General features: G+C 42.2%; 1 protein-coding gene, 1 long non-coding RNA gene and 1 pseudogene across 23 annotated transcripts; all 3 read right to left on the minus strand.

Moving 5' to 3' along the window:
* Positions 1-11,328: 11,328 nt before the first annotated feature.
* BTRC (beta-transducin repeat containing E3 ubiquitin protein ligase) lies at positions 11,329-195,456 on the minus strand. Of its 22 annotated transcripts, XR_004522406.2 has the most exons (17): positions 195,311-195,456; positions 139,302-139,409; positions 115,330-115,416; positions 97,204-97,281; positions 80,342-80,431; positions 39,895-40,126; positions 36,418-36,604; positions 31,331-31,427; positions 30,539-30,676; positions 29,949-30,067; positions 27,870-28,119; positions 27,255-27,373; positions 25,940-26,050; positions 24,207-24,285; positions 17,997-18,189; positions 15,220-16,038; positions 11,329-14,905 (listed from the first exon to the last, which is right to left on the minus strand). XR_004522406.2 is itself a non-coding variant. In XM_033841427.2 (16 exons), the coding sequence occupies exons 1-15, from the start codon at positions 195,356-195,358 to the stop codon at positions 18,028-18,030; spliced, it is 1,905 nt and encodes a 634-aa protein (XP_033697318.1). In that variant the 5' UTR covers positions 195,359-195,456; the 3' UTR covers positions 11,329-16,038; positions 17,997-18,027. The 22 variants fall into 22 exon arrangements, 21 of the variants coding, with proteins under 21 accessions (XP_033697318.1, XP_033697319.1, XP_073650148.1 ...); XM_033841427.2 differs by having other exon boundaries at positions 11,329-16,038; XM_033841428.2 differs by lacking the exon at positions 195,311-195,456 and adding an exon at positions 194,915-195,275 and having other exon boundaries at positions 11,329-16,038.
* Positions 164,253-171,866, minus strand: LOC101318374 (BTB/POZ domain-containing adapter for CUL3-mediated RhoA degradation protein 3 pseudogene; annotated as a pseudogene).
* Positions 195,457-225,062: 29,606 nt separating the features above from the next.
* On the minus strand, positions 225,063-247,144 carry LOC141276741 (uncharacterized). The gene is made up of 3 exons (XR_012326730.1): positions 246,986-247,144; positions 230,347-230,494; positions 225,063-225,631 (listed from the first exon to the last, which is right to left on the minus strand). It is a non-coding gene; the product is annotated as an uncharacterized lncRNA (long non-coding RNA).
* Between the last annotated feature and the right edge of the window lie 37,942 nt (positions 247,145-285,086).

A 285,086-nucleotide genomic window follows, 5' to 3' on the forward strand; every position in this document is an offset into this window, starting at 1 on the left:
GGGGCCATCTGCGCCTCCTCCGCGCTGTGCTGGGGGATGAGTTCTCCGCTGTATTCCGGGAGCTATCGCTCTGCCAGTAGCCCCCCTCCAGCCTCCATGATTTATAGCTGGGCCAGGCCCGGCGACCTTGGACGGATAACTAATGACGGGTCAATAACGCTACAGAAAAAGTGAACTGGTGAGGGAGGAGGAACGAGGCCCATTAGCTGGCCCATCGCTTTCCTCCCGGCATCTTCTCTCTAATCCCGGTACCTCTTGCTGCAGGCCCCTTCCGCCGGGGGTTTCCCGAGGGCCTCTTGACAGGGACTGAGAGGTTATGGTTAACACAGCTGAAATAGGGGAGGTGGAGACAGGGACCAGGACATACTGGAGAGACCCAAAGTGGGTCACATGAGGGTGAGGGAGACCAGAGGGGGCTCCTGGAAATGTTCCCCCACCCCCATTCTGTAGACCGGAGAAAGTCACATATTAGGAAGCCAAAGTTAGCAGGTGGAGTTCCCGTGGGGCAGAAGGCAGGGTACCCTGGGAAAGAAATAGACAGCAACACTGGTGCCCTGCACTCACCTTTACCCGCCTCCACCTGGCTCTCTCAATTGGTCCATATCTCTGGAGATGTCCTCTGCCTCTCCCCACCCAAGCTACCCAAAGTCAGAGTGTTTACTTTAGCCATGGAGGGCACCTCCTATTTGCCTTGCCTCATATGTGCCGCTGCTTGCAGGCGTGTTGTGGGAGGCAGGGCCTGAGTCTCAGCTCCTCGATCATCTGGCTCATATTGAGAGTAGACCAAAGCATCCTTCTTCCAGTCTGCCAGCTCCCCTCCTGTTTGAGGTCACCTGGGTCATCCTCTGGATCCCCAGTCTATTTTTGACATCCTAGGGAACCCAGAGTTTGGGGGAAGGAAGCAGCTCTCTCAATACCTGACTTTATTGAATATATCTCCCCTAATTATCTCTGTCAGCATCATGGTGCTGGCATAAATGCTTTTCCATCTTATAGTCCCATTTTGCGGATGAAGAGTTAAATCTCAGAGAGAGGAGCAGTCAGCCAAGGGAGGAGCTGAGGCTTGAATTCAGATCCTCTGGCTCCAAACCACAGCCCCTCCCTGTCCATCGCCCCAGGGTCCTGGGCTCACTGTTAACTCCTGCCCAGCTCAGTCTGCAAAGGAGACACCCAATGAGGGGGCCCTGGGACAAGGACAGTTTTTCCCTAAAGTAGACACAGGGTGACAGAACAACCCCTGAAGTGGCAATGGGGTAGCGGCACCATATTCGGACTTTCACGTACCCCTCCCATGGTGCCCAGTGTGTGTACATATGTGGACTCACATGTGCTCATTCATGCATACCTTCACTTTTTCCTTCAACAAACAGGTATTGCATGGCAACCATTTTCCATGCCCTGAGGATATGGGGGCAACACTGGAGAGCTTATATTCCAGCAAGGGGGTACATAGACATGTTTTAGGAGGAACCTCTATGGCATGTGGCAGTGTGTGGACTCTCTGTGGAGTAGAAAACACCATGGGTAGAGGCATAAGCAAGGCACAAACTCCCACTCCAGAGAAGGAAACACTACCCATCATCTCAACTCCTCGCTCCATATTCAGACTCTCATATACTCTCTGGCCCCCCAAAACTCACCGTCTTCTTCCCCCAATCTGCTCCTTCTGTCTTACTCGACCAACCTGAGAGATCCCTAGCTCCAGGACTGGCTATATAATTTTCAGGGCCCAGTGCCAAATAAAAATGCAGGCTCTTTATTATAAATTTATAAAGAATTTCAAGACAGCATTAAACCAAGCACAGGGCTCTTCTAAACGCACACCCCCATGGGACCGCCCAGGTCACACACCTAGGAAGTTGACCCTGCCTGGCACCTCTCACTCACTTACTTCCCCATTCATTGACCTCCTGGTCCTCTCCTTTTCTATGTCAGGAACTAGCTCCTTGGTCTCTCATCTGGACCTGCCCCAGCCTCTTCCCAGCTCCAGCCTCTTGGCTCCAGTCTATCTGGGAAGTTTCACTCCTACCGCACTCACCCCACACTATTTGCGTGGACTATTGGCCCCTTAGGTATCTTGGCCCGAAGCACTCCCTACACTTTCACATTTCCATACTTTCTTTTTCAAAATTCAGTTCCTTTTGAAAATTTACTCTTCCTTTAGTCACCTCCTCCAGGAAGACTTTTCTGATTTTCCAGTTGGAAATCTCACATCACATACTATGTACTTGGGTCAAAACACAAATAATCTTCTGCCTTCACTCACAGCCGTTTGGCCCGTCTAGTAGACTTAAAATTCTAGAAGCCAGGGATGGTCATAGTCATCACTGTAACTCCACAGCACCTAGCTGACACGTGGTAGGGGGCTCAGTTAACATTTGATGTAGCTGTGAGCATCTTTGGCGTGTGGGTGTGGTCATGTTTGGAGGCCCTGAATTGTGTGCACAGAACTGAGTGTAAGGGTTTGTGTCCATGCATAAGCATTTCTACTTAAGTGTGTGCATATTTCCATATCCATCCATGTGCAGGCATGTTGGCAGCATACGTGTTCACAGACCTAAGTGGTTTCTGTAGTCGCGTGCATGAATTGCAGGTGCACGGGTCTGCATGGCTGTGTGTGCACGTTTTTATGTTTGTGGGTGTGTACCCGGATCTGGGCTGCACATGGTATGCCCACGCACGGCAGAAAAGCATGTGTCCGTGCTCCCGTGACGTGGGGGTTGTGCCTGGACAGGAGCTGCAGGAGCACCGTGCAAGGACGCAGGCGGCTGGCGCGTGTGCAGGCCATTTGTGTGCACAGCTGCGTGTCCTGGCCGCGGGCGGGCCGGATGCCCTGGGCGCCGCCTGCTCCCACCCGAGCGCGTCGCTTTGTTCCTCCGCCGCGGGCAGCCGCGTGGGCTCCCGGCTCCGCGGCCTGGGCCTGGGCTTCTCGGCCCTGCCGTGATTGGCGGCCCAGCAAGCAGCTCGGCTCCCTCCCGGGAGGGCGGAGCCGTATGGGCTCCCGTTACCGGCGAAGGCGGGTAGGGGTGGGGGTGGGGGGCGCTAGACCATCCATCTTCTGTTATTACAGCGTAATGGGGCTGCTCGGGCGCCCGCCCATTTGTCATCGGCCTCGTTCGCTGATAACGGGCATTTGTCATCACTTTCCTCTGCGCCAATGTCACCAGCGCCGCTGACAGGCGGGGATGGTGGGGGGGGGGGGCGGCCTCGCGTGCATGAGCACAGGCGCGCACACACGCACGTGGGCCTGCTGGACACATGCTCCTGCACATACACACAGGCACACGGAACCTGAGGGGGCACACCGGAATTGGGGAGACACACGTCCCTGTGTGTGGATCAAGGTGCCCTGGAGACGGACACACATGCAGACACACACTCAGAACAGCCTCATCTGTCAAGCAGCTATTCCCAGCTGGAGATCCCCTTCCCCAGTTGAGGAGACGAGTGCTGGGGGGAGGGGCTGGTGTTCGTGGTTAATGGCAGCTTGAGTGCAGGTGGCCCTCTGCCAGCTCCCTGTGTGCACACGTGTGACGTGAGCCACCAACATTTATTGAGCCCCCCCCACAGGCTCTACAGGCCTACATGTGACTGTGTGTCCCATTGGCAGAATGTGGCAGCACAGGGACAGCCAGAACGGTCACACTCAGGCCTCCCAGGCCTCTCAAAGACACAGGACTTTGAGCAAGTCAGGAGGGCTGGGTGGTGGAGGTGGTGAGTGGTGGTGTGATGAGTGGTGATCCACACAATGCCTTCCTCCCAACCCTCCAGAGACAGTGCAGCCTGGGAGTCACCCTTCCACTCCTGACCCCACTCAGGCTCTGAGCCTAGGATGATCTGCAGCAAGAGGGACTCAGGAAAGACTTCAGAAAGAACTCCCTGCCTGGAAAGAGTATGAAGCAGTTTGGAGTAGGGATGGCACTAGTAGCCAAGGGAGGAGCTTGGAAGGAAGAGAAGATCTCTTGCCCATGTCCTGTGCCCTTTGGGCTGAGTCAGGTACCAGCCCACCTGGGGCATGGATGACTTGTCTTCCTGATGCTGCTTTCTAGCCCATTCACTTCAGGATGGCAGAGGGGACTCCGAGGGTACTCCATTAGCCCTTATTAGGGTGGAAGACTCCCTGCCCAATCTCTCTGTTTCCTAGTTATCTGCCACTTATTAGGTGCTCAATAAGTAACTGTTGAATGAATAAATGATTGATGACAGGGTGGGGGGGTGTCTTCCTAGTCCCTTTCTGAGTGTCCATCAGCCACTGATGGCTCAGATCTCATCTCCTGCCCTCTCCCAACTCCCTTCCTTACTCCTTTGTAGCCCCCCAAATTCCCCTTCTCCCCCAGCCTCTCCCTCTTGGGCTGAGGGGGAGGGGGTTGGGGGAAGTTCCCCTGGCAGAGCAGGGCCCACTTGTTCCTTGTAAATGAAGACCATAATTAACATTAAATTAAGGTAATACAAATGAAGGCAACATAGAGGCTGACAAGATGAGCGTTTGGGGAGGCAGTGGGGAGAAGTGATTCATATTTTTAATTTACTGTATGGATGGGCTGTGTGGGTGAGGAGCGGGTGGCTCGCATGAAGGGGGTGTCGCCCCGCGATGTTTGCTGGGCTCTGAGCAAGCACACAATGACTATTAAACTCAACTGTCCATATAATGGGACAGATTCGACATGACGCCCACCGGAGCACCAGGAGCTTGGCCAGCCAGGCTGTAAATCCTGCCCACACAGCACCCGCCTGCCCACCTGCCCAGCTAATCCATTTGGTCTAGGACTGGGGTAGGGTAGGCACAATCCCCAAGGGGTCTGAGAAGAGCCTTGGACTTGGGGAATCAGGGGGGCCAAGAGGGTCCAGGCTCCTTGCCCTGGCTCAGCTCAGGGTTGGGGGCCTCTGGAAGGTCAGGTTTTGCACGTGCTAAGGGTGAGATGGGCCACGGTCAGTGCAGGACCTTGCTGCCAGGATGAGGCTGGAACTCTGTGACCCCATATGTGGTGTGTTCCAGGAATTGAAGACACTGGTGTCCCATTCCAAAGAGGGGACTAACCATCTTCATCATCATCACCATCACAGCTCACATTTACCAGGACTTGCTATACACCAAATCCCACTTCTGACCCATTAACTGAGTCCTCACAACAATCCTAGGAGGAAGCTATTGTTATCCCCATTCGCAGACAGGGAAACTGAAGCTAAGAGCTTGTAAAGTTCCAGTGACCCATCCTCACTTCCACACCCCAGGGCCTGGGGTGACCCCTTGATCCTGTAAACTCTGTACCTGGAATGAAGGCCAGCATCCCAGGCGGCCCTCACACACTGGGACCTGAGGCCTTAGACACGAAGCTAAGGGAACTCGGGGTGTGTGTGTGTGTGTGTGTGTGTGTGTGTGCACGTGTATGTACATCCTCTCTCCCTCCCTCCAGTAAAAGAAAGGTGCCAACAAATCCCAGGCAGGGGCTTCCCTGGTGGCGCAGTGGTTGAGAATCTGCCTGCTAGTGCAGGGGACACAGGTTTGAGCCCTGGTCTGGGAGGATCCCACATGCTGTGGAGCAACTAGGCCCGTGAGCCACAACTACTGAGCTTGCGCGTCTGGAGCCTGTGCTCCGCAACAAGAGAGGCCGCGATAGTGAGAGGGCCCGCGCACCACGATGAAGAGTGGCCCCTGCTAGCCACAACTAGAGAAAGCCCTCGCACAGAAACGAAGACCCAACACAGCAAAAATAAATAAATTAATAAACTCCTATCCCCAACATCTAAAAAAAAAAAGAACAAAAAATTTAAAAAATTATTTAAAAAACAAACAAACAAAAATCCCAGGCAGGCAGGGAGGAATCCCTGCTTACTCACTCTGAAAACGAAGCCGAAAGATGTTCGTCCCTGGGATGAGAGACGCAAGTGTAATTTAGGTTTTGATATTATGAAAGTCTCGCTGCTCTAAAACAGCGGGGCACTCGGTGCCTCATTAATAAAGAATAAACTTGGAGTCTATTTACAAGGCGCTTTTTGGGGTTATTTACTCTCCAATATACATATGTAATGTTGCGCATACTTACCGCTAGGTACAGCTCATCCTTTCAGCCTGGGCCTTGGAGTCACACTGGGGAGGGTGGGCCCTGCAGGGTGGAGAGCATCACTGGGGAAGAAGGAATGCAGAGGGGCGACCCCTGGGAGTGAGGAAGCTCTGTGGGAGACAATAGGGCCCCATGGAGGGGGGGATCATAGAATTTTAGAGCTGAAAGGTAGAAGGGATAGAGGTCCCACCCCAGCTTTCTCCCCTCCCCACTTTCCTGAAGCCCAGTCCCCTTAAAGATAAGGTACAGGCTAAGCTCCCCTGCTGGGCCTCCAGGCTCTCCCTCTCAGCCCCTCCCGTACTATCAGGCCAGGACCCTGCTCTGACCAGACCCTGACCACACCGGGGAAGATCCCCCGCACCTCTGAAAGGAGGTCAGCCAATTCCTATCAGTGAAGATGCCCTGTGCAACTACTGTGCACCTAATCTTACACCAGCCTTGTCACATCCCTGCCACCCCCACCATTGTGCCCAACAACGCCTGGAGTGGGTAAGGCCTTCCTCAAACTAGGATGGAGGCTACCTCCCAGCTCCAGGTGCCATTAGCCAGCCACAGTAGAGATGGGCTCCCCACAGCTGCTCAGCCACCACCTTTCCCTGCCGCTGCCACCACCTTATCCCGGACTCTTCGCTTTACATGCAGTGTCTCCATGAATCTGCAGTCATCACACAAGGTAGGGTACTGCTTTCATATCTGTTTTACAAATGAGGAAACTGAGACTTAGGTTAGGAAACTCACCCAGTGTCATACAATCAGTAGGTGCCAAATTGGAGTTTTAACCCAGATTAGGATCTTAACCCATAAGGCTTCCTGGAGGATCCTGGGCCTTCACTGCCCATCCTGGCCCCTCTGCTCACCATGGACTCCAGCCAGCCCAGGGCCTCCAATGAGGAGCTCTGAGCCTCACCCTCTCAGAGCAGATCTCCCCTTACCGACTGACATGTTCATTTACTGAACACTGTCATTGAACAGCCACCACGTTCAGATTTGGACCTGGGCCTATGGCCTGAGTGAGTACAAGTATATGGGAGCGGAGAACTTGCCAGAGACCCTGGTTGATTCACAGGGGAGCTTGGAGTTAGGGCTGCCCACACATGCACCCAACACTTGTGAGGTTTTCTGTGCTTGTCAGCCCCTCAGATGAGTGTGTGGCTCAGGGCCCAGCCTGGGGTGGTGATGGTGACGTGTGTGTATGGGGGCAACATCAGCCTGCCTCCCTGTCACAACCTGGCCACTTTGGACCAAGGAGACATCTGGTGGTCCCCAGGAGAGGGCAAGTTCTTGTGCACCCTTCCCAACCCCAGTGCTGGGGGAGAGCTGACCTGGAGGGTGCTGGACAGAGGGAGGAAGGTAAGTAGGAGGATCTGATCCATCATTGTTGAACAATGAGCCATCACCACCCTAATTAAAGATGTAATTGCAGCAAATACATTCTGGGCTGAGAATGAATGACGGATGGCAGGAAGGCACCTTGTAGGCAGCAGCCAGGAAACGATGCTCCCTCAAGTTCCTACTCCAAGCTGGGGAACCCGGCACCTGGTCGCAGGGCACCCTGGTGCCTCCCAACAGGACGGTGACAGCCAGGCAGGGACTGAGGCTGGAGCTGAGGGGCCAGGAAAGGGCCAGGGCCTGGGGCCTTTTTGGAGGAATGAGGGTGGGAAGGAGGCTGAGAGGCCAGAGTAAGAGGGACTGGCTGGTGTGTCTGTGTCAGGCAGGGAAGCAGGGCCAGTAAGGAGTGAGTAGCTTTGTGAGAGTATCACCAGAGCACAAACCAGGATCTCAAGGCACATCTGCTTTGGGGTAATTGGGCCCCTGCAAAGGCCAGAAGGACTGACTGACCCTTGGTCCTAGAGGGTGAGTACAAGGGCCAGGCTAAGGGGACTCAGTCTGTAGGGGGTACCATAGCAGGCATCTGGTGGGCCAAATTGGCTTTTAGGTCTGGCTCCAGGGACTGGGGGTAGGGGTGGGAGGACTGTCCTGAGAGCTGATTTGTCCTTACCTGGGGTTAGGGTACATGGCAGGGGACTGGCCACATGAAGGGAAGAGAGATGGACTCCTCCCACCAACCTGGCTTTTGCTGCTCCCTCCTTTAGCATGGAAGCCTCCCAGCCACCCCAACCCCTGCCCTGGACTCCCTCAAATGTCGTGGGCACTGGTAGACCCAGGGAGACCTGGGCTTGGGACATCTTCCTGTACTTGGGATCAGAGCGTCTGGATTCCAAGGCCTATTTGCCCTGGGCCCCCACCCACACTTACCTTCAGAGAATAGGAAACCCTGAGCACAAGGTCAGGTCACTCTGAGGCCAGCCTGAGCTGTGACAATCCCAGGGCCAAGGCAAGAAGGCCAGCCTGTTTGGGGAGCCTGGTGGCCTTAGCCTCTTGGCCTCATCTGGCGTGGTGGCCCCTGGCCAGGGTCCTTCAGGGTGTATGGGCTGACCCCAGGGGAGAGTAGGCTGGGTGGGGGGCGGTGAGGAGCCCAGGTAGGCAGGCAGGGAGGGAGCGAAGGCCACTGACAGCAGAACAAATGCTTGTAATTTTATAACCAATCTCAGTGTGTCCGTGGGGGGCCGTTTGTGCCTCCACTCAGGACCAATCAGCCTGACAGAGCTATGAGCCGGCCTGAGTGAATGTGAGCAGCTTCCCCCACGAACACCACTTACTGCAATCTCATTACCCGCCCAGCCCAAGACTGGCCAGAGCTGCGGGGCTGCAAGGAAAGAGGACCCAGCCCATGCTGGCACACAGCCAGGCCAGGGCCTGGGGCCAGGAGGGCAGCATGGGCAGGCCTTAGCGATCCAGGGACTCAGAGGGAGTCAGGCCCAGGAAATGATAAACATTTATTAAGCACCCGTTCGTTACTAGGCATGCTAGATACAGGTAGGGCACAAACCCCTGCCCTCAAGGGGCTTGCTGTCTGCTAGGGGCCTATGGAAAGATTATAGAGGGATGGGCCTCGGGGAGGCAGAGATAGAGAGATGTGACTGGAGGGCAAGGAGGGGCAGAGCCCCAGAGCTGAGCTGGTACTGGGCCAGGGGTGGGAGGAGAGGGTAAGAAATGGAGGGAGACGGAACCAGAGAAACCTCTGGAGTGCATTCAGAGCTGGGGTAGAGAGATACAGGGTGTGGGAGGGAAATGCCCACCAGGGGAGAGAGGAGGGCAGCCAGGGAGGGGCTGGCTGGCCAATGGTGGATATTAAAGGACAGCCTTGCTGGATATTTGGCTCTGGGGATGGCTACGTGCCCATTAGTCTCTCTAATTGTCAAAAATCTAATTTAGTGTCTGGAGCCTGGACCGGCCTCGGGTTAAATAGGAGGCAGGCCTAGCCATAAATCCGCCCTCCCAGCCTGGGCTGGTGCTAATTCTGCAGTTAAGTGAGGGGGTGAGGAGGGCAGCAAGATGGGACAGGGAAGGTTCTGGCGAGGGGGCATCTCTGACCCTGCATGCCAGCCCCTATGTGCTAAGTCATAGCCAGGCCCTCCTCTCTTGTTGGAGGAAGGGGACTTTCCTTCCTGGTGCTCAGCTGGACCAGGCAGGGTTAAGTGTCTGAAATGTGTGGGTCCAGCCCCTCTTCCTGGACCCACTCTGGGTCTAAGTGGGCTCAGCTCTTGCAAAAGTTATAGGAAGGTCACATTTCCTAATAACCTCCTGAGCCTTTGGTGAGGAAGTGGGCATGGAGAGTCATACCATGTGACCCAAGTTAGTGACAGTCTGAGTGATGGGGACCCAAGGGCCATTCCCCAGTGGGGAGAACAAACACAACCCCCTGGGCTTCTCCTTTCCTGGACCCAGACTCCAAAGGAGGTACACGAGTGCACTGAGACTGGGACAAGGACAGCCCCCCGAAGGCCTCATTTGGTCTGAGGCAGGGGATGGTTCTCCACCTGGACTTGGTAATGACCTCACTCCCCTCAGAGCCAAAAATTGAAAGCAAGGGGTGTGGTAGGTACAGCGGGAGAGGTTGGGGGACTGAGAGGGTTCCCTGAGAGGCTCAGCTTCCATGTGGGGGGAGGAAAATGATTTCTCCTGGCTTCGGCTCCATCTCACCAGGCACCCACCCGGCCTCTCCTGCTGCTAACAAAGTGCCTTTAATTAGCAGCCTAATAAAATGCTCTTAATTGGCAAGAGCCAATCAGGATGAAGAGAGGTCTCCTCCCCTCGGTCATTGCTGATGGTGGTACAGCTATAGGTTTCAAGGGGAGAGGGATTCCAGGCCCAGCCTTGCTTTAGGAAAGTGATTTCAGGGCTGAGTCTTCCAAGGGTGTGCCCTAGATCCCAGTCTTCCTAGAGAGGAGCGATTTGACACTGGGTTTCAAGGTGAGACACATAACCCTCCCAGGCCCAGCCTCTGCTCAATTTTGGGCTCAGGAGTCCAGCCTACAAGTGACAACTGAGTAGATGCCAGTGGCCACAGGAGTGTCCACTGACTCCTCCCCTTCCCTCTCCTTAGCTCTTAGGGAGGAGACTCCAGTGTGGTCTTGGGCAGTGTGAGGAGCCCTTTTTCTTGTTCCTCAGGTTCCTCATTTGCACAACGTCAGGTGCACCTGATGCTCTGACATGCCTCCTGTTCTAGCACTGGGGCCCTGTCATCTAATAGTCTGAGAATGCTCTAATGACCGCAGTTGTCAATCCAGGTACAACAGGCACAACAGGCTGACAGAGCCAGGGGGCCTCGTCAGGCAGGGAGGACCACCACTACTAAAAGCCCATAGATGTAGAACAAGGATGAGTTACTTTTACTGAGGTTCCTGCTTGTGGCACTAGAGGGGAAGAGGGAACGGTCTGGCTGCAACCTGGTACTCACTTCCCTAGGTTTGATTTAAGAAGGGAAGGAGGGTGGGTTTCCCCAGTCAATGCTCCCTTCATTTTTATAGCTTGTTGGAATCTCTCTTGAAATTACTCCCAAATGTGAGCTCTCCCATCTTGAAACTGATCAAATGGGATGCCAGGGAAACCCAAGTCTTTTCACCTAATGAGGTGGCAGAGGAAAACTTAAGTTCTGAGCTCAGGTTGGTAGGCCAAGGCTATAGTGACCAGTTCCCAAGTTAGACATCACTTTTGGCTTCAATTTAATTCAACATGGAACACTAATTGTATGCCTGGGTTCCCTTCCCATACTTATTCATACCCATTTGGCCCTGTCTTCTCTCAATATTGCTTTCTCATGTCAGATTACCTTCAAAAGGTCTCTGTTTACTCCCTCAGTTTCTATATTGAAAAAGTCATTGTCCTCTTCGTGTTGGTGTAAAGAGATAAGACGCCCAGGACATTCACTTTAATCTTATATTTGTAATTTAAGTTACTTTTTTTCTGAACAGTTAAAAACAAAACAAAACACACTGTATTACCATGATCCTAGGTTGTGAACATATTGGTACATTGACTACACATCACCATAACATAATCACAAAAGTCAAAGCAGTCAGTACTGAAGAGTCTAGAGAATAAAGGCTGAGCCAACCGAAAGCTCTCAGGGAGGCTCACACTTGTTGCCAGGCCTGCCCCATAGCTGGAGTCCAGTGAACATCCGTCAGAACAGTCTGTGTTGGGCTTGATTTGGGAAAGTGTTAGTATTCTTGGTACCCAGAGATCTAACCCTTCCTGTTGGTCTTTTCCATCAGTGTCCAAGAAGAGAAAGGGACAGAGGGGAGGTGAAGCTTTATAATGCTGTTTACTGCACTGACCCTTAAACACCCACACAGCCACCCAGGAACCAGTTGGGTGGGCTGGAGAGATGTTGGCAGGTGTCATCTGCCTCCAGGAAATTTTAGGTCATAGGTACTCAGTTTCCAACAGAAGAGGTTTCTGGATTTCAATGCATTAAGTTCCACCTGGAATCAGCAGCCATAATCATGCTTTTTTGGTTTCTCTCCTCAGTTCCAAGGATTCTGAAGTCACAAATGAACTACAGGTAAAGGAACAAGAAGAGAAACTCAGCTTTAATCTACTAAGAGATGGCTGTCTTTTCAACACTGATTATGTTGAGACTGTGAATAACGTAAGGGGCTGTGGTCTGCCAGCGATCGGCTATGTGGATGAGGCCCGGGGAGATAAACTCAGCCTGCAGGTTCAGGTACACTTGGTAGAAGTGAGGGTTACTCTAGGAGGGAAGAGAGGAAGGCAAAAAGAAGCAAGGGCACCTTTTTCTGTTCTCCAGCTCGGGGAAGTCTGCTGAACTCAGAGAAATGAAGGAGGAGATCAGAAATACGGATTAAAGTCATATGGCAAACCTGATCATCAAACAGGTGGTAGGCATCGAAGCATCCCTTTTGACACTGGAAGTACTTTGGATTCCTCCAGAATCAAGCTTGCAGCCTAGCCTCTCTGGCCTGCGCTGTTCTAGGCAGGAAGGTATTACCATCTAAGATGCCAAGAAGGTCAACAATACAAAGGTGTCTAATTCTGGGGAAGAAAATTTTGCCCTAATTATTCTAATATTCCCCCCACCACTCCACCGCCAGCCCTGTGTTTCCACGTACAACCAAGTGCTAAGTAAGAAACAGACCAACCACAGCTATTCAGACCAATGGGTACCAGGAGACAGCAAAGGAGAAGAGTGCATATTTTCTTCTCTTCAGCTTTTGATTTTACAAAAGAAAAATAAAAAGGATTTTTCTTACTCAAGCAGAAAACAGAATGATTTAGGGATTCCAGGGTCTTTCCCAGAAACAAGCTATGAGGGCCAGACTTTATTACTTGTCAACAGAATCCCAGAGAGTCCCTATCTCTGAAGTTTCTGGTGAAGAGTCATTGGAAAGAATTTTGCCAAAGGACAAGTGTAAAAGGCCTCCCACTCACAATTCATGTCCATTTTCAAACTGCACATTAAGAAAGTAAAAGGATGTTCTCAGCAGTGGAAATACACACATATGTAGCAAGGCATGCTGGTTTTGTCCAAGGAGCCCCAGTGTGAACAGAGAGCTCACAAGTGCCCACAGAGTAACCAGGTGCAGGGGCATGCACACGCTCCTTGCCTGCCTTTGAACAGGATTCCTCCCATCTTTATGAGATGTTTCTTTCAGGCCTAAATTGGAATTTTAGTGAGAAGAGACTAATCTACAATGGGGACATTTCATTTCAGAGCCCAGAAACACCTTCAGCTCCTTTTCTACCATTCCTTTGGAGGTGTTGAGACTTCATTTCTCTTGTCTTTTTAAAAAGGTCAAACTTTATTTTTATTCTAGCCCAGTTGGGGATTAGTGATAATCGATTCCCACTGAAATCATGCAGAGATGGTAAGTGGCATTTACCTTCTCTGGAAACAAACTTCTACTTACCTGATTATTTCTTCTACAATGAACTGGTAAATGACCCCCAGGAGCTGAGAAATGTGACCGACAAGTTTTTCAGACCACTTAACTTCATTCCCATTTCCGTGAGCAGCAGAGGACAACCTGGAGAATATCCTCCATAGAGCTAATGGCTCCAGACTGCAGGGTTCACCCTTGATCTCATTTATGATGTACTGGACAAGCTCCTGTCAACATACCTTCAACTGAACCTAGATGAGAGAGCAAAACCCTGGGAACCAATGAATATTCCATGGTTCCACTTCCGAATAGCAGCATATAAGAGAAGGACTGGTAAAGTTATGGCTATTGGACAATATTTTGAAATAGCTCAAAATCCATGCCTCTTTAATGCCTGACCTGGGATGGCCCTCTGCCTCATCTATAGCAAAATCCTTAACCAATCAAAAAGCCATTAATAGTCAACACACACACACACACACACACACAGTCAAGACAATAGACAAGGAACCCTGATAGTGGCTAAATAGAAGACATACATCTAGCATGTGGGTATTTGGTAAGGAAATTATATTCAGAAAATACTGGGTTGGCCAAAAAGTTCCTTTGGTTTTTCTGTAAGATGTGTGGAAAAATCCGAACGAACTTTTTGGCCAACCCAGAATTTCCCAAGCAATGACAATCATTTCACTGGGAAATGTTTTCTGACTATAACCTGGAACTAAAAGCTTAAAAGCACTCATAAAGCAGGAAAGGGAAAATGCATATGCACAATCTGCCTCTCAGTACGTAACAAGATTCAGTCTGGGCATATTTTGGGAAGAGGATTCCTTCTGGCAAAGCAGAGGAAAGAGTGAGGATGACCCCCCCCCCCGCCCCCAACTAAAGGTGGCCTGGCTTTGAGGTCGCCTGCAACAGGATCCCATTCTGAAGTTTTTACAGCAGCTGGTTAAAAGGGGCCTTTCTTTTACTCAACTGCTTTGATATAACGGAAACAATGGGCCTGTCTGCTCAGCTTCCAAGGGAAGACTTGGAGACTGCCCTGTGCCCATTGATGGGTGTGTCTGTGTCACACAATATGGCTGGTGAAGGCCCATTCCTGCCCAGGGAAACAAGCCGGGCACATACTGATAGTACTCCCTGTGCCCCCAGGTTGGGGGGCACACGTGCCCTGCACCTGAAGCCTCTATAGCTGATTTTGAAGTGGCCAGTAAGCCTTGGCTCTTCCTGAAGTCCATTTATTTTATGTTGCTCACCAACTGCCAGAGGAATTTTATTGGGGAGAGTGGAGAGTAAAATAAGGCCAAGAGAAGGAAGAAAAGGAAAGAGAAGGCATTTCTGTGCCATTAATAAACCCTGTGCGCCAAACTTCACCCTGATTCTCTCTCTGGCAGTTTTGCCTTTTATAAATACCAGGTTTGGAAAAGCAGAAGGAAGGTTCTGCAGAGCAAGGTTGAGATGATTAGCTTGATTTTTGAGAGACAATATTTACTGGCTTAAATGAAAAAGACATCACCTTTTAGTCTTGACCACCTGGTAAGCTAGCCTGATCGTGGTCTCGGCAAAGATACAGGCACGCCTGGGTACTTGCAGGCCCTGACGAGGAAATCAGAGATGCGAACCATTATGCAGAATGGCTCTGGCCATTTCAACCCCTTCTGTAGGCTGAGCCTTATCAGTGATTTAAGATGAAGTACGCTTTTTATTACACATCTAATTGTTAATGAGAGGAAATGCAATCAGCAACTCCTTTCCACACTCTACATGGAATCGAGGAGACTGCTGAGTCCAGAAAAGATGTGGCCATTGAAGGAGCCCAGGAAATTTCTGCCCCTCCCCCCTTTTGTTTTGGGGGCGTGGGTGGGTGTTACAAGGAGAAGAGAGAAGAGGTGCAAATACGACGACAGTACCATGTCTGAGAATCCATCGTCGCCACATAGGGTCACTTGCAGCAAAAGCCTGGGTTTGAAATTTTGACTGAAGGGTACTTAACTCTTCTAAGTATTGCATTTTCTCATTTGCCTCATGATAACTGAGGATACTTTCTTCATACTCTTTCTTCTCAGGTGGAGCAGATAAACATGTTGAAGGGGAGTGGGAGAAGGGGCAAGAGGGACAGAAACAGAGAAAGAGATGGAAGGAAAGAGGCCCAGATCTTCCAGGGTGTACATTCTTGTTTTCTTTCTTTCTTGCCCCAGAGGCTACACAGACAGCTGTTTCCTCCTAAGCACAGTGGGGCTGGGCAGATCTTGCCAGGTGCTGGGCATTCTTGCAGTTTACAGGGAGACACTGGGTGCCGTCTGGCTTGAAGTTGTATCCCCTGTCCCTTAGAAGCGGCTCTCTCCCAGTAGGCTCCATAGGAAACTAGTTCTTCTGCTTAACGGCAAAGCAAGAGAGATTCTGGCAAAACACTAAATATATTTATGTCATCTCTGTCTGGAACCAAATGAGGAAAAAACAGGAGCAGGAGGAAAGAAGGAGGGGAGGTGGGGTTTAAAAGTTCCAATCATTCACAAAAGATAGAAGACATCTTCTGATAGCAGCACGGAAGCAGTCAGCTGTGCTGAGTAAACCATCCTGGGTCGACTGCAGACCAGCTGTGTCCCAACAGGAGTCTTAAAGCCCTGCTCCTCAGCTAGTCCGGGGAAAGTGGGTGGTAGTTTGATTGTTACTGTTGTTGCTCATCCTGGTATTGGCAGATACGTTAAATACCGCAACTTTAATGAGTCCTGTGCGAAAACAGAGCACATAGTCATTAATCCCTTTTCCTATATTTCTCACTTTCTCTAAGAGGAAAAGAATATTAAACTAGCTGTCAATTGGGGGAAAGGCTCAGGGGTCCTTCCTAATGCCCGCTTTCTGTCCATGCCATGCAGGAGCTTCTGTCAAAGGCTACATGGCCTGTTTGGGGACTCGGCAGGGCTCACTGACATGGTCAGGGCTGTAGTGCTCATGCAGAGTGACTCTGATATCTAGAGATTAAGAGTGACTATGGTGGGTGTAGCATCAAGCTTTCAGCTGCTCCCTATAATGGCAGAGCGGGCGAGGACAGCTCTGAGGCTCCAGCCCTTAGCAGCCATGAACGCAATGTGCCGCTAACAAAAGTGGGGGAGTGAGGTGAGGCCATCTGGTTGCTTGGCTGGAGGGGACGGGCAGTGTAGATGAGGGGAGAGCCTGATTGTTAGATGTGTGCTCTAGAAGTGCTCCTAGTACCTTCAAGGACAGGTGTGTAGGTGGTGTCTGGAAATGTGGCCTGGAGATTAGGCAGAGGTTGGGACTACAGATACAAATTAGAGATGAGAGCTGAAGCCTCGGGAAGAGATAAGGCAGCCAAAGAAGGGAACTCAGATAAGGAAGAAAAGCCCGAGACAGACTCTTAGTGGATGTCAATGTTTTAGGGGTGAGAGAAAGAAGGAGACATAAATAATCAGAGAGCCAGGAAGAATATTAAAAATGACAAAATGCCATCAAAATCTAAGGAGGAGAAAATTTTGGCAAAAGGAGGGGGTAGGTACATGACGACTACAATATTAATACTAATTAATGGCTTTTTAGTGAGGGCCTGTTATGTGCTAGACACTGTGCTAAGCACTAAGAATTTTACAGATGACATTTCCAGGGGATCCTCACAACAGCTCTGTGTGGTAGGTATTGCAACTCTCATTTTACTAATAAGGAAACTAAGGCTCTGGGAAGTTATTTGCCCAAGGGCATGCAGCTAGGATTCTCACCTAGGCCTGTCTGTGTGCCTTGGTTGAGGTAGCAGTGCATCCTCTGTGAGAGAAGTGAGCACTGAAGCGAGCCCAGCAGGGCATGAAACACCCTGGTCAGAAGAACCACTATAGAAAGATGTGCAGAAAAGTGTTCCAAATGTGTACTTCTGGCACAAGAACGGAGGCAAGTATGGGAAACAAGAAATCACAATAATGGCAATCCTCCCCAGTAGCTAGTACAGTTTTCCCAAACCAGTGATTACCTATATTTGAACTGGTTAGGGCACCAAGTATGACCTAAATACACCACGGCTATAGATTAAGATGAATGTTAGGATCTTTTCCTGCCCCAGAGACAGGATGGAGACTTGAGTGGGAGATTATATGGAGTTCTCACCAACTCCAGAGCTACTTCCAAGGTCAAAAAATAGTTCTTTTCTTTTTTGGAGGCAGTAGGGAATGCGGATAAGGATAAAAGAAAAGCTACCTTTTACAATCAAATGATACTGACAAGGCAGAGCTGTGAGAAGGCAGCCCGATATTTCACCAAGAAATTTTTCCTTTCACACATTAGGTTATCTACTTGGGTTAAAGGGTCTCCATTAAAGGTGCTAGTTTAATCTGGGAATTACAAAGCCATAGGCTTTAGAGTCAATACTCTTAGTTTTGAAACTGATTCAAATCTCATTTTATTTTCTTAAAAATCCTACTAGATTACTGAGGCAGGAATATTAGTTCTACTACACAAGGATCATCTAGATCTAGTTCAAGAATCATCTAAGAACTGACGCTGGCTACCTCAACCAAAGGCAGTGTCCAATGTGCAGCCCCCAGCCCTGTCTCATGGTGTCAGCTCCTGCTTTACAGGACTTGGAGATATAAAGGGCATGAGAAGCCTCCATGAACTCACAATACCTTACAGCCAATGTTCCATTTCCTACCCACAGTGCTATGTTCACAATTCTTTTTCATACCTGGGCAAGTCTGAGGTCAGTGTATGATTATTTATCTGGAGATATAAGTGTATGTTCGAGAAGGGGAGCGGGGGGGTTCAGCTTGGGCAGCTGGATCATTTAGGAAGTCCCAGATGAGGATTGTGTCATCATGTGAACTACTGACAATCTGGAATTCATCAAACTGGAGTCGGAAAACTCTTCCAGAATGCTCCTAAAGAAGCAGAAACAGAACTTTTGAACTACTCGAAATCAAAAGGACACAAATTCAGCAACTTGTCAAAAGGAGTCTATGGAAAGCCTATGCTGATAGTTTTCTCTACCATTTAGCTGTTTCAAGAATACAGAGAAAAACCTTAACTTGGATTAAAGGCAGGATGGAAAAGTCAAATATTGGGTAGTTGATTTCATATACAATCAAAGCAATATTTACTAGAGCTGATACATGCCAAATAGTACACTAGTTTCTCATTACTAACTCTCCTAGACTCAGGCTGAATGAGAACATTCCTCAGTACCTCCCTGGGTTTATCCTCTTCCCTGTATTTCTAGGATTCTTTTACAATCAGAGGCCAAGGACCGATGAGCAATAATAACTAGTGTGCTGGTATATAGTTATCAATTAACTCTCCCCAATTTGTAAAAGCATTTGCACATTTTATGGTCTAAAAATCTCTATCCTGGCTAATTTCAAGCTACCCATCTGAGTTCAACCAGCTTGCAAAATTCATGAACGTCTAACAATTGGCTCTCATAAGCAGGTATAAGCCTGTTTCACTTAGAATAATGTCCTCAAGTTTCATCCATGTTGTAGCATGTGACAGTATTTCCTTTCTAAGGCTGAACAATATTCTATTCTATTCCATTCTCTCTCTCTCTCTCTCTCTCTCTCTGTGTGTGTGTGTGTGTGTGTGTATATATATATATATATATATATATATATATATATATATATTCACACAAACACACCACATTTTGTGTATACATTCATCTATCAATGGATACTTGGGTTGCTTCAATCTCTTGGCTATTATGAGTAATACTGCTATGAACATGAGTATGCAAAGATCTCTCTGAGATTCTGCTTTTAATTTTTTTGGATATATACCCAGAAGTGGGAGTGCTGGATCACACAGTAATTCTATCATTAATATTCTGAGGAGCCACCATACTGTTTTCCATAGAGACTGCACTATTTTATATTCTTTACAAGATGTAAATTAGCTCATTAGATAGATGAGCATCTGTGTTCATAAGACATACTGGTCTGTAGTTTTCTTTTCTTGTTATATCTTTGTTTGGTTTCAGTATTAGGGTAATGCCGGCCTCACAGAATTAGGTAGCAAGTATTCACTCTGCTTCCATCTTCTGGAGGAAATTATAGAGAATTGGTATAATTTCTTCCTTCAACATTTAATAGAATTCACCAGTGAACCCATCTGGGCTTGGTGCTTTCTGTTTTGGAAGGTTATTAATTATTTATTAAATTTCTTTAATAGGTATAGGTCTGTTCAGAATGTCTATTTCTTCCTAAGTTGTAGAAGATTGTATCTTTCAAGGTATTGGTCCATTTCATCTGGGTTATCAATTCTGGGGGCATAGAGCTGTTCACAGTATTCCTTTATTAGAATCCTTTTAATGTCCATGGGATCTGTAGTGATGCAAAGTTTAATATCAAAAATCAATGTAATACAGCAATTAACAGAATAAAGGTGAAAACCATATGGTCACCTCAATGGATGCAGATAAAAGCATTTAACAAAAACCAACATCCAGGGGTCCCTGGTGGCACAGTGGTTGAGAGTCCGCCTGCCGATGCAGGGGTTGCGGGTTCGTGCCCTGGTCCGGGAAGATCCCACATGCCGCGGAGCGGCTGGGCCCGTGAGCCATGGCCTCTGAGCCTGCGCGTCCGGAGCCTGTGCTCCGCAACGGGAGAGGCCACAACAGTGAGAGGCCCACATACCGCAAAAAAAAAACAACAAAAAAAAAAACCAACATCCATTCCTAATAAAAGCTCTCAGCAATCTGGGAACTGAAGGGAACCTCCTAATCCCCTGATAATGTATCTATGAAAAACCTATAGCTAACATATATCTATATAAAAGTATATATAAAATGGTAAAAGACCAAATGCCTTTTCCCAAAGATAAGGACATCCACTCTTACCAATTCTTTTGAGCACTGTACTGATGGTCAGTACAATAAAACAAAAAAGAAAAATGGAAGGTACACAGATTGGAAAAGAAGTGTATTTGTACATATTTGCAGTGAACAATCCAGAAATCAAAAATTTTAAATACCATTTATAATAGCATTAAAAATAACAAATACTTAAGGATAAATATGACAAAAGATGTATAAGACCTTTACGTTGAAAGCTATAAAACATTGCTGAGAAATTTTAAAAGACCTAAATAAATGGTCTTTATTTAGAAGAAAATTTAATATTGTTAAGAAGTCAATTCTTGCCAAATCGATCTAGATTCAACATGATCCCAATGAAAATCTCAGCAGACTTTTTGTTGTTGAAATTGGCAAACAGATTCTAAAATTCACATGAAAATTCAAAGAATCCAAAATACTTTGAAAAAGAACACAGTTGAATGACTTAACACTACTTGACTTAAAGGGCTATTAAAAAGCTGCAGTAACCAAGATAGTATAATATTGGCATCAAGATAGACAAAAAGAGCAATGGAACTGAGTAGGTCCGTAAGTAGACCCACACATATATGGTCAATTTGTTTTTGACAAAGCTGCTATTAAGAAGAAAAAGGGGAAACAAATCTCCAAAGCCATTAATGGTATCTTCTCTATGTCAGGCAGTTGTTCTACAGCAATAAATAAACATAAAAATCTAAAAAAAAAAAAAAAAAAGAAGATGACGAAGACGAAAAAGGAGAGTCTTCTGAATAAATGGAGGTGGAACAATCAGATATCCATATGAACTTTGATCCATACCTTGTACCATCCGCAAAAACTAACTCAAAATGAATCACTGACTAAAATGTAAAACCTCAAAGTATAAAACTTCTCGAAGAAAATAGAGGGGAAAATCTTTGTGACTTTGGATTAGGCAAATAAATTTTTTTTTTAAGATATAATAGCTAATAACATAATCCCTAACAGAAAAATTGACACACTGGACTTAATCAAAATTAATTTCTGCTTTTCAAAAGATACTTTAAAGGGAATAAAAAAACAAACCATGGACTGGAAAAAAAATATTTGCAAATCACATACCTAACAAAGGACTTGTATGCTGAATATGCAAAAGAATCTTAAAACTCAATAATCAGAAAGCCACTCAATTTTTAAAATGGGCAAAACATTCAAACACTTCAGCAAAGTAGATATATGGATGGCATATAAACATATGAAAAGATGCTCAACACTGGGGCTTCCCTGGTGGTGCAGTGGTTAAGAATCTGCCTGCCTATGTAGGGGACAAAGGTTCAATCCCTGGTCTGGAAAGATCCCACATGGCGTGGAGCAACTAAGCCTGTGTACCAACTAAGCCCGTGTACCGCAACTACTGAGCCTGTGCTCTAGAGCCTGCGAGCCACAACTACTGAGCCTGTGTGCCACAACGACTGAAGCCCGTGAGCCTAGAGCCCGTGCCCTCCAACAAGAGAAGCCACCTCAATGAGAAGCCTGCACATGGCAACGAAGAGTAGCCCCCACTTGCTGCAACCAGAGAAAGCCTGCACGTAGCAATGAAAACCCAATGCAGCCAAACATAAATAAATTTTTTTTAAAAGTCCCCCTTTAAAAAAAAAAAAAAGATGCTCAACATTATTAACATTAGGGATATAAAATTAAGATCACAATGCAGTACAATGACACACTTATTAGAAGGATTCAAAAAAGACTGTACTAAGTATTGGTGAGGATATGGAGTAACTGGAACTCTCATGCACAGTTGTACTACCATGTTAAACTGTACAATGCTTTGGAAAACAGTTTGGCAGTTGCTAAAAATATTAATAATATACTTACCATGTGACCTAGCCATTCTGTTTCTAGGATTTATCCCAGAGAAATGAAAATATATGTTCATACAAAGACTTGTACATAAATGTTTATAGAAACTTTATTTGTAATAGGCCCAAACTGGAAATAACCTAAATTTTCATCAATTAGCAAATGGATAAATAAATTTTGGTATAACCATACAATGGGATACTCCTCAGCAATTTTCAAAAAGGAAAATTGCTCTATATGAACAACATGGGTGAATCTCAAAATAATTATGCTTTGTGAAATGAAACAGGCAAAAAAGAGTACATACTGTTATGATTACATTCATAAAACACTAGAAAATGTAAACTAATCAATACTGACAGAAAGAAGATCCGTGGCTGTCTGGGGATAGGAGCAAGGAAAAGTGGGGTGGGATGGGAAGGAGGGATTACTATGTAATAGGGGGCATAAGGATATGTTCATTATTTGGCTGAAGTGATGTTTTCACTGTTTTGTACATACGTCAAAATTTAGCAAGTTGTATACTTAAATATGCTCATGTTATTGTATGTCTATTATACCACAATAAATGTTTTTAAAAACTTAGTAAGACAACTCAATAAATAAATGAGGATGAGATGTGAAGACACTTCAAAAGAAGCACATGAAAAGATGTTCTATACCATTAGCTATCACAGAAATGTAAATTAAAACTACAACCACTACACACCTACTCAAATGGCTGTAATGTTTTTAAAAACTGACAACACCAAGTCCTGTCAAGGATGTGGAAAAATTGGACATTCACACATTGTTTAGTGGAAATGTAAAATGGTTTGCATTCGCAAACTCCCAAAATGCTACTTTGGGAAACAGGTTGGTAGTTTCTTTTAAATTTAAATATATATTCAGAAATCATACTCCTAGGTATTTACCCAAGAGAAATGAAAGAAAAAAATGTATATACAAAAGCCTGTATGGGAATGTTTTCAGTATCACCAAAGACTGAAAACATTCCACATGTCCTTAAACTGGTGAATGAATAAAGAAATTAGTTCATCCATACAATGGAATACCACTCAGCAATAAAAAGGAACAAAGTATTAACACATGCAACAATGTGGATGAATCTCAAAAGAAGTGAAAAAAGCCAAGTGCAAAAAGCTACATAAATATGATTTAATTTATATGACACTCATAGCAAAACTATAGGGACAGTTGCTAGGGGTTGAGGAGAGGGGATTAATATGAAGGGGTATCATTTTTGGGGTGATGGAAATGTTCTATATCTTGACTGTGGTGTTTACACAATTGCAAAATTCATAGAAGTACACTAAAAAAGGGACAAATTTTGCTGTATGTAAATTATACTTCAAAAATCAAATGAATTAAAGTACACACTTTAAAAAACCATGTGTGAAACATGCAGGTAAAGCAGGTCTGGTGCTATAAGAATGAGCTTTAAATCCAACAAGGGAGACAAAGAAATGCATCTCCCTCTTCTCCAAAGCAGAGGCTGCCTAAATGTTGAGAGTCAGGATTCAGAACACTGGGCTTCAAATGCTTGCTCTCATCTTTTCCCTGAATTGTGCAAAAGATTTGTCCTCCCTGGTGCCCCACCTAATCTTTTTCTAGTGGAAGCAGCTTTCAAACCTTAAGCCATTTTCTGATCTGGGCCTTTGGCTAACACCACGATAAAGAACTTGGTGCTTTTGAGGTGACATTCTTCCTTCTATGTCACTTCTTTGCCCAAATATCAAGATGTTTGGGCAAGGGGGTATATTAGTATAAAAGAGACGAGATTTAAATTGCTGCAGGTGGCATGCCTTAAACAGGAAGCGTAACTCAGGGGCTGACCAGGGGGTTCACACAGACTCCCCTGGCACTTTTTGCAGGCACAGGTGTGCAGGTCCTCAGATTCTGGACAGGTTCCAATTGAGTAATTATGTTCTCTCTCCCTAAGTACCCCCTACTGTTTCTGGCGGATAGAGAATTCTTATTCACTTCCTGTACTAAACTGTGTGTAGAGCTGCCGTGCAGCTGTTGAACAGCTGCCACATTCTTCTCCATATACAGTCTCTAAAGCACTTTTGGATGAAAGGCAGCTATATAAACATATTTTATTGTCATGTATTGGTTGCCTTTCCACTTAGTAGTAGGCTTTGTGAAGTTCCAACTATCAAATCCAGCTCTGTATTCCACAGCACATCAATGTTAATTTCTTTCCCTTCCTGCTCCCCAAACCCCTCTAAACAATAAGGCTCTTACCACAAGGGTCCGTAGACAGAGAGTTCCTGCAGGAGCACGGGGGTCCAAAGCAGCTACAAGATCCCACACCTTAATTTTTCTAAAGATCAAAAAGGGGACAAAAATCTTAGTTAAAAGCAAAATTAAGGGAACACAGGAAGAACAGTAAAAAGTCACGGCAATAAATATGTACGGCGAAGATAGTTTATAAGTGCAGCTCACAGAAATATACAAAAACTTTTTTGTTTTGGAGACTCAGTCCTTGCATTCATTCTTAAAAGTGGAAAATGTACGTGATTAACCTAAAAACGAGAAACAGGTTAGCTTTAACCAAACTGAAGAGAGTGAATGGTAAAGTTACACCATACTTTGGGCCAAAAGGAGTTCTTATATCGATACATTAGCACTCTTAATGATAGAAGAGATCACTTAGACCTAGAAACCTATAACTCTGAGGCATCTTCTTTCTGGTCAATTCTAAGAATGGCTCACGTCACACATATCAGAGGACTGGGGTCCATTTAAGAGCTCTGGAGTTGATATAAGCAAATCCTCATATTTTGATTTAAATAAGAAAAGTATAGCTCTTCTATAAATCAAGTATAGGTCATGTCTCCTCAAGGTAAGTATTAACAACAGAAAAAACCCAAGAAAAGTGGGTATAGATCAAAACCAGGGCAATGAGAAAATACAACCTTGGACTTATCTGGAACATGTCATCATACCCTGAACAATTTCCCAAGGGTAGAACAGTGATGGCTGACTCAAAGCAGAGGAAGTGGGTCTCTTAACACTTACTGCTGCTGCTTGAGTTGTCTTAATATATCAGTATAGCCAGCTCATAAACTAAGATAATGTTGTAAGTTAGTTTCTGATATTTACAAAAGCTGCCAGGGACCTCCTTGGTGGTCCAGTGATTAAGACTCTGTACTCCCAAGGCAGGGGGCCTGGGTTCGATCCCTGGTTAGGGAACTAGATCCCACATGCCACAACTAAAAAGATCCCACGTGCTGCAACTAAGACCCGGTGGAGCTAAATAAATAAATATAAAAATAAAATAAAATAAAATAAAAAGCTGCCAATATTTGAACTGTGACCTTCTACTTCCCCAAATCAGGCACCTTGATGAGGAGAAATGATAGAGAGCACTTCATAAGTGAATACACTTTTGTAAGAATTTACTATGTGCTTATTAGCATTGCTGGACATGGGATCTATCCACAACATGAATGGACTCTATGACCATTCGAAATCAGACTAAAGGAAAGTAAAGATTACTTAACTCATTGTGACTGAAATGCTAGAAGTGAGGACAAGAGGGCTGTACTTTTAGGAATCACTAAGAGGGATAAAAATTCAAGACTGTACCATACTAAGCGCCACCCCACCCTCAAGATATTGCCCTCCAACGTTTCAGCTTTATTAATAAGTCACTATTTTATATTCATATCCTGATATAGTGGGTTTACCCAGTTCTTTGCTTTATACGGCAAAATGGATAAATATATAACCAAAAAGCCAAAATATTAATGAAATTCATGAGCAAACAAGTACAATTAAATGATTGGGAAGCATATTTTAGAAAAGAGTAAACAAAGGAGAGGTGAATATATGGATTAGACACAAGAAATATTGTATCAGATTTTTTCTGTGATATCTATAATCTTTTAGAGACAAGGAAAGGTTATATTTAACATTCTAAGGCAGGAGGGATTAACAGGTAGATTTTTAAAAAACGCTGTTAGCAAACTCACCCATCATAGGCTCCACTGACTATCCTCTTGTTATCGAATCGAATACAGCGCACCAATTCCTCATGGCCTTCTAACACTCGTAAGCATGCACCACATTCTATGTCCCATAATCTAAAAGAGAAAATTGAGTCAAGTGAATTTTCAGGTATTCTTTTCTAAGCTTGGAATGTTATAATAACATACTTCATACGTCTTTTAAAATATCCAAAAAATAAAATCAATCAACACTCATACACAAATGTATTACTTTCAGTGTAATTTATTTCTTTTCTGCCGTATAAGCAGAAAAATGTACGATTTAAGTTCAAATATGCAGTATATATTTTCAAAGCACCAACCTTCATATAATTCTGTAATCAGGGTCACCAAGCAATATAAAAGATGAATTCAATGTACACAGTTGCCTATGAAGGAAATGACCAAGCCAAGAAAAATAATGTTTCCTAAAATCACAATTACTAAGAATGAGACGCAGTATCAGTGACATCCTGCCCTCACAAAGTATGTCCACCTTTGTCACTGAGGACACTCTCTGCTGTCACCCCACTGTCCAGGACAGTTTTTCTCATATAATGGAAATGCAAAGTAAGTTCTCAAAAACTTTTATATACTAATTTAAATTATGTATGCTTTCTGACCAATCCAAAGGATTTCTAGGAATGATAATTTCCTTAGATATAACAATATCTATCTGTTTTTTCAATAGCCTTTTCATTCCTTAGTACTTCTTTGAAGGAGGGGGAGAGGGTTGATAAATCTTCCAAATTCTATTCATATGAGTGTCATTCATCTTCATGAAGGATAAATACCAAAAAGTACTTCAATTTGTGGATTCTTCATAATTTTTTCATAATTTCAAAGACTGGTAACTCCCTGGCTAATTATGTAATGCTAAGAAAACAAAATGCACAATTTCTAGCAGGGAAACAAATCTCTTTTCTTTTTTTAGAACAGTGGCAAAGAGAAAAGACCTTTAGCTATTTATTACCACTTTTCAACTGCAGACAGGAGAAATTTAAAGAGAAGGGCCTTCAGCCTCCATTTTTATCTCTCTTGCTCACTTCCTCTTTCAAGCAGTTCTTTTTAAATAGGTCTATATGGTGATAAAACTATTACAGGAAGGAAACACATCAACAAAAGGCTTTGCTATGCTGCCTCTCTGCTTGGGGCAAACTTTTGATCTGTAAGAAGCTACAGAAACTGAAAAATGTTTTATTATAAACTTAACACAGTTGAAAATCTGTTTGATCTGTGCACAAACAATGAATGGCAGGATAACAGTGATCCCTTCTGGGCAAGGGCACCTGCTGCTCACCTGATAGTGTTGTCAGATGAGCCACTCACGACCAGCCTGTCTCTGTACTGCAAACAGGCAATTCCGCGTTTGTGTCCATTTAAGGTCCTTACAAATTCACAAGTACTTGTGTTCCATACCTGAAATAAAAATAGCATTTGGCAGTTGATCTGGTGCTTTTACTAGTAAAATCTATGGCAACTGGAGTTTTTGGGAAGCAGAAAATAGGACTGAACTAATAGGGGGAATTCAACTTTTCAAACCAATCCAAATCAAACCAAAAAATGACAAGTTTAATTCATAGTAATATACGGCTAATTTGCAGCTGGCTGCTATCACATGAGAATCCTCAAACTGATGTACTCTTATGGGGTTAGTCTGGTCTTGCAGACAAATTTTCTTGAACCTAAATTTACCCCTGCCCTTTTCATACTCACCATTATTTATAGGAATAAAAACCTAATTCAAATTGTCACACAACCTATCTCACTCATTACCTTTTTACGCATAAACTAGTAGTTGATTTAAATATTAAGTATTCTACAGTGAGGGTTAAGTATGAAACTGCCCTTGAGCAGATTTCCACATGAACTTCCCTTTTCTAAGTTGGGGACTTACTGAAAAATGCCTTTTTACCTTTATAGTCCTATCCCCAGATGCAGAAACGATGTACTTGTCATCAAAGTCCACGACATTGACTGCAGCTCGGTGTCCAACAAGCACCCTCCTGAGGGTGATGTCAGTTGGGGAGGCCATATCCCACACCGCAATGGAACGGTCTTTGGAACAGGTCACCATCATGCCATTATTGAAACGCAAGTGCAGAACTGCTTCACAATGGTGAATCAATGTGTTTAGCATTTCACCTGTATTTACATCCCACACCCTGGAACAAACAACATTAAGGTTATCCGAGATTGAGGAGGAGCTCATGCTACAATCTATTACAAGTATTGGACCACCTCACTCCCCACCCTTCCCACCCTATTCTCATAGTTAGTGTTACACCCTACTTTCCTTCTGCAGCTCTGAAGTTGAGCTGAGTTAAAGTGTACTGATGGATCATGGGGAAGTGGTAGACAGAGGGCTGGACTGGGAGAGAAGGAAGAGGAAGGGGATGGGATGCTGTCAATGTGAAATCTGGGCTAGTTTCAGGGGGCTGGAATGAGGTTGCAGCGACCATCACCAGAGAATTGGCCACAGACTTCAAGATTATCATATACCTTCTAACATTCAATCTGTTACATTTTAAACTGGGAATCTGATTAATAATAACTACAGCACTGGTGGTCCCACAGACAGCCCTCAGGTCCTAGACTGACATAGGCCAAGAAGCTTCCCTAACAGACTGACTTAGTACTATGGATTTGAGTTTGATGATGCTGGACCTTTTCACCACATAGATCAAGGCCTAAAATTATCTAGACTCTAAATGTAAGGCCCCATTTCTGTGCTTTAAATGAGTGTAGGGATCAAGAACAGCCATCCCAATATCAATATGGGCTTCACAGCAGAGTGTGTGACCCTTGGATAGCTTGAGAATTTTTTGTGAAGGTATATTTTACTTTGATCACTCTATTTTTGTATATTTACTTTGTTTTTTACAACACATTTTATTTCTTTTTTCAGTTTAACCCTCTTTTAGAAAATCATTTTTTCCCTTGTCCTATAAATGATGTTAGCCTTTACAATCTTTCAGCTTCCTTGAGGCACTCCACAAGCACCAATAAATGTTAAATGTTGATAACTCTAAGAACAGAATTTGCTGTGCCTTTAAGTCAAAAGACAAGAAACAGGAACGGCCTTTTCTATTCACAGAGGATAACTTGGAATGGTAAACATTTAGCTTCAGAGAATCTAACAATGCAGTTAACTGCTTTTTTCCCTATTTTTTTAAAGTTACTTTTGATGCATTATGTTTGCTAAATCCTTTAGCTCAAGGCAAAATTCCTAACAGAGGTTTCTAGTAGTGCTGCTAGTACCCAGAACTCAAGCTACAGTGGACTCCAGCAGCATAATGGCTGTGTCATCAAATCACTAATGCCTCTGGAAATTGAAGGTCCCTCCCTGAGTGAAGCTTGCAATTAAAAACTGCAGGGACAGCAGGGGAGGGGTTGACAAAGAGAGAGCTTTGCTCACCTGTACACATTTTAAAGGAGATACGCATGCCTGTACTACAGTTATAACCACTTGAAAGGAAGGCTTCATTCCATTCATGTCATTCCCCCAGGAGGTGGTTTTTGTAAGAAATGCAAGGTATACCAAGTTTCTGTAATAGATGATTCCCCCAAATCAAAATAGAATATGTAGTTTCTTTTTTTTTGTAATTAAATTTTTTTTTTATTTTTAAATATTTATTTATTTATTTAGGCTGTGCCTGGTCTTAGTTGCGGCATGTGGGATCTAGTTCCCTGACCAGGGATAGAACCAAGGCCGCCTGGATTGGCACTGCAAACAAAGTCTTAACCACTGCACCACAAGGGAAGTCCCTGTAGTTTCTTAAATGTACAAAAATGTAAACTTACCGTAACCATTCCTAAATCAAGTTTTCTAGTTTTAGACTGACACAATGATGGGGAGAGCTGGTGGTTTATTCTTTTTTGGTTATGAAGTTTCTTAACTGTGTTCATGCAAATACATACAAAATTACTATCTAAGACAGAACAGAGTGAATCTGATATTTCAGAGTTCAAAAGATCATTTGAAATTTTCTACCTGACTGTGGAATCCGATGATCCAGTTATGATCACCCTCTCGTCATACTGGAGACACAGGACAGAACCTGTGTGGCCTGTGAGAATTCGCTTGCATTCCAATGTGCTTTTATCCCAGATCTAGGATGGCAAACAAGATCCTTTTGATCATTATGATAATGGGGTGCTGCAGAGACTTGCTGGCTCTATTATATGTTTGATTCCCCAAAAGAATCAAAGCCCGGAGTAGTGTGGAATGCATTCTTTCCTATACGTATAGCTAAGCACCTATATATATGTGGCTTCAGTACTAATGCAGACTTTATCCTTTTCATTAAGGAACAGCGGTAGCCTATAATTATGTGAAGGCCAAAAGAGTAATAGCCCATTCAGTGCACTTCAAGAAGAGAATTTAACCCTAGCCCTATCCACTTGCATGCATTTCTGGAGGGAAGCAGGCATTTTTCCTTTAAGGAAATTTTGGCTTTTGGACTGGAAACAATCTAAAACTCTTACTTTCTGGAAATACTGCTTAGAGTTTATGCTTGATTGCTTTATACTGTGGTCGTCCTCACCCCTTCTGCTACCTTCCCATAACTGAAGAGACCTCACCTTGATTGTGTTATCTCGAAGGCCGCTTACTATCTTCTGATCATCATACTGTAAACAATAAACTCCTTTGCTTGTTTCACTTCGGCAGTGGATTCTCTGTAAGCTATGTCTTCCACATCTCCAATTAGATTCTATTGTCTGAGAAGAAGGAATGGTAAAGAAGCAACAATTAGGAGAGGACTAGAACTAAGCTCTTATCTGACTTTCATGGTAACCAATGACAAATGCTCAATGCTTTACTCTACTGGATATATAAAACTTAAGGCATTTTTTTTTAAAAAGCCACTATTTAACGCTGTAAAACATTTTTCCATGTGCAAAGTAATTAAAGATTTATTTTCTAGAACTCTCCTGTATATAACTCGTTGAACTAAATAATATACCTGCTAGAAAGAAGAGACTGTTCACCAACAGAGGGCAAGCTATGAACCACATGAGGTTACCTACTCAGTGCTCATCTTTCATTTGTGGTGGCCATTTCTACCAGTGAACTTCCACAGAGGCTCAATTCAGAAGATATTTCAATAATGGCTTATAAGTGCAACTTTAGCAGTTTCACTGCTGTTATCGTATTCTCTCATCTATTTATCTATCAGTAAACAGTTTTTAAAAGCTTAAAAGTTTTTTTGCCTGGGAATTTACTATATTTTACCTATCCTACTCACTTGTAAAGAAATTGATTTTTAACCCACACAATAAACCCTAATGGGTTTGCTGTAGCAATGCTGTTACTGAAGAATGTTGATGATTCTCTAGTATTTGGCAAATACCCAAATATACATAGATTCTTACCTCAATATCTTGTATGATTTTAGGATAAAGTGCTCTATAAAAAGAGTTGGGAGGAGCATTCCCATCAGGAGGTTTGTTTTTGAATAAATACTGTCCCCTAAAAAACAACAAATATTTCCCAATAAAAATCATAATATTATACATTTACAAGGAACTTCCTATTTCTTCAAAGTGTTTTCACAGTTACCATTCCATATAATCTCCATAACTAGCCTGGAGAGGTGTGAAGTTAAGCTCAATTTCAAGAGTCCATGTCAAGGAGGAACTTTCTGGGCTCAAAGGAACTCTGCCAACATTGATTTGCTTTTGGGTAAAACATGATGATTTCTAGTATAGAACATCAGAGTGTCAGGCCTTCAGGAATATTATGTCAATAGACAAATGGAATGCACACATTCAGAATTCATCTACTGACAATCAGACCACTGTACAGACAGATTCATTGGCCTTATCTTTTGAAAATTTTGTTTGTGATAATAACTACCACCTTTGAACTAGGCACATGCCCCAAAGACTTTTTCCACTGAGTAAAGCTGTGCCAGTGTCAGTGGAGCCTAGCATTGTGGGCAGCAGGAATGGCTCTGTCACAGAGATTACTTTTTCTAGTCTCCAGTTATATGGGGTAAGGTGTGTTGGCGGCTCAGGCACCCAGGCTGCTGGTGATCAGTGTAGCTATGCTTTAAAAGGAGCAATTTCGACAGAAAACAAAGGGACCACAGGAGTGTCCAGCAGCAATTATGAAACCAGATTAAAAAAAAGAAATGCCTAAGAGCACTGTGCTGTCCAGTCTAAGGCACAAAATTGACTTTCACAGGTGTGTTCCTGGCTATGTACATACATACATGGATTTTATTGCCTTTCCTTGATTCCAGTGAGCAACATTTGTTAGCACCTCCTTCCTTATGACAGAACATCTCTGGAATACTCATATCCCAAGCTAGATCTTTGCTACAAAAAAAAATCAGTAAATGGCAATCACTTCCTGCTGGGTAAAAAATTTAATTCCTCATCCTGAAGTTAAGAACCCACCAAACACGGTGTGCAAGCTAGTAAGCCCCACTATGGGTGTACTAACTGCTGTTCTCATTGGCACTGTGCCTTGCAAAGTGGAGATAGGCAGAAATGCCTCTGAGTGTAATCCTGGCACCAGAGAAATCATGTTTTCTCTGGGCCAGTCATCCACTCCTCCCTCTATAGCTCCATTACAAAATAATTAATTGTTCAGTGTCTCTAGGAGCACTTCTCTCCTGCCCTCTTCCTATTATGCACCTTGAAAATTAGTTGAGAAAATTTCCTATCAGGAAGGTAGCTGGCTCTGACTTCTGTGTTGATACAAAAAGGGTAATCTGCAACAGAGAAGCTAAAACAATAGTTTTTTTTTTTTTAAAGGGACTAATAGGAACAAAAAACATGATATATCAACATAAAGAAAAGGGCAAACAAGACACATTATGAAATAATTTGGGCTTCAAGATACACTTCTCTGAACAATATTATTCTATAAACATATTGCAGGCAAACAGATTTTGAATGAAGAGGTTCTAATCTGGTTAATAGGGAATTTCTCTGGCGGTCCAGTGGTTAGGACCCAGCACTTCCACTGCTGGGGGCCCGAGTTCAACCCCTAGTGGGGGAACTAAGATCACGCAAGCTGCACAGCTCAGCAAAAAAAAAAAAAAAAAAAATCTGGTCAATAATTACAATTTAATAGTTTCAACGTCAACATCCTTTAATGAGGTAAGAATCACTATATTCATTTGGCAGATGAAGAAATCAAATGTCAGGGAGGTTAAGCAACTTGCCCAAGGTCACACAGCTAGTGAGGAGACCTGGGATTTGAATCTAAGTCTGACTTCAGAGGCCACACTCTTAATTACTTTATATCTCTGGTGGGTTTTTTGGTTTGTTTTTTAAATTTTTACTTATTTATTTATTTTTGGCTGCATTGGGTCTTCGCTGCTGTGCGCGAGCTTTCTCTAGTTGCAGCGAGTGGGGGCTAACTCTTTGTTGCAGTGTGTGGGCTTCTCGTTGTGGTGGTTTCTCTAGTTGCAGAGCACAGGCTCTAGGCGTGCAGGCTTCAGTAGTTGTGGCACGTGGGCTCAGTAGTTGTGGCTTGCAGGCTTAGCTGCTCCACAGCATTGGGATCTTCCCGGACCAGGGCTCGAACCCACGACCCCTGCATTGGCAGGCGGATTCTTAACCACTGCGCCACCAGGGAAGCCCTAACTACTTTATTGTCTCTCAATGCCCACCATTTCTCAGAGATTCCTGTCCTCCTTTTTTTTTTTTTTTTTTTTTTCCTGTCCTCCTTTTAATCTCTGGCAATCGTATACAGGCACCCCAGGATTTTCTTCATATGCAATGAAACTATACCATAAGGAAAAAGAAATCATACAAACCTCTGATCTCATTTTCTACCCCACTGTATTTATCACACCTTGCTAAAGTATATGAGTTTCTTTGAATCAAAGGTGCTACAAAAAAGGGTGGCTAAGTGTTGAAAACTGGTTTCTCAGTCTATATTTATTTTGTAAGTCAAAACCTTTTATGATGGAAGCTCTTTGACAACAGGGACCACTTCTATTGAAATGCCTAGTACTTCTGAGAGTGTGAGGACATGATAAATGCTAAATATTAAATTCAGAATGTTATCATAAAATGTGATCTGCTGATTAAGAAAATGGACTTTTCCCAAGTGGTCTTTTATTATACTTTTAAGAGTTACCATTACTGAGCAGAGAGAATATTCAGTATTATTCAAGAGAGAAAATAAGAGTTCATGTCCTAGGGGCAGAGTGTCAAATTCATCTAGATATAAAATACAACAGTAGAGTGGAAATTAAACCCAAAGCTTTTTTAGAAAACTGTATTTATTTATTTTTGGTTGGAAGAAATGGAAGAAACTTTCAAAGACAGTATTTGGGGAAAGGTAGTATAACAGACTTTATTGACAAAGGAGGCTTGGTTAAGACAACCTGCAAGAAAAAAATGAAAAAGTGATCACAGATTAATTTTTTTTTTTAAGTGAGGAAGGACAACTAACACAGGAAGAAAGGCAACATGTAAAAATAAGCAGCCACAGAATGTGAAGGGGATACTGGAGGCGATCTTCATGGGGTGAACAAATATTTGAAATTTCATGGGTCTGTATCAAGCTGATAAATATGGCCAAAGACAAAGGAATACAGTCAGAACTCTGAAGGATCCTCAAAAGAGCAGGAATGGGTTTCTGTGGTTGAAGAGATAGAGGGAAAAGTGATAATTGGTGCTGAATCCTGAATTATTTCTCAGCTATACCTTCACACACCCTTTTAAAAGGCCAAAAAGCCATCTGGTTCAATGATCTTACTTGGTTTTTTCTTCTGTGTAACTAACATAATAGATCTTTAGTGCCAACCCTAAACAAAACTGTGGAGCCTACATTTATCTTTGGCATTTTCACATGTATGTGTCAAGACCTGTCCATCTACTTCTTGTTCTCCCTGCCTTCAAAAAAAGAGACTTTGTAAAGTCTCAAGGTGTGATAAAGGCTTATTGTCATTTACAGTTCAAATGGGAACAAAGTACATTTTAACACGGAACAAAACCTTTATAGCTATGGGAATAAGTCTCTACAACTGAAATTTCAGGTCAGGACTTATTTGGAGGGGAGTTTTTTTTCATTTTTTTTTTTCTTCCCCTGAGGGGTGGAGGAATATTCCTAGCTGCCCTAAAATTTTCCCATGTAAGCAACTGCCTCCTCTATTTCTAAGGCTCATCCTGGCATGCTTAGCAAAATGATGGACTTCGAATGCCATACAACTATATACTTTTTTTTATACAATATAAAGAGTTTATTTCCAAATTATGAAATAAGTTATGAAAGGTAAGATTTCTAGTTTTCTATATAGTGAAATAAATGAGAATAAAGAAAACATATTCGGGAAGGAGAAATAATAACTTTCACTTATGCAATTTTTACATAGCCCCAAACTGCCTGGCGTTTGCTTCCTAATTTAATTGAATTTGGGAGAAATTTTAAAGTCTTCCTAATAGCCAGAATGACAGAAATCTCTTGAAGCACTTGGTATAATGTTTAGAGGTCATTATGTTTATTATTCTTTAATGAATTTCAAAGATGCAAAAAAAGTAAGGGAGCTGACTATATTTTTATGAAAATTGCTAAGAAAAGCTGATCCTCCATTCTTAACTGTTCTGTATCTCTTTATGATCCACGATAAACAATTCATAAAATTAATTGCTCAGGATATCACTGAGCATACATATGCCTGCTGGTGCATATCTCCCAACTAAAACATTTAATATGTCACCTTTATTTTATTTATGAAATATTCACACCCAACTTTCTTATAGTGACATTATAGAGACATCCTCCGAGAGAAAATTATATATAGAAGACATCTTCCAGAAGTTCTAATGAAATGGTACCATTACATTAAGAGAACAACAAAATTGGTGACTATCTCTTGGGCTGCTAACTATATAATGCCTTAAGGGATTCAGGATTAAGCAGTAAAATCTTGAGAAAATATAAGAGTCTTAAAAAGAAACAATGATTTATACTAAATTCCAATCTTCCCTCTTTCTGATGGCTTGAGTTCTTATTCTAGTTGGGCATAAAAATAATTTTGATTACAAAGGTGATAAAACACCACAGGCAAGGGCTGAAGGCAAGAAACCTGAAAAAGAAAATAATTATTTGTTCTGGATTATTTTAGGGGAAAGCTAGATCTGATGGCTTCTGTGTGATTCAAAGCCATCTACTTGCCTTATAAATTGCCCATCAGCCCTTTTTCAGGATACCAATCTCTGCCCAGAGAACAGAACGCTTCAAATAGAATGGCTGGCCAGTTTTTTTATGATTTTTTGCAAAGCAGTATTAACACATTATTATGTCACTTATGAGTGACTGGTCAGAAGAAAAACTGTCAAGTACACGAACAACTATTTAACATTTTTTGCTATAAAACAGCAAAATCACTGTATCAAAAGATAAGTGGTCTCATGGCTCCCAATAATACTGTATTCCAGAGACTGAAAGGCCAGGTCCTGAAGCTCTGTAACAGTAAGAACGTTAAAAGCCTCACCACCCTCTTCGTTCTGCCAGGCCTCTCCACAGAGAATCTGTCCTGACCATTCTCTCGATGAGCTTCTTCCATAACATGCCATCAGATGTCACTCGGTACCATTCCTTGCACACAAGTTCAGCAGCACATAGTGATTTGGCATCCAGGTATGACAGAATGTTCTCAGCGATGTGATCTAAACCCCGAGCTTTCGGTCGGGGGAGGAGGCAAAGAAAAAGAACATAGATAGTGGTGAATGATTTTTTACAAAAGGTCCTTTAAATCAGAACAGCATTTATTCTGCTATGAAGGCACATTACTGTCCCTAGTGTGGTCCAGTTTCTTTTTCAAACAGACTGGGGTAAAATGAGTGTCAATAATTTTTCTATAAGGTTACAGAAATGAACAGTATTTTCCATCTTCCTTTAGATAAGGAAGTGAAAACTAACAACCAGCAAACCCCCCAAGACATTAAAAATAAAAAGGATTCCAGGAAACAATTCACATCTATCTATATGGATTTCGGCACTAGGGGATGTTCTATGGATGGCATCTCAAACTCTGTGGTTCACACCCCCCACACCCCAATTCTCTATATTAGGTCCATTTCTCATTCTGTTTCTATTACTGCTGCAGTTCCTAAGCTGTTCAGTAAAAGAAATATCCTTTAAATGTACTGGGGGAGAGGCACTAAGTCAGAATGTTCTGGATTATAGAATTCTGGGCATGCAGAAAGGAGAGAAGAAGGAAATACAGATTGATATAGAAACATTCCAAGAGGAATGACCGAGAGGTATGTTTAAGTTCGAGTTTAATTCTAGATGTTTAAAAAATATATTCGAGAACAGTTGCTGCTATAAAGCCTAAATGACAGTTGGCCAAAAAAGGAAAAAAAAAATCCCAGACCAATAGATAACTTATAATTTCAGAGACTATTTTTGTAGGATATACAGAGAAGAACAGTGGAAGTAGATCTTGGACTGTGTTAACTGGGTGGGCTTCTCAATTACAATTCTCTACTACCCAAATCTGTACTGGGGCCTCAGAGGAACAAATCCTGTAAAATAGGATATCTGCACTAACTTTTGGCTGCTGTTCTAACTCACAAGTGAGACAAAAACATTCAAAGTTATTTCTCTTTACAGGTTACATATCAGAGGTTTGCTAAAGACTTAAATAGTGCAGAAAGATTCCTTCATACTCTGATTCCCTTAGGCACAAACTTAACAAACAGGAGAGAGAATACCACATTTCATTTTGTGTCTTTCCCCTGAATCATACAAAGACACATTTGGATGCCATTAGCAAAAATCCAAATGTGCTTAAACGTTATTTTAATTATAAAAATTGTATGGATATCAGTCACATTTTTCAGCAGATTTGGAAAAGAAAGCATTAAATGGATCTTGTTTGGCTGGCATCACATGTTCATATTTAAGCACAAGCAGATGGAGGCATTCATCACCTAATTCTTATTAAAGAAACATGACTATAAGCCAATTAAAGATATAATAATTAGTTCATCATACAAAACACAGTAATGGCACAATTTCTGCATCTTTATGTTGAAACTTTCTACACCATCAGAAGTTCCCAAAATGCATTCCTGTTTTTAATGGCTGGCATGAAATTGCTCCTGATCTTTCACTATGTCCCTATAATAAGTCTTTGGAAGTAATTTCACCTAACACTCCAAACAAACCCATTACATTAATGGATTACAGGCATTTTTTGAAGTAGTCTGGTTTACTAAATGTAGCCAGATGGTGTAGGTTCATAAGTTAAAGCGGCCATAAAGCATTAGACTGATGATTTAGTGTCTTATGAAGTGGTCAGCAGATATACATCAGAGATTGTTATTAGGCAAAGGATATACAAGTCTAATCATCTCCTGTTCAATTCTTAGTGGTATATGCTTGAGATTGTAACATGTCTCAGTGATTGGGAAGAGTACAGTAATGAGGTACACACAGATTGTTCGCACAAAGAAAACTGTTTGCCTATGGCTAAAATAAAATCCAATGAGTGAAGAAGGGGCAGAAATCTATTCTACTTAACAAAAGATATAGGAACAAATTCAGCCTGAAAATGGTTATTTCTAAGATATAAATAGGCATTTCTTTTATTTTAAAGGGCAATTTAAATTCCAATTTTGGAAAAACAAATTTTTAGAAAGATATAATTGGCAAAGGTTAAGCAGAGTGGTAACATGCAGTTTGGGGGGAAGGTATAAGTTGGTATATTTTTCTTAGAGGATAGTTTGGCATATGTATTAGAAGCCTTAAAATATGTTCATAATTCATTAATATAGAAATCCCACTTCTGGTATTTTTTTCCCTAGGATGCCCAAAAGATGAATAAGAATGTCCACCACAACACAGTTTATAATGCAAAAAACATTTTAAACTACCTAAATGTTCAATAAAGCATTTAAATAATGTGTGCTTCAATCACCGTAAGTAATACAAATACTATAAAAAATTATTTTTTAAACGAACCAACACTTAGAAAAACACATTAAGAGAATACAGTAAGAAAAAAATGTTACAAACACTTATGAGGGAAATATACACACCTAGGAAAAATATTAATAGCATATTAGTAGTTCTCTCTGAATGGTAGGGTTCTGGTAAATTTTATTTTTATATTTTAAACTGTTTTGAATTTTCTAAATTTCCCATAAGTGCTATAATCAGGAAACAACTGAAAAAAAATAAAAACAAGATAAGCTATTTTAGAGATTCACTCACTTCTGTACTATTTTTCTTTTAAAATAAGCTATTAACACAGGTGAGAAACTTGTATTTTCCTGAGACAGCATTTCCCCCAAATACTGATGCCTACATAGTATCCTAGATCACCATCAAGCATTCAGTGAAACAACCACAGCACTCTCCAAAGTATTTTAAGTCTGTGTGTGTATATGTGTGTCTGTGTGTGTCTGTACAAATATATATATATATTTAAAAATATATAGTTTATAATAGCTATTTAGTTCCTGAGCAGTGAGATTGTAAACCCTGGCATTTACATATTTAATATCACAACAAGACTCCTGAGATACCCTTTCTAAAATATTCAATTAAAAATGTTTCTTATTCATTCCTATAATGTAAATATTCGGTTGATAAATTCACATAGAAATCCAAATTCAAATACATTAGTTAATATACCTTAAAACTAAGACACATTATAAAAGACACATCTCAAACCAGACAACACCTCAGAAAAGATTTTATTTAAACCTACGTGTGAGTAAAAATAGGGTGAATAGAGACAGGGAGAAGAGAGGGGAAAGAGGAGTCTATTATTTACAGAGTTTGATTTTTTGTATTTATATCCCAAGAAGGTACAATTTAAATGCTCAGTTTGTAAAAATCAAGCCAACAAAGATTTTTTTTTTAAATAGAGAGATAATAGAGTTGTAGATTTAGTATGATTACCATTGTAACATATCTTCCAGGCAAATTAATGGCTTACAAACATCTGTAGACATACCTGGCAGAGCAGTTATGAAATCCCTCTGCAACATAGGTTTAAGATACGAGTTTATGTGCCCATGTTGGTAATGACACATTTGGGATATAAGATGTTCCACAAATTCCACTTGATCGGACTCTGACCACTGCTCAAAATATTTGACACACAGTTCCTTTTCCTTCTCATAGCTTGCCGAGAGCTTCCGTTGCTTGGGCACAATCATACTGGAAGTGCCATTGGCAAGTTTTGTCTGTAGAAGAGGTGAATTGAAAGAAACACATAAGTACTGACAATAAGAGAAATTATATAATTTTCCAGTCTGGCATGCTATGTTATGTATGTCTATATGATGGAGCTCACTCTGTTACTCTATTAGTAATTGGATGTTTGCAAACAGCAGTTATATGGAAAAAGCCACAGAAATACCACAGCAAGTTGGTAAATCAGGAATACTGCTGGATGACAAGGTATCCATTTCCAAAAGTTCGTAGGAAAGCATTATTTGGAGATATATAGATGAAAAACGATGAAAGCATGTTATTACTAGCAAGCAAAAAAGCTAATTTGCTTTTTCTTGTATACACCAGTTACTGGGCATTTATACAATTACTTACTCACAACTTTTTTTTTTTTTTTTTTTTTTTGCGGTATGCGGGCCTCTCACCGCTGTGGCCTCTCCCGTCGCGGAGCACAGGCTCCAGACACGCAGGCCCAGCGGCCATGGCTCACGGGGCCAGCCACTCCGTGGCATGTGGGATCCTCCCAGAACGGGGCACGAACCCGCGTCCCCTGCATCGGCAGGCGGACTCCCAACCACTGCGCCACCAGGGAAGCCCACAGCTTATTTTTTAATAGTCAAGTAAGAAATCCTCCATGCAAAGAAAAGCCAATGAATAATTTGAGACCCTGGTACCTTTGGAGATAAAGCTTAAATAACATCAATGCTCAATATACCCTTTTCCTCCCCCCAACCACCCCAAAATCCTATCTCTGCTGTCATCAAAATTATATGCCATAAAGTCTTCTATATTAATTGATTCATTCCATAAATATTAATTGAGCATCTATAATGTGCCAAACACTGTCCTAGGTGCTAGGAATACAGCACTGAACAAAAATAATACAGTCTCTACCATCAGTAACTTACATTTTAGTAGGTACAGCAAGCTAAAAACATTACCATACAAACAGAAAATATAATGTAGATAGTATTTTGAAGAAAAATAAAGCAGGATAAAGGGATAGAAAAATTAATATATGCTATTGTGACGGGCAAAAATCTAAGATGGTCCCCCAAGAAATTCTTGACCCCTGGTGTACAAGCATCTCTCTCAGTTATTCAAACAAACATGTAGGTACTGCCGTGACTTAATTAAGGTCCCAAATCAGGACCATGAGATAGGGAGATTACTCCAGTGGGTGTGATCTAATGACATGAGCCCTTTAAAAGCAGAGAGTTTTCTCCAATTGGTTGCAGAAGAGAAGGGGATCACCTGACTAGGAATTCAGTCATCCTTAGGAGCTGAGAGCAGCTCCCAGCAGACAGCCAGTAAGGAAATGGGGACCACAATCCTACAAAGGCAAGGAGCTGAATTTGCCAACAACAATAACAACAATGAGCTGAGAAGATGATTTTTCCCCAGATGAGAACTCAGCCCAGCCGACACCTTGATTTCAGCCTTGTGATACTTTGAGCAGAGGACCCAGTCATGCTATATCAGACTTCTGACCTAGACATCAGTGAGCTAATGAATGGGTGTTATATTAACTTGCTAAGTTTGTAGTAATTTGTTATGTAGCAATTAATAAACAACCTAACAATTATTTAAGTCTAAGGGGTCAGAGACAGTTTCCCTAAAGATATGACATTTGAACTGACACATGAAGAAAATGAGGAAACTAGACATTTTGTTACACGGGGGAAGAATGGTCCAGGCAATGGGCATTTTGAGAGCAAAGGTCCTGGGTGGTAGTCTAAATGGCATGTTCAAGGAACAACAGGAGGGCCCAGGGTGGCTAGAACCAAGTGAGCAAAGCAAGAAGAAATACAGTTGAAGAAGTAGTCCAAGCCAGATGATCCAGGTCATTTGGGTGGTAGTAGCTATCTCCAAAGATGGCCCCAAACAATTCCATCCCTTCCTGAACATGAATTCTGTTCCTCCCATCAAGAAGTAGTTTGTCCTAGCTTTTGAATCTGGTCTTTGACTAACAGAATGTGGAGAAAGTGACATTCTGGGACTTCTGAGTCCAGGCAACTTCTGCTTACTCCATCTTAGAACCTTGAGCCACCATGTAAGAAATTCAGAGTACCCTGCTGGAGAGGGAAGTCTGGAGGATGAGAAGCTATGCAGAGAGAGGTCACATGGAGAAGCACATAGCCTGAGCATGACAATCTGAGACCTTATAAAGGATCACTGCTATGTGGAGAATAGGCTGCAGGGGACATGAATGGAAATTAGGAGACTAATTAACAGATTACTTCACAGTAGTCCATGGAAGAGACAACAATCTTTTGGACTAGTAAGGTAGCTACATGCGTGGTGAGAAATAATTGGGATTCAACATACACTTTGAAGGCAGAGCCAACTGAATTAGCTGATAGGCTGAATACGAGGTATGAGGGGGAAAAAGGAGACAATGACCATACTTAAGTCTGAAGCTGGGGAACACTAGGGTAAGATTCAGAAATTAACTGAACTTTTTGCTACTCTAAAAGTTGATTTTCTTTAGAGGGTAACCACAACGTGGTAGGTACAACTAGGTACTTGTACTTTTTTTTTTGTTGGCTGCATCAGGTCTTAGTTGCGGCACACAGGATCTTTCGTTGCAGCGTGCAGGTTTCTCTCTAGTTGTGGAGCATGGGTTTCTCTCTAGTTGTGGCACGTGGGATCAGTAGTTGCAGCATGTGAGCTTAGTTGCCCCGTGGCATGTGGGATCTTAGTTCCCCAACCAGGGATTGAACCCGTGTGCCCTGCACTGTACTTTTCAAAGTAACTTGATGGATCTTTGGCATATTTGACTGAGGCAAACCCAGTGTGGCAAGGAGACCCATGCTACTGTGGAGTTCATACCTGCCTAGACATATTGAATGTGCCATAAAACTGTATCAGATTTGGATAATCAACTTCTGCTATTAAAGGCACAGACTTGCCTTAATTTCTAAAGGTTAACGCCTACCTGTAGGCCTCTTTACGAATGATTCCAGATACACAGCTGAAAGTATATTTCCAAGAATGGCATTAGCCATTCTTTTTATTTTTTAAAAAAAAATTTTATTTATTTTTGGCTGCATTGGGTCTTCACTGTTGCGCACGGGCTTTTCTCTAGTTGTGGCGAGCGGGGGCTACTCTTTGTTGTGGTGCACCGGCTTCTCATTGTGGTGGCTTCTCTTGTTGCGGAACACAGGCTCTAGGTGCAAGGGCTTCAGTACTTGTGGCATGCGGGCTCAGTAGCTGTGGCTTGCGGGCTCTAGAGCGCAGGCTCGGTAGTTGTGGTGCACAGGCTTAGTTGCTCCGCGGCATGTGGGATCTTCCTGGACCAGGGATTGAACCATTGTCTCCTGCACTGGCGTACTGGCAGGCAGATTCTTAACCACTGCACCACCAGGGAAATCCCAAGCCATTCTATTGACATAGAAGGAGTGGACACCATAAACAGCAAACCTTGGTGTACACAGAGTTGGATGTTTTCTAGCATAAATGCCACGGTTGTCTATAAGACCAAAAATGATTAATAAGAACCTTGTTGGACACGGGCCTTGGGGGACTTCCGGACTGTTTTATGCAGGTTATTTGTTTGTATCTCAGAAAATGAAAACTTGTGAAATATGGAGTAAGATTTTGAGAGCTAATAAATAGGTGGGTTTAGAAGCTTGACCAAATGCCACTTCTGATCCCAACATCCAAAACCTCTCACTCCATCATCTCTTATATATTTGTCTTTTATCTTTTAAAAGGTGGAAACGGACTGGAGTTGGATGCCACCGGAGTACTGTATTCTGGCTAAAGACCAGAAACGCCAGTAACAGAAAACAATAATCAGCAAAGTAATGAAATTATTCTGTTTATACTTTAAATGAACCAGATGTTTCTATAAAAATGGAATCAGTGGCTATCAGACCATTAACAGATAAAAATGCCTAAGGATTTCACATATTGATTATCCCACCGCAGGAGCTAAAGTTCAGTCAAGACTTTGTCATACTTTCAATGATCCAGTCATAAATGGGACCTAAAACACTGTATATTAGAAATGAAGTATAACCTGAGAGTTCATGTGTTTGCCAACTGTCTGCTGGTACTACATTCTAGTCACCACCCCTCAAAACAGAGTATTTCCTTGTAGGTAGAAAGACATACACCTCAGATCCATCATCACTTTACATGAGTACTCTTAATCACTACACCATACCGCACTCTTTTAAGAGCGTTGGCCCTACAGTAGAAAGACCTGGTTTTAAATTTTAACCCCTCAATTTAGCAGCTGTGTGACATGGAATAAATAACTTGATTTTTTTTTTTGAGTCTCTGTTCCCCTTGTCTGTAAAATGGGGCTAATAATAGAATCTATTATATTGGGTTTTTGTGAAGATCAAATAAAATAATCTAAGAAAAGCCATGCTTAATTGGTTCACCACCTGGCATACAGTAAAGTGCTCAGTAAATCAACAGTCAATGAATTTATGACACTGCTGGAGCTAGGCCTTCTCTCTCTCTTTAAATATATCCTTCGTTCTCATTATGTAATATATTTTTTCTATTTTAATTTTCATTGAAGTATAATATACGTAGAAGTACATAATCTTTTTTTTTTTTTTTTTTTTTTTTTGCCTCTCGGACCAGGGCACGAACCCGTGTCCCCTGCATCGGCAGGCGTACTCACAACCACTGCGCCACCAGGGAAGCCCTCTTTGCTAGTATTTTGTTGAGGATTTTTGCATCTGTGTTCGTCAGTGATATTGGCCTGTAGTTTTCTTTCTTTGTGACATGTTTGTCTGGTTTTGGTATCAGGGTGATGGTGGCCTCGTAGAATGAGTTTGGGAGTGTTCCTCACTCTGCTATATTTTGGAAGAGTTTGAGAAGGATAGGTGTTAGCTCTTCTCTAAATGTTTGATAGAATTTGCCCGTGAAGCCATCTGGTCCTGGGCTTTTGTTTGTTGGAAGATTTTTAATCACAGTCTCAATTTCAGGTCTTGTGATTGGTCTGTTTATATTTTCTATTTTTTCCTGGTTCAGTCTTGGAAGGTTGTGCTTTTCTAAGAATTTGTCCAGTTCCTCCACGTTGTCCATTTTATTGGCATATAGTTGCTTGTAGTAATCTCTCATGATACTTTGTATTTCTGCAGTGTCAGTTGTTACTTCTCCTTTTTCATTTCTAATTCTATTGATTTGAGTCTTCTCCCTTTTTTTCTTGATGAGTCTGGCTAATGGCTTATCAATTCTGTTTATCTTCTCAAACAACCAGCTTTTAGTTTTATTGATATTTGCTATTGTTCCCTTCATTTCTTTTTCATCTATTTCTGATCTGATCTTTATGATTTCTTTCCTTCTCCTAACTTGGGGTTTTTTTTGTTCTTCTTTCTCCAATTGCTTTAGGTGTAAGGTTAGGTTGTTTATTTGAGATGTTTCTTGTTTCTTGAGGTAGGATTGCATTGCTATAAACTTCCCTCTTAGAAATGCTTTTGCTGCATCACATAGGTTTTGGGTCGTCGTGTTTTCATTGTCATTTGTTTCTAGGCATTTTTTGATTTCCTCTTTGATTTCTTCAGTGATCTCTTGATTATTTAGTAGTGTATTGTTTAGCCTCCATGTGTTTGTATCTTTTACAGATTTTTTTCTTGTAATTGATATCTAGTCTCATAGCACTGAGGTTGGAAAAGATACTTGATACAATTTCAATTTTCTTAAATTTACCAAGGCTTGATTTGTGACCCAAGATATGATCTATCCTGGAGAATGTTCCATGAGCACTTGAGAAGAAAGTGTAATCTGTTGTTTTTGGATGGAATGTCCTATAAATATCAATTAAGTCCATCTTGTTTAAAGTAGAATTTAAAGGTTGTGTTTCCTTATTTATTTTCATTTTGGATGATCTGTCCATTGGTGAAAGTGGGGTGTTAATGTCCCCTACTATGACTGTGTTACTGTCGATTTCCCTTTTTATGGCGGTTAGCATCTGCCTTATGTATTGAGGTGCTCCTATGTTGGGTGCATAAATACTTACAATTGTTATATCTTTTTCTTGGATTGATCCCTTGATCATTATGCAGTGTCCTTCTTTGTCTCCTGTAATAGTCTTTATTTTAAAATCTGTTTTGTCTGATATGAGAATTGTTACTCCATCTTTCTTTTGATTTCCATTTACATGGAATATCGTTTTCCATCCCCTCACTTTCACTCTGTATGTGTGCCTAGGTCTGAAGTGGGTGTCTTGTAGACAGCATATATACGGCTCTTGTTTTTGTATCCATTCAGCCAGTCTACGTCTTCTGGTTGGAGCATTTAATCCATTTACATTTAAGGTAGTTATTGATATGTATGTTGCTATTACCATTTTCCTTGTTTTGGGTTTGTTATTGTAGGTCTTTTCCTTCTCTTGTGTTTCCTGACTAGAGAAGTTCCTTTAGCATTTGTTGTAAAGCTGGTTTGGTGGTGCTGAATTCTCTTAGCTTTTGCTTGTCTGTAAAGGTTTTAATTTCTCCGTCGAATCTGAATGAGAGCCCTGCTGGGTGGAGTAATCTTGGTTGTAGGTTTTTCCCTTTCATCACTTTAAATATGTCCTGCCACTCCCTTCTGGCTTGCAGAGTTTCTGCTAAAGATCAGCTGTTAACCTTATGGGGATTCCCTTGTATGTTATTTGTTGTTTTTCCCTTGCTGCTTTTAAGATTTTTTCTTTGTATTTAATTTTTGATAGTTTGATTAATATGTGTCTTGGCATGTTTCTCCTTGGATTTATCCTGTATGGGACTCTCTGCGCTTCCTGGACTTGATTATTTCCTTTCCCATATTAGGGAAGTTTTCAACTATAATCTCTTCAAATATTTTCTCATTCCCTTTTTCTCTTCTTCTTCTGGGACCCCTATAATTCGAATGTTGGTGCATTTAATGTTGTCCCAGAGGTCTCTGAGACTGTCCTCAGTTCTTTTCATTCTTTTTTCTTTATTCTGCTCTGTGGTAGTTATTTCCACTATTTTATCTTCTAGGTCACTTATCCGTTCTTCTGCCTCAGTTATTCTGCTATTGATTTCTTCTAAAGAATTTTTAATTTCATTTATTGTGTTGCTCATCTGTGTTTGTTTGCTCTTTAGTTCTTCTAGGTCCTTGTTAAACGTTTCTTATATTTTCTCCATTCTATTTCCAAGATTTTGGATCATCTTTACTATCATTACTCTGAATTCTTTTTCAGGTAGACTGCCTATTTCCTCTTCATCTGTTTGGTCTGGTGGGTTTTTACTTTACTCCTTCATCTGCTGTGTGTTCCTCTGTCTTCTCTTTTTGCTTAACTTACTGTGTTTGGGGTCTCCTTTTCGCTGGCTGCAGGTTTGTAGTTCCCCTTGTTTTTGGTGCCTGCCCCCAGTGGCTAAGGTTGGTTCAGTGGGTTGTGTAGGCTTCCTGGTGGAGGGGACTAGTGCCTCTGTTCTGGTGGATGAGGCTGGATCTTGTCTTTCTGGTGGGCAGGACCACCTCTGGTGGTGTGTTTTGGGGTGTCTGTGACCTTATTATGATTTTAGGCAGCCTCTCTGCTAATGGGTGGGGTTGTGTTCCTGTCTTGCTAGTTGTTTGGCATGGGGTGTCCAGCACTGTAGCTTGCTGATCATTGAGCGGAGCTGGGTCTTAGCGTTGAGATGGAGATCTCTGGGAGAGCTTTCGCCGTTTGATATTACATGGAGCCGGGAGGTCTCTGGTGGACCAATGTCCTGAACTCGGCTCTCCCAACTCAGAGGCACAGACCTAACACCTGGCTGGAGCACCAAGACCCTGTCAGCCATACAGCTCAGAAGAAAAGGGAGAAAAAAAGAAAGAAAGAAAAAATAAAGTAAAATAAAATAAAGTTATTAAAAAAATAATTATTAAAAATAAAAAGTAATAAGAAAAGAAAGAAGAGAGCAACCAAACCAAAAAACAAATCCACCAACGAAAACCAGCACTAAAAACTGTACTAAAAAAACCCAAACAAACAAACAAAAAAAACGGACAGACAGAACCCTAGGACAAATGGTAAAAGCAAAGCTATACAGACAAAATCACACAAAGAAGCATACACATACACAGTAACAAAAAGAGAAAAAGGAAGAAAAAATATATATCTTTTGGGAAGGCTGAGGTCTTCTGCCAGGGTTCAATAGGTGTTCTGTAGGAGTTGTTCCACATGTAGATGTATTTCTAATGTATTTGTGGGGAGGAAGGTGATCTCTACGTCTTACTCCTCCGCCATCTTGAAGGTCTCTTTATTTCATTTTTTAAAATACGTATTTTTTAAAAAACTGCCTATACAATTTACAGTAGCATTAAAAAATGTAATACTTAGGAATAAGTTTAACAACATATGTGTAACACCTGAAAACTACAAAACATTGCTGAGGGAAAACTTAAAATACTTAAATAAATGGAGAAATATATGTTCACAAATTAGACTCAATATTGTTAAGATGTTCATTCTTTCCAGTTGATCTACACCGTCAATGCAATATCAATCAATCTAGCAAGCAAACTGACAAACTGATTCTAAAATTTAGACAGAAGTGCAAAAGACCTAAACTTTAGCTGAGACAATCTTGAAAAATAAAAACAAAGATGGACTCACACTAATGAATTTCAAGACTTACAATAAAGTAATAGTAATTGGGCTTCCCTGGTGGTGCAGTGGTTAGGAATCTACCTGCCAATGCAGGGGACACGGGTTTGAGCCCTGGGCTGGGAAGCTCCCACGTGCCTCAGAGCAACCAAGCCCATGCGCCACAACTACTGAGCCTGTGCTCTACAGCCCGCGAGTTACAATGACTGAGCCCATGTGCCTGTGTTCCACAGCAAGAGAGGCCATGGCAATAAGAGGCCTGCGCACTGCAGTGAAAAGTAGCCCCTGCTTGCTGCAACTAGAGAAAGCCTGTGTGCAGCAATGAAGACCCAACACAGCTAAAAATAAATAAATACATTTATTTAAAAAAAAAAAAAGAATCACACCCTTAAACTACAGCATGTGGTAACTTGATGGATGGAACTCTGTAGTATAGTCTATAAAAAAAAAAGTAATAGTAATCAAGATAGCATGGCTCTGGTGTAAGGACAAACATGTAGATCAATGGAACAGAATAGCAAATTCACAAACAATTTCACATATACAGCCAGTTGAGTTTTGAGAAAGGTGCCAAGATAATTCAATAGGTAAAGGATAGTGTTTTTCAACAAATTATGCTGAAATAACTGGATATCCATATAGAAAAAATGAACCTTGTTCTCTAGTTTAGATCTTATTAAAAAATTAGGGGCGGGCCTCCCTGGTGGTGCAGTGGTTGAGAGTCCGCCGGCCAATGCAGGGGACACGGGTTTGTGCCCCGGTCCGGGAGGATCCCACATGCCGCGGAGTGGCTGGGCCCATAAGCCATGGCCACTGAGCCTGCACATCCGGAGCCTGTGAGCCACAACTACTGAGCCCGTGCACGTAGAGCCCTACTCCAGAACAAGAGAAGCCACTGCAATGAGAAGCCTGCACACCGCAACGAAGAGTAGCTCCCACTTGATGCAACTAGAGAAAGCCCATGCACAGCAACGATGACCCAACACAGCCAATAAATAAATAAATTTTAAAAATCTAAAAAAAAAAAGTTAACATAAGTGGATGCTGGACTTATCCATAGGAGCTGAACTTCTAGAAGAAAACAAAACTTCTAGGAGAAAACAGAAAATCTTGGTGTTACTGGGATAGGCAAACATTTCACAGATAAGGCATAAAAGAACAAGAAGGAACAAACATATATTTTTTAAAAACTCTTAGAACTCGATAAGAAAAGAAAACAAGTAACCCTATTTTGTTTTGTTTTGTTTTTTGAAAGGGCAAAAGACCTGAACAGACACTTCACAAAAAAGGATCCATATACGGGATGACCAATAAACACATGAAAAGATGTTCAATATCATGAGTCACTTGGGAGATGCAAGTTAAAATCACAAGACATGACTACACAGTTATTAAAATGGCTAAAATTAAAAAGACTGACCATACTAGGTAGTGGCAACAACGATGAGCAACTGGGTCTTCCATACATTGCTGCCAGTAATGTTTAATAGCACAACCATTTTACAAAACAGGCTGACAGTTTCTTACGAAGTTATATATCTATTTACCATGTGACCCAGGAATTTCACTCCTAGGTGTTTACCCCTTCCCAATGGAAAAAAAAAATTTCCACACAAAAACTTGTACATGAATGTTCATAGCTGCTTCATAATAGTCCCAAACTGAAAGAATCCTAATGCCCATCAAGAGTTTAACTGGTAAACAAATTGTGATATATCTGTACAAAGGAATAGTACTCAGCAATAAAAGAACAAACTACAGATACACAAAATGACAAGGATGAATCTCAAAAACATGCTGAATGAAAGAAGCCAGGCACAAAAAGAATATATTACTTTATGATTCTACTTATATAAAACTCTAGGAATAACAAACCTAATTTATAGTGATAAAAACAGAACAGTGGTTGCCTGGGGCTGGATATGGGGATGGGACTGACTGGGTAAGGGCACCAGTGAAGTTTTGGGGGTAATGAAAATGCTCTATATGTTGACTGTTACACAGGTATATACATTTGCCAAAATTCATCGAACTGGATACTTAAAATGGGTGTATTTTATTGTATGTAAATTATATCTTAATAAAATAGATTTTAAGAACTTCTAAGGATAGCATATTCCTAAGGATAAATACCACCGTAATATTAATTTCATTCATAACTAAGATATTATATTTGTAAAGAACTCTGGAGATAAAGGTCTTTGTTATCAAGCCTCTTCCCTCTATCCTTCTCCCTTACGGATTTTCTACTAATGTCTAAAGTAAATGCAGCAAAATTTCAATTTGGGAATCTCAGAAAATCCACAGGGGTACAGTGAAAAAGTTCAAGTATTAAAAAATCAAAAGGTTGTATATTAGAGTGTATGGAAGTGACGGTAATGGTTACTTGTGGCAGTAGAATTGATTTGGCTTTCCCAGCAAAAGCCTGATGACTCAACCACTACTGTTCAAATGTCTAGGAAAGCTGACAAACAACCTCAGTTTAATGGTAACACTAACTTTCTGCCACCCCTGCACATCTCCTGTTCTGCTTTTCTGTTTACAATGAACAGTTATCTCCAAAAGAAAGAAAGAAAGAAGCCGTCAGGTGACAAACACACAAAATGAAAGGACTTAAGTATTTATGTGACTGTCCTCAGCTTAGTCCTCAAAGGCCAAGGGCTAACATTTCCCTCCCTGAAAATATATTAAAGCATCACTTTCAAAATTACCATGAATTTCTCTGAAGCTGCTGCCTGGGCCAGGAGGGAAAAATATATACTTGCAGACACCAACTAGCCTAACCACCACCACGGCAATGTTAAGTGTGCTGACTTTGCTAACGGTACTGTGTGTAGGCTGGAAGATACAGCATGGACTGGCTGAACTTGATAGTAAGATGACAGATGTTTCTAGTTTGCATGTAAACCCTGCGTTAATCACAAGGAAGGGTAAGTTAAGTAGAGAAAGGAAAATGTTCCAGATATAGGACAACATTTGGAATTGGGGGTGCAAGGACTAGATACAGAGAATACTATTGATGACTAGAGAGATGCAAATGATATTTAAGAATTCTGTTTGGCCTTAAGAAGGACTCTGAGGAAAGACTCTGGCATTGAAACCCATGGGGGGTGGGGGGGAAAGTGATATAATGATTACGATGATGAATGAATGTAAGAATAAAATGGGTAAAAGTTGTACTCGGGATAAGGCTGCAGCCTAAGAGGGATAGGACGAGAATTCTGACTAAGGCTGGAACTTCAGTGTTATCAATCAACCAACAACCATTTTTTTTAAAAAAATAGAAAATGTTTAAATTTTATTACTTTACACTTAAAACAAAGTACAGAATGCCGTAAATAACAGGGAAGAAAAAGATAAAATTACAAACCACTCAAACACAAAGACTGAGGAAAGAAAGTAAATTTCGGGTTGGGGTAGCAGGTTGATGGTGTAGATCAGGAGCTGACAATGGTGGTGGTGAAGAGCCTCATTTGCCCGCGGGGGCGGGTGGGGATTTCCTGCAGGAGCTAGTGCAGGTTCTCCCTGGAGGGGTGGTGAATTTTGACCTGGCTCTGGGTCTCCTGCAGGAGCAGCGGCGGGTTCTCCCTGCCCAGGTGGTGAATCATCATCTGGGGCTGGGTCTCCTGCTGGAGCTTCAGACTCTGCCACGGTGGACTCCAGGTCCTACAGCTGACTCAAGGGAAGGTTGACACGGTGCTCCATGTTGGAGCCGGATGTGCTAATAAGCTCCCTGTGAGCCCAGGACAGGATCCTGGGGAGTAGCCTGGGTGGTGTTCGAGGCCAAGGCCTTTCCTGTTCACCTCTGGGCCCTGGTTCTGATGAACCCTCAGTGGCCACACTCACCGGGAGCCTGCACTGGCCCTCCCTGGCAGTGTGGTGCACTGGCCCCTCACTTGGGCAGATGAATTGGATGTCCCCATCAAGCAGCTCCTCGCCAGTCTCTGGGGTGGGGCTCTGCAATGACAGTGACCAGCAGCTGGCCTGGCCCGGAGGTATCAGAGCCCTGCCTGGCCAGTATCTTATCACTGCTTCTTCTGCCCATTTGACCTTCTGCTCCCAGATCAGGCACAGACCTGTGTCTGCTCCGATATGCACTTAGGAGAAAGGATATACATCTAGAGGGCTTGTGATAAACCTCAGGTAGAAGGGCACTGCCTGGGCTCTCTACATCCAGCCCAGCCAGCTTTGACCTGGGGTGTGGACATAATTGGCCCATCAGACTTCTAACCCCTCATCAGCCTGCTCTTGCTTGAGGAAGACCGATCCCACATAAACCCCCACCTTCACACATACAGGGAGGGGACACAGGGCTACCGGGGTGGGATCAGAGTGATGTCTTGGCCTGAGCTGGCCTGCCCTGGGCCTCCCTGTGTTACTTTTTTTTTTTTTTTTTTTATTGGGTTATAGTTGATTTACAATGCTGTGTTAGTTTCAGGTGTACAGCAAAGTGAATCTGTTATACATATATCCACTCTTTTTTTAGATTCTTTCCCCATATAGGCCATTACAGAGTATTGAGTAGAGTTCCCTGTGCTATACAGTAGGTCCTTATTAGTTGTCTATTTTATATATAGTAGTATGTATGTGTCAATCCCGATCTCCCAATTTATCCCTCCCCCCTTACCCGTGGTAACCATAATTTTAACAACCATTTACTGAGTGACTAGTCTGTGCTAGGCATTCTTCTAGGTGCTAGGGAAACTGGTGAACAGGTAGACAAAGTTTCTTTCTCTGGTGAGGAGTAGAGGGAGAATATGTAATAAATATTTTAATCTCAGAAACCAGTAAGTATTGTGAAGAAAACAAAATAAGGTAACAAAAAACAGGAAGTGAATAGTACAACCTACTCTAACTGAGGTGGTTACGAAATGACGCTGAAGCAGGTAACATTTGAGCTGAGATCTGAAAGATGAGAGTCAAGCCTTGTGAAGATCTGGGGGAAAAGCCTCCCAGACAGAAGGAAGAACAAGTCAAAGGTATATTCAAGTGAAAGAAAGAAAGGTGACTGGTATGGGTGGGGCAAAATGAATGAGGGGGAAAGTGGTGGGAAACGAGGTTAGTAAGGTGATGCAGGGCCAGATCACGTAAGGCCTTCCAGGTCACAGTAAGAAGTCTGGATTTCTTGTTAAGTGTAAAGGAGAGCCCCTGGAGGTTTAGAGATAGTTAAATATGGCATCATCTAATTTATGCTTTAGAAATACTTATACTAGGTACCACACAGAGAAAGGGGAGTGGGGGGCATCTGGGGCAGTGGGGAGGGGATAACAAGGGCTAGTTGAAAGAGCAGAGGAAGGAAGACCAATTAGAGCTGATAAAATAATCCAGGCAAGAAGTGATCATGGCTAAGGTTAGAAGAGGTAGATTAGGAAGTGCTTAGAAGAAAGGTATTTTACCCTCACAGGAGAGGAAGGAGGAGAAAAGCCCTGTTGAGAATTATAAATCTAGGTTATAATACACATTTATTTCAGTATAGTGATTTACTTCTTCAGTAGGGCTGATCCTTCAAATATTTAATCTGGTACATTAACCTGGATAGGGATAAAACCAGGGTTCTTGCTCCTTGTGGCCAGGAGAAACAAGGTAAAACATTCAAGATTTTTGCATGGGAAAGAGGAGGAGTTTTTAGGTCTATACTATTCTCTATTGGTTATTGCCAGGCTTCAGCTAAATAAGAATACAAAAACTTTGATTTCAAAGCGTTTTCCTACTGTTTTCCCTTGATTTCTTTGTAAAAATATCTCTTAAAAAAAAAAGTCAACATTGTCTTCGTTAAATTAAGAGGAAATGATATTGTCTACATTTTGATTAGGACTGAAAGAAATAAGTAAGCACACCTAAGGATGGAGATGGTGATAGCAGGGAGATCCAGAACAGCTCTAGAACTTACGAAGAACTAGGGTAGAAAAGAAAAAGGGACCCAGAACGTTCAATAGAGTCCACTGGCACTTAAGCATCTTTTAACAAGTGAGTTTCAAGAGAAACTGAAAGAATCTGGCCATAAATTGAACATGCAGAGTAAAAGGTAATGAATGCTCAAAAGTGGAACCATAACTTTGAACATTTCCAGTTTTCCGTTTTAAAAAAATCTCTATAACTTTCAGTGACCAAAGAAGTAGTCCCTTATCTTTGGGGGAGCGCCTCAGGTAAGAGTGCAAATGAAAAGAAAATGGTGGCTGCATGTATAGAACAGGACAAACATTTCAACAGGAGTAAGCATCACATTTCTCAGTGGGATTATTGTATTAATATTTTAACAGCTTCTACTAAATATGATTATATATTAGGTGAACTCATAAATATGTCAGATCTGATTAGTGAACGTGGAAGACAGGAAGGGGCAGACTTGTCAGCAGAAGGAAAGTTCACATTATGAATTTGACTGGTTTCTAATAACCAACAAGAAAAAGCTTGCAATCACTCCAATTCTTTTAAATAAAACTTACCAGGAAATGAACTCACAAATGCCCGGGTATAAATGATTATTTAAAGACTGGACACTTGGCAATCTTTTTTTCTATTTACTAATTATAGGAAAAACCATATAAAAAAATTCACCAAAATCACAACAAAGCCATTTTTATTACTTCTGGATTTTTGAGGGATAGGATAGTCACTTAACATATTTAGGTTTCAAATGGGGGCTCTTGTTTCTGTAGTGGGTTCCCTCATGCAATTTCATAGCTTCCAGGGTGATAGGTTCTTTTGTTCTAAACCAAGAAGCTCACAGCAGTTTAATTTACTGCTGCATTATGATAGCTACTAACCACGCACACCTCCAAGGCTGGTAAACGCACTGATGTAGACAGTGCCACCTTAAAAGGATTTTTGGATGGGTCTTAGTGATGGGGGGGAAAAAAGGACATAATGTTTAATTATAAGAAATGATTGAAATAGGCACAGACATACCCCGGGTGCCTCTGCACTGCAGCAAGCTCTAAACTTGTTATCGTTAATGGTTTAAATTTCACTGTGCTAATCATTTCAGGACACAAGCCTTTCTTGATAATCTAATGAATTATTCCAACATCCTTCAGCAAAAAAAAAAAAAAAATCCTCCATGACAGCACTAATTACAAGACGTTTTCCCAGTGCTTATGTAAAATATGACAGAGCAGCAGCTTAGGGAATTGCAGAAAACTGCTTCTAATTTCCACTGAGAAACTGACAAACATCTCTCTTTCATCTCTCCCAGCTCTCAAGTAAGATTTAACTTTCTCATTTAGTTAATTACCGAGTGAGGATCATCATTTCCCCGGATCCGAGCGGCATAGAGCCTTTATCGTGTTAACTTGTGAACTTGATCGATGGCTGCTGCTAAAACTTAATAACTTCACCCCCTGGCAAATTGTAAGATAAATATAATAGGAGAAACTCTGACAGTAAAAACCTGCCAGAAATGAGCGCTGTGTTTATGTTTCTTTGCAGGCAGCAAAAAAACAACCGACAGCTTATTACTGGTTGCGTGTTACTTATATTTAAAAGACTCCAGGCAGTTAACTTTCTACATACTGTTAAGACTTTGCTCACAAGATGGGGAAAAATGAGGAAAAGCACCAGTGATGCAGACTTGGGGAAATGAGGGAAGAAGGAAAAAAAAACAGGGAGAAGAGCAAAGCAAGGGAATATATTGTGTAAAATCTTTCAAAATGTCATGTTTATCATATAAAATGTCCAACCAGCACAAACAGGCATAAGATCCTTAAAAAAAATAATAATTCTGGACTTCTAAGACACGGTATGAACTATACCTAGGAGCAAAGCAAGAGAATTTCACTCACTCAAATTTTTTCAACGACTGTAAGTCCATGCCTGCAGAATCCAATTAACTGCAGAATTCCTAGATCTCTTTTCAAAAACCCCTGCAGCTAGAAAATCATTTACTAACTACACCATTTAACCCTTTCTGAAACAAGTACACTATAGCTAGGAAATGCATAACTTTGTGTAGAACGTTTCATCTAGTCTTACATTCACCTTCCACACCTAAGCTAGCCAACTGCGAAGGAAACAGTCTGGAATTTTTTTCTTTTGGTCAAACTTGAATCTGAACTTGGAATTTTAACGTTTAACTGCAAGCGAATTGGTACCATGGCCTAGTACAGTATGAATTTTAAGCCTTTTATAACCAACGGTAGCAAAGACAATAGACAAGGTATAACAAATAATAGAATGGCTGCTCACCAGTGTCGGTCCCCTCTATCCCCCAAAACAAAACTAATCTCTATATAAACTGCTAAGTCTGTTAAACTGACCACCCTCATAGTATAGTAATATTACAAACAACAAAATATGAACTAAATTTTGGGAAAGGTAGAGGAAGGCAGAAAAGGTCTTGTAGGACTTAGAGTTTAAGCCTAACTTGTGAGACTGTTTTTAACATCCATTATCTGCTATGTTTGCGCCAACAGCTGAAGGCTTCCTGTTGCAATCAAGGGGCCACCATTTTGAAAGTTGAAAGGATGTGGAAAACTGAATAGCAAAATGGCAAATCAGGGGCTTCCCTGGTGGCACAGTGGTTGAGAGTCTGCCTGCCAATGCAGGGGACATGGGTTCGTGCCCTGGTCTGTGAAGATCCCACATGCCGCGGTGCGACTGGGCCCATGAGCCATGTCCACTGAGCCTGTGCGTCCGGACTCTGTGCTCCGCAAGGGGAGAGGCCACAACAGTGAGAGGCCCGCGTACCGCAAAAAACAAACAAAAAAAAAATGGCAAATCAAGTTCATATTCACTAGAGGATCAAATTTGATTCCTCATTTTTTTTGGTTTTCTTTCTTTAAATCAGGATTATTGGGGTCAAGCAAAGAAAGATCAATTGATTTTTTAAAAAAACAGCATTTATAATAGACAAACTTTAGAAAATATGAAAAATACAGAAACACAAAGAACATAAAAATTGCCCATAATTTCCACCATCAACAAATAAACAGTGTTCACATTTTGGTGGCTATATATCTTTCTGGTCTAAAAAAAAATTATTAGTCAATTATTTGATATGTGGGAGAGTGTTTCTGTGTCATCTAGAGAATTCTTTGTCTATAACATCAAATTAATCAGAGCAGGCAAAATTTATCTCCTTTGCTGAACACCTCAGAGAAGTCAAGATCTGATCCTATAGGATATAGAATTATAAGTGATTGTGAGTGTGGAAAGGAGGGGAGAGGAGAGGAGGAAGACGCAGAGAGAGGAGGGAAGGAGTGAGGAGGAGGGAGAAGGAAGGGGAAGAGCGGGAAGAAAGGGAAGGGAGGCAGGGAGAAAGGAGAGAGCAAGGAGGAGAGGAGAGGTGAGAAGGGAGAGGAATGAAAGTGACTGAAGATGGGGAACAGGAGAGAGTGGGTAGGAGAGAGACGGGAAAAAGATGGGAAGGATAGCATGGATAGGAAGAAATGGCAAAGGGAAAAGAGATGAGGGGCAAGGAAATAGATGGAGGGAGATATGGAGGGAGAGAGTAGGGATGAGGTGGAGAGAGATGAGAGGGAAAGGAATAAATATAACCAAATGCAAAAGGGGCATAACATTACCAAGCTCACCTACCCCAAGAAAAGCAATATGCCTGTTGGATGAAAAGGGCCTCTCCCATACAGTAAACATCAAGAGGGAGAGGGGATGAAAAACTACTTTTCTAAACCACTACTTAATGTTTCGGGCAGAGTAATAAAGTTTAATTGTCTGGAATCTTGTTGTTCTTTCTGTAAACTTCCTCAGATAGAGGTTGCTCACCTGGATGTTAAATAATATTAATATTACCAAAATAAAATTTCTGTGATGGAGAAAGTTTTAACTAAGACACTTCTCCCTGACTTCTCACTCACATCTTCCCTTAATTTTAGCATCAGAAAGCTAAGTTCTACCAATAAATAACAGGGAATGATAGAGGCACTGGCTGCCAGAGGAAAACACAGAGACACACTTAAAACGCAATTAAAAAGGAGAGAGAGGCATGGACATATATACACTACCAAACATAAGTTAGATAGCTAGTGGGAAGCAGCCGCATAGCACAGGGAGATCAGCTCGGTGCTTTGTGACCGCCTGGAGGGGTGGGATAGGGAGGGTGGGAGGGAGGGAGACGCAAGAGGGAAGAGATATGGGAACATATGTATATGTATAACTGATTCACTTTGTTATAAAGCAGAAACTAACACACCAATTAAAGCAATTATACCCCAATAAAGATGTTTAAAAAAAAAAAAAGGACATGGGAAAAAATATAGTCAGTTTTAAATAAAGAAGAAAAAACTACCCTCCTCCTCTTTGTGTTCTAATCCTTACATTTTCTGGTCCAATAAAAGGTCTCAATGACTTGGTAAAACTTGCTCCTGAAGAAAGCCTTTGAGAAGCTATATCTAAAACCTGGATTAGGAAAATACAAGGTTTTTTGGGTTAGGATCTCAAGAAGCCAACTCGGCTTTCTAGAAGAAATTCAACTCTTTCCAAATGCTTGTTAATGCATGTTAAATGCAGCAAGAAATAATCCTATGAGGCAGCAGCACAGGCCTCTCTTAGCTGCAGTGAATGAAGTAAATGACTTGTAACTTCTGGAAGTCTTGGTTATCTGCAGGTAAAACTTTAATAACCCTTGGAGCATCAAGGGACAAAAGACATTTCTCTCTGGAATACATGGGTAATTGTCTTCTTAATTTATCCAGGAAAAGCTTAGTTTGGATGCAGCATCTGTTTTTTTTTAGCAGAGGTGATCAAAATAACTTGCTCAAATTCACGTAAGTTAGTAGAGTTCAGACTAAATTTCAAAATGCAGTTGTTACAAGTGTACAGTTTTTCTAAAATGAAATTCTGGACCTTTGGCTTTCTAATAACAATGAAGCTCCAAGTCAATGACTAAGGCTAAATACAAAACACTAGGACTATTTTGTATAAAAGGATAAAGACATTTTCTATAGCCAAAAGAAGTTTACATGAACACCAAGACCACAAGTGCTACACCGAAGCCAGTTCAAATGTCTTTCTTAAGGAGTTCATATTTATGTAATAGAATATCGTAAAAAAATAATACCATGATTTTGCACTGATTCTATCTGAGCACTACCATGTGTTCTTGGCTAAGTTACTTAACCTCTCTGTGCCTCAAATACCTCATCTGTAAAATGGCGATTCTCACAGTACTTAATTGGAAGGGTTAATGTTAGGATATAAATAATACATATGAAAAAGCATTTAGAACAGTACCGAGCACATAGTAAGGGCATTAGCTCTCATTATGCTTTTAACTAGAGAACACTGCAATGTACATAGTTGCTGATTTTTTTTTGTGTGTGTGGTACACGGGCCTCTCACTGTTGTGGCCTCTCCCGTTGCGGAGCACAGGCTCCGGACGCGCAGGCTCAGCGGCCATGGCTCACGGGCTCAGCCGCTCCGCGGCATGTGGGATCTTCCCAGACCGGGGCACGAACCCGTGTCCCCTGCATTGGCAGGCGGACTCTCAACCACTGCGCCAGCAGGGACGCCCCATAGTTGCTGATTTTTATAAGCTTAATAATTTTATTAAATACAATCTTCTTCACTTTTACAATAATATATGCCCAGCAACCTTCACTTTCAAACTAGATTTTAAACTCTGAAGGACAGAGATCGACATAAGCCATTTAGATATATACCGTAACTATACAGATATGTAGCAGCAGCTCAAAAATATCAGGTAAATTGAAATTTCAATCCAAGCTAATGTAAGGAGTGGATATTGCTTTTGGGGAGTAGTGGTAAATCGCTTTGTGGTTGTAAACATATTTGGAGTCCCCTTCTCGTACCAACAAGGATGCTACTATCACTACATTGATGCTTGTCCCTAAGTACTCTAACTTAATAACCTTTAATCCACTGTTTTCTAAGATTAGTTTCAACATTTTAATGTAATAAAATATTACTATGTAAAAATTTAAGAATGAGGGTAAAACTGAACTAATGATGAGTGACATTTAACAACTGGTGAAGACAGGAAAGAGCAAAAGGAAGACCTCGAAATATGTTTTATGATGTGAAATAAAAGACATTTGAACATCAATTATTTTTCATTTTCAATCTTTCAGAGCAACTGCCAAAACATATTCCCATAACACTCAAATTTAGTGAGGGAAGAACCATAAGGAAAATTATTAGAATGGTAACAAGATTCTCAATACAGTACCCTAATTTTGAAAATCCACTTTACTGATTTCTACAGTAAATACAGGATGATTCCTACATCCTGTAGGGTACAGAGTACATTTTGCTTCCTTCAGACTTTGTACTTCAATTTAGTAAACAGTAAAGACATAGCTAGGGCAGAAATCAGACTGAAATTCCAGCTGTCATCAGCATCCACCCTTCTTTTTCTCAAAAATTAGCAGAAAAATGATTACTTTGTGATTTTTGTCTGAAGGTTATTTACATTTCCCCCACATGGGCACTATTTTTATGGGGTTTCGTGGGCCAGAGACTGCAGATTTTTGGTGTTTTGGAGGAAATACTGAATCTTGGGTGTCACAAAAATTTTCTTTTTCAAAATGGGACAAACCCCCACCAGGGATTCTGTGTGTGTTTGTTGGGAGTGAAGGTGGGATGAGAAAATGAAAATCAGGAAGATAGTTAATTCCATACTGTTTATGTGCTTAATTTAGAAATAGGACTTGTATCTTTTCTTTGCAGAACTTGGCTTTTCTTAAAGGATGAAATAGTTTCTATAAAGACATTTTCTGCTTTACTACCCAACTTTTTACTTCACCTGGGTGTGGCTTAAGCTCACATGGAGCACTATAAATATGAAATGCAAGGGTAACAACTTTTTCCAATGAAGTTTTCCTATGTGCCAAATGTTTTGAAGTTACTCTATTTCCATTTTCTGTTTAAGGAATAAACAGAGGCTTTGGAAATTTGATGCTTTGGAAACAAACCATTATGAAAACTTTTCTTATAGTTGATTCACATGTGAACAGCCAGCCCCACAGCAAAAGTAAGACAGCATGATGGCCTAGTCCCATCACTTATTAGCTATGTGATCTTAGATAAGTCTCTGCTGTTTGAGATCTCATCTGTAAAATGAGTGGGTGGATGGAATAATCTCAGGCTCAGTCTGGCTTTTATATTTTGAGTTTATGGTTCAGTTCCATGGTAAATTAAAATAGAGTTGAGGGAATACATTTAAAAAGAATCATTCTTCACATTTTCTTACTAAAAAACTAACATATTAGAGTTTAAGTACACATCTCAAGTAAAAAATATTTTTCATAATATTATTTGGACAGGCAATATATTCCAAAATCCCAAGAATAAGTCAAACTTTTCTGCAACAACTGAGTTTTTAATGCAAAGAAATGTTATCATTCTGAGTGTGACAGGTACACAGGTAACATTATTATTCTCTTAGTTTTCTACATGCTAAAATATTCCATAATTAAGAATTTAAAACTTTACGGTGTTAACCTTTCTCAGGGCTGACTCGAGGACCTGAAGACCTAATGATGTCTTGAGGTTTTGTGTCTCAATGTGCCTCATTTCTTTCATAATTTACTCTCATTTCCCCACCCACCTTCTCCATAGTTCCCAGTATTTAAGGGAAGGTTTTCAAGAAAACTGTTAATAAATGAGTGTATCTCTATTAAAAATTCCTTTATTTTGCATGGAGATAAAATATTGTATCAATTTAATATACCAACTTGTCTTATTTAGGGCCAAATCAAAGTAGCAGGGCTACATGAAGAGTCTGCAAATAGATATGAAAAACCTACTGGGATCCTCTTAATGCTTTATCAAGGTTCTGCTGTTCTCGGCCAGTTTAATTTTCAGCATGATAGCCCATAGCCTGCTGTATCTTAGAGACCTTTTTCTGTCAATTCCAAAGGCCATCAAGTGTCCTCAAGGCCAAGGTGATACATCAGCTACTGTATTAAATAAAGATATATGAAAAAGAACTGGGCCTCAATTTCCATTTGAAAGATTAAATTTCACTGGAAGTTACAAACATAATTTGTGGCACCATCTGCCATGGTGATAGTATTTTTCAATACAGAGCAATCTAATGGGCCTATATTGTAAATAAATAAAGATGGAAGAGTAGGCTGATAGCAGAATGGACATGGACTAAGACAGTAGCAGTGACTATGTTGGGTAGGGTTGGGAAGAAGACAGAATCAAGACATTTGGGAGGATATATTTCTAGGGATAATAGCAAGGAGCCTGGGCTCCTTGTAGATGAAGTAAAAGGAACTGTGATTTTAGAGGCAGTACTACATAGTACCAGACAAGCCTAGGTTCAAGCCCTATGTCTGCAATGTACAAACTATGTAGGCTTGCGCAAGCTAGTTACCCTCCTTAAGCCTCAAATTTCTTCACATGCAAAGGGGAATAATACCACATATTTCCCAGGGTTGTTAAAAGAAACAACAGGAGATTATGTATAAAATACTAAGCACAGGGTCTGGCACATAAATGCCTAATAAAGGTAGTTGTTTTCATTTGCTAGTATGTAGAAACCATCAGAGCAATTCGGCCTGTATCAGGACCTGCCCACCAAACTCTGAAAGTAGTTTTAACTGAAACTCCATACAAAATTCCCCAGGAAGGGGAATTATGACTTGGAATATTTTAAAATATGCTAACTTGTCTAGCCACCATTAGCTGATGTGATTGGGGATAGAATTGTGAAGAAAAAAAGAAAATTTAAGATGTGATTAGACTGTAAGAGAAGCTTAGCAGAACCAGGCTCAAAGGCTCTGGGTGAAATCAGAGGAAACTACAACTTAGGGAATTTTTGTGTGTACTGAGTTATCTCATTTAAACAAATATATTGAGGACTTCCTATGTGCCAATACTATATTAGGTGATGCAAAGGTCACATAGATGGTAAATACTGATAAGTTGATTCTAAAATTTATATGAGAATACAAATGGCCAAGAATAACCAAGGTAATACTGAAGAATAACAACAAAGCTAGAGGGCTTACTATCAGAGTTCAAGATTTGACAAAGACCTATACATATATGGTCATGTAATTTATGACAAAGAAAACAATGCAGTATAGTGGGAAATACATGTTTTAATAAATGGTGCTAGGTCAACCGAATATCACATTTTTTTAAAAAAGCACTCTCACCTCTACCTAACACAACACACAAAAATCAAATGGAGTGCAGATCTAAACGTTAAAGGTAAAAAACGATAAAAATTTTAGAAAAAAAAACATAAGAGTATATCTTCATGACACTGGAGTAGGCATAGATTTCTTAGGTAGAACTATGTGAGGCAAAGATTGATAAATTGGACTATATTAAAATTAAGAACCTCTGTTCATCAATAGACATCATTTTAAAAGTGCAAAGGCAAGTCACAGAGTAGGAGAAAATATTCGTAACACATGTATCAAAGGACTTATATCCAGAATTCATAAAGAACTCCTACAAATCATTAGGAAAAATATATAAAACACAATAGAAAAATGGGCAAAAGACTTGAACAGGCACTTCACATCTAAGTGGTCAATCAACATATAAAGAAACGCTCAATTTTAAGTGTTAAGGGAAAGTTAAATTTAAAAACACGTGACAACAATGTGAATATACTTAACACTATTGAACTGTACACTTTAAAAATGGTTAAGATAGTAAATTTTATATAAATATAAATTTTTATATTTTTATAATATAAAAATATATTTTAAATATATAAAAATATAAATATATATTATATAAATATATAAATATATTATATAAATATATAAATATATAAAAATATATTATAAAAATATATTTTATATTTTTATATTTATATAAATATAAATTTTTTATATAAATTTTTTTTTACCACAATTAAGAAAAAATACAAAAACCCACAATGGGATACTGCTACACACCACCAGAATGCTTCAATGAAAAAGCCAGACAACAAGTGTTGTGTAGTGAGGAAAAGGAACAATGGAACTCTCATTAACTGCTGGAAAGAGTATAAATGGGTACCACTGTCAGGACATTCTAATTCCCCTCCTAGTTACATACACAATAGAATATATGTATTCATTGTAAATATATACCGAAAAAATTTTGTAGTTATCAAAATCTGAAAGCAACCCAAATGTTCATCTACAGTAAAGTGGATACATAAATTTGGTATATTTACATAATGAAATACTACACATCATTGAGAATAAACAAATTACAGGTATATGCAATAATATGACTTTCAAAAAACTATGTTGAGTGAAATAAGTCAAACAGTACAGAATGTATACTGTATGATTCCATTTACACAAAGTTCAAAACCAGGCAAAACTAACACATGTTGTTAGCAGAGAGAATAACGGCTACCCTTGGGAGGGGAATGACAAAGAGGGCAGGAGTGGGTTTCTGGTCAGGTTCTTTTCCTTTCCTTTGCTTAAAAAAAAAAAAATCTTGCTGGTGGTTACTCAGATGTGTTGTTCACTTTGTGAAAATTCACTGAGCCAAACTCAGGGTCTCCCAAATACTGTATTAGGAACACATTATTATATTCATAAAAAGAGAAATAAGGGTGAATAAAGTCCTGTTTGGTTACAGATAGATAGTCCTAACCCTTATTTTCTGATATAAATGAAACAGGGAGTTCTATAAAAAAGATTTAAATTTTGCCATGGCATAGCCTTAGCCTCTATCTTCGCTTACAACCCTTTGGCCACATACAGATAACTGTTCCCATATGCCACTACTCTGAACAAGGTTAGAGCTCCCTCTAGCACTTTTAACTAAGGAAACATCACAGGGCTTTACAGAGCTGACACAGTTTGGTGCTGCCCACGGTTAAATGCAATATGGTGATTTTTATTTTTAATTTGCTTTAATTGTTGCTATGATATGAATAATTAATAGGCTGCCTAAGCCAGTTTTGTGAAGTTCACAATACAGAAAGCCAGGAGAGAAATATCTACTTAGAAAGGAGGCTTAAAAATGGTTATAACTGCTATAATATTGGAGAATTCGGAACATTTATTCATGATTTGTGGCAACATTATGTCTCACCAACAAAGAAGCATGCTACCAAGCACTTCCTACTAAAAATTCTTCTGATCTTCATCAATTTTTCTCTTCATGGCTTCATACCTATATACTGTACCTATAGTACCACACAAGAGCGAAGTAGGTCAGTGTTAGGAGAACCTTGCTCTTCCGTGGAGGAGAAGAGGAAGGTTTGGCTGTAACACTTAACCTAGTTCCATCCATTCTAAAACAAGTATTTATTAGCATTAAATAACCCCCTGGACAATAGCGACCTATTCAAATTAGCCTGTATTCTTCGCCCATGCTTGTAAACTCCCTTCTCCACTGACACCTTAACCAATGGAAATTATGTTTTCAGTGCTTCCACTCAGCAACGTCTGTTTCACATTTGGATATGCCAGAAAGTATAATTTAGTTATAATGTTGTAATCCTACACATTTCAGGCAGCATTTGAGCAGTCTCTAAAAGTTCAATGATTATAATACACACTATCTGAGAATGCAGCCAGAAATAAAAGGGGCTTCGTTTTTCATTGTTGGGTTTCAAATCTTCCCCTCTCTGAAAGAAACACTGCTTTTCAACACTCTTGTTAAAATACAAATATAAAGCCAGCTAATTAATAAGTCCCTTGAATCAAGGAGAATGAAAAAGAAGAGAATATAAAGAACCACCTTAAAAAATAAATTCATTTTAGCTAAGACTATTATGTGTTCTTCATTATTCTGCATTCTAAAGAAACATTTTTTGAACTATTATAAGGAACAAACATTTCCTATCAACCTTTTCTTAGCATATAGATCCCTCAAAAAGTGTGTCCACAATTATAGGAAACTTTAACAATTTCCGAGGGAAATTTTTTTTTTTAGCATTCTAAATGGAGATTAATACAAGTCAGGATGACTTCCTCTCTCATGTTCTGGTTACACACAAGCACCACTCTGCCAAAGACAGTACGGCATGGACATTAGTACTGGATCGTTCCTGCACATACCACAAAGCCATAATGCCAAGTTACCAATTAGTTTGGTTTTGCATTAGGTCTGCTGGTCACATTAACACAGCCACATTCATTCCAAGGGCAGCTCAAACTAGGGGTGAAATATTATCTGAAAACAATTATTCATTAAGCTACTGAGAGCTTCAATCATTTGTGTTTTTCCTGAGACAGGATCCACTACTTGCTTCTCTTTTAATTCACCTTGTATCTGCTGGGAGCCATATATCATGAACTAGAACAAGAATGACAGATCTAAATTAACACAACAGAAAAGCTATTCGATGCTGCTTCTTGGTTTCTCCACTTCACTCTCTTTTGTGGCATCCAAAGGCTTCAGAATCCTGGCATTAATTAAGCAACAGTTTTGTTACACACAATCAGAGCCTGAAAAGAAAAGCCTAACAGACAGTAAGAGGAGATTACAAGGTTCAATTAACAGTTTTACTTTTTTGTGGTTGCTAATTGAGGTATTTTTAATTTTTATCATCTCATATAGAATGCTGAAAAGGAAAATACTATAAGTGTAAGAGGAGAACACAAACCTAAAATGTATTACTGTATCATGATTTTATATAACCAATTTGCATACTTCTGTGTTTTCCAAATCATGGCTATTTGTTAATAAATTATTAACACTTAATAGGCACCATAGAGAACTTTTTAGATAATCCCCTCACATTTGCTACATCTGCCCTAATTTCTATGTACTAAAATTCACAAAACACAATGATTGAAAGCACATGGCCATGGGGTCAGACAGTCTGGGTTCAAATTCTAGTTCTGCAACATACCTTGGGCAAATTGCTTGATATCTCTGAGTTCTGGTTAATCTATATATAAAATGGGGTTGTATGCTTAAATGAGATTGTTGTGGGGATTTAAGTGAGAATGTATATAAACCCTTAACCCTTAGTGTCTGGCACATTGTAAACATTCAATAAATAATGGTGCACAAATGCTGTAAAATTTGATGACACAATCTCTGGATTTTAATACTTTAAATAATATATATCAGACTCAACAAATATAATTTGAGAATCTACCTTCTGCAAGTGAAAATCAGTCCTATTCAGACTCTACAATGAAGGCAATTTACTTTTGCATATAATTTGCCCTTTATAGGTAACTTTTACCACACATTTTCAATTGAGGGAGAAAACAGGGAGTAAAAAATAGTCTAAATCTCAAAATTTGAAGTTTCAAGAGCACTAAATAATAGCATTAAATGGAAACCAACAGCAACCTAAACAGCTGAGTAAAAAATTAGTTATATAAGCAAACTATTATATATAGAATTGGATAAACAACAAGGTCCTACTGTATAGCACAGGGAACTGTATTCAATATCTTGTGATAAACCATAATGGAAAAGAATATGAAAAAGAATGTATATTTATGTATAACTGAAACACTTTGCTATACAGCAGAAATTAACACAAAATAGTAAATCAACTATACTTCAATAAATTAAAAAAAATAAGTTATATAAAACTCTCACTTAGAATCTACTCTTATTGCATGTTCTCATGTTATAATGTTGAGATAGTGGCTCCTACAGTGTCCCAGGCTAGAAGTATTCAAGTTTACATTACTCAGTACTCAAACCTTTGAAAAGCATCCCATATCCTTTTATCACTGCAAATGGAATCTACTATAATCTATAATGTGATGTCTACACCTATTCCCTATCAAAATGTAAAATATAAAAAGTAGTTGTATTTCTTGGACTTATATTCAGAACCCACCTCTTCTCCTTAAGTATTACCTAGAGGAAAAAAAGAAAACTCCTTCAACCGATCAATTTTAAAGTCAAAAATGACATTATACTAATCCTACCCCCTTCCCCCCCAAAAAACCCCAAACCAAAACAAAACCCCACACATATTAAGATTCAAGGAAACTGATTTTAAGTCTCCTAATTAAACCATCAGGTTTTAAGTACTCCAATTACAAGAATAAGAAAAAATACACAAACTGGAAATGAACCTCACACATAGATGTAAATAAAGCCACTCTTTAGGTTGCCCATTAATCCACAAGTGGCATATTCATCTTATTTACAGTATTATACCCCCTGCCATGATATTCCATTACAGAGTCACGCTACACACTCCACAGTTAACACTGTAGGAACCATCTCTTTTTAAACATGGTTTTCTCTCTGTATTTCCCTTTAGGCTTGCTCCAAAGTTTTTTGTTTTTTGTTTTTTTAATCTTTATAATTAAATTTCTTATGCTATTAGATATTCCAAGAAAATGTGGCTAAAGTTAAAGAAGTGGTGTCTGAGGTATAAAGCATAATTAAATTTATGGTCATTCTTCTAGAAATACTTAAAATTTTCTGTTTGTCGTGGTCTTAGTGCTCCACGTGACCAAGTGCTTCTTACATATATTTATATGTCAACTGTAACTATCAAAAATTTCTATTCTTTCCATTAGCGAATATCCAGGGAGATTTTACACACACACACACACACCACAGAATAATATTTATGTTTATTTGCTTTTTGTTTTCATTTGCTTTTGATCAACCTGTTTCTTAATTACTCACTCCTGTCCCAATCCTCCTCTTTCCTGTCTGAAACAGGGGATTCAAGGTCCATCTATTAATTCTGATACCCTCATCATGTCTTTACAATCACCAAACTATCTAAAAGCATGCATACTTACAAAAAATATTTACTAAAGTGTAATCAGACAGAGCCTGCGCTTTGAAGCCCTAAGGGACATTTTTTTGTTTTAACTGATAAAACTAATTACCAAGTTTAACCAGGAAAAATAAATTTTTGGTATAAAAGGACTGCCAATATATGCTTACACTGTAAATCCTGATACAGCAATTCAAATGAGATTTGTATTCCAAAACAATTTCTAAAACAATTACTAAGGTAAGGTTACCACCTTGAACGAATTGTACTGGACTCATACTAAGGTGTTACCATACTCATAATAAGTCCAATGACATGAGGTCATCTTCAATCCTTTAAAGATCTATGTTTACAAGGTAGGTGATTATTATTGAGTAAGCATTTAAAATTGCATAGAATTATTGACTAGGTAACCCAGAGTATTTAACGCAGTTAGTTAAATTTTCTGGAAACAGTCTTGCCACAGTTCAGGCAGAACAAGATATTTTACAAGCAGTAAGGGGTGGGGGGATGGGGAGATGAAGAAATAATATTTGCTAGATGTCAAATGTTCTATATAAATCAAATGTTGAAAAGCTATAGGTGCTTTGTAGTGTGAGGCCAAGTATAACAGAAGAGATACACAGGGCCTCCAAATACTACTTAAAAATCAACCCGTATGCAGTAGAGCAAGGACTCTGAAGTCAGAGAGATGACTCAAAACTCTATAGTTTAGATATGTGAAAAGTTTTAATTTCTCTAAGCTTCAGGTTCCTTATCTGTAAAATAGGGATAGTATCATCCATCTCATCAGGTTGAAACAGACAACATAGCTATCACAAAAGTGCCTAAACACAGGGGCTTAATAAATATTAACATATTCTCTCTCTCCCCCTCAAACTTTTGAGTAGTACAAAAGTAAAAATAAATATCTTCCATCCTGAAGTTACAAGAGAAAGAAAATGGACCTTTAAAAATTCCTTGTATAGGAATATACCCCAAACTAATAAATGAGGAGGATGAGGAACTTAGAAAAGATTATCACATCCTCAGAGATAAAACTGGTTCCATACATAAGAACTTTAAATAAGGGTGTGTTAGGTGAGATCCAAAGGACTAGACTAATGAAAATTTCTCTAAAGTGAACCCTACTGATGAGATTTTGGATTAGTAGAATTTAAGGTGACTTGGCAACTCTAGCTCTGTTAGGAAATTAAAAGGGAGTTTCTTGGTCCTTCAGCCAGTTAGACATTTCTGTTATTACTATTATAAACAAACAAAAAAGATGCCCTCAAAAAAAGAAACATCTATTTTAACACTCATCTTAAGAAACAAATCTTACTGGAAAAGAGCTCTAACAACAAGAACAAATATTGGCAAGATAATTAAGTCAGATGGAATTCCAGAATCATAGGAAAATGGAAAAACACAATTTTATTTTTGTAGAAACTTGGTATAGAGAACATTTAAATTCATAGCTCATTTGCCTTACAAGAAGCTGAACTCACGACACAAGAATAAAATTTTACATGTATGAATCCTGAGCTCATGGGTACTGAAAGGTTCAAAAGGAAAGCTCAGGTTTCACAAGCTTTGTAAGTGATCTATTTATACCATATGACTAAGAACATACTTATTTATGGAGAGCTTATGAGCCCAGGCTTCTGGAACTGTCACTAAGAGAGAAGAGAACGAAAAGCCACAAAAATCCATAAAAGCAGTAAGACTAAAGATCTCTTCCAGATTAAGAAATGCAGAAAAGTTATCACGCAAAATTCTAACAAGTGGGCTTTAAAATACTAACATGCACAGTAGCACCATTCTCTTATAGAGTGTAGGGGGGAAGTCCTAGAGACTATTTAGTATTAAGTCACTGATCTTAAAATACTGATACATTTAAGTCTTAATGAATATTTTCAGGAAAAGCTATTAGTCAAAAAACAAAACAAAACAAAAAATCAGGTTTCTGACAGAATTGCTAGAGCTATACTAAATATTTTTAGAGGGGAAAGGAAGGTAGGGAGATAGGTACTAGGAGGAAGTGAAGAGCCTTTGTTCTGTGAGTTCTGCAAAGAAGTAGAATATCAGGGACTTATATTCTGCAAATACAGTAGCTTAGGGCTGCAATAAAGAATTTCTGTTAGTTATATATATTATTTTAAAAGTCCTATTAACTATGATGAGAAAAGATTAGCTTACACCTAACCTGAATATTTCATACTATACTTTAGGCTCTTTCCTGTTAATTCTATACTCAGATAGGTACCTGATAAACTGGCTTTTATGTATTAATACTTTAAATAAGTGCCTAAGACAACTGACTGTTAATATTAAGAAAACAAATTTATTTTATATGTCTTTGGAAAATATCTGGATTCATCTACGTAGCCTATATTACTTGCTTTTACAGTAAGCCACTAAACTTAAGATATAAACTCTAAAATACTGCAAATCCTGGTGGTCTCATATACCTTCCCATAGTCAAAGCCTGTCAAAGGTGGCCAAGAAAACAGGCACTGATTTGGTGGAGAAAATTTGGCTCATTGATGTCTTCCACAGCCTAATACCATATTTTCCAATATTTCAGGGATGATTAACATGGTTACAATTTTAGTATAACTGAGCTTTAAGTGGATGAACCAGCCCTTAGTCTCAGCTACTGCATAGATTCTCCCCCCTCTTCCTCCTATAAACACCATTCATTGATAGTCAATTCTCAATTATATAAACTGAAATAGCACAGTCCCCCACATACAGAAGTCAATGACATACAGAAAAAAAACCAAATAGTGAATTTCCTAATAAACAGAATCAGGAAAGGAACAGAACTTAAATATGCCATAGCTTACTGCCTGCATTAGGGTCCTCTTTTGAATAATTCAAAGTGACAGAAGTCCTCCAAACCAGAAAACTCGCATGCTACTTGCAAGGAAAACTCTATATTGGAGGGGTGGGGTGGTAGGAGGCTGAGAAGGCAGACCTTTTAAAATTTTAATTTCTCTGGTTACCTGATTTTTAAAAAATCAAAGGTTAAAACCCAGAGTGCAATGCCAAAGAAACTGTAAAGTTCTAAATGACCCTTGATAGAATTACCGTCTACAGATCATTAATACATCAGCCATATTTGTGACAATACTTTGGAAAGTAGGTAGTATTTCTTTCTTTCAACTGAAGTAAAATTGGCATATAACACTATATTAGTTTCAAGTGTATAGGCAGTACTTCTTAAAGTCTGTAAACCAGCTCTAGAGTGGAAACAAAATGCCTGTATACAGCAACAAAGTATGATGTGAAACCCAAAGATTTTTCTTTTTCATTCCCCTTTAAGGAACTGTGCCTGGCATTGTGCAGCTGTGGTGTTGCCTTCATCACTCCCAACATTTCCAGTCTTGCTAATTAAAAGGTTGATCACAGAACAATGCTCTTCTCATTAATTTCAGTGTTCCGATTGGGCAGGATCCCTGCTTACCCCACCTGATCTTTTCACACAGCTGAAGTTAATGTGACAGGAGCTCGAAGATGGATTACCTGCTACCATATTGCCCATCGCCTCCAATCAGGAGCTATCTGTGTAAACTGATTGTTCTAATTTGCTCTCATTATTTTTACAATATCAGGAGAAAATAACGCACACAGCTCACTGTCAAAGCCATGAAAATCAGCCATTAGTTAAACCCAGACACTGAGTGGCTTTATTAGAGGCACTGCAGTTTATTGATGTAGCTCCAGTCAAACAAGGCAGCATTTGCTTCAGTAGAAGGAAATGTTTATACTGAAAGTAAATATTTATTGTAATAATACCCACAGCAACACGGTATCTTGAAGAATCCTGTCCTTATTTTATAAGCTTGGTTTTGACACAAATTAACAACAATGAACAGTTGGGTTGGCATAAGTAGGTAACATTTAATACACACACAGTAGCATGAAAATCTGTCTATTAACTCAAATATGTGAGCACTCTTCACCTCCTATACCCTATATAATAAGAAACTCTATTCTGTGACTACAAATGCTAATCAATCAATAAATAGTGGAGGTTCTATTTTGCACAACACAACAACAAATATTTTTCTAAAGCAGCAATTTTATGACTTAGGAATCAAAATGGTTTCTATAATGATTATATAGGTATAGGTTTAAATAATAAAAACTGTAGCCTTTTTTTTTTTTTTTTTGGCGGTACGTGGGCCTCTCACTGTTGTGGCCTCTCCCGTTGTGGAGCACAGGCTCCGGACGCGCAGGCTCAGCGGCCATGGCTCACGGACCCAGCCGCTCCGCGGCATGTGGGATCTTCCCAGACCGGGGCACAAACCCGTGTCCCCTGCGTCGGCAGGTGGACTCTCAACCACTGCGCCACCAGGGAAGCCCCAAAACTGTATTCTTATACAATGTAAGTGATCAACAAGAAGGATTATTAATCCTAGTATCACAGAAATTCACAATATATTTCAGAATTGGAAAATAAGCATAATAAAGCCAGCTAAGCAAACAACAATCTGGGTTTTAAACCCTTGAGTAAGAGACGGTTTCTTAAAGCAGAAGACAGAATTCTACACAAAGGTTTGATAGTCAATGAGATAATATCTTTAAAAGATTTGTCCTGGGCACAAAGAAAATATATTTTCCTGTTGTAAAGAAAATGCTAAACTCTAGAAGAAAATATATGTTAATTTGGCATTTCTAGGCTTGCCTAGCTGAGAACATTTTGTAAAAATGTTAGCTAAATGCTGCCTGAACAGCATTTTGGGGGGCTGGAGAAGGAGGGTATAAATAATGGAAACTGATGCCTTTTAAATAAAGGAATTTAATCCACACATTCTACCCCCATTCCCCTTTTTAGTATTAGAAGGAAACATGGCTTCCTCCTGTTTTCTTTCTATACTAAGATTCCTAGGTAATGTGAAGGCAAGAGTATGCCCTTCTTGCTGCTCCCCCTTTAATGACCACTTTTCTTTTTCTAAGAAACGTGTGCCACGCTTTTCTCCTTAAAATTCCTGCACTAAAGACTGCACCATACTGCACTCCGCAAAACGTGCTGATGGCGCCAATTACAAGCCCCCAGCCTAACGCTCCAGCCCCCACCATTCGGGCAGATTTATGCGGACTCTTGCCGACGTTATTACAAGTCAGAGTTTATTGGGAAATTGTTACATTATGCGGAGTGTCTAACAAATTGCTTATGCTGCTATAATTGGATTACAACAGCCGCTTGCTCCCACCGGTAAGATTAGGCAAGTAGGACTCCTGCCGATCTCTGAGCGTTAGCAGTAATTTTATTTGCCTTGCCTCTCTCTTTCCTAACAACATGCCTCTCTCCCTGCCAGCTGTCTGCTGAAAAGGCACAGGCTTGTTCCTTGGCCCTAACAATGCAATTACAGCCCCGCAGATCGCACTGTTTGTGCATTAAGTACAGAGCCAAAACGAGGCGAATTGATCGTTTGACTTTTGGAGAAGCCATGTGATCTCTTGGTGCGGGTTATCCGACATGCATCAGCAGGCAATACTGCAGTCAGTTCTTCATGAAAAACTTTCTTCCTTCATCCTACTCTCTCCCAACCTTTCCTTTTTCACTGAGGGAGACAATGACTGGGCTCATCTCATGCTAATCTAGATCAACCCACAAAGACAAACTCAATCTTATTAGCTCCCTGGCTAGATAGAAATGTGAATAGGTTCTAGCATCTTGAAGCACCTCAGTTAGATATATCAGTGGTTCACAACAGTTGAACCACTGCTGCTATCTAAAAAAAGGCTCATAAAGAGTTCACTGAAGGGAAAAAGTTTACAGAAACACCGTAGTTCAAAAGAACTACAGAAAGTTTTAGGTTTTGGCAAATAAAACTGCCTTGGAAAGTCTTTGTTATAAGCTCTGTCTATTCAAGGAGCCATCAAGAAATCAGCACCGAACCTGTGTCCTGCCTTTCTCCACAGATCTGCTCTGCTGGAAGATGCTGGCGGCCAATGTGCAGAATCAATGCCTCTGACTTCAGACTTAAAAACAGTCAGTCTGATCCCCATTCAGGGCAAAAGTTTAACATATTTTGTTAACAGCTTTCAGTTTCTTGTTTCTTTTTCTTGTATGTTTAACAATGAGAGCAGTAGCAAGGAGACTGTTCAAGTATTTACTGTGAATCTAGACTATAATTCATGAAGATTCTCACTGGGGTCCTAACTTTTTTTTTTTAATTAACTTTGCTGAAATGGTTGAAAATGACTTTGAATTTTACCAATTTTAATACAGACCAGGATTCCTATTTACACTTTCCCCTCCAGTGGCATATGCTACTTAGGGTTCCTGAAGCTGATTACACAACAAATGTGCAGTCAATCTGCTGATCCATTTTGGTGCCCCATGTTTGTATTCTTAAATATCATGCACATCTAGAAGGTTATGTATTCTCATATCCTTAATCTGACAAACACACAAACTGTTGTCTATAATGAGGATTCTTGATTCTATTATTACTTCAAAGTGAGCTTGGAAAAGTCACTGTACTAGTATTTCTCAGAACCTCTCTGTAACCCCCATTAACATTCACTAATTAATATAAATATTTAAAGATGGAAGAAAAAACATTACTTCTGAAGTTAATTCCTGCCTCTTTAATACAGCAATAAGCCTAATGTATAAAACATTATACTTCAGTTTTTCCAACCACATCAGCCTCAATGATATGGTTAAATCTTAATATATTCTCCACAAAGCTATTCTTTAGACCCAACAGAGAAGCTTGTGTGCAGAATGGACCATCTGACATGCTACTTGTGGAACAGTATATTAAAGAAGTCTGTTAACACGTAGTTTAAAACTCAAAAGAAACTCTGAACAGCTGAAATGCCTTATAAATAGCACAGACCCAGAGGAAGTGCAAACGTCTGCATTGTGAATTGTAGATCTTAATTACCGACAATGGCTGGTACAGCAAGTAGCACAGGAAAAAAGTGAAACAGTTGCACTGTTCATGGTTGGCAATAATTCTTCAGGAAAATATTTACTATCAATCAGTTATGAGAAAGGGGACTCTGTGCTCGTAAAACAGCACGTTGCTTCTCATACCAGGACCATTTTGCTTCAGCATAATCTGAATTTAAACAGCTTGTTTCCTGCGGATATAATTTTGGAAATAAATAAAACAAGTCTTCTATCAAAATCTGGAGTGAGTGGAAAGGAACATCACATTTTTCTGTCTCAGTTGCAAAAAGATTATTAGTCTAAAGTAAAAAACAATAACAACAAACAACAACAACTACAATACAGAACACATCTACAAAGGACTATGGAAGGGGTTTATTTTCTAAATATAAAGAGGCAGAACTTCTCCGACCTAGGCAGGAATCCAGGCAGATGTGTTCAAAAACAACTCAGTTTTAACTGTATGTGTATGTGTGTGTGTAAGGGTAAATTAGGGAAAATCCTGAAAACAAAAATTTTCAATAATACTTGAAGTCAATAAAAATATAACAAAAATTAATGCTCTTTATTTTTCCAGTAAGCTTTCTTTACCAATTAAAAAACATCATGAAGGTTGACAATTAGGTACAACATGATTATTGATTTTAAAGATTAAGTTGGAGGTCAATAATGACTGTCCATTTAAAGCTACAATAAACACAGAGCTTATCATGTTCCAAACACAAACCTCATGAACTACAGGGCTATAATTAGTAAGAAGGAAGGCTTTGGAAGAAATAAAAAACATCTCAATGCCTCCAGATATTACTTGGATTAAGTTATACTATAAAATGACCCTTCCTCCATTTTTATTTTAAAATATTTTCTTAAGACTCATTCTTCAAGTCAGAGATTCAGAAGATTATTAACCGAGGGCGGCTGTAGTTTGCCTTACAACTTTGTCTTCTTGTATTCTAAAGAGGACTAAGGGTCTCTTTTCATACACCTATTATAAAACATTTATTTTAAGATATCTCTGGCAAAGAAGTCACATACAATATATTATAGGGGTCCAAACATAACAGGATTGCTGTTTTTAAAGGGACTAACTGGTATTAATGTCTTATATAAACAGTTTTCAATAATAAGGTCTTAGACTTTAATTACCATCTCTACCCAAACCAAAGTCACACCTATCAGAATTAGTTGTTTTGAACTAGAGGACCAAAATGGTTGATATCACCATATTATAGCGGCTCTCCATGGAGGTGGACATTCAAGGCCACTTTGGAGCACAATCTGAATCAACAACACATACTTGTACCAAGTTAAAAACCAATGCAGCCATATCAAGTATAGTAGGTGAAACTATCCAGTTAAGGGCTAAAGGTGAAGAGCATGAAATAGGGACAAGCTTACAGACCTACAAAAATAATGGCAAGTCATTACTTTTCAAAGGGCAAGCAATAAATGAGGCCAGTAGAAGCAGCACAGAATCATGAGATACACATAACATATGTAAATAAAAAAGGGAAAATTCTTCCTATTCCTATGTTATTGGCACTTCACTGGAGACTGTTGCAAGAAAGAGAATTTTCAGCTACATGTTTTTATTTGCCATTGACCAACTGATTATTTGGCTCAGATCTGAAGCAATGAACCAGAAGATGAAGATGGGCCAACAAAAGGAATCAGAAAGTTAGGTGGGTTCCTAAACTAGGAAATGATAGAAATCATTATTAAATTAGGGTGTTTAAGGAGATGATGAAAGGATATAGGTGGCAGAATAATGCTAAAATAAGCAAGAATGGGATGAGAGGGTCACCATTTGAGAGCAACGGAAACAGCAGCAATGAGCAAATTTATTTCCTCACTCAAGAGCATAGAAGAAATTATACCATTGTGCCAGATGCCACAAGATTTCTAACCATGCACCGCTAAAGTAGAAGGTAGAGGAAAATATAAAACCATCATACAGACATACACCAACATAGCTATGTAGCTTAGAAATCCTGGCTTACAAAGTATTGAGAAACAAAAGGAACAGATGCTCACTTGGCCAGCTCTCAATGTAACTCATTAAAATCGTCACCCTGTCCTTGGATCGGTGCTCATGCTAAGATTTTACCTTGTTTAGCCAGAAGTCACCCACTTGTGATGAAACTGAGAACAGCATGGCCAAAAAGGAAAAAGATTATTTTCAAAGGCCCAAATTATTGGTCTCCTCAATGTACAAATGCTAGATAAAAAGTAGGGTCAATCAGCACTTGGCTAGTTGTGACTGTATGACTGAAAAATAAATACACGTTAATTTATAATATTCATATTTTGCAGTAAATTATTAAGACATTCTAATTTAAGAACTGAACTGATTAACTCTACCTTTTTTCACTATAACTTTTAATAAATTCTGACATTTCTTACATGGATCATTTCCAATGGTTCTATTTTGTATGATATATTTTCAGTTGATAAAGTATGTCCTTTATCAACTGAAACTACTTCATGTTTTAAGAAATAAAACAAAATAAAAAATATTGCTGCTGGGGCTCCCCTGGTGGCACAGTGGTTGAGAGTCCACCTGCCGATGCAGGGGACACAGGTTCGTGCCCCGGTCCAGGAAGATCCCACATGCCGTGGAGCGGCTGGGCCCATGAGCCATGGCCGCTGAGCCTGCGCGTCCAGAGCCTGTGCTCCGCAACAGGAGAGGCCACAACAGTGAGAGGCCCGCATACCGCAAAAAAAAAAAAAAAAAAAAAAAATTGCTGTTCCTTGATTTTTGTAAACACATGATACCGGCCTGGCTCTAATAATAACAGTAACAGAGACCCTGAGTGTATAGATTAAACAATAGATTAGACAATAGATTAAACTAGTTAAAGTTGGGAATGTTGTAAAAGTGACAAATCCCTGAATAGTTATAAAAGGCAGTAATTTTGCAGATATGCAGAGTAGAAGTCTAGAAACAGAGCCCGTACTGTACTTTTACTTACTCCTGGAATAATTTAAATGGCTGAAATCTAAATTTCGGTCAAAGTTCCTGAGTAATTAGAGATGGAAAACATGAGGCATAGTTGATACAATTATTAGATTGTAAGATCTCTAATACATAAGATTATTTTTGTATTTAGGCTATAGATATGGCACACATTTATACATAAGAAACAAGAAGCTCCATATGTGTGATTAAACATACTTGTCCAGTTAGATCAAGATCACCAAAAGCGGTATTTTTATCAATAGCCGCTCAATAAATAATAGTGATATAATAATTGGATTTTCTATAGCATATTTCACAATCCTACAATGGTGTACTCTATACTTATTACATTTTAAAACCACCACCAAACTTATGAGAATAACTGTATATTTTTTTATATAAATCTTTTTTTTTGGGCCGCGCCACACAGGATCTTTAGTTCCCCGACCGGGGATCGAACCCGTGTCCCCTGCAGTGGAAGCAAGGAGTCTTAACCACTGGACAGCCAGGGAAGTCCCACACAAATCTTATCTGTAATAATCCATAACTAGTGTCAAGCAACAAATGTGAATTAGACTAAAGTGTGACCAGAACACATAATCAAAAAATTCTGCTGCAACTGAAGAGAAAGAAACTCCAACTTGCAATCTGCTTTGCATAAAATGATGCCTCCTACATTCTTTTTAAAAAATCCTATAATAGGAACTTCCCTGGTGGTCCAGCCGTTAAGACTCTGTGCTCCCAATGCAGGGGCCCTGGGTTCAATCCCTGGTTGGGGCACTAGATCCTGCATGCCCAACTAAAGATAAAAAGCTTGTATGGGGCTTCCCTGGTGGTGCAGTGGTCGAGTCTGCCTGCCGATGCAGGGGACACGGGTTCGTGCCCTGGTCCAGGAAGATCCCACATGCTGTGGAGTGGCTAGGCCCGTGAGCCATGGCCGCTAAGCCTGCGCGTCCCGAGCCTGTGCTCCACCAACGGGAGAGGCCACAACAGTGAGAGGCCCGCGTACAGCAAAAAAACAAACAAACAAAAAAAAACAAAACAAAGATCCCACATGCCGCAACTAAGACCCAGCGCAGCCAAATAAATAAAAATAAAATAAATATTTTAAAATCCTATAATAGTCTTTAATAGCAATACTGAGTAAAGATGTCTATAGATAAACCATTATTATCATGTGGTATAATATATATTGATGTGTAATATTACTTACTTTGGCCACACAATTTTCAGTCTTCATAGCAGTGCTTGCTAGACATACTGTCTCTTGATTTAAGCAGAGTCTGGCACAGCTGTTGTAGGTCTGTAAAGAGAATTTTTTGGAAATAGGTTTAAATACTGAAATACTGTCATGTAGTTTTCAAATTCTGCCTATTTCTCAAAATCAGCACACAAATAGATCCTATGTGTAAATACCAGATTTATGGGAGCTGCGGGACAAGGTAGACAGGGGGAAGTAAAGAAAGTGAGAGCCCAGAAGTGCCACTGATGTGCCCATGAACAAGTATGTGAGCAGCAGTGACTTTACTGTATATACGAAAGGTAGGGGTGTCAGTTATTCAAAAATGGGCAAAGGACTTGAACAGAGATTATCCAAGAAGATATGCAAATGGCTAAAAAGCACATGAAAAGATGCTCAACATGACTAATCATGAGAGGAATGCAAATCAAAACTACCATAAGATACCACCTTACACCCATTAGGATGGTTACTATTAAAAAAACAAAACAAAACCAGAAAACAAGTGTTGGTGAAAATGTGGAGAAATTTGAACCCTTGTGCACTGTTAGTGGGAATGTAAAATGGTACAGCCATTGTGGAAAACAGTATAGTGGCGGTTCCTCAAAAGAATTAAAAATAGAATTACCATATGATCCAGCAATTCCAGTTCTGGGTATATACCCAAAAGAACTGAAAACAGAGTCTTGATGAGATACTTGTACATCCATGTTCATAGCAGCATTATCCACAGTAGCTAAAATGTGGAAGCAACCCAAGTGTCCACTGACGGATGAATGGATAAGCATTCATCTGAATGTGGTATATACATACAGTAGAATGGTATTCAGCCTTAAAAAGGAAAGAAGTTCTAACATATACTGCAACATGGATGAAACCTAAGGACGGTATGCTATGTGAAATAAGCCAGTCACAAAAAGACAAACACTGTATGATTCCACTTAGATAGTCAAAACATAAAATAGAATGGTGGCTGCCAGGGGCTGGGAGAAGTGGGGAATAGGGAGTTACTGTTTAATGAGTACAGAGTTTCAGTTTTACAAGACGTTAAGAGTTATGTGGATAGGACTTCCCTGGCGGCGCAGTGGTTAAGAATCCGCCTGCCAATGTAGGGGACATGGGTTCGAGCCCTGGTCCGGGAAAATCCCACATGCCGTGGAGCAACTAAGCCAGTGCGCCACAACTACTGAGCCTGCGCTCTAGAGCCCGTGAGCCACAACTACTGAAGCCCACGTGCCTAGAGCCTGTGCTTGGCAACAAGAGAAGGCACTGCAATGAGAAGCCCACGCACCACAACAGAGTAGCCGCGGCTCGCGGCAACTAGAGAAAAGCCCGCGCGCAGCAACAAAGACCCAATGCAGCCAAAAATAAAATTAAAAAAATTTTTTTAAAAACAGTTATGCGGATGAACGGTGGTGACTATTACACAACAATGTGAATGTATTTAATATCATGAATTGTATGTTTAAGAATAGTTAAGATGGTAAATGTTATGTTACAGGTATTTTACAATTAAAAAAAAAACACTGGTTATAATTTATTGTAATCAAACTTGCCAATATATTAATTAAAATGTTTCCTTTTAGTCTTAAGTTTTTACTGATAGTACATGTAACAGCTCTCAAACAATAGTGCATGTCAGAATCATCTGGGCTTGTTAAAACACAGATCGCTGGGTCCCACCCCCAGAGCTTCTGAGAATCTGCATTTTTAACAAGTCCCCAGCTGATGTTAATGATGCTGGTCTAAGAACACTCTTTGAGAACTATTTTTATAAATATGTGTGTTGAAATTAAAGAGAAAAATCTTAAGATGTGGGCGATCTCTTATAACCAATAATAGGAAAGAATCAAGTTTTTAAAATTCTAGATTTACAGAATAGTTGCAAAAATAGATATGAGTTCCTGTATACCCTTCCCCAGCTTTCCTTTATGTTTTTAAAAATATTTATTTATTTATTATTTTTGTCTGCATCAGGTCTTAGCTGTGGCACACGGGATCTTTTGTTGCAGTGCACAGGCTCCTCTCTAGTTGTGGCACACGGGCTCTGTAGTTGCAGCGCGTGGGCTCTCTAGTTACAGGACGTGGGCTTGCTCAATAGTTGCAGTGCATGGGCTTAGTTGCCCTGCAGCATGTGGGATCTTAGTTCCCCCACCAGGGATCGAACCCGCGTCCCTTGCATTGGAAGCTGGACTCTTAACCACTGGACCACCAGGGAAATCCCCCAGCTTCCCTTTATGTTGATGTCTTACACAACCACAGAACATTTATCAAAACTAAGGAATTAACTTTGGTACAATATAAAGTTAAGAACTTATGAGTTTCACCAGTTTTTCCACTAACATCCTTTCTCTGTTCAGGATCTAATCCAAGATCCCACATTGCATTTAGTTGCTGTGTATCCTTAGTTTCCTCTAACCTGTGACAATTCCTCAGTCTTTGCTTGTCTTTCACGATTCTGACACTTCTGAAGAGTACTGATTAATCTACAGAATGTCCCTTTGTTTGGGTTTGTCTCATGTTTTCTCATGATCAGACTGAGGTTATACATTATTGGGAAGGATACAACAGAGGTGATATGCCCTTCTCAATGCATCAAGTCAAGAGGTATGTTGCTGAGTGTTTCTGGTGATATTAACCTTGACCACTTGCCTAAGGTTGTGCCTGCCAAGATTCTCTATTATAAGCTTATTATTTTTCCTTTAGAAATTACTAAATATATTGTGGGAAATACTTGAAGACTATGCAAATATTTTGCTTCTGCTTCAACTTTTGCCTGCTAATTGTAGCATACTGGTGGATCTTGCCTGTTGTAATTTTTACTGTGGTGTTCTAATGGTGACTTAAATTTCTCTTTCCATCTACATCTATTAATTGGAATTCTTCTTAAGGAAGCGCTATAGTTCTTCCCGTCTGTTTACTTATTCATTTATGTATTTATTTATATTAGCAATGGATGCATAGATATTTTAAGTAATTCATTTTTGGTCAATTATCATTCTTTGGAAAAGAGTAAATAGACAAGAAAATTTAAGAAAATAGAGAAAAATAACATTATAAATTTGGTTTTCCATTTAAACAAGTTAAACTTTTAAAAATTTATCCATTTGTTTTATTCTTATATTGTTTAAGTTGAAATTATTTCAAACACATATTTTAAAAGAATAAACGATCATTTGACATTAGTGTACAGGCACTACTGGGACATGTACTAATACATTCTGGACTCAGGTTCAGTACTTCTTTTGCAACTGCTAATACCACAAACACTCTTCATGTACAGACAACACAATTTTAAAAAAAAGATTTATTTAATTTATTTTTGGCTGTGTTGGGTCTTAGTTGTGGCACACAGGATCTTCGTTGAGGCATGTGGGATCTTTCGTGGTGGCATGCAGGCTCTTCACTGCGGCGTGTGGGCTTCTCTCTAGTCGTGGCGTGTGGGTTTTATTTCTTCTCTAGCTGTGGCACGCAGGCTCCAGGGCAAGTGGGCTCTGTAGTTGTGGCACACGGGTTCCAGAGTGCGTGGGCTCTGTAGTTTACGGCACAGGGGCTCTAGCTGAGGTGCGCGAGCTCAGTAGTGGTGGCGTGCGGGCTTAGTTGCCCCGCGGCATGTGGGATCTTAGTTCCTGGACCAGGGATCAAACCCGCATCCCCTGCATTGGAAGGCAGATTCTCTACCACGAGACCACCAGGGAAGTCCCGACAACACAATTTTTTTTTTAACATCTTTACTGGAGTATAATTGCTTTACAATGGTGTGTTAGTTTCTGTTTTATAATGAAGTGAATCAGCTATACATATACATATATCCCCATATCTCCTCCCTCTTGTGACTCCCTCCCACCCTCCCTATCCCACCCCTCCAGGTGGTCACAAAGCACCGAGCTGATCTCCCTGTGCTATGCAGCTGTTTCCCACTAGCTATGTATTTTACATTTGATAGTACATATAAGTCCATGCCACTCTCTCACTTTGTTCCAGCTTACCCTTCCCCCTCTTCATGTCCTCAAGTCCATTCTCTACGTCTGCGTCTTATTCCTGTCCTGACCCCAGGTTCTTCAGAACCTTTTTTTTTTTTTTTTAAGATTCCATATATATGTGTTAGCATACAGTATTTGTTTTTCTCTTTCTGGCTTATTTCACTCTGTATGACAGACTCTAGGTCCATCCACCTCACTAAAATAACTCAATTTCATTTCTTTTTATGGCTGAGTAATATTCCACTGCATATAGGTGTCACATTTTCTTTATCCATTCATCTGTTGATGGACACTTAGGTTGCTTCCATGTCCTGGCTGTTGTAAATAGTGCTGCAATGAACATTGTGATACATGACTCTTTTTGAATTATGGTTTTCTTTGGGTATATGCCCAGTAGTGGGATTGCTGGGTCATATGATAGTTGTATTTTTAGTTTTTAAGGAACCTCCATACTGTTCTCCAGAGTGGCTCTATCAATTTATATTCCCACCAACAGTGCAAGAGGGTTTCCTTTTCTCCACACCCTCTCCAGAATTTACTGTTTGTAGATTTTTTGATGATGGTCACTCTGACTGGTGTGAGGTGACACCTCATTGTAGTTTTCATTTGCATTTCTCTAATGATTAGTGATGTTGAGCATCCTTTCATGTGTTTGTTGGCAATCTGCATATCTTCTTTGGAGAAATGTCTCTTTAGGTCTTCTGCCCATTTTTGGATTGGGGTGTTTGTTTTTTTGATATTGAGCTGCATGTGCTGCTTATAAATTCTGGAGATTAATCCTTTGTCAGTTGCTTCATTTGCAAATATTTTCTTCCATTCTGAGGGTTGTCTTTTCATCTTGTTTATGGTTTCCTTTGCTGTGCAAAAGCTTTTAAGTTTCATTAGGTCCCATTTGTTTATTTTTGTTTTTATTTCCATTTCTCTAGGAGGTGGGTCAAAAAGGATCTTGCTGTGATTTATGTCATCTGACAACACAATTTTTTTTTTTTTTTTTTTTTTTTGCAGTACGCGGGCCCCTCACTGCTGTGGCCTCTCCCATTGCAGAGCACAGGCTCCGGACGCGCAGGCTCAGCGGCCATGGCTCACGGGCCCAGCCACTCCGCGGCATGTGGGATCCTCCCGGACTCACATGGGGCACGAACCCATGTCCCCTGCATCGGCAGGCGGACTCTCAACCACTGCGCCACCAGGGAAGCCTCTGACAACACAATTTTTAAAAAATGAAACTTAATGTGTTTTTAAGACATTTATGAAGCAATTGATATATACTAAATAAAATAAAACTTTAAGTCAAAGAGTTCTGGTTCCAATAATGGCAGAGATGTTTGTATTAGATTAACCCCGTCTCAGATAACTGACAAACTACGGAAAAAATATTTTAAAATAACAAAGGCACTAGAGGTTGACCCAAAGTAGGCAGAAATTGGCGGGAGATTTGGACTGACTTTGAAAAAGGAGAATCACACTGGGTAAGATCCGTGTTTACGTGCTTTTTCCCTGAGGGTACTCACTAGGCTATTTGGTGCAGGGTGACTAAAATTCAGTTAGAAAGGCACAGCCTATCAGCTTGAGATGTCAGAAGATGGAGTTCAGGGCAGCCATAGTGGCTAGAAATTGAGAAGAAAAATAGAAAAAGACAGGGCAGGGATGAAGCATCAAAACATGCATATAAATTTCCCTCAAATCCATGGCTAACCCTCAAACTACTTACATAAATGGGAGATTCCAAATATTCCAATGGAAAGTAAAAGTTAGAAGACTGAAAGATCTGAGCAGAGACTCCAGCTACTGCCCATGAGGGGAGACAGGTTTTGAATTTGATTCCTACTAAACTAGAGGGGCTTAATAAGCGTCTCAAACTTTCCACTGAAAACTTAGAAAGACCCTGCATTTAGACTAAAGAGTAAGTCTTCAGGACTAAGGGATGTGCCTCAGGACTAAGGTCAAAACCAAAACACACCTGCCCTAACAAACATAAACCAAGACTGTATGAAGTCACAGTGGTCAGCCAGTAAGATAATCAGAGGAAGATAAAAGAAACCAGTCTCCACAATGTATTGTTTATAATGTTCACTATACAATCAAAAACACTAGACATGAGAAGAAAATAAATGGGACCCATAGTAAAGAGAAAAAGAAATCAATAGAAAATGACCCCAAGATGATCTAGTTATGGGAATCAGTACATAAAGGCTCTATAGAAGCTATAACAAATATGTTCAACAACTTAAAGAAAGATACAATCACAATGAGTAAACAGATGGAAATTTTCACCCTTAAAATAAAAAACTAAAATGAACCAAACAAATTCTAGAAATTAAAAATTTACGGGATGGACTTAAAAGCAGGTTGGAGATGCCAGAAGAAAAGGCCAATGAACTTCAGAGACAGATTCAACTGAAATAATCTGAAGAACAGAAAGAGTAAAAGAAAAAAGAACAGAGTCTCAGCCACCTGTGGGACAATTTTCAATGCTCTAACATTGTGTAATTGGAGACCCAGAAGAGAGGCAAGAATGAGGCACAAAAAGGTTATAAAAATAGTGACCAAATATTTCTAAAATTTGGTGAAAACCATTGGCTTATTGATCTAAAATAAGCAAACCCCAGAAGATTAATACAAAAAACCCCAAAATCAGAAAACAAGACCTAGGCCCAACACAGTCAAAACTGCTGAAAACCAATAACCAAGACAAAACTTTAAATGCAGCCAAAGAAAAAAGGGATGCTGCATACATGGGAGTAACAATATAAATAATGGCAGGTTTTTCACCATAAACAATGAAGGTTAGAAGACAAGGGAACACTATTTTTTTTTTTTGGCTGCACCTCGCAGCTTGTGGGATCTTAGTTCTCCGACCAGGAACTGAACTGGGCCCTTGGCAGTGAAAGTGCCAAGTCCTAACCACTGCACCACCACGGAATTCCCTGGGGAACATGATTTTTTTAAGTGCTAAAAGGAATACACTCAAACCAGGTTTCTTACCATTAGAAAAGAGAATTACAAATATGTAGAGGGAGAAATCTAAAACAAACTCTGTGTCACTGTATTGGAACTGGAGGTATCAGTGTGAACTCATGGTTTTCAAAATATATAATATAGATGTAAAATAAAAGTTAATGCTTAAATCTTGGCTTCTAAATATCATTCTTCACTAAAAGGAACCAGAGTTCCCTGGAGAAATGGTTGATTCAAGGATTGGACAGGGTAAATACAAGATGAACCTGGAAACACTGAAGGAATGTTGGACATACATCAGAGGAGCATAGATGCAGCCTAAATGGGCTCTCTCACTGGCCCAAAATGGAAGAGTATTAAAATAAAATAAAATATATTAATAGTTCACAATCTGTTGAATAAGACACATTTCTTGAAAGACACAAATTACCAAAACTGACACAATAAGAAATAGAAAATCTAGACGGCTCTATATCTATTAAAGAAGTCGAAATTATTAAAAACCACTCCACATAAATTTTAAAAAAATCTTCGCACAAAGAAAACTTCTGGCCCAGACAGTTTCACTGGTGAATTCTATTAAATATTAAGGAAGAAGAACATCAGGATCATATACAAACACTTTTAGAAAATGGAGGAGGAAGGAAAGACTTCCCAACTCATTTTATAAGGCCAGCATAACCCTGACACCAAAACATGACAGACATTTGAAAAAAAACTACAGACCAATACCCCTCATGAACACAGACACAAAACTTCTTAATAAAGTCAATTAATGTAATTCTCCATATTAATAGAATGGGGAGGTGAATTTGACAAAATTAAACACCCATTCATGATTTAAAAAAAAAAAGACCTCAGCAAGGTAGGAATAAAAGGGAACTTCTTCAATCCCATAAAGGGCATCTAAAAAATTTCAACTAACATCATATTTAATGGCAAAAGACGTAATACTCCCTCTCAACTGGGAACAAGGCGAAGATGTCCTCTTACCACATTTATTTAACATTATAGGGAGGCCTTAGCCATTCAAATAAAGCAAGAAAAAGAACAAAAGGCAAATAGGTTGGAAAAGAAAAAATAAAATTTTCTTTATTCACAAATTATAGTAAACAAGGTCAACAGTCAAACACCAATTGCATTTATATAATATAGCAACAGGGAATGAGAAAGGTTTACAATAGCATTGACAAACATTAAATACTTAGGAATAAATCTAACAAACTATGTGTAAGAAATGTACACTGAAAACTAAAAAACATTGCTTAGAAAAATTTAAAAAGACAAACGGAGATACAGACCCTGTCTGCACACTGGAAGACTCAATATTATTATTATTTTTATTTTTTGCGATATGCAGGCCTCTCACTGTTGTGGCCTCTCCCATTGCGGAGCAACAGGCTCCGGACGCACAGGCTCAGCGTCCATGGCTCACGGGCCCAGCCACTCCGCGGCATGTGGGATCTTCCCGGACCGGGGCACGAACCCGTGTCCCCTGCATCGGCAGGCGGACTCTCAACCACTGCGCCACCAGGGAAGCCCGACTCAACATTATTGAGAGGTTAATTCTACTCAAATGAATATATAGTTTCAAAAAAATCCAAATCAACACCCCACAGACTTCTAATAGAAATTCTAACTTGATTCTAAAATTTACATAGAAGTGTAAAAGTACCTAGAATAGCCAAAACAATATTAAAAATTAAAATGTGGAGGACTCACATTACCTGATTTCAAGAATTATTAAAATTACAACAATCAAGACAGTGTAATATTTGGTGCAAGGATAGACACCTCTAAAAAAAATAGAGGACTTTGAGCTCATCTTCTATGTCATGCAGGGACATGAAGTAGGAGTTGGTCAGTGCCTCAGACACTGTTACCCTTTGCTCTGCATACAGCAGCAAGCAGCCTCTTTTCCAGGAGGTTCAGAAATAGACTACACTTGTACAGCCAACTGATTTTTGACAAAGGCACCCATGTAATTCAATGGAGGAAAGGAAAGCCTTTTCAACGATGGTTCCAAAACAACTGAATAAAAAAGTATGGGGATTGTACAACACAGAGAAGATAGCCAATATTTTAAAATAACTATAAATGTAGTATAACCTTTAGAAACTGTGAATCACTATACTGTACACCTGTAACATATGATACATCAACTATACTTCAATAAAAAATATAAATAATAAATGAGCAAACAAATACTAGCCAACCAAACAATCAGAAAATAAGCACAATAAAATGTTAACAATAAACTGCAGGAAAAAATAAATAAACTATCTTAAAAATTTTCAGTCAAAAAAAAGCATGGGGAAAATAATGAGCCCCAAACTCTACTTCACAGTACACTTAAGAATTAATTTGAAATGGATCAGACTTCAAGGTAAAAGCTAAAACTTATAAAGCTTCTATCACTAGAACAAAACCTAGAATATCTTCATAATCATGGGGTAAGGGTTGATTGACTGGACTTCATTCAAAAATTAGAAACTTTTCATCAAAACACACCATGAATAAACAGGCAAGATACAGACTGTGAGAACACATATCTGACAGAGGACTATCTAGAAATCAATAATAAAGAAGACAATGCAATTTTTTAATGGCAAAAAACCAGATACTTCGCAAAAGAAAATATGTGAATAGTCAAAAAGCACATGAAAAAGTATTTAACACATGCTCACCAAAAAAGCTTAAAGAGCATTCATAGCAACTTCATTTATAAAAACGGAAATAGCTCAAGTGTCCATCAAAAGAATGGAAAACAAACTGTAGTATATTTATTCAATGGAATTTACTGTACAATAAAAGAGAATAAACCACTGATAAACACAAAAGTATAGATGAACCTCATAAGCATTATGCTGAGTGACAGTGAGACCCCCAACATGGATGATTCTATTACATAAAATTCAAGAAAGGCGAAACTAGTCTATGACAGGAAGCTGATCAATGTTTGATTCATTTGGGTGGGGAAACTGGGAAGGAGAACAAGGGAACTTTCTTGGGTAATGAAAATGTCCTATAGCTTGATTGGGGTGGTGGTTACACAATTGTAAAGACATCAAAAATTTATTGATTATGCAATTAATATCTATATAATTTACTGTATGAAAACTTTATTTCAATGAAAATATAAAAGTCTGCAGTTAATATTTAGGGGATAAAGTATTAGAGGTCTGTCCAGTTAATTAATAAAAATGTTATTTTATTTTTCTGAATAAAATAGTCATGGCAGGTAGAAAACTAATTTTTCCTCCAAAATTCCTTTTCCCCTCAGAAATGAGTATAACACACTCAGGGGAACATTAGGGAACCTGCAGGAGTTTCTAGAGTAAGGATATATATAGGTTTTTATTTTCTAGACATTCCATCTGTAAAATGGGTATATGATCTTCTTCTTCCCCAAAGGAAGTCACCTAGATTAGTAAACCAAAACTGATCACAGTCCTTAGACCACTCTGAAATAAAAAAGCTTTCTAAAGAATCAAATATTTTACATTCAGTATTTTACTATTATAAGACTCCTTCCAGCTAAATAAACTAGTGAGTATAAGAGCCACAGGCAAGATAGGTTCTGTACCCAGGCAACATCTGAAAAGGTAGCTTCATTGCTAAACCAGAGACAGAGAGTTTTGTGTTAGAGTACTTTAATATGTTTTTATATTGCATATAAAGCACATAAGCATAAACCAGTAAGATGCCTTGCTGAAAACTACCTTCTTTGTGAAAGCAGGCTGTAATTCTGAACAAGTTTTCAATTTTCACACTGCTGCTAGGGTAAAACATTTTAAAGAGTTTAATTTTTTACAATGGATTCAATGACATAGGATTATCTAACAAAGTAATGGCTAATCAATAGAAGGTTTAGTTGTCAGGTGAAACATATAACACACTAAAAGGGATTGATTGCCAGACTTCTCCTTATTTACTAGAAGGTATATATTTAAAATGACACAAACTTGTTACCAGGCTGCATTCTTTTAACCTTGCAAAAAGCTGCTTAAGAAATCTGTTCAGCAGCCGTATAGCAAAACAAGATACAGTTATAATGAAAATGGTTAGTAATTAGGGGGTGGGGAGGGGTACACAGGGACCTTCAGATTTTATATATATATATAAAATAAAAACATCAAATCAAGTCCCCAGTAGGAATGTGGGATAGAAAAAGCAAACTAAAAAGTGACATCTAGGGAAGGTGGAACTGGGCTTTAAAAAATGCCACAATGATGCTACCAAATCTCATTCAGTAGATGCAAAGTTGTATCTGATCTCATTCCATGTTGCTCATAGGGCAGATTTTTTAAGGATTCACACAACTGGATACAATAGCCCCTCCCACCTTTTTAACGGTACAACCAGATTAAGCACTGAACACAAAATAAATTAGGCCCATATGGACTTCAACCAACATATGAGCTGTTTCCTTTATAATTTATTCACAATATCTCAAGTCTCTATATGAAAATACACTTTTTACGGTCATTACAACCCATGAGTTCAATAATATTTTTTCTACTAAGTCAGCGATTACACAATTTATCAAAGAATGATTACACTGAAATAAAAATAAAACAAAACACCAACCCCCTATACAGTCTTCCTTCCTCAAAGTAATTTTAAGAAAGCTGGTTATTAAATTGCTTGTTTTTGAAGAAGGGTTTTTGTAGCTAGACACAAATTGCAAAAACCATTTTTTTAAAAAAAGTTATTAGACTCTGAAGGATTCAGCCAAAATGGGAAGTTAAATAAACAAATCACTTCATCAGACTTGGAAAGATCATTTTTGTCTTACTTAAGGGACCTACATTAATTACCTTCAAGGTCTTTTTTATGGACTATTTAAAATAAGTACAATTTATTTATTTCAAATGAGGTGCTTCTTCCAAAGTATTAAATAATGTCTACAAATGCAAAAGCATTTTTATAAATAGGTAATTAAAACAGATGACTAAAATTAAGTCAAGCTGCAAAACATTATCCACGATGCACTACGGTTTGTTTTTTTTTTAATAAACATTTCAGGCAATTTTTTTCCATCCAAAGCCCAAAGCACTTCAGGAAAAAAAAAAGAGGTAGGAAGTTTCTTAGGGGGAAAAAACACACATATATAATGAAATAATGCCAAATCCCAAACTAAAGTATTTACAAGATAGTCCCTGAAGCATAGTTTGTCATATTGCAATTACACCTTGCCTACTGCCAAGACAAAGTGCTTACTATTGCCACTAGGGGGAGAAATGTCTTAACACAAAGCAAAGGCAGATAGGGAATGGATTTTCTTGAGCAATTATCAGAACAAAGCTCCCTTGGCTGTGTGTACCTTCTAATTACTCAATACAATTAAAATGACTAACCTAAAACAAATAGGAAAAAAAACCTGTCTGCCTGATATCAGAGACTTCATTAAACCTTCCCCCCTCATCAATCAAATCAGAAAGAAGGGAATGCCATTATATACAAACATTACAGAGCTATCAAAGGAAGTAAAATTCAGTGAGTTTCTCTCCCTTTTTTTTTTTTAAAGGAAGAAAAGAAGTGGCTCTCTTGAAAAAAGAAATGTCGTGGTATTTACCCATCTGGATGCTGCTTGAAAACAAATTGTCCTCCAAAGAGCACAAATACAGTACGTTTTCTCTCAGTTCACTGGCTTATGAATGACTTTTTGTTGCTGCTGTTTTGTTAATACACACGATAATGTCATTTTCTGTGTCAGTGATGTGGTTGTTCCTCCTACTCAGCCAACTGTATAAAGGAGCTATGCCAATCAGACCTCCATGCTTACGCTGGGTTGTTTTAACTTTAAGTTCTTCACCGCTGTTTTTTGTGCATCTACTCTAAGGTAATGTTTAGAACAACATAGGAATTTGGGGGAGAGGTAGGGGAAGGTGGTAGGAAAGGAAAACAGCTACTTATTCCTTCTAAAAGGCTTATGTAGTTCCTTTTATAAGGCCCAGTCATTAACAGAAGATGACAACAGAGTCATTTTTCTTTCAGCTGACAATTGTGACATTTTTCCAGCAGCATGCAAGGTGTTGAAAACCTAGCAGCTGTTACCTCCTGGGATGAAGATACTTTTTTATCCTCCCTTGACAGTTTAACTCAGTGGGTCAGCACCTTTAAAGACTGCAAAGTATCCTTGAAGAGGATGGAAGCTTGAATTACTGCTCCCTCCCTAATCAATGTAAACCCTCACTGCAGGTGAAGTCTCCATCTATAGAGGTGCATGGGGGAGGAAAATGTAATGCCCTGAGCCAGATGGTTTTTATCTTGTTTTTAAAGAATAAAGGAACAAGCTAACAAGGGAGACAGCTACTTTGTTAGCTTCTTGGCCTCTCTCATGGCTTTGCATCCCCAGGGTTCCAGCTACACAAGAGAAAGAATACAGAAAAACGTAAACACTTAAAGAAATATAACTAGAGGGCTGGCATCATGCTGCTTTCAAAGAGTTGAGAGAGCACTACTCAATGCTTTATTTATCATTACCCACGTTCTCAGGATGGTAAGTGGACACATACACAAAGGGAATGGGGGATGGGGGAAGGATTAGACAGAGGTCACAATTTACTCAATTACAGAGAAAGGCAGGGTTGACAGATCCTATTAGCACCAATGTGAAGCAAAGAAGGAGTTGCATGTTGTAAGGTTATGTTTTCAAAAAGTAATGAGTACTTTCATGTATCCTCCCAGGCCTTTGCCCTTGTTTGCAGATATGAATAAAAGCTATGAACACATTTGCTATGGTTTTCTTGGCTTCACATTCTAGGAATAAAAGTAAAAAGAAAACTGTAGCTACTTTGTACGTCCTTTAAATAAATGTTTACACTTAATGCCAAGATGTCAGAAGATTATTCAAAAGCTTAGAAAATTTAAAGAATACATTGCATTTCTTTCCCCTGCCCTGAACTCTACTGCCTTCTGATGTTGGAAATGAAATGGAAAAGCAGGTATACAAAATGACTTGGTGACACAGGGAGTAATGTCTCGTGACTTTCTCCTTCAATAGTTTCTTTTTCTGCTAAGGTCTTTGTCAAGTTTTGGAATTATGGTTATGGTAACCTCATAATACAAGTCAGGGAGTGTTCTTTCCTTCTCTATTTTCTATTTTGGTGTTATTTATTCCTTAAACGTTTGATAGAGTTCACCAGGAAACCATATGGGCCTTTTGATAATTCAATTTTTTTAATAGACATATGGCTATTCAAATTTTGTTTCACCTTGTTTTGGTTTCAGTAAGTTGTGTTTTTCAAGGAATTCGTCCATATCATGGAAGAAGCCAAATTTTTGGCTTAAAGTTATTTGTAATATTCCCTTTTACCCTTTTAATGTCTGTAAGAACTGTAATGATAATACTTCTTTCAGCTCCTCCAGTAGTTAAATAACTCCAAGTTTTAACAGGCAGTGGTCATATCCTATCAACAATGGTAAAACTATACTTTAGAATAATATATATAAGCTCTAAAATTAGTTTAAAACAACACTAAATTTATTAGAACATAACTTAGCATTTTAAAATCAGTGGTGAAAGAGTTCCTGAAACCCCATTAGAAATAGTCTGCAAAAGAATCTCAAGGGACTGGCCCACATGATGCAAATCCTACTTACATCAACACTAGGTAAAAGGCAGCTTTGACATCTTTTTATCTATAATAACTTGACTAAAGGTGGGGTGGGGGGAGCAAATGGCACTTCATTATTGTCATATGCATTAGTGAAAAGAGGGAGTTTAGACAGCTTATATATTACATCCTACATTAAAAAACTTGGCGGTGGCGTAATCAAGTTCAGGGCAATCCTGGACAGCTGCCCTGTGACCCGCTTCTATTGACCCCTGCTATTCATCACTCATCCCTAAGACTGAGAGGGCAAGCTCCTAGGGAGTGACCACCACAATAGGCAGACACAAGCCAACAGTAATCTGGTTCGAGCAAAAAACCAGATGGCACTGCAATAAATTTACAAATCTGCATTCATGGGGCTGTTAAAACACCCAGAAGCTAAAAGACTCCGAGTGCCCCAGGAGGATCTCCTACTTCCCCATTTCTAAAGGCCATTTCTCTTTCCAAGAACATTGAGTTCATGCTCTTCACAAAGAGAATGGAGATAAAACCCTTTACAAAGAAAGGAGGGGGAAAAGCCTCATGACCTAATTAATCTCCAGAGCTTGGATCTCAACACTGAATGACAGATATTAGAAAAATCAGTTTGGAGCACTAGGAGGACAAACAAAACAAACCCCAAAACGGTTGTTATATTAAAGCAGAGGGGGTAAAGAGAACCTGCTAAAAAAGCAATGAAAAAAACAACATTATTTCAAATACTGCACACAACAGATCTTGCAAGTATAAAATGATTCAATAATGTATGCATTTATTTTTTAAATGAATCAGATTAGTCCCATGTGTGACCTGCTGGTCCATCTGTATGTGCTGGACTTAATAGGCACGATTCTCTCTCTTGCTTCGGTTTGAAGTATGAGAGAGATAAATTTAGTTTAATTTTCAACAGATCAGCCTATCCATTTTCCAAATGGACCATCTGGATCAGCCTATTAAAATTAATTTATAACTTTGCAGAGTGAAAATTCGTTTGTTAGCTTAAATAAAGTTGCCAAAACTTTTTGTCATGTCATTGTTTTCTGACAGTTGTTTCTGTATAGTGGGGCAGAGTGTTTCCACCTCCAAATTTATCTTAATTCAATTTTGTCCTATATATTTAGATTTATAGATCAGGTGTTTATCTCCAAATAGTTAAAGCTCTAACTGAACAATATCAATCCCTGATCTTTTGGCTATTTAACAAAGCTTCCTGAACTGATTCAATTCTACTTACCACACAATTATTTTTATAAAAGAAATTTTGCCCATCCAAAAATGTTTTAACATATAGTAAATAAAAAAGTAAATAAAAAATGAGTGTCACAATTTCAACTACTTTTCCCCTAAATTAACACTGTCTACAACCTACAGAGTTAGAAGGCAGAAGTAGAAATGCTTTGGCAACACTGAGATCTGGGTTTCAAATCACTGACTTGCTAAATAAACAAGTCATTGAATCTCTCTCAGCCTCCATTTTCTTCATCTATAAAATGGAAATCATACCTAGCAACTTTACGGGGTTATTGTGAGAGTGAAGTAAAATAAGTATCAGGTTCATGGTAGGTGCTCAACAAATATTTAATCTATTCTCCTTTTTCTTAGAATAATGACATAAATGCAAGTAAAATAATTTTTACTACTGCTGGCAATACTGTAAGAACTTGTTTTTGTTGCCAGTGAGGGATGGAAGATGTTAGAGGTTGCTACAGGCAGTGAGAAGAGCCAATATTTTGACCAAATGTTTTTGAACATTTTAATTTTTAAAAACAGAGCACCATGGAATTGAACTTTCAAAGAAAAAGTTTGAGGAGTGGGGGCACCGTGGTGAGTAAAAATTATTTTAAAGTTGTCATTAATAACGGCCTTTACTTCTAGAAAAAGCAAACAAATATTGCTTAGACTAAGAGGAGCTAACTTCATCATAGGTAGATCCCTTTTGATTATTATTTTTTTTTAGTGTATGAAAAATCTTAATAGAAAAGTAAGGTTTAAAGAGAACTATTCTACTACCTGCACTTAAGATGCACTTCAGGTTATTTTTCCTAAACAAGAAACTTTTTCTTTGATTTTGTTTTCACTACACATAAACAATTGACTGCCCTGTACTTGTATACCTAGGATATTTTTTAAATGATTGGGAAAACAATGTAACTGACTGAAATTGATGGCTAGAGCCAGACCAACTTCAGAGTACTCTTAATTTAAGCTCCAGTACTTAACGAATGGCAAATTGAGGGTTTCCTGTCTTTTATTTTGTTGTTGGTAGCTTTTTAAGTAAGACTGAATTTCATACCTGTCTAAGTGAATTCTTCTCTGGTATTATCTTCCTAGGGGGTTCGCCATTATTACAGTCTTCTCTCTCTGAGGAATTCTGTGAAAGAAAGTAAGCTTTAATTCAGTTCTCATTATCTTCAATCTTATTCTGTGGGAGTAAACTGAATTACATTTTTAATTCTGTAAGCTAGAATACCGTGTATATTTATGCATTTGTTCATTTGAAGATTTATATACATACAGACATACACTTATGTAAAGGAAAACATATGCCCATGTATATAAATAAATATATGTAGGGATCTAGGTGGAAAAGTATTTCATCTATATTTAAGCACTGCCTAGCAGATCATGTTCATTATAAGTCCAGTTTATTGTTCTTTGGCACTGGACACAAGAAAGCTCCAGTCTATACTTAGCTGATAACAACTTAAACCAGGATTATTGCCTTCTCTTTTAAATAATTAGTTTTAAACCATACTAAATGTTTGGTCCAAGTTCTTATGTCTGGATCCTAAAAACAATTAGTTATTTCTCTTCCTCTTTTCTCTGATTTGATTTTCTTTTCTTTATTAAAAAGAGCATAGTGCTTAGTTAGCTCAAAGCAATAAAATTTATCAGTAGTTTAAGATTAGAGTCCACTCTTGCCATTATCACTTCAAATAGCAGCTAGAAGGCCCTAAAACATCAGTGAGATTTTTAAATACTTAAAAAGAGGGAAATAAACAATTCAACTGCAAGCGAGTTCAGAGTTCTAAATATCAACAGAGTAAAAGCCAACCCACAAAATGGGAAAAAATTTTGCAAATCATTTACTGATAAAGGATTAACATCCAGAATATAGAGAGAAGTTGTAAAAACTCAGCAACAAAAAAACAGAACCTGATTAAAAAATGGGCAAAGGACTTGAATAGACATTTATCGAAGAAGATATACAAATGACCACCAAGCACATGAAAGGATGGTCAACATCACTAATCATTTCAGAAATGAACAGCAGAACTACAAGGTACTTCACATTCATTAGGTAGGCTACTATCAAAAACAAAAAACAGAAAATAACAGGCATTGATGAGGATGCTGAGAAATTGTAACCCTTGTGCACCTTTGGTGGGAATGTAAAATGGTACATCAGCTATGGGAAACAGTATGATTCCTCAAAGAATTAAAAAAGGAATTACTATATGATCCAACAATTCCAATTCTGGGTACATACTCAAAAAAACTGAAAGCAGAGTTTCAAAGAGATTTTTTTTTCTTTTTGCGATACGCGGGCCTCTCACTGTTGTGGCCTCTCCCGTTGCGGAGCACAGGCTCCGGACGCGCAGGCTCAGCGGCCATGGCCCACAGGCCTAGCCATTCCGCGGCATGTGGGATCTTCCCGGACCGGGGCACAAACCCGCGTCCCCTGCATCGGCAGGCGGACTCTCAACCTCTGTGCCACCAGGGAAGCCCTCAAAGAGATATTTTTATGTCTGTGTTCATAGCAGCATTATCCACAACAGCGAAAACGTGTAAGCAACCCAAGTGTACACTGAGGGATGAATGGATAGGCAAAATGTGGTATATACATTCAATGGAATAATCTTCAGCCTTAAAAAGGAAGGATATTCTGACACAAACCACGACATGGATGAACCTTGAAGACATTATGCTAAGTGAAATAAGCCAGTCACAAAAAGATAAATGCATTATGATTCCACTTATATAAGACACTTAGAGTGGTCAAAATCATAGAGACAGAAAGTAGAATGTTGGTTACCAGGGGCTGGGAAAAGGGAGGAATGGGGAGTTATTGTTTAATGGGTAGAGTGTTGCAGTTTTACGAGATGAAAAGAGTTATGGAGATGGATGGGGGTGATGGTTGCACAACATTATGAATGTATTTAATACCACTGAACTATACAATTTAAAATGTTAAAGGTGATAAATTTTATGTTATGTGTATTTTATCACATTAAAAAATAATTTTAAAAAATCTGGTAACACATGTAAATCACTCTCCGCAAGATAAAATACAGAAAATCCAAGTACACATTATTTGGGCTCTATTTTCCACAATTACATGTGTAATGTTAACATTTTAGAATTTGCAGCTGATTTACTCATTACATTACATATATTCATCACATTCTAACTGAGGAGTTACTTTTAGATCCAGAAATTATATCCAACATATGAGTTTATCTGAAAAACTTCATCCAAGTATGAAATCATTATTAGAATATAGGATCATAACAGTGTTTTAAATTTAGGTATTATGAATTTTTTGCTTTGTATCAAATATTATATTTTGAAAGATATTAAAGGATAAATAGCATACATATAGTATCAAAAGGCCCTCTGTGGCTAACATCTGTGTGCCTTGTGTGTCACCTTGACAGGCCAGTACATTAAGGTCCTTTTGGGCAGAAATTTTTTATGAGGTTTAACTTGATAATTTTACATTTGTAATGATCACTTTAAAGGTCAATTTTAGGGACAAAGAAGAAGAAAAAATGCTATGTTACAAGCAAGGGATAGAGGCTCAATAACTTTAGAATTCTGCTTTTACTCTCTGTTTTGGGGAAAAAAGGAACGTAGACTATCTACAAAAAAATGAAGGAGAGATATAGTTGAGTTAATGACTATAAAGCATCCCAGGGAATTCCCTGGCGGTCCAGTGGTTGGGACGCCATGCTTTCACTGCTGAGGGCCCAGGTTCCATCCCCGGTAGGGGAATTAGGAAGCCATGTGGTGTGGCCAAAAAAATTTAAAAATAAAAATAAACTAAAGTAAAATAAAATAAAGCATTCCAGATAAGGAAACTAGCAATATACGCCATTATAAGAGAATCAAAGGAAGGGAAAGGTCAACATTAAACCCATAAAATCAATTGTATATTTAACTTTTCTTAAAAAAAAAAAAGTACAGATCAAATGTTTTACATGCTAAAATTAAATGTCTTATATAATAAAAACTTAAGCCAATATTCAATTTTAACTGTATCCAATTAAGCCAGTATTCAATTTTAAACTTATAATTTGCAAGTAACTATTTCCCAGACCATGAAGTTCTACACCCTCCTTTAAATAAAATACCATTTCAGATCACCTAAACCTGTTTAATTAAATGTAAGGTCCTATATTTCAAAATTAATTGTTTTTTGAAAATGTCATTATAATAAAGTTGGAAGCCTAATTACTTTTTGGTGGAAGTTTTTTATACTGAACACATTATAAATCACATTTTTACTCTACAGGTGCTTCGGATGGAACAAAATTGACGGCAAACTCTCTATACTAAATTACATAGTGAAAAACAGTGATCTGAACCTAAGAGGATGAGTAGTGGCTATCTAGCCCACATCAATAATTTTTTTCCTTCTGACCCTCTATTTTATCTGATTTAGATAGTAAACTATTGAGTGGGTATTATAAGAATGTATAAGGTATTAAAAGATGAAGGGAGCTAAAGGATAATTACTACCTGAGAGCAGAACATAGAGCTGTAGAGGAGCTCCTTTCCCTTCTCCACCCCATCAGGGCAAAGGATATATATATTATATATTGTGTTGTTTTTTTTTTTTTAAAGTAACTCAACATTAACAAAAAGGAAAAAGAGAAAAACATTGTTATAACTAGTTCTTTTTTGACAGATTAACCCAGCATTTTTTACTTTTTTCCCAACTTCTTTCTACTCATTTTTTACTTTTACTGGACCATCCACCATGAGAAACAAATCAATACAAAAAATTCAACCCTCTTGCATAAAATAGGAGCAGGGACATTAAACAGTCATGATATCAGGAGCAAGGAGTAAGGTACCCTACTAATAGTGAAGAGGAGAGCCAGAAAGCCAGTGAATAAGGAAGTAATAGCTCTACAGTCGAGGGTGGCCGGGAATGATGAAATAGCTGTGTATACCTAACAGTCACCTCAACTGGCTCTCAAAGCCTGTGATCTCCAACATCACCCAGGAGAGCTCAGTAGCACAGATATTCCTTGTATCTTTTAACTATGATGCATCCCAATAAGCAATGTTCACAACTGTCCTGGGTCATCAAGCTACATTATGTCCAGTAAGTTCTATTTAAGGGTAACTAAAAGATGCAAGTAAGACTTATCACACAAATTAGTGAGTGACAAATAACAGGAGAGTTACATAACCTCAAAATATTTCTCCATAATATACTTAATAATTACAAAAGAAAAGAACAGTAGCCTCACAGTGGAGAGATCTGGTAGATACCACCTTAACCTTATGTGCCTCTTGATATGATATACTGAGGTCATTGATATTATTGATAATATTACTTCTGAGGTCATCCTGCTCAATACACATAACCTCAATCTGATCATGAGAAAACAACAGACTAGCCCAAATTGACGGGCATCCTATAAAATTACTAGTCTGTAGTTTAAAAAATGTCAAGGTCATAAGGAACTGCTTTCAGATTAAAGAAAACTAAAGAGATGTAACTGAATGCAGTTTGTGATCTGAGGTTACTGGGGGGGAGGGGCTGAAACAAAATTGATGGTAAACTCCTCTGCACTGAATTATACAGTGAAAAATAAGTGAGCTGAGCCTAACAGGATGAGTAATAACTATCTAGCCTATATCCACAATTTTTTTCCTCCCCACCCTTTAACTGTTCTTGATGGGTAATTATTAAGTGGATATTACTGAGTGGGTATTATGACATAAGGTTTGTATAAAGGACATTATTGGAAAATATGAAACAAGTCTATGGATGAACTAATAACACTGTATCAATGTTAATTTCCTGATTGTTTCCCCGCTTTTAAAATTTACATATGGAAAAATTTATTATTTTTTGTTGTATAGTTCTGAGTTTTGACAAAAGCATAAAGCTGTGTTAACCACCACAATCAAGATGTAAAGCAGTCCCATCACCTCCCAAACCCCCCTTTCCCCAGTGATCACTGATTTATTTTGTCTCAATAATTTTGTCTTTTCTAAAATGTCATAAAATGAATCATATAGTATGTAATTTTTTGAGTCTTTTTTCACCTAACATAATACATTCATTTGTGAGATTCATTTGTTCATTGTGTTCTTGCATATATCAGCAGTTCTTTCCTTTTCATTGGCAAGTAGTATCACTGTATGGATGTACCAAAGTTTGTTTAGACATTCAACTTCCTGATTTTGACAATTTGTACTGTCATTTTTTTTTAATTGAAGCAGTTGATTTACAATGTTTCAGGTGTACAGCAAAGCGATTCAGTGATACATTTATATCTACTCTTTTTTCAGCTTCTTTTCTATTATAGGTTATTACAAGATATTCAATATAATTCCCTGTGCTATACAGTAGGTCCTTACTGTTTATCTATTTTATATAAAGTAGTAGTGTTAATCCCAAATTCCAAAGTTATCCCCCCCAGCACCCCCCCACACCTTTCTGCTTTGGTAACCATAAGTTTCTTTTCTATGTCTGTGAGTCTATTTCTGTTTTGTAAATAAGTTCATTTGTATCATTTGTACTGTGGTTACTTAAAAGAACTGTCCTTGGTTTCAGAAAACATACAACAGAAACATTTAGAGGTAAAAGGACATATGTCTGTAACTAACTTTCAAAGAACTCAGAAAATATAAGTAAATGGATGTTAGTATATATATGTGTGTATGTATAGAGATAAAGCAAACACGGTAACATGCTAACATATGGAGAATCTGTGTGAAGAGTATAAAGGGATTCCCTGGTGGTCCAGTGGTTAAGAATCTGCCTTCCAATGCAGGGGACATGGGTTCAATCCCTGGTCAAGGAACTAAGATCCCACATGCTGCAGGGCAACTAAGCCCATGCGCTCCAGAGCCCTCATGCCACAACTAGAGAGCCTGTGTGCTACAACTACTGAGCCCATACGCCACAACTAGAGAGAAGCCCGCACGCGTCAACAAAGAGCCCACATGCCACAACTAAGACCCGATGCAGCCAAATAAATAAATGTTTTTGCAAAAAAAAAAAAAGTATAAGGGGATTTTTGTACTATTCTTTCAAATTTTCTGTAAATCTGTCAAAATAAAAATTAACCAAACAGATGAAACCTAGAAGAAAATATGTTAAGAAATGGAAAAACAGAAGTTAGATAAATGAAAAATAACTTGAGGGAAAAAATTCCTTCAATAAAAATAAAAGTTATATTCTACCTCTTAACCCTGAGCCAACTAGAAAAACCTGACTGCCCAGAACAACTCATTCACAACACTCAGATGGAACATTTCATTATAGTAAATCATTTGCAGAATGTGTCTGTAAGTCCTGCAGTTAACAACAGTGTATAAATATTAGCATTACATGAAAATATTTCTGTAAAAGATACTATATAACTTGTTACCTTTTATATTAACTTGAATGTTTATCTCTTAACTCAGCATTCACTAGGTTAGAACTTTAAAGGGCAGAATAAAAGCCTCACTGACAACTTTGAATTTAACTTCAAACTGGAAGCATTAGAGTTATAACATCTGCAGACATGCAGATATGGTAACAGAAATTTGGGTAGGAAAAAGTCAAAGTGAAATACCGCTAAAGCCCATGCATTAGATCTCAGGGATGTATTTTGCCTAAAATGTTTCCGGAAGTAACCTGGGGGTGAATAAAAAAAAAAGGAATCACATTTTTTTTAAAAAAACTTAAACTGTCTCAAAATCAACACATTCAAATTTATTTTTTGTTGTTGTGGGTTTTTTTTTTTTTTTTTTGGCCGCACCACACGGCATGCAGAACTTCCCAGACCAGGGATCAAACCTGCACCCCCTGGACCACTGGACCACTTAACCACTGGACCACCAGGGAAGTCCAACATATCCAAATTTAAAGCACTCTTTACCATTCCCACCCATTCTAGGCTAGCTCTTTCCTTCTCAACTTTTCTTTCTATCCCAGACCTAACTCCTCAGAGTCAATTTTTTAAAATTAATGAATTTATTTATTTTTGGCTGAGTTGGGTCTTCGTTGCTGCAGTCTGTCTCTAGTTGCGGCGAGTGGCTTCTCATTGCAGTGGTTTCTCTTGTTGCGGAACACAGGTTCTAGGTGCACAGGCTTCAGTAGTTGTGGCATGTGGGCTCAGTAGTTGTGGCTCATGGGCTCCAGAGCACAGGCTCGGTAGTAGTGTGGCACACGGGCTTAGTTGCTCCGCTGCACGTGGGATCTTCCCGGACCAGGGCTCGAACCCGTGTCCCCTGCACTGGCAGGCAGATTCTTAACCACTGTGCCACCAGGGAAGCCCAGATTAATCTTTCTTAATCACCACTACTGCCGTGGTGGTCTTTTTTCCTCAAAAATTTTTAGTGGCTCTTTGTTTCTATGAAATTAAATATGAAGTTCTAGGCCTGGTTTTCAAGACCTTCCAGAATTTCTGCTACATTATATCAAGTTACTTCCCTCAATGTACATTTTTCTGCCCTAGTTAAGCAAGTCTCTTCACAGTCTTATAAACATGTGATTTGGTCTTGAAATTTCCATGCTAGAAGGGTCCTTAATGCTAGTCTAGAATTATAAACCAATTATTTAATCGATTTGAGTCCTACCCATTCTTAAAATGTTTCAACTGTCTTCTCTAAGAAACCATACAACTACTCCACCTTATTTTACTGGAAATGCCCTAACATTTTTATTTGGTCCACACAATTTGGCACTTAAATAGATGAATGTTTTGCATGTTACTCTCAACTACCCAATAAGACTGTAAGCTTATTGGGCAGTCTTTGTGGCTCCCTCTACCTCCCAACACATTACATAATATACAGATAATAAGGGCTTAATAAATAATTGGAACCTTACACCCACACCATCCAGCTAGCTTTAAAAATGGTTTTCATGGGGCTTCCCTGGTGGCGCAGTGGTTAAGAATCTGCCTGCCAGGGCTTCCCTGGTGGCGCAGTGGTTGAGAGTCCCCCTGCCGATGCAGGGGACACGGGTTCGTGCCCCGGTCCGGGAAGATCCCACATGCCGTGGAGTGGCTGGGCCCGTGAGCCATGGCCACTGAGCCTGCGCGTCCGGAGCCTGTGCTCCACGACGGGAGAGGCCACAACAGTGAGAGGCCTGCGTACCGCACACATACACACAGAATCTGCCTGCCAATGCAGGGGACAAGGGTTCGAGCCCTGGTCCAGGAAGATCCCACATGCTGCAGAGCAACTAAGCCCGTGTGCCATAACTACTGAGCCTGTGCTCTAGAGCCCGCGAGCCACAACTACTGAGCCCACATGCCACAACTACTGAAGCCCACGTGCCTAGAACCCATGCTCTGCAACAAGAGAAGTCACCGCAATGAGAAGCCCACACACCGCAACGAAGAACCAAAGCAGCCAAAAATAAATAAAATAAATAAATTTAAAAAAAAAAGGTTTTCATAGCAGAGAAACTTCAGTGATAGCCCAACTACAGTCCTATCATCCCACCACTTTACTTATTCATTTATTTATTTATTTGGCCATGCCACGTGGGCACGTGGGATCCTGGTTCCCTGACCAGGGATCAAACCTGTGCCCCCTGCATTGAGAGCGTGGAGTCCTAACCACTGGACCACCAGGGAAGTCCCCATCCCAAAACTTTAATGCCAGTATAATTTACAGGAGGAGTTTGCCAGCTCCTGCTCTAAATAAAGTTTCTACAAATAATGTTTTATTGAAAGTTAGCCACCCTTGTTCATTATCTTGTCTGTGGCTGCTTTCACACTACAATGGCAGAGGTGAGTAGTCAGGACAGAGGTCCTATGGCCCACAAAACCTCAAATGTTTATTATCTGGTCCTTTACAAATAAAGTTTGCCAACCCTTCATTAACAAGGAAATGTTCTTCTGTTGATAAGCAAAGCACTCCTAACTTTTCAGATGTTTATGGCGGGAGCAATATTCTCCACAACCTAGTAAGTGGCTTATTTACTGTTTTCAGTTATCTATTCGAACACACAACTCCTGGTGACATGGATAATTAAGAGTTGATTATATAATCAAATAAAAAACTAAACTAATTTACACAGTGATGAAAAGTCAAGCCACTCATAATGACTTATAATAATCTTTGAGTAAGCATCTTGCTCAAGGTTGGATGGTGCAACAGAGCCTGAGCCTGTTTGAATAGACATCTGTTAAAAATAAAATTACCAGCTCTAAAACTAGAAGTAACATTTTCCACCTATGCCACATTCTTCACTGGGAGAATTCAATGGTCTCTGTAACAGGAAAATTGTATCATTTTAGCAAAGCAGGTAAATCGTGGTGAATTAAAATTATGATTTTGAATTACTTGTTCATCATCATGTAAAATGACAACCCATGTGAAGAGAAAAATCTTGAGACCAATTTCCATAGCTAGTTGCAAACATCATAACATGGGCTTGACCTGTAAATTACTAATTGGATTAATATTTTTCCCATTACCTTATTACATGATTTGGAGCTAATTATATCCTCAAAATATGTATGATTTGTAATTTTCAAAAACAAGACCAGGGCTTCCCTTGTGGCACAATGGTTGAGAGTCCGTCTGCCGTTGCAGGGGACACGGGTTCATGCCCCGGTCCGGGAAGATCCCACATGCTGCAGAGCGGCTGGGCCCGTGAGCCATGGCCGCTGAGCCTGCGCGTCCGGAGCCTGTGCTCCGCAACGGGAGAGGCCACAACAGTGAGAGGCCCGCGTACCGCAAAAAAACAAGTCCAATTATTCTTCTACAAGGTTAAAAGATGATTTAGCTACATAAATAAAAATCATTCAAACTCTTCAATGAAAAAGACAAAACACTGTGTGTGGCAGGGGGGTAGTGTATGCGTTGTGTGTTTAAGCAAATTTTAATTAATTCTTCTAGGATACAATGGAGAAAACTTAGGTCATTTAAGTTCAGAAGCTGACTGAAGAATCCTATTCAAGTACCAGTTTTATTTTAGGGAGGGCCTCAAGTGTCCTCATAAGATAATATTCTCTAGCATGTTTTCATGCACATTGCTTCTCCAGCACGTTTTATCATTTGACATATTCTATTAAACCACAGCCACATCAAAGCCTCCCTATACTGCTCACCTTCAACAAGATCCACTAGTTAAACCTTTCAAGAAGTGATATTTTCTAGTAATAACACCAATTCAAGCACAGTGCTAGGAACCGGAGAGAATGCAAAGCACTCTCTGGGACAACCAAACACAGAACTTCCATTAGTACTGCCTTACTCCCTTATGACAAAAGTCCAAAAAACGCCAAGTAGGTTTTTCCCTCTGCTACACTGTCCAACACTAATTACAAAACACAGATGCAGCCTTTCTCAAGATGCAAAGGGATTGTGTATATTTGCAAAGAACAACTATTTTTTATGCTTGCAAATTCTTAATCCTGTTTGGAGCTGTCAGTGGGGGTTAATGGAAGCCTTGGATAGGAGAATTCCAATCTGGTTGGCAGATGGATAGGTTGGTTATAGCTGCATAACTATGTCTTGCCTGCAGGCACAATTCAAAACACTGTTAAAGCAATATAAAGTCTCTGTCAAGCTGAACCATTTGGATCAGTGGCAAGGAGAAATAATAATAAAAAGAAGTTGATTTCTGGGCCTTGTACATTTATGCTAGTATGCAGAAGCTGATTAATTGTCATAGTGTGCTGGTCTTCTATACCTCAGATTTCTACTTCTGGAGTAGATTTTGCATGCTAATATAATCATTCTCCCTCTTGAGACATTAGCAAATAATCAAATGAAAAACAGGATCATAATTTACTGAGATTCGAGCAATTCTCTATGCAAATTTGACTTGTTATTGCTGCTGCCTCGTTAATCTGAATGCCTTTGACAAACTCCTTTGATTTATGAACTTGTGACAACTCCAATGTGTATATATTTTGCTAGATTGACATTATCATTAAGAGTGGGTGGACTGAGCTCACATGAATGGCTGATTTTATTCGCTGGTGTCTGCTGCTCAACAGCTGAGCATCTCCTCCTCACAAAGCCCCTGAGCGTCAGGCTCTTTCCATCTTCCCATCCATTCATCATCTCGATGTTAATTGGCCCAGGCTTTAAGCAAATTTTCAACACGATTTAAAGGCACGATGACACTGATTACTGACCCTCTGCCATACGGTGCCTATTGATTAACCTGACAGAGATGATGAGCTTGAGGGAAACTAGGTGTGTGGGGACCTCAAGAGGAAAAATATATTGTCTATGCAGGCAAACACTTGTCATTACCCCACAAGCCAGAATTTGCACAGCAGACATTCTTAAAACACACTACTGCTTTAACACCTATAGCTAATGCAAAAAGTGCTTTCTGTATTCAGATATTACAGATATGTCATGTCAAAGTGCATGACACATTCAGTATTTAGAAGAACTCCCCAGATAGATGGCTGCCTTTCAACCAATTATGCTTGTGTTGGCTGATGTATGTATTTTAGGTTAAATGCAAGGAAAGTGCTGGGTGGCCTAGCAATGCTGTATTACATCAGAAAAGAATCAGAACAGGAAAGCAAACCTAAAAATAGGTGGAGGAAGGAAGAAAGGAAGGAGTAAAATTGCTGCCATTCCACCACTACTACAATAAGCTGCCATTCTATCACTATTACAATAAGAGGTACTCTTAAAAAGGAAGAGAACCACCTGATTTTACAAATTTTATTTTCTATTCTTTAGATACTGCTACCTGATTCCAACGTCAAACTATTTCTGGCATAGAAATTACCAATAACTGAATATTTTAAAATAAAACTAAATAATACTTAAGTCTAACAAACATTCCCCTTAGATTCTTGCTTGCCAGTTTCCAACAACTGCTGCACAAACTGCTGTACTTAGGGAAATTGTGCAGAATATTTGAAGTTAAGCTTCATGAGAAAACTAAATGCTTCATTATTTGAGAAAAAATATTAAAGTTCATAATGAATAGTTACTGAGCACACACATTAATAACAAACAAAAATATGTTTTAAGATGTGCAAATTTACAAAAGCAAAGTCATGCAGCACACTATCAGGGATCAGACAAAAACCATCTTTAGATAGAGAAGGTTCTTATTTAAAACAAAGCTAACAAAATATGTTCCCTCTGGCCACACACATCACCTTGTTTACTTACGAGTCCTGGGGGGACTGCCAATATACAATTTTAAACACGGAGATTTTGGAGCAGCTCTAACAGTTCTTTCAAAGCTAAAATAATAGAAAACTGAACAACAGCCCGGCTGTAGTCCTATTACAGTGACATGGGCTGTTAATGTAAGAGATCAAATGTTTTTCAAGTCAAACAGCATTGGTTCCTGTTATACTGGAACATGCAGCTTACTCCCTAAAAGCCTGCCTCCTGCTCTTTTAAGATAAACAAGCTCAACTAAGCACTGAGATACTCTGATAAGAAGGATGGAAGAGTCGAACAGCACCAGGGAGTGACAAGGCAAGGACATGAAGGAGCAGAGCTGCTTTTGTTAACTTTCAAGTTATAGAATGTATCATAATACAGCATTTTAATATTTCACTATTAAAAACATAGCTAGCATAGGAGGAGAGATTTCTATCAATAAATATGCGGAACAGGAAAAAAAACTAAAATAGTGCTCTGTTTTGTGAACAGGAGAGGTATTATTACACAGCTGTCTGAACACATTCAGCTTTGTGACTTCTTAATCAAAGGTTTGAACATTAACTTAGCAATGACTATAAGTACTATATAAAAGAGCTTGTAATTATGTTAAGATGCTCCACATCAGAAGTGAGAGTCCAATTTAATTCTAAAGGTTTTTTTGACTCTTAAGGCCTGATTTAAAAACAAACAGAAAAACTTCATACCTTGCCTTTTTTTTTTCCTTTTATTCTGCTTAACAACCCAACGCAGTCACCAAACTACATCTATTTATAACAATGTGGCTTAATATTTTTTAAATCCCAGTAGGCTTGCAAAGAGGGCATTTATATACTACTGCGGGTTGTTTGTTTTTTCTTGACAGAACCAAGATGACTATCATTCATTCAGAAAAAAATGTGTTTCATACGTATGCTTTCACTGTTTAAAATACAATGAAAATGCACAGAGTAGCTAAACAAGCACAGTAAAATGAATAAAGGTTCACCAGGAGGATTTGGGATAGAAAGACATACATAATAAAAAAAACCAATCTCACTTATCACAGTGAACAAAAGTATAAATAGTTTAATTTACTTCTCTTACCTTTAAATCTACATGAATCTAAAATAATTTTTTTTCCTTTTCAAGATAGAACCTTTATGCTTACATGTTTAGGACAGACCCTTTCATGCCACAATTTTCTTTGCTGCCATATTTACACAATATTTCATCCAGTGATCCTATGCATATAGTTCTATGTGAATTAAGAGGCAAACATTTGCTTCTACTAATAAGGACATCTGGTTATTTTTGTAACTCAGAGACATCTGCTTTCAGTAGATCTTTCTGATTTCTCAAAATGGGGTTGAGAACTATAGAACCCTTAGGAGGTATGCCAAAATCCGTTCTCTCTGCAGAATAGTTATTTCTGTCATTCCTGTTCCTGAATTTTTTCTGCTAAATGACTTTCATCACACCTTGGATATCTTCCCTGCTTTAGTGCTCCCATTTCATTACAATTCAACAATACTGAGGAAGAAATTTAGGGCTCCTTTACAGTTGATAAACTTATCCCCAAATCTATCCATTTGGAATAAAAATAAAACCATCTCAAGTAAATAAGTAAATTTGTGGAAATCGGATTGGGTTAGGTTAAGATTTGTATTTCGGTGTATATTTCTATTATGCACTATCCCTTATTTAATCACTCTCCTTCTTCCTTATTATTATTAAGAAATTATTCTTCTGTGGGCTTATTATCCTGTGGACATTTCCACTAATTATACGAAGTCTTAATGAATTTTCAGGTCTTTAAAATTACAAATACCATCTCCACTCATTTACTTATATAGATTTTTGGTTTCCAAGGGTGAATAACACAGTCCAACACAGGTCTTGAAGGGTATGCCTTAAAGAATAGCAACTTACCGATAAGAAATCAAACATCACACTTTGCTTTATGGTCCTTGCTTTCCTCTTAAAGTGCCAACTAGACAAATTATACTCCTTATTCAGGATACTTGAGTTTAAGCTCTAACTTTTGCTTTTAGTGTAAATTCTGCTTTCTCATTTTCTGCTCATCTCCACTACAGATATTTTAAAATACATATATACAGGGCTTCCCTGGTGGCACAGTGGTTGAGAGTCTGCCTGCCGATGCAGGGGACGCGGGTTCGTGCCCCGGTCTGGGAGGATCCCACATGCCGCGGAGCGGCTGGGCCCGTGAGCCATGGCCACTAAGCCTGCGCGTCCGGAGCCTGTGCTCCACAACGGGAGAGGCCACAGCGGTGAGAGGCCCGCGTACCGCAAAAAAAAATAAAAAATATATGTATTTATATATAATGAGGGAAAATATGTTTTTAAACAGAAAACAACTAATATAATTCACACTGACTACATTCTCACAGGTCTCTAAGTAGCCAGATACCAAGGTAGTACTGGCCTAAAGGATTTAAAATTTAAGTGAGAAGGCTTCCATTTCTGAAGGGTCAAAGGTTATAAACATCAATTCATGTCGTCAGTTTTTCATTTGTACCAAACAACAAAATTTTTAAAAAAAGAAAAACAGATCAACTTTGAGTTCTACCAAGAGTGGTCTGATAAATTTATTTGGAAAGATAGCTAATTTTACTACCCCAGGGACAAACAACCTTGTAGGGTTGTTGTTGTTAACAATGCTCTTTGATGTGTAAGTAACAAATTTAAAAAGATTTTTTTCTCCAATAGATTATTTTTTCTATAACAATGCAAATGGTCTCTACTTAAAGGATATGTTTGTACATTATTCTAACAAAATTATTTCTCTTAAGCCTGTGGTTTTAAATCATTGGACCACTAGAGAATATGGTAATCTTCCATTTTGCTAAGTATATAGAATTTTGTTTGTACATTTCCAACAAACCCTATAAATAGTTTGATTGTGATGTCATTACTTTTCACGCCATAACTGTTCTTAATCTAAAGAATCACAAGAAACCCACATTATTTTCTTTTCTCAGAATTACTCAATAAGTCACTATAATTATAAAAAGCAAAAGTTTCACTATCATTTAGCAGGAGTAAAGAATTTTCTTTAGAAATATTAATGATCCTTTATTGATTAAAGAAAAAAAGGTCAGAAACATTCATCTAAATGTTGCAGAATTATTCCATCTTGGATCAGCATCTCAATTTTAGAGTGGCTGTTTTTAATTAGATAATCATTTAAGCATGATTTTTTTTTATTGAAGTGTAGTTGAGTTACAATGTGTTAGTTTCACATGTAAAGTTATGCAGATATAGCTACATATATATATATATTTTTTCAGATTATTTTCCATTATAGGTTATTATAAGATATTATAGTTCCCTGTGCTATACAGTAGATCCTTGTCTATTTTATATATAGTAGTATGTATCTGTTAATCCCAAACTCCTAATTTATCACACCCCCTTTCTGCTTTGGTAACTGTAAGTTTGCTTTCTATATCTGTGAGTCTACTTCTGTTTTGTAAATAAGTTCATCTGCACCATTTTTTTTAGATTCCACATATAAGCATGATTATTTAAGTTTATTTAGTTGAATAAATAATGATTAACCAATTCAGATTGGGCTGATTTAATCAATGATCTCTTTAAAAAAATCTGTTATTAGTATTGTCAATGCTATTTTGTTGAGTTATGGAATGAAAAAAATCACTAACTTCAGAGTTTGATAATGAATGATTGGTTTGAGAGATATCAAACATTAGTTTTAATACCACAGTACTTGTTCTTTGCAGTACAGAACCTGTGAATACCATAATGGCCAACTTTGGTATTAAAGTTTGTTTGCCACAATTCCCTCTTGTGGAAACCGATATACCTCGTGCTTCTGCATACAAGGAAGGAACGGTAGACTTCAAAACCAGCTGCCTATCACTGACTGCTGTACAAAGGATATTCTGGGTAGTGGTTGGTAAAGAAAGCACAGCCATTTCTAAATGTCAGTAGCGCCCAGCATCTCCTTTCCTTTTGAGTGGAATAAAGTCTGCAAGCACTGACTGGTGGGTCATTCGACCCACGGGGGCCTGGAAAGCTTTCAAGAATAACAGAGGTCATGTAATTGCCAAAAGAGCATTAGCCACTCAATCATAATGGATAATTAAATGACCTACATGATTCCTGAAATAGCTGCTCTATATTTCGTCTATTACTTGTGTCCCTCAAGATAAGCTACTCCTCTGGTCTGCCTTGACCTGCAAAAGTCCAAAATGCACCTGAAAACTAGCTACATGCTTCTGTTGCTTTGTAAATCCACACCCCCCACACACACAAGTAGTCATGCCCCAGACTATGCTTTCAAGAGGACACACACACAAAAATCAATCTTGTATCCTTCTCCCTATTGTGCTCTCTGGAATACAAATGACTAAAGCAAAGAAAAAAAATTAGTAAATTCCTGGCTTAGATCTTTGGGGGATAAAAGGAAGAAGCATAGAACTACAAAAAAGGAAAGTCATGACAAAAATTTTTTTAAGTTTTGCTCATATGCCTCCAAAGAATTTTACATTGATTATAAAGCTAGTAAGGAATGTTTTGTGGGTAGCAAGTCATTAAAACTCCAGTTGCCTGAATTGCATTTTTGATATGTGGGCTATTAGAATCTTTCCTGGCCTAGATTTTAGTTCATACAGAAAGCAAACTGCTTCTGAACAAAATAAAATATACATGGAACCAACTGTTTTATAATAGCAGTAGCAAAGGGAGCAAGAATCTATATGCTTCACATTTTCATCTCTTTAAATAGTTCGACAATCTCACTATAATATTTGATTAGAAATACAACCAAATAGAAGCCAGCTGCATGAAATGGCAAAAATGTACTGGAGAATATGCTTCTGTAGGAGAAAAAGGTCTGCCTGTGGCCCTAGAGGTAGGGGCATATCAAGCAAACACTGCAGAAAGAGGCAAGAGACAAGTAACCAAAGACAACTCCACAATAATGGCAAGGGACAAGGGATGTGAGGGACAAAAGAGCTCACATTTAGAATACCTTGGACGCTACTACAATTTTTCTGTTCCACAGGAAATTATGTAGCTTGAGGCTACTGACTACCCTGGTCTCTTACTAGTACATGAATGGCTTATTAAACCTAGAACATATCTGTTTTAGTTAACTTCTGGGCAGGGGGGGTTAGAGGGGGAGAAGAGAACAAAATGTACTTAAATGCTGAATTTTTTCTCCAGGCTGAATGCCTTTCATCCAATAAGACATTCAAAGCAGTGACCCAGCAAATAGATTGAAAAAGCAATCTTCCGTCCCAGTGCCACATTATCATTCCTATTCACTATTCTCCATGAGATATCTCAATCAGCTGTGTGTAAGTGACAACGCAGCCCATTGCTGGGTTAATTAAACATTTGACTTTAACACCCTCCCCATCATTAAGCAAATAAAAACAGATAATTCAAACTGCACTTCATCCTCAGGGTACAAAACACACATGTCAAAATTAAGAGAGTCCAAGGCCTCTGGGGAATTCTGTTGGGGCTATAATCAGTTTAAATCTTATCTGGTTTATCAATTATTCTATTGATTAAACCAAAGTGGTTATACACAACTCCTCTCCCACATGGGATTGATGTCAGCAGAGCAAGAAAATAACTCCAGGAGGTTCCAAACTGATTTAAAAAGAGACCAACAGACAGACCAATAATAGTCGATTATTACATACCAGTGATCCATATACTGAAGAGTTGATTCTTAGTTTCAGGCGGGTGAAGTGAACTGTTTCCAATAACTATATCCCCCTGCTACACCTTAGCACTGGCTTGAGTAAATCCATGTCTTGGAAGATCAACATATTTTCCACTGATTTAAACAGAAGCTAGCATGCTCAGCGGTTGAAATATTTTATAAATACAGACCCTAAACTGTAACAGAGAATTTCAAACAAGGACAACTAAATTTTTTTCTTATCTCACCTGTCTGCACATGACCACGAACATACAGGGATGAAAGGGGACATACCTGAGAATTGATTCTCCTAAAAATATGTTATCACGCAGCTATTACAGTGTCCTAAAACACCAAATTCTTGAAAAACAGAATCTAAGAAATCAGAGACCTTACCACAGATACAGAGTTGTGACTCCTTTTATTAATTCCAAGGGCAAACGTCTTCAAAGCCATTATAACAATGAATGTATAGAGGTGTATCTGCAAACAAAATGTTTTGTCTTTTTTAAAAATTTAATTAATTAATTTATTTACTTTTAGCTGCGTTGGGTCTTTTGTTGCTGCACGTGGGCTTTCTCTAGTTGCCGTGAGCGGGGGCTACTCTTCTTTGTGGTGCATGGTTTCTCATTGTGGTGGCTTCTGTTGTGGAGCACAGGCTCTAGGTGTGTGGGCTTCAGTAGTTGTGTCACGTGGGTTCAGTAGTTGTGGCTCACGGGCTCTAGAGCACAGGCTCAGTAGTTGTGACACACGGGCTCAGTTGCTCCACGGCATGTGGGATCTTCCCGGACCAGGGCTCGAACCCGTGTCCCCTGCGTTGGCAGGCAGATTCTTAACCACTGCGCCACCAGGGAAGTCCCAAACAAAATGTTGATATCCAAGCCCTAACATATGGAATTCCTATTGAATTTTTTAAAACACAATTTTTGATACTCTCCTGGTCAATTGTGTAATATCCTTCAAATGTCCAAACCCTTATCGACTCAAGGCCATGCCCTACTATATATGAGAAAGGCACCAATAAAGCCTACTAACAAGAAAAGGGGGGGGGTTAAAATTACTCCACACCTTATATTTGTGCACTCATAGCTGTGCTCTTCAGAAACAAAATTTGTTCATTGCTAATGTGGGCACACGTGCAACCAACCATAATTTAACTTATCTCCTTCAGATTTTTTGTTTTCAGGCAGACTAAGTAAGAAACCTGCATTAGCATGCTGTATTCTACACTCACCACTAGAAATACTGAGGGTGCTATTTGTAATTGTATTCTTTTTAAGAGGTTTGTTCTCTGCAGCTGTTTTCTGCTTGCAGTGTATTTTGTGTAATCAGCACATCATCATAAATACATTGGCTGTTCCCCTGAGGGCAGCTGTCAGTGTTTAATTTACAGAACAACCTGGCCAATGTGAATTTTAACACTACAGCACTATGGCAAGGAGTTACCACACTCTGTGAAAAACAGGTTTCTATGAATTTTTATATCAAGAGCTGGTCCCAGGACAATTTAAGTTCTAGAAATAGATGGTTTAAAGAAGTACTTTATACCTTGTATGCAGTAGACTCCTTCCCACTCATAGCCTTAGAAGAAACCCTGAAGTAACTACCAAACCACAAGTGGGCACTACAAATTCTGGAGACAACAGGGTTGAAAATCTATGATTTACCAGCAGGAGGCACTGTAATAAATGGTACCCATCTCTTTTTAAAGCTACATGTAAAGCTATCAAAAACATCACTGCTCCCTTAGAAGGTATGTAAAGGCAGAAGGGAAAACCATTTAGGATCACTCTTTTTGCTGAGATGAGCTATATCTGATACGAAAATAAGTATACTGCTTCCTTAGACCGGCTACTAAGCCAGACCTCTAGCTCAATGAATGGGAAAAATACATGAAACTAATGGTTATTCACAGCAGTAGTCCCTCAAATTATCTACATAGTGCCTGGTACATAAGTTCTTAATAAATGTCTAATAAATAACTATAATCTCCTCGAGGACAGGGTCTGAATCTTAATTTATGCCCAGTACTTTGTACAGTACCTGGCACACAGAAGGTACTCTATACATGAATTAAACTGAGTTGTGGCTAGTTGTGAATGGCAATGTTATTTGTAAAGCCTTAAATCTACATGGTATCAAAATACATTTTCTAAATCAGTAAAATGCCCTTGAAAGCAGATATAAAGAGTGCATATCATATATTTTAGTCATTTTAAATTTTTAAATTTATTTTATCTATTTTATTTTTGGCTGCATTGGGTATTCATTGCTGCACAAGGGCTTTCTCTAGTTGCAGTGAGCAGGAGCTACTCTTTGTTGCGGTACGCGGGCTTCTCATTGCAGTGTCTTCTCTTGTTGCGAAGCAAAGGCTCTAAGTGTGCAGGCTTCAGTAGTTGTGGCATTCGGGCTCAGTAGTTGTGGCTCGCAGGCTGTAGAGCGCAAGCTCAGTAGTTGTGGCGCACGGGCATAGTTGCTCCGCAGCTTGTGGGATCTTCCCGGACCAGGGCTTGAACCCGTGTCTCCTGCATTGGCAGGTGGATTCTTAACCACTGCAGCACCAGGGAAGCCCCTGTTTTAGTCCTATTAATCAATGCTATTTGTATAGCTCAGAAACCTAAGTAGCTCAATCCTACAATAAAAACCAAATTAGCCTATAAAATATTGCAACATTAAAACTTACTTTTTATTTTAATAATGAAGACCATATATAAGAGATTGAAACTTATACAAGAAAGGTATCCAGTAGCACTTTTCTACTGTTAAAGTGGTATTACAGGTCCACATACACACTCTATAAATCAAGTGATTATACATGTGTATTTTTCTGTTAAGGGTTATTTTATAAGTTAGAATGCCTAGAGTTATACTGAATCAAAATACAGTTCATGCTTGCTGAGTTGTCCTCAGTGTATTTGCTTTTAAAGTTGTACAGAATTATATTTTCATGATGTTTTACAAAAATCATTAAATTGTGATTAATGGGTTCTTTTTTTTTTAGAAAAGGAAGAATTACCTATTTCACTTCAGAGAATTGCAAACTTGACCAAATTTGTGATAAAGTTAAATTTTAAACAATTAACTAGAGCAGCAGAAATTTGTAAAACTTGCTCTGAGACTGCTATAATTAAAATATTTCCTATAATAATTTAAAAATTTTATATAAGCATAATTATGTATAGTAAAATTTGATAACACCCTTAAATTGACTGACTGACTTTCAGTATTTTGACAATCAGAAAGAAATTTTATTTAAGAACACAAGCCCTATATCATTACTTTCTGTTATGCTAAGAATTTTTAAAAGGTAATTGTTTTACATTTATGTCATATGAAAGGCAAAATGAAAAAGAACACGACCCATTGACTCAGTACATTTGGATTTGTTTTCACCAATTATACTGATATTAGAAGTTAGAAGTTTTTAATTCAGTTGAATATTTGAGACTTAATACTTTGTAAAAAACTTTATGCCTAATAAAACATATCTTAATTCTTAATAGGTAAATTAATCACATTCTTTCTTCTTAGATTTAGAACTACAAAAATACATCCTGAGACCTTTTGAACTAAAGTGGATGGGGTTAGACTAAGGTCACGCTAGATCAGATGACTACATTCTGTCTTCCCTGGAGACCAGGCAGTACTTCCATGCGCTGCCATTAGATAGCAGCACAGTACACGCCATCATTCATATCTCCCCCAGTCTCTCCTGTTAAGGTTGGAATTATCTCAGTTACACACACACACACACACACACACACACACACACACACACACACACACACACACACACACACACACACACACTCTCTCTCTCTCTAATTCAATTAGTGCAGTCAGCAACTCCAGAAAAGAGTAATTCAATTAGTGCATTGTGGAGCTCTACAATACCTCTAAGCAGATGTTCACCATCTTCAAGAACTGGAGCTAGGTTTAAAATACCTGTACCACTCAAATATGCCACTACATTATGTCATTTATCAAAGTACTTACATATGCTTTTCTGACTTCAAAGAAAAGGTGAAGAAACACACTCAGGCTAAGTTCCTAGAGATTTTTCCATCATCTACACCAAAGAAATATACTCAATTTTAGGCTGCAGTAATTAAATTATATAACCCAAATTATGTTCAAAACAAGATGCGTCACTGTATTCTACACTTTTGCAGCACTGCCTCTAGTTATGCATGCCACATTGTAACAAGGACACTGCCAAGATGGAATGCATTCATAAGGAGGGACAATCAGAATGATTAACACTCTCCATCAAAATACAGGGTTATGAAAATGACAGGAATGATTATTAGCATTTTCCAAAGAAATACTAACAGAACCAGGAATATTCACTCTGGGCACAGCAAATATAAGCAACATGATAGCTATCCTCAAACATATAAATACATGAAAAAGAAAACAATTACTTTGTATTACCACAAATGGTAGGTGAGTAAGAAGTCTGACTCCTTGAGAGAAAATTTTCTAACAGAACCAACAGTGAAGAAGAAAGCAAGATGCCTCAAGAAGTTCAGCTTGCCAATAATGGCAGTGATCTGGCAGAGATTAGATGGCCCCTTGCCAAAAACACTTCATAAAGGATTCCTATATATAACTAGATGGCCTTCTGACATCATTTCCAACACTGAAATTCTATGGTTCTATGAATATACTAATTTTTGCTTATAATGCAAGCCTGGACTTTAAGTAATAAAGCTAATCATTATTATGGAGGAGTGGCTGTATAAAAGCCCATGGGCTGTGAGGCATTTTCATAGTGATTGCTGCATGATAATACACCAAGGAAGAAGAAAATTTGTACAGTTTCTCTGTTTTAAGATTTAGGAGGTCCCATAAATGTAGATATTTCTAGTCTTATTTCTTAGATAAGCACTTGCACTCCTCTTGTTCTTCCAAGATTGAAAAGAATGGTTTGTTTTTACTTATCCTCAGGATATCAGCCAATGAGAAATCAATTTCTAAAAGAATGGTTTTTGAAAACTCCCCCATTGAGTCAAGACACTGGGTTCTCACACCTTAAATGCAAATCTACATCAATATTTATGCTTTAAAAATATAGAGCAATACTTAAAACAACAGTAAGTAATTCTCAATATCCCTCCCTTTTGCCTTGCTTTCTCTGTGCTGTACTTGGTAAGTGAGGACATAATTCTGGGTACAAGGGAGCAGGACACTATTTTACAAATACCATCTCCTCTTTCTAGCATGCCCTCAAAGCAGGGAATTAAGAAATGTCAGGAATGATTACCACCATTTTTCCAGTGCATTTCACTATGTATTCATGATAGAGAATAGCTCCTGCCTTTCACATTTGCAGAGGGAGAAGACTAAGCTAAACAGCTGTGCTTTAAAAGCATCAATAAGAGTTAATTCAAGTACTTTCAACACAAACTCCTTTTTCATACTCCAGAAGAATTCCAAAAGGTCATTCTCACTCAAAACTTTACTTGTAAGGTCTAGGCCCCCAAAATGAATTAAGATAAAAGCACATATCTGACAATAGAGCTGTTTTCTTAGAAAGAAAGAAAATTTTTTTCTATAAAATATGTTGTTTTAAGATATTCTGCAACTTAAATAGCAATAGAAAACTCATTCTATTACTAGAATATATTTTCCAAGAAATCTATGATTTGGCTTTCTCAACAAAAATTTTCTATTCATGTGCCATTAAGCTGTACTAATACAAACACAATGGTTCTTACATATTATCTATTCATCAACCTTCTTACTAAAAATATGAATTCGGCACTTTTTTTTTTAAAAAAGATATTTTTTTCTTGCCAAACGTTTAAGGCTTTCAATAATGAACCACTTGCCAAAACTGTGAATAATCAGAGGAATAAATAACATAGCTGGGTTAATTTTTATTTGACTGGCAATACTGCCATATAGAAGGCTATCAGTTTAACAAACTATGTCACTCCATTTCCTATATTTACCCACTACCACCTTCCCAACTTCCTGCCTCCACAAAAACAGAACCAGGACCTAAGCTGATTCCTCCTTAGAATAGAATGTATTCCGTAAACCCCAATATTAGTTTACTAACCCAGCTTTAATCTCCTTTTGCCCACACCTCACAGCCTGCATTTATGTTCCAGTATTACGTTTATTTGTTGGCTCCATCAGCACCACTTCTCTTTAACATTGTCCCTTTTCATGCATTTAAGGCAACTACTTCCAACCCTATCAATGAAAGCAGACAAATGGGGGATAAAGGAATGAACTGCAAACACCTCAAACAAGAAAGGTTGCTTAAAAAACCAAGTGTCACATTCTGACAGTTCAATATTTCATAGCCAATACAAGGAATGTGCAACAACACTGCAACTTTAAATCTTTTCCTCCTATGTCAGTCTCTCTTTCTCTCATTGTAATGCCAAAGGGAACAGCAATCAGAGTGGAGATGTTCAACGTGATAGAGGTCAGGACACCATTGGATCAACGTACCAGAAACACGACCTTGTTTATTTTTTTTCCACAGTATTATTGTTTACAGGGTGCTTTGCTCATGTACCTTGTGGTTCTTAGCTAAAAGATGAAATTACAGCCCAGGATGAAGCGCTCAGGCACACATCCAATTTGTGTTTCCATCTCTGAAAACAAAAAGCTTCTAAGGCCCTCAGGCTGCCATTCAAACTTGGAGGCTGACATTTTTAACAGCATGAACCAGAGACTGGCAGAGAGAATGATCTAATGCATTTCTGACTTGTCAATCAAAGATCTCACCTCTGCTGTCTTGTAAACAGTTGGGGGCCATCTAACTACATTCATAAACCTACGGAGAGCTTACTGCCAGCTAGGGTGCTGGAGCCACATGCTCTGGCTTCTATTCACCAAAATCATGATTCAGTTTTATAATCTCACTGTAAATAGTCTGTAGGCACATTTCCAAGACTACTGGAATAGAACCAGAGTAGGGAATACAAAAGAGATTTTGGTCAAATATTGTGTTATCTTCAAGCTGTTGGAATCCTGTACCCATTTTATCCTCATTTTACCAATTCTCCCCAAAGGACTGCACTATGCTACAACTGAAATGCTTAAAAAAAATTAATGACCTGACAATGTAAAAATCTAGGGGAAATATACTAATATTATACTAGAAATTTCCCTTATGTTTTATTACCAGTAAAGAAACAGGCACTCCCCAAAACACAGCTCATGCAAAGGGCAGACACTGGAATGAACAATAGCAACTATATTTTAGTAAAACTAATCATGTGCTTTCTTTCAAATATAAAACTTCTCATGTTCATATACAAAAGCTGTGCATAAACTAGTTTTAAATACTGCAATATATATTTGTGTGTGTGAAACACAAAAAGATAAAACGAGTACTTATCCCTGTATACCTTCTCTTCTGTTTATGATCTTTAACACAAAAAAATTAGATCAAATCAGGTTAAGATGTGAACTTTTTGCTAAAGGATCATATATAAAAATGAATTTACTCTTTTTATGTCAATTTTACTGGGTACAGAATTCCAATTTAATTCATACCAAGCCATAGATACTAGGTTTGCGACAAAGGTCTCGAGAATTTGAATGGTACACCTGAGAACTTTAAAATGCAGGTGACAGACAACCCAGCAGGGAAAAGTACACTGCAAAATCCCGTTTCATGATGATGTACTACATCTTAGGCCCAAATAACTATTTCAAAATATAGACTTGGTTTTCAGAGGACTGGGCCAGAGAATATAGAAAAGCTCACAGCTATTCAACATCACTCTTAGGAAAAACAGAACTCATGGGTATCACCCCACAATGGTAAAGTACTGCAATTCTCAGAGGCCTAAGCAGCTAAACAGTCAAGAGATTGGTCTTTTTTTTTCCCCCAATGAGGCCTATATAAATAACCTGGATTTCTCTCATCATGAAAAATGACAGTTTCCTAAATGCTGCCTGTCTACCAAGATTCCATACCAAGTCTAAAAACTAACACAAGGAAGGACAGCAAGACAATAAAACACTACCACATAAAACAGCACAATAGTGAAAGAAGGTACAAATGGCTGTGGCAGGCAGTCACAAAACAACCAACAATGATTCCTGAATAGCACATAAGGAACTCCTGTGGTACTTTGGCCTCTACTCAGCACACAGATGGCAATAACAAGAAGGTAATCTTGGAATATAAAGAAAGTAATATGTACCTCTCCAGAGGATACAGGTGAGCCTTAACTGCCCACAGGAAGAATTTCTCTGGTAAGGACAGTACATCCACAGAGGATCCCATCACCCTTAAAGTTTTCATCAATTTGATTTTTCCGGTCTGTGCTTCTTATATTGGGGCAACTCCAGGCGCCCTGGGGTACCTATACTCTCTCTTCTGCCATTAGGGGTCATGTTAAGTTAGGGCAGTTAGGTAAAATTTGACATTATTCAACATAAAAGCAATAAGCCCTCTTTGTGGAGTGAAAAGTTTAATTTTTCAGATCCATCAGGAAATATAACAAAAAAATTTTTTTAAGGAAATCTGATCATCTCACAATAAGATGATCTTATTTAATCTAGATATTAGGTAATGTTGCAAATTAGCCTGTAAATGAACATTACCTGCATCACAAACACGTCAAAATACTTAGCAATGGAGGAATCTATTATTACCAAACTTAAAACAGAGTATTTAGAACAACCAAGTAGGCATCCTGAAAGACAAATCAGTCCTAATGGTGTCATTCTTCCAAGACAATTTCTAGCATAAAGTAAAATACACCAAATTCAGGTCATCTCTAACTTTTCTTAGTTAAATATACATAAAAGTTGAAAGGGTAGAAGCTGAACAATAAGTTTCAATTTTAGCTAAAATGTTTTAAAATCCATAATTATACTTTCTTTTTAATAAATGATCTTCAATAATATATTTCCAACATTTTGCACATATACTTTAATTTTGTTCTCAATCAAGGCTAAAGGGTCACTTTCAGTGTCCCTAATGATCTCCATCCTTTCTGTAGACTGTAGTTTATCACTATGATCATTTTAATTCTCCCGGTGTCTATTCTTGTATAGAATAAGGGTAAAATGCAATAAAAGTCAAATAATTGTACAAACACACTGCTGTGAAGATAAAGACGTTGACATCATTGAAACTGAACTGTTAGCTGGCTGGCAGGGCCACTATTTAATAGCTTGAAATGTGCATTTGTTCATCAACAAGAGTCCAAATTCAACATACAAAATCCAATTCAGAAGGGATCATCGTAGTGTGAGTTGTATGAAAGCCAAAGGTATAAATCTGCCCATAAATCAGACTCAGCATGTTTTCCTTTTTTCCATGTAAATGTGTAGTCTTTGGAATGATTGTTTAATTATCATGACTTCTTTCTGAATAAAGAATACTTGTGTGTATGTATGTGCAGGTACCCCCAGCAATTCAATGCTTTCTCTCTTCCCACCCTATATATGTTATTTAATAATTTTCTTCAAATTATCTAAGTCCATTCATTCATTCAGCAAAAATTCATAAAGCACATACTCTGTATCAAGCACTTATACTGTGCTTGACATTGGAAATATAAACAAAATATAGTCCTACTCTCAAGGAACTGAGCAATCACAATAAGCATATCCGTGCTTATGACAGAGGTATCTATTGCATGCTGTTGGTACAGATGCTCTGACTACGTTAAGGCGGGTGAGTGAAAAGATCAGTGAGGGCCTTTATCCTAGAGGTGAAACAACTTGAGCGAACTGTGGAATTTAATTAGCCAGGTAGATAAAAGTGGGAGGCAGGGGGTAAGGGAAGATAAGTGTTTTCAGTAGCGTTCTCCAGGTAGGGAAAACAGGATATGCAAAGACACAGAGCATGGGAGAACACAGCACCTTTGGAGAACTATGAATTTGAAATGGCTAAAACTTACATGGGATAGAGTGACCAAAATCAATGTAACCAGGTGACAAACATAGAATTTAATTAAGTACAGAATAAAGTTGAAAATCAGAAAGTATTACTATCAATAAAATAGTAATATCTGGGAGGACATTAAAATATTTCCTTTTTTCTACTTCTCTGTATTTTCTATAATTATTAAATTTTTATTTTGCTTTATAATTTTATAATAAAACGGTAATAATAAATATATTTTAAAACAAAATTATATTTGCCTGGGCATGCCTGTGTGTGTACATGCATGCATAAATGGATAAGTCATTCTAGACTGAAGGAAACTAGCATATTGATTGATGATTATCTTAAAGTAGAAGGAGTATGAGTGATACTTTCTTGTTTACATATTTACCAAATAGTTTGCATATTCTACTATAAACAATAAGTTAGTTTTATAAACAGATGAAAATGTAGGGTTTCCCCACACACAAAACAAAAACATTTTTGACTTCTCACTATATGCAAACTCCTAATGTAAGGAGTATAGCTAGGATAAACATAGGTCAATGTCAACATATGCACAAAAAAGAACTGAATTTCTTTTTTAATTTTATTGTACTCGATTTACAATGTTGTGTTAATTTCTTCTGTACAGCAAAATGACTCAGTTATGCATATATATTTTTTCATATTCTTTTCCATTATCATTTGTCACAAGATATTGACTATAGTTCCCTGTGCTATACAGTAGGACCTTGTAGTTTATCCATCCCATATACATAGTTTGCCTCTGCTAAATCCCAAACTCCCATTCCTTCCCTCCCGTACCCTTGGCAACCACAAGTCTGTTCTCTATATCTGTGAATCTGTTTTTGTTTCGTAGATATGTTGATTGGTATCATATTTTAGATTCCACATGTAAGTGATATCTTATGGTATTTGTCTTCCTCTTTCTGACTTACTTCCTTTAGTATGATAATCTCTAGGTCCATCCATGTTGCTGCAAATGGTATTATCTCATTTTTTTTGATGGCTAATATTCCATTGTATATATATATATACCACATCTTCTTAATCCATTCATCTCTCAATGGACATTTAGGTTGCTTCCATGTCTTGGCTATCGTAAATAGTGCTCCTATGAACACAGGGGTGCATGTATCTTTCCAAATTATAGATTTGTCTGGGTATATGCCCAGGAATGGGATTGCTGGATCATATGGCAACTCCATTTTTAGTTTTTGGAGGAACCTACATACTGTTTTCCATAGTGGCTGCACCAATACACTCCCACCAACAGTGTAAGAGCATTCCCTTTTCTCCACACCCTCTTTAGCATTTGTTATTTGTAGACTTTTTAATGATGGCCATTCTGACTGGCGTGAGGTGGTACCTCATTGTAGTTTTGATTTGCATTTCTCTAATAGCGCTGTTGAGCATCTTTTCAGGTGCCTATTGGCCATCTGTATGTCTTCTTTGAAGAAATGTCTATTTAGGTCTTCTGCCCTTTTTCAGTTGGGTTGTTTGTTTTTTGTTGTTGAGTTATATGAGATGTTTGTATATTTTGGAAATTAAGCCCTTGTCAGTTGCATCATTTGCAAATATTTTCTCCCATTCCACAGGTTGTCTTTTCATTTTGTTTACGGTTTCCTTCGCTGTGCAAAAATTTGTAAGTTTGATTAGGTCCCATTTGTTTATTTTTGTTTTTATTTCTATTGCATTGGAAGACTGACCTAAGAAAACATTGGTAGATAAGATTTATGTCAAAGAATGTTTTGCCTATGATCACTTCTAGGAGTCGTATGGTGTCATATCTTACATTTAAGACGTTTATTTATTTATTTACTTATTTATTTTTTTATTTTTTGGCTGCACCAGGTCTTAGTTGCAGCATACGGGATCTTTCAGTGCTGCACGTGGGATTCTCTCTAGTTGTGGCGTGTGGGCTCCAGAGTGCGTGGCCTTAGTAATTGTGGTGCGCGGACTCTCTAGTTGTGGTGCATGGGATCCAGAGCGTGCAGGCTCAGTAGTTACAGCACGTGGGGTCCAGAACATGTGGGCTCTGTAGTTGCGGCACACGGGTTCTCTAGTTGTGGTGTGCAGGCTTAGTTGCCCCGAGGCATGTGGGATCTTAATTCCCTGACCAGGGATCTTAATTCCCTGACCAGGGATCGAACCCGTGTCCCCTGCTTTGGAAGGCAGATTCTTAACCACTGGGCCACCTGGGAAGTCCCATGTTTAAGTCTTTAAGCCATTTTGAGTTTATTTTTGTGCAAGTTGTGAGAGTATATTCTAACTTCTTTGATTTACATGCAGCACCACTTGCTGAAGAGACTTTCTTTTTCCCATTTTATATTCTTGACTCCTTTGTTGAAGATTAATTGACCATAGATGTATCGGTTTTTTTCTGGGCTCTCTATTCTGTTCCATTAATCCATATGCCTGTTTTTATGTCAATACCACACTGTTTTGATTACTGTAGCTTTGTAGTATTGTCTGAAGTCTGGGAGGGTTATGCCTCCTACTTTGTTCTTTTTCCTCAGGATTGCTTTGGCAGTTCTGGGTCTTTTATAGTTCCATATAAATTTTAGGATTGGTTGTTCTAGTTCTGTGAAAAATATCATGGGTAATTTGATAGGGATCACATTAAATCTGTAGATTGCTTTGGGCAGTGTTGCCATTTTAAAAATATTAATTCTTCTAATCCAAGAGTATGAGATAACTTTCCATCTCTTTGAATCATCTTTAATATCTTTTATCAATGTTTCGTAGTTCTCAGCATATAAGTTTTTCACCTCCTTGGTGAGGTTTATTCCTAAGGTTTTTTTGTTTTGTTTTCTGATGTAATTTCAAAAGGGACTGTTTGCTTACATTTCTGATATTTTTAGTGTAAAGAAATGCAACCAATTTCTGTGTGCTAATCTTGTATCCTGCTACTTGCTGAATTTGTTTATCAGTTGTAGTAGTTTTTTTGTGGAGTCTTTAGGGTTTTCTATATATAGTATCATGTCATCTGCATATAATGACAATTTTACCTCTTCTTTACCTATTTGAATACGTTTTTTTTTTTTTCTTGTCTGATGGCTGTGGCTAAGACTTCCAATACTGTGTTGAAGAGAAGTGGTGAGAATGGGCACCCTTGTCTTGTTCCAGATTTTAGCAGGAAGGCTTTCAGCTTTTCACCATTGAGTATTATATTGGCTGTGGGTTTGTCATAAATAGCTTTTATTATGTTGAGATATGTTCCCTCTACACCCATTTTCGTAAGGGTTTTTATCATGAATGGATGTTGCATTTTATCAAATGCTTTTTCTGTGTCTATTGAGATGATCATGTGGTCTTTGTCCTTTCTTCTTTTTTTTTTTTTAATATTTATTTATTTGGCTGTGCCAGGTCTTAGTTGCAGCATGTGGGACCTAGCTCCCTGACCAGGGATCAGACCCGGGCCCCCTGCATTGGGAGCACGGAGTCTTAACCACTGGACCACCAGGGAAGTCCCTGTCCTTTCGTTTGTTGATGTGGTGTATGACACTGATTGATTAGTATGACACTGTTGAACCATCCTTGTGACCCTGGGATGAATACAACTTGGTCATGGCTTTATGTGTTGCTGGTTTCGGTTTGCTAATATTTTGCTGAGAATTTTTGTGTCTACATTCATCAAAGATACTGGCCTGTAATTTTCTTTTTTGGTAGTGTCTTCATCTGGTTTTGGTATACGGGTGATGGTGGCTTCACAGAATGTCTCTGGGAGCGTTCAAAAGGAGCTGAAGTTTTTATTAAATAGAAATTATGCAGTACTGAGATGATTTATATACAGCGGGAGGGCGGTCAATTAGGACTTTGGTAAGTAAGCATTTTTGTCATGGGGTAATTTTCCTTACAGTGTTGTTTTGTAATAAGTTTTACATGTTCATTTACATTCAGTGTGATAATCCATATTCCCCTAAAACCTCAAAAGTAAAATAAGGCTTCCATACATGTATATATACGTATATTCTGAATAATGCTTAATTTTCCTAGTATTGCTCCACATTAACATTTCATGTAGTAGATGGTAAGATTTAGTAGACTTCTAAGTATTTTTCTTTCTTAATTTTATTGAAGTATAGTTGATTTACAATGTTGTGTTAATTTCTGCTGTACAGCAAAGTGACTCAGTTATACATATACATATGCTTTTTCATATTCTTTTCCATTATTGTTTATCACATACTGAATATAGTTCCCCGAAATCTAAGTATTCTTAAACAGTAAAATATATTACATAATCTCTCCTGAAGTCAATCCTCAACAATTTCAACCTTTGACAAGGGACCCTAGCTAATATTAAAATACTATATGATTCAAGCTCAAAAATTCCTTAAAATTACTAGCTACACTTGACACCTAAAATATTCTAAGGCCATATAAATCCACCTATATTCTTTTTTTTTTAAGGTACTGACTAGTACATTTTTTAAAAATATTTATTTATTTGGTTGTGCTGGGTCTTAGTTGCAGCTCACAGGCTCCTTAGTTGCAGCACATGTGCTCCTTAGTTGCGGCCAGCAGGCTCCTTAGTTGCGCCTCACAGGCTCCTTAGTCGCGGCTCGTGGGCTCCTTAGTTGCAGCTCACAGGCTCCTAAGTTGTGGCTTGCTGGCTCCTTAGCTGTGGTATGCAAACTCTTAGTTGTGGCATGCTTCTGGGATCTAGTTCCCTGACCAGGGATCGAACCCGGGCCCCCTGCGTTGGGAGCGCAGAGTCTTAACCACTGCACCACCAGGGAAGTCCCAACCTATATTCTTATTGTTAGAATTTCTCTTCTTCTTTAATGTCTAAAGAAAATAAAGGATCTGAATTACTCAGCTATTTTTAAGCACTTTCTATTGCTCAGTCTCATTTAATAGTACAGATTACGACTGCCATTTGCTGAGGATAAACAAATGATTACACAAAATACACCCACTGTTAATCAACAGAAATCGTCTTAATCACCTATTGACTTTCCAGGACAAAACAATGGAATGATGGAAATGAAAATATGTTCAAACTAAACAGGTCCTCAAAGAATCTATTTAAATAATATTTATAGCATCTTCTTTACCACTAGTTTTTTTTTTTTAATATTTATTTATTTATTTGGCTGCACTGGGTCTTAGTTGCAGCACACAGGATCTTCAGTTGCAGCATGCAGGATCTTTTAGTTGTGGCATGTGAATTCTTAGATGCAGCATGTGGGATCTAGCTCCCTGACCAGGGATCGAACCCATGTCCCTTCCACTGGGAGCGTGGTGGCTTAACCACTGGACCATCAGGGAAGTTTAAAATGTGTGGTTTGTAATGTCAATAATCAAACCATCCCAATGTTGCCATTTCCATGTGAGTTACTGAGGATAATACAACATATTCAGCAACAACTCTATGGCTCTTCCTTTTCTATTGTCACAGAATTTTTACTTCGAAGGTGCTTCAAATTCACTAAACATTTGCAATAATTTCAAAGAAAAAATACTATGAAACTATTACTAAGTCACTTCCTTAAACATGTTCAGCAATATTAGTAGAAATGAGTATTCCTACTGGGACAACCACTTTGAAGAATTACTTGAACTATATCTTTTAAAGTTAAAAATACACTTTCTCTATGACCCAGCAATTCCACTCTTAGGCATTAAGCCAAGAGAAATAAAAATCCATGTCCACAAAAAGACATACAAACTGTATACTGTAGCTTTATTCATAGTAGACAAAAACAGGAACAATCCAAATGTCTACCAATAGATGAATGGAAAAACAAATTGTAGTATATTAATGCAATGGAATTTATTTAGCAATAAAAAAGAATAAGTTACAGACAAACATAACAAAATGGATAAATCTCAAAAACACTATGCTAATCAAGAGGACACAGGGAATTCCCTGGCAGTCCAGTGGTTAGGACTCTGTGCTTCCACTGCAGGGGGCAGGGGTATGATCCCTGGTCAGGGAACTAAGATCCTGCATGCCATGTGGCACGGCCAGAAAAAAAAAAAAAACAGACACGAAAGAATGTATACTCTGTGACTGCATTTATATAAGGTTCAGGTACAGGCAAATCTAATCTTCAGAGACAAATCAGAACAGTAATTGCATACGGGATATGGGTACTAACTGGAAGGGGATACAAAGGAACTTTCTCAGATTATGGAAATGCTCTATATCTTGAGAGTGAGATTACACAAATGTATACATTTGTCAAATTCATCTACGGGTACACAAGGTGTGTATATTTTACTGTATGTAATTTTTACATAAACAAAAATCTAAATAAGGCAAAACTCAAGCAAGAAAGATACAAATGTACTAAGATTGTTTTAATTCCAGTAGTGGAAACAGGGAAGACTAGACTTAAGTCTACATCTGCCAATTACTCAATCAGCAATATTGAGCACCTGTGCACAATGAACCTGACATAGAACAAACTGTTGAATTAATAGAATAAAACCAGCATATAAGCCCATTTCTTCCATTTTTGCTACAGAGAACTTAATGATTTCTCCGAAGATAAGAAAAGAAAAATAAACATTCATACTTATAGCAATGTTGGGGAAAGCAAAATTTTCTCAATACCTGAACCAAATGCAGGCTTTGCTATGATACAGAACTGGGCTGTAAGGTATGAAAAAAAAAAAAGATTTAATTCAACAGTGTACTGTTTTATACCAAGGTGAAACATTATTTGCTGAAAGCTTCCAAACCTAGTCCTCTGTGCAGTTTTCTGATAATATAGAACCCATTTCTCTTCCAGACCCTGTTCTATGTGAAACAGGAAGGAAGCAGGCAGGGCACAACCTTTAAAAGAATGACATAGCCACAGGATATGACAAAAAATGGTTAGAACTAACTAGATCCAAGATGGTGGAAGAGTCAACTACCCGTAGACCTTGAGCTTCATTATACACTCATTGTACTACATCAGCATGCTAAATGACACACCCACCAGTGCCATGACAGTTCTGAAGCTAACCATAAAAGACCAAAAAGTGGGCAGTAGCCCAACTCCTGGAAATCCCTGCCCCTTCACCTGAAATAGTTGGAATAATCCTCCCACACATTAGCCTATGAAGTTAACCAGCCCATAAAAACTAATCAAGCCATATTTCAGGGCCTCTCATCTTCTGAGATGCCCCACACTCTGTGGAGTGTGTCTTCCCTATAAATAAATCCACTTCTTACCTATCACTTTGCCTTTCATTGAATTCTTTCTGTGATGAGACATAAAGAACCTGAGCTTCATTAAGTCCTGAGACCAGGTGTGTAATCTCAATTAAAAGACAGTGGGTTTAAAGTCTCTATCTGAGTTGCATGGTTTCATAAGGACTTAATAAAAGTCAACTCATACCCTAACAACAACCCTATGAGATAGATACTATTATCATCCCTACTTAACTGATAAGGAAACTGAGGTATAAAGAAGTCAAGTAACGTTACACGTAGACAGAGCCAGGCTCAAATCTCAAGCAGTCTGGTGCCGGGGTGAAACTGAGCAGAACCCTACAGGGCCCTCCCTGGTACAAAAGCCTTTTTCTTGTTTGCAGGAAAAAAAGGCTTCAGCTTCCTAGACCTTCCCTGAGTTCCAATGGGCAGATTCAAACAGTTACTAATTAAGTGAGGAAATGAAGAAACAAAGGAAAGGAGTCAAGAAACAATAGTGCAGCAATGGGGCAGGGTCCTTGTTCTTCTTCAAGGGATATACATAACAATCTGATACACATCTCTGAGTTTCATCTACAGGAACTAAGGCCCCCCCACCCAGGGGGAAGATGGTAACTTCAAGCTAAGCAACTACCACATGGACCCAAGACTGGTTGGAACCAGAAGGCTAATGACTGAGATTCCTGAAACACCACCCTGTTATCACACTACCAACCAATCTGAGAAAGGTCACACACCCTGCAGTCCTCCCCACCAAATTTTGAGCAAGAGCTGCCCATTCTCCTTGCTTTGCCCTTGTAATAAACCTTTTTCTGCTCCAAATTCTGACAGTTCAGTTTGTTTGGCCTTACTGTGCGTAAGACACAAGAACTTGGGTTTGACAAGGGCTCTTAACGACCACACCATATACTGGCCTCTGGGCTTCTTTTCTAAGATGTTTTTTAAGCATCTCTTTTCTGCCTATGTCACACAATTTCACTCCTGCAATACAATTTAAGGCCCACACACCAATTTATTCTGAATTTTTCAGCAAAAATCTCCAAATCAATTTGTCTCCAATATACTCCAGAAGTACAGTAATTTATAAGGGGACTCAATATTTTAAAAAATAGATATTTGTTGATTTTTTTGATTAAGACTAAATAAAGCCCTGACAGTGATGGTAATTTTGTTCACAAATCTTTCCTACTGGCCTTAGATTCAAAATTGTTTTAGGCTGAAAGAAATTTGGAATTGTTCTTCATATCTTAGTGTCCAAGTCAGATGATTTTGACTTGTACAATTTTTAGTTGCACATGATTATCTTTACCACTTATCTAACATAGTTCAAATCATCAGCTTTTATTGAGCCCCAACTACTAAAAAGGAGGTCAATGGATAAGTGTAAGAGATTGCTTCTGCTTTCAAAGAATTTTCTAGCCTAACATTTCTCATATTAAGCTAGGATACAATAACTACTAGGATCTATTGAATTCCCAGCCCCACATTCCAGGGTGGGAAGAAGCATGTGGGTGGCAATGTAGTGTCTTCCTATTGTTTGAATTTGCATTTCCCCAATGTCTAAACATATAGAGGATCTTTTCATGTGCTTATTTGCTGTCTGTGTATCTTTTTTTGGTATTATATCCATTCAAATTTTTTGCTCATTAATCGCCCTTTTTTATTGGGTAGTTTATCTTATTATTTATTGTTTTGTAAGAGTTCTGAATTCAAGTCTTTCATCAAATATGTATTTTACAAATATTTTCTTCCAGTCAGTGCCTTACTTGTTCATTTTCTAAACAGTATCTTTTTAAAAATCAGACGTTTTAAACTGTGATTAAGTCCAACTTATTTTTTTTTATGGTTCATGTTTTTTGTCTTCTCGAAAAAATATTTTCTAATGTGAAGTCACAATGAATTTTTTTCTCGCTCATTTTCTTCTAGTAGTTTTATACTTTTAGCTCATATTTAGGTCTACAATCCAGTTTGAGTTAATTTTTGAATATGGTGCAATATAGCTAGTCAAGGTTCATTATTTTGCATATAGATGTCCAACTGTTCCAGCATGATTTGTTAAAAACACTGAGACCAATGCTTTTAATATAATAGAGCACAAGAAGTTCATTGATATCTTTCAGATTCTATACAGCTAATCTTTAAGAAATCACAACTACCTGAAAAGGATATTAAAACACTTCTATGTTTTCAAACTATGTATCTGTGTGAGGCTGGAATTCTACATGTATTACAAGCAAAACACCACATCACAACTTACTGAATGCAGAAGCAGACATGAGAATCCAGCTCTCTTATTAATCCAGACATTAAAGAGACTGTAAAAATGTAATACAATGCTAGTCTTAAATTTTTGTTTTAGAAAATAGGTTTTTTTAAATAAAAACATTCACATGCATTAACATATAATGGATTTATTGTAGCTATTTTAGTCAGTTATTTTTAATGAATAAATTAATATTTAATTTTTTTCTCAGTTCTAATTTCAAATATAATAAATATAAATAGATATATCCCATATAAACAAAACCACTTTGGAGTCCTCAATAATTTTTAACAGTGCAAAGGAGTCCTGACATCAAAACCAAACTGCCCACATCTCTTCCCTCAATTACTGAAATTATCTTTATGATAGCTAGAGTAATACAACTAAATGCAAATCTGATCAGGTCAAACTTGTGTTTAAATACTCTCAACAGGAAATTCTCTGGTGGCACAGTGGTTAAGAAGCCGCCAGCCAATGCAGGGGACACGGGTTCGAGCCCTGGTCCGGGAAGATCCCACATGCCGCAGAGCAACTAAGTCTGTGCGCCACAGCTACTGAGCCTGCACCCTAGAGCCCACGCGCCACAACTACTGAAGCCCATGTGCCTAGAGCCCAGGCTCCGCAACAAGAGAAGCCACCACAATGAGAAGCCCACGCACCGCAAGGAAGAACAGCCCCTGCCTGCCGCAACTAGAGAAAGCCCACGTACAGCAACAAAGACCCAATGCAGCCAAAAATAAATAAATAAAATAAATAAATTTATTAAAAAAAATACTTTCAACAGCTTAGTACTCTTAGCATCAAGATGAAACATTCAATGGCCGACAAATCCTGCCATGATCAAGCTTCCCCAGTCTTCCCTAACTCTATTCTCCTCTATTCTCCTCATTCTCTGAAATGATAGGTTTCTTTTTCTTTTTTTTTTTCCCCAGCAGAGTCCTTAAATGCACAAAACCCCACCTGTCCTCAGGGCCTTTGAACTGACCTGAAATGTTCTCCCCCACCTCCCTTTTTGCCTAATCCCTACTCATCATTCAGTTCTTAATTCAAACCTTGATTACCTGATCTTCCTTACCCCCACCCTCAGGTTAAATCAGGTTCCTCTTTTATATATTCTTATGGCTCCCTGCACATTTCTGTTAGGGTAACCACTGACCGAAACTGCCTGCCCTGGCCAGGCCGGATAGTAACCACTTGCATGAGGTACCTTACAACAGGAGATCCTGGTAAAGAATGCAGAAACTGACAAGCTATCAACAACCGTAAGAATTAGGGAAAGGTCAAAAGGAGAGAGGAGATGCCAGTCCATATGTCCTACCAACCTCCCAGAATCCTTCCTACTGGAATCCATCTTGGCTGCGTGATGCGCGCGCCACCAGGAAGCACCCTGAGTCAGAATGATTGGCCAGAGACAACCCGGAAACTAACCCCATTACCATAAAACCTGAGACTGCAAGCCATGTGGCAGAGCAGTTCTCCTGGGTTCCCTTACCCTGCTGCTCTCTGCCCGGGCACCCCCTTCCCAAAAAGTCTCTTGCTTTGTCAGCACGTGTGTCTCCTCAGACAATTCATTTCCCAGTGTTAGACAAGAGCCCACTCTCAGGCCCTAGAAGGGGTCCCCCTTCCTGCAACATTTCCTTAATAGAACTTATTAGTTTGGGGGATTTGGGGGTTATGTAATTTAAACAGTAATTTAATGTAAGGCCAGACACCATAAAACTCGTAGAGGAAAACAAAGAACACTCTACGACATAAATCACAGCAAGATCCTTTTTAACCCACCTCCTAGAGAAATGGAAATAAAAACAAAAATAAACAAATGGGACCTAATGAAACTTAAAAGCTTTTGCACAGCAAAGGAAACCATAAACAAGACGAAAAGACAACCCTCAGAATGGGAGAAAATATTTGCCAACGAAGCAACTAACAAAGGATTAATCTCCAAACTATATAAGCAGCTCATGCAGCTCAATATCAAAAAAACAAACAACCCAATCCAAAAATGGGCAGAAGACCTAAACAGACATTTCTCCAAAGAAGATATACAGATTGCCAACAAACACATGAAAGGATGCTCAACATCACTAATCATTAGAGAAATGCAAATCAAAACTACAATGAGGTATCACCTCATACCGGTCAGAATGGCCATCATCAAAAAACCTACAAACAATAAATGCTGGAGAGGGTGTGGAGAAAAGGGAACCTTCTTGCACTGTTGGTGGGAATGTAAATTGATACAGCCACTATGGAGAACAGTATGGAGGTTCTTTAAAAAACTAAAAATAGAACTACCATATGACCCAGCAATCCCACTACTGGGCATATACCCTGAGAAAACCATAACAAAAAGAGTCACATACCACAATGTTCATTGCAGCACTATTTACAACAGCCAGGACATGGAAGCAACCTAAGTGTCCATCAACAGATGAATGGATAAAGAAGATGTGGCATGTATATACAATGGAATATTACTCAGCCATAAAAAGAAACGAAATTGAGTTATTTGTAGTGAGGTGGATGGACCTAGAGACTGTCATACAGAGTGAAGTAAGTTAGAAAGAGAAAAACAAATACTGTGTGCTAACACATATATATGGACTCTAAAAAAAAAAAAGGTTCTGAAGAACCTAGAAGCAGGACAGGAATAAAGACGCAGACGTAAAGAATGGACTTGAGGGCGCGGGGAGTGGGTAGGGTAAGCTGGGACGAAGTGAGAGAGTGGCATTGACATATATACACTACCAAATGTAAAACAGATAGTGGCAAGCAGCCTCATAGCACAGGGAGGTCAGCTCAGTGCTCTGAGACCACCTAGAGGGGTGGGATAGGGAGGGTGGGAGGGAGACGCAAGAGCGAGGGGATATGGGGATATAAGTATATGTAGAGCTGATTCACTTTGTTATACAGCAGAAACTAACACAACAATGTAAAGCAATTATACTCCAATAAAGATGTTAAAAAATAAACAGTAATTTAATAGTTTAAGATAATATAAATATAATAATCATAATATGTAAAACTTATAAATAAAACTTTGCCTATATGTCATGAGTACTTTTCTAAGTTCAGTAGTTCTCATCAGATTCTCAAAGGAGTACATGACCCCTGTGTACTGAAGAATTAATCTTACCCAAAGACAGGCCTGGTCTTTCCCCTTGGTTACTGGCAGGTGGTATCCCCCTGGAACTTCTTACCTGACAGAACTTTGACTGGGGGCTTTGGCCACAGGACAAATGTGATTCATGATGGGGGCTTTGAGCCACACTCAGTTCCAATCCTAAGAAGGAACAGAGACTAAAAGCATTAGTGTAACCTACAGGAGGGGCTAGAGACTAAAAGTCAGCCATGTGAGCAGCCTGTAATTGAGCCGCAATAAAAACTCTGTACACAAAAAGCTTGGGTGAGTTTCCCTGATTCGCAATATTCTGTGTGTACTGTCACATACAGTGGCACAGAGGAAGTAATGCCATCCATGATTCCATGGGGAGAGGATGACAGGAATTTCTACATTTGGTTCCCTCCAGATTCTATCCTGTATGTCTCTTTTTTTGCTAATTTTAACGTGTATCCTCTGCCTGTAATAAACTGTGAATATAACAGCTTTCAGTGAGTTCTGTGAGTCCTTTCCAGTGAGTTACCAAACCTGAGGCAGGGCTGGGCGGGGGGGCCCTCCTTACAACTGGTATCTGAAGGAGGGAAGTTTTATAGGGACTGTTATCTCAGACTGCAGTCTGGTGAAACTCATTGCAACCCCAATAAGATTTTAAAAAACCAAAAAGCTAAACTGAGTTCCTTGAGAGCCAAAACTTTATCAATATGATATATAGTAAAAAACAAACAAACAAACAAAAATACTATGTTTGAAATAAATTGATACTCTCAGGATATCAATATTCTCTAACATTAACAGCAATAATATTAATGACAATGAAGATAAGGATGATAACAGCAACTATTTACTGCATGCCCTTACTATAGTCTCCACTTACAGATGAATTTAGGGTGAAAATGACTTGCTCAAGATCATACCACTAGTGACAGACAGTATATAAGCTCTGATTTAACTAATTTTAAAGCCTATGCCCTTCACCATATTGTATCTCATAAGACAAGCAAAGGAAGTTTTGCAAAGGACAAATATCCAGCAGCATCATCACTAAAATACTTACATTAAAGTAAGTATTTTCATTAAAGCCAAGTAACTGGGGACTTCCCTGGTGATGCAGTGGTTAAGAATCTACCTGTCAATGCAGAGGACACGGGTTCAAGCTCTGGTCTGGGAAAATCCCACATGGCATGGAGCAACTAAGCCCATGCACCACAACTACTTAGCCTGTGCTCTAGAGCCCACGTGCCACAACTACTGAAGCCCGCGCACCACAACTACTGAAGCCCGTGTGCCTAGAGCCTGTGCTCTGCAACAAGAGAAGCCACTGCAATGAGAAGCCTGCATACCACAAAGAAGAGTAGCCCCCGCTCACCACAACTAGAAAACGCCTGCGTGCAGCAACGAAGACCCACCGCAGCCATAATAAATAAATAAATTTATTTAAAAAAACCCAAAAGAACATATACAAACACATACATATATAATAGTATAGTAGCGAGGAGACACTCTGAATTGAGCACTTTATATTTTTAGTAATCACAAGAAAAACACAAGAAGGTGCCCAGGCAACTGGTTGTAATTAATTGATTGATTAATTGGCTTTATGTAGGTCCAGAGCAAACATTACATATTGAATGCTATTAATTAATTATTAATATTATTAATAAATGCTATTTATTATTATTATTTATTCACGATCATACTTCTACTAGGTATGAAAACCAACAAGTCAAGTTGCACTATGTCAATTTTGGCAAACCAATCACGATAATGAAAATGTCTCAAGAGTGGATGGATCTGGATCTACATTATAAATTAGAGAACTGAGTGATGTGAAATATAGGCAACATGAAGGAGAAAAGTGAACGTAAGTAAAGGATGGGAAAGAAGGAGAGACACACCAATTAATTAGACACACATACTAATGACCACAAATAACCCACAGAGACAGAGAAAGTACCTGGAAAGCTGTGAGTGCGCCAGTCCCTGGGTTATACAGGCATCGCAGCGAAGGCATGCTGTCCGCCAGGCTGGAGCAGCCCAGCCACAGAGACCTGGGCATAGAGCACTGCAGAGAGAGGACAACTATGAGATGGGACAGTATGAGACAGGATGGCACAGATTACAGGAATTTTCAAGGCTTGGCTAAATACAATATTCCAGGTGCAGCTTGCCTTTATGATAGACACATCTTCAAGAAACATACTACTAACTAGTTCTAACCCCAGAGGGAAACTCAAAAGGGACACTAGTGGCCAAAAAGCAAGAAAAAAAAGTTATAGGTCAAGAAGCCAAATATTTAATAAAATTTTTTATCCCTGTTTGCCTTCTATGTATGAATCTAAAGGAAATCTACTTCTTTTTTTTTTTTTTTTTTTTTTTTTTTTTCGGTACGTGGGCCTCTCACTGTTGTGGCCTCTACCGTTGCAGAGCACAGGCTCCAGATGCGCAGGCTCAGCGGCCATGGCTCACGGGCCCAGCCGCTCCGCGGCATGTGGGATCTTCCCAGATCGGGGCACGAACCTGTGTCCCCTGCATCGGCAGGCGGACTCTCAACAACTGCACCACCAGGGAAGCCCAGGAAATCTACTTCTTAACCCAATTAATCAACTCTTTTCCTCTACACACCTCAACTCATCTCCCATAAACTCACCACAGAGTGAAATATTGTGCAGACTAAGCAGAAAAAAGGAATTATTCATGGTAGCATTTCAATATTAGAAATGGTAACTTAGAAGACAAAATATAACAGGAAAGTTAAAGTTTTTTTTTAGAAGGTGGGGAGAAGGAAAAGAAAAAGTATTATACCCCTACCGCTTTGACAGCAACTAACTGCACAGTTTGCATATGTTTTATGTGTCTTGTTAGTCTGCTATTAACCAAAATGCATAGTTACCATAGCAGCTGCCTCTTCATCTTTCCAGATGGATTAAGGGGGGTGGGAATATTGGAGGGAGGAGGCAGGAAGCAATCCAAACAGAAGGGAAAACAACAAGAAAGAAAGAAGCAGAGACAGGGACAGAAAAAGAGGAAAAAAATAGAACCCCAAAAAGCTGCTGGTCCTAAAACCTTCTAAAAAAACAAAAACAAATGTGTAAGTGTGAATATACATATAGTGTATTCAGTAGCAAACAAAAAACAAGGTAGAAATTATGAGTTCTAGTAGTACTAATTAAACAATATTAGTGGTACTCCTCCTGTAGCTTTATGAAACACTGTATCTTTTAGAAGAATTTTTACAATCTTTAGGTTTCCCTCAATGTATCCCAGGCTGAAGCTCTGTCCATCAACTTGGGTGCTATTACAGTCTAATAATACTAAAAAACTAAATACCTGATCACAGCACATATAAAAACAGAAAAATATTTTGAAATATAACAGTCAGTACACATAATACTAAACTTTATAAGCTTTGAAATATTTACTATCATCGTGGGACTTTTTTTCTTCTTAAAACACTTTAGTTGGAGAAATATTAAGGAAACAAAATATGGTATTCATTGTTCACACTATCTATAACTGATATAAGGACAGTATGCTGCAAAGTACTCCAAAAAACGGTGGGCCAATAATTTATTACAACTGAAGTCTGTTAATCAATTGAATGAGTTTACCAGCTTTTAAAAAGCATACACAGCATGTTTTTAAATGCCTGAAACATGTTTTCTACTACCTGAAAGAATCAGAAAAAGAGATTGAAATGTTGCAACAAGGGGCCTGCAGTGCTTTAAGGAGAATATAGTATCTAATGCCCATGAGGTTCAACAGCACAAATTCATTTTCACAAAGAACACTGAAAATCTTGACTCCTCCCCCTATTTGGCTGCATGGGAAAAGCCACAGTTCCTCTTCACTGATAGAAGGCCCTGCAGGCAAAGGGCTGGCCTTAGCATTTACTATATGAAAGCTGAAAGACAAAATCTCCTAAACTCAGGTCCCTGTTGGTCAACTTCTAAGAGTAAAAGAAGCTATAATAATGAACAATAAAAAGATTGCTGCATTGAGACTTTATGTATCCTTAAGCCATGGAATAGAAGAATTCCCTTTTCACTACTATATCAACTAAAAAATTCAGGCCAAGAGAACTATAGTATTCCACAGGCCATGTAATACATTCACACTCTACCTATACAAATTCAATGACTGGCTTTTAAGAATTCCAATTTAGGGACTTCCCTGGTGGTCCAGTGGTTAAGAATCTGTCTTGCAATGCAGGGGACGCCAGTTCGATCCCTGGTCAGGGAACTAAGATCCCACATGCTGTGGGGCAACTGAGCCCGTGCACCACAACTACAGAGAAGCCTGCGTGCTGCAAAGGAAGATCCCCCATGCCACAACTAAGACCTGATGCAGCCAATAAATAAATTTAAAAAAAAGAATCCCAATTTAGTTCACTCACTTCAAAAATGAAACTCCCACTGTCACATAGGATAATCATATCTGCCTACCCTTACTGCACAAGGTTTTGGTAAAATTAAAATAAGGGATCTAAAAATTTCAAGTACAGGGACTTTCCTGGTGCTCCACTGGCTAAGACTCCACACTTCCAATGCAGGGGGCCTGGGTTCAATCCCTGATCAGGGAACTAGATTCCATATGCCGCAACTAAGAGAACTGCATGCTGCAACTAAAGATCCCGCATGCCACAAATGAAGATCCTGCATGCCACAACTAAGACCCAGTGCAGCCAAATAAATAAATATTAAAGAAAAAAACTTCAAGTACAAAAGAAAAAAATATAAAGTGCCATCATTACCAAGAACAGGCTTCCATGAATGCCACTTGCATTTCAAAATGTTCTGGGAAGCCATTATGAACTGCAGATCATTGAATCAATAAATTCATCCATTAATCAAATATTTAGTGTTCATTAGCAGAACAGACACAAGTGGAGTAGAAGGAGAGGAGAAACAAAATTTATCAGGCATAAATTGTTTGCCAGTCATTGTGCTAGATCCTTAAAAACATTATTTCACTTAATCATTACAATCCTGTCAAAGAATTATTAGTATTTTCACTTTAACAGGAGAGTAAACTCAAGTTCAGAGAAGTTACAGTGACTGTCAGCGGCAGAAGTAAGACCACAATGTGTTTGTCTCCCAAAATCCACACTTACCACTATAAAGACCTATTCTCAAGTAGTTTACACTCTATTTGAGGGAGATAAATTAACACAAACAGTAACTACAAGGAAAAATACAATAACATACTAAACTGTGTTAGACAATAGCTGCTATATAAGTTTAGTTAAAATTTCTAATTTTTAAAAAGTTCAGACACAGTCTTTAATTTTATTGTAGCACTTGTTACTGTACGTAAATTAATTATATGTTTGCCTCCTCTATCATAATGTATTTCTCAGATATGAGTCATGTCTTTTTTTTTTTAATCTCCAGTATGTGGTCATAGTAGATGGTCAATAAATGTGCTCTTAATAGCAAGTGATCATTGAAAGCTACATATCAAAGAGAAGTAAGGAAACAGTTTTTGCTTATAAAACAGTGAGAATACTGATAAAATAACACTGTTTATTTTACTGAGACTGATCTTACCAGGCTGAAAGGTATGCGTTTTGGATAAATCTCTTTCGCGATTCATTATCTTACTCACCTGTAAAACAATCTAGTAAATAAAAAAGATCCAGAGTGGTTAAATAAATTACCAAAAGTGAATGGGTACCACGCAAGTGGTAAATATGGGATTCAAACTAGATATCTGACTACCTAGAATAATGCCACGTAAAAATGGCACTTAAGGATTTCCCTGGTGGTCCGGTGGTTAAGACTCTGTGCTTCCACTGCAGGGAACATGGGTTCAATCCCTGCTTGGGGAAGTTCCGCATGTCGCCACGGTATGGCCAAAAAAAAAAAAGGCACTTAAAAAGTCACACATGGAGTTCGTTCATTTATTAAAAAATGTGGAGCCAAAGGTGGTTTAGGGGCACTGGACTGACTCAGAAACTAAAGAAAAGGAGTCCCACCCAAGTGGCCATGTTAATCATCAAAGTAATGGGCAAAGAGAAGACAAACTTACATAAAGAGAAAGATCAACAGGACTTACTGACTGACGAAAGGAACAAAGAAAGATGAGTCAGAAATAACCCAAGATTTCAAATGAATGACTGGAAGAATGGTGGTAGCACTGACAGACACATGTAAATTGAAAACCACCTGTGGGTTTCGGGGTGTTGGGGTGGGGGTGGAGTAGATAAGCTCAGAAATCATAAACATAACAGGATAATAAACCTCTAGTATGTGAGTAAAAATATGGCATGAAAGCATGGGTATAAACCTGTAAGCATTACATAGATGTGGGAAACACTGGCTTCTGTATAAACTACAATGCACTAGGTTAAAAGCATTTGCTGTAAAAATACTAGCGAGATTTTTTTTAATATGAAAAATAAAATTCGATTCCTCTTCTCCCTCATCTCCTTTCCTAACTGAAAAATGAACTTCAACAGCCATTAAGTGAGTACAAGCTAAGTGGGCATCAAACTGAGTGGTATAAGTGGCAACGATGGCCCAATACAGGCTTTTGGAGTCCAACTGGTGTGAGAAAGGTGTCCCTGAGGGGTAAAAGCCCTGGCATAGAGTTTCAGAGCCCAAGTAGGGTGACAGAAAAAAACCTTTACAAGAGGGTGGCCTGGCATGGGGTTCAACAGCCCTAGTGGAGTGAGGAGAGCTTCTACATGGGGGACTGAAGTGGCCGTGAGCAGGATGATGAGCATGTCCACGTGTCCGGGAAGGGCAGGGCAGTGAGGGTTTCCAAAGTGGGCAGAAAAAGACATTCATAGAGTGGAGGGGTAGTGGACAGCACTGAATTCTGACCCAGTGGGGTGAGGGGCAGTGGCCCAGCAAAGAGTTTCAGACTCAGTAGGGAGAGAAGGGTGGAAGGGTTAGCCCAGTGCAAATAGATCCCAAAAGGGTAAGGAAGACATCCATAAAGAGTATGGGGTGGGAAATGGAGAGAGAGCTATGTTGGCAATGGGAGATGAGTTATACAGGAAGATCCATCAAATGAGGGGTGGGGAAGGGCTTCCCTGGTGGTACAGTGGTTAAGAATCCGCCTGCCAATGCAGGGGACATGGGTTTGAGCCCTGGTCTGGGAAGATCCCACATGCCATGGAGCAACTAAGCCCGTGTGCCACAACTACTGAGACTGTGCTCTAGAGCCCATGAGACACAAATACTGAGCCCACGTGACACAACTTCTGAAGCCCGCATGCCTAGAGCTCATGCTCTGCAATGAGAAGCCACTGCAATGAGAAGCCTGCACACCGCAACGAAGAGTAGCCCCCACTTGCCACAACTAGAGAAAGCCCGCACACAGCAACAAAGACCAAACGCAGCCAAAAATAAATAAATAAAATAAATAAATTTATTTTTAAAAAAATTAGGTGGGTAGATCAAATATTGAGGATAATAAGAGCAAGGATTCTCATCAGAGAAGAGTTACAAATATAGAAAGGAAGAAAGCCAGAGTGAATACTATGCTGCTGAACTACAACTGAAGATGTTATGAATGCAAAGCTTCATAACAGAGACAGACACTTCTAGGTAAGTGATGTATGTATATGTGTGTGTACACATACATACACAAACACACCCCCTGGCTCTATCAACTGGGAGGGTCTGGTAACAGTAACACCTTAATAGCAATGAGTACAGTTAATGATTCCAAATATCACTCTCCACTAAAAGGAACCAGAGCTCCTTAGAACATGGCTAATTCCAGGACTTGGGCAAGTAAAGTTTAAGATGACCTCAGAGTATCATCTTGTGGTACTCAAAAATGGTGAAGACATGGCCAGGGGCCAGTGCAAAAGGTTCTCACAGGCTAATTCTGCGACAAATTGAACATCAGAATAAATAATGATGATAATGGATTATAATACTGGCAGTCAAACTCTAACATGCCCCCAGTCATCCCCACCTCCTCATAACACTTGTAAGTAATCCTGTCCCCTTGAGTGTGGGATAGCCTAATACCTTGCTTCTAGGCTATATAAGATTGAAACTTCTATCTTGCTAATAGACTCTACTGCCTTCTTGGCTTGCATGCTTTGATGAAGCAAGTAGTCATACTGGAGAGTTTCACATGGCAAGAAATGAGGGTGGCCTCCAGTCAACAGTCAGCCAGGAACTGAGTCTCCAATAATCCTTGAGGAAAGGAATTCTGCCAAAAACCACGTAAACTTGAAGTGGATCTTTCCCCAATCAAGCCTTCAAATGAGACCTCAGCCCTGGCCAGTACCTTCATTATAGTCTTGTAGGAGATCTTAAAGAGGACCCAGGTCAGGCGTGCCCACAAGTGCACACTGTGCAGTATGTATGTGACTAATCAACAGACTGAAAGCGACTGACTGATCATGATGTGCATCTGTTTTCCACATAGTGATCTGTGGACTGGAGAGCTAGCAAGGAAGTTTGCACTTTACAAAAATTACAGTTAATAAACTCTGATAACTGAAATTTGAACCATGTTTTGGGGTACTGGTGTTATTTAACTAAACTGTAGTAACTGAAATTTGTGCATATCAGAACCATGCAAAGTGAGGACTTCCAGTACATTAAATTTAAATAAAATAGAAACTCTAAGTAAAACAACATTAGACCTCAGCTACTACAATAAGGAAGTAGCTGGTATCAAACTTACCCTCCCATCATAGACTGAAAGAAAAAGGGACAAAATATGTGAAACGTATATTTGAAAACATTGGACAACAGGCAGTACCAGACTGTAATCCCTGAAAGACAGGAAATAAATGAGGTGATCCTTAAAACTGTCCAAGTCTTAAACCTCAAAGCACTTTCTAGTCTGTGGCATGAGAAAGGGGACTCCAAGAAGAGCAAAATAGGACCATTTATTGAGGAAACAGAGAACAGAATTGGTGAGTCAGAGTATTGGAGAAAGAATTATGCAGAAAAAAGCTCTAGATAACTGAACAGGGGACTCCTTAAGTCTATTCCTAAACACTAAGTCCTGTTTGCATAAGGTGAAACTCCATAAGGCCAGGCAAAAAACCATGAAGGAGCTGTAAGCTCAACAACTCCTAGAACCCACACAGAGCTGGGGAACTTTTCTGTTCTGACCAGCCAGATTGCAGAAGCCTAACTGAACATGTGGGACATTGAGTAGGAGCCCCAGAAAGCTCACACCTCACTTGTAGGGATAAACTACACTAGTATAAAGGTTACACTAAACCTATCCTAATAAAGCTTAAAATCAAGTCACAGCAGCATCAAACTGCAAGAAGCTTAACTACTGGCCAAAATAAACTCAACACATTCTTTTAAAAAGACAACAAAATACAAACACTGAATCATGTAGCATTCATAATGTCTAATCTAAAATTACTAGATGAGGGAATTCCCTGGCGGTCCAATGGGTAGGACTCGGGTGTTTCCACCATGGGCCTGGGTTCAATCCCTGGCTGGGGAACTAAGATCCTTCAAGCCTCACAGCGTGGCCAAAAAATAATAATAATAATAATAAAATAGGGCTTCCCTGGTGGCACAGTGGTTGAGAGTCCGCCTGCCGATGCAGGGGACACGGGTTCGTGCCCCAGTCTGGGAAGATCCCACATGCCGCAGAGTGGCGAGGCCCGTGAGCCATGGCCGCTGAGTCTGTGCGTCTGGAGCCTGTGCTCCGCAACGGGAGAGGCCACAACAGTGAGAGGCCCGCGTACCACACACACACACACAAATAAAAAATAAAAATAATAAATAAGTAAAATAAAATAAAATAAAATTACTAGATGAGACAAGAAGCATTAAAATGTGTCCCATAATCAGGAGGAATATCAGTCAATAGAAGCAGATCGAGAAATGACAGAGATAATGAAATTAGCAGGCCGGGCTTCCCTGGTGGCGCAGTGGTTAAGAACCCACCTGCCAATGCAGGGGACATGGGTTCGAGCCCTGGTCCAGGAAGATCCCACATGCCGCGGACCAACTAAGCCCGTGCACCACAACTACTGAGCCTGCGCTCTAGAGCCCATGAGCCACAACTACTGAGCCTGCGTGCCACAACTACTGAAGCCTGCACACCTAGAGCCCGTGCTCCGCAACAAGAGAAGCCACCACAATGAGAAGCCTGCTCACCACAATGAAGAGTAGCCCCCGGCAAGAAGGAGGGATCAATAAGCTGTCTTCTCAGCTCTGCAGGAAGGCAAGCCCTCCCTCCCCGACCCTAGTCCCACCATCACTAACTGGAAACCTGGTCTCAGGCTAGGAACCCCCCCAGCCCCATCCTCACATTTCTCTGTCTATCCCAGAACCTCAGAAGCCTGCTCACTGTGACCAGCTAGCTCCACACGGGCGTGCGCAGGCAAGCAGGATGAGAAAGACGTGTGTGATTATATCACACAGATGGACACCTCTATCGAGGTCCATTGGTTTAAAGGGACAAGGAAGGAGGAGGAGGGATGAGACTGTCACCTCCTCCCAGAAATAAAGTTTGTACCTTTGAGATTCCTTTTCGCCCTTGAAGTCAAACTAATAATTGTTTGGAGTATGGAGGTGTTTGCTGCTTTTCTTTGGTATTTTTTCTAATGCAATAAACTCATTTCTGCCTGCGGAAAAAAAAAAAGTAGCCCCCACTCACTGAAACTAGAGAAAGCCTGCGTGCAGCAACAAAGACCCAATGCAGCCAAAAATAAATAAATAAAAAATTTTTTTAAATTTTTTAAATTTTTTTAAACTTTAAAAAAATGAAATTAGCAGGCCAAAACATTAAAATAGCTATTCTAACATTAGCTAGTCTAACAACAGCTATTCTATGATTCTAGAATCGTAGGATACAAAAAAGGAATGAAATAAAACTTCCAGAAAAGGAAAATACAATGTCTGAAATAGTAATTTCATGAGACGGGATTAACAGCTAACTACAACAATGTAGAAGAATAGATCAGTAAATCTGAAGGAATAGCAATATGCAAAATAATGCACTACGAGAAAAAGGACTGGAAAAAATTGAATCATGCCTCAGTGACCCATGAAAAATAAGCAAGTGGTCCAACAAATGTATAATTTGGTATCCCATTAAGAAAACCAGGAGAGTGAGTGGGGAGAAAGCATATATTTTCCAAATATATTTGGAAATAACAGATACAATCCACACAAAAAAAATTTTTTAATATTTATTTATTTATTTATTTGGTTGCACCGGGTCTTAGTTGTGGCAGACAGGCTCCTTAGTTGCAGCTCACCAGCTCCTTAGTTGTGGCATGCAAACTCTTAGTTGCTGCATGCAGGTGGGATTTAGTTCCCTGACGACGGATCAAACCTGGGCCCCCTGCATTGGGAGAGCAGAGTCTCATCCACTGCACCACCAGGGAAGTCCCCCACACAAAAATATTAAAAGTTCCAGAAATACAAATATGTGGGTAAATATCTTTAAATCTTTCTCATTTAAAAAAAATTTTAGGGCTTCCCTGGTGGCGCAGTGGTTGAGAGTCCGCCTGCCGGTGCAGGGGACACTGGTTCGTGCCCCGGTCCGGGAAGATCTCACATGCCGTGAAGCGGCTGGGCCCATGAGCCATGGCCGCTGAGCCTGCACGTCTGGAGCCTGTGCTCCGCAACGGGAGAGGCGACAACAGTGAGAGGCCCACGTACTGCAAAAAAAAAAAAAAAAGGACAAAGGACTTGAATAGACATTTCTCCAAAGAAAATACACAAATTGACAAAAAAAAAAACATTGACTCAACATCATTAGTCATTAGGAAAATAAAAGTCAAAACCACAAGATGCCCTTCACACCCGCTAGGATGGCAACAGAAAAAACAGAAACAAAAAAACCCCAGAGCTATCTAGATACCTCAGGAAAAAAGCATGCCAGGAGATCCAGATAGACTGGAAGTATCTTTATCATCGAAGTCCTACCCAGTCTCAAAAGCTTTTGAAGCTACAATTAAAAACAAAACAAAACAAGACCAGAAAATAACAAGTTATGGTGAGGGTGTGGAGAAACTGAAACCCTCATACACTGCTAGTGGGAATATGAAAAGTTCAGCCACTGTAGAAAGCAGCTTGGCAGTTCCTCAAAAAGTTAAACATAGAATTACCATGTGATCACTTCTAGCAGTTCCACTCCTGGGTATATTCCCCAAAGAAGTGAAAATACTCAAACAAATATATGTACAGACATTTCACAGCAACCTTATTCACAATAACCAAAAGGTAGAAACAGCCTATATGTTCACCAACAAATGAACAGATAAATGAATATACACACAATGGGATATTATTCAGCCCTAAAAATGAAGTACTGATACAAGGTGAACCTCAAAAACATTATGCTAATTAAAAGAAGCTATATACAAAAGATCACATATTGTATGATTCCATTTATATGAAATATCCCGAATAGGTGAATGCAGATTAGTGATTGCCAGGGCCTGGAGGAAGGGGGAAATGGACAGAAACTGCTTAATGAATAAGTTTTACTTGGACTGACGGAAACGTTTTGGAACTAGATAGAGGTGATGATTGCATAACATTGTGAATGTACTAAATGACCCTATACTGTTTGCTTTTAAACGGTTAATTTTACGTTATGTGAATTTCACCTCAATAATTTTTATTTTGGCCATGCCATGCAACTTGCGGGATCTTAGTTCCTTGACCAGGGATCAAACCTGGGCCCTGGCAGTGAAAGCACCGAGTCCTAACCACTGAACTGCCAGGGATTTCCCTCAGTAAATATTTCTAAATGCATATTGTGCTCTCTAGAGCAACCACTAAAACAAAACAAAAGTACCTATTAAGCCAACGGAGGAGATAAAATGGAATACAAAAAATAAATAATCCAGGACTTCCCTGATGGTGCAGTGGTTAAGAATCCACCTGCCAATGCAGCAGACATGGGTTCGAGCCCTGGTCCAGGAAGATCCCACATGCCTCGGAGCAACTAAGCCCATGCACAACTAGTGAGCCTGCACTCTAGAGCCCGAGAGCCACTACTGAAGCCCACGTGCCTAGAGGCTGCGCTCCGCAACAAGTGAAGCCACCACAATGAGAAGCACGCATACTGCAACAAAGAGTAGCCCCTGCTCATCGCAACTAGAGAAAGCCCGCATGCAGCAATGAAGACCCAACGCAGCCAAAAATAAATAAATTTATTTATTTAAAAATAAATAAATAGTATAAAAACGTTCCAATAACTCAGGGCAAACATTCTTGAAAGAAATGGAAAGATAGAAAGTATTAGCAAAGAAATAACGGATATATATAAGAACCAAGTGGAAATATAAGAACTGAAAATAACTGAAATTTTTAAACTCATTGGACAGTCTCATTAGCAGAATGGAGATAAGCAGACCAACATTCCTCATGAATATATAAGCAAAAGTCCTAAACTAAATACTAGCAAATAAAACCCAGCAACATATAAAAAGGATTATAAAACATGACCAAGTGGGATTTATCCCAGGTATACAAGGTGGCTGCCTTGAGCACTAAAGGTGTTCCAATGCCTGGCTCCATGTCTTTGTGGTGCCTGACATCTTCCCCTTTAGTTCCATGAGCTATCTCTGTACCCTTAAAATAGGTGCTCCTTCTTGCTTAAGGCGGAAATGAGACAATTTTTAACTTGAAATCAAAAGTATTCAATTAAGAAAAAAGTGTAATTCTGAAATGAGTATTATCCCCAGAGTAGATACCATGGGAAGCTACACTTATTCCAACAATGTCATCAATGCTCCAAAAAAAAATTTTTTTAATTTAAGCATTCCAAAATGAAACTGGATTAACGTTATGAAAAGCAAGTGAGTCCCTGCCTTAAAGGAAATTATAATCTAGTAGGAAATTTAGATTTAAAGGCTCAGCCAACTTTAAACATTTATAACATTTATAAACATTGAAAAACACTAGATAAATTAGAATTTAAATATTACTAGTTTGATATCATTATTGTTAGCCCATATAAACTCACACTTTTCTTATAATCTTTGGATGCCTAGTCCACTGCCTAGTCCAGCAGAAGTGTTCAAGAAATCCCTGGTGAAGTGAACTGTTGAATTATCATAACAACTGAGAATAGGTGTGACACTAATCCAGGAGTTAAGACACTAATCCAGGACAAGGTGCAGACTCGTACTCAAACCAACTGTAAGATCTTGAGCAGTTCACTCAATTTCCATGTGCCTCAGCTTCTCCACTGGTAAAATGGAGTAGATTAAAATATTTCTAACAACACCTGCAGCAATAAAATTCCATAATTCTATGATTTAAGTCTATCTTTAACACATCTAATATGGATTTTTTTAACAGTAATTATTAGTTTCACTACAAAATCTGGCCTAAAGGGATGGAAATCCCTTTAAACAATAAGGTGAAGGGGGAGAGGAGGAAGCAGCTCCTGATGCTTATTTAGAACTGTTAGGATTCAAACCTGGCTGCTTTCTAAAATAAATTTTATTCATTATTATTTATTAAGTATGCAATTAGTCAAATATAACACTCTGATAAACTAGAATTTTGCGCAAATGCTTTAAAATTCTAATAACTATGCATAAGCAGTAAATTATTCTTACTTGAATTCCTACTGCTGTGTAACGCAGGGTTACTAAGTACATAATTACATAACAGAGCCACCCAACTTCCAAAGGAGCCATTCCAGTGAATTGTGTAAATAATATGCTTTAAAAAAACATAACCTCCTCACATATGAATTTAAATTTACCAGATATGGAGAAGCTGTGTACCTGTGAGACTAGAACACAGTCTTAAAAAGGCCTTCCTAATTATGAATTTACCAGAGAGATTAGAATGACCCAAAGCAAATTAATACATACTTCTTTTTCATAACTTTCTATAAAAACATTTTCACTATTCTGTTTCAGTACAGAAAACAAAAGATCTTAAAAGTTATTGGCTTAAGATAAGGACTCCAGAGTACAAGACTATGACCAAATTTTTCTAACATTGACATTCTGGTTTTCTTAATTACCAAATACTTGTGTTGTATTTTTCTTTCATTTGTATCAACATAAGTCCTGAATATTTGGTCTATGGCTGACTTTACTGTAAGACTGTTGAATTTGAATGAGTAAGAACAATTTTCTTTAAAAAAAAAAAAAATCACACAAAATATTCAACATTAGCAGGCAGCATGGCATCATAATACCTAGATGCCACATGTTTTCTGTACCAAAAAGTCATTTTTAAGACCCATCTACAGTAATCAACCAACTTAGTACACAAATTTATGCATACAGCCAGGTGGTATCTTTATTCTCCCCATAACAGTACAAAAAGTAAGGTTGTTCACTTACATTTCTTTTGCTAATTATTAAAAATCACCTTATGCTAAGTAAGGAGGATTCCTATATTTTTGAAGTGTTCATTTACTCAGTAAGAATAAAACTGCAATTATTCAGATTAGGTTTTATAAACTCAATCTCCTATACCTGTACTTAAAGGCCTTTTAAATCATGCCACAAAGAAATTATTTGGTTATACTGGCATTTCATTTTATTAAAATCAAGTCAAATCCCACTGCAATAAGCTCTAAGGGACTGTCCAAATTCTTTTATTGCACTAGAATTTATTGCATTAAATATTGTTTGAAATAACTAGGCCACCAGCTGAGGCCTGGGAATCATGGGGTTACACAACGATTTTTGATGATATGGGGTTGGCCTATACACAAACTTCAAATGATCACAGTACTCATTGGGAGGATTAGGCTTTATGTATTTCTGAAAGAGAGAGGGAGGAGAGAAAGGGAAAAGAGAGGAAAAAGAAAAAGAAAGCTTGATTGCAACTAGAGGAGTAAACAGAAGTTGAAGCAGTCTTCCATTTTGATGAAAGGCATTTGCAACACTTTTTTTCCAGTATGGATTTACACATTTGTTCACAGCAGTTGCTATGACTCAACAGAGGACAGTATCATGTTAATAATCCACATATTAAGGCAGGCTGGCTGCCATATGAGCAATTAGCTCTTATCCCTCACTTCACAGGCAAAAAGAGCAAAAGAAGCCACAGAGTAAAATCCTTTGATTGGGAGGTGGAGGAGGATGAGACAAATCCTCACACTGGACTTCTGGAACATCCCCCTCTCTACAGATATGTTTGCTCTAACAATGAGATCAAAAGGGAGCGCTCTCTGGAGCTTTCTTCTTAACTGAGAGGGAAACTCTCTTTATGAAAAGATCCCCTGATATCAAACGGTATTTCAACTACTACAAACCAAGTATCCCAGCCCTCCTTGGGTACTCCTTTATTTAACTTTTGTGTAGGAATAGAGAAAAGAAAACTACTTGCTCATTAGAAAGAGAATAACTGCCTACATAAATAAATGGAACCACATTACATCTGACTTCCTGGGCACCACAGACCCATAGAGAAGAAACTCCTTTCCAGCAGTGTGTTTATTTCACTATTTGCAAATGGCTGGCTGACTGGCAGCTACAATATATGAAATAAATAACCATTTCAAAGATCAGGTGTCATGTTCCCTAGTAAGAAACAAAAATGAACATAATCTACCCTCCCCATTCAGTTTATGGAATTTAGTAGAATAGGTTTACTGGCTATCTGATTGCTTGATGCGTTTGTGAGGACATATTCTGTGATGGTGTGGTTATTATTTAGGTTAGATAAGAAATTCTTCCCCTTTCTCTCAGGACATCAGTATTAAGAGTTACATATTCACAAGAAGGTTCCAAAACTAATATTTCTGGAGCAAGTGAAATGTGACAAGAAATTGTGAACTGGGGAGTGATGAGTATAGCTAATTTTTTTTTTCTTCCAAGAAAATTAACTACCTGATCTTACAATCTAACTTAGCACAAGCCAAGATGCAAACTAGTAAATCTCAAATGCACATTGACATTTGATGTGATGATGACACTGTCCACTTTTAGACACCAATCTTAAAATCAGCACATCAGATTCTAATATAAAACGTTTTTACAGATTTACAAACTAGCCTCAAAAATTTCTGTTCCAAGATAAGCTAAGAGAAAGGGAGATTCAAATTCATGCACTGTTATATCCCAGTGCACTACAATATCTAGGCATAACAGTATACAGGCACATATGGTAGGCTTTCATTTTCTAACTCCTTTACAAAATGTTAGCTAACTTGTTGAAGGAATCTTTGACATGTTTGCTGGGTATCTGAACCATTTATTAGCCTAAGCTGTCTAAGTCACGTGAGTCACATATGACCTACTACTACTAAATAACAGCATAAAGGGGATGAGTAGGGCTTCCCTGGTGGCACAGTGGTTGAGAGTCCGCCTGCCGATGCAGGGGACACGGGTTCGTGCCCCGGTCCGGGAAGATCCCACATGCCGCAGAGCGGCTGGGCCCGTGCGCCATGGCCGCTGAGCCTGTGCGTCCGGAGCCTGTGCTCCCCAACGGGAGAGGCCACAACAGTGAGAGGCCCGCATACCGCAAAAAAAAAAAAAAAAAAAAAAAGGGACGAGTATTTTACAAATCTTTCAAAACAAACAAAAAAACTCTAGTTCTCTCTTCTCTTTCCCCATCTTCTCTTTTTTAGAAAGAAGTTTCTGGGCTTCCCTGGTGGTGCAGTGGTTGGGAGTCCGCCTGCCGGTGCAGGGGACACGGGTTCATGCCCCGGTCTGCGAGGATCCCACATCCCACATGCCGCAGAGCGGCTGGGCCCGTGAGCCATGGCCGCTGAGCTGGCGCGTAAGAACTTTCTTCCCTATGCCTATACCAAAGGACAGATTCTAGTCAGGCAAAATCAAGCATTGTTTAAAGAGCCTATTTATGAAAATTAACTTATATTTAAGCAAGTCAACATTAATATTTGGATTTTGACTGAAAATATTCAATGGATTACTTTAAAACACTGTTTTTATGGTCAGTCGATACTATCTCTCATAACTGACATTCACACCGCAGTTTCCAACTACAACACAAGAACATTAAATATAAAAACCTCTACTAAAGGGCAAAAGGGCAACGGCATTCATGTACTCATGCTCAGGTAGTGTTCAATTATTTGCAATTAAATGTGGAAGAAATATGGGAATTTCAACACCACAGTTTTTAGATTAACCCCTCAGTTTTATGGATATTTATACCATGTGTCCAGTCTCGCAGAACTCCATCTTCCTCCACCCCATTTGTAATAGAAACTGCTCTTAAACCACTTTAACACATTGTTACTGAGATACTTCTTTTACACAGTACCTACCAAGCAGCAGATCAATACTCTTACACAGAGATTCCGATTCTATTACCACAAAAACCTGTGCAAACAGCCAGATGCTGAACAAAGAGCACAGCTTTCATTCCTAACATGTCTCCACTCCACTGGGAAGAAATATTTTGCTATGGTGGGCAAATAGAAGTTGGGAAAGAAATAATGGCATTTAAAATAATTAAGAAGCTTTGATTATAGCTCAAGTTTGAAGGACATAGCTAAAACAAATTTCACCTACAAGATGCTTATCGTTTATCACCAAACCCATCTGTTCATCTGCAGTCACAATGCTTCATTTGATGCTTTACATATTGCCATGACATTAGGCGTTTATGTTGCAGTTCAACACTTAAGACTAAAATGATACAGAAAAGAGATTACAGAAAAGAATGAAAATAAAGCATTGGGTAAGAAATGAGGGAAAAGAGAAGGGAAAGAGGAGAAAATGAAAACATTTTACTGTTCTTTTAAAGCCACTTTCAGTTAAAATTTTGTGACTTCAATTTCTTTCTAAATGTGCTACCAAAAAAGCTTTATTCACAAGCTTTTCATATAGTTATTGTATTTATCTTTCCTTCCTACCATTATTATGATCTCAGGCAATAAAACTGAGTTGAAATATAATTAGAAAGGACAGAGATCTGTCTATATGCAATGATACTAGCAACTTGTGGCACCAGAGGGATTTAACTTCTGTCTAAAACCAATTCTCCCTGTCCTTTCTTACATTACATACTTCTGATTGACTAAGGCTGCAGTACATCCTTTCTAGACCAGCTTTAATCATTTTCACAACTATGGTTGCTATGACAACAGGATGCAGCTTATCTGTGCTGTTTTCATTTTCTCCATTTGAGTTGCCATAACAACACAATCATCCTGCCTTTCTCCAATATGTAACAACTTTCTCTTAGGATTGTATTCTTAAGGACACTGGACTTCCCCATGAAGAAAGTAACAAAATTTACATAAGAATTTTATTTAAGTAATAAAAAATCCATTTTAAAATCTTTTGAGGGAAGAGTTAATTTGATAGGAACTTTCATCATAAAAAAAAAAAATTTTTAAAAACCTGATACCTGAAACCTGAAACCTAAAGACTACCATTAGCAGTGACTTACTTTTACACAGACTTCCCCAAGCAAAAGATAGCAATATCATCATGATTATGAGCTGTGGCAAACTGTTCATTAATACCTGTCCCAGGTAGAAAAATCAAGAATGAATACAGTTCTATACTGCATACTTTGCTGTGGTAATCCAACATCATTTGTTAGGAATACCAGAGCTCTAAGTAGTGGGCTTTATACTAGGTAAACTCCATTTTAAAATCTTTACCTTCAATTCAAGGCTTTCCATGGTAGTAGAATCCTGAAGAAGTTCATACACTTCAAATTCTTTTATAGTATAAATTGAGTATTTATAAAAACTCCTATTTATAGAAAAGATCAAAGAAAAGCATTTATTGTTCTAAATCGGCAACACAAATTTTTAAAAATATTTTGGCTACTATATCACCATATCCATTACTAGGACCATCATGTCAGTACATAAAAGTGTGTTTTTTTAAAAAAAAAAAAACAACTATCAATTGTTACAACCCTTTCTTGTACCAGTATTTGCTATAACAGGACTCCGTATATGCAAAAGGTTATTTTAATTTAATAGCTTAAATCATTAAATTCAGATCTTTTAAGCCCTTTGATCAGCTGACCAAGATACAGTAAAATCTCTCCCATAGTGGGAATTCTATGGCGGTCCAGTGGTTAGGACTCCACGTTTCCACTGCAAAGGGCACGGGTTTGATCCCTGGTTGGGGACCTAAAATCCTGCAAGCCGAGCAGCACAGCCCAAAAAAAAATTCTCCCATAGTATAAATATCCATGAATATGTATATATATTTATTGCTTATAAACAAAACATGGAAATATTACTATTTGAGGAGAAAATATGCAAATGTTACTAATGTTACTAAGATCCCCCTTAGTTCCCTAAGGCATCTAAAAGACTATTTATAATATGTAGTATTTTTATAGGATTGAACTAATTTTCACATATTAATGTAACAAGACACATTTTAATTTTAATCACAGCTGAGATAATTTAATAAATTTTGTAGTTTGCAGTGAACTGAAAAAGATGATTTATTTAACCAAACCTGAGGATCATAGCAGGATCATTTTCTTAAGTTCATTTTTTAAAGAAAAATTCCACTACTCTTCCAACCTCTGAAATAACAATTTAACAATTTGGTTTCTAGCCAGTTTTTTTTAAAGACTAAAGAGGAGAGGGTTGGCAAATGTAAACAGCAAAAATAATGACTGGATCAAGATCTGTTTTTGTTTTTTTTAATTAATTTATTTACTTATTTAGTTTTGGCTGAGTTGGGTCTTCATTGCTACGTGTGGGCTGTCTCTAGTTATGGCAAGCAGGGGCTACTCTTCGTTGCGGTGCGAGGGCTTCTCACCAGGGTGGCTTCTCTTGTTGTGGAGCATGGGCTCTAGGCGTGCGGGCTCCAGTAGTTGCGGCACAGGGGCTCAGTAGTTGCGGCATGGGGGCTCAGTAGTTGTGGTTTGCAGGATCTAGAGCGCAGGCTCAGTAGTTGTGGCGTACGGGCTTAGTTGCTCCACAGCATGTGGGATCTTCCCAGACCAAGGCTGAATGAACCCTGACAGCGGATTCTTAACCACTGCACCACCAGGGAAGTCCAAGATCTTTTCTTCAGAATCTTTTCCATACAAGAAAATGAGAACTCCAAAATAATGATAATTAAAAAAAAAAAAAAAAGGCAGCTAGAGCAAATGGATAGTTACACTACTTAAAGGATTGGTTGAGAGAGGGGGAATGGCAGCACAGAGGGTACTGACAGAAAAGGAGAGAAACTAGCACCAAATGGATTCCAATTCTGGGCAACCTGGATAGACTCTCACATGAAAATGAAACCAACAAACTGGGCTAAAATCGTACACAAAAGCCCATCTCTCTCTAACCCTGCTTTCTTCTTTCCATAGTACTGGTAGGGAACCTCAAGAAAATCCTTTCTAAGGCTTAAACTCCCAAGTAACTGTTACCTTGCAATAACTTAATAAATTAGCTGAAGCCAGTAGGTCCTAGGCTATAAGCAAAATGATGTAATTTTATTATAGTGCAATAATGTGAATTTAGGTGCTAATGCTGTTGAAATTGGAGTCTCAAGACTGGATTTTTGTGATGCACTTTGATAGGATTGGTGAATTATCTGTGCATGTGTGGCTTGGCATTCTTGGTAACAGCCACGACTCATCCAGAATACCTCTCAAGGCAGGCTCTGGCCTCATCACCAGGACAGTCTGCTGCGAACCAACACACATTCAGATCTATGCTATTGCTATCACACCTGCTGGAACTCACTGGTGGAACTGCTATTCCTGCCCTAATCTGACATGTCTAGCCACTCACTCCATAGGGACTTGCAGGCTACTGGGACATGCCCCTACCAACTCTTCTCAAGAGTGTGCTATATCCTGTCCAAAGTGGTAAGACTTTTAACCCTTACTCTCTCCAGGTTAGGGCCTTCCTTATTTCTCTTCTCTGTTCCTAAGATAAGTAGTTATGCTCTACTCATAATTAGTGAGTCTGTGATCTCTGTGTGTTTTGTAGAGAGGAGGAGAGTGGGGGAAGAACCTGCTTTTAGCTTTACTTTTGATACTACTGCGCTGGTCAAAGAGTTCGTTCAGATATATAATTGAGTATTTAAAAGGACCAAAAACCCTTATCTCATGAATAAACTAGTGTCCCCAATATAAGCAAAGTGAAGTCCACAAGCCAGGCGAACTGAATACTTCAAAATGGTACTTTTCCTGTGATTTTAAGAGGTAAGAATTCTATATATACACAAGAGATCTAAATGTACTTCTACATTCCAAGGTATGATGTAGTGATTTATAAAGCTTAATTATATCAGTCACTGGCAACTGGATCTGGAAAGGTCCAATTTCCAAAACTTAAAAATAATTTTATTGCTATTTGAACCATTCTGAATAACTTTTCCAAATTGAAAGAATAATTATCATAAAAAAATAAGTTATCAAAGAGTCATCTTCTTTAATAAGAAATTATAATGTACCTTTAGTCATCAATCTCCACCCCTAGCCCTACAAGAATATTAATCTTCCAAAGAGAATTGAAATGGAAACATCTTTTTGTCCAGCTAAACAATGTCCATATTCTGTAAAATCTTTAATTTATTTACTATAACATTAGAATAAAGGAAGACCTAGGTATGGATTCCAAAGCATATACTTAGTTTTAGAAGGGCACAACATATAGTACAAGAAGTCTGCATTATACTGCTATGCTTGTTTTAAAGATTAGTTTTCTCACTCAAATGCCTTTCAATGATGTATGAAATTTGAAGAGAATGTGAAAAGCAAAGAACTCAATTCTACCATAAGGCATCTTCCTCCTATGTGTTAGACCAGTTGGTTTCCAAAGTGCACATGCCAGGAGGTAGGCAGGATGATCCTTTGGTGTACAGGGGGAAAAAAATTAAACTTCTATTAAAATTAATTTGATATTAAAAAGAAATTAATGTTTTCTGATTTTTATAATATAGACTGACACTTGTTCCCTCATTTAAAAAAAAAAATAAGTTCATCTGTGTCATCTTTCTTTTAGATTCTGCATATAAGTGCTATCATATGATATTTGTCTTTCTCTGACTTACTTCACTTAGTATGATAATCTCCAGGTCTATCCATGTTGCTGCAAATGGCATTATTTCATTCTTTTTAATGGCTAAGTAATATTCCATTGTATATATGTACCACATCTTTATCCATTCATCTGTCAATGGACATTTAGGTTGCTTCCACATCTGTAAACAGTACTACAATGAACACTGGGGTGCATGTATCCTTTTGGACCATGTTTTTCTCCAGATATATGCCCAGAAGTGGGACTGCTGGATCATATGGTAACTCTATTTTTAGTTTTTTTAATTTTTTTTTTATTTTTAGTTTTTTAAGGAACCTCCATATTGTTCTCCATAGTGGCTGTACCAATTTACATTCCCACCAACACTGTAGGAGGGTTTCCTTTTCTCTACACCCTCTCCATCATTTATTGTTTATATAATAGATTTTTGATGATGGCCATTCTGACTGGTGTGAGGTGATATTTCATTTTAGTTTTAATTTGTATCTCTCCAATAATTAGAGATGTCAAGCATCTTTTTCATGTGTCTACTGACCATCTGTATGTCTTCTTTGGAGAAATGTCCATTCAGGTCTTCTGCCCATTTTTTTATTGGGTTGTTTGTTTTTTGGATATTGAGCCGCATGAGCTGTTTGTAAATTTTAGAGACTAATTCCTTGTCAGTCGCATCGTTTGAGACTATTTTCTCCCATTCTGTGGGTTGTCTTTTCATCCTGTTTATGGTTTCCTTTGCTGTACAAAAGCTTTTGAGTTTAATTATGTCCCATTTGTTTATTTTTGTTATTATTTCCATTACTCTGGGAGATGAATTGAAAAAGATACTGCTGCAATTTATGTCAAAGAGTGTTCTGCCTATGTTTTCCTCTAAGAGTTTTATAGTACCCGGTCTTACATATAGGTCTTTAATCCATTTTCAGTTCATTTTTGTGGTGGTGTTTAAGAATGACTCCCAAGACTGAACCAGGACGAAACAGAAAATATGAACAGACCAATCATAAGTCCTGAAATTGAAACTGTGATTAAAACTCTTCCAACAAACAAAAGTCCAGGACCAGATGGCTTCACAGGTGAATTCTATCAAACATTTAGAGAAGAGCTAACACCCATCCTTCTCAAACTCTCCCAAAAAACTGCAGAGGAAGAAACACTCCCAAACTCATTCTATGAGGCCACCGTCACCCTGATACCAAAACCAGACAGATATTACAAAAAAAGAAAATTACAGGCCAGTAACACTGATGAACATAGACGCAAAAATCCTCAACAAAATACTACCAAACAGAATCCAACAACACATTAAAAGGATCATACACCACAATCATGTGGAATTTATCCCAGGACTACAAGGATTTTTTCAATATTCACAAATCAATCAGTGTGATACACCATATTAACAAATTAAAGAAGAAAAACCATATGATCATCTCAATAGATGCAGAAAAAGCTTTTGACAAAATTCAACACCCATTTATGATAAAAACTCTCCAGAAAGTGGGCATAGAGGGAACCTACCTCAACATAATGAAGGCCATTTATGACAAACCCACAGTAAACATCATTCTCAGTGGTGAAAAACTGAAAGCATTTCCTCTAAGATCAGGAAAAAGACAAGGATGTCCACGCTCACCACTATTATTCAACATAGTTTTGGAAGTCCTAGCCACGACAATCAGAGAAGAAAAAGAAATAAAAGGAATCCAAATTGGAAAAGAAGAAGTAAAACTGTCACCGTTTACAGATGACATAATACTATACATAAAGAATCCTAAAGATGCCACCAGAAAACTACTAGAGCTAATCAATGAATTTGGTAAAGTTGCAAGATACAAAATTAATGCACAGAAATCTCTTGCATTCCTATACACTAACAACGAAAGATCAGAAAAAGAAATTAATGAAACAATCCTATACACCATTGCAACAAAAAAATAGAATACCTAGGAATAAACCTAAGGAGGTAAAAGACCTGTACTCAGAAAACTATAAGGTGCTGATGAAAGAAACCGAAGACGACACAAACAGATGGAGAGATATACCATGTTCTTGGATTGGAAGAATCAATATTGTGAAAATGACTATACTACCCAAAGCAATCTACAGATTCAATGCAATCCCTATCAAATTACCAGTGGCATTTTTCACAGAACTGGAACAAAAACCCTTAAAATTTGTATGGAGACACAAAAGATCCCAAATAGCCAAAGCAGTCTTGAGGGAAAAAAACAGAACTGGAGGAATCAGACTCCCTGACTTCAGACTATACTACAAAGCTACAGTAATCAAGACAATATGGTACTGGCACAAAAACAGAAATATAGATCAGTGGAACAGGATAGAAAGCCCAGAGATAAACCCACACATCTCTGATCAACTAATCTATGACAAAGGAGGCAAGGATATACAATGGAGAAAAGACAGTCTCTTCAATAAGTGGTGCTGGGAAAACTGGACAGCTACATGTAAAAGACTGAACTTAGAACACTCCCTAACACCATACACAAAAATAAACTCAAAATGGATTAAAGACCTAAATGTAAGACCGGACACTATAAAACTCTTAGAGGAAAACATAGGAAGAACACTCTTTGACATACATCACAGCAAGATCTTTTTTGATCCACCTCCTAGAGTAATGGAAATAAAACCAAAAATAAACAAATGGGACCTAATGAAACTTAAAAGCTTTTGCACAACAAAGGAAGCCATAAATAAGACGAAAAGACAGCCCTCAGAATGGGAGAAAATATATGCAAACGAAGCAACTAACAAAGGATTAATCTCCAAAATATATAAGCAGCTCATGCAGCTCAATATCAAAAGAACAACCCAATCCAAAAATGCGTAGAAGACCTAAATAGACATTTCTCCAAAGAAGATACACAGTTGCCAACAAACACATGACAGGATGCTCAACATCACTAATTATTAGAGAAATGCAAATCAAAACTACAATGAGGTATTACCTCACACCGGTTAGAATGGGCATCATCAGAAAATCTACAAATGCTGGAGAGGGTGTGTAGAAGAGAACCCTCTTGCACTGTTGGTGAATTGATACAGCTACGATGGAGAACAGTATGGAGGTTCCTTAAAAAACTAAAAATAGAATTACTATATGACCCAGCAATCCCACTGCTGGGCATATACCCAGAGAAATCTGTAATTTAAAAAGACACATGCACCCCAATGTTCACTGCAGCACTATTTACAATAGCCAGGTCATGGAAGCAACCTAAATGCCCATCGACAGATGAATGGATAAAGAAGATGTGGTACATATATACAATGGAATATTACTCAGCCACAGAAAGGAATGATGGTGGCTGATGAAAGGAATGATGATCATCAGAGTGATGGTGGCCTCATAGAATGCGTTTGGGAGTATTCCTTCCTCTGCACTTTTTTGGAATAGTTTCAGAAGGATAGGTGTTAACTCTTCTCTAAATGTTTGATAGAATTAGCCTGTGAAGCCATCTGGTCCTGGACGTACATTTGTTGAGAGGTTTTTTGTTTTTTGTTTTTTTTTAAGAGCAAAACCATAATTTATTAGAAGAATGTGAGGTAGTTCAAAGAATGAGTACAAACATCAGGTAACTAGGAATAGAGCAACTTCAGGATATAGGCATGGTTCACTACCTTGTCCAAATGCTTCCTTTGGAATTTTTTTTTTGAATTTTATTTTATTTATTTTTTATACAGCAGGTTCATATTAGTTATCTATTTTATACATATTAGTGTATATATGTCAATCCCAATCTCCCAGTTCATCCCACTGCCCCGCCCACCACTTTCCCCCCTTGGTGTCCATACGTTTGTTCTCTACACCTGTGTCTCTATTTCTGCCTTGCAAACCGGTTAATCTGTACCATTTTTCTAGGTTCCACATATATGCATTAATATACGATATTTGTTTTTCTCTTTCTGACTTACTTCACTCTGTATGACAGTCTCTAGATCCATCCACATCTCTACAGGAATTAGAGAATTTCATTCCTTCATATAAGAAAAAGAAAAGCAATCCAAACTGGAAAAGAAGAAGTAAAACTGTCACTGTTTGCAGATGACATGATACTATACATAGAGAATACTAAAGATGCCACCAGAAAACTACTAGAGCTAATCAATGAATTTGGTAAAGTTGCAAGATACAAAATTAATGCACAGAAATCTCTTACATTTCTATACACTAACAACGAAAGATCAGAAAGAGAAATTAAGGAAACAACTCCATTCACCACTGCAACAAAAAGAATAAAATACCTAGGAATAAACCTACCTAAGGAGGTAAAAGACCTGTACTGTGAAAACTGTAAGATGCTGATGAAAGAAATCGAAGACAACACAAACAGATGGAAAGATATACCATATGCTTGGATTGGAAGAATCAATATTGTGAAAATGACTATACTACCCAAGGCAATCTATAGATTCAATGCAATCCCTATCAAATTACCAATGGCATTTTTCACAGAACTAGATCAAAAAAAATTTTTAATTTGTATGGAGACACAAAAAAGACCCCAAATAGCTAAGGCAATCTTGAGAAAGAAAAACGGAGCTGGAGGAATCAGGCTCCCTGTCTTCAGACTATACTACAAAGCTACAGTCATCAAAAGTGTGGTACTGGCACAAAAACAGAAATGGAACAGGTCAGAAAGCCCAGAAAGAAACCAATGCACCTATGGTCAATTAATCTACGACAAAGGAGGCAAGACTATACAATGGAGAAAAGACAGTCTCTTCAATAAATGGTGATGGGAAAACTGGACAGCTACATGTAAAAAAATGAAGCGAGAGGGCTTCCCTGGTGGCACAGTGGTTGAGAGTCCGCCTGCCAATGCAGGAGACACGGGTTCGTGCCCCGCTCCGGGAAGATCCTACATGCCGCGGAGCGGCTGGGCCCATGAGCCATGGCCGCTAAGCCTGTGCGTCCGGAGCCTGTGCTCCGCAACGGGAGAGGCCACAACAGTGAGAGGCCCGTGTACCGCAAAAAAAAAAAAAAAAAAAAAAAATGAAGCTAGAACATTCTTTAACACCATACACAAAAAATGGTTCCATCATTTGACCTGATATTAGACAGTCAAATGTGTCACCTACGAACCAACTGTTCCACTGGCAGACTGGGAGTTCCATAATACAAAGGGGTTGGCAGTTATGGCCCCTCATTCGTTCATTGTTTTTTGATTATTTTTTCTACTTTTCAAATTTGTTCTAATTAAAAAAAAACAAAAACAAACTCACTTAGGGACGTCCCTGGTGGTACAGTGGCTAAGACTCTGTGCTCCCAGTGCAGGGGGCCCAGGGTCAATCCCTGGTCAGGGAACTAGATCCCACATGCCACAACCAAGAGTTCACATACCGCAACTAAAAGAAAAAGATCCTGCCTGTTGCAACAAAGATCCTGCACTCAGCAACGAACATCCCACGTGCCGCAACTAAGACCTGGCACAGCCAAATTAAAAAAAAAAAAAAAAAAGCTCATTTATGAAAAATTATCATATGGACATCAAAACTGAAAAACAGTGTTGTTAGATTTACTTCCTACAATGACTTCATGAGGTAGGATGTGTGGTTTATCATTATCCCTGTTTTACAAGATGAGAAATAGGAAGAAAGTACAGACAGGAAACAGAACCAAGGGCTAAGGAACTCCAGCATTTGTCTAAGGGTCAAATGGTTATTAAACCATCTGGCTCAAGAGAGTGCTCTTTCATTATACACCATTGCCTCTTAACATTTAAAAAACAAAACAAACAAACAAAAAAGCCATCTTCCCTACCAAAGGTTTTCAAATTTTAGTATTTAATCCAAGGTAGGTGTCTTCTAGGTGAGTTCTAGAAAACTCCTTATAGAATCTAATTTAAACTAATCTCCAAGAAACAAGAAAAAGTGGTGGCCTCCGGGGAGGGAAAATAAATGCTACAAAGATAAGTAAAGAGATTTTCTGATATATACCCTTTTGTATTTTTTGAATTTTGTACTGTGTTGCATGTTTTACATATTCAAAAACAAATATTTTTATAACTCCATATATTGATTTCTATCAATAGTTAACTTCTATATATCAAGGCTTATTATAAAGCTATGTGAATAAAGCTGCATGGTACTGATACAGGGATAAATAAATAGAAAAGTATACAGAATAATGAATCCAAAATCAAACCAATGCATGTAAGGACATGATTTATGATGGAGGTAGCTCTGCAGATCAGTGGAGAATACATATTCTTCCAGCAGATGATGCTTGGGACACTGGAAATCCATATGGAAAAAAATGAAATGAAATTCCTTACAAACGCAAAGATCAATTCTAGAGAGACTAACATTCTAAATGTAAAAGGCAAAACTATCAAGCTTCTAGTGGAAAATATGAGACTATTTTCATAACCTTAGGGTAGAAAAGGCTTTCTTAAAGAAGTCATAGAAGCACTAATTAAACATCCACACACACACCCTTCAATTCATCTATCAATCACATCCAGTGGAAGAAACACAAGCTCAACCACAAACAAAACAAAAAGAGTCAAAAGTTAACCAACTAGGCTCTGATTAGGGAAATGTGGGCTCTAATCCAGGCTGTCATCAACTGTAACCTTGAACAAGTCACATGACCTCTTTGGGTCTCAGTTTGCTCATTTTTTTTTAAGTAGAAGCGTTATATAACTTTTATTTTATATATGTCCACAGATGCTTGTATAACATACAATGACTACTTCTGAAGCTCATAGTGTTTTTTTCCATGGCACAAAGAGACAGAAAGGTTAGTGACACACACATGTTACAATGACTCTGGGTGGAGACCTAGAGAGCACACATTCCAGAGGGAGGGCCGTGGTACCTGCACAGCGACTGTCCCACTAAACCACTGCAGGAGGACAACGGAGAGGCGAGGCCCGGAACCATTGTGGGCAGAGGCACCCAGTCACCACAATCAGATGACTTATTTGAAAAAAACCTCATTACGAGGGATCCAAAGCTGTTCTGCTTTTTCCATTTTAAGTTATTACAGTGTAATAAAACTTCACTCTTTACCAAATCTTAGGCCAGTGTTTTACTTGGATGGTTCTTAAATACAAATATTGACTTTTGTTTGCCCTTAGTGCTCACATAAGAAATCAGTTCCTTGTAAAATATGTCTGATAACAGAGCTTGGACCAGCCCACACTTTGTCATTGTCAGCTCACGGCTGTATGCAACTGACAGTATCACTCACCATGGAATGTTTCAAGAACTTGTTCATATCCCAGGGAAGCAAAGACTATAAACTACAAGTGCAAAGTTGGAGGAAATGTAAAAGTAGAGAGACAGCCAGAAACGTTTGGTCATAAGGTGTAGAAGCCCCAGCTAATCAGACTGTTCCACAAAGTTACTCTTCACATAAACATTTAAAAAAAAGAACTTACATGATGGCTTTTCCATTCCTACAGAAAACATCACAACAGACATTCACATTAATTTTCTAAAAAAGTTCAACCCAAACAGCAGGGTTGGTGTTTAAAACTTAAACTGTATAAAATATTTATATAACATTATTTAAGTCCTATCCTTAGCACTTAATAAAATCCAAATGGCCTAATATGGAAGTTTCCCACACAACAGTTTAAAAAGCATCTACCTGATACATGATTTTTAGGTTCGGTCATGATTGTTTTAAAGTTTTATTGTAGGCTTTGTTGCTGGATACAAAATAAAGGCATACAACTGTCACAAGTAAGGCAGGATGTACAAAGTATGAGCAGTAAAAACCATTTCAAAATATAAACTCGTTTTTTTTGGAACACACTCTACCAAAGGCTGCCTGTATTAATACTTTTGGCATAAAACAGTAATGTTTCCCTCAAAGAGCAGACAAAACCCATCCTGGGCTTCCCTGGTGGCGCAGTGGTTAAGAATCCGCCTGCCAATGCAGGGCACACGGGTTCAAGCCCTGGTCCAGGAAGATCCCACATGCCGCGGAGCAATGAAGCACATGTGCCACAACTACTAAGCCTGCGCTCTAGAGCCGCGAGCCACAACTACTGAGCCTGTGTGCCACAGCTACTGAAGCCCGCACGCCTGGAGCCTGTGCTCCGCAACAAGAGAAGCCACTGCAATGAGAAGCCTGCACACCACAACGAAGAGCAGCCCCTGCTTGCCGCAACTAGAGAAAGCCCGTGCACAGCAATGAAGACTCAACACAGCCAAAAATGAACAAATAAATTTATATTTTAAAAAAAAGCCCACCCATACTTTAACACACAACCGAATCTCCTTGGAACTACTCTACCAGCCTAGTCTCAACCACCCACATTCGTCACCACTCCCCCTGTGCGTCATGGACACAGAGGAGACAGGGAGGTAGGTAACCGAGAATGTCCGTCCCACACAAGCGCCGTGCAGACAGCAGGGATCCAGTGCGGGCCACCCAGGCCCCACGGGCACACATCCTCATCCACAGTCGCACACGTCCCTTAAACTAACATGAACACACACACTGACTGGACCCAAAGGGATCTGCATGTCCTCTTGGTCTACTCGCTGAAGGCCGCTCCACACTGTGTAAGAATCAGAGGCAGAGACAGGAAGAGATTTCCAGGTGACAACTACATTGACAGCAGGCGAGCCATCCTGAGGCTGCTGGTGTGAGCGGTGGTCCTGTCTGAACGCCAGAACAGAGTCTGGGGCTGTGTTTAATTTCTTCTAAGCAAAGGGCAGGGCATCCGCTGGGGGCAGTAAGCCCCGCTTAACGGGGCAGAAGGCCGAGGAGGAAGGAATGGAGCCCACCGGGCAGTGGTTTGTGCACTATGCCTGTGAGCAGGCCAGGCGGCCTTCCCAGGATGGAGTGGGTCAACAAGGAGGGCAGGGGAAGGGGCAGCTTTGCCCTTGGTCAGACCCTGCGGGGTCCCAACAAGCACCAGACCACAGATCAGCCGAAGGGACAACAGGCCTGCCCCTTCAACAGATGTGGGCAATGTAGATCCGCTCCCGCTCGTCATCCTCGTCCAGGTGGTGGGAGCAACCGGCCACCCCACCTGTGGCCTCCAGAAGCGCGCTGTCAGGTCCCCGGTCATCCTGGGCCTCATACAGCAAAATATTCAGGGTCTCCTCATAGATCCGGGCTTCGGGGAACTCCACCTTGGTCTGTTTCTTCTCCGTGGTGTAGACGATAGAGGTACAGCAGACTTCAGCGATCTTGTGGCCCTGGCTGTAGAAGGACCAGCAGCAGATTTCATCCCCAATGACATCCTTTATGAACAGGACCCTTCCATCAAAGCACAGAGACAGCTTTTCAAACAGTTCGATGTTCTTCAACATATTGTCGTCAGAATTGCTGGTATACGAGTATTTGTTGTTACTTCTGTTGTAGGGCAACTTCACGGCTGGCTTATTTGAAGTCACTATAAGTTTCTGTTCTTCCTTGGATGAGGTGATAACAGGAACTCTGCAGAAAGGCTCATAAGTATCTTTGTTTTGCAGGGCTGCCTGGAACTCTTCCACCAGGCCCTGGACCAGATAGTACTTGGCTTCTTCCTGCAGCTCCTCAGTCTCCCGGTGGCTCTCGGGCAAGGGGACCGCCCCGTCACAAAGGTAATTGAGTATCGTACCATAGAGCTTCTCACACTCGTCAATGAGGATCCAGCCTTCACTGTCCGTGAGCATCTCTATGCACCTGCTGAACACGGCCTTCAGCCTAGTGTCCTGCTTGGTCAGCATCTGCATGGTGGTGTAGTACAGGGCTCCGCCCATGTTCAGCTTCATGTACTTGGAGCTGGGGCTCGTGCCCTTGAACGAAGTGGTGTGGGTCGCAGCCACTGGTACTGCTGAGCTCACCACACTTTCTCCTGATATCTCTTCCATGAAAAGCTGGAAGACACTGCAGTCTCCAAACCCGGACTGAGAGACACAGGAAACACCCAGCTCGCATGAGCCTGGGGCGGAGGCGAGGCGTTCGCTCATTTTTAAAAGGAAGAAGTCATAGTCTATGATTCAAACAAGGCCTTTTGCCCAAAGTGTACTACTACTGATCTAAAATGACCATAAACCACTGTTTTTTGAATGAGCTAAGCAGGTGGACAGATTCCCAGTGTTGATACCTTAAGAGGATGAAGAAAAAGGGAAAACGATGTTTCCCAGCCCTCCCAGAGCTGAAGAGTATAAATAACTGAACATGCTGACAGTGTTTAAGGCTCACCGTGACACAAAAGAGTGTATTCCAAATCTCCTAGATGTAAAGTGCACTTATTAGGGTAAATTGACGTTGCTGGGCATTTGCTTGGTCATACTCTTTCTTTAATAAAACTGATAAAAGAAGAAACAGCATGGAAATATCAGTAGATAGCAAATAAAGTATTAAGTGTAACTATCCATATATCCCTGACAAGTAAAATTCTATCATCACAGATAGGGATAAATTGTGGCTGCTTGCCTGGGTGGCTAGGGGGATTAGAAAATTAAGAACAGGACATTCCAGTAGGATGTTTGATACCCACCAGTCAAGTCTGTACCCTTTTTCCTGATACTACCAAATAACATAATATTTCATTAGCTTCTCAAAATGCTGTTTTATGATGAAGCTCAGACCTGATAGTCATACCCTTATTAAAGTCACAATTACTTATGTTGAAATGGTAATTATCAACAACAAATTTTAAATTAAAATACATTATGTAACAACACTAAAATAAGGCTAGATCGGGACCCATGGATAGGATTCAAGGATCTCTGAACCTCTTGAAATCATGTACAAAAGGTATACTCATGTGCATGTCTGGGGAGAGTATCTCATGACATACAAAAGATTTTCAGTGAGGTCCATGAACAAAAAAATTTATGAAGCTTTGAGTTAGATAACCCCTCTAGACTCAAAGCCCACACAAAATTAGTGACATCTCAGTCAAAGCAAATAACTGACCCACTTATTAAGGAAGTAGAACTTTGTCTCCTTCTGATTCATCGCATTTTCTCTTAATCCAAGTTCAATAAAAGTCAGTCTCACTTTAAAATAAAAATTTTTTAAACTTCATGGCTTCAATTAAGCAATTAAAACTTCAGCCCAATAGTGCCCTCCAGGGTTTCCGTGGTGGCGCAGTGGTTAAGAATCCGCCTGCCAATGCAGGGGACACGGGTTCGAGCCCTGGTCCGGGAAGATCCCACATGCCGCGGAGAAACTACGCCCGTGCGCCACAACTATTGAAGCCCGCACGCCTAGAGCTCATGCTAGGCAACAAGAGAAGCCACCGCAATGAGAAGCAGGCGCACCGCAACATAGAGTAGCCCCCGCTTGCTGCAACTAGAGAAAGCCCGCGTGCATCAATGAAGACCCAATGCAGCCAAAAATAAAAAAATAGTGCCCTCCAATTTCAAAACTCAAATTTTAACTACAATATATTCTATTTCTCAATAAGAAAGAGAATCTCTTCTTTAATCCTTTCTACCAGGCATCATTCTTTCTAGGTTCTGGGTACATTTTCACATCAATTGAAAACAAGATCTCACTCTTTCTTACTGGTTTACATAATTAATTGGAATTGTTAGTCCAAATTCATCAATCCCTGAGCCTTTTTTATTTATTTATTTATTTTTGGCTGTGTTAGGTCTTCATTGGTGCGCGCGGGCTTTCTCTAGTTGCAGTGAGCGGGGGGCTACTCTTCATTGCGGTGCGTGGGCTTCTCATTGCAGTGGCTTCTCTTGTTGTGGAGCACAGGCTCTAGGCACGCGGGCTCAGTAGTTGTAGCACGTGGGCTCAGTAGTTGTGGCTCACGGGCTCTAGAGCGCAGGCTCAGTAGTTGTGGTGCAAGGGCTTAGTTGCTCCGCAGCATGTGGGATCTTCCTGGACCAGAACTCGAACCCATGTCCCCTGCACTGGCAGGCGGATTCTCAACCACTGAGCCACCAGGGGAGTCCCAATCCCTGAGCCCTGAAAAAAGCTACTAGTCAAATCCTAGTCTGGTCAAAGTTTGCTGACTGATTCCCACTCCTGCTTCATAAGTACATATTGAAAACACACACACACAAAACTTACTAATAAGAACTATAATTTACCACCAACTACTCATAAGAAATTATAGCTCTGCTGACTGGCAAGTAATTTGCAAAAGCAGACCAGTTTAGCTGCATAAAATAAATATCTACCTGCACGTACAAGCACTAGTCAGGGCGTGAAATTAAACTTTTTATTCGGAAGTAAAGAGCTGCTTCAAGGCTGTGATTTAGTCTGGGAAACAAATAGTAAGGTCATCCTTTTCTTTCTGATGTTTATAGCATTTCTAATAGGGGAAGCAAGGGAGGAGGACAATCTGGCCAAATTCCATAGAAGCAAAAATATCTCTATGACATAACAAATGTGCCACTTGCTTTACTAATTGCACAGACCTAACAGAACCAAGTTGTTGAAATGTATGCAGGGATCACTTAAATCCTGAAAGCCCCAAATGACCACAATGGACATCTCATTCGGTCAAAACTAAGGGATCAGTGTTTAAGTGAAGTAAAGAAAATCCCAACAAATATAAATGCCACAGTAAGTTTTAAAACAGCCTACAGCCATTTTCATTACAACACAATTGTGAATTAGATTAATGAGATACTATTCAGTAATTTAGCCAATTCCCATAATTTTTCCAACATTTATCAAAACCAACTAATACAAACTTCAACTTATTCCACTATACTATAACCACACTACTCTCATGTCTACCAGAGAAAGCAAATAAGTAGAAAAAAAAAAAAAGCCCAAATAATTATGAGCAAATTGCCTTGAAAGGCCTAGAAAAGCCACAGTGAGTCTCAAAGTGTGATCCCAGAACCAGTGGCATCATCTGGAAACTAGTTAGAAATGCAGATTTTCAGGCTCCACCCCAGGCCTATGGAATGGAAAACACAAGCCCTCCAGGAACTTCTGTTGCAGCTTTTAGTACCACAAGCCTTTAAAAACTAAACCCAATTATTTAAGCAGCTTTAGCAGTGTTTTCCACCGAGGATAAAAATTATAAAGCATATAACCTATAAATTAGAATGTAAAAAGTACATTTTAATTAGGCTAAGTTCAAAAACAAAAATAAAGGGACTTCCCTGGTGGTGCAGTGGTTAAGAATCCGCCTGCCAATGCAGGAGACACGGGTTCGAGCCCTGGCCCAGGAAGATCCCACATGCCGCGGAACAACTAAGCCCGTATGCCACAACTACTGAGCCTGCGCTCTAGAGCCCGCGAGCCACAACTACTGAGCCCGTGTGCTGCAACTACTGAAGCCCGCGCACCTAGAGCCCATGCTCCGCAACAAGAGAAGCCACCGCAATGAGAAGCCCACACACCGCAACGAAGAGTAGCCCCCGCTCGCTACAACTAGAGAAAGCCCGAGAACAGCAACAAAGACCCAACTCAGCCAAAAATTAAATAAATTAACAAATAAATTTATAAAAAAATAAAATTAAAATGACAAAGTTTACATATTATCTTCCCAAAATAGGAAACAGTCACCACTTCAAAGTCAAGAAGGAAAAAAAAAAAAAACACTTAGAACTGCCTAAAAATAAATGGGCTGATTTTACCATTTCTACACAACAATCATCAGTGGATGCCAAAACTATAGGGAGAAACAATGCTGGGAAACAAGTTATTTACACAGTTTCCAAGTTTCACTCCACTGAGCACTTATTAATTCCAAATATACCTTTACAATGGAGAAATCTGGTGAATACAGCCTTAATAAAATGATCAAACTTAGCATCACCGATAAAGGAACAAAATAACATCGTGTACTTTCTGATGTAATGCACTGAGAAACTACAACATATATTCCTGCCAAATTTTTTAACCTGAATCTAACCATGGACAACAATCAGACAAATCCAAATGAGATACATTCTGTAAAACTTGCCTGGACTCTTCAAAAACTTCAATTTCAAGAATAAAAAGACTAGGGAACTATTGTAAATTAAAGGAGACTAAAGAGACATAACTATGTGTAACATGTGACTGGATCATGAATTTTAAAAAAGGAGGCTATAAAGGACACTACTGGAACCATTGGGGAAGCCTGAATATAAACTATATATTGAATAGTAAAATGTTATCACTGTTAAATCTCCTGAGTGGGATCCTGCATTGTAGTTATGAAAGACAGTGCCCATGTTAGGAAATACATGCTTTAGTAGAGGTGAAATATCATGATGTCTACAACTTTCAAATGATTTAGAAAGGAAAGTATAGCTATACAGAGAGGAAAAAAATCAAATATGGCAAAATGTTAACACTTGGCCAATCCAGGTGAGGGATATATGAATGCTTTTCTCAATTTTTCTATAGATTTGAAAAATGATTGATACCACCCATTCCCCTCTTCAAATCCATATTTCTCCAACTGTATGATTTTTTTTTATTTATTTATTTATTTATTTATTTGACTGCACCGGGTCTTGTGGCATGCAGGATCTAGTTCCCTGACCAGGGATCCAACCTGGGCCCCCTGCTCTGGGAGTGTGGAGTCTTAACCACTGGACCACCAGGGGTCCCTCCAACTGTATGATCTTAAGGAAGTAACTTAACCTCTCTGTGCCTCAGTTTCCATGCCTGTAAATCAGGGATAATAACAATACATACCTAATAAGGTGAGAGGATCAAATGAGTTAATATATGTTGAGTGCCTAGAATCCTACACTGTACATACTGAGCTATAAGTGTTTTCTGCCATTATTGCTGTTATTTTATTATTACTACTGCTACCACAACCCAAGGTTAGAGAGACAAAGAAATGTAGCTTGGATACTCACAGTCCTATATATAACTTCCAAAATATTTTCACTATTTATAATTTCACCTAGTCCTCACAACAACTCTTTGAAGTAGGAAGAGAATTATTATCAAAATTATAATAATTATTTAATAATTATAATAAAATTCTAAGTTATAATTATAAATAATTATATTATATTTAATATAATATAAATAATTATATTACATTTGCTATAATATAAATAATTATATTATATTGAATATAATATAAATATATTATAAGTGATTATATAATTATTATAAATAATTATAAAAAATAATAATTATTATCGAATTATTATCGAAACAATTATCACCTTTCCAGATGAGGAAAATGAGACTCAGAGGTTAAGCAACTTGCCCAAAGTTTTCTAACTTCTAGAAAGCAGTATAAGTGAGATGAGAACTAGGTCTTGTTTTCACTATGGCACAATATAAAATTTACATCACAATCTTAACTGATTAGTAGGTATTTTCAAAGAAAGCACACCAAGAAGACATGTAGAACTCCTGATACTGTCAGTAAGAGACAAAAGAAGTTATCACTAGTCCATTCAGCAAAACAGATGTCACTTTCCAGAGCTTTGATATTCTCCTTAAATACCCTTGAAAACAAGGACCAAAAAATATGAACTCTTATAAAAAGAGATTTATTGTATTTTTATAGCTTATTACATACCTTGTAACAATCATTTTGTTAAACGTGAATGTCAGTTTTATCTTCGGTCCCTTTTTTCCTGGCTATTTACAAGCTTTGTAAGAATTGTTCCTTAATTAGGTCTAAACATAGCTTTATATAAATGGATTCCTGGAAATAAAATGTTCAGACTTAAGGAATGATTGTTACAGAGACTGTAACAGGCCGTAAAAAAAGAATGCCACTTTAAACAAAGATTTCTTATTTTAATTAAAAAGATAATCATCAGAACATTCCTACACTTAACAGAACCATTTAAAGAAGCTTCTTTGGGAAAAAAAAATATGTAGGATCTTATGCAGGCTTCCGTGTATAATTTGTAATATATTTAAACCAAAGTCTCAGTTGATCCTATGGTATGAATTCTTTTTTTTTTTTTTTTTTTTTTTTTGCGGTACGCAGGCCTCTCACCGCTGCGGCCTCTCCTGCCGCGGAGCAACAGGCTCCGGACACGCAGGCTCAGCGGCCATGGTTCACGGGCACAGCCGCTCGGCGGCACGTGGGATCCTCCCAGACCGGGGCACGAACCCGCGTCCCCTGCATCGGCAGGTGGACTCCCAACCACTGCGCCACCAGGGAATCCCAGTATGAATTTTTATATACTGTCCCTACACTTTAATGATACATTGAAAGAGAAAGAGTTCCAAATGAGATAAACATCATTTCTAATTCTTTTTAACATGAATGCTTTCAAAAGATTATGAGTATTTTTCCATAAGATATTGATAAAACACATTTAAGAATACTTAAACACTTTTTAACATGACCACATATAAACATATCTAGGGTCACGCAGTTTATTGATGCAGTAGGTATATGTCAAGTAGAGGGACTATATCCAGTGGACTACCGTATAATCAAAGATGATACATACCTGTATAAAAGGAGTTTCTATTCTCAAACTCTGATAAAAACTGAAACAATCATTCTTATTTTCAAAACATCACACCTGGATAAGACTGGAGGGTATGAAAAACCTTTGGAAGCATGATTTGATAAGGCAGGATTCTTTTCGATTAATTTATTTGACTTTTTTTTTTTTTTTTTTTTTGCGGTTCACGGGCCCAGCCGCTCCGCAGCATGTGGGATCTTCCCGGACCGGGGCACGAACCCGTGGTCCCCTGCATCGGCAGGCGGACTCTCTACCACTGCGCCACCAGGGAAACCCTATTTGACTTTTAAATTGTCCGTTTCTAACCTAAATTTGTTAAGTTAGGCAAGATTCCAAGAGAGAATGAAGTAGATCTTATAAGCTGTCACTATAATTAACTGCAATTTGAAAAACAGATGCATCAATATTCCTCTACTTAAGTCATCTTTTCTAAATTACACTGAATGCTACACATGAGTCACTACTTGACTGTCTATTTCTGCACCAATATATTCCTGGAAACTGCTTTAAGTGGACTATATTTTCCCAGGGAAACAAGTTCTAATCAGGAGGCTATTTCCTAACTGAGGACTTGGTATCAAAGAAAAGTACTGACACGCCTAATAACATCAAAACAAAGATTCAATAATTATAAACCTCTATCGTTATTAAAAATAAAGAAATTACACTCCACCTTCATAAAATGGGAATGACATACCAATGATCATTAAGTGTGTGTTGAAAGTGTTAAAAAAAAGTAACTCTTCCACATTTACTCATTAAACAAATTTGACCTTAAGCTAATAACCAACTAAAACACTAAACATTTAGTTAGCAATCATCTGGTTTGCTTCTTATAATACAGCCTTCTGCTTGGGATGATTTATGAAGAAGGAAGAAGTAGAAGGGGGCCAAACATATTACTCAAGGGAATGCCTCCTTTCCTCTATCTAAATTATTTCCCTCAATAAGTAAGTTTTTCAAAATTATACCAAGAATAGGAGATCAGTAAATGTTGATAATGATCATGATGACCATGAGTGTTTCTCACTTATTTTGCTTTGTTTCTAAAAACTGTAAGTAGGGACTTCCCTGGTAGTCCAGTGGTTAAGACTCCGCACTTCCACTGCAGGGGGCGCAGGTTCAATCCCTGGTTGGGGAACTAAGATCCCGCATGCTACGTGGTGCCAACAAAACAAAACTATCAGGTAATCAGATATTTTTCTTTTTCATTTGCCTATCTCCTCAGTTTAAAAGCCACAAGTGCTCTACATAAGACCAAATGCCACCAGAAAAAAACACTCTTAAGTCACTCTCTCATTCTGTCACAGGGCTTACTTGAAACTTTGTAACTAGGTTTCAAAGTACCCCTCACTTCATTGAAAAGCCATCAACATTCATTAGCACAAACTCCTTTCTAAAATATTTACAAAAAGTCTTTCATAGAATGCTAATGTTACAAAAGTCTTTCATGGAATGTTTCACAGAACGTTACATCACTCTAATGACCATTCTTCTGATTCTTCTTAGGATGACTAGCTTTTGTGTTTGAGCCCAACAGATAAAGTCATCAAGAACTGAGGTATTCACTAGGGAAATGCAAATTAAAACCACGATAAGATACTACTATATACCTATTGGAATGGCTAAAATAAAAAATACTAACAATCCCAAGTGCTGACAAGGATGGAGAACTAGAACTCTCATACACTGCTGTGGTAATGCGAAATGTTACGGCCACTCTGGCCGTATTCCATACAATGGAATACTACCAAGCAATAAAAAGGAATGAACTATTGATACATGCAACAACTTGGATGAATCATCTAAAAGGCATTATGCTGAGAGAAAGAAGTCAGTACGAAAAGATTATATATTGTATGATTCCATTAAATGACTTTCTCAAAAAGATAAAACTAAAGTGAGGGAGAATAGATCACAGCTCCCAGGAGTTAGGAAGATGGGGAGATAGTACAAGGTAGTTTTTTGGGGGATGATGGAACTGTTGTGTATCCTGATAGTGGTGGTGGTTACATGAATTCTGAGACCTGTACACTAAAAAAAAGTCAATTTTACTAAACGTTAATTTTTTAAAGAAAAAACCAAGACCAAAAACATGCACACAGCAGACATGAATAAATACACGTTTAAACAGTAAAATGGAATAGGGGTGGAATGTCTATTCAATAAACCTTGGAAATCTGTGTGAATTATTTTGAACTAGAGTTTTTTTGTTTGTTTGTTTTTGTTTTTGCAGTAGGCGGGCCTCTCACTGTTGTGGCCTCTCCTGTTGTGGAGCCTGCGGATGCGCAGGCTCAGAGGCCATGGCTCACGGGCCCCGCCCTCCGTGGCATGTGGGATCTTCCCGGACTGGGGCACGAACCTGTGTCCCCTGCATTGGCAGGCGGACTCCCAACCACTGCGCCACCAGGGAAGCCCTGAACTAGAGTATTGTTGTAAAAGTATTACCACCACTATATCCTTATGGACTAGAAAGCTGCTTCACACTTTACCTCATTTAAGTGTATCAATTACATCTCCCTCTGATGCTGTGGCTGATGCTGCTTTTAATCTAAGGGATGAAGATAAAAAGACCTTTTCAGACAATTTCTCACTCACCAGAAAGCCTGTGGCTTTGTGCCTCTCACTTGAGGTCAGCTTGAGGACCCTGCTCAAAAGAACAACTCTAGTCTATGTAATTGTACAAAAGACGAATCTTTCATCATAAATTTCCTTACCATTCAGTTATGCCTATTGCTTTAAGCAACACTTCAATGATTCCTCAAACTTCTCCCTTCATTCCTTGACATTACCTCAAGACATTACCTTAAGAGCACTATGAAACAACTGTTGAGGTAGTCTGTTGTCATTTATTTTCATGTATGTAATAGGGTCATGGAATATTAACAATAAAAGTAATGTTAGAACTATCCACAACTTCTTCATAGCACCAGCAGGGACTACCAGTTTATTGTGACGTGATTTTAACATACCTAGAGTGGCCACATTTGGGGGTGTTGCTATTGCTCTTCTACTAGATATATCTCTTATAAATGGCATTATCGTGTTAATTTTTCTGCCCCTATGGTTCACCAAATTCTCCAGCTGCAAACAGCACCCAGAAGTAAATTGTTTTTAGAAACCAACTTATTACTAATCAGTTGGAACTCAAAGCAATTCTAAGCCTCTGCCATGAAGTTTGTCTCATTCTGCCTTCACTGTTTTTTTCCAGCTTTACTGAGATATAACTGACATAACACTGTGCAAGTGTAAGGTGTACAACATGTTGGTTTAATATATTTACATACTACAAAATGATTACCACCTGCCTCCACTCTTGAATCCAGTTAACTCAGCTGCTTCCTGCTATGTTCCCCATGTACAAGGCTTCACCTTTTACTCTGGCTCTAGCCACAATATTTCCCCCACTCCCTCTGTGTTGGTACACTGGCCAGGACACAGCAGGCTAGATATTTTGTCAAAGTATGATCTGAAAAATATCTCTATCAGAAACACTGAGATGCCTGTTAAACATGCAGATTCTTGAGGTCTACTAAATTAAGTGGAGGGAAGAGGAGCTGAGAATCTGCACTACATGTTAACATGCTCTCCAAATAATAAAGTATAGTACTACTGCAGTGGGCACTAATGAGTAGACTGAATTCTTTAGTTCCTTGCTGGGTATTCCAGTTCTGTTTTTGAGCCCAAACTTGAAACAGGATTTGCCGCCTCTTTTCAGTACTCACTGATGTTGTCTGCCTACTGAATCTCCCCAGAATATCTGCACCCAGACTCCTTGTCACTATTTTCCCCTCTGAAATTATATCCTGCCCTTCTAAACTTCTCTGAGTCCCCAAATCTGCTTGGATATTCATCTGCTTGGTTCCCCACCAGGGAAACCCTATATGTATATCTTAAATTTAGTCTCCTTATTAAAGTTAGGGACTATTCCAATATCTTTACCCACCAAATACTTGTTTTGCCATACCTACTGCTATGGCAACCTTCCCTTTAACTAATCGCCCTGAACACGCCTGACACCAGCCATATTTTACTCTTCTCTTTTCTCTTTTTCTTTTCTCCTAGCCTACTCCAGGCAAACCTTACTCACTGTATCTCCAGAATATTCCTTGAATATCTTTCCTTCTTTCCATACCAACTGCCCTAGCTCAAGCCCACGTGGCTTCTTGCCTAGACTATTACATAGTCTTTAAGCAGCCTCCCTGCCTGTCTGTTCCCCCCCCCCGTCCCTAGTCCAATCCACTCAAAGTCAAATAACTAAAGTGGTATTCTAATCTTCTTTGTTGTTATTGCCCCCAGTGGGAATCAGATTCAGACATAAATTATAGACCTTTCAGAAAAAAGTACTCCCATGTGTTTATACTGAATGGAGGTCATGGAGCATGGGTTTAAAAAACCTTTACACTCAACAACAGAAAATTAAATTTTAAAAATAGCATCTAAAAACACCAAATACCTGGAATAAATCTAACAAAAGATATATAAAGGCCCCTACACAGAGAAATTACAGACCCCAAAAATGGAAAGATATACCATTTTCATAGATTATAAAATTCAATAGTGTTAAGATCTCAGTTCTCCCCAAACTTATATATAGATTCAATGCAATTCCAATAAAAGTTATAGGAGGGTGTTTTGTGGAAATTAAGCTGATTCCAATATATACGGACATGCAAAAGCTGAGGGACATTCAGTATCCAATATCAAGAATTGGTATAAAAATATAGTAATTAAGAAAGTATGATATTGGCACAAGGATAAATAGACCACTGGAACAGAAAAGTCCTGTAAACAAGCCCACACACATATATAGACAGGTGGTATATGACAAAAGTGACCATGCAACGCAACAGATGAAAAACAAAACAAAACTGAATTCTGTCCTCTACCTCACATCAAACATAAAAATTCCAGACGGACTGTACATCTAAATGTAAAAGGTAAAATATTCATGGAAAAGACTCTGACAAGTACAGGTTTCTGGTAACTGACTATACTGCTGAACTGAATGAATAAGCATTTTCAGAACTCTGATGGAAAACTGATGAATTCATAAAAGTGCTAACAAAAGATCAAGATAAAAAAAAATTAAGCGTTTTGGGGTCTTGAAGAGATACTTGTAGACCCATGTTCATAGCAGCATTATTCACGATAGCCAAAAGGTAAAAGTATCCCAAGTGTCTGGCAAGAGATGAATGGACAAACAAAATGTGATGTATACATACAACGGAATATTATTCAGCCTTAAAAAAGAAGGAAATTCTGGGCTTCCCTGGTGGCGCAGTGGTTGAGAGTCCGCCTGCCGACGCAGGGGACACAGGTTTGTGCCCTGGTCCGGGAAGATCCCACATGCTGTGGAGTGGAAAGGCCCGTGAGCCATGGCTGCTGAGCCTGTGCGTCCGGAGCCTGTGCTCCGCAACGGGAGAGGCCACAGCAGTGAGAGGCCCGCGTACCGCAAAAAAAAAAAAAAAAGAAGGAAATTCTGACACATGCCTTAACATGGATGAACCTTGAGAACATTATGCTAAGAAAAATAAGCCAGTCACAAAAAGACAAATACTGTATGGTGCCACATTTATGAGGTATCTAGAGTAGTCACATTCATAGAAACAAAGTAGAATGGCAGTTGCCAGGGACTGAAGGCAACTGAATGGCAATTGCCAGGGACTGTTTAATGGGTACAGAGTTTCAGTTTTACAAAGTGAAAAATCTGTATTCAGTTTAGTGAGGGTCAAGGAAAACAAGTGTGTACATGAGATGGGATGGAGGGATCTGCAGTGACCTACAGCAGGATGTCAGAACCCTAGCAGGATAAAGAGAATGTCTATACAGGAATACGGCAGCCTTAGTAGCCCTGGACAAGGTGCTCAAGTCCAAATGGAGTGAGGAGAGCAACCTAGTGCACAGTATCAGAGCCTGAAATGAGAAGGGTCTTCTAACGGGGGCTAGGGGCAGCAGCCTAATATGGGATTTTGGAGACTGATAAGGTGAGGATGGCATCCACATGATGGGTGTCAGGAACAGCAGCAACAGGAGAGACTGGTCACATACAGGGGGGATTGATTAAGAAATTATGTTGAGGATAATGAAAGCCAACTTACTAACAGAAAAGGGAGTTACAATTATGGAAAGCAAATTATTGGATAAACCCTGTTGTGTTAGACTAGAATTGGAGATACCTGTGTGAACTCATGGTTTCAAATAAATATGTAGATAAAATTAAAATAGCAATACGTGTGTGCACACGCGTGTGTACGCACATTTACACATACATATATTCCCTATCTCTGTCCAGTGAGAGGACTTGGGAGCAGTGACACCCAATAGCAATGTGTATACCTAACACCCAGATATTGACTTCTATATATCATTCTCTACTAAAAGAAACCGGAAAAAAAAAGAGAAATCACTGATTCCAGGGCTGGGGGAAAAAAGTACAATGTTCAAAGAATGACAGAAATACATAACAAAGAAAGCAGTTTGAAAGCACTCTCACTGGCCAAACAGGGAACAATTTAAGTGTCAAAAGAAATAATGATTGGGCTTCCCTGGTGGCACAGTGGTTAAGAATCTGCCTGCCAATGCAATGGACACAGGTTCAAGCCCTGGTCCGGGAAGATCCCGCATGCTGCGGAGCAACAAAGCCCGTGCACCACAACTACTGAGCCTATGCTCTAGAGCCCGCGAGCCACAACTACTGAGCCCACGTGCTGCAACTACTGAAGCCCACATGCCTAGAGCCCGTGCTCCACAACAAGAGAAGCCGCCACAATGAGAAGCCCACGCACCTAAACGAAGAGTAGCCCCCACTTGCCGCAACTAGAGGAAGCCCGCATGCAGCAACGAAGACCCAACACAGCCAAAAAAAAAAAGAAATTAAAAAAAAAGAATAGTAGGCAATAAGTAAAAGATAGTATTATAACCCATCAAATAAAACAGGAATTCATAAACTCATTCTGTTAAAAATAGATTGAAAATCTAATGAAGAATAAGATAGTTACATGGTTTCAAAGTACCTTCCCACAAGATACTTACTACAAAAACATTAGCTTTAAAGAAGAAACTGGCAGGTGCCACTTTAATCAAGTAAAAAAAGTTGTAAGACAAACAAAAATTATGTGTCACCCAACAGGAGGCAATAAGTAAAATAAAGCAACACTTCTGTGGTATTTCTGCCAAAAATACAGGACCAAATCTAATCATGAGGAAACATCATCAGATAAACCCAAATTGAGGAATCATTCTACAAAATAACTAGCCTATAATCTTCAAAAGTGCCATAGTCATGAAAGTTAAAGACAGGAACCGTTCCAGACTGAAGGAGACTAAGGAGACATGACAACTAATTTCAGTACGTGATTCTGAATTAGACTCTTTTGTTATAAAGAACATTACTAGAGGGACTTCCCTGGTGGCGCAGTGGATAAGACTTCGCACTCCCAATGCCGGGGGCCCAGGTTCCATCCCTGGTCAGGGAACTAGATCCCATATGCATGCCACAACTAAGAGTTCGCATGCCACAACTAAGGAGCCTGTGTACTGCAACTAAGGAGCCCTCTGCCACAACTAAGGAGCCCATGTGCTGCAGCTAAGGAGCTGGAGAGCTGCAACTAAGGAGCCCGCCTGCCGAAACGAAGACCCTGTGTAAGCAAATAAATAAATATTTTTTAAAAAAAGAACATTATTAGAACAACTGGCAAAGTTTGAATGGGGTCTAAGGGGTTAGATCTGTAATTGTACTGTATGTTAATTTCTGAATTTTGATGGTTGTCTTATATAGAATGTCCTTGTTTGCAGAAAATATACACTAAAGCATTTGGTGATGATGTGACAACTTACTCTCAAATGATTCAGGAAAAAGTATCATTTGTGTTGTACTTGAAACTTTTCTGTAATTCTGAGTTGATTCAAAATAAAATATTAAGAGAAAGAGAAAGAATTGCACTGGTAGTTACCAAACACTAAAAATAAATATAGTGATGTTATATGTATGTGTATTTTACCCACAAACAGACACCCCAATTAGGTTAACTATCTTAAGAGAGACTATTAATTTGCCATGGCTACTTTAAAAAAGTACCACATACTTAGTGGCTTAAAGCAACATTAATTTATTATTTGACAGTCCTGTAGTTCTGAAGTCTGAAATGGGTCTCACTGAGCCGAAAATCAAGGCCTCAGCGGGGATATGTTCTTTTCTGGAGGCTTAGCTTTTCCTTTCCTGCTTCTAGAAGCTGCTCACATTCCTTGGCTCAGGGCTCTCTTACGGCATCTTCAAAATCAGCAACAGTGGATTGAGTTCTCACACGTCATCACTATGACCTCCTCTTCAGCCTCCCTCTTACACATTTAGGGTCCCTTGTGATTACACTGAGCCCAACCTGGATTATCCAGGACAATCTCCCTATTTTAAAGTCAGCTGAGGGACTTCCCTGGCGGTCCAGTGGTTAAGACTCTACACTTCCACTGCAGGGGGCACGGGTTCAATCCCTGGTCAGGGAACTAAGATCCCGCACGCTGCGTGGTATGGTAAAAAATTAAAAATAAAGTCAGCTGATTAGCAACCAAATTCCATCTGTTACCTTAACTCCCCTTTGCCCTGTAATTTAACATATTCACAGGTTCTTGGGATTAGACTGTCTATCTTGGGTGGGGGGTGGGGGGGAAGGCATTATTTTGCCTACCTCAAAGAGTTTCCTTTATTCTGAGATTATGTGTTTTCTACTTCTGTGGCATTAAAAATCTCCTTCGTTCATTTATAAAATGGTGCTGACAGTGGTGCTTCTTCTTCAAGTATTGGTTGTGTAAGAAAAAAAAACGTTAACCCTGTAAATCCTGTGTAGGTATTTTGTAGTCTCAAAATCTTGTGACTTTTTTACTGATCTCTTAAATGAAAAAAATCTGAAAACAAAACACACATTCCTACAAAAGAACCATATATTTGTTGAAAGATTTGTATTGTATTTTTCAGAATATACGGAATAGATCAACAAGAAAAAGGCAGACAATCCAATTTAAAAAAAAAAATGACCAAGGCATGAACAGACACTTCAAAAAAGAGGATATCTAAACAGCCAGTAAACCTAAAAAAGCCAAAAACCTCAACAATCTTTTTAGGTGCTTGATTACAGCAGTCATTAGGGAAATGCAAATTAAAACAGTCAAATAATACCATTCACCCACTAGTATGGCTGAAGTGAAAAAAGACAGTAGCAAGTAAATGTTACAAGAATGTACAGCAACTGGAACTCATATGGTGCTGTAGAAAGTATGAAATGGAAAAAATTCATAGACTCTACTAAAGCTAAACATTTTTCATACCCTATGACCCAGCAATTCCACTCCTAGGTATATACCCAACAGAAATATGTACATACGTACAAGAAAAGACACGTACAAGATTATTCATAATAGCACAATTCACAGTAACCCAAAACTGGAAATAACCCAAACGTCCATCAACAATAAAATGGCTAAAAATTTGAAGTATATTCACACAGTGGAATACTGCATAGCAATAAAAATGAACATACTACACCTAACACAGCAACCTGAATGAATCTTCTTATGTGGGACAAAAGATGCCAGACACTAGAGAATATATACTGGAGTGATTCCATTTATGTGAAGTTAAATACCAGTAAAGGCAAAAACTAATCTACAAATATAAGATAATAGTTACACAGAAGTGACCACTGGGTAAACATTCAATGAGCTGTATACTTATGATTTCTTTAAAAAGTATACTTATTTTACTTCAATAAAAGCTTATATAGACACATACCAAGTACACTATAATATTATTCTTAAATACAAACTGGATTCAATCCAAACTCCCTAGGCTCCCAATCTATCTTTTCCTTCTTGTCTGCTATTCACCTTATGTTCAAATCATACACATCTACTCACACTGTGCTGGCCGTCTCCTGATCTTCTGGCCTCTACCTAAACTACGCCCTCTTCCTGGAACTTCCCACTTCAGAAACAAGTCTGTCAAAATCTATCTATTCCACAAGTCCAATATGAAGCTCTCTTCTTCAAACCTTCCAAAGATCTTTCCAGTTAAAACTAATTTCCCCTCCCTTAACTTCTATAGCACTTTGTGCCTCTATTTTGGCACTTACTAAAGTGTGCCTTAAGAGATATTTATAAATGCCTATCTTCTCAACAGACTGTGAAGTTCTAGAGAAGACAGAAGTTTGATAATACTTAACTTTGTGTCTTCATCCCCTCCTGCCCCCATAACCAGTTCCCTCCACGTGTAACATAATGTTTTGCACTCGGTTTATGTTTATATTTTTATCAAATCACACAGCATGCCTCGTTTTCAGTTGTCAACTCACTCATTTTGTCAAGTACTACTTAACAGGAAAATGCAGTGCTCCAGCACAATTTAGGACCATAGAGTTCTAAATTTCCAATGAAAACTTGGATACATATAGGAGTTTAAGTAGCATAATTTATCAATTAACACATTATACATGGCAATTTACAATTTAAAATGAACTGAGGCGGGGGAGAAAGAGAGAAAGAGAGACCCTTCTTAACTAGGTAAGACTAACAATTAAGACTTTTCAGTTAAGAAAATGAGCTCAGAGTCAGTTGTCTATTCAAGCCACCACTGTCAGTCCACTGGCCAGTACACTTGCTACACTGTAGTCCATGATCAAGTGCAGGTCTTCATTTGGGGTACTTGTTTTATAAAGTATACATTAAATATATTAAACTTTAATTTTTCTGATTAAAAACAATACATATTCACCGTCAAAAATGTAGAAAACATTAAGGAATATATAGAAAAGAAAAGTCGGGGCTTCACTGGTGGTGCAGTGGTTGAGAATCTGCCTGTTAATGCAGGGGACACAGGTTCGAGCCCTGGTCTGGGAGGATCCCACATGCCGCGGAGCAACTAGGCCCGTGAGCCACAACTACTGAGCTCACGCGTCTGGAGCCTGCGCTCCGCAACAAGAGAGGCCGTGAATAGTGAGAGGCCCACGCACCGTGATGAAGAGTGGCCTCCGCCTGCCGCAGCTAGAGAAAGCCCTCGCACAGAAACGAAGACCCGACACAGCAAAAATAAATTAATTAATTAATAAACTCCTACCCCCAACATCTTCTTAAAAAAAAAAAAAAAAGAAAAGAAAAATCACCTAAGTGATGCTTTTTTTGTGTGTTTCCTAATACATCTTCAGATGCCAAATATTTTGAAATATTACCCATAATCTAGCATTTCACAAAAAGCACATTAACAGTTTAGTGTAGTACTTGCTAAGAAGTACAAGGATTTACATATCCATGCTGCAAAAACATTATCCACATGCTACAATTCTGTTTCCATGACTTTTCAGTGAAAGCCTGAAAGTCCCCCAGACATCAGAAAATATCGTTGCAGCCTTAAGTTTACGTTCAGAGAAGGAGTTTAAGAGCGCTGAACGTAATACCAAGGGCATTATGTATGACCTTGATTCAAATTCTGTTACAGTTCAAATTCTGTTACAAATGCTACTCGAGTGACATCAACCTTATCCTTCCCAAGTACAGAAAAAAAGAATTGTGATACTGATGAACTTTCCAGGGCATCACTGTGGATTAAAGTCAAGATTCTGATTATTTCTTTACACTTTTTTTTTTCTACATGACATAATACAAAGACACCTGCTGTATTAAATTGTGATTCTGGAAGTATCCAACCAATAGGTGTTGTTCAGTAACCAAAATGTGAAAGTGCTAGTCAGAATAGTGCCAACAAGGGAGAGCAGAAAGAAAGCACAATAGTTGTAATAGTAAGCATTTTATCATTCTTCTATAAATCAAGTATACTAGGTTATTATTACTATAGTAAATTATTGTGCAAGTTGCTCTCTCTTCCACTCCTTCTATGGGCAGAGTATACTTTCCCATCTCTTGACTTGACCATGTGATTTACTTTGGTTAATGGAATATCAGCTGGTATAATACAACCAATGATTGAAAGGCACTTGAACAACTGGGCTTGCTCTTTTGTGCCTCTACTATAGCTATGAGGACAGCTCTGCCTGGGAAGTCACTGCCTCTACAGTCTGAGTCCCAGAATAACATGTGGAACAGTCCTGAGTGAGCAGCCAAATCCAGAGTGACCCAACAAAATTCAGTCTATGTCATCCAATATTCAGCAAATCCACATATTCATGAGAATAAATAACTATCATTGTATTGCCATGACATTTTGTGGGTCTTTATTACTCAGCAATAGCCAATTGATACAATGATACCGTGACAACTCCGTTTCCTCAGTAATTCAAATGATCAGAAATCTATATATAGGGCTTCCCTGGTGACGCAGTGGTTGAGAGTCCGCCTGCCGATGCAGGGGACATGGGTTCGTGCCCCGGTCCGGGAAGATCCCAGATGCCGCGGAGCGGCTGGACCCATGAGCCATGGCCACTGAGCCTGTGCGTCCGGAGCCTGTGCGCCACAACGGGAGAGGCCACAGCAGTGAGAGGCCCGCGTACCGCAAAAAAAAAAAAAAAAAAGGTAAAATAAAATAAAATAAATCTATATATAAGTCTGGACGGTAACTCTCCACTCTGGCCCATCGGACCAGCAAAGAAATGTGCCATCATATTCCATTGTTTCTCTGCTCTTCAAGGATGAAACACAGTGCAAATGAGGGTTTCAAGTCAGACTGCCTGGGTTTGATCTCAGGCTTCTTGCTAAGCAGAGAGACTTTGTGCAAGTTACTTAACCTCCCTGGAATCAGTTTCCTCATCTGAAAATGGGAGTAACAATAGTACTGAATCTATCTTACAGGATTATTGGGAAGATTAAATGAAATAATAGTATATGTAAAGAATTTAGAATAGCAAACAGTAAACACTAAGTAAATACATATTAGCTATTCATGGCTGATCATATTTAAAAAAAAACAAAGAAAAATAAATAAACACAACCCTCCCATTTCTACTGTGGTTATCCTATTATTGACACAGACAGAGTCAGGTAAGGTCAGTCACAAGCCTAGGAATAGGAAGGCAAGTATACCCTGAAGGGAGAGCCAAATCTCAGAAAGGAGCAAGACCTCAGAAGGAAGTTCCAACTCAAAGCGTTCACCTTAAGCAGGCAGGAATTCTCTCCCAGCTCTGTGGCTTTTGCTCCCCTGCTCCCCATCCTCACCCTGGCCACATACAAAGGCAATCCAGGAACTATGATTGTAGTGCCCCAGAGAACAAATCATATTCTTAGTTCAAAATTACTCTCAGTATCTATTCTTCTGTTGTTATCTCTGAGTCTTCTGTAAAATGTTCTAGCTCTGTTTTCAATCAGGCTTCAGAAATCTAAAGGGAATTATCCAGAGATTCCCCAGGACAAGGTGAATCTTAAGGAATACTAGTTGAAATGGTAAGATCAGGTGGACCTTTCCCATAGAGATTTTCCCCTCCTCCACTGCCAATGTTAGGATGCTGGGATTGATTTATTAAGAAGAAAGCAGTTTTCTTTATAGTGACCAAGTTGTTAAACGTTGGTAAATATTTTCTACTTTATCCACAGTGAATTCTTATTATATACATTTAGAAAGCACCTTCATGCTGTATTAAAATATTGCTAGAAAGCACATGGTATTTTAAAATATTTTAATACCACAAAGATCCTTTTTTCTTTCTTCATTCTCATTCGTTTTTTAATTGTAATGCCATTTACCACAAATAATTTTATCTATACATGATCAAGATCTTGCATAATGTACCATCTCCCTTTAGAAAGGGAAAAAAATTCTTAACCGGTTATTTTCTTTTAGGATTTAAACAATACACAAAAAATATAGAATAACAAGTAGTCTCCTTTGAAAGTTCATTTTCTAATTTAGCAATAAAAAATTTCTGGCAGGGCTTCCCTGGTGGTTCAGTGGTTGAGAGTCCGCCTGCTGATGCAGGGGACACGGGTTCATGCCCCGGTCTGGGAGGATCCCACATGCTGCGGAGCGGCTGGGCCCATGAGCCATGGCCGCTGAGCCTGCGCGTCCGGAGCCTGTGCTCCGCAACGGGAGAGGCCACAACAGTGACAGGCCCACGTGCCGCAAAAAAAAAAAAAAAAATTTCTGGCAATCATTCAAAGTAGAAGAATTTTTACTCCAATCTAATAATTCACTTCCAATAATTTATTATGTACATTACAAACATGAATCAAGAAAATGAATGCAGAGAATTATCATTAATTTGTAATTCCATACCCCAATACCTATATGAGTATTCAGAAAAGAAACTGAAGGCTAATTTAAATTGAGAACAGGTAACAGATATATAGAAATTCTGACAAACTAAGAACTAGTTTCAAATGTCCATCCAACCAGCTGGTAATCAATCTCACTGTTTTAAAGAAAAGCCCAACATAGTGAGAAATCTGAATACTTATTTTAAAATGCAGTTTCTTGCTTTTAGATACATATGGTTCTCAGGCAAAAAAGAAAAGTTCCTGAATCCTATCAATTCATCCAGTATTATCTCTACAGTAACATTATTAAGACAAGTCATGCAGGAGATCATGTTAGCTCCTTAAGAAGTTAACCTCAAAAAAGAGATGCCTCCAAAGCATTCCTAGCGTTATTACCCACAAATTTGGCTGATCCCATTTGTATTTTTATCCTGAGCATCCAACTAGAATAGCATCTGTGGTAGCCAGTCTCAAAAGGGCATGGCCCCCAGCAGTTTCTCTCTGTTTATGCATACCTCTCTTCTTGTCTACAGGTAGAGATTATTTTCCCTCCCTCTGACTCTGGGCTGGCCTTGACTGTCTTTGACCAATGGCAGCATTCTCAACTCCCAAACCTAGGACTTAGGAGAATTGGCTGACTGGTTTCTATTTCCTATCTCCTGGAATGCTCCTTCTTAGACACCAGGCATCATGCTTTAAGGAAATTGAAAGGCCATTTAGAGAAAGGAGGCCCACATAAAGTAGGACAGAAGGCATTACTGCTAGCTGAACTTTCATCCAGTGGCCAGCCATGACAGAAGGTGGCCATTTTGAACATTCCAGAAACGCTGGCACCCCAGCCAACACCAAGTGAAACAGAAAATGCATCAGTCAACCACAGATTTATCTTTGTTACACAGCAAGTTACCCTTTACACTTTCACTTATCTTTCAATTCTTTAAAAAACTATTTTATATGTCCTAAAATTATTTCATGCATGCGTCAAATTTTCCCAGTTCTAAGATCCTGGGATTGGTTTATCCTGTCCATTTAAAAATAAACTTCAAGGACTTCCCTGGTGGTGCAGTGGTTAAGAATCTGCCTGCCAATGCAGGAGACACGGGTTCGAGCCCTGCCCCGGGAAGATCCCACATGCCGCGGAGCAACTACGCTCGTGCGCCACAACTACTAAGCCTGTGCTCTAGAGCCCACGAGCCACAACTACTGAGCCTGTGTGTCACAACTACTGAAGCCCGTGTACCCAGAGCCCGTGTTCCACAACGAGAAGCCACCACAATGAGAAGCCCGTGCACCACAACGAAGAGTAGCCCCCACTCGCCACAACTAGAGAAAGCCCGCGTGCAGCAACGAAGACGCAATGCAGCCAAAAATAAAAACAAAACAAACAAAAAATCTTCAAATTCATCCCTCAACTTGTCATATAGACAGGTAGGATACAGAAGGATAGACAGATAGATATATCTCAAAAATCCAAAGGTAAACTTTAAGTGTAGACCATGTGTGAATTATGGTCAAATCTGAATTACCAGTCTCATTGATAAGATTTTATTATAAAATTTCTAATCAAAGTACTATGTCAATATAATAATGAACAAAATTCATGAAAGAGAATATCATTTCATGTTGCTTTTTTAAACAAATTTTACATTTTCTTTTTTTTTTTTTTTAGCGGTACGCGGGCCTCTCACTGTTGTGGCCTCTCCTGTTGCGGAGCACAGGCTCCGTACATGCAGGCTCAGCGGCCATGGCTCACAGGCCCAGCTGCTCCGCAGCATGTGGGATCTTCCTGGACCAGGGCACGAACCCGTGTACCCTGCATTGGCAGGTGGACTCTCAACCACTGAGCCACCAGGGAAGCCCTACATTTTCTTAAACAGTGGAAATCAGGCATCGGTATAAAAATTATCATTCACAACTCACAACTGAAGGAAGGGATAAGGACAAAATAAAGCCAAATACTATCAACAACTTCAATTTTATTAAAAGGATAATCCTTGCATGTGTACTGTGCACTAATTACTAGGTGCAAACACAAATAAAATATCTTCCTATCTCAACTGACTAAGGAAACAGACATGTTATAACAGGGTAAATGGGACCAAAGGCAAGTTGTGACTTAGATTCATAATAAGACTGTTACTGAGCTAAAAAGGAATACAAAATCTCTAACTCTCTGTTCTGTTTCAGTTATTAAGGTGTCATTCTTTTTTTTTTTTTCTTTTTTTGCGGTACGCGGGCCTCTCACTGTTGTGGCCTCTCCTGTTGCGGAGCACAGGCTCCGGACATGCAGGCTCAGCGGCCATGGCTCACGGGCTTAGCCGCTCTGCGGCATGTGGGATCTTCCCGGACCGGGGCACGAACCCGTGTCCCCTGCATCGGCAGGCGGACTCTCAACCACTGTGCCACCAGGGAAGCCCTAAGGTGTCATTCTTGGTGACCCTCTTCCAGTTGGCCTTTGCTCAAACAGCAGCCACAATAGCAGGCAAGGTCAAAAATGAAAGTAACTATTGTAAAACTGAAGAAGAATTGGTTTCTCCCTATGGAAACTGACTCAACATTTAATAATGTGTGGCGTCCCAAAAGCTGTAAACTACTACATGGCCATCTCTAGCTCAACTTTAACTCAATCAGGAGACCATTATCAAAACAACTCACTGGTGCCAAGCAGAGATCAATTGGTTGAAAATGTTCCTAGGCTGACGTCTAATGGGGAGTAAAGAAGATGACCTCATAATGTCTCTTTATGATCTTTAAACCACATTATTCCATAAACCTGATACATGTCAAGATTAGGATTGAGTCAATCTCTAAGCAGGAAAACAAAAATAAGCAACTGTCACTTTTCTGACTCAAATCTAGAAGCTGGCTGTAGATACAAAGCAACTTCCTCTCACTTCTATAGTCCAAAAAAATTTCAAAGCCTCTTCTTAATATTTTAGAATTTCAACATTTGGTAGAAACTCAAGAACCTTCTTCAGGCCTAACAGAATTTTATTAAAGATACACTTGAACTTTAGTTAGGTGTTTCTGAAAGTACTAATACAAAGTAAGTAAAGTCATAGTAAATTTGACCAGTATTCTTGTAAATGGGGCAGTTTAAAGCCTAAATTCAATTAGGTTAATGTCCATGTTTGTTTAAATTTGGGTATCTCAGGCAAAGACACAAAATAACTGACAAAAGAAATAAGATTTGGAGTGACAGGTTACAATTACTTCTGGAAAAAGCAAAACTAGACTGCAAGTAATATCAACGTCTCTATGTCCACCTGCTAAGACAGAAGTAAGTCTATGCATCCCATCATTCTGTAACCACAAAGTCTGGTTTTACAACTAGGATATACAAATGAAGCATCAGATTAAAAGCATCAAATATCAGACTCCACAAATTTGCCAAACATACACATATCAAAAACAGAAAAGCATGATTCAAAGTTAAAGAACTAGATTCCAAAGGATTTAAACACACCCACAAAATCCAGTCCAAGTTCATACTGTGCTTCAACCTAAAACTCAAAACTACCAATCCTGACATCAGCCATTCCTCACTACCTGCATTCCCCCTTTTATCTCCTGAATTTCTCCATTGATCTTATCACTTCTTATGGGTCTTTGGATTCTCCATGGCCTTTCCTTTCCCAGAAAGTAGTACAGCATCCGGTCCCCTCATTTTACTATCTCTACAATTTAGCACTAAGTTTTGTTTTACCCTATTAGTTATTAATTTTGCCCCTAATCTCCTGTACCTAGGTTTCCCCAGCCAGTGAACCTCTCCTGTCTTCTCCTTTCAAACTAGAGGATGTAGCCCCTTTCCTGATATTTGTAATTCTGGTTCCTAGTCAACCCCCTTCCATTCTCAGAGACTGTCATCATAGCGCTAGATCCCCATCCCCAGTCCTTTTCTTCCTAAGTAAGGCCTAGTCCTTTCCAGAGTTTGTCAACATTAGTTTGGCCAAGCTGGGATTGTACCCTGAAGGCAAAGGCTATCTCTCCCACCTAACTCTACAAATCTGTCTCCCACCAGCCCTGTCTTTCTCTCCTCTAACCTTGGATCCAGCTGCATCCAGCGCTGCCCGTTTCCCACCCACCTCCCACTCCCAATATCTCTCCTCCCACTATCCCGCGCTCCCCTTCCCCACTCCTGAATGCACCTCTTCTCCCGGGCCTCACCCGTAACCCTCACACAAGGAAGGCCCTGCCAGCGGCCTCACGGCGTCTCTCCTCCTGGCTTCCTCCGCTCTTCAGTAACTGTCCCTACGCCCTTTTCCCTCCAGGGCCCTGCGCGCCGCCCAGAGCCCCCTCCCCGATTAAGCTCCTGCTGTCACTTGGCCTCTCATCCACAAGATGGCGGAGCTGCTGCCCCCCACCTCCGGGTCCTCTCCGCAACCCCTCCTACCTCCCAGGAACTCCCGTCCCGTCCCTTCAGCCGCCTCCGCCCCCGGCCCCGGCCCCGGCCCAGGGTCCCGCTGCCCCCTCCTCCAGCGGGATGGCGGCCCAGACCCGAGCCTGAGCGACGCCGCCAACGCCACCGCCTCCACCGTTCCCCGGCCTGCACATTCTCCTCACCATAAACTTGAGCGCTTTTTCCTGCAGCACCGCCTCGGCCGGGTCCATGCTCGTCAACAGCCACCGAGTCCGCACTCCGCCGGGGCCGCCCCCTTGGTGCCAGGCCGCAACCAACGCAGAGCCCGGATCCCGCCTCCTCTTCCTTCTCCCCGCCCTCTTACCTCTCAGGCCCCCGCAGGGGGGCCAGGGAGGATCAGCTGTTCCGTGCGCGTGCGTGAGCCCGCTGGCTCACGGGATTTGTAGTTCTGGGACTTCCCGCCGGAAAAAATGAGGCCACACCGCGAACTGCAACTCCCGCGGTTCACTGCGGTAGGGTCGCGGTGGCTGACAAGCCGCATCTAGACAACGGGCAGTCAAGTAGAGAATCAGCGTATGGGAATCGTAGTTTACAGCTTCTAGGGCTGGGAAATGGGAGGGGCATCGGTGTCTCCGTGGTTACCGAGCGACGCCAGTGGCGTCTTGCCTGGCAATTGATATCAAGATGGCGACCAGTGCCTCCCCTGTAGCCCAAATACTGGAAAAAACTGTGAGAGGACAAAGGTCCTAGGGCCTCCCTAACTGTGGTTGTAGAAAACTGGACGCCCCCAAAATTCATATGTCTGGCGTCTGCGGGACGGATTTCAACCTAGAGGCGTTTGGCCTATGGGCACCTGGCAGCACCTTATAGACTAATGCAGAATTTCAAGGTCCTCCTAAGTCATCGCCGCACATTTCTGCCTGTCACCTTATTCTAATCCACAGTAAATCAGGGCCGAATAGAACTCGGCTCAGGAAATTCTCGGGTGTTTAGCACTCAGAAACCATGGCCTCTACTGCTAACCCTGAGATGTAAGCCCTGCGTTAAGGGTTAAATGGGTACTTGCAAAAGGCCTTTAATGATGGAATATAATGGCCATCCAATAAATAAAGCATGTAAGTATTTAGTTTGGCCTTAAAAGGGACAGTACGAATTTATTTTGGAAATTGGGTTTAACCTAAGTGGAAAAAACACTAGGGTTGGGCTAAAAGTGATACGCTGTACAAAATATCTGAGTTTATAAAATAAGTGAATTAGGGAAATACCTTTTCGGTTATAAGGAAATTTTCCATTGTAAACTATTTTATTCATTCTTTCATTCAACAAACAGCATATAACCGTGTGCAGACATTGTGCCAAGAGATGGGGGGGATTCAGTAGTGAACGCAATAGACCCAGTCTTATGGAGCTTACATTTCTAGTATGTTGATACTTTGTCCTACTCATCCCTACATCCTCAGAACTCAGCACAATACCTAATACATAATAGACTTTAAGTTAATAAAAAGTTTTACTCTTGAATTAAAAAAAAAAGTTTTACACTACTGCAAAATGAAGACTCAAAACTCATTCATATGAAAACTACCTGCAGCTTCTCATAGGACTAAGGCAGTATGTGACATGGTTGCCAAAAAAGCTAAAGCAATCCTAGGCAGCTTGAAGAGACTAGTGTCTGGGGAATAGAGTTTTATGGTTTTACTCTGTTTTAAAGCACTAAGACCATACCTGGAGTACTTTGTGGGTTTTTTGCTTTGTTTTAATTTAATTTTTTTATATAAATTTATTTGTGGCTGCATCAGGTCTTCATTGCTGCGTGCAGGCGTTCTCTATTTGCGGCGAGTGGGGTCTACTCTGTTGCAGTGCCCGGGCTTCTCATTGCGGTGGTTTCTCTTGTTGCAGAGCATGGGCCCTACCCACACAGGTTCAGTGGTTGTGGCACGTGGGCTCAGTAGTTGTGGCTCGCGGGCTCTAAAGCACAGGCTCAGTAGCTGTGGCGCACAGACTTAGTTGCTCCGAGGCATGTGGGATCTTCCTGGACCAGGGCTCAAACCTGTGTCCCCTGCATTGGCAGGCAGATTCTTAACCACTGCGCCACCAGGGAAGTCCTCACACCTGGAGTACTTTATTCAGTTATGGGCACCATGTTCTATAAACATCATATGCAGGAGCGTAGCCAAGGACAAGATAACTGAAAGAAAAAATATTGATGGATGCTTACTCTGAAAAAAGAGCGCTTAGGAATAACATGGCAGCTAAATTCAAGTATTTGAAAGTACTGAAATGCATATGTATATAGCTCTATAGGGCAAACTAGGACCACTGGGTGGGATAATAATTATGATGATGATGATAACAGCTGTCACTTTATTAGCTCTTTATGCCAGGCACTACACTAGGTATTTTACAATCATAATCTCTAATATAGAGTAACTTTGTAAAAACAAGTACTATTATCCCTAATTTACAGATGAAGTAAGTGAGACTGAGAGGAGATAACTTACTCAAGTCATGCAGCAAATTACATCATCAGGATTGAAACCCAACTCTGCTTGACTCCAAGGACTGTGCTATTTTCCCTGAACCACACTGTAATAACATAGGACTCAGACTCAGAGTTTTCTAGTAATCAGAGCTGTCCTGACAAAGGAAACATAGAGGCAGGATGACCATATTGTCTGAAAACATAGAGGCAGGATTGTCTAGGAGGGTTCAGTTTGGGTGGGAGGTTAAGATCTTTTAAACTCTAAAATTCTGCTCTGGGGACTTCCCTGGTGGCACAGTGGTTAAGAATCCACCTGCCAATGCAGAGGACACGGGTTTGAGACCTGGTCCAGGAAGATCCCACATGCCGTGGAGCAACTAAGCCCGTGCACCACAACTACTGAACCTGTGCTCTAGAACCCACAAGCCACCACTACTGAAGCCCGCACACCTAGAGCCCATGCTCCACAAGAGAAGCCACCGCAATGAGAAGCCCACGCACTGCAACAAAGAGTAGCCCCAGCTCACTGCCACTAGAGAAAGCCCACGTGCAGCAACGAAGACCCAACACAGCCAATAATAATAAAGTAAAATAAAATAAAATAAAATACTAAATATGGGGAATTCCCTGGCAGTCCAGTGGTTGGGACTCTGCGCTTTCACTGCAGAGGGCCCCGGTTCAATCCCTGGTCAGGGAGCTAAGATCCTGCAAACTATGCAGTGCAGCGAAAAAAAATTAAAAATAAAAAATTTAAAAATAAATTAATTAAATAAAATTTCCAAAACTAAAACTTGGGGAATAAAAAGAAGTGAGAGACTTGAGCATATTTAAATGGTGATAGAAAGGATCCATTAGAGGAAAGGTTGAAGATAAAAGAAAGAGGAGGGCATAATGATGGAGTCAGGTCCTGAGAAAAAACAGAATGAAATCCAGATGGAAGGATTAGCCTCCAGTGACAGAAATGGAGGGAGAGAGTATGGGTGCAAAGGCAGGTGGGGTATAGAGCTGGAGGAGAAAGGTTAAAGAAATGCACTTCTAATGGGTGTTGGAATAGGCAAACAGCAATCTCTGCTGCACAAAGAAATGAGAGTTTTGCATGTTCTGCCCTTCTGTATTATGTTTATCCCCTTTCTTTCATTCTTAGCACAAACAATCAAGAAGTAACTTTCCTTAGGTTCGATTAATGTTGTTCTAGACCAGTGGTTCTCAGCTGGGGGCAGTTTGTCCCTAGAGGACATTTAGCAATATCTGTGTTCCAGGCCTACGGCAGAAAAATGCTGTGGAGGACACAGGATACCTCCTCCTTTTGAAGGATATGTTCTAAAAGTCCAATAAAACAGTTCTGCTATATCTCACTGGTAACTGTGTGACCTTGGGCAAGTTACTTAACCTCTTTATGCCTCATGAGCAAAACAGGGACCACAATAGTTCCTATCTCATTGGGCTGGTGTGAAGGTTCATGGAAAATTCTTAGACCATTACCTGGCACATAGTAACTACTCAATAAATGTTAACAATTAATAGCTCTAAATTTCGTATAATTTGCATATACCATCAAGATGGGCTCAGTTTGGACCTTCTCCTTCCTGAATAATTTAGTCTTAAAACTATTACATAGGGCAGAACAAAGTTGGTGTCCATGCTGAGAGGTGATCTGGCATGGGGTGTTGGAGCCCAACTGGTGTGGTAAGGGCATCCATGTGGAGGAAGGAGCTAGCAGCAGCAATGGGAGATTGGTTACATACATACATTCTCTAGCTCTGCCCACTGTGAGGGTCTTGGAGCAGCAATACCCAGTGACAATAAGTACACTTAGCGTCCAGATCTTAGCTTCTAAGTACCATTCTCCACTAAAAGAAATCAGTGTTCCTTGGGGAAATAACTGATTCCAGAGCTAGGACAAGGAAAATACAAGATGAGCCTAGAACATTTTGTGCCAGAACACAAAGAAGTACTCAAAGAATAATGGAGATATGTCTCCCAAAATACTTAATGATTCGAAAAAGAAAAGAGTAACTTCACAGTGGGGCAGCCTGGTAGATATAACTTTAAACAAGCAATCAAGGTGAACAACATCAGGAATTCCCTGGCAGTTCAGTGGCTGGGACTCCACACTTTCACTGCAGGGGGCACAGTTTTGATCCCTGGTTGGGGAACTAAGATCCTGCATGCCACGCAGAGCGGCCAAAAAAAAAAGTAAGGTGGACATCATCAGGAATGGGGCAAATTGAAATTGTGTGCCCCTGATATAATGCAGTAAGAAGAACAAAGACGTGGTGGTGTCTACCTCCAAGATGACACCCAATAATTCTTGCCTCCTGGTATTCACATCCCTCCTATACTGAATAGGGCTGATTTGTTTAACCAATGAGATACTGCAGAAATGATGGAGGGTGACTCCCAAGGCTAGGTTATAAAAAATATTGTGGTTTCTGCCTTACCAACTTGGAGTACTTGCTCTGGGGGAAACAAGGTACTTAGTTATGAGGAACCCCAAGCAGCCCTGTGGAGAGGTCCGCAGAGCAAGGAACTGAAGCCTTCTGCCAATAGTCAGCACCAAATAGCCAATAACGTGAGTGAAGCATCTTGGAGCAGATCCAACAGCCACAGTTAAGCTTTCAGGTGACTACAAACCCAGCCAACATCTTGAACACAACCTCATGAGACACTGGGTAGAACACTCAGCCAAACTGTTCCTGAATTCCTGACCCATATGAGATAATAAATGTTTGTCGTTATTTTAAGCTGTTAAGTTGGAGGGTTATTTGTCATGTGGCAATAGATAACTAATACAGATTCTCTTGTAAGTAGTCTAACCCCAGAGCCTAAATGCATTTATTAACAATAGTATCGGGACTTCTCTGGTGGTGCAGTGGTTAAGAAGCTGCCTGCCATTGCAGGGGACATGGGTTCGATCCCTGGTCCGGTAAGATCCCACATGCCGTGGAGCAACTAAGCCTGCGCACCACAACTATTGAAGCCTGCGTGCCCTAGAGCCCACGTGCTGCAACTACTGAGCCCGCATGCTCTAGGGCCCATGTGCCACAACTACTGAGCCCGCATGCTGCAACTACTGAGCCTGCGTGCTGCAACTACTTAGCCCACGTGCTGCAACTACTGAAGCCCAAGTGCCCTAGAGCCCGTGCTCCACAAAAGAAGCCACTGCAATGAGAAGCCGTGCACTGCAATGAAGAGTAGCCCCCACTTGCCGCAATTAGAGAAAGCCCACGCAGAGCAACGAAGACCCAACACAGCCAAAAATAAAATATTAAAGAAAAAGAAATGAATCTCAAGAGATAGGACCTGCCTTTAGGAAGCTTTCTATTTGTAAGGGAAACAAAACATAAAATATATACTAACTTCAGGGCTCTCTTGGCAACAGTATGGGGGTGTGGGGGAAGATGAGATCTGGAATGTAGACAGCCCTGCAGGGCAGGGCAGGTCATTCAGGGAGGGGGAAATCCCTGGGGCCTTGCAGCTGGAAGAAGCTTCCATATGAGGCACATTAATCAGTAGATAAACAGAGAGTAATCCAGACAGCCAGGCTGTCAGCCCAAGAGAGGTCTGGGAACAGACTGGGGGGTGGCTGTGGGGGAGGTAGAGTCAGAACTTTGATGTTGAAGAATAACCCCTTAAATCAAATGCAATCTCCTCCATATAGCAAGAGACAACTTTTTTTTTAATAATTTTTTTTTTTTTTTTTTTGGCTGTGTTGGGTCTTCGTTGCTGCACACAGACCTTCTCTAGTTGTGACAAGTGGGGGCTACTCTTCATCGCGGTGCATGGGCTTCTCATTGCGGTGGCTTTTCTTGGTGCAGAGCACAGGCTCTAGGTGCAGGGGCTTCAGTATTTGTGGCGTGCAGGCTCAGTAGTTGTGGCGCACAGGCTTAGTTGCTCCGCAGCATGTGGGATCTTCCCGGACCAGGGCTCGAACCCATGTCCCTTGCATTGGCAGGTGGATTCTTAACCACTGCACCATGAGGGAAGTCCCAAGAGACAATTTTTGAGGGGAACAATTCTGAGGGGCAGCAGTTTAGAGGAAGGCGCCAGGACAGCTATACAAATGAAACTATGTTCCTCAGATTGGGACTTGAACCTATGTGCCAGGACTTGAAACCGGCCAAAACCCACAGTCTTCCAACTGAGATCACACACCTGGTTTCAGGACTTAATGAAGCTCAGGTTCTTGATGTCTCATCGCAGAAAGAATTCAGTGAGGGACAAAGTGGTAAGAGGCAGATTTATTTAGAGAGAAACACACTCCACAGACAGAGTGTGGGCCATCTCAGAAGGTGAGAAGGGCACCAGGGTATGGGGTTGTCAGTTTTTATAGAGGCGGGTAATTTCATAGGCTAATGAGTGGGAGGAGTATTCTAGCTATTTTGGGGAAGAGATTTCCAGGAACTGGGTCACCACCCACTTTTTAATCTTTGATGGTCAGTCTCAGAACGTCATGGTGCTGGTGGGTGTGTCATTTAGCTTGCTGATGTGTTACAATGGCATATACTGAGGTTCAAGGTCTAGTGGAAGTCGACTCATCCTCCATCTTGGACTTATTTGGTTCTAATCAGTTTATGTCATGTCCTTGGGCTATGCCATTCTTTTAAAGTTTGTGCCCTTCCCCCTTCTCTCCTATTTCACAGAGGTCTGAGTTCCCTATCCCAGAATATTTGTCTTCTTGGGGTTGTCTGATGACTGTCCCTTCTACCACTACTGCCCCTAGGGTCCAAGGAACCGTTTTCTCAGTGGCCCCATTTGACTTGGTTTGTCCTTACCACAGCCAAAACAGGCTGCCATTTAAAAAATAAATAAAGGCACCTTACTTGAGAAACAATAACAAAACAACTAACAATAAGAAAAGGAAGAAATAGAGAAAGAGAAGAGAAGAGAAGAGAAGAAAGGAAGGGAAGGAGGGAGGAAAAGAAAACACCTGGAAGTAAACATGCGCACAAAGAAAGGGCACTGTGTGTGTGTGTGTGTGTGTGTGTGTGTGTGTGTGTGTGTAACTTTCGATTATGTAAACTTTCAAACACATAGAAAGATAAAGAGAAGAATATAGTGAACTTCCTTCTACTCATTAGGAGACAGGAGGGAAGGGGACAGGGAACAACCATTAAAAGAATGACACAGGGGCTTCCCTGGTGGCACAGTGGTTGAGAATCTGCCTGCCAATGCAGGGGATACGGGTTCGAGCCCTGGTCTGGGAAGATCCCACATGCCGTGGAGCAGCTAGGCCCATGAGCCACAACTACTGAGCCTGCGCATCTGGAGCCTGTGCTCCGCAACAAGAGAGGCCGCGATAGTGAGAGGGCCCGCGCACCACGATGAAGAGTGTCCCCCGCTTGCCGCAACTAGAGAAAGCCCTCGCACTGAAACAAAGACCCAACACAGTCAAAAATAAATAAATAAATAATTAAAAAAAAAAAAAAAAAGAATGACACAGCCATTAAGAAAAACAGAATACTACAAAAACTGGTTAGAACCAACTGGGCCCATGATGTTGGAAGATTAGACTTCCATTAGATGTTGAGCCTCGTTATATGCTCATTGTAATATATCAGCATGCTAACTGACACATCTACAGGCACCATGGCAGTTCCAAGGCTAACCATAAAAGGTCCAAAAGTGGGCAGTGGCCCAATTCCTGGAAATCCCCAACCCTTCTCCTAAATAGTTGGAGTAATCCTCCAACTTGGTCAGCATACGAAATTACCCAGCCCATAAAAACTAACCCCATACCCCAGGGGTGCTCTCACCTTTTTTTTTTTGGCTGCTCTGTGTGGCTTGGGGGAACCCATACCCCCTGCAGTGGAAGCACAGAGTCTTAACCACTGGGACACCAGGGAAGTCCCTGCTCTCACCTTCTAAGATGGACCACATTCTGCCTATGGAATGTGGTCTCTGAATAAACTCGCTTTCACTTTACTATGGCTCACTCTTGAGTTCTTCCCTGCACAATGCCAAGGACCCTCACTTAGTGGCCCATCCCAGGAACTAGTCCGAGACCTGGGACATGACCATTCTCTTGCTCCCCATTCTCCTGTAACAATTACTCAGCTTCAAAAATATTGACTTATGGCCACTTATATTTCATTTGTACCACCACCAACTTCTTTCCCCCATCCTTTGGATTATATTGATATAAATCTCATATAATTTCAGCTATGAATATGTGGGTAGCTTGCAGTATATAAGGTCATAAGGCTCCTTACTGACTTCTGATCTCAAAGCTTTCCTGAACCTACCTCATAGCACAGGGAACCATCTGAAAAAGAATATATATATACATATATATATATGTTTTATATATATATGTTTGTGTGTATACCTATATGTGTGTGTGTGTATATATATATATATATATATATATATATATATATATATAACTGAATCACTGTGCTCTACACCTGAAACTAACATGACATTGTAAATCAATTACACTTCAATAAGGGGACATCCCTGGCGCTCCAGTGGTTAAGACTCCACGCTTCCACTGCAGGGTGCGAGAGTTCGATCCCTCGTCGGGGAACTGAGATTGTGCATGATGCGTAGCACAGCCAAAAAATAAAAATAAATAAAAATTAAACACGCAAAAAATTTCAAGACCAGAAAAAAAAAAAAAAAAGGTTTCCCTGAGCTCAGACTTCCCCTATCCTAAGCAAGTATCATTCTCCTAGTTATTAAATGGACACATGACCAAATTCTACTCTCTAGTCTCTGTCAGAGAATTATCCCAACCATGTCCCAACTGTCAGAGAGCAACGTATCTAAACTTTATCCCCAGTCCCTGGGTTCTCCCTGCTGGCTCCAGTGCTGGCCTGAGGGCCTGCCTCATTCATAGCACAGCCCTGGAGATCGACCTGCAGAACCACTGTCCTGGGTCAGGCTTAGCAGTCCAGGTTTAGCTGGACCAGGATGAAAAGATGCACCTAAAGCACTTTGCCCAGGCCCTAGCTCATGGTAGGGACTCAGTAAATGTTAGATGGTGGTGATGATGATGATAAGGACTGGACAGAATTTTGTCAAGGACTGGGACAGAGAGAAGACATAAAAAGATTCATATACCAAGATTTGGCTTTGAGGCCTTAACTTGAATCTCAGTATGGAAGAGTAGTTTATTTGTTTTTTGGGTTTTGTTTTTTGGTTTTTTGCGGTACACGGGCCTCTCACTGTTGTGGCCTCTCCCGTTGCGGAGCACAGGCTCCAGACGCGCAGGCTCAGCGGCCATGGCTCACGGGCCCAGCCGCTCCGCGGCAAGTGGGATCTTCCCGGACCGGGGCACTAACCTGTGTCCCCTGCATCGGCAGGCGGACTCTCAACCACTGCGCCACCAGGGAAGCCCTATCTGTTTTTTTTTTTCAATTTGTTTTATTCACCTTCTCTAGAACATGGAATTTAACAGAATTAGATGCTATATCACATAATATTGGAAAAGTGCAAAGGGTTGTAAAGCTGGGCTTTTGAAAGATCTAATTATTTTGTTAGGGCTCACCTCCCAACATTCTCTCTACTTCAGTCACCTGTCAGGGAGTCTGACTGAGGCAGTTCTTCAGAGAAGAGGCCAGACCATGGCAGACAGAATTGAAACAGGATCTGAGGATGGGCTGTGTGGTGGAGGTGGAAAGGGAGAGAAGAGACTAGTAGAAGGACTTGCTCTGCCTCCCTCTAGGGTCAGAGGGCACAAAGGGCCCACACTGATGTTGTGGGGAAGAAAGCCAGATGACAGAGGGCCACACTTGAGTGCTCAGGTCTGTTTGTGCTTGTAACAATATCAAGTCATTGTTGGTAGGTGAGAATCTGAATGGCTCACAGCCAAACCCTTTTGGGCACAGACTGTGCTGTCCCCTCCCTTTAATGCCAGGTGGTAACAGTGTTAGCTCGGGAACAAAGCAGTGTAGCTGCTAAATCCACTGATGAGACCTCTTGATTCTAAACCTCTGAGTTCCTGAACAGAACACCTCTGTAAGTCTCAGTGATAACTGTGAGAAACCAGAAAAAGGAGGCAACTCAGAGGCTTCCTGTAGACTTAGATCAGGGACAACTCCATTGAGGATGGACTGAGTGTTGATTCCAATGAGTAGGTAGATAAATCCTGTTCAAACATTTCTGGGGAAAAAATAAAAAAGGAAGAAAGGGAGAAAGAGAGAAAGAAGGTGGGGGAGGGAGGGAGGAAGGGAGGAAGGGAGAAAGGAAGGAAGGAAGGAAGGAAGGAAGGAAGGAAAAAAGAAAGAAAGAAAGAAAGAAAGAAAGAAAGAAAGAAAGAAAGAAAGAAAGAAAAAGAAAGAAAGAAAAAGAAAGAAAGAAAGAAAATGAAAGAGGAGGGAGGGAGGGAGGAAGTGAAACAGGAGGGAAGGAGGCAGGGCACAAACTTTGAAAGAATGACATAGCCTGAGGACATGACATAAACTGATTAGAACCAAATGGGTCCAACATGGTGGACATGTCGACTTCCACTAGACCTTGAACCTCAGTATACACTCACATCAGCAAGCTAAACGACACACCCACAGGCGCCATGACAGTTCCAAGACCAACCAGAAGGATCAAAAAGTGTGAAGTGGCCCAATTCCTGGAAATCCCCACCCCTTCCTGAAATAGCTGGAATACTCTTCCCACTAATTAGCCTATGAAATTACCCACTCCTATAAAAACTGACAACCCCATACCCTGGTGCCTTTCTCACCTTCTGAGATGGCCCACACTAAGTGGAGCGTGTTTCTCTCTAAATAAATCCACTTCTTACCTATCACTTTGTCTCTCACTGAGTTCTTTCTGCAATGAGACATCAAGAACCTGAGCTTCATTAAGTCCTGAAACCAGGTGTGTGATCTCAGTTGGAAGACTGGGTTTTGGCCAGGTTCGAGTCCCAGCCACATGGGTTCAAGTCCCAATCTGAGTTTTGGCTGGGTTCAAGTCCTGGCACGTGGGTTCATGTCCCAATCTAAGGTGCACGGTTTCAGAAGGAAGGACGGAAGCGGGGAAAGAAACAAAGGAAGAAACAAAGAAATTAAAGTGCAAGTTCGGGGACTTACCTGGTGGCGCAGTGGTTAAGAATCCGCCTATCAATGGAGGGACACGGTTTGGATCCCTGGTCCGGGAAGATCCCCCATGCCACGGAGCAACTAAGCCCGTGAACTCTAGGGCACGTGTGCCGCAACTACTGAGGCTGTGTGCTGCAACTACTGAAGCCTGCTTGCCTAGAGCCCATGTTCCACAACAAGAGAAGCCACCACAATGAGAAGCTTGCACACCGCAACAAAGAGTAGCCCCCACTTGCTGCAACTGGAGAAAGCCTGCGTGCAGCAACGAAGACCCAATGCAACCAAAAAAAAAAAAAGAAAGTGCAAGTTCACATTCTTCCCCCTTCCCTGACTCACTAAACAGTCAGGGTTTGTGTTGATGAACCTTTATTATGCTGTAAGAGAGAAAATGGTGAATCGTTCCTATAAAAAGAGGCAGACAAGGTAGAAAGCTTCTGGTGGAAAAGAAGAGGTTGTGAAGATGGGAGGAGAGGGCTGAAGAGAGGCCACCAAAGTCAGAGGAGAAAGGAAAGAATTCCTGCTTTGAGCCAAGGTGTGTCCCACCCACCTCAGGGCCTTTGCCCTTGCTATTCAGACTCTCCCCTCACCTCCTCACCCTCCAGGCATCAGAGCACCCGGTTAATCCCTTCAGAGCAACTGTCACTATTTATAATTATTGTTTCCTTCCTGTGTTTCATTTGTTTCCCTCACGAGACTGTAAGTGTCATGAAAGCAGGACCCAGGTATATCTTGTTCATCATTATCAACCCAGCACATAATATGATAGGTGCCTAATAAATACGTGTGAGAGGAAAGAAAGGAAGGGAAGAAGGGAGAGAGATTTCGGTGGGGAGAAGCTTCTATAAGGAGAGGTCTTTAAAGAGTGATGTACGGTGGAATTTCCCTTTCTTGCTGCCCCTTTAAGAGACTAAAGACTTAAATTACTCTTCAGTGCTATTTAGAGTCAAATTTGTATTTTAAAAAAAGAGAGAGACTTCATGCTGGCTACATGGGTATATACACTTTGAAAAAATTCATTGAGCTGTAACCTTATTAATCTGTGTACTTTTCTGTATGTACGTTATACTTAAATAAAAATTACATTTTAAAAAGGTAGAGAGGACAGAAAAAGAGGTCATAGCAGGCCACGGTGTATAAAACCCAAACACAGATTGAGGGGCGAGCACAGGTGAGAGGACCAGCGTGAAACAGAACAAAGACAGACAGGAGGAAGAAATGCAGTTGGTACATATGAAAGACTGAAGGGAGGGGGACAGTGAAGGAGGTGAGGGCTGCCTAGGGTCAGATTAGTGGCCTGGATGCCAGGGCAGGGGACTTGGGTTTGATTAGAAACTATTTGAGGGCAGTGTTCATAGTTCATGTCAATGGTTTTGAAACAGGAGGGAAAGGGGCAGGGCACAACCTTTGAAAGAATGACATAGCCGAGTACATGACATAAACTGATTAGAACCAAATGGGTCCAAGATGGTGGACAAGTCGACTTCCACTAGACCTTGAACCTCAGTATACACTCACATCAGCAAGCTAAATGACACACCCACAGGCACCCTGACAGTTCCAAGACCGACCAGAAGGATCAAAAATTGGGAAGTGGCCCAATTCCTGGAAATCCTCACCCCTTCCTGAAATAGCTGGAATACTCCTCCCACTAATTAGCCTATGAAATTACCCACTCGTATAAAAACTGACAACCCCATACCCTGGTGCCTTTCTCAGCTTCTGAGATGGCCCACACTCAGTGGAGCGTGTTTCTCTCTAAATAAATCCACTTCTTACCTATCACTTTGTCTCTCACTGAATTCTTTCTGCAATGAGACATCAAGAACCTGAGCTTCATTAAGTCCTGAAACCAGGTGTGTGATCTCAGTTGGAAGACTGTGGGTTTTGGCCAGTTTCAAGTCCTGACACGTGGATTCAAGCCCCAATCTGAGGTGCATGGTTTCAGTTTTCCTTTGGGGGATGCATAGTCATCTGGAGAGCTTGTTAAACAGTAGATTCATGAGCCTCCTACTCAGAGATTTTGATCAAGAAGATTGCGTGGGGCCCATGAATTTAACATTTTTAAATGCATTTTTAACAAGCTTCTCCAATGATTTAAAGACTGTCCTCTGTTTCTCATAATTGGAGAAACAGCACTCTCTTACTCTCCCATTTGGCCCAGGAGCCTGGGTTCTTGTCAGATATTTCTTGATTTTGATGAAGATCAAACATTGTATCAAAGTGAGCATGACTGAGGCTAGATGTCCTGTTTCTAACCTAGATCAGAATTTATTTATTTATTTATTTTACATTTTATTTTATTTTATTTTTTAGCCACACTGCGTGGCATGTGGGATCTTAGTTCCTCAACCAGGGGACAAATCCATGCCCCCTGCAGTGGAAGCACAGAATCCTAACCACTGGTCCACCAGGGAAATCCCTAGATCAGAATTTAGATTCTGTTATAGAAAGATACTTTCTATACTTATAATCATTTGGCAGTTTTCATTGGTTTTGTGGTAAAGAGCACAGGCTCTGCAACCAAAACCTGCGTGCAATTCTTGGAACTGCTATTTAACTTCTCCAAGCCTTGGTTTCTTCAGTTGTAAAATGCAGGTCTACTTCATAAGATTATTATGAGGATTAAGTAAATTACTGAGTGAAAGCACTTACCACAGTGCTTGGCACATGGTAAACTCTCATTAAATGGTAACAATGATCTTTATTCCCTTTGTAATTCTCGTCTCCTAGCCCTTTCTCCTGCTGTCTTCTTCTCCAACACTGCGTAATAGAAATATCTGGAGAAGTAATTGGACCTTAGCTTTGTAGACAGGATCCAAAACATCTTGCAGCCTTCTATTCTTCCCAATGCCAGGGCAGTCAGGCAGGGTGAAGTCTGACCTCCATAGACCTCTAGCAGCATCTGTGTGGGAGGGGTTTTTCACTGAGACACTTGGGTGCATCCCCAGATTTTATTAGTGCTAGGTCTAGTTATATTGGGCCCTGGATTTGTGACTCCAAATTAGTTAATGAGTTGTAGCTGTGCCTCACAAAAATATAGGTCTCCTCACCTTGGATTTTCTCTAGCAGGAGGTCGATAAATCAGTGGAAACCAGGAATATTCTTCAGAGGTGGCAGGAGGGCAAGAGTCAGAATTATCACCTTTTTTTTTTTTTTTTGCGGTACGCAGGCCTCTCACTGCCGTGGCCTTTCCCGTTGCGGAGCACAGGCTCCGGACGCGCAGGCTCAGCCGCCATGGCTCACGGGCCCAGCCGCTCCGCGGCACGTGGGATCTTCCCGGACCGGGACACGAACCCGTGTCCCCTGCATCAGCAGGCGGACTCTCAACCACTGCGCCACCAGGGAAGCCCTATCACCTTTTTTAAAATTATTTTTGAAAAGCAAAGCCAACAACCATTCCTCGTAGCCCCTTCAGCCAGGCAGCCAGAGTGCCAGTGCCCCAGCGTGTTAGAACTCACAGGCTGGACCTTACAAGCAGGCAGTGGCTAGACAATCACTCAGCAGCAGAACAACACACTCTTGCCATGGCAGGGCTTCAGCTAGCAGATCTGGCAGTTTATTTGTCAATAGTATTTGTCGTTAGCTTAATTGTAGGAAAATTGAAAAGTGTAATGCATAGCCGTGAAACCCTTAAGGCTGGTTAATCTTTTTGGATTGTAACCAAAGTCATTTTTATTAGCTGATCTCATCTCGATTATAATATGCAGAGCACTGGAAAAGTTGCTGAAGGCTCCAAGTCATGGTGTGCACAGGGAACCGACAGGCTCCATCATCTGCATTTTCTGCCAAGGAGAAAGAAGGGCAGAGGGGGCTGGATTAAAAGCACTGGGTTTGAACTCAACAACAAAAAAGCAAACAACACAATCGAAAAATGGGCAGAAGACCTAAAGAGACATTTCTCCAAAGAAGAAATATAGATGGCCAATAGGCACATGAAAAGATGCTCAACGTTCTAATTATTAGAGAAATGCAAATCAAAACTACAATGAAGTACCACCTCACACAGGTCAGAATGGCCATCATTAAAAAGTCTACAAATAACAAGTGCTAAAGAGGGTGTGGAGAAAAAGGAACCCTCCTACACTCTTGGTGGGAAGGTAAGTTGATGCAGCCACTGTGGAAAACAGTATGGCGTTTCCTCAGAAAACTAAAAATAAAATTACCATATGATCCAGCAATCCCAATTCTGGGCATACATCCAGACAAAACTATAATTCAAAAAGATACATGCATCCCTATGTTCATAGCAGCACTATTCACGAGAGCCAAGACATGGAAACAACCTAAATGTCCATCAACAGATGAATGGATAAAGAAGATGTGGTACATATATACCATGGAATACTACTCAGCCATAAAAAAGAACAAAATAGTGCCATTTGCAGCAATATGGATGCAACTAGAGATCATCATAGTAAGTGAAGTAAGTCAGAAAAAGACAAATACCATATGATATTACTTATATGTGGAATCTAAAACATGACAGAAATGAACCTATCTATGAAACAGAAACAGAATCACGGACATTGAGAATAGACTGGTGGTTGCCAAGGGGAAGAGGGGTGGGAGAGGGATGGATTGGGAGTTTGGGATTAGCAGATGCAAACTGGTATATATAGAATGGCTAAACAACGTCAGGAACTATATTCAATAACCTGTGATAAAACATAATGGAAAAGAATATAGCAAAGAATATATATATATGTATAACTGAGTCACTTTGCTGTATAGCAGTAATTAACACAACATTGTAAATCAACTGTATTTCAATTAAAAAAAAAAAGAATTGGGTTTGAGATGGGAGTGGGGAGAGGAGAGGAGGAGTCTCCAGGATGGACCCAGAAATGATCCTGGCAACCCCTGACGCCAGGCCACGTTAGGTCCTGTGCCCTGTATGCTGGAGGTGTCAGGCCCAGGAGCGCACTGCAAAGAACATTTGAATAAGGGCCATAGTTCAGAATTAGGCTCCAGCAGAGGAAACGGAGACAAATCCAAAAAGCCAAAGAAAACACTTGTTCTTTCCATCAGCATTGGTTTATTTATGACTATTTGGAAAGACTCTCTTCTTCAGTTTTACAGTTCAAGTGTGGTAGTACCAAAAATTGGAACTATATCTGCAATTGAAATTTTGAAATTTGTAAGGAAGGGGTCTAACAGTCTCTGATCTTTCTCTGGACATTTTTTTTTTTTTTTTTTGCACCAGAGAAAGGAGAACAGACGTTCTCATCCATTCTACTGCCCCTTTTTCAGCTGATATATGAGGGGGCCTCCTTTTCTGCTTTGCCTTCTCTTGGGTACATCTAAATACCCAATCCAGCAATGAACCTTTTCAAAGGGTGAAGTTGGGGCCAGAAACACTGGAATTCTACTGACACATGACTGATGCCCTTGACCCCAACCATACACCCCAGCAAATGAGCCAGCAGCCTATTCTAGACAAATGGGGAGCCTAGAGGCAGCACGTGGGCTTTTCCCCCCCCCCTTAGCCCTTTTATGAATATAAATATTTAGTGCATGGTGTTTTGCAGAATTAAATCTCTGAGCCTAGATTAGCCTGGTAATATCATTATGTAGATGCCAGGGATGAGCTACCTGTGACTGCTGTGTGTCTTCTCATTCAATGATGCCTGTGATGACTTGATGCACTTTCATTTGCCAGGGCAATCATTAATTGCATATGAAACAGTTGGTGTTTGGCTTTAAGGGAAGCTGATTGGGTCACTCATTGAGAGTTTGGCTCAATGATCTACAGATGGCTCTTTGCTCCTGCATGCCTGCTTTCTTTTCAAAGCATTCTTACTCAGTGTTTTGGGGACCCCCTGAGGAAGAGGCTGTGAAACATAGGGGGTTTTAATCTGTGTTTTCCTTTGGGCATTATAGCTTTAATTTTAATATTTTGGATAATAAAGAATGATTTTAAATTAAATTTGCGAGCCGACCATCTGTGATAGTTTGGACTTTTTCCTCCTCTCTGGCAGGTTTTTTACTTAATTCTTTCTGAACGTTAGCAAGTGTGTTGAGAGCCAGAGAAGCAAAGGGTAGCAGAGAGGGTAAACCCGTGGAACTTGGAGAAATGGGAAAAGGCTTTGATGCCTGGCCTTTCACCCTGGGGGTTGGTGGGAAAAACTTGATGCCCTGAGTCAAAATCATAAAAGTTAACTAGCATGCAATTGCAACTTCCTGTCATCTCCTCTTGATTTGTCTTGAGAAAGTATGCCCTACAGTTTGGGGACAGTTCTTCATCTGAGGACAGCTACTGGAACACAAGTCATCATCATCCGCTGAAGGCTGAAAGGGTCTGAGAAGCTTATATATGTTTCCAAATCTAAAGCTAAATCCAAGAAATCTACCTAGAAACAGCAATATGTTCTTCATCTAGTCAGTGAAATCCAGGATGAAGAATTTTCTACCCTTTCAAGGGAAGTGAGGACACATCATCATCTCCATTGCAGACCGCAGCATTAATGAGTCAGACAGACAGCGTCACTGAACACACAGACAAATGTTGAGCGAATGCCAGAATAAAATGAAAAAGTACCTGCCAGCAGACGAGTTGGTGTGATAAGTGGTTTAGCTAGGGAAAGCAAGCGGGTCTTGCATGGCAAGGCAAGTAACTCCTTCTCCTCTGTATAGTGGAAGGAGGCTTCTTGGAGGGGTCAAAATTTGCATTTCAGAAAAGAGGGGGAGTTTGAAGGGCTGTGCAGGGAGAGTAATCCTGACAGAGCACGTGGGCCCTCTGAGCAGACTGCAGGGATCAGGGCCTGGGGGGCTAAAAGGGTGAGTGGAGGGAAATAGACCAGGGGATGGAGATAAAGCAGAGGCTGAAGAAAACTACCTTAAATGCTCTCTGGAACCAGAATGGGGTATAAACAAAAACCCCAGGAAGCTTCTGGAGGCCTGAAGTTGTGTGTGGGTCCAGAGGCTTTGTTAGCATCAGAATGGTTTTCTTTGTATCTGCTCATTTCCCACGTCTCTCCTCCCTCACCCTGAATTCTGCTTTTATCAAATCAGGGTGGGGCTCCCAGGCACCTCCCTACACCGAGAAGGGCCAAAGTCACTGCTGCACAGGTCAGAGGGCAAAGGTTATGAAATGAACTTGAAGGTCAGGGAGGCAATATTCATGGCTCTGAGCAGGATAGAAGCTCAGGTGAACAAGTATATATCATGTTTTTAAGACCTCACATGAGCATCCTTTGTCCCGCATGACTCCTAGACTAAGAGATAAGCTTGGAATCTCAACCTCTCTCTCTCTCATCTCTCTCTCTCTCTCTCTCTCTCTCTCTCTCTCTCTCCCTCCCTCTCCCTCTCTCTCCCTCTCTCTCCCTCTCTCTCTCTCTCTCTCTCTCTCTCACACCTACACACACACACACACACACACACACACACACACACACATACACACTCAAACAGAGATTCTCTCTCTCCTTCCCCTCTTCTTCTCTCTTCTCTAAAATCCCTGGTTCTCCTAAATACAACCTTGGTATCCCCCCAATAGTAGAAAACAACCCCAACAAGTGCCTATGAAAAAAGCCTTTAAGACTCATGAATATTTAGCTCGTCCTCATGTAAAATATATGACTTTGTGTAAGGATCAGGCGAACGAGGTGCATGATTTTTTTCTGATTTATGGGCCCGGAGACGGATTATTCATAGCAGAGCAGCTGTGTGGAAAGATTCATCCGCTGCAAAATGTGATTGTACATCAGGCAGTGTGTGGGAACGGAGCTATGACTAATGGCTGCTTTACATATAAATGAGAAGGTTTGTGCTAGGAACTGTAAAAAAATACAATCACTCAGCTGATGGGCAGGCTCCTTATGGGGGTGCAGGAGAGGGACCACAGGAAAGGCAGGCAAATGAATGCCTCACCCCCCAAAAGCTAAGCCAGGTGGGGGTGAGAGGCAGGGAGGAGCAGGTGAGGGGATGGAGGGAATTTGAAGAACCAGGTAACTCTCCTGACCTGAACGTCATCAGTCCCTGTGTTTGTAACTTCCAGACTCCACTGTGACCTGAGAGCCTGTCGGGTCAGAGATGTGGCCCAAAGGAAGTGGCTGCATTGCCAACCCACTCAGGGGTGATGGTCAGGTCCTGAACCCTCCAGAGCTTGATGTTAGGCTTCTGAAGATTCAGACCCATTTCAGAAGCCAGCACAGGAATCACCTGGGTAAACCTCTGCAGAGAAAAATTGTGCGAATCTGAGATTTCCTCTGCCACTCCTCATGTCTCCCTTGCTTTTCCTCGTTCATCTCTCCCCTCTCTTGTAGCTGAGACAGGCTGTCTAGACATTGCAGATGTGGACAGATGTTGGGTCTGTAATTTATAACAACGGCCTCCAGAAGGCAATTCCAATTTGTTTCGGTAAGGCTTTGAGTTACAGGCAGAAAAAATACCCTGTAAATACCTTTGACTTACATGGTAACTACACCAAGGGTTTACTTAGTGAACAATCACTAACTATAGCATAATTACATATCCCTGCAGATTACCAGAGAATTTAATGACACTGAGCAGGTAATGACCACCAAAACCAAATTTCTGGCTTTGGGAGGACCTGGAGAGCAAGGGAGTTGAGCCATACTTAACAGGAATTTATGCCTTTTCCTTCAAGTCATCAATTAGTCTCCATTTTGAGGGCCTTTGAGTTTTATCTACATGCTAGACATCCCTTCGCCATCATACCGAACTCTAAGCAGGTTGGATGCAGTTCCTTTGGGCTGACACGGCTTTATTTTTATTTTTTGGCTGTGCCACTTGGCTTGTGGGATTCCCTGACCAGGGATTGAACCCAGGCCCTCAGCAGTGAAAGTGCAGAGTCCTAAGCACTGGACCACCAGGGAACTCCCTGGACTGACACAGTTTTAAACCATGTGGTATCTGGAGGTACATACAAAGCCCTCAGACAAGCAATGAAGCTGAAAAATTATCTTTGCTGTTATCACAATGGGTCGTGCACTCAGCAGCAGGGCTGAGCGGCACCCACCCACTCGCACTCTCTCTGCTGGCTGATGACTGAACAGCTGCCCGGGCCAACAGTGAAGAGGACTGGCCCACACAAGATCAAGCTAATTCTCATGGGGATTACATTCTGATCTGGTGATTATACTGGGAAATGGAAAGGTGAATTTCTAGAATCATTTTTCATGAAATTCAGGATGCTTCTTACTCTCACCTGGGGTGGTGTGTGTGGAGGTGGGAGGAGGAAGTTAATATTAAGGCCAATACCCAGATAAGTTAAGTGATCTGCCATGATCAGAGTTTGTTGGTAGCAGAAGCCAAATTTGCACTTGGGGTCTGCCATCCCTGAGAACTCTGACCAACTGGTCTCTCTGGGTTTAGAGGATCAGAGCTGGCCAGCAGCTGGGAAGCTCAGGCTTCCCTGGATATGAAAGGTTGCAGTTGAAATAGCCATCAGGGTTTCATTTATGTCAGTCTGGGGGAAGGGGAGGAGGAGTGGGAATAAAGGGGGGAGGAAAATGTAGAAATCAAATAAACACATTGACAGGGTTGACTTTCAATTTTCAATCCATCACCAACCTCCTCTAGATTATCTGTTCCATAGAATCTTCCTTCCCCCTCTTGCCTGTCCAAAAACAATCAAACAAATCTTTATCTTAATACACCTCTAGGTACAGACCCCTGGGTTTCCAGAGACCCTGAAAAGAATGCCTGATGTCAATTTAAGGATTGATATTGTCCAGAGAATCCTGATTCTTTTCAATAGCTGTTCTCTCTCTCATTCCCACCCTCCCCTGCTTCTGCTACTGAATGCTCTGTATCCAACTTGAATGATATCTTGCTTTACCTGAAGAAGTGGGTCTGGTTTAGAATGTCAGCTCCTGGCAGAGCCACAAAACAGATCACTAGCTGGAAGGATAGGCCGCCTGGGCCAAAGGAAAAGAGTTAGGATTATCAGGTGTCATGACTGCAACTGCTCTTCTCTGGTGGGCATTGGCCAGTGGGTCTGGCCTCAGACCCACTGGTCTAGGAGGAAAGATGTCAGCTGCAAGAGGATGGGTTTAGGAAACAATCTGTGTCTTAGAAGTTTAAGGTTTTGGATGCGATGTCTAAGGATACTCCTGAGACTTATTTTATGGAAACTTTAAAAAAATATGAGGGAGTCCTGCCTGCCAAGGGTGTGTGAGATTTTTAACCTACTGAGAGATATAGATGACAATGGCCCAGAGCCTCTCACCCCAGGAGATCCTTGTAAGTTCACCAAGCCTCACACAGCTCCCTGGAAGGAATGGGTATGGTTACTTGTACTTCCAGCCCAAGGAGGGCTGTGGGGAGAAGGAGGGACGCCCTCTGGTCAGGGAGGACAAATGAGCTATAATAATGTTAATAGCTAGCATGAATTAGGAGATTACTGTGTGCCAGGCATATATTATCTCTTTGATGATACATCTATGCATTAGCTCTTTGATAAAGAGAAATTTACCCACTGCCAAGGAGCAGGACTTTCCTCAAAATAAGAGGAAACACATGGCACATAATCCCACTCTGTGTCCTGCCAGCATTAGCTGGAAGGTCATGCATAGTTTTTAGGAGCGGAGGGTAGAAGCAAGAGGGAAAGACAGCTTCAGGGACACATATCCCCAGACGTCTGTGGGGAAGGGAACTTCAGGGTACAGACTCAGGTGTCTCCATACACAGAGAATAGATACCACTGGGAGACGAGAGAGCTAATGAAATGACGGCTTTACTGATACATGTGTATATATACATACATGAACACATGTCCACACACAACATCCCACATAGATATAGATCATCTGGTGAGTAATATGTCTGAATCAATATGAAAAGACCACATAGCTTAGGCTCAAGAGACATAGTGTAAGATGTGGTTGATTATAGACACATGAGAATGATGTTCTATCTCCCAAAAAGATCCCTTCCTAGACTTTTTTTTTTTTTTTTTGGCTGCGCTGGGCAGCTTATGGGATCTCAGTTCCCCAACCAGGGATTGAACCTGGGGCCCTGAATCCTAATCATTAGGCCACCAGGGAACGCCCCCTTCCTAGGTTTCTTGATAAGCTAACCTAAGCCTGGGGTGTTGGACAAAGATAGGACAGGATTGGAAAGAGTTCACGTGATAGGTGTTTCCCCAAAGGGATTAAGGTCTGATCTTCTCTGGTATCTGAGGTATCATATGTATCTGCGGGAAGGCTATGGATGTTCAGACTAGGGTCTGGGTCGGAAGGAAGCATAGATCCAGAGTCCAACCTCAGGTTATTTCTCTAATACTGAAGCCCCTGAGAGTCCAAAAATAGTTACCTGAAATGAATAACAGAAAGCCCGGGGGCTTTGGAGCCAGAAGCCTATGTTTAATGCCTGCCCTTTCTACTACTTATCAGCTTCTCATTCATTCATTCACTCAATAAATATTTATTAAGCATTAACTGTGTGCCAGGTGTGTGACCTTTGGGGGTAAGCTGTATAACTCAGTTGGCTTCAGTTTCCTCATCTATAAACCAGGGAAAATAATCCATAGGAGTCACAGTCGTTGTGAGGTGCGTGGCCCATAGCTGAGTCTCAGTAAATGCTTCTCGTTGTTGTTAGCACTAGTAAGAGAAACCCAATTATGTCTCTTTAATATAGTTGCTTTCTTGGGCTTCCCTGGTGGCGCAGTGGTTGAGAGTCCGCCTGCCGATGCAGGGGACACGGGTTTGTGCCCAGGTCCAGGAAGATCCCACATGCCGTGGAGCGGATGAGCCATGGCCGCTGAGCCTGCGCGTCTGGAGCCTGTGCTCCGTAACGGGAGAGGCCACGGCAGTGAGAGGACCGCGTACCACAAAAAAAAAAAAATATATATATATATATATATATATATATATATACACACACACACATATAATTGCTTTCTTTTGCTAGTTTTTCCCCCCAAAGGTGTCTGACCTGTGTCTAGGGGAATTTTGTATAGCCCCAGAAGATAAGCCCCTCCTCATAGGGGCTCTGACAGTGGGATGTGGCCCGTCTCCGGAGTAAAGCAGAACAGGACATGTTTAGTGCCCTGGTTGTTTTTGGTGCTTGCCTGTCCCCCTGCCTGGACTGTGAGCTCCTCAGGGGCAGGGACTGTGTCTTCACTTGTTTAGCATTGTGACCACAGTGCCTCTGACAGTGCCTGGCACACAGAAGGCACTCAGTAGATGTTTGCTGAATGAATGGAAGAAGGAAGGAGCAGGGTTTCTAGCCCTGTAGTTGTTGTGCAGGCCCCTCATTCCTTCATTCCACAAATATTTATCAAGCGGCTACAATGTCCCTGAATACTGTACCAGGTGTTGGAGACATAACGGTTCCTGCCCTCATGGAGCTCGGAGTCCAGTGGGAAAATACAGGCTGTAATCAGATAGTCACAAAAGGAAACATCTCCTTACAATATGTGGTCTTTGTTTTAAAGGAAGTAAATGACGACAGGAAAGCATATCAAAGAGCAAGATAATGAAGTGTGGGTACTCACAGGAGGCTTCCTCCAGGCCGCCACACTTCAGCTGACATCAGAAGTGAGAGTGGGTGTTAAAGCCATGTGGGGGTGTTGCTGCTCCCGCCGATAGGCGTCTTCTAAGGAGAGGAAACCTGTGCACAGTCCCAGTGGCTGGTTAGAACATGGCACGTTCAGGCAACAGGAAAAGGCCAATATGGCTGGAGCACAACGTGAGACTGAGAGCGTAGGGCAAAGAAGTCGGAGGTGTGGGTTCTCGCCTTTGTCCTAAGAGCAAGGGGACACCATAACGGGGTTTCAAGTCGAGGGATGATAGTAGTGAGATGATCACTACCTGGCTGAGTTGAGGGGGCAAGAGGGCAAGGGGGAGACCAGTCAGCGGGGTGTGGAGTTAGGTAGGCAACAGATGGCAGTGGCCTTGGACTGTGGTGGTGGAGACAGAAAAAAAAGGATGGATGAGTAAAACACTTTAGAGGGGAGGTGAAAGGGCTAGCTGATGGTCAGGTCCTGAAGGGCAGAGGAGGAGCCAGAGGAGCCATAGATGGCCCCTAGGTTTGTAAACTTGCTCCCAGTGTCTGTCTGCTCCTTGCTCACCTCTATTAAAGGTCTTCTTTCTCACAAACCCTAGAGTTTGGTTCTGATAGCCTTCAGAGGTGGATGGATTTCCACTTCCAGAGAATGAGAGAGACTACCAGGGGCCACGCAGTATTTGGGAGGCACCTAGAGGGTCATTTCCCCAATGAACCAGGCAGTCATTTATCCTCCCAAACTCACCCAAACACACACACTCTCTCAAACTCTCTGGCTCCCCAGACTTACACAGACTTCCAATCACTCCCTACAGACCACTCCATCCTACCCTTATTTATCCCTGCCTCCCCAAAGCCCTCCGTGGCCCCCTTTCCCACTCTTCTCCCTACCCCGACCCAGCCCCCATTTCCCTCTGCCTCCACTTCACCCTACTGAGAAACAACCACCCCCAGAACCCCTGCCCCCGGCTGCTGCTCCCTGAGCCCCGCCCGCCCTCCCTCCTGCTCCTCTCCCTGACAGATGCCTCAGAGCCCCGGGCCGCAGTTAAGGTGACGAGATGCAGCAATTCTTTATGAACATTTCATTCCTGCTCGCTACACGACGTAAATTAGATGGTGTGTTACATTCGGGCAATAAGAGAGATATGTCACCGTGACGCTGGCCCATTGGATGGAGAGGGTAATCCTGCCGTGAATTTCATTACTGCTTTTATATAGACAGAATTAGCTCGGTGACAGCGAGCCTGATTGTCTTTCACTAGGGGTTTGGCGAAGAGCTGAAAGGATTTCACCCTGATGTGCACACTACTGAGTGACCCGCTCACCAGCGGCTCCGCTGATTGCTTTGCACCTTGCAGACCCGCGATTGGCTCAGCCTCTCTGCCGCCTCGCCTCCCTCCCTGGCCCCCAGCCCTCGCGCTTGGCTTTTTCTTGAAGCAAGAAGAAAGGAGACCTAATGGAGGAGTCACAAGGTCATGAAGGGAAATGTATGGGGGAAGGGCAAGGTGACAGAGTTAAAAAAAACAAAAATCAACAATCCCTTTCTGATCTGAGTCTCCTGGACAGAAGCTGTGGCCACTCACTCTTTTTTTTTTTATTTTTTTTATTTTTGGCTGTGTTGGGTCTTTGTTGTGGTATGCGGGCTTCTCATTGCGGTGGCTTCTCTTGTTGCGGAGCTCGGGCTCTAGGCGCATAGGCTTCAGTAGTTGTGGCACTCAGGCTCAGTAGTTGTGGCTCATGGGCTTAGTTGCTCCCCGGCACGTGGGATCTTCCCGGACCAGGGCTCGAACCCATGTGCCCTGCATTGGCAGGCGGATTCTTTAACCACTACGCCACCAAGGAAGCCCCAGCCACTCACTCTTGCCTCCCAGAAAAGAGCAAGAAGGACCGGGTCCCTGGGGCACATGCCCATGGCCCTCAGGGCAAAAGGGCAACTGGGTAGAGGCTGGTAGATCCTTGTGAGTCTCCCTGGCAGAGCCTCCCAAGCTGCCATCAGGTTCCTGTCCCTTTGCCTCTTGCATCTCTGGGTCTTTCCCCCTTAGTGGCTCAGGGCTCTTTCCCACCTCCTAGCCAGGGACACTTGTAAGAAACAAGAGCAAGAACCGTTGTCACTCCCAGCCTGCGGACCTAGCAATTCCAACTTGCAGGTGGCCTTCCATTTCCCACGCTCACCTGATCCTGTCACAGCCCCACCCCCACCCTACCACATGTATTCATAACACTCTTCGGAGACTTCCGGAATCCTCAACAGGGCATAGATGGCCCAGCCGAGGGACTGCCTTCCTTCAGCTTGTTTCTGTGGGGTGGCCAGTTCTGAGAGCGTCAGCCCCCTCTCTGTTCTCTTGGCCTCCGCCTTGATATCTCTCACCTTCTGCCACCTTGCCCACTCCTTCCCTCACCTCTGTCAATCCCTCAGCAAACAAAAGTCTTCTGCCAGGCCTTCCTGAGGCAGCTGGTGGCCCCTGGGGCTGGCCAGGTAGGTTGACCATTGGCCGGACCCCTGAAAGTTTCTCTTATGGCCCAGACCAGCCAGCTCTGTGGCCTCAGCGCTGGGAAGGATTAAAGCCACAGTCTCCCGTTTCCAGAGGGGGAGGAGGCTCCCTGGACCTCGGCAGAGCTGAGCAGGCTCTCAGGAGGCCTGGCACAGGGTCGCTGCACCCTGACTCTTTCTGCCCGGGTACAGCGCACGGAGCTTTCCCTGCGGCCTCCCACCCCAGGCACCCTCAGCTCCAGTGGCCTGTCCTCCATGGAGCCCAGCGAGAGGGTTCCCTTAATGAATTACTCATGCAGTCACACTGAAGAATTTTACACTGAAATCCCTTCTCCATGAAGCCAAGGCTTAAGACTTCGATGCTGAAACTAAACTCCAACCCTACCTGTACGACAGCTGTATGACGAGGCAGGTCATTGCACCTCTCTGAACTTCAGTCTCCTCATCTTCAAAGGGAAAGTGGTAACTGCTGGTGTGGAGGCCGCGCTGCAATGCCCTGCTTCCCTCAGTACTCAAGGACAGTCTCCAGGTGCTGCCCTGGCTTGGCAGCTTTCCTTGGAGCTGTCTCTGTCAAAAGGGAGCTGCCTCACTTAAGGTCATGCCCTTCCCCTGGGCAGCCTGCATCCAATGCCTGGTCATCCCCAGCATATGAAGGCCCAGCCCCCTCTCCCCGACCTGGGACAGTCCTGAAGGGCCATTCCAGCCTCAGAGCCCTCCCTGTGGTCCACTAAGGCCTTCTTTGAGACTGCAGCACAGCTCAACTTCTCATTCTGTTCAGTCCTGCTTCTTTCCAGTTCCATCCCTTGCACTTGTGACGATCCCAAGGGCACTCCCCAGTGAAGCTCCCGCACAGTAATCTCCACCCCAGAGTCTGCTTCCAGACCCAACCTGCAGGCAATTCAATTCCTGCCTACCTGCTGACTGGGCTACTACAAGGATGAAAGTGTTTTGTAAAGTGCCATGAGAAACACAGCTGCTGCCGTTTACCTTCATCATCATCATTGTCCTCTCCATCATCTTCACAGCAGAGCCTGCCCAGCTGGTGTGATGAGGTTCACATACTTTGGAAGTCCAGTAAATGAACACCCAGCCTTCTTTTTTCTCCTAAGGACAAGGTCCTTTGCATTCTTCCTTTTATCTTCTGATTAGAATGACCTTCCCAAATTGGCCAGACTCCCTCAGAAAGCCAGCTGTGGTCCTAAGGATCTAGGGGTTCAGATTGGTGCAGTTCTGTTACCCACAACTCATTCTCTGCACCAAGAATCAGTGAGCTAAGTGCCCATTGGATTCTCTCTCCTACATTCTCCAGATGCCTTATTCTAGCTGCGCTTCCCACTATTTATTTAAAGCATGTACTTTCCTCCTGTAGACCAAAGCATCCATCCCTAGCGGGTGGCAACAGGTCTTAAGTGAGGCCTAAGGGGAGGGTCTCCTCTCCTAGAGCTAAAATTTCCTTCTTTCTGGGCCATGTTTACAGCCCCCCAAATAAAGAAAGCCTGGGATCCCTCTCTCTTAGGGAACAGGCAATGGTCCCAGATTATTGTTACCCTTCTAAGTATTCCCACACTGTCTCACTACTGGGCCCACAGCCTTGTCAGCGTTCTGGAGTGGAATGGCAGGTAGGGACGCTGCCAGCTGAATCAGATCTCCAACCCAGTCCCTATTCCTGGGCCCTGCCTTACCCCGAATCTGTGCTCCTCAGGAGTACAACGTCCTGCATCTCTCTTCTGGAGCTTTCCCTGCGTCCTCCCACAAGGTTGCAGACATTGCGCAGGGAGCCAGGAATATGGAAGATGGAGGTTCCTCACCCCACTCTCATCCTGATGTCACAGACCTCATTTTCTGATACTAATTGGTTGCCATGGAAACAAGTTCATTAAAGTGCATGATGACTTGAGGTGGTGACAGGGAGAGCCATAAGAGCAAGCTCTGCCACGAAGAATCCACAGAGCCCCTCAGAATCAAGCAGGGCTGCCCAGAGTCCCTATCCTCTGCTGGTACATTTGCCTCACATATAAGGAGAAAAGTCTGTCTTGTCTTTGAGTAGGGAGATCTTGCTGCAAAGTCAGAGATAGTCCAGAGCAAGAAAAACCAGCCACTTACCCTGGAATAAATGGATATCACATATGATGTGGACACCTCTATTTCAGTCTTAGATCAGAAGTCATCTCTTCTAAGAAACTGTCCTTAACTATCTAATCTCCCATCCCCATCTCCATCTCTCTCTCTCTCTCTCTCTCTCTCACACACACACACACACAACACACACACATGGACACACACATTCCCCTTACTACTTACTCACCCTAGAGCTTACACATTCTTTCAATCATTCATTCAACAAGTACTGATGAGCCTCTGGTGTGTTGTAAACCCTAGGGATACAGCCAGGAGCTGACAGGGCCCTGCCTTATGGAGCTCACTGTCAACATCTTATACCATGTCCTTCTATACTCATATGCTCAACCCTTTAATATGCATCTCTGGGTTTTCTTTTTTCATTCCAGTTCCCCAAATGTGGTGAGCTCTCTGGTTGCTGGTAGGGCGGGGTACAATTTGCTTTTTATCCCCTCTACCCATGGGCTTTCCAAGAGTGGAGACTTTGAGCCTATTAATATACAACCTTGCCTAACACTAAACCAAGATTTGGGGCCCCTCAGCCTCCCATGTCACCCCATTGCTCCCAGCACCAGCCTTCCAAGGACCTTGGATTCTTCCATTCTCTTTCAAGGCCAAGGAGCAGAGGAATAGATAGGACTTGAGAATGAGAGCAGAAAGGTGTGTCTGCTGTGTGTCTACTGGAGCATATACACAGGCACCAGATGCACGGCTGGGACTTCATACATCTGTGTCCTGCCATCATGCGTGTGCACTTATGTTGGCCAATATCTGTGACTTCTAAATTGGCCAGTACAAGGGTGTGAGCAGGTCTGTGATTCCACTTATGAGCGTGAGTGAGCATGTGTTCAGGGAAGGGGAATTTAGGGGTATGTGTCTATGTGTGTTTTTTCCAAACGCTTGGCTTTTTTCAAAATCGCTAAGAGCACTACTGTCATTTATGGGGTTTAAAATGTCAGAACAGGGCCCTCAGGGAGGCAGGGGAGATTAAACTGCAAACAGTGAAGGTTATAGATGACGTTTCTGATAGGCTGACAGGCGGACTCAAATGATGCCACACTTTAGCAATCATTTAAACACATACACTCATACACACACACGCGCACACACACACACACACACACACACACACACAGATCATCTCTCCATATTTTAACGGCATATTCTGAAGGCTAAAAACATAAAAGGCCAAGTCTAGAGAACCAAGGCTCTGCTTTCAGAACCCAGCCAGCAGCTGTCTGGTCTTGTGTGTGTGTGTGTGTGTGTGTGTGTGTGTGTGTGTGTGTGTGTACTCACTCAAGTGCACCTACTGTGCCAAGTGAACACATGTGCTTAATTGTTTTGGGGTCTTTTTTAAATAAATTTATTTATTTTTAGTTATTTATTATTTTTGGCTGCGTTGGGTCTTCGTTGCTGCGTGCGGGCTTGCTCTAGTTGCGGCGAGTGGGGTCTATTCGTTGCAGTGCGTGGGCTTCTCGTTGCGATGGCTTCTCTTGTTGCGGAGCATGGGCTCTAGGCATGCGGGCTTCAGTAGTTGTGGCTCGCGGGCTCTAGAGCGCAAGCTCAGTAGTTGTGGCGCATGGGCTTAGTTGCTCTGCGTCATGTGGTATCTTCCTGGACCAGGGCTTGAACCCATGTCCCCTGCATTGGCAGGCGCCACCAGGGATACCCATTGTTTTTGTTTTTTATTTATTTATTTATTTTTGGCTGCATTGGGTCTTCATTGCTGCGTGTGGGCTTTCTCTAGTTGCGGCGAGCGGGGGCTAGTCTTCGTTGTGGTGTGCAGGCTTCTTATTGCGGTGGCTTCTCTTGTTGCGGAGTATGGGCTCTAGGCGCGTGGGTTTCAGTGGTTGTGACACACGGGCTTAGTTGCTCCGCGGCATGTGGGATCTTCCTGGACCAGGGCTCGAACCCATGTCCCCTGTGTTGGCAGGCAGATTCTTAACCACTGTGCCACCAGGGAAGTCCCTTGTGTGCTTATTTGTATATTAGTGTCTGTATAGGTTAATTCCACCTCACTTTTATATAGTGCCCTATATAATTAACAAAATATACCACATTTAACAGTCTACCTGTATAAAGTAGGCAGGGTCAAGGTTACTATCCCCATTTTACAGATATAAGAAAACTGAGGCTCAAAGAGGTTCTATGGGCTGCTCAAAGAGGTCCGATGGGCTGCCCAAGCCCACCAGCTAGGAAATGATAAAGTGAAGGTTAGAAACAGAGTCTTTTCATACTTATCCAGACCTCTTTTCTTGAGGTTTCTCAACTCTGGCTACTTTAAAATCCCCTGGGGAGCTTTTAAAACCCATCAATGCCTGAGCCCTACCCCCGGAGATTCTGATCCAGTTGTTCTGAAGGTGGTCTTTGTGGTATATTTTAAAATTCTAACATGCAGACTGGTTGAGAACCACTGCTTCCGGGCCTGGTGAAGTCAGGCAGGAGCTGCGCACAGGGGCGTCCCAGGTGTCTAATTAGGCTCACATCCCCTCCATGTGAACGTGGATTCCAGTCTCTTTCCTCCTCAGGGTCTATCTTGGCATCAACTTCCCAGGAAGACTTACTTCCCAGGATGATAAGAGCCTCTATTTCTTCTGCATCACCCCAACTCCCCACTCCCTTCCAGACTGTGGAGACTTAAAAGGATGCTCAGCTCAGCCTGATGAATGAAGAGGCTACCGGCCATGTGCTCACAGTTGTGGCCACCCGGTAAGGGGCAGAACATGTGGTCTCACCAAGAGGGAGGAGAACCAGCTCCACCTGGCCCATCAGCCAGAGGAAGGCCAGAGAGGTGAGAGGCAGCTGCCTTAGTAACAAAGGACGAGAGAAAAAAGGGAAAGAGACAGAAAGAAGGGAAGAGACAAGATAACAGCTGGCCCCCTTTGAAGGCTGTACAGACCAGCAAACTGCTAAAGTCACGGGCAGTGCTCACCTCACTCAGCCTTCTGCAAAAGAGGTGGTCTAGCAGAGCAATTAGGAGCACAGACTCAGGTAGTCACCTGCCTGGGCTTGAATCCTGGTTTCTGGTTACTAGTTATGTGACTTTGGGCAAGTACTTAATATCCCTGTGCCTCGGTTTACTTATCTTTAAAATGGCAATGATAATAATAGGACCTGCCTCATCAAGTCTCTGGGAGGATTCAGTGAGTTCATGTAAAGTCCCCAACATAGCATAAGTGCTGGGTAGGGTTCAACCGTTGCTATTCTGCATCATTTGATGCTTTGGAATTCTCCCTCCTTGAAACTCTTCCTATCTTCCTGAACATTCCTTCTCGGCCTTCTCTGCTAGCCCTGTTCCTCTGCCCTCCCTCTGAGTCATTGGTTCTCAGCCTCAACTTCATTTTAGAATCACCTGAGGAACTTTTACAGCTCATGTCCAGAGATTCAGATCTAGTTGGTCTGGGGTGGGGCTCAGACACTAGTGTTTTGCAAGTTCCCTGGCTCATCGAAATGTGCTGCCAAGGCTGAAAACCACTCCTCTAAGTGTTGATACTCCCTAGGACTCTATTCTTGGCCTTCTTCTCTCCTCACGTGTCTTTCTTTTTTTTTTTTTTCTTTTTTTTTTTTTTGCGGTATGCGGGCCTCTCACTGTTGTGGCCTCTCCCGTTGCGGAGCACAGGCTCCAGACGCGCAGGCCCAGCGGCCATGGCTCACAGGCCCAGCCACTCCGCGGCATGTGGGATCTTCCTGGACTGGGGCACGAACCCGCGTCCCCTGCATCGGCAGGCGGACCCTCAACCACTGCGCCACCAGGGAAGCCCTGTCTTTCTTTTTTTTAATAATCACCTGCAATTGTTTAACATCACAGCTTTTTAAAATAATTAATTAATTAATTTGGCTGCAGTGGGTCTTAGTTGCTGCGTGCAGGCTCTTTGTTGCAGTGCACAGGCTTCTCTCTAGTTGCAGCAGAGCATGCGGGCTCAGTAGTTGCAGCGCACAGGCTTAGTTGCCCCGCGGCATGTGGGATCTTAGTTCCCTAGCCAGGGATCGAACCCGCGTCCCCTGCAGTGGAAGGTGGATTTTTAACCACTGGACCACCAGGGAAGTCCCTCTCCTCATGTGTCTTTCCCAAGTAATTGACCTCCTTCCCATGGCTGTAATTACCATTCATATGCTGGTGACCCTCAAATCCATATACCCTGACAAGACTTCTCTCACACACACATATTTCCAACTCCCTACTAGACATCTTAGTTTCCAAATGTATGGAGGTAAAATTGTTCTTAATATTCTCTTAACCTCCTGGGTATCTTTACTGAGATGTACTCTAGGTTTCCCAAGTACAAGTCTCAATCAGAACTCAGTATTCTGCACTCTCCCCAAACCCATTCCACTCCTTCTGTTCCCCATCTCTGTCACTTCCAACCATTCACCCAAGGCGGTTATCCAGGAATCCTCTCCCTCATCACCTCCCTCATCCAACCAGGTACAAAATCCTGTCAATTGCCTTGTAAGGCTCTCCCCAGTCTCACTCCTCAGGACCCCCACCACCACTGTAACAGCTCAGGTCCTCTTTGTCTCTTGCCTGCACAATTGTAAGGGCCTCCTCATTGGTCTCCCAGCCTCCAGCATTTTTGGCTGCATCCTTCTCCCCTTCTCTTCATCATCCTCAGAGCTATCTTTCTGAAATGCAAGTCATTCCACTGCTAATGCCCTTCCGGATAAAAGCACAACTTCGCATGGGCCCTTTACTATCTGTCCCCTTCCCCTGGCCTCCCCCAAAGTGACCTCTCTACCCCACCTTCTGTACAGCAGTTCTCCAAATGTGCCAGGCTGTTTGATGCCTCAAGGCTTTTGCATATGCTGTTCCCCCACCTTACATGCCCTTCCTTCTCTTCCCCCTCCCATTTTGCCCACATTTACAAACTAGCTGAAGCACCAGTTCCTCTAGGAAGTGTTACCTGAATGTTACCTCAGGTTGAACTGACCACTGGTTTTTTTTTTGTCTTCACTGCACCCTGTAATTGTCTCTATTATGTTGTCTCTCACTCTATTTTACTTCTTTGTTTTCATGCCTGACTCCCCCACTGGACTGTGGCATCTGGAAGAATCGGACCATGTCTTATTTGCCTTTGAGAAGAGGCGTGAGGAGGGAGGAGAGCAGACTCTAAGTTCCACGGGCTAAAGCACTTAGTTAAGAGTGCTTTGGCTTATGGCTCTGGATTTTGAAGGGTAGCTTCCTTTCTCCTGGAGCCAAGCAGAGAGGCTAGGTATGAGCAAAGAGACCCAAATAAACCACTGGCCAGAAACCGTGCCCCTAGGTTCCTCCTCTGGGTCTGCCTCTCCAGGCCCCAGAGCTGGAAGCTCTGATTGTCTGGCCTTCATGGCCCAACTGAGGTTAGTAGAGTCTTCTTTCCCTTCTTTCATCTGAGATTAGGTTGGGAATACCTCCAAAGGAATCTTCAGAGAGAAACCAAGGAAAACTAAAAGCAAGCAAGCAAACAAACAGACCAACCCATAAGTGCTTAGAAACACAGCAATGGACAGAATGCAGATGTCTGATTCTAATTTGTCACCCCTGCCTTAGGGAGCACATTCGAGAGTCGCCTTCTGGACACTGTCACCTTTGCCTAAGACAGCGCATTCAAAAGCCAGCTTCTCTCACCACTCCTACCCAGGGAAGGGGCTAAGCAGGAATCCTAGTCCCACCCCTTTTCAGCTAGGTGGGCAGCTGAAAAGGTGCAAGCCCACGTTTTACAGCCAGAGAAATTAAAGCAAGCCCCCACCCTAGACAGAAGTGATAGGTCAAGGCCATCAGTGGTCCAGAACAATAGAAAGGGTCAGAGCCCAGGGAATAACCCCAGGACACCCAGGGCAGTGTGTGCTTCATTCATGGCGGGATCTGCCATGCCCAACCCTTAATTGCTAATATTTCTAGAGCCCTTGCCATACGTCAGCACTGTGCCAGCACTATCTTAGCCTGAGTAACCCCCACAACAATCCTATAAGTAAGGATAATTATTATTGCTGTTACAGATGAGGAAACTGAGTCTCAGAGAGGCTAAGTGACTTTTCCAAGGTCATTAAGCCTTGGAAAGGTGGCTAAGCTAGGACCCAAACTCAATCTGACTCCAAAAACCCAGGCTTATAATCTCCATGGTGTACTGCTTAATATATATGGCAGGTGATTATTCAATATTTGCCGATAGTAATAATAATGGCTAACATTTATTGAACAATGTGCCAAACACGGTGTTAAGCACTTTATATACATTATTTTGTTCACTAGATAGGTACTATTATTATTCCCATTTTATAGATGAGGTCCTGAAGCTTAGAGAAGTTAAGAGCATTGTCCACAGCCTCAAAGCTAGTAGGTGAAAGAACTGGAATACAAACCCAGGGATAAATGAACAACCAGCATAGACAATCTCTCCACCAGCACCACCACCATCTTAGAGAATACCCATGAAGGCAAGAGAAGGCCTTTCAAGGAGCTCTGACATGGGGGCTGACACCTTGATAAAGGCTGTCAGTGGACTTTTAAGCCATGTCCTGGCAAAGGCAGCTCCAGCCTGGATAGCTCTGCCAAGTTCACAACCCAGTGTACTCAGAAGTAGCCCTAGAAAGTTGGGCCAGCTCCTCCTTTTCCCCAGGTCTCTCCAGAGCACCCTCTCACCAGTTGCATCTACTCACAATAGTCTGGCACTTGGAATCTGATTGGGTTTGGGGCCTCCAATATCCAGAAAACCTCCAGGACCTCTCCTAAGAAGGCAGTTTTCAGCTCTCCTTGCTGGATCCTTAAGTTCCTGATGGGAATCCTTGCAGAGAGCCATCCTGTTACCTAAGGAAAGAGAAAGAGGGGAGGCAAACAGCCAACTCCTGGCCTCCCCTCCCCATCTCTTCACCCTCCCCAAAGCCTTGCGGGCTGCCCTGCCACCTCCAACCCCACAGAGTTTCTCATCTTCAGGCAAAGGCAGATGAGGGCAGAGCTGGGGAACAGAACTTAACTGAGCCCTCGGGGCACTGCAAATCCCTGTCTTTAGTATTTAGGGAAGGTGAGTCCCAGAGGAGGAGGGAGGGAGAGAGAGAGAGAGACTGGGAGAGGAAGGCTGAGATGCTCAGAGATGCAGAGATAGAGATGGAGGCTGACCCCAGGAGGGGTTGCAGAGAGAGACAGAAGAGGAGGGAGTGAGGGAGGAAAAGAAAAAAGACTGAGGAGGGTGGGAGAGAGGCAGTAAAAGAGGGGAGGGAGGAGAGAGACAGAAAGAGCCAGTTGCTTTATTCATGGCTGGTGATATTATAGACTGAGTGAAAATCACATTATCGTAATGGGAAAGTTAGAGTTGCTGAGATGATGCCCTGAAGCCTCAGAGCTGATTGGGGTGTGATTGCTATCTGTATTTATATGTAGAAAGCAAAGTTCACTGCCAGTTCAAGATGGTGGCGGCTGCTCCATGCAACATAATTCTTCAGTAGGGAGACGCCCCGAGCAAGCTGAGCAAGCTGTGCCGGGAGTGGGAACCGGAGCCCGAAAGCGAACTGACGCCTGAGCAAGCGCTGGAGCAGGCGACGGAGCCCGGGGTGGAGCCGCGCGGAGCTGCAGAGGAGGGAGTGGCAGCTCGGGCAGGATCAAGGCCTGGACCTAGACCGAGGCCTGACGTTTGGTTGGGGGAGAGCGGGCGCGAGAGCCTGGGGATGGGGGCAACGAGTAGTTCCCACCATCTTCCACCCTCCAGGCCGGCCCAGAGCTAGGCCCGCCCTGGAGGGCGGGCTGGGCTAGACCTTCAGAGGCCGGAAACCTTGACAGATTCTCCAACTGACTCCACCCCACCCCACCCCCAATGTATAAAATTCAGTGCTGGGCTTCCCTGGTGGCGCAGTGGTTGGGAGTCCGCCTGCCGACACGGGACGCGGGTTCGTGCCCCGGTCCGGGAGGATCCCACATGCCGCGGAGCGGTTGGGCCCGTGGGCCATGGCCGCTGGGCCTGTGCGTCCGGAGCCTGTGCTCCGCAGCGGGAGAGGCCATAGCGGTGAGAGGCCCGTGTACCGGAAAAAAAAAAAAAAAAATTCAGTGCTAAACCGCACAACTAATGCCAGGAAGTTTTAATTTTTCCCATGATGACTGCTTAGTCGCTTTGTTGCCATCTTACATTTCTTGAAAATTTTTTCTTTAATTTTAAATTTCTTTCAGGGATCCCTGCTGTGCTTGCGCCCCACCTGTGGCCTGCCGCTGCCTATTGAGCAGCCTATCCCTACTGATTGGTGAAGGGGTGGGACCTGTCACTCCTCCAGCGCAGAGCCGGGGGGGGGGGGGGGGGGGAGGGGGGGGGGGGGAGGTGAGCCCAGACTCCAAGCCCCGACTGCTCTGGGAGGCTTCAGCCACGATCAGGAAGAGAGAAAAGGGATGTCACTGCAGCCTGAGCAGTCTGTTGAGCTCAGACTCAACAGACTTTACTTGAGGCCTATTTCCCTCAGGGCTTTCTGGGACAGAAAGCAGGGCCCCACCCTAGAGCTGCCAGAGAGAATCCAGGATGCTCAGTTAAATCTGAATTCAGATACACAACACATTTAGCATTAAGTATACCCATGCTTTTTTGGGTATTTGGGATATTTGGGACATACTTATGCTAAAATAAACTATTGTTTCTTTGAAATTCAAATTTAATCAGATTCACCACTTAATAGCTGTGTGGGGACTAGCCTGGTGGCGCAGTGGTTAAGAATCTGCCGCCAATGCAGGAGACAGCGGTTCGAGCCATGGTCCAGGAAGATCTCACATGACGCGGAGAAACTAAGCCCATGTGCCACAACTACTGAGCCTGCGCCCTAGAGCCTGCGAGCCTTAACTACTGAGCCCGCGTGCCACAACTACTGAAGCCCGCGCTCCACAACAAGAGAAGCCACTGCAATGAGAAACCCGCGCGCCGCAAGGAAGAGTAGCGCCCGCTCGCCGGAATTAGAGAAAGCTCACGTGCAGCAACGAAAACCCAACACAGCCAAAAACAAAAAAATAATAAATTTTTTTAAAAACTGCGTGGCTTTTAACTTCCTAGACCTTCAATTTCCTTTATCTGAGCACTAGGATATAGTAAGTAGTACCTTCCTCAGAGGATGATTGAGATATAGTAGGTAAAATTCATGAGATATAGTATGTAAAATACTATCCAGTCCACTATCTGGCACAAAATAAACACTCAATAAATGATAACTACAAAATACCAGCCCCCTTACATAAGCACCCTTTAGTCCCTTCTCATCTCTATCCTAGGCTTCTTGGAAGTCAAATTAAAGGCTTGTATCAGGATTCCTACTCTGGAGGCTGCTGGCTGAATGGAGGATCTGATCCTACTATGGTCCCCCCAGGGGCCTTACCCTACAGGATCCATCGAGAGTTCTGAAAGGCTGATTGCAAAGGTGGAGCAGGAACAAAGAACAAGTCCTAATCCAAGCCCCAAACCAAGCCTCACATATTCCCAGGTACCTCTTCTAAGCTTTGAGAACAAAATAGAGTCTACCTTCCTTTGGGCTCCCAAGTTTCCCTTTCTCCCAGGAAGATGGACGACGGAGCAGGGTAGTGATATGAAACTGGACAGGAAGGGCTCTACCTTCTTGTGTGGCTACAGAATGGGCTGTTTGAACAACCAGTCTGCCCAATAGCCATCCCATCAGGGTGTCAGCCCAAACCCCTCTCCATCCTCTGGCAGGGGCCCATGTCCAGGACACACCAGCTTGAAATTAGTGAATCCCTCAGTGTCTCTGAGTTTGTTCTCCCTCTGCCTCTCTCATATCTCATCCTCAGCTCAGAACTGACTTAGTAAAGGGAAGAGGCAGTGTGCAAAGAGTCCCACTGAGGCAGCCTGGGTTCCAGTTGCATCTGTATGATCTTGAACCTCTCTCTCATAGAAAGATGGGACTTGTTTCCTTCCCTCAAAACAGGTGTTCCTGAATCTGCAAAAAAAAAAAAAAAAAGTGGTTCCCAGTACCCCTCATTCCCAGGGAGTCTGGTGGTTGGACTCCAGCCTTTGTCTCTGAAGGAAACTAATTATTCAGGAGACAATTCATGGGGAAACAGTAGCATATCTCCTTCTTTTCAAGAGGTCACAGACTCAAGACTGCAGTACCAGGCAGATTATAAAAATGTGACACCACCAGTGAAAGGCAATAGGGAGTGGTGGGGTCTGCAGCTCAAAAGCACTGCTTCTCCTAAAGGCATTCAATTTCATGTTTGTTTGCTTATTTTAAATACTGTGCTCAGCAAACCAAAGACCCAGGTGGGCCTGATTTGGGTCTACTGGGTAACTCCCTAGTTTCTTGATCTTTCTGGTGGCACACCTATCCCTAGCCATAGGGTCACAAAGTACTGACACAGAGTAGAGATATAACACGTGCAAAGACACACTGACCTACAAAGATGCATGGAGCAATCTGTGTCTACACCAATATCAGACCCAAAGGAGCAGAGCATAGGACACCCACAGAGGAGCTGCTCATCCCCAGCTTGCCTTCCTGCCCACCTCTCGCCAACCTCCCACCCCCTGCCTCCTCTTCCTGTTTGCCCACTGGGACCCAAGTCTGCTGTTCATGTCGTCACACCCACTCCCCTCTCTCCCTGGTGGTGATACCCAGGGTAGAGCCCAAAGAGTGTAAATGGAAATGGTAGGGGAGCATTCCACACAGTTGACCCATATGGTAGAGCCAACACACATGCATCTGGGGCCCCTGGAATGCCCCTCTTGCTTTTGACCCTCACAACAAGCCTGTACTGGGGTAGGGGATTGACAAGCAGTATCCACATACTCCTTGGCATTGGTATCAGGAAGTCAAACTACAGTCCCAGTGGTTTAGGTCCCTGCCTGTCATAAACTCCATCAGGATGTGTTATGGCCCTCTCCCAAGGACCATTCAGCAGCCCTAAGCCTGCCTGGGTCCCTCCCCTGGGGACTAAGCCATAAAGCAGAGGCCTCAGGCGCTCAGGCCGTTAACTCTAGAAGGATCCTGAGAGGGGATGCGAAGCCTGAGAATTTTCCAAGCTCCTCTGGTCCATTCCATCTTTGGCCATTAGTGCTAGAACCTAGGCAACCTCTTCCTAGGCTCAGTCATCTCAGAAAAACAGAAGATCAATCAGTTGTAATAAAGAAAATAAATTAAAATCAAGGGCTCTTTCAAAGATTCTTGAGAACTGATTTTCACATGATTCACTGTTGGGAATTGTCTGTGCTCCTGTCTCCTTCCCTTTCAGGATTATAAATAACATTGATCATCACCAGCATCTTATCAAAGCTGGGATGTCCACATCTTAGGGAATGATTACCCAAATCACACAGGAGGCAGGAGAGGACCCATCGAATAAGGTTTTGTCATCTTAGAGATGCAGGGGGAAGTCCAAAGAGATGACCTCTATCCTGTCTTGGAGGCATGAGTCTTTGAGGATGAAAGCGAGATACCTCCAAGGGCAGGAAGCTTGGTTGGCAGCTCATTTATTCAGCTTCCTCTGAGGTTCCCATTTTACATCCCTTTGGGCTTGTGTCTGTGCAGCTATGTTGGGATTTGTGCATATGTCCCTGATCCCTAGAATGACCCAGCAAGAGGAATTGAGGTTTGGCAGAGAACATTCTGCTTGTGATAAAGGAAAGAGAGATGAGGCACCTGCCCCAGAAACTGCGCCCCTTATCAAGGAATAAAGCAGAAATCACCCAGTATCCCTGAGACAGAGGACAGGGCTAATCTGCTCAAAAGCTGGAGGCTGGATAAAATGACCCCGGAAATGGATGTCAAAGGAATGTCTCTGAGGAAATGTCACTCTATTCTCCTTGGAGGGCCCTAGAGGTAGTTGGTAATCCACCCGTCTCCCCCAACTCCTGTCCCCACTCAACACACACACACACATAAATCTTAATTGTGTCCAGAGCTTTTTACAGCGTTAATTAATCATATTTAGGGCTGTTTCCAGCTGTTGCTGAGGGAAAGAAGGTCCCACACGCCCGTGACTTAGGGTAAATCCAATCAGACAGAGGAATTCTTTGATTCCGAAGAAGCCGAGCATGGAAAAGACACCTCTAATCCCAGAGCCTCTCAGACCCTGCCTGCCACCTCCCCCCACGACTGCACTAGGAAACCGATCTGGGCTGGGGAAGCGGAGGGGCTGGAGGGCTAGAGAGGAAAGGGGAGGGACCAAGGGGAGGGGTGAGGGAGGGCCCCCCTTGAGATGGGTTGACTGGAATCGGGACCTAGGCCCAGCGCCACGCTGACTTAGAGATTCTGCCTTGTACTTGGGACATTTAGTGGGCTCAGGGGGGCCCATGATTCCTGAATAGCCACCTGAATGGCCCAAGAGTTATTACAGGAGACCGGGCCTGGACTAGTCAGGCCAGTGCGGGGGCAGCACTGACCTAATTACAGCTCTGCACAGCCAGCGTGATCTGAGAAAGGGCCTCGCCCAAGCCTTTTGCTTCCCTGTGACTTCTCTCCAAGCTCCAGAGGCATCTCTGTCAGCTCCGTTAGGCTCTCACACATCTCTCCATTTCTGGGTCTGTGTTCCTCTCTCTTCTTAGGGCTCCACAGCAGGATTTCAATGTCTTTCCCTGATGTCTGTCTCTTTTTTCGGCCACTATCTCTGAACTCCTAGCCCATCACCTCAAATCTTCCCAGAAATTCAGTTGAAGACAAACATCCTAAGGGGAGGGGGTCAGCTTGGCCGCTGCTAATGACCTCTTCTTTGGTTTATGCTGGTAGCCCATTAGGTACACATGTGGAGCAAATACAGGATGCGGGTGGGGGGATGGGGAAGGTGGGGTGGAGGGTGAAAAGCTGCTGCTGAGTGCAGGGGCAGGAAGGGACTACCCCACCCCTTAGAAACCCAGATGGGAGAGGAAGGGTTCCCCAGGGTGGAAAGTGAGGGTGCAGGGCTGTAAAAAGGCCAAACAAAGACCAAGTAGTGGCAACCCTATCCTCCCCGCTATGATGACCACACCTCCACACACCCCCTTATTGAGGCTTTCTGGGTCCTGGCCTAACTGGGCCTAAATAATTGAGGAGCCCATTACAGCCTCCCTGTTTCCTCACTGTCAAGTGTAAACGCTGCAATGGTTGGTGTGGAAATGGGGCTAATTTGAATTGATAATAGGAAAGGCAGGGAAAAGTCATCTATAGTGAGTGAGGAGCGAGCAATCCCCAAGCAGATGCTAAATCTTGTATAATGAAAGAATCTGCCGATGTCAATTATGTACAAGTGTCTTTGCAGTGGTTGGAGGCGGTGGGCGGGCGATGGAACGGAGGGCTGGGTGCATCCCATAAACCCAAACACCCATCAAAGGCTCATACATATGGAGTGGTGGAGATTACGGCATAAATTTGAATGTTATGAATGTGCATGAGGGACAGGCAGGAAGCCTACCTCGTAAGGGGGAAGGAAACGGACTGTTTTTCAGTGCATGTGTACAAGGGAGCTTTTGTCCGCTGGGTCCCTCAGCTGTGTCTCCTCCGTCTCAGCTGTGCCCCCTCTGTACCAAGTTATGTTCCAGGATGAGAAAAAAGTCAGAGTCTAGGGGTGCTAGGGCAGGGTAAGGTCAGCTGTTTTTCGGAGGCCTGGATGCGGGTTGTTTGAGGGCTTTGGGCCGAGCTGCCCTTGACCCATTCAGAGTGTTCCCAGGATAGGATCTAGCGATTGATGCAGCCAGAGATCCAGAGTGATATTCTGAAATATCTGTGATGTGAACACAGCTTCTCCTCCTGCCTAATGGAAGATAAAGGAGAGATCAGTGGATACAGCAATGCCCACCATGGAATGGGCAGAGTGATCCCGGAAGACAGCCTGGAGGAAGAGGTAACAAACTGTGCTATAAAGGGGGCCAACAGCTCAGAATGACAATAACAAGGGCACATCTTCCTATTCCTGGGTACAAGTCCACAGCACAGATAGGAGTGTGTGCTTGTGAGTGCATGTGTACACACACACACACACACACACACACACACACACACACACACACACGGTAACAGGGCTCAGACCCCTCCATTGGTTCCCGGTTGCTCCCTGAGCAGACTCTGTGATTTGTGGTACAGGCCACCCAGGGACTTTAATCTTCACCGTGACAAATGCAATAAAAGGAACAATTTGGAGATCAGAGCTAAGGAAGACACATTTACAAACCCTTCCCCAAAGGTTGGATGGGGCTGTCATCATGTGATTTGTGCCGGAGATGAAGCAGGGAGGGGGAGAGGGGGAGACAGAGAGCTGGAGGAGGCGGACTAGGGAAGAGGAAGCATCACCACCTCTCTCCTGCTCACCCTCTCCGCTGGATTACAGTGGGGTGGGCTAAGATGGCCCGCCAGGCGGGCAGGGCGGAGGCCTGGACCACAGGCAGCCACTCCCCCCCTCCCCTGTCATGACCAGGGAGCACAACTCAATTACCAGGAACACAGGTCAGAACCACGAGCTTCAGAGATTCATCTCAGCAGTTCAGGGGCTCTATCTAGTGGAGGGACAGGTGGTGGGTGGGAGAGGGTTGGAGAAGAGAGAAAGAGGGAGAGGCAGAGGCAGAGGCAGAGTGGGAAAGAGATTTTAATAGAAAGACAGTGACAGGTCAAGTTGTAAAGGGAGCCCCGAAGAAACCCCAGTCTGGAATAGGAAAGAGAGGGGAGATTTCCCAACCTGGGCTCCCTGCTCAGCCAGACCCAGAGGGATCTAAACCTAGAGCAGCAATAGGGTGGGTGGGGCAGGGGGCACTTAATCTGGGAACAAATCTATGGAGAGGCAGAACAGCCTGGGGTTCCATAGGATAAGTTTATTTGGGGTCTGAGAACTAAGCTGGAAGATGGCCAAGCAGGACTGAAGATGGCGGTACAGTCAGAGCTAGGGCCTCCCTTTTCCCTGAGTCTCTCTTTCCGTATCTGTAAAATGGGCGTAGGTTAGATGATCTGTAAGGTGCCTGCTGCCTTACATCTGAGCCCCAGGTTTCTTAAAACCAACAACAGGAAACTAGGTGAGAGAGACAAGAGCCATCCTGCCATTCCACTACCTGCCTCTCTGTAGCTGTACTAGTTTACAAGCATGTGGGCTCCTTTCTGTTGGGATCCCAGCTCTGCTTCCCAGAGTCCAGATCTTCAGTTCTCTCAGCCACTCATACCTCAGTAAGGGTTCAAAGGGAACTCTTTGGCCCTCTTTCTTCTTGGAAAATCTGGTCAGTCTTACCTTCCTTTTGGATAAGATCATCCTCAAACCAAGGCCATTCTCTCTCTAGCTCCTTCTACTGCATGCCTAGGTGGCCCCTCAGGAGATGTTCTCTCTGCCCCAGGGTATAACTTTGAAGCCTCTGGGTTCCTTCTAGTTTCCTAACTTTGAGCTGCCAGCAACTGAGATGTTGGTTTCCTTGATCAGCGCCCTCCCCTTGCCCCTACTGTGCACCCTCCCCACCTGCCTATGCTCTGCCTACCCACACCCACACCCCAACTTCCAACCAGGCTACAAGGTGCCATGCTGGCAGGAAGTGGAATGTTTCCAGCCTAGGAGGCTTTGGTCTTTCATCTCACTCAAGGCCACACCTCAGATCTCCTCCACCTAGCTGCTGCCCTTGTGCATCTCCAGGTCCAGACTTGGTCCTCATACCCAGGTAAGTGGGCCTGGTGAGTACCTACATGTGGGTAGGAGAAAAGAGACTTCAGGAGTATGTGGGCCTGACCCTCATTCAAAACTCCCTAGGGAAGACGGGCTCAGACTCCAACAGCTGGTCATGGCCCAGGAGGCTCAGAGCAGTTCCCTCAGATAGACTGGGCCTCTTCAGGGTGGTGCTCAGGGCTGGATCATGGCCTCCAAGGGGAGGTAGGGACTGGGGAGGTTGAGGAGTTGGAGGAACGACAAAAGTATGTTTTCTAAGCTCTAGACATGAAGGAGAGGAGTCCCTGCTCACGAATGAATCGAGGGGCTTGTGGGGGCCAAATCAAGAACAGGCTGACTTCCCCAAGTCACTCTCCAGCAGAGGGGCAGGGGCTGGAGGTGTACAAACTCCATCCAAGTGAGTCCCTTGGAATAGGGTCCATGATGGACAGGAGACACAAAAGAAACTGAACTGCTGATCGCTGGATGGAGTAACTCCCATGGTCCTCTGCTGCCTCCCTCTGGGGGAGGGCAAGAGGACCAGCCCTGTCCTCTTCCCAGCCCCTCCTCCCGACTCCTCTCGACTGAACCCCACCCCTACCTAGGTCCCTGGTTTCTCCTCTGGGCCTCAGACACCGTCCTCTCCCCCGAACTCCATCCCCCAGATCCCCCGCCCTCACCCCACAGAAGGCATGAGAGAAAAAGTGGACTAATAGGTGAGAAGAAAGGGACTCTGGAATCTGGAATCTCTTCCATTCCCTGCCTCCCCTCCTCAGAGGAGGAAAGGGCTTTGACCTGGCTCACTCATTTGCATCCCCTGTGGGCTGCAGTGGGAAAGGGTGAGGGAGGAGTGGGCCTGAGGATTGGCCCATCCCCCTGAGACCTCTTCTTTTCCCTGAAGTATTACTTAACCCAGAGCCCAATCCTTCTCTGAGGCCAAAACCAAGACCAGGCCCAGGCAGGAGGGAATCCATGTTAACTGATGGTTCATTCCCCTTCAGTGCCCCTCCCACCACTGGTAGATTGATCCCAGCTGGGCATCCCCTGGCCCCCGGCTCTGCTTACTCCAGTCCTGAGGGGGCTGAGACCCAAGATGGGGGGCACGGGGAAGGCCAAAGGAGGGCCAGAAGTGGCCAATGGGTCACATGGGCTCTAAGAGAGGCACTTCCCCTCTAAAAGCCCTCAGATTTAGTCCAGCAGACTAGAGGTTGATGAGAAAAATAGTCAAGGAGAAGGTTTCTGAGTTTCTCCTCTCCTTCATGTTCACACCCATTTGGCCTGTGATCTATGACGGTCCACTTACCCTAACGCTCATGTGATAAATCATGGGGTGGGGACTAGTGCAAAGGGTTTGAGGGGGAGGGCACAGCAGGAGACTGGGATAGTCAGCAGAGGGAGCAGGGCTGGCAGGCACAGTGTGGGGTACTTTGGGGGGAAGCAATGGGGTGAGAATGGGGGGCTGGAGGGTATGAGGCAATAGAAAGGGACAAGAAGTAGAGGGTCAGCCAGAGGGTAAGGAGGGGTTGCCTCTAAAGGGAAGGCTTTGGGCAATGAGCTGCTCTAGCAGAATCCCACGGTGATCAGAGGCCCAGGCTCTGGGTACACCAGCATACCCTGTCCTGAGTGAGAGGCGGGCTGGCCCAGGCCTCCAAAGGCAACCCCAGAAGGCAGCCAGGGACCAGGAGTGCTCCAGGTACAGGTTTTTCTTCCTTTCTGCCGTTAAGAGGATGGGCAGGTGGGCTCCTTTCTCTCCTCCCACAGAAGGCTAGATTCATCCACTCTCTCCAAATTCAATCGTCCCCTGATGAGATCCACCCTCCCACAGTGAGCTTCCCTACCCCCTCCCAAAGAGAAAACCAAGTCAAACCAAACAGGTCCTCTCTAACTTGCTTGCAGTCCTAAACTGAACCAGCTCAGGGTAGGAAGAGTCAAAGAGGTGACTATGGCTTTCCGCCCATGTCTTTGCCTGAGCCTGGCCTTATGACCTCTTGCCCTTTAGTGGGGTGTGAGGTCAGCAGGGGTGGGAGGGTGACCATTTTGACCTTGGGAAACCTGCCCCTGTCTTTATGCATGCCCTGTCAGCTTTCAGTGCCCTTTGGAGGTTTATAGTCATATAAATCGCAGAGTCCAATGCCAGGCTTGGAGCCTGCAACTATAAATAGGCATGAAGTAAACAAGGTGGCAGATGCAGGGGCTTGGACAAGACAGAAAATCTGCCCCTCTTTGCCTGGGCAGGGGCCAAGGCACATCCGTGGAAAGGGATATCTTCCCTCTGCTCTCTTCCTCTCTCCTCCCCTGCCCGCGGGCTTCTAGCTTCCTGTGCTCTGGGCTTCTAGTCTTTTACCTCTGGGGATTATCCTCCAAGGCAGCTTTCTGCTGTAAAGCTTCCCCGGTCACCTGTCTTGTTTCTTCCCAGTCAAGGTGGGAGGGGGTGGTGGTGTCTCCTTTACTCACAGTGCCCCCCACTGCTTCTCTCCCGTTGCTTCACACTCTGCAGTGTCTTGAAGAGGTGCTGCTGTTGCCAATCACCAGGCTCTGCCACTAGGGGCGCCCCGATCCCTTCGCCATCCTAATAACTCAGGTGATGCTAACATTTCTCAATTAGGAAACTTTATAAGAAACTCCAGAGAAACAAAGTAACCCATTCCCTTCCAAAGTACAGAACATAAGAGTGCACAGATTCCTGTCATTTGGATTGATTGATAGCTTCCAGGGCACTTGGGTTTTCTCCCCAAGGTCTCTGGGCTGGGGACTCCCCCGGTGGCCCAAGGTTTAGGATTCTGCCTTCCAATGCCGGGGATACGGGTTCCATCCCTGGTCAGGAAACTAAGATCCCACATGCCACGGGGCAACTAAACCCACGTGCAGCAGCTACTGAGCCTGTGTTCTCTGGAGCCCCCACTCCCAACAATGCCTGCTGCCACTAAAACCCGACACAGCCAAAAAAAAAAAAAACCATCTCTGGGCTGTACCAGCCAGATTCTAAGCAGAGAGTCTGAGCTTGAGACAATTTAGGGGGCACTGCCTTCTGGATCTATCCCTGCCCTCCCTCTGCCTCAGCCTGGTCTGCTTTCCAGCTCTGTGCTTGTCCTGGCCCCAGCAGGTTCCCAGCCTCCAGAGAGCTCTCAGAACAATTTCAGACCCCACTGGCCCACAATTACCTTTCTTCATCCCATTTGGAAGACTCTGAATCTCAAATTGTGAAATTCCTTCTTTCATCCCAGATTGGGCTCTCCAAACATATTCACTCACCAGTTTATTTATTTATTTAATGTTAAAATATTTTATTTATTTAGTTAGTTTTGGCTGTGCCGGGTCTTCATTGCGGCACGCGGGATCTTTTAGTTGCAGCACGCAGACTCATAGTTGCGGCATGCATCTGGGATCTACTTCCCCGACCAGGGAATGAACCTGGGGCCCCTGCATTGGAAGCGCAGAGTCTTACCCATTGGACCACCAGGGAAGTCCCCACTCAACAGTTCAGAATCACAGAAATTAGAGCTGGAAAAGACACCCCCCCCTTTTTCTTAACCAATGAGAGGTCTGAATTCTGGAGGGGTTAGGTGACTCTCACCATAGTCACATAGCTAACACTGGCTTTCTTGCTAAGGCTGGAAGTGCTCGTCTGTAAAACCTGGCTTCTCCAGCCAGACCTCCTTCTTCTAACTCCTAATGGCTTCCTTTGCCCCCCAGAAACAGGCTTTCTATCTTTCAAACGTCCATTCTCCTTTGAGCCCTATCTCCAGCTGATTTATCACATAGGGAGAAGGAATGGACAGGCTCTGAATCACGATGAATGGTTGAACCTTACATGGCTGTTTCCAGTACCTTCATCCCCTGCCTCCCATTTCACTGGGTCCTCTCTGAAGGCTTACTGAGCAGATGATCCTGGAGGAATGACTTTCCAGAATCCCAGTTTGATAAGGCATGGAGGACTGAGAGCCATCCTTCCTGCTATGGGAAGTTACTTCCCTGGCTGCTCCTTCATTTTTCTTCTGGATGTCAATTCCCTAATTTGGAAAGCAAAGTGGGACCAAGTCCTGCTCCATGAATGATGTCCCCTGTGTCCTGGGCATGCAACACCCAACTGAGCACAGGTGCATGCACACACACACATATACTCATGTTCTCATCACCAACCTGTTCAAGGGTTCCTAGCTTACAGTGAGACCAGAATCTCAGGTCACAGAATCTCATGTCAAATGAGTCACAGGGAAAGGAAGACAAATCCAGGAACAGATTTGGGGGAGTGGAGACATGAGTTCCTGTGGTTTTCTGAGGGCAGAAGTGAGGAGGAGGTATCTAAGGTGAGTGGGAGTGGCCTGGCTCCCTGATAGCTGGGAAGGGTGTCTGTCCCCACTGGGCTGTCAGAGTGAGTGTAATCCATAGGAGAGAGGGAAGATGCTGATGGAGGTCAGACAGGAAGTCCAGTTACCCCAGAGTACTCCCATCCTATAGCTGGATTGGAGCTCCCAGATGCCATCTGGAAGTGCCTGGGATGTGTGTGGGGCAGCTGGAGGGATGGCCATGATCTATCCAGCACCTGTCCTGCCCCTGCAGGCTTATGATGTAACAGTAGAACAATGTGGCAGAGGAGAAGGGGGGCTTTGGAATCTGGGGGAGGACTGGTCCAGTTCCCAGTGATGTGCCTGGGATAAGGCAGCTGTCGTCTCTGCTCTGAGCCCAGAAGGAGGCCCAGCCCCTTCGGTGAGCACTCAGCTTGGTTATACTCACCTTAATACCAGTCCTTCAATCATGGGTGGCTCATGAGCTCTCCTTCCAAGAAACAAAAATGATTCAGGCTATAGCTGTCAACCACATAGACTCTAATCAGAGATCAGACAAGCCACAGAAAAGACCCTGCCCATGACTGAAATGGAGGCCTTCCTGTGAAGACGGGCATTCAGACACCGGAGGATTCCTTATTCTAGGCCCCCAAGCATCTACTCCCTCCTTCCTACACCCACATCCCACCTCCCTGGTCTTCTGATGCCTCTCACTTACTCATGTGCCTTCAATTTAGGCCTCTCCCAAAGGGTTTCTCACTCAGGCCCTCTTCACACCTTGTACCTGGAAGGCCTCACCTTGGTCCTCGATCCATCATGTTAACCCTCCAGAGACTTTCACCAGATTCCTTGCGAACATCTTGGATGTGAACTTGCCTATAGATTTGGTGACCACAGTTGTCTAAAATGTTCCTAGAAGCTCTGCTAACCAGCCCCAGGAGAGAGACTTGAGAGTTGGTAGGACCCCCCCATCCTCCAACTTGACACACTTCCCTTCTGCTTCTTCATCCAGGCTTCTTAGATGATCAGATGATCAGAGAAGTGATCTCTGTACCCACTTTCCCACCTTTCCCCTTCCTTGTCCCTAATCTGAAACCCCAGGTTGTCATTCTCCAAACTGTCCCTCAAAGCAGCAGCATGTCTAACTTACTCCTGTGCCCCAAATACAATACCCCGCAATTTAAGGGTTCAATAAATATTTACTGAAAGAATCAGTCCTCAAACTTCTTCAGTATATTTCCTTCTTTTCTCAGTATATCGTCCTGCCAACAATCACACACTTTTAAAATTCCCAAGGCAGCTTTTGAGGAGCTGTTCATAGGCATTAACCTCTTTTAGTCTCAGATGCTGAGGAGGAAATGCACTGATGTCCAGGTCTGGGACTCAGAGCTGAGCACATGGCCTGCCTGCCTCCCCTGAGCCTCCAGGCCCCGGGTGGGATTGTCTCGCCTCACTCATCCTTGCCGCCAAGGCCTCCTCGCCTGTATTTATATACACTAAAGCCTCTGCCCGAATAAAACATCCATGTAAAATCCAATTTCCTCAGAATATCTTTTGGAGCCTGGGCCTGAGATGGAGTAGGTAACCCCGGCCGTAACTGCCTGAACCACTCCTGCTGGCTGCAGAGGTGAGGCCCATTTTTCAATTATCTATCTGCTGCGACAGCAGCGGTCCAGCCACGGAGCCAAGGAAGGGGGAGGGGGAGCGGGAGGCAGAGCTAGGGAGAAGGGAGAGGGCAAGGACAAGGTGGGGGAGAAGGAGAGGGAGAAACCTAGGGAGAGGCACGCGGGAGAGACCCTGCACGTGGCGCCCAGTAGGTGCTCAAGAATTATTTGGAAAATAATTGACTGGAAGAGTGAATTGGGAGGGTGGGGGTGAGGCGAGGAGAGACAGTGGGTGGAGAGAAGGAGAGAGGACGCGGGAGGGGGAGAGGGGGAGGGGAGGCGAGCGTGGATGAAGCCAACAAGAGGCTCCTGTGTCAATCCGTGGAAACGGGAGGCAGAGTGATGCGGTCACAGCTCCTGCCATCAATATCCTCTAATATAAATGTCAGTGATGCTATTTTCCGCGCAGTCATTTCGCACACTGCTGATTACATTAACGTATAATGGAGGGGCGCCGGCTCCACTGCTTTCTCCCCTAACCCTCCCCCCGGTGATGTGTCAATAGCCGCCTCCATGAACAAGTCAATTTTCTGCAGGCTTGGCAGCGGAATAAATCTGCCCGGCTATGGGGAGAGCTGGAGATATTTATATATCCGGCTCCTGCCTTCCGTGTGCGCGCGTGCGTGTGCGCGGCGGGCGCAGGCTGGGGACGAGGCGGGGGGCGGGGAGCGCGCCGCCGACCTGAATGATTTCCAGCCCGGACTCAATAAGAGGAGAATTTAGAGCGGTCCCTGAGCTGGGCTCCCAGAAACAGCCTTACACGTTTATTTTCCTTAGCTGAACAGGAAAGGCGAGAATTATATGTGGATTTATAGGACAGGCGCAGCTCAACCCAAATGCTCCCGCTCCGGGGGGCGGGGAGCGCGGGGGCTGGAGGGAGGCGGCGAGCAGAGGGCGGGCCGCTGGGACTCCGGCTCTAGCCCGTGCCGGTAGGGGCGCACCCCCCTCGCCGGTCGCTTTAATTACATTTGTTCTTGCCCTTGGTGAGGGGGAGACTTCGGCGCGGCCGCGTGGGGCTTTAGGTGGGGGCAAGGCGCAGGCCTGGACCGCCTGGAGCTGGGGAGGGCGGCGTGGGGGGCGCCGGGAATGGGGACGAGGAGAGACCGGGAAGGGGGGCTGTCAGCTCCAGCTCAGAAGCGGATCAATAGTACGAGATCTAACGGGCTAACTGCCAAGCGGGCGCACCGAGGCGTTGCCCCGCGGGGGCGGGAGGGGGCGGGCGAAGGACGAGAGAAAGGAAGAGGGGTAGGAGAGGGAGTGAGGACAGGGGAGGGGGAAGGGCAGGAAGAGTGGGCGAGATGGGGGGGAGGAAGAGAGAAAAAACGGAGAAAGGGACAGAGGGAGAGCGGAAGGGAGGGGACAGGACAGGACAGTCTTCGTGGGGGCGTCTCTTCAACATCCTTCCCCCGCTCAACGCTGGGAACTGGGAACCTGTCTGGGAGCTGCTAGACCCCGCTGCCGCCCACCCCCTGCCTCAACTCTGCCACTGAGCCGCCAGGGGGCGGCGCGACCCTGTGCTGTTCCCACGGATCTCCGCGCCACCACTCTGGGACTTAAGTGACCCGCCGCCTCCAACGCCCGGTCCCCGCGCGGTGCCCTCTGCCCTTTCCCGGGGGCCTCCCTGCGTGGCAGGGTTGGGGGTAGGGCAGCTCGCCCCCTCCCCGCATAGAGGGAACCTTCTGGCTTTCGTAGTGCCCAGCATGGCACCCTGGGACCCTGGGGCGGGGAAGTGTCTCAGGGACTGGATCATCGGGCCTGGGGCTGACCCGTGCCCCCCAAAGCAAAGATACCCAAGGCTGAGCAGACACGGCTTCGGAGGCGGTGTGGGATTTGGGCCTTCGCAACGTGGCGGCGGAGCGCAGGCGAGTCTCTGGGACAGTCCCCGCGCGAAGGGTCCTTCTGCGTGTGCTGTGCGGGCGCTAAGGAGGGCAGCCAAGGTTGCTGGGATCAATGCCCAGTTTTAACTCTTTCGGTTCCTGGCCATTATCTGGCCCCTAATCTTCTGGCTATAGGCGGATCCTTTTCTCAGCTCCTGCCTGTCCCTTCCCAAACTGAGAGAGAAAATAAAATACAGCCCAACACCCTTGCTGGCAAATTCTGCCACCCAGTAGAGGCGAGCCTGAGTTCAATGGGTCTCAAGCAGGGGGCATATCAATTACTTGAGGGAGCTCTTCAATGTAAACGTGTCGACCCACATGCACTCGTATTGTAAGGGGTGTGTATGGGCTGGCAGGGATTCCTGGAAACATGCACTTTGTCAAAGCTCCCCAGGTAATTCTGATATATTCCCATATGGGCATTGTCTGAAGAAAGGTATGACTATTGAACATTTTTTCGTGTTGGGTATGGTAGCTTAGCCTGGGCTCTTTGCCCTCATGGCAATGTCTATATGTGTTTCACTGTGTATATATGTCACTGGGTACCTATGTCATCGGGTAAGCATTGTTTTTATGCATCTTTTTGTGCGTCCTCTGTGTAGATGTCGCACATGTTGTCCTGTGTGTCACTGGTATTATCCTCAGCGTTGAGAGCACCTATTGTGTGTGTATTGTCGTACATGCCTGTCCTGATGAGAGCAAGTGTAGGTCTCGTGGTTTGTGTCGAGCACATCTCTGTGGGCTCCATTGTGGGGCACAGCCATTGTCTCCATGTCATTGAGAGTGTGTGCTGGCAAGAGCTCATGACACAAATGGAACGAAGCTGATCTGCCCCAGAAGCAAAGGCAGCAATGACCTTCTTTTTCCAATTATATCCTGGTCAGAGGTGAGCGACCTCTCCCCACTGAGGCCGCTTCTTGTCATGCAAACTGAGCAGAAGGATGGAGATTAGAGGAATGTGACCGAGTCACGTGTCAAAACAATCAGCTATCAATGAACCCTGATCAATGCCCCAGATTACAGATGAGCCCAGGGCCCGCAGCCACTTCCGAGTTTTTCCCAAGGAGAAAAAAACACACAGTACACAACAGTCGTTCCCAACACACTGCCACACACAAGTCCCACACCCAGAGAGACCCCCCCCCCCCCCAGGCACTTACACAGTCTGAGTACAGGTAGGAAGTGCCTGTTGGGGAGAGCTGAGCAAATGAATGGCCACCGGTTCTGAATTGGTGGGCAACTATTATTCGTAATAGGTGGTTATTGTTTTTGCTAATGACACAATCTTCATTCAGCTGGTAGCAGGAAGTGTAAAAGCTTGTGTTGAGTGTTTTCTATTTTAAGTCTGGAGAGTTAGGATTCTAAGTGGGTCATGGGAGGCAGTGTGGGGATTTGGAGGAAACTCTCTTGTCAGGAACAGAGCAAGAGATGGCTGTGTTGAGGGGTGGCAAAGGAAAGTCTTTGGTCAGCTGTGGGCAGGGGGCAGGTGCGCAGCAGATGCGCTCCTGGGACCAGGGCATCTTTCCTCAAGACAACTTGAAACCAGGCTGTGGAGTGAGGGAACTGAGCTTCTGATGGGCAGGGCCAGCTCTAACCACAGATATGCTCGAGGGTAAGAGAGGAGACAGAATTGGGCTAGGGGAGCCGGGACCTCTGAAGGGCAGGGCCATGAGGGGCCCTCATGACTAGGCTTTAGAGGGAAGTAGAGGCAGGAACTTGGGAGACTGTAAGGACTTAGAAGCCAAGACGAGGTCGGTACCTACAGGGTCAAGGGAGACCAATGAGATGATGGGAAGAGTTATGGAAAGGCCTGAGGACCTCATCAGGCCTGGCTGAGCTTACCTCTGGCTGGGAGTCAGTGTGGCTGGGTCTAGCACGCAAGTGAGCCAAGGTTGAGGCAAGGGGAAGCATCATGCCATCTCCCTGTGGGGTGTGACAGGCAGTCCTCTGTGGCCTTTCATTGTCTTAGAATTCCTTTGGTGCACTTTTGTGGAGGTCTCACTCTTGTTTTACCCTATAGGAACGCAAAGATGGGCAAGAATGCCCTTAGGGAGATTACAGTCTAATGCAGAATAAAGAATTTGAAGATTTTCTTTTTTAAAAAAATAATATTTATTGGACTTCCCTGGTGGCACAGTGGTTAAGAATCCATCTGCCAATGCAGGGAACACGGGTTCAACTACTGGTCCGGGAAGATCCCACATGCGGCGGAGCACTAAGCCCATGGGCCACAACTACTGAGCCTGCGCTCTAGAACCCGTGAGCCACAACTACTGAGCCTGCACGCCTAGAGCCTGTGCTCCACAACAAGAGAAGCCACTGCAATGAGAAGCCCACATACTGCAACGAAGAGTAGCCCCCGCTCCCCACAACTAGAGAAAGCCCGTGCGCAGCAATGAAGACCCAACACAGCCAAAAATAAATCAAATAAATAAGTTAAAAATAAATAAATAATATTTATTGATTAACAAATATTTATTGAGTATATATGATGTACTGCTATAAAGTGAATGGTTTTTTTTAATTTTTATTTTATTTTTGGCCGCACTGGGTCTTTGTTGCTGCACCCGGGCTTTTCTCTAGTTGAGGCAAGCGGGGGCTACTCTTTGCTGCGGTGCACTGGCTTCTCATTGCGGTGGCTTCTCTTGTTGTGGAGCGCAGGCTCTAGAGCGCAGGCTCTAGAGCGCAGGCTCAGTAGTTGTAGCGCACGGACTTAGTTGTTCCATGGCATGTGGTATCTTCCCAGACTAGGGCTCAAACCCGTATCCCCTGCATTGGCAGGCGGATTCTTAACCACTGCACCACCAGAGAAGCCCAAGATTTTCTTTCTTTCTCTCTCTCTCTCTTTCTTTCTTTCTGGAAAAAAGTAGTGTTGCATAAGGGCAAACTGCCTGGATTCAAACCCCCGGCTGTGTCATTTCCCAGCTTCAGTTTATGAGTTCTCAGGCCCTCCTTTCCTCCGTCTGTAGAATAGGGGTACCTACCTCTTAGGATTGTTGTGCAAATTTTAGGCAAAGCCCTTAGAACAGTGCCTGGACATAAGCATTGGCTTTTCTCATCTTTCCTTCAGTTTTCTGGTATAGTGCCTTTGGAAAAGTCCCATTCTTGTGTCTGCAGAATTAAGGTGAAAAAGGACAAGGTAATGGGGCAGTTGGAATACGCTGAGAGGCTGGAGTGTTTTGGGTTGGGGGCAGTGATGGGGCCTGCTGGGGTACGTGGGATCTTGGCGTGGGGTGGATGGCGTAGCTGAGACACTCTTTCTAGAGGAGGCCTAGGGCAGAAAGACGAGGAGGGGAGAGAGGTCTTCTGTGCAGAGCCCACCACAGTTAGGACAGTTCAACGGCGCTAAGTCTGCCCCCTCCCCCTGGAAGGGCACCCCTGCTGAAGCAGCTAGCCCATAGACGTTGCAGGGGCGAGGTGCATGAGAAGCCTTGCCGAACACCTTTGCTTTCCTGGGATAGGCCCATCCAGCTTCCCTTTCCCACACTTGACCTCAGCTACAGCAGCCCCCTCTGCTGGCCTCAGCAGGGCCAGACCTGATCTCCGCTGATCTCCCTTCCAGACAGTTTGGAATTGAGATGAGATGTCACAGCAGGCCCATTCTATAGCCTGGGAGATTGAGGGCCGGAAGATCCCTGAACTGAGCCTACTTGTCTACCCAGTCTCCAGTAACACTGGGGAAAGGTCCAGGCAGAAAGCTCAGCAAGATGGTTAAGTTGTAGGCTCTGAAAACAGAGTCCTGAGTGTAAGTTTGAAGTCTGATTCTGCCACTTATTAGCTAAGACGAACTTGGGCAAGTCATTTCATTTGTTTAGTCTAAGTTTCCTCATCTGAAAAATGGGAACAAGAATGCCTACGGGTTAGGTTGTTGTGAGGATCAAATAAGGTAGTGCACTTTATATAGTGTTTAGCACACACCACTAAGTGATCAACCCATTCTCCAGGAATTTGCCCAAGGAGGAACTTCCTGCTTATGGTAACACTGGCTTCCTTTAGGGGTCTTAGCCCTTAACGGTGGGCTTCTGGGGAACCTCACTGTCCCAGATTTGTTTATTCAAACCCCAAAGCACTAAATGGCTGAACAGCTGACAGAAGCTGCCGCTTCTTTATAGGATGGGGTCTGGGAGTCCTGGTACTGTGCAGGGGAGAAAGGGTTAAGGCGCGTGGGGGGTGCTGGCGTGGGAGTGGGTCACCCCCTCCCCTTCCATTGATTATTCTCCTCTCCAGGTGTTTTTGTGGCCTTTTTCCCTCCCTTGGGTGCGAGTGGGGGCTGCTGGGTCCACTTCGGGCTTAGTTATTGTTTTAATTTTGGTGCTGGCTCCCTGGTGCCCGGAGTGGATAATGAAAGAGGAAAAGAGAGGTCAGGATGGTGCCCAGGCAGCAGATTTCTGCCCGTCAGATTGGGCCTGGGTGGGTGGGGAAGTGGGGGATGTGTTAAGTTAATATCAATAAAACAACTGGAGTCTCAGAAGTGAGGACCTGCAGAGCCAAGCACAATGTCTTTGTGCTCTGAGCCTAAAGGGGCACTTTGCCTGTCCACAGTGACTCCCCAGAATGAGGCTGGGCATGGGGGTGGGGGGACAGTGAGCATACAGGCTGGACGGGGTACAGCTCAGCGGCAGCAGGGAGTGACAGTGGAACGAGCAAGGACCTGGGCAGAGAAGGAGAGTCTCAACTCTGTCTCATGCTCTGTCCACTCTCTGGCTTTCCTCTTCCCATTGTCCTACTATGTGTCTAATCTTGAGGGTGGGCTTGGGTGGGGGTGTGTCTATGTGCTGTGGGGCTACTGGAGATGGAGAAAAATAGAGAAAGGAGGCAGAAAATTGTAGGGGTTAAGAGCATAAGCTTTGTTGTCAGACAGACCTGAATAACAGGCCAAGTTCTGCTTACTGGCTGTGCAACTTTGGCAAGTTACTGAACCTCTCTGAGCCTGAGTTTCGTCGTCTGGAAAATGGCACCAATAGTGTTGCTAACCTCAGAGGGTCATTGACATTATACACAGAGAACTCCAACCAGGGCCTGGAGTGCAGAGAGCACTCAGTACCTGCTAGCTATCCTTAGCAAGCCTGTTTTCCTCGGCTGTAAAATGGGGATATCGGTTGTAACTTCCCCATAGGGGTCTTATGGGGAACAAATTAGATAAAGCCTGTAAAGTGCTTAGCACAATGTCTAGTACATAAATAAGCCCTCAATACATGTTACCTGTTGTTATTATATTATTTTTATCTTTATTATTCCCTGCTGCCTTGGAACTGGTGATTTAGTTGAGGAGACTGAGGCCAGGCCACTCCCTTAGCCATCTGAGGTACCTGGCTCCTTTCACAAGGGCTTTCTGAAGCCCAATCCCCTTGGAGAACCCTTCTGGTTTGTATTTTTTAATCCAGGCAGATAGAAAGTTGCCAGGAGCTGAGATGATCGCTGGACTTGCCATAGATTGGGACCCCCATGACTACCCCTGCCCCCAGGAGAAACCTGTCAGCAACATGGCCGTCTGTGGGAGGGCCGACAGGGCCTTACTCGTGTCCCCCTGAAGCTCAAGAGGTGCGTGGGCTGGAGGAGGGTGCTCACCTGTTTCCATCTGGGAGGCTCTGGGGAGAACCCGGGTCTCACAACACCCCTATCCCTTTCCCATCCTTGCTCCTCCAATTCCTCTCCCTCTCCCAAGGCTGGAGGGGGGGTGGGGGCTGAGCAGATCAAAAAAGAGGGTAGTTAATGTTTCCCACTTGACCTTTCTCCCCCACCCCCAACACTTGCCCCCAGCGGGCGGGCAGGCTGAGGGGGTGAATGGAGTAGAGGGCACGATTTTCACATTAATGGCAGCATATGTTGTGTTTATTGACACCGCAGGGTCCGTGCTTGTGGTGGGGAGGGGGGCTCCTAGGAGGCCACAGGCAGGAGGGGGCTGGGGGAAGAGGAGATGGAGGGGAAGGCTGCCTGCGGGTGGGGAGGGGAGAGAGGGGAGCCTGGGGCCTGGGGGGAGGGAGGCAGGAACAATATTGTTGCGCGAGCACACCAGGTGCTCGCTGTCAGCCCGAACAAAAAGGAAGAGTCAGCAACTCTGAGGCGGGGCGGGGCGGGGCCGGGCGGGGGTGGGGGGCGGGAGGCGGGAGCCACCGCCTGCTCCAGCCTTGCAGCCTCTCCCTATTAACCCTTGCTCTGCCACGCTGCTGAAGAAGGGAGGAGCATCCGGGGGATCTCCGCTCAGCCCTGGTCTATTCAGAGATACCACATCCCCGTTAGTTCTCTGGGAGATGTGGTTACGTCTGGGGTCGGTAGTGGCAGGACTTTCCTTTCCCTTCCTCAAAGCCTGAAGGAAATGAAGCCCCCTCTCTGTTCCACGCTTTCCATAATGGGGGCGCGTGGCGGGGGCGGACTTTATGTAGTCCTTGGGAAGTCGGCAAACCAGAATGGCAGGAGTCAGTGACCTAGGGCTTCTGAAAGCAGCTGCAGGTAGGGGCTGTGTGAAGAAGGGATTTAAAAAGGGGATGATGGGCCCTCCAACGAAGGAAGTGAGGTTGCAAAGATCCCCACAAGTCCCCTCTCCCTACCATGGCGGCAGATTCCTTGCCTCCTGGACGTCTTCCCAGGGTTGTCTGGCCTAGGGCCAGGGGAGCAGGAGGAGAGGGGGACTTGGCCTGTTCTGTAGAGATGGCTCTCAGTCAGCTGAGAAGACTGGCTTCCTCACTCCTTAGTCTGAAAAGCACTGGCGGCTCATCCTGGAAACCCAGGATGAGGAGGGTAAATAGCAAAATGGGCTCACGACCCTGGACCCCAATCTGGAGGTCTGGGAGGGTCTCCTGGGTTCCTCGCTGGGGAGCAGAGCTGCAGGTGCCCGGCTTTCACTGGTCTCCCTGTCTCCCTTCCCCTTCCTGCAAAGCCAGGAAGGGAAGCAAGGTGCTCAGAGATGCTAGGCCTCGGCTTTCAGCATTCTCACGGCTTGGGTCCCTCCCCTAGGGTTGCGGGAGGATGGGAGGGAGGGAAAGAGGATCTCTGAGGGGAAGAAGGGGGACTGGCCTCCCCCTACCCCAAGGAGGCAAGAGTTAGGGTTTATACTCCACCCCTGAGTGCTGGTCTCCTCCAGCCTGTGACCTAACATTCTGGAACCTTCCATATGGGCGTTAACTATCGTCCAGGCTATTCTATTCTAGAGTCCATGTCTTGGGCACTCTGGATTAGTGTCCTAAATCCCCAGGCACTGGGGCAGGGGGAGGGGAGGCACTAGAGGAGGAGGATGGTGACCTTTCATATCTCCACTTTCGAGCCCCACCGCTGTCTGGCCACCAGGGGTCTCTGAATATAGGTGCAGAGGCCTCTGGGGATGTCGCCACCCAGGGCTGCACTCGAGGCGGGCACGCCGGCCTGGAACCCTCCTCGCCACCTTCCCCTTGCAGACAGGCAGCTCCAGCCCTCGCACCTCGCGCTCGGGGGCACCCTCTCCCGCGCGGCGGCACGAAGGCCGGCGCAGAGCCTGCCGCTCGCGCCCCTCGCCGCTCTCACCCCTTCTCTTCCCGGGGCTGCAGGCCGGCGCCGCGCCCTGCCTCGCCGGGCTCCAGCTGCGCACGGAGCGGTCCCGGCTCGGCTCCAGCTCCTCAATGGCCCTGCTCCCCCATTACCCTGATGTCGGCGCCTCTCCCCCTCGGCTTTATCGGCTCTCAGCCGTCTCCGCCAGGGTAATGAGGGCCCTCCTAATTACCATCGCACAAACTCCACTTACATTAACAGCTCCTTCCGAGGAGCGGCAACATCTGCTGTGCGCAGGCAGGCGCCCCTCCCCCGCCTCTCGCCCCCCTTCCCTCGCCGCTCCCCTCTTTCTGGGTCCTCTCACCCGACCCTCTTCTCCACCCTCTCTGACCCCCAGCTCCTACTCTCCTCTTCTAATCTCTTCTCTATTCATGCCCTCCCCGCCACTCTGCCAGCCAGGCCCTTTTCAACTTCAGCATCCCAGAATGAGAGATCCACGTAGAGGCAGGGCTCCAGAGGTACGGAGAGATGGAGACACTCAGATAGGCGGGGCCGGGCTCCAAGAGACGCATAAACTCAGGGCCCCAGAAACACTGCCAGGAACAAGTAGAAAGTGGAAGCAGCAGAGATTGTGAAAGAGATTGGTGTGTGGGGTGCGCCAGACTACCTGTGCAGAGCGGGGCAGGGGCTGTCTTGTCCAGGGCAAGGTATGTGCACGGTATGCACATATGTGGACACGTGTCATGTATTGTGCATGCTCATTTCAGCATCGTGTGTATATGTACACGTCAGTGTATGCGTGTGTATCTGTGCATTCACGAGTACATCTATTCATCTATTATGCATTTGCATCAGGTATGTAATTATATTTGCCTAGATGTATCTCTGTGCTTGCATTCTGTGACTGTGTATCTGTGTATGGGCATATACTTGTCTATCATATATGTGATGTTGCATGTGTAGCAGTTGAGCATGACTTGTGTACATGTATGATCCATGTTCAAAATCGTGTGTGTATTTGGGTGAGATGCCTATGTGGCTCTGGGTGTGTTTGCATCTCTGCATGCATGCCTATGCATGTGTGTATCATCTGTGTAATTATTTGATGAGAGTGGGAGCATGTGTGTGTTCCTGCTCCATGGGGGATGACAGGCAGTTGGGAAGACACTGAGCTCATTTTATCTGAGGCTAACAGGGGTCACATTTCACTCCTGGAAGTCCCTCCCCCTCTCCCCACCCCATACAATTAAGCCTCAGTGTGGTGGAAAGACAGCCAACAGACATTAAGAAAGTTCAACAATATTATCAGCTCCTAATCCAATTAGTTACTGTTTATTTGGGAATCCAGCTCCAGGTCAGCTTCTGGGGAGGAGGCCTGGGAGATAGGAGGGCATGGGATGGGGACAGGCTGAAAGAAACTACTGAAGGTGGCCAGGGCTGTCCCCGTGGCTGGAAGCCGGGGTGGGGGCAGGATCCCAAAACACCGCCTAATACTGTACCTCCCACTTGCTACTTGGAAGCTGGGTAGCTCTGGGGAAGGGCCTGCATTGCACAGGAGGGGCTGAGATATGGGGTTTCATTTCCAGAGATTGGGGTGTAAGAGAAGAGGGGTTGTCTCCATCATCTGAGAGACCACCTGCCTCTTTCCAGCCTTGGGATCCCTAAGAGGTGGCTGGGAGCTGGACAGCCTGCCTCAGGACTGTGGCCAGGTTCCCTCTGGATGGGAGTCAGAGGAGGAGATGTTGGTAAATGCACTATTAGTTCTTGAAGCCACTTCATTAATCTTGCCCTCTGTTTTATTTCCTCTTTTCTCTCCCACATCCTTTTCTGAGCTTTAGCGGGACCTCTACTCCCTCCCACCCCAGGACAAGCAGGGGCAGTAACTTGAGCCCATAGGGTTCCCAGGGTCCCTCTCCTGAGTATAAATAGTGGAAGAGAACCAGAACATGGACTCCTGACCTTGGACAGGGAGCTGCTCAGTGGGACTAAGGGCCCTGGGCAGGAGGGGAATAGGTGAGGTGTCTTCACCCTGCTCTGACCCTCCCTGACCTCTCAGGGATGGACAATATCCTGGGTGCCCAGGATATGCAGACGTCTAACAGGAAAAGGGATGGCTGCTGTATTCCAGGCCAGATTCCAGGCCACCCTAGCTCAGCAGTCAGGGGCAGGCAGGGCTGACACTGTGGTGAACTCAGACCCCATCTGTGGCCAAATCAGCGTGACAGGAACAGCCATGCTCCTCCAGGAGCCAAGCCAGGGGTCATTTTTGCTTGTTTCTTAAGGATAAAAGTCCATGGGCCTGAGCCCCCCAGAACTCGACTGCTTGTTCTTCCTGCCCCCAGTGCCCTCCTCTCAATATAGAAACCCCACGATTCGCTTTCTCCTCACTGTCCTTTCCAGGCACATATTCTTGAAAACACACACACAACTATATATACACACACACCTACTCACAAACCTGCCTCTAAGACTCCAGGCTGGAGATGGCCAGGGTATAAAGACATTGGCAGTGTTCCTCATCTAAGGACTTACAAAGGATCTCCGTGCTTTACAGAAGACTCCTCTGAAAGGCATCTCCCCATTTCCACCCCCAAAAGATAACAATGAGGATAATACTTTAACGATGATGATAATAATACATATATTTACCCTAGCAGTTTTCATCCTTAGTCAAGCCTTGGAGTCACACAGAAGGGCTCTTAAAAAATGTACATGCCCAGGCTCCACCCTGGATCAAGCCAATCTGTATCTCCACGGTTGGGTCCCTGGAATCCATATATTTTATAAAGCCCCATAAATGTTGGCTATGGTTTAAAAATTCTATCAGTTTTTAACATTGCAATTTACAAATGACAAAGCACTGCCTCTTGTTCTCTCATTAGCCAGAGCAGTATTATTATCTCCATTTTATAGATGAGGAAACTGTGGCCCAAGCTGATTAAAGGTAGTGGTTTTCCCTTCCTTCCTTCCTTCCTTCCTCCCTCCCTCTCTCTTTTTTAACATATTTATTTATTTATTCATTTATTTTGGCTGCGCTGGGTCTCAGCCATGCCACAGGGATCTTCGTGGTGGCATGCGGGCTCTCAGTTGCAGCATGCATGTAGGATCTAGTTCCCCGACCAGGGATCGAAGCTGGGTCCCCTGCATTGGGAGCGCAGAGTCTTAGCCACTGGACCACCAGGGAAGTCCCATCTCTCTTTCTTTTTTATTAAGGAACCAGGTCTCCTGACTCCAAGGGCAGCTTGTCAGGTTCCAACAGAATCTAGTCAGTCATTGGAATTTAGAACACCTAGATGGGTCTGCCCTGATGAAAGAGCTCCCTCCTTTGTGATGTCTGCTTCCAAGCTCAGCCTCTTCCTGGATATCAATTCCTTTAATTTAACAATCCCTTATTAAGCTCTTACTTAGGCAATATAGAACATCTCAAGAGGAATAAGACAAGAGTCTTGCTCTCTACTATGTGGCAGGAGAGAAGCAACGTGATGCATTTGGACAAACAGGGACTTTGGTGTCCGGTAGTTTTGCATTTGTATTCTTGTTCTACTATATATCATCCATGTCATTTTGTTCAACTTATAAGCAGCTCAGAGCCTCACTTGTAAAATGGAGATAATAATACCAGCTTTCTAGAGTTGTTCCTAGTGTCACATCTGATCAATAGATGGTAAATATGATTACTATTATTTGAAATATAAAGAACTATAACACCTGCCTGAATGGCTATAATTAAAAAGGTTGACAATACTGGAGCAACTAGAACTCACACATTGTTGGGAGTGTAAGTTGGTAAAATCACTTTGGATTAATGTTTGGCAGTATCTACTGAAACTATGTATATCCTACAACTCTGCAAATCTACTCCTGGGTATATGCCCATGAGAAATAAATACGCCCACCAAAAGTCATGTACAAGAATGTTCACAGCAGCTGATTTTATAATAGTCCTGAATGGGGACAACACAAATGTCCATCCACAAGAGAACAGGTAAATAAATTTGACATAGTCACACAATGGAATACTACAAAGCAAGGAAAAAGAATAGACTACTGAAATATGCATGGATGTAGATGAACCTCACAGATATAATGTTGCACGAAATAAGCTGGACACAAAGTTTATACTGTATGATTCAGTTAAATAAGGTTTCATAACAAACAAAATTATTCTAGGATGATAGAAGTTAGAATAGGAGGTACTGGGGAATGGGGCACAAAGGATCCCTGTGGAGTGCTAGAAATGTGCTATATCTTGATCTTAGAGGTTACGCGTGTGTGTATTTGCTTGGGCGTGTGTATGTAAAAATTCATTTAAAATTCACTTAAGATTACTACACTTGGCTGTATATAAGTTATACTTCAATTAAAAATAATTATGCTATGAGGCAGCCTAAGATTGATGTCTTGAGAGGAGTAAAAAGGACTATGGAACTCAAAGGAAGAGGTATACCCGGTGGTCATCATGCTTAGGGAGGCGATCAGGAAAGGTTTTGTAAGAAGAGGCATTTATTATGGGACTTGAAGAAAAGATGGAGCATTGGTAGGTAGAGAAGGAAAGAGCTGTTGACAAAAAAGGCATTTTCCAGTTGGGATGCTCTTGTGTGAAGGGTGGGGAGGAGGAAGAAGCCTGCAGAGGCAGTTTGAGATTAGATCAGCGAGACCCTCCCTGAGTGCCAGCTGAGAAGTTTGTACCTAAATGGGCGCCAGAGTGTTTGAGCAGTACAGGGGCTTAATGGAGTGTGCTTAAATAAGGTTCATCTGGCCGCAAGTGGATTGGCTGAATGGAGGGGAAAGAGGCAGGGTGTCCCTGTGAGGCAGCCTGTGGGCCTGCTGCAGACCCAAGGGCTGTGGGATCCTGGGCCCCAGTCCCTTTGGGTGGCAGGGCCGTGCCCCAGGAGGAGCCAAGGTGCAGTGATGGGAGTCAGGAGAAGCAGGCATGAGGAGATGGCTCAGCTGAGGGTGGAGTCCTCAGGGAGACAGGTTCCTCCCCAAGCCCCCATTGGGGCATCTGCTGCTGCTGCTTCTGCATTCCTTCACCACTGGGCCCAGAACACTGAGCTCTGGTTTTTGCCCCGCGGGACTACTGGAAGCTGGGCCTGGAAAAGTGCTCTTCTGTGCCTGTCTCCTGCCTTCCAGCAGAGCCCAGCACTGTGCCAGGGATGGAGAAGATGAGTAAGAAACATTTGTAAAGTGAAGTCTTAGTTGAGTCTGGCTCAACTAAGACAGCAGGAAAGTCCTCAGAAAACTGAAAAGAATAGAAGGAAAGTGTAGTTTGCCTGAGTTTGCATATATCACTCACCAGCTGTGTGATCTTGAGCAAGTTACTTTCTGTGCCTTGACTCCTTCTAGGTCTGTGGGGATAATAATAGTGCCTGTTTCCCAGAGTCATTGTGAAGATGAAATGAAATAAAGCATCCAAAGCAACTGGAATAAGGCCTGATATATAGTAGCTCCGGAGAAACGGTAGTGATTTGTATAATTGCTTCCAATGGTGGGATTAAAGGTTTTCTTTCTCTTGTTTCTTTACACTTACTTTCTGCAATAAGCATGGATTACTTGGCTAAGCAGGGAAAAAATTAAGTAAAAGAGGGAAGAAAAAAGAAACTGGTGATAGAAACATGCTTGAAGGGGCAACCAGAGAAATGGACACTCTTACTCAGAAGCACTCAGCCCCAGAGCAGGGAGAAGGGGCTGTCCCCATATGCCTGGCTCAGCTCAGAGGCTTGAGTACAGAAGGCGGTTGTGTTTGAACCTTAAAGAGTAAGAGAGGTTTACATTGATTGGCATGTAGATGACTCAGCTCTACAAACCCAACATCTTTAATAAAAAACATCATTGGGACTTCCCTGGTGGTCCAGTGGCTAAGACTCCACACTTGCAATTCAGGGGGCCTGGGTTTGATCCCTGGTCAGGGAACTAGATCCCACATGCCATAACTAAAGATCTTGTGTGTGGCAACTAAGACCCAGCGCAGCCGAATAAAACAAGAAATATTTTTTTAAAAAGCCATCATTCATTGAGTGCTTACTAGGTGCCAAAGTTTTTATATATTATACTAATCATTGCCACTACACTACAAGGTAAATATTATTACCCCAATTGTTACACCACTCTGAGAAATAACTTACCCAAGGTCCTACCACAAAGCTGAGATTTTTAACCCAGTGTTGAATGACTTCTTCTTTCCACTAACTCTCCAGGCCATATTCCACATATAAGATGCAGGAAATTCCTCTAAAAGGGAGGATGCTGGGCAGCCAGGCTCTAAGGCTGGGATCCCCCCTCCCCAAGCAGTCCCTGGACTTGTCCCCAGACCTCCTCCCTAAAGGCAGGCACCAGGCACTGGTCCCTGTCCCCAATCCAGTCAACATTGCCTCAGTCTCCCACCCTCCTAGATGGCTGACTCCCCGTCCCCCAACACCCTCTTCTCCGCTAGAACTCCCCTCCACCCCCTCCTCCATTCTCTCTTCATCGCTGGACACCCACTCCCCTCCCCTGCCTGCCAACACCATCCATCAGCAGCACTTGAAGCTCTGCTGCAGCCCCTCGAAGTTGCTAAATCCCCTATTTGGTTTAGTTCCACTCCACCTCCCCCTGCACAGAGGGACCCAATGGGACGTAGGGAAATTATATATGTAATAAAGAGCTGGTTTGCTCTGATAATTCTGATAATGATACACACCTCACACCTTCCCACACACACACATTGCCATATATACATGCACATATTATACCCTACACCTCCCAATCCACATACCCACCAAAACACATTCCGACCTGTAGACATGCAGCTCACATCCTGGTGACACTCCCCTGACCAGCGTCTATATTCACCCCACTAAGGTACATTCTCTGGAAATGTTCTGGGTCAGCTCTCCTCTTCCTGGTTCCCATAACACGCTGCACACCCTCATCATGGCATTTACTGCCTGTGTCCTGAGGCCTGTCTTCTCTGAAGCCCATTAGACTGTGAGCAGGAATAGCAGCTGTGGTTCAATATTAAGCAAGCACGCTGCTTGGGGAACATGGTGGCTCCCTCATAACCTTGTTGAGTGAATGACTGAATGAATGAAGAAATGAGTGAATGCACACATCACTACAGTCATCTCCTGAGAAACACACATTACATCTTGGGATATCCCCCATCCCTACCTGCCCCCCATCACCCGTCTGACTGTATCTTTCACTTACAACAACACACACACCACACACTATGGAGGCATTCACTTGTGCTAGGGGGGGTGCTCGTGACACACACCTCAGCTGCCTGGGATCCTCCTGTGTGTGTGGCGGGGAAATAGGGGGAGGGAATGTGTATTTGAGCATGGGTATGTGTGATGAGTGTGCGAGTGTCTGAGCGAGCGTATGTATGTGTGTACATGCATGCACGGGCACCCAAGCTTTGGATTCCCCACTCTTAGCTTACTCCGCATCTTCTTAAAAATCTTGACAAGAATCATGTGGTTCTTGTTCAGGTTTCCTTTTCTTCCTCCCCCCACCTAAAGTCTGGCTCCTTTTAGAGAGAAATTTTCTCCTCAGTTTCCCTGTTTTTCTGCAGCCCAGGGAGCCTTCGGAAGGAAAGAGGGGTGGGGGGGGTGGGTAAGATGAGGAAGTCTCACTTCAGGTCAGCTCTACTCCTATGGTCCTGGTCAATGTTCTCCCTGCTTCCACCTGCCCTCTACCACCACTTCCTGCCCCCATTCACATCTAGGAGAAAGCAGAACCCAAACACAACAGCCTCTGCCCTCTGACGACTAGAAAGCCCGGGGTTCCCAGAGGCCCCCAGGCTTGCTGATCGCCCGCACTGCTTGGGGCCACCTCTCTGTCTCCACTCATGAATCCTGGCCGCTGTGGCTCTGTGCTCTTCCTGGTCCCTTTCTTGCCTCTAACCTGGTGTCTTTGCTTGACTATCACCATCCGGCTAGCCAGCTCCCAACCACCGTCCCTGGCTCCCTTTCCTCACCTGTGGCAGGGGTCCCGCACGGCCCTGCCCTTGGACGGCTTTTCTTTAGGGAACCTCAGAGAACCTCCGAGTCATGGAGACTCAGCCATTTTCCCAAGGTGGAGCCCTCTCCTGGGCAAACTTAGTCACTGCAGCAGCTTTCTGCCTCTGAGGGTGACTTCAGCCAAGCTCTGGCCTCTCTCCTCTCCTCACTGACCTGCAGGACCCGGCTCCTGGGTCCTCTCCATGTCGCCCTGCCCCCAGTCATGCAGGCGTCCTTTGGCCGCTCCTGGACTTATCCTCTGTTTGATCCTTATGGTCACTGCCTCCCCCTTGCTGCTCCTCCACCACCACCCCAGGCCTGCCTCAGCCTCCTGCAGCTCTCCTTAGACAAGCCTCCCAATCACCCAGGTTCTGGAGGGTTCTGGGTCTGCCTCAGAGAGAGCCACTCACAATCAGCCTGTCCTCCTCACATGTACCAGAATGCTTGATTTTCTTTTTTCTTTTTTAAAAAAAACACTGATCCGATCATGTCACAGCTCTGTCAATGGCTCCCCACTCTTCTAGGATGAAGGCCCCAAATCTTCCTAAAGCCTGGTGGGCTCTGGCATAGCCTGGCCTCTGTTGACCTCCCATCCTCCTATTACGTTCTCTGCACACCCTGAGACCCAGCCACAACGACTTTCCTAAGGATCTTTCTACTCCTGGGACTCTCCAGGCCTCCTCTGCAAGCCACAGGGCTTCGGGCATGTTGCTTGCTCTGTCTGAAATGCTTTTCTCTTTTCTTTTCACCTATTCAACTCCTTCTCATCCTTCCAATATCAACTCAGATGTTACTTCCTCAGAACAGCCTTGCTTTGCCTTGCCTCCTAAACTACATGTGTTCATAGCATCAGGAACACCTGCTTGGTTGGACTAACTACTTTTATAATTTTACATTTATTTATGTGATTATTTCTTCAATGTCTGACTCACCCACTAGAGCTCTGGAGAATAAAGAGTATGTTTTTGTGCATCACTGAATCCACAGGGCAGTATCTGGTACATGGGAGGTCTCTGATTTTTGGTGAAACTTCTCTCTTTGTCCAGCCTGAGACTGCTGATTAATTCATTCATACCTCAAATAGTTATCAGATAGTACTTGCTTTGAGTCCTTTCATCATGTTACTTACCTTCTCAAGAACTTTCTGTGGTTCCCTATTACCTCACAAACTAAGTCTAAAGTCCTCTCTGGATTTTTCAGGCTTTGATAATCTAGCTTCCTCCACTCAATCCAAATTTATTTTCTATCACTACTCTTTGCTTCCACCAAGCAAACTCAGTAGCCCATAAAAATTCCTTGTTTAGTCTCACCTTCATATCTTCATTCACACCATTCTCTCTGCTTGGAAGGACTCTCTTCTTTATCTTCACTTAAATCTTACTCATCCTTTAAGGCCAAGATCACATCCCAGTTCTTACACAAAGCCTTCCCTGACCATTCCAGCACTCACTGAGCTCCCATGGCCTGTACTCTCCGTACACCCAGAATATCAGAGACTGTCAACCTTGGAAGGACCACAGAGACCACAGGTTCAACCAAAGTCTGATCAACCTCTAAAATCATATTTTCCAAGCTTCAGCATTCAAGTACCAGCTTCATGATTCATGCCATATCCATATACCACCAATAATGTTACTTATTTGATATTTTTCTTCAAATCAACTTCCTATTTTTTACTTGAGTATGTTTATTATTTAAAAAAAGAACAAACCCTACAGCACTACAGTAACTGGAAAACCAACCATCAGTTGCCAAAAATAGAAAGTCATTATAAAAAAGTAAAATAAAAAAACCAATGAAATTCCATTCTAGCTGGATACCACTGCCTGCCAGAACTCTTGAGCCTAAGGTCTCCTCTCTCTTTGTTAAAAAAGGAGAGAAGAGAAACATGTGTCACAGAGGTGTTGAAGATACACAAGCACCAAACTGAGACTTTCTCTTTGATAAAACTGGACAAATCAAATAACCCAAATGTCCGTCAATGGAAAAGTAATATCTTTGTGTGTGTGTTGGGCGCAGGGGGGGAAAAATATACAAAACATAAAACGTTACCATTTTAGGACTTCCCTGGTGGTGCAGTGGTTAAGAATCCGCCTGCCAATGCAGGGGACATGGGTTTGAGCCCTTCCCTAGGAAGATCCCACATGCCGCGGAGCAACTAAGCCCGTGCGCCACAACTACTGAGCCTGTGCTCTAGAGCCCGCGAGCTGCAACTCCTGAGCCCACGTGCCACAACTACTGAAGCCCACACACCTAGCACTGCAAAAAGAGAAGCCACTGCAATGAGAAGCCCACGCATCACGACAAAGAGTAGCCCCTGCTCCCCTCAACTAGAGAAAGCCCACACGCAGCAACGAAGACCTAACACAGCCAAAATATATATATATTAAAAAATTAATTAAAATTTTAAAACATTACCATTTTAACCATTTTTAAGTGTATAGTTCAGTCCAGTGGTGTTACATTCACATTATTGTGCAATCATCGCTGCCATTGTCTTCCAAATTATTTTTATCTTCTCAAACTGAAATTCTGTACCCATTAAACACTAACTCCCTATTCCCTTCCTTGCCCCAGCGATTTGACGACCATTCTACTTTCTGTCTCCATGAAGTTGGCTACTCTAGGTGCCCCATGTAAGTATAATCATACAGTATTTGTCATTTTGTGCCTGGCTTATTTCACTTGGCATCATTTCTTCAAAGTTCATGCATGTCATAGTATGTGTCAGAATTTCCTTCCCTTTAAAAGCTGAATAATACTCCGTTGTATGTATATACCACATTGTGTTTATTCACCTGTCGATGGACAGTTCTTAGCAGCGTTATTCACAAGACCCAAAGGGTTGCTTCCAACTTGGGCCCTCGGGAAAAATGCTGCTAAGAATATGGGTGTAAGGAAAGTGATATCTTTTACAACAGTCTGTGGTATCCTCACACAGTGGAATATTATTATTTTATTTTTTATTTTCTTGGCCGTGCTGTGTGGCTTGTGGGATCTTAGTTCCCCGGGATCGAACCCGGGCCCACGGCAGTGAAAGTGCCGATTCTTAACCCCTGGACCGCCAGGGAATTCCCTCACATGTGGAATATTATACTGTAGTCAAAACTAAGGAACTTGGGCTTCCCTGGTGGCGCAGTGGTTGAGAGTCTGTCTGCCAATGCAGGGGACACGGGTTCGTGTCCCGGTCCGGGAAGATCCCACATGCCCCGGAGCGGCTGGGCCCATGAGCCATGGCTACTGAGCCTGCGCGTCCGGAGCCTGTGCTCCGCAACGGGAGAGGCCACAACAGTGAGAGGCCCACATACCACAAAAAAAAAACAACGGAACTTAAGTGACATGAAACAATATGGATGACTCAATATAATATGTGAAACAGTCCAAGAAAATTATATACAGCCTGATACCATTTTTAAATAAAATTAAAAAGTTAAAATTTTAAATATACTTTTTAGGAATACATTTAGGTGCAAATATATTAAACTATATGAACTATATTAAAAGGAAAGCAAGAGAATGATGAATATGGGATTTAGGATGTTAACTGCCTCAATCAGAAGCATGGAAGGGAACACAGGGACCATTTGGTTAGTTGTTAATATTGTCAAGGTCTGAGATTTTGTTTTCGGTGATAAATTCATGGGGTGCTTATAGTATTATTTAAAAGCGACTAATTTAAAAAACGAACTAAATATATATATAAAGTGGTCCATACAAGGACCAAGATGAGATTGTGTCATGAACAGAGGAATATGATTAATCCAGTTCTGTGAACCCAATGGAAAAAAGAAAAGAAGTGGACAAGAAAATAACTTTCTCACTATGGGATTCAGTGTGATTTAATGTCTTGTCAACGTACCATCAAAAATCATCTGGCATTCTGCCAGAGGTCCAATTTCTACACTTGAGGAAACAGCTCTAAAATATCTCTGTCATGAGGCTGCCTGCTTCCTCCGCCATTTTGCTTACCTCCCACATGAGGGAACTTCATGGACTTCTGGAGATACTTACCTGGACAGATCCTTTTGTCAGGAAATATTCCCTGGCATGGAGAGAATTCAGCCTCCCTGCAATCCTGCCCACTGTCTTGTTCTTGCCTTGGTGCCTGGCACAGGCTTGGGCACATAGGAACCCAGAGTTTTCATATCAGTTGCTTCATGCTTATGCCTCCAGCCTTGGAGAAGGAGCCAAGCCAATGTTTCCAACTGTAAGACAAAAGAATCACAAACCTTTCTGAAAGAGAGCCTTTTTGCTCAATATAATCCATTTTGGGGGAAGAAAACAGCATTCTTAATAAAAACACTTAAGCAATTTGCTGATAAACTTTTAAGTGGATTCAATCTTCTTCTCAGTTTTCCATCTACCTCTGCAGCTGTGAGAGTGGGATGCATTTTATCCAGACATTATTTTTGTATGTCCAGTTTAACAATGATTCTAACCACTCTTCTTCCTCTAGATGTGTCCACCAAGAGGTAATCCTTGAATTGGCCTCTTAGAGGGCTCTTCACTTGCAGCAAGACTGAAGTAAAACTTTGACACATGCTCGTAAATAAATGGTCTAAAAAGCCTTTTTTAATGTGTTGGGGTTTTTTTCTTTAACACAACTGAATACTTGAAGGAAGGTGGGCTAGAATTTCTTAGCCATATTTTTACTAATTCCCTGGGCTTGGATTAACTGAGACTCCTTGGTCCAAAACCCCTTGACCAGATTCTGTGGGGCCCCCTCCCAGATTTAACCAGCCATTCTCTTCCCCTGACAGAGTCCATGGCCTTGGGAGTCCAGGGGCAGGAGGGATCTGAAGCAAGGGAAAGGGGTGAATATAGGCCTGAATGTATCTCCATAAATCCGGGTTCTCACTGAACCTCAGAACTAGGGATGAGGCTGCCTTCACCCTTCTCCTGTATCTGAAAGCCAGAACCAGTCACTGGGGTAGGGGATGGAGACCCTTCGGCAGAGGCTGAAAAGGAGTTATGAATACTGGTGCCTCAGGTAGCTGCTTGGCAGACTTGGTCCCTAAAACCTGGCCCCTGTCCAGCTCGGAAATGAGCCCCCGCCTCCCATTGGACACGGGATTGTCTCCGGGCACAGCTGACTCACAGCTGCTGGGCCTCAGCCCCTCCCCCATGGGCTGCCCTAAAGGAAGCCGGCCCAGGATCACCAAAGCAGACCTGGGGAGTAGGCAGAGGGCCTGGGGTCTGTGAAAGTTCTGGGTATGACTTTGGGGTGCCAGCTTGACTCCAGAGTCGTCATCTTAATCTTTTTCATAACTTCTAAGTTATAAATGTATATGTTGATGGTAGAAATTTGGGAACTATAGAGAAATATAAAGAAAATAAAATCACACATATTCTTACCATCTAGAAGCCATCACTGTCTATACTTTTACTGGTTTTATTCTAGTCTTTTGTTTAACCTATAAATTCATTTTTGCTTCATGAATGAGATCATTCTATACCTAATGCTTTGTATCCTATTTTTTTTGCTTATCATCATCTCCAGAGGATGTTCTTTGTGTGATTACAAGTTCCTTGAAAATCTGAGTTTTAGTGGGTATAAGTTAGCATAAAGTCCACAAGCTCCCCTCTCCCCCAAATACAATCCCCCCCTCCATCCCCCAGTTTTCAAGAGGTCCTAATACATGGTCTGTGGAGCTGTAACTGTGGTAACTTTTCCAGTCAGGGGCTTGGGACCTCTCAGAGGGCAAGAGGAGACTAGGCTGAGCCACGGGGACTCCCAGACCCATTCTGGGGGCAGATCCCTTCAGCTCTGGACCCTGCCGTACCCCCCCCCCCTTAGGCACAGAGAAACTGGAGAGGAAATTTTGCTTTCCTAGGGTGGGCTGTCCCCACCCTAGTCATGCATGAAGTCAGTATTCTGTCTCCCCTCACCTCCCATGTTCCTTAGAAATGGGTGTCCACGGTTTCTGAGGCTGCAGGCAGCTCCTGGCCACTCTGACCAGCCTCAGCCATCCCAAAGCACCTCCCCAGCTCCCCTTGGTTCAGGCGGCCCCGGGCTTGGGCTCCCTTTTCCTGAGAACAACCGGCGGCGGGGTCAGAAGACAAAAGAGGACCTGGAGCCAACATTTGACGTTTGGAGTTACCTGCCCCCCACACCTCCCTACCTGGAAAGTGTCCGGGAGCCTCAGAATGACACCAGGGGGCACAAGGATGGGTAAGGCCCTGGGAGAAAGGGGCCCGCTCTTGGTGCCTGAACTTGATCCAGCAGAGACAAGGGGTCCCTGCCCTTCCCCTCCTCCTCAGCGACGACTCCTCTCCCAGGCCCACCTCCCAGCCTCCCAGGTCCCCATCCTGATTGCATCCGCACCAGCCCAAAGTCTCTCCCAGGATCATCTCCATGTTTTAGAGCCTTGGCACACTCGGCAGTGATGAACCAATGAGAACTTTCCCACCCCATGAGGAAATCGCTAAGCCCAAACTCTAGAGGCAGGTCCAGTGACAGATACCCAGCCTCATGTTTAATCTAACCTGGTTCAGGGAAATAACGAGGCTTTGAGAGTTGTCCCCGGTCTTCTCCCCCGGCCCAGTGCAGTAACAATTCTATCAATAGCTCACTTTGTACAGTACTTTAAACAGTGCACGTTCAAATACATCTTCTCATTTGATCTGCTTACACTGCTATCAGGTAAGTAGGACTGGTCTTATTTTCCTCGTTTACAGATGAAAAAACTGAGGCCTGAGGTCAGACTGTTGGGAATATCACAACTTAGGCCCTCTGATCTGTGGAGCCCCCCACCCCTCGGCCTCTTTCTTGGATACTCAGCTCCCCGGGACACTGAGAGATCAAGTTCCTCTGTTTTGGCTTTCCATGCCTGCAGATTTCAGACGGAGGCAGCCTCTGGCTCTTTCAAACCTAAATGCTGCCGGGTCTTCACTCAGAAACAATTTCTCTGTCCCGGCATTTGTTTTTCTCAGTACATTCCCCTCAGTCGATTGTTGCTGGGAGGAAGGAGGGAGGAGCTCCTCATTTTGAAACCTCTCCTAATTGATTTCTCTCTGATGAGGTGCCGTAATCCTTTCTGGCTGCCCTTACTGCTTCTCCAGTTTCTTGAAACAGCCTCTCTGTACCCGTTCTCCTGGCCTCCCACATATTCCCTGGGCTCGAAATACCTCTCTCGATTTTTTTCTTGGCAGCCATCATCCATGACATGCTTATGACTCACACGTCCATCAGGAGAGCCTGCCTCCCGGAGCATGTACACAGGTGCACACAGGTGCACACACACACACTGGGGGGGTGTTCACCACATTCTGCTTCACACACTCTGTTCAAGTCAGACTATGGTGGGGCAGCAGCTTCAAGGATGGATCTAAAGAATTCCGCCTGACGTGAGGCCTTTCTTGCCCAATCTATCAATGGCTTGTTGGGGGTTGAGGAAAGGTGTGAGGCCTGCTGTTTGCTCTTTGCTCAGCTTTGAGGCAGCTGGGGGAGACAGGCTTACCTGGGTGAACCTGACCCTGTGGCTAGGGAAGACACAGTCTCCTAGACTGTGGGCTACCTCTTCCTTCAAGACCCCCAGCCCCTTCACCAACCCGCTGACCAGGAGGAGAGCCACAGAGGCCAGGTGGGCTGAAGCAGATGCTTCGGGCCCCAGACCCCCGGAGCCGGGCTGGACCAGAACTCAAGCCTCTCACCCGAGCATTCTTGTCCCCCTTTTCATCCAGCCAGCTCTGAGGGAGGGAAGGAGATTGGCTGGGTGCAATGCAGTGTTTCTGGGGACTGGGGGTGGGGCTCAGGGGAGTCCATTCAAATTGACAAAAATAGAACATCAGCCTCATATCATTTTTCTCAAAACAAGATTTATTGAAGTTCTGTCGGTGAAAATCGCTGCTGTGTGGAACGCTTAACTTATAGATTAGATTACTCAGTCGTGCCTTACTACATTTTTCATTAGAAAAATATTGGCTGGGAGAGTTTGACCTCATAATCTCTGCATTTTAAACAATAACCAGAGGAAAACCAAATAGAAGGCACAAGTTAACGGGTTTCTCCCCCCCAGCATTTCCCCTGGGAGAGATTGGAGCGAGAGCCGGGAAGGGAACAGGAGCGGAATCTGCTGCGTGAGCAATTCCCCGTCTCCAGCCCACTCCCCAGAGGCCGCGGGAGGCGGCTGGGGGCGGCAGACGGAAGCTGAGCTGAGTCCTCGGGGCTTAGGCCCTGGCACATCCCTGCTCAGGTGGCCGGAGCTCTGCAGGGCCCCAGCCCAAGGAAGAGCTGTCGGTTAGCATATATCCATCCCAAAGACAAGACCTGAGTCCAGAATCCCAGGGCCATGGTGGGGCTCCATTTGGGCTGCTGGGGTGGAGGGGAGAGGGCATGACTACCTCTCCATCTCCCACCCAGTGGGGGTCCCTCCTAGAGGGTTTTATGGAGGAGGGAGTGACTCCGAGGCTAGGCCAGCTGGGACAGTCTAAGCTGACGTCAGGCATTCTGCTTGTTCCTCTGGACCCAGGAGCAGAGGCTCCTGGGGAATCCTAGGCCTGAAGCCCTTGAGCTGAGGGCGAGCGTGGGGTGCTGGCCAGCTTGAGAGAAGGGGGACGCCCAGCTCCAAACAGATCCTTGGCCGCTTTACGAGAGCTGATCGGATTCCCTGGAGGACGGCACCCCCAGCCCTGTCTCTGTCTCGGTTTCTACTTTCTGAGGCTTTGGTGATTTCTAAGTTCTGACACAGTCATTAGTTACAAAGAGCAATTATTTTTTTTTGTCATTAAGTCATTTTTTAAATGGCTCCGGGCGACATCACAGAACAAAGAAACAAAATATCCATGAAAAGACTTAATCACAAATTACTAATTATTTCACCCCCTTCTCCCTCCCAAAATCGTGAAATCTGAGCCCCATGAAAAGGGAGAAGGTCTCCCCAGCCATGAGCTCGCCATGGCTCTTAGGCACCTAATCCATCATGGGGGGAGGGGTGTTTCCTGCCCCTCTCTGAGCCCCAGGGGAGGGGGTGGCAGGAGTCCTCCATCCCCAACCTTTGAAGTTACCTTCTGCCCATAGATACAGCCCCTCAGTGGTAGGGGGATTTGAAAATGAGTGGGGGGCCCCATCCAGAGCCCCTTACCTTGGGCCCCTCCTCCCAGGCCAGCAGTCTCCCCAGCTGGCATTCCACTCTGGGCCCTTTGAAGCCTCCTGGGCCACAGCAGAGAAGCCGCCCCCCTGCCGTGGGGCTCCTAGAGTCTCCAGCTGGAAAACAAACCAGAGGAGGAAGTAATCCTGGCGGGGAAGCCCCTGAGTCCCCAGACGTGAGGAAATAAAATGTATTTGACACCAAGATGTATGGGAGGAGGGGGAAGTCCAGAGTATGGGCCCCTCCATCCAGCCAGGCCTTCTCCTAGAGCTGACTGTGGTCTCCTTATCTGACCCTTGGTGAGTGAGAAGGTAGCTGCACAGAGGAAGGAGCAGTCATGGAAGCCCTGTCTAAGGCCAAGAACAAAGGTAGGTCTGCCAGCGAGGTGGGTTCTGAAGCAGAGCAGGCGTCTAGGAACTTCCCACACCAGCCCCGTCTCTCTGCCCAACATGTCCAGTTCCCAGTGAGCAGCCTACGCTGAGCTTCAGCCATCAGTTCAATAGTCACAAAGGGAAGATCCTGGGAAGGATGGCATTGCAGGGCCAGAGACAGGGCCACTGAGAAAGACAGGTATGTGTCCAGGGTAGGGGGCAGCTGTGGAGTCCCCAACCTCAAAACCCAAATATCCTCCCAGGCTCTCCTCACAGCTCAACTCTGAACCTGACTCCAGCCTAAACTCAACCCCAGCGTTCATCCGTGTAACACCATGCTCATCAAAACCTTACTACATGCCAAGCAACAGGACTACATCAGTTGCCAGGAGAGACCTAGATCCTACCTTCCTGGAGACCTAGTTTACTCTTCTTGAGTATCTTTTTACTGAGAAGACTTGGATAAAAGGGAAAGTCAAAGCCATGCCCACTGTCCCATCCTAGCCTTTGCTCACTCCTTGGTTGTTTGGACGGTGGTCCTTGGTGGTTCTCTGACTCCCCATTCAGACCACTCCCTTAAACACAGGTCTTGTGTATCTCCTGTGTCTACCTCCCTGCCAGCCCTGCACCTGATAGAGGTGGAAATGGCCATAGGTGAAAGGAAAGAAGGAAGACGAGCAGGCTTTGAATAAACAGAACCACCTGAACAAATGTTTGCAACCATTGTTCCTATGTCGTATGACCAGTGAAGACCTTGAGTATAAATATGCAAATTATTGGAATCACAGTCACCGTCCCAGGCAAGAGAGCTTAGAATTCAAATAATCATTGTCAGCCACACAGAGTATGCCCTCTCCCTCTTTCTCATTCTTGTCAAACTGTCCTCTTTCTTCCCTCTCTTAAAACCTTTCTGACCAAGGAATGTCTGGCAATATGCTGGGACTTGGGCTGCCTTTATTAAAAGCATTTCTTTAAAAGGAGCAGGTTTTTCTTGGAAGTTATCTGCTCCACTCTCCTGCTGCCCAAGGCTCTAGTTCAGTGGTACTAGCCACTCCTCAGACCTGTAGAATGTGTGAACCTGGGAGTATGACCCTACTATGGGTGTAGCAGAGACTGCTGGTGGTCCTCCAATATCCACTCTCCACTTAAAAAATAATAAAACCCTCAAGTTTTAGCTGGAACCTAGCCACCCAGTTTAGGACTACATTCCCCAGACTCCCTTGCAGCTATGTGTGTCCCGTTAACTTGATTCTGGCCAATGAGAGGCAAGCAGAAGTAATGTTATACCTTCTGGGCTCTGCCCTTAAAAAGAAGGAGCTGACCCTCCACATCCCCTCCTCCCCATTTCACTGGGTGTGAAATGGACATGGGAACTAGAGCATTCATCTTAGAGCTCAAGATGGAAGCTATGTGTTGAGGATGGTGAAGCAATAATAAAGGAGGAGACTGGGGCCTTGACACTTGGGATGGAGTTGCCATATCTGCTCTGGAGTGCTTCTGCTTAGACTTTATGGGAGAGAGAGAGACAAACTCATTATGTGCCTAACCCACTGTTATCTTGTAATTTGCTTCGTTTCTTTCCTTTTGCTTCCCTGAACAAAGGAAAAGCAAAGGATCTAAGGCAGCACTGTCCAACACAATGTGAACCATATATGTTATTTAAAAATTTCTAGTAGACACATGTAAATAATTAAAAGAAACAGGTGAAATTAATATTATCTTTTATTTAACCCAGTATTTCCAAAACGTTATTTCAGCTTGTGATCAATATAAACAATTATTAAAGAGATAGTTTCCATTCTTCTTCTCATGCTAAGTTTTCAAAATCCAATGTGTATTTACATTCCCATCTCAATCTGACTAGCTGCTTGTCAAGTGCTCAACAGCCGCATGCGGTAGCAGTGACAGGATTGGCCAGTACAGGTCCAAGGGAGCTGCCAGAGGCCGAACCAGTCAGGGACTGAGGACCAGCCCTGAGTCAAATACAGCAGCTGCAGTAACCACTGCTCCTACTGCTGCAAGGAGCGCCTTTTGGCAGTTATCCCATTTCCAGCCAGATGTCTGGCACACCCATCACGCTTTGGCTCCAGCCCACAAGGAAAAACCTCTATGCCTTAGTTTTCTATATTGGACCCTGGAGAAGGGCTATCTTAGGAAACAAGTAGACCCCTAGGAAGATAAGAAAGGGAAGGGAAAGGTGGAATATGGGTTACCCTCCAACCTCTACTTTGTAATCAGAACACAGTGGAACAGGAAAGACAGTGCAGGTCTGATTACAGAGGCATTAGGAGAAGGGGGTTCTCCCTCCCGGCTCAAGGAGACCCTGGGCCATGACGTGTCCCTCCTGAGCTTGCCTACAGGGTCAGGCTTACCTCATACACTTACAGGGATTAAGGAAAGAACAATACCACATGAAGAGTCCATATTTACCAATGTAATCCTTGCTACCAACTCTCTCGTCTGGACAACAATTCAACATCCTTAGTGTTGTCACAGCCTTCTTCACTTGTGACCATAATTATTGTCACCATCACTACTGATAACTACCATCACCCCCCAAATGATTGCTCCTGTTACTGTGAGCTTCAATATCACCACTTCCTTCACCATGACAATTAACACCACTTACTCCCTTTATCACCATGGCAGTGATCATTAACAAATCATAACAACATTATGGCCATTCATCACCACATTCCTGCTATTACCATAATCATACAACCACTATAATCCTCAACCTCACTGACAACCACTGCCACCATCACCACAATAAGTATGAGAACCTCCAGCATCTCCTTCACCTCTTCTTGTAAGGTCACCCCCAGGCTCTCCTTTTCCTACCTAGAAATCCTCAGAGTGTACCCCAAATTTCTACACGGTCAAAATAACCTCTTGTACCCATTGTGCCCCAGCATCCCCCTCACTCAACCATTCTTGCCTCAGGGTCAAGTTTTCATTGCTCTATTTGACTTTTCGGATTCTGGACTCTTGCCTGCCCTGCCCTGTCCATTGAAACCTGATATCCCTTTCTGCCTGCTTGGATTCTCTGACTTTTGGTCCCTTGGTTTATCTCTAACTCATGGCCACTTAACCCTGGGCATTCTGCCATCAGTTACAGAGGTCTTCTGGCTAGGCCTGGGGAGTTTGGCATTGCCATGCTCTCAGGGGACCAACATCTTGCCAATACGTTTTCTTGGATTTTTGCTGAGTGAAAACAGGCTGGATTTGTAGAGTTGGTCCCCGAAGGCTGGTTTGGTGACTCCCAAGCCCACAGGAAGCTGAGAAAAGGTATTTCCTGGCAGGATGTACCAACAGAGAAACCTGGTATATAGAAAAAGTCAGAGGAAAGAGAAAAGGTTGGGTGGGGGGACAAGCTCTTTGCTCTCCCTGGTTTGTCCAATGGAGAGCACAATAAGACCATTGTCCTCATATATTTTTCTGGTTGACCCCAGAAATAACAGGAACACTGCTCTTCTATAAAAAGCTTGCTGTAGATAAAGACCCTGGACATCCCACACCTATTCCATGGACACAGAGATCTTGGGTCTGAAGCATTTTGGGAGAGGGGTCTCCTCTGGTATTAGTAATGGCAGTGGCCATGTCAGAGGCAGCAGGAGCTCTCACCTCTCCCCACCTGTGCACTCTGGCTACAGTCACTCCAGTTACCCTCTTACCCTCCCAGGGATCCACAGGTACCCAGGTTTTCTGCAAGTAGACAACCCCTCCAGTCACATGGGATTCATGGGGATAGAAAGGATGTGCATCTGGACTGAGTTCTGATCCCAAAGTGCAACTCTTTTCTTTTCTTTTTTTTTTTTTTTTTTTTTTGCGGTACGCAGGCCTCTCACTGTTGTGGCCTCTCCCGTTGCGGGGCACAAGCTCCGGACGCACAGGCTCAGCGGCCATGGCTCATGGGCCCAGCCGCTCCGCGGCATGTGGGATCTTCCTGGACCGGGGCATGAACCCGTGTCCCCTGCATTGGCAGGCGGACTCTCAACCACTGTGCCACCAGAGAAGCCCCCAAAGTGCAACTCTTGATCTGATCATATATCCAAAAGGAATGGAACTCCAATCTCTAGATCTGAATGACATTGACCAGAGGGTTTGAGGTAGGAAGAAGGGAACTAGATCCTTGTTTTGTATATTTTGAGGCCAGACCCTTCCCCATTGCCTGGCATAGGGCTCTGCCCAAGGCAAAATGGATTGATTTACTGCCTGTCTGCAAAGAGGATGGGTCGGTGGCTCCAAGACATGTGAGCAAGGCCACCTACACTTTGAGGACAGCCTAAATGCTCATTAAAGTGACATCCTCCCTCCCCAGATACTGGGGAAATGGATTGTGAAGTGACTCAGGGAGGTGGCCAAGTGGGAGGGAAAGAAGCGGTCACCCTTTGCCATGACAAGTACACCCTTTGGTGATAGATATATCAGTTAATAAACGCAACCTCCTCCCCATTTCCATCGACAGAGAAAAGGGGTAATTCCTTCCCCACTCTCTCATTCATTCATTTGTTCTACCTTTTTATTGACCAATTACTGTGTGCTGAACACTGAGTGGGGCCTTGCAGACACAAAAATGAATAAGACTTGGTTCTTAACCTTAAGGAACCCACAGTCATCACTGAAAAGAGAGGAAGCAAAAAATGCCCCTGGCCTTTCCAGCTTGTCAAGGGTCAAGCACATGCCTGAGCCAGTCCCCTTGAAAGGGCAGTGGGTGAGATTCCGGCAGGTAATGGATGAGTGTAGCTATGCCCTGACAGGGATATTACCTGCAATTGGTTCCAGTCATCCATGTAGCCTGGAGCAGCTTTGAAAATTGGGAGAGGATGGTGTCAGGGGAGAGCAGGCCCCACCCTTCCATCCCTAATCTGTTCTGATCCCACTCCGAGGAGAAGCAGGGTATGGTCTCCTAGGGCCAGAGCAGAGAAAATATTTTTTACCTCTTCTCCTGGCTAGCCTGGTCTCTGCACAGGTTGGAAACCACTCCCAGTGGAAGAAGCACTGAGGGTCCTAGGAGAGAGGGCAGAGGCCAGAGGCAGGGGATGGCCTGCTCCTGAGGTCCAATTCCAGAGCAAATAGCAAGGTATCTGCCTTTCTAGACTCTGAAAGGTTGGACATGGGGCAGGAAAGGAGAGTAAAAAGTTAGGGTCCTCATGGGCTAGAGAATGGGCCTCCAGGGTCTGAGGGGCACCCTCGGACACTGTGTCTTAGGTTTTGTTGGGAAAGTTGAGGTCAGAGGCAGCCACCAAGTGGTACAGCCCTCAGGTCTGGCTTCATAGTGAGAGTCCCATTAGCACAGTCTGAGTTGGAGGAAACCTGGCGGAGCATATGGTCCTACTCCCTCATTTAGAGGGGAAATTTAAGGCTCTGGTCACATAAGGACGACCACCAGCTCGGGTCTCTTCTGTACTCTGACACAGAGCACCTCTCCTCCAAGGGACTCTCGGAGCACAAGTCCCCAGCTGAGCAAGCTCCCTCCTCAGTCCCTAGGGTACCAGTGTGAGTGGATCTTGGGGACCATTTCAGATTTTAGGGGCAGGGGTGGGGCTAGCTGTGTTGATGGCCACTTGGACTCTGGTGAACTCTAGACTCCTCCCATCCTCTGCCCCTCGGCCCCCCTCAAGGGCACAGCTGGACCCATGTCCTGAGCCATTTACCTCCTCTCAGCCCCAACCTGTTCAGCCCACTAGAACTTTCACGTTTCTCTCCCCTTCATGCCTTCTGAGCTCATTTTCTGTCTGTTCTTCTTCCAGCTGCCCCAAATCCATCCCCTTGGGCCCTTTTCATCTCTCTACCCACTCCCATGCATACCTCCCTCAAAATATGGAGCCATGGGCCTCGGGAATGGGGCTAATGTGACACTGGCAACTCTGTTGCTTTCAGGAAGGCAGAGGAATCCTATGTCTACCTAAGTAAGTCACATGGGGACCAAAGCAGCATTGGTGGTCTGAACCCGAGGGTGGGCTGTATGGTGTGTCACGGGCTGACTGGGGACTGGGGCCTGCACAGCCTGGGTAGGAGTTTCTCCTGAGTCCAGCTCTGAGAAGGGCTGCCAGGGCCCGGCGAGTCCTGGGTACCTTTGGTCCGACTCACAGAAATCTTCCCAGAGCCTCAAACGGGCCTTGAAGATGAGGCAGGGGAGCATGCAGGTGGGTGGGATAGGTTTGGCCCCTTGCTGTCCCTCTAGACAACGAGCCCAGTCCCGCTGCTCCCTCCACCCTGGCCAAGCACAGTGCAGAGGTGAAGCTGGCCTCCTCCTCCTCAACTGTCCTCCTGTCTCCAGGCCACTCCTGTCCTTGGCCTATTTGGGAGTGAGGATTTAGGAGACAGGAGAGAAGAGCCTTCTGGGGATGACAATGACACTCACCCAGCAGATGTACACCAACACCTGGCTCAGGCCCACACTTCTGCAGACAGATACACACGTGTGAACACACACACACACACACCCCTGTCCTGGTCATTCCTTTAATCATCCAGCAAACATTTATGGAGCAACTCCTCTGCCCCAGGCACTGGGCCAGGAGCTGGTGTTACGACAACAAACAAGACAGACCTAGACAAGTGGTCCTCGCCTGCACAGAGCTTACAGCCTAGCAGGGGAGACAGATAGTCGAGGCACACTTACACAAAGGTGGTAAAGACATTAAATCGTAATAAGTGAAGTAAGAGAAAATTCCATTGGACTATAAGAAAAGAGAGTAGGGTGCCCACCCAGGGCCTCCACTTGGAGTTCTGCAGACTGTGCCCTGCTCAGGAGAGCTGCACAGCAGCACGGCTGGGGGCTGCGTCTTCGTGGAGGAGGAAATACCTTTTTCTAATTCTCACAAAGACACCTCAGGGGTTGGCAGTGGCCTGAGATCTAGCTTAATCTTGGGGTCAGCTTCACATCAACTATCTCATTTCCAATCTCATGATGCCTCAAGGCCAATTTCAGGGTCAATCTCAATGTCACATATGGTGAGTGCACAATACCCTAGCATACACTTGCACCATCACACACAGGCTCACACTGGCTGAACACCTCATTACAGACTTGACTTTGACACTTAAAGAGTCCTCACAATCACACACAGATTCTCACACATGAACTGTCACATGTGCAGACACAGTCTCACTACAGTCACACATCATCCTTCACATCCTATTACACACACGGTTTCTCTCACACCGTCATCCATACACCCACTGGTTTACTATAGTTGCACATGGTCCCTCACCACCCGCCCTCTCTCGCACACACACTCTCTCTCTCGCACACACAGGCGGCCACGCTCCTGTTAGGCTTCTGGAGACAGGCGTGTGCAGCCCCTGATCACAGCTAAATGTCAGCGAGTCCCTCTCCTCCCAGTTAGAGATGAATTGTTGCTCAGGAGATATTTCATCCTTAATGCCTCCTGCTTGAACTGGAGCATGCGTCTCGAGGAGGTTACGTTTTCCCAATCCGTCTGCTGCCCCCCTGGCTGGCTCAGGGAGCTGCCCTCCTGACTCTCAGCTTTCATGGGAGTGGGGGAGGGCTCCCTCTCCCCTTACAGCCTCTCCTCATCCTTTCCCTTCCCGCCAGCTCAGCTCTTGGCAAAAGAACAAAGCCCAGGCGGCCGCCCAGGCCCCCTCCCCAGCTCCCTACACGGGAGGTGTCCCCAGAGCCCAGGGGCCATAGCCTGGCCACACCCCACCCCCATCCCAGCTGCTAGCTGCCTTCAGGGCCAGTGTAGACCCTGTGGTCTAGAGAAGAGTTGGGCATAGAGAGGGATATGGCATTGAGGGACACCCCTTCTTAAAGGTCTTCTGCATCTGCCCCCCTCCCCGTCATAAACTTAAAAAAAAAGGCTGAGTGATGCTGGTGTGAGGGTAAACTGGTACAACCATTCAGGAGGCCAGTTGGGTATGATGTATCCACGGCCTCTACAGAGTGTATCCTTTTTGCCACAGCAATGCCATGTTTATGAATGTATCATAAGGAAATAAGCAGGGATAGTCCAGACACTTTAGCTTCAAGGGGCTTATCCCAGCCTTGTTTATCAGAGTAAAAAATTGGAAACAACCTAAACATCCCACAGTAGGGATTGGCAAAAGCACAGCCATCAACAGAAAACCACGCAGCCATTAAAATGATGGTGTAGAAGAACGTTTAGCATCACTGAAAGGTATTCACACATAATGTTGAGTAAAACAAGCAGGTTGCAAAACAGTATGTGAACTAAATGCGATGTGGGAGCCTGGATGGGATCCTGCAGTAAGAAAAAGACATTAGTGGGAAAACTAGTAAAAGCCAAATAAAGTCTGGAGTTTAGTTAATAATAACGGACCAGAGCTGGTTTCCTAGTCCTGACAAATGTACCATGGTAATGTGAGATGTTAGCATTAGGGGAAACTGGGTAAGGGGCATATTGAAACTCTCTGTACTATCTTTGCAAGTTTTCTGTAAATCTAAAATTATTGCAAAATTAAAAGCTTATTTAAGAAACCATCAGGTATATATACTGTGATCCCCTATTTCATTTTTTAAAAACATATACATAAAATAAAACATATACATCAATAAAATAGATAAGCAACAAGGATTTACTGTAAAGCACAGGAAGCTATATTCAATATCTTCAATATTATAGGTTATGTAATAACCTATAATAGAAAATAATCTGAAAAAACATACAACAATCACTTTGCTGTACATCTGAAACTAACACAATATTGTAAATCAACTACACTCCAATAAAAACATACTATATACATCAAAGTCTAGGAGAATAAGCATCAACATGTTAACTTTAGTAATATCTGAGGGGTGGGATTATGAGCACTTTTAATTTAATTTTGATCATTTGAATGTTCTTTTTTTTCAGCTTTATTGAGGTTATATTGACATATAACATCATATAAGGTGTGCAATGCATTGATTTGACACATGCATATAATGCAAATTTAGCTACACCTCCATCGCATCACATAATTACCATTTCTTTTTTGTTCTCACATTTAAGATCTACTCTCTTAGCAATTTTCAAGTATACAATATACTGTTAACGATTGGCGTTGGCCAAAAAGTTCGTTCGAGTTTTTCCATAAGATGTAATGTGGAGAGACCTGAACGAACTTTTGGGCCAACCCAATATAATCACCATGCTATGCATTAGATCCCCAGATCTTTTTTTTTTTTTTAAATAAAGGAACATGCACCAACTTGTGAAATCAAAAAAAAAAAAAAAAAACAAACCTGAAATGTCAGTGGGGATGCTGAGAGCAGCTCAATTCCCAGTCACCCCACCCAGCCTCCTTAGTCCCTTGAAGGTCTTGAACCCAGCCATTATGGACAGTTTCTTTTACTTCTAATTCTAATTGGCATGACCACCCCTCACCCCTGGAAACTCCAGAATTTCAGGATCTGAAATTCTCTTCTTTGATCCCAATCTCCTATCCTTTAACCTGACTCATTCCCTCATTCCTACTGGCTCGTTCTCTGGTCCCTTAAGCCCTCCATTTTCTCCCACTCCATCACTCCCAGTCTGGCTTTTCTTCCTCCTTTCCTACCCTGGCTCCGTATCAGTTATTTCAATGACGTGCTTCCTGCCATCTTGCTTACCCATCTCCAGCCTTAAGCAACACTGCCATCCACCTTTCTGGCTCCTACTCCTGGACACCCTGGAGCAGGTGAAAAAAACTGGCCCATTCATGCAGCCTCAACTCATCCTACACCAGTATATTCAAAACAAAACAAAGCAAAACAAAAACTTTCTCTTCATCTATAATTAACTCATTATAATTCCACAACCATTACAAACTTTCTCTGCAAGCCTTCCACTCTAACTTGACCAAGAATACGAAGCCCATTCCTCAAATAATATTCCCCTCTCCACCTGTCCCCAAACCCACCTGTCCACCCCAGAAGTTCCCTGGATCATCACTCACCCTTTTCCTTCCCTCCTGTCTCTGAGGAAGAAGAGTTCCTTCTACTTCCCAAGGACCCAACTGCTCCTGCCTCTTCCCAGAATTTTCTCCATGGAGCATCTTCTATGTCTTGTCCATTTCAGCTCTCCCTCTTTCCTCTTTCTCCTGGATAAACTTTATGAATGAGAAATCACCCTCATCACCTCTAGTTCTTTGTCATTCACTCTCCCTGCAATATACCCACCACCCTACAGTCACTTGCGGTTTACTGTGACCTGAGAATAACCAAATCCACTGGCCATTGACTCTGTCTGCCTCACTGATCACGCTGCAGGATTCAATACCAGTTCCTCCCTAAAAACTTCCATCATCTCCAGGCCACTTACTCCTTTTGTTTTCCTCCTAACTTTCCGACTACTCCTTTTTAGTCTTTTCTGACTCCTTCCTCTCCTCCAGCTTTCTAAATACAGGAATCTCCCGGGATTTAGTTTCCATCTCATTTTACTCTACCCCTTGCCCCATCGCAGGCAAGCTCACCATTCCCCTGGCTTCCACTAGCCATCTCTTTGGAAGAATCTCTAACTAACAGCTTCTGCGTTCCCATCTGGAATGTCCAACTTCCTGCTGAGCATCTCTGAGTGGATGTTCCAGAGCACCTCAAACTCACTATAACTACAATCATTATCTCCATCCCCTACCCCCCACAAGCCTTGCCTTCAAATTTCCACCATTCTTTCAAACAAGCTGAACACCTAGGAGTCACCTGGACTCTACACTCCCCTTTCCTTATCCTCCAAATCCATTCACTGGTCAGGTCTGGAAAATTCTATGCTAGCCCTGTCTCTTGCTCACAGCCTTTTGTGTTCTGTCTTCTCCGCCCTCATCTGGTTCTGGCCTTCCTTACCTGGACTATGGCAATATCCTCATCCCGGACCATCCTGACTTTCATCCTGCCCCATTCGCCATAATCCTAGCAGAGCAACAGCCCACGGTCCCTAAAGCTGGGGCAACCATAGACTGTATTATCCAAACTAGGATGCTTTTAAGAGTCAAAGTGGTCTCTGTAAAATAATAATAATAATAATGGCAACAACAATGAAACTTAAGAATAAAAATAATAATAATTATGGTGGGACAACAAGCATGAACTGGAACTGCCCTGAGCATATGGTCATCTTACTTAAAGCACCCATCTGATCACATTCCTTTCTTGCTCAAAGACCTTCCATAACTCCCATCGAATTAAGTTTAGATTCATGCTAGCATTCAAAAGTCCCACTTTTCCAGCCTCTGTCTCATGCACCCCACTCTCCTAATAAGAACTACTCACTGGCCCTTGAACATGACTCACGCTATCCCAGTCCCACGCCTGTGTTCATGTTCTTCCTTTCTTCTGGAAATTCTTGTCTTCAACTCTGGCCTCCAAATCCTATTCTTGTTTCAAGACTGGGACCACAAATGACCCTACATGAAGTCTCCCCTAATCCTTTTCTTGCACCTCTCTTGTAGCACTTTGCATTTCCTCCTTGGTAGAATATTATTTCTACTCTTGGCTCTATCAGAAATGCTGATCAGTGGCTGTACACAGCTCCACTCCCAACCAGCTCTTTTGCTGGGCAGCTGCTTACAGTGTGGCCTGGCATTAAAAGATGAGCTGGGCCGTCTGATTTCCTCTCCTGGGAATTTGAACTATGAAATACAGAGAGACTAGAGCAGTTAGCGGAGGTGATGTAGAGAGAGACTCAGAGAGGCCGGCTGGTCAAATGTAAGTCACAGTTATGAGAAATTATGAGGAAATCCAGGAAGCTCTTGAAGCTGCACGGGGGTCAGAAGCAATTATGAGTTGGGGCCCTGGAGGCCAACCTGAGTGAGAATTCTGACTCCTCCACTTCCTGGCTTGAACCTGGGGCAGAGTACCTAACCTCCTCGAGCCTCAGTGTTCTCACATGTAAAATGGGGATAATGAGATTAGCTAACTCACAGTGTTCTTAAGAGGATTAACTGAAGCAAGCACGGAAACCAAACTGTCTGGCTTTCAGTAAGTGCTCAGAACTAGTTAGCTATCATTCCTTCTCCCCCTATAACAACAACAACAACAGTTTCATTAATATTAATGAGGAGAGACACACAGAGAAAAGAAGACCCTGTAGGGTGCCTTTTCACCTTACCATGAGAGAGAAGTTAGTGCCCAGAGCTGCCTAGGTCCATGTGCTTCCATATAAAGGCTCTCCCTTTTCTTGCGGTTACTCAAGGGAACCTCTGTTTTTTGTAAGCAGAAGGACCCCTGCCCAGACTCCTGTCTTCCTCTTTGGTCTGGACTTGAGCCCCTCACGGTCCTGGATGATACTCCGTCTCCTGCCTGGGCCTTGAACATAGCTCATGTTTAATGCTTGGTGAACAAATGAATAAGTTTCCAGGTCGTCTCTAAGGAACCTACAGAAAGGCCATTTTTAGGGGACTCAGAAATGCCAGGGGTACATATCTGGGGGAGAATCAGCCCCCTGGTTCATGGCCTCATCCCTCAAATTAGGGAAGAAGGCAGGCCAGGGCCAGGACCACTCTGGAGGATTGATGCTGCGGGGTCCCCTGAGTTCTGGCCTTGCCCACATGCTGCTAGGCCTTGCCTCTTTCTTTCCTCACTCCCTCTGGCCCCAGGAGGAGGGGCTGTAGGGTCACAGGAGGGGCAACTGAAGGAAGAGAGCCGCTGGGTCAGGTTGCCAGTCTGCTGAAACAGGGCCAAGGCATCGCCTAGCTGCCTCATCTCCTCCCCTCCTCCCAACCCCGTACTCAACTCCAACCACACTCACATCTTTTCCGGCCCTTACCTTCACCGTGCCCTTTCTTACTATGTCATTGTATATGCTATTCCTTCCCCCTCAGATGCCCTTCCCTACCTTCACCTCCAAAGAAAACTTCTGGTCTTTTAAAACTCAGTTCAGAGCTGGCCTCCTGCTGGAATCTTCCCTGGATCTCCCAGATAGGGTTAAATGCTCCTGCTCTGTGCTTCTATGGTCCTTGTGGAGATTTTTATGAGCCAAAGCTCATCACTCCAATTACCAGTGTACTTGTCTGTCTTTCCCCGAGAAGGTCTCAAGGACAGGAATTCTGTCCTATTCATCACTGTGTCCCCAGCACCTAGCAAAGGATCTAGCACATAGTAGGCTTTCACTGAGTGTTTGTGGACTGAATGAATGAATGTATGAACAGATTAACAGTTTCTTCC

Source organism: Tursiops truncatus, chromosome 16 (genome assembly GCF_011762595.2).
Source record: "Tursiops truncatus isolate mTurTru1 chromosome 16, mTurTru1.mat.Y, whole genome shotgun sequence".
NCBI lineage: Eukaryota > Metazoa > Chordata > Mammalia > Artiodactyla > Delphinidae > Tursiops > Tursiops truncatus.

What these genes read in the sequence shown, in the direction of transcription:
- BTRC (XM_033841427.2), bottom strand. Translation starts at nt 195,358, where the DNA reads ATGGACCCGGCCGAGGCGGTGCTGCAGGAAAAAGCGCTCAAGTTTATG. An exon ending in TTTCATAACTGCTCTGCCAG is followed by an intron (nt 36,605 to 39,894) that starts GTATGTCTACAG and finishes CCCGACCGAAAG; the next exon opens with CTCGGGGTTTAGATCACATC. An exon ending in TCATCTGACAACACTATCAG is followed by an intron (nt 26,051 to 27,254) that starts GTGAGCAGCAGG and finishes TTTCTCTTTTAG; the next exon opens with ATTATGGGACATAGAATGTG.